General features: G+C 34.7%; 11 protein-coding genes, 1 long non-coding RNA gene and 1 other non-coding gene across 20 annotated transcripts; 6 read left to right on the top strand and 7 right to left on the bottom strand.

Moving 5' to 3' along the window:
• Window positions 1-37,154: 37,154 nt before the first annotated feature.
• TRNAG-GCC (transfer RNA glycine (anticodon GCC)) lies at window positions 37,155-37,225 on the top strand. Its single transcript has one exon. It is a non-coding gene; the product is annotated as a tRNA-Gly (tRNA).
• A 23,225-nt stretch (window positions 37,226-60,450) lies between these two features.
• LOC149490173 (uncharacterized) lies at window positions 60,451-66,017 on the bottom strand. The gene is made up of 3 exons (XR_016317602.1): window positions 65,718-66,017; window positions 63,340-63,454; window positions 60,451-60,625 (listed from the first exon to the last, which is right to left on the bottom strand). It is a non-coding gene; the product is annotated as an uncharacterized LOC149490173 (long non-coding RNA).
• Window positions 66,018-70,859: 4,842 nt separating this feature from the next.
• LOC149490172 (uncharacterized) lies at window positions 70,860-72,337 on the top strand. Its single transcript, XM_089701112.1, has one exon. It carries the CDS (start codon window positions 71,318-71,320, stop codon window positions 72,251-72,253), a length of 936 nt encoding a protein of 311 aa, XP_089557238.1. The 5' UTR covers window positions 70,860-71,317; the 3' UTR covers window positions 72,254-72,337.
• Window positions 72,338-86,744: 14,407 nt separating this feature from the next.
• Window positions 86,745-93,775, bottom strand: LOC149490171 (uncharacterized). Its single transcript, XM_089701101.1, has 5 exons — window positions 93,526-93,775; window positions 91,083-91,286; window positions 89,703-89,916; window positions 88,863-89,108; window positions 86,745-88,405 (listed from the first exon to the last, which is right to left on the bottom strand). Exons 1-5 carry the CDS (start codon window positions 93,613-93,615, stop codon window positions 88,278-88,280), a joined length of 882 nt encoding a protein of 293 aa, XP_089557227.1. The 5' UTR covers window positions 93,616-93,775; the 3' UTR covers window positions 86,745-88,277.
• A 317-nt stretch (window positions 93,776-94,092) lies between these two features.
• On the top strand, window positions 94,093-103,050 carry Kap-alpha3 (karyopherin alpha3). The gene is made up of 6 exons (XM_089701549.1): window positions 94,093-94,361; window positions 94,463-95,161; window positions 95,370-95,612; window positions 97,703-97,975; window positions 99,581-99,757; window positions 101,452-103,050. The coding sequence occupies exons 1-6, from the start codon at window positions 94,299-94,301 to the stop codon at window positions 101,542-101,544; spliced, it is 1,548 nt and encodes a 515-aa protein (XP_089557675.1). The 5' UTR covers window positions 94,093-94,298; the 3' UTR covers window positions 101,545-103,050.
• On the bottom strand, window positions 102,999-104,887 carry LOC149490169 (uncharacterized). The gene is made up of 4 exons (XM_089701798.1): window positions 104,741-104,887; window positions 103,771-103,967; window positions 103,307-103,442; window positions 102,999-103,136 (listed from the first exon to the last, which is right to left on the bottom strand). The coding sequence occupies exons 1-4, from the start codon at window positions 104,810-104,812 to the stop codon at window positions 103,074-103,076; spliced, it is 468 nt and encodes a 155-aa protein (XP_089557924.1). The 5' UTR covers window positions 104,813-104,887; the 3' UTR covers window positions 102,999-103,073.
• Window positions 104,888-105,510: 623 nt separating this feature from the next.
• Window positions 105,511-117,922, bottom strand: dock (SH2/SH3 adaptor protein dock). Of its 2 annotated transcripts, none has more exons than XM_089701650.1 (7): window positions 117,407-117,922; window positions 114,925-115,118; window positions 113,649-113,915; window positions 113,247-113,334; window positions 112,389-112,591; window positions 111,308-111,503; window positions 105,511-110,873 (listed from the first exon to the last, which is right to left on the bottom strand). In XM_089701650.1, exons 1-7 carry the CDS (start codon window positions 117,509-117,511, stop codon window positions 110,661-110,663), a joined length of 1,266 nt encoding a protein of 421 aa, XP_089557776.1. In that variant the 5' UTR covers window positions 117,512-117,922; the 3' UTR covers window positions 105,511-110,660. The 2 variants fall into 2 exon arrangements, with proteins under 2 accessions (XP_089557776.1, XP_089557784.1); XM_089701658.1 differs by having other exon boundaries at window positions 112,389-112,579; window positions 117,407-117,920.
• Window positions 117,923-118,190: 268 nt separating this feature from the next.
• Window positions 118,191-130,548, top strand: Spt5 (Transcription elongation factor subunit Spt5). Its single transcript, XM_089701303.1, has 7 exons — window positions 118,191-118,547; window positions 118,621-118,699; window positions 119,721-119,852; window positions 120,273-122,314; window positions 128,419-128,695; window positions 129,237-129,593; window positions 129,948-130,548. Exons 1-7 carry the CDS (start codon window positions 118,312-118,314, stop codon window positions 130,083-130,085), a joined length of 3,261 nt encoding a protein of 1,086 aa, XP_089557429.1. The 5' UTR covers window positions 118,191-118,311; the 3' UTR covers window positions 130,086-130,548.
• Window positions 130,549-131,664: 1,116 nt separating this feature from the next.
• Window positions 131,665-195,191, bottom strand: Acsl (Acyl-CoA synthetase long-chain). Of its 3 annotated transcripts, none has more exons than XM_089701350.1 (14): window positions 195,033-195,191; window positions 168,771-168,809; window positions 143,492-143,627; window positions 142,743-142,958; window positions 142,040-142,217; window positions 141,143-141,394; window positions 140,602-140,820; window positions 139,984-140,099; window positions 138,609-138,752; window positions 138,123-138,301; window positions 137,411-137,510; window positions 135,892-136,045; window positions 135,251-135,526; window positions 131,665-133,950 (listed from the first exon to the last, which is right to left on the bottom strand). In XM_089701350.1, exons 2-14 carry the CDS (start codon window positions 168,791-168,793, stop codon window positions 133,796-133,798), a joined length of 2,148 nt encoding a protein of 715 aa, XP_089557476.1. In that variant the 5' UTR covers window positions 168,794-168,809; window positions 195,033-195,191; the 3' UTR covers window positions 131,665-133,795. The 3 variants fall into 3 exon arrangements, with proteins under 3 accessions (XP_089557476.1, XP_089557485.1, XP_089557492.1); XM_089701359.1 differs by lacking the exon at window positions 195,033-195,191 and adding an exon at window positions 184,216-184,349; XM_089701366.1 differs by lacking the exons at window positions 168,771-168,809; window positions 195,033-195,191 and adding an exon at window positions 166,396-166,450.
• Window positions 195,192-201,970: 6,779 nt separating this feature from the next.
• On the top strand, window positions 201,971-215,464 carry LOC149490164 (uncharacterized). 4 transcript variants are annotated; one of them, XM_089701060.1, is made up of 16 exons: window positions 201,971-202,111; window positions 202,551-202,691; window positions 202,888-203,020; window positions 203,256-203,382; window positions 203,704-203,829; window positions 204,287-204,418; window positions 205,748-205,882; window positions 206,143-206,198; window positions 206,818-206,961; window positions 207,208-207,347; window positions 207,574-207,748; window positions 208,054-208,291; window positions 208,645-208,747; window positions 209,697-209,836; window positions 214,792-214,969; window positions 215,324-215,464. In XM_089701060.1, exons 1-16 carry the CDS (start codon window positions 201,974-201,976, stop codon window positions 215,450-215,452), a joined length of 2,235 nt encoding a protein of 744 aa, XP_089557186.1. In that variant the 5' UTR covers window positions 201,971-201,973; the 3' UTR covers window positions 215,453-215,464. The 4 variants fall into 4 exon arrangements, with proteins under 4 accessions (XP_089557186.1, XP_089557205.1, XP_089557195.1 ...); XM_089701079.1 differs by lacking the exon at window positions 202,551-202,691; XM_089701069.1 differs by lacking the exon at window positions 204,287-204,418.
• LOC149490165 (uncharacterized) lies at window positions 210,335-214,562 on the bottom strand. The gene is made up of 2 exons (XM_089701050.1): window positions 214,399-214,562; window positions 210,335-212,248 (listed from the first exon to the last, which is right to left on the bottom strand). Exons 1-2 carry the CDS (start codon window positions 214,474-214,476, stop codon window positions 210,632-210,634), a joined length of 1,695 nt encoding a protein of 564 aa, XP_089557176.1. The 5' UTR covers window positions 214,477-214,562; the 3' UTR covers window positions 210,335-210,631.
• A 1,009-nt stretch (window positions 215,465-216,473) lies between the features above and the next one.
• Window positions 216,474-223,137, bottom strand: LOC149490163 (uncharacterized). 2 transcript variants are annotated; one of them, XM_089701031.1, is made up of 7 exons: window positions 222,916-223,137; window positions 222,617-222,711; window positions 222,301-222,545; window positions 220,683-221,749; window positions 219,801-219,987; window positions 218,574-218,798; window positions 216,474-217,991 (listed from the first exon to the last, which is right to left on the bottom strand). In XM_089701031.1, the coding sequence occupies exons 1-7, from the start codon at window positions 222,999-223,001 to the stop codon at window positions 217,830-217,832; spliced, it is 2,067 nt and encodes a 688-aa protein (XP_089557157.1). In that variant the 5' UTR covers window positions 223,002-223,137; the 3' UTR covers window positions 216,474-217,829. The 2 variants fall into 2 exon arrangements, with proteins under 2 accessions (XP_089557157.1, XP_089557166.1); XM_089701040.1 differs by lacking the exon at window positions 222,916-223,137 and adding an exon at window positions 222,778-222,878.
• Window positions 223,138-224,024: 887 nt separating this feature from the next.
• On the top strand, window positions 224,025-226,036 carry LOC149490162 (uncharacterized). The gene is made up of 5 exons (XM_089710534.1): window positions 224,025-224,167; window positions 224,300-224,422; window positions 224,499-224,740; window positions 225,063-225,209; window positions 225,693-226,036. The coding sequence occupies exons 2-5, from the start codon at window positions 224,333-224,335 to the stop codon at window positions 225,829-225,831; spliced, it is 618 nt and encodes a 205-aa protein (XP_089566660.1). The 5' UTR covers window positions 224,025-224,167; window positions 224,300-224,332; the 3' UTR covers window positions 225,832-226,036.
• The last annotated feature ends 32,079 nt before the right edge of the window (window positions 226,037-258,115 follow it).

The raw sequence follows: 258,115 nt of genomic DNA, 5'->3' as shown, positions 1-258,115 counted from the left end.
CAGTCACCCACAGACTGCTGTATACATTATTTTAATTAATCAATCCATACTAATATTATAAATGCGAAAGTAACTCTGTCTGTCTGTCTGAAACCAATTTGCATGAAATTTGGTAAAGAGATATTTTGATACCCGAGAAAGTACATAGGCTACTTTTTACCCCGGGAAATAGGATAGGTTTCATCCCACGGGAACGGGAACTATGCGGGTTTTTCTTTGACTGCGCGGGCGAAACTGCGGGTGGAAAGCTAGTATAAAATATGCTTAACTGACACACATACTTACAATACACACCCATTCTAACTAATATATAATACCATCGGTAACATTATAGTTCTTTACACTAAATAACAGTAAACACAAACACGAAACATAACCTCATAATGAACGCAATCAAAGCACCTTGTCTGCCCCCAGTTTGTCCCACAACACCCAAATCGTATCAAATTGTATCAATTGACCGCTCCTTGCAAGTTTCTTAGGCAATTAAACTTGCGCTGGGACAGGCGAGACTATGGAGTGGGGCAAGGAGGCAAGGGGGCAAGAGGCAGGGGCAAAGTTAGGCTTTATCCCGAAACTATCGACTTCAGAAAAGCTTTACGAGTAATTTGCCAAAAGTCGGATGCTTCGAGTGGGATTGAGGAAAACACGGTAATTATTGGAGGCGTTTAGTTGATTAGCTTGTTGTGTTATTGTTTTTAGGTAAGTCATCAAGCGATACTTAACTACGTTTTAGAAAACTAATTCATGATTTTTTTACATTTGTTGGTCAGTTAATAAAAATATTAATAAACTGTATTTACATTTTTATTGGGTACGTAAGTATAGCTGAAGTCATCCACAAGTTTCTATTTGATATTTAATCTTATAGAATTCAATGCTTTCATAAACGATAATTTTTTAAAGAGTTGAAAAAATTCACGTTTCAATTTGTTGTTATTTTTATATCACTCAGGTAACAATCTTTAATACATCTAGATCCAATTCAATGATCCAATTACGATGCATTAGTAGTTCTTTGATCGTACTCTCAGGATTTCCAAATGATATTTTAATTATCTAGTCAAATTGGAAGCCTTAAATGAGAAGACGTCGCCATAATGGATTCATGGCACTCATTGACGATGCATTTGGATCAAATTAAGATGCGAGAACTTTCCCAACGTCTTTGAGTAAAAAAGCTGGCGAAAATTTTAAAGTTTCCCATCTCAAGTATCAGCTTGTTAAGTGTATGAATATTCGGTTTGTACCTTTTTATTTTTGGGGACAAAATGGGCGTCAAATTATGGAGTTAGGAAGAAAATTGTATGAGATATTTAAACGTGAATTAAAGGAGTCAAAGTTATGATTAGCCTTAAAGCCATGGGCAACCACTAGAATTAAGTTTTAATTACTCATGTTTACACGAAAGCTTGTTGAGCGATAATACACACAACATCTACGAACCAATAGCAGTAAATATTTGATTTCACTGTCCACTTATAATAGCCTTTCAGTGCCTATAAAAAACCTACGTCAAACCGTCTCTGAGTCAGTACTGTAGCTAGAACAGTATAAAAGTAGCTCAAGCAAAGTCACAAGCAGATCCATAACAAACTTATAAAACTCTTATTATAAAAACAATAATATCATCACTCACCTAAAGACACTGCGATTAAACGTGGATTAAACCCTTTAAAACAGATCCCAAATTAACAGTCAATCCAAATGTCAATAATATTAAAACATTTAAATAAGCTATATTACGTGACGATCCCAACTGAATGAATGCGGAATGACGAATTTTTGTAATTCAAGCGTCTCGTTACAATTTAAAAAGTCGATTTCCTAATGCCTCAGGGAAATTAGCGAATGGCCATTGACAAAAGAGGCCGGAGAAAAGATTGCATTTAACAAAACCTTTTATATTTTGTATCTTGGAATACGTATTGTAAATTCACTCATGTATACTGTATAGTGCACGACTTTTATAATTGAAATTGTGAAGCTTTCGTATCGTGAAAATAAAACGTTAGTAAAAAAGAGCATGCTTTTTGTTAAAAAGTGTTTATCTGTATGAAATAAATTGACGCATGTGTTATTTTTTAACTTTGTATTCAATTTTTCCTGAACTTGTGCGTTTGATACGGAAAATAATAATGAGGATTGATTCTTATTTGCAGTAGTAAAATAAATTTTATTATTTAATTACAATCATTGCAAAAATAAAGATTACTAGACTTCACTTTAAAAAAAATCACGTTCAAAAATAAACATTTATGCATTTTTTACGTTCATTTCTTAGCAGGTAAACATTATATTATATCCATTACAATTTACATTTTAATATAATTCAACACATATAAAAAGTATACCCTACAAAGAAAACAATCGTTCCCTAAACTTCGCACCAATAACATTAAATACAGGACTTAAAATTATCCAATTACAAACTTAGCACACGATGTAACTTACACCGCAATATTTTATTAACTTAGTCATCTTGGCTCAGCTTAGTCTGGGCTAGAGTTAGGGCTCCTAACTCGTGCGTTGAAGGCTTTTGTGTCCCCAACTTGTTAATGGGGTAATGAACAACTTACTGTCAAATTTATATCACTTACGACACAGTAGGTCAAGAAAGCATTTTACTGCGAGTTATCTGTTTTAAAAAGAAAGGCGCCACAGAACAGCCCCATTCGGTTAAAGAAAGATATTATTACGGCTCTTTGTCTAAGCTTATCACCAAAGTTTATTATGGGAGATGAGTTTGTATTACTCTAATAACTTATTAAAAACAGCGAAAAAAGCATTAAACCTTGATAGGTTGACCAGTAAACTATGATTAGTTTCGTAAAAAGAGTTGATAATATCATTTCCCTCCAAATTAAATTAAACGAAGAACAAAACTCGGATTTTAATTATTTGTGGAAAATTACAATTTTTTCCGGAACACCGTAAAACTTTCCTATCAAAACAAACCAAAGAACCAATAGAGCTCTTTCACAAACATAAGCTTCTTGTGGACGTCGACCAAATATCAAATTATATATCTAAAAATAATTTCTCGCCAGTCATTTTTCAAGTTGAAAATGTATAAAATATTATCTTCCTCGATTATTAGGAGTCACAATTTCAATATGGAAATATCGAAAGCAAAAACTAAGATGGCGCTGCGAACTTTTTTAATTTCGTTCAAATTCGACGGCTCGGAGTTTGGTTCGTCGTTAAAATTAACAATGCTATACGGTGATTGATTTATTGCTGATTTCCCGTCTCAAATTCTAACCAATTATCACGGTTTTTAAATGAACAATCAATTATTATATTTTACTCAATTGATCGAGCATCCTTTTTTTAAACCTTTTATTTTCATTCATTTAAACTTTACCCAATAATTGTCGAAAGCATGAAATGATTATGATTGTTTTGATTTTTTTATAATAGTGCATTATGTGTATGGTACTTAATGATACATAGATCCTTAATTATATATAATTACTAGCGGCCCGCCCCGGCTTCGCCCGTGGTACATATGAAAAATAGATGTTGGCCGATTCTCAGACTTACCCGATATGCACAGAAAATTTCATGAGAATCGGTCCACCCGTTTCGGAGGAGTATGCAGACTAACATTGTGACACGAGAATTTTATATATAAGATTGAAACACCAGTAGGTATAATTTAAGTTTTTCGTTTTATTCAAAATACTATTGAAAACTATTCGATAAAGTGTTTCTAAATTCAATAGCTACGAAAATGAAACGAACAGATTTTTCTGAATTCCTGAATAATTTAAGAATACAGCAAATCTGTGATTATACGTTTGTCCTATATATACAGAAAACAACATTAAAAAAACAATTTAAATGATCGAGCAATATTAAGGAGGGTTCATAATTTATTTGAAGAGATAGTCAATTTATCGAATTCGTCTGCAGAGTTGTAATTATTGGGTATAACTCACTGTGTATCGATATCAATTATACTAATGGTCAAGTTAGTATCATGTATACGCATTTTAATTAATAAACCTATCAAATATCTTCAGTCTATTTCAATTAATGCAACGTTTTGAGTAAAAACTACACACTTACTTTAAATACAGGTTGTCTGTTTAAAACATATCGTTTCGAAAATAATAGTAGAACGTTCTGTACGCTCTCTTAGTTTTTGCTCACGTGCAATATTCAGGTTAGTTCTAGAAGAAGTGAGTTCGGTACTTCTAAAGAACAATATTAACAACTGTTCATTGTATGTGTATAATTTGTATTTATAAATCTACTAGCGGTCTGCCCCGGCTTCGCCCGTGGTACATATGAAAAATAGATGTTGGCCGATTCTCAGACTTACCCGATATGCACAGAAAATTTCATGAGAATCGGTCCACCCGTTTCGGAGGAGTATGCAGACTAACATTGTGACACGAGGATTTTATATATAAGATTTATCCAATGAAGAAAAGAAGTAAAAATTTTAGACATAATATCATAATACCATACCTACAACATAAACCAACAATTATTTACTACTATCTACTAAAGGACATTTATTTCCGAAACTAGCTGTGTCCTGCGGTTCTACCCGCACTTCTTCCCTTCCATTGGTCTTACCGTGATGATATACCTATAGTTTATAGCATTCCCCGATAAATGGGCTATTATTTTCAACACCGAAAGAATTTTTCAAATCCAGTAGTACCTGAGATTAGCGCGTTCAAACAAACAAAAAAACTCTCGAGCTTTATAATATTAGTATAGATTAATTTATCCACAAATTTATCCCTTCGCATAGTGAGTAAGCTACAAGGACTCATTTAATTGATCAGGCCCAACACTCAACCAGATTTTTATGACACTCAAATCAGGTTAAGATGCTATCCATGAAATAAAATGGCCATTGTGTTTGATATCGAAATTCTAATTCACTTACATTATTCCTTGAACTGAAACCGTTTTCCAGGGGTAATTTTTAGGGATCCGTACCCTTAGGGTAAAAACGGGACCATATTACTGATCCTTCGCTATCTATCTGTCTATGCCCAGGCTGTATCTCAGAAACCGTAACAGATAGCCAATTGAAATTTTCAGAGATGATGTATTTCTGTTGTCTTTATAACAACATATTATTATAATAAAAAATCGAGGACTGGTAGTTTTATAACAACCTTAAATATATATATAGAAATTGTCTTATTTGTTTGTAATATGCATTACATGACTTGTTTGAAAGCCTTAGATACATAAATGAGCGGAAACTTGAAAAATACTAGGCTAGGTTATTTGTAATGAGCGAATCCGCCGGCGGACATCTAATACAATCTTTTCCTAATACGTTAATAATATTATAAATGCGAAAGTATCTCTGTCTGTCTGTATGCCTATCGGAAAAGAGAATCCCGGAACGATGTGGGTTTTTCTTTGACTACGCGGGCGAAGCCGCGGAGATAAACTAGTTATTTATACCTAATCAATTTTAACCTTACTATAATAAACACGTTTATAGTATAAACAATTTCAAATAAAAACATCCAGAAACAATAAACGCGAGTAACAAAACCCCCATTAAGGGTAACAAGTGGGGTATCAGTCGATCATTATTTATCAATCGCAAATCGCCTACAATTAACGAGACCCGAGACCGTTTTAGGGATCCAGACTTGGGTATATTTAAACCTTTATATGTTACTAGCTTTGTAGAAATCTTAACAAATTATTGCATACTAAAAACTTACACTTGAAACACTAGCTATTTTAAAAAAACTGAATCAAAATCCGTTGTGTAGTAAAGATCTAAGCATACATACGCGGGAAGCGACTGCTTGATACTATGTAGGTAGTGAAGAATAAATAGATTAAATAAAATCCCTATTGTACAAAATATTATCTTATAATAAAGTATAAATAGGTTATAGTTAAAACTATTTGCTAAACTTCACTAGAAATTATAATTTTATTCTCATTTCTCAAACATGCATTCAATATAAAAAAAATATTAAGAAAGGTCTTATAAGTTACTTTTCATATACCATCTATATATAACAAGGAAAGTCTTCCGCTATGAGTGCTTAAAGATGACTTTTTTAACATCAAAATAAATCACAATTCCCAAAGAAAAATGGGCTGCTGATCCATCTACAAGACATTTTATGCCACGAAATTACTTCTAATACGAAACCTCATTCAAACATTGATTCCTTTATTTGAAGCGTCAAATACAAAGCAAAAACACCTGCCTCCAATAATCCAGATCTATTTTTGTAAGGAAATCGTGTTGGGGCGAACTCTTCCTTATTTGATTATATTTTGCCCCCGTATTTCCCAATTCAATACTATCGCAGCGGGGAGCGGATTAATTTGCACTGAATTATACATTTCTTTGTTAAACTGATGCTTTTGGACCAATATTGGATTGCTTTGTACATAAAATTGTGTTGTATTTTAGTATATTTTAGGTATATGTGAGATCAGTTACTCGACTACTAAATCATCACTTCTAAAGACAAAAACAGTTGAAGTAAATTCGAGACTTCGTGCTTTACAATCTTATGCATCTAAAGCACGAAATGATTGTCTCATTCCATCATCAAATTCCTTTATGTAGTATAATATTCAAAAGTGCTTCTAAAGGAAGTCTAGATGAATGAATAAATATTTAGGTTAAGTTTGAGTTTGTGTTTATAAAATCACAGCAGTATCCAGCCACTACGAGACACAATTTAGAAAAAATTAAAAAACATCCATTGCTTCATATTTTAGTTATTATTTAGTATAATATCCATCCCAAAAACTGCACATATGAATAATCACTAAAAATATCCCATAAACAATACCATTTGAAACGGATAAAGCACGGTATGTCACAGTGGCTCCGACAGGCGCCGCCGCAGAGTTAAATATGTTCGGACGTGCGGTCGGATGCCCGACCTAGTGCAGTCATAATATTTGATTTTAACTGTTCTAGAAATTGTATAAAATGTATTTGCAAAAAAGAGCGCTGCACACACGTGTCAGAAGTGAAACTTCTTTTACAAGATTCAAAGATACATCGCCAAGATACAAGATAAAAATCGTCGCCCTACTCCATGACGAGACGGTATTGCCATGACGCGACCTTGAAAATTTACTCTCAACGTGCCTAAAGAAGTTTCACTTCAATAACATTTTTTATATAATTATGCATTTAAAAATTAAAACTATGTGTACCTATAACTCTATCTAGTAAATTTACTATTTAGAATTCCTAACAGCGGTTATGAAAAGTTTTTTTACATCTGTTTGAAATATATAGTTTATATAAGAGAATTTATCTGCGTAAGTGAAAGAATAAGTGCATGATTAAAAGTTACGCATTTAAAATAAAAATTCTTCTGCTTGTTCTTTCAATATTAATTAAAAATTTCATCATAATCGGTACTTTGGTACAACCATCAGAACAAAAGGCAAAAAGATTTAATAATAGTATGAATATAAACGCAAAAAAAAAAATACAGGGAAATACGACAACATGACAAAAATAACATAAACGAGGAAGTTTATTTATCAATAACAAGATAGTTAATTCTCTGATAATGATCCTTATATTAAGAACATCGTAAGGTCTTTTACACATGAGACGAATTATATCTTATGACGTATATAATATTATATTCTGGACAAACCACAGACATAGATAGACTACGCAAGCACCGCGATCTGTATGAAAACCAAGCGTGTCATATTTTTTGTACTGACCTTGACGCATTATGACGTCACGAGCGCTTTTTAGTGATGGTAATTGCACGCCTCATAAGCGAAGCGTTGAGGTGGGTACTACTGTCACTTCGCGCAAAACATCTGATTTTTCAAACTTAAAATGTCTTTATGTATCATACATTGCACTTGTAAGATAATACATACACACACATATTAAGAAAATACACTATTTTTAACGTTCATGATATTTTTGATGTCATTTTTGTTATTTAAACTAGTTAAAAAACAGTTTAAAAAAGTTCTGTCTTGGACGTCCGTGTGTCTGTATGTGCGGATCCTTTTTCTTGTTAACACGATAGCGACCGAAATACTTTACTAATCGAGTCTTTTTTTTTCTCTTACGCTTGAGTATGCTCAGGAATAGAACCCTTTCATTTTTCAGGGTCTGATTCGATGTGGTTTAATTGTTATTAAATAAACAAAAATAATAATTAATAAATATTTATTAAAAAAAAATTATGAGGCGTGCACTTTTGGATTTTCCAAATTATTTCATTTTACGCTAAATCGATTAGGACGCCACTCGCGCGGCGATTCTAGTATCGTCCTATCCCATCGAAGTAAATCGAAAGAAATCAGATCAAACTAGATCTATGTCTAAGAGGTAATTAAATAAATGAATCGTAATCGATTACTAAATCGATTCAAGACAGAAAAATGATAATTACCATAGACAGAGGAATGATAAAATAAATTTATAAACCTTTTAATATTCTAACAAGTAAACTAATGTGTTTTAGCTTTTTCTTACATATGCCCATTGAGTTACCGTGTACTACGTACTAGAGAGGCCATCGAAAGAAAGTAATGAAACTGTCAATCAATCAATCTTTATGTCCCGTTGCATCAATCCATTTTTCTTTTATGTTCGGGCTACTTGGAAAACTGAAAAAACAAACATAGTCTAAGCAATAAGGAGTTTTCTTAAAAAACTCCCAAGATGACACTTTAGCTAATGGCGTCCATGTCATAATATTTATTTTTAGTACCTTTGTATTAAAATACTTAAAAGTTATAGGTCAAGTCGTATTAAATGACAAAAAAAAATCTATGCCTTTTTTTCTGAAAAATTGCTCCTTCAAATTATCATTTTTCTGTTCGATTATAAAATCGATTAGAATCGAGAACTGTTGCATCAAATGAACATCACTAACCACAAAATTGGACAGAAAAATGAGAACAGAAAAATGAGAAGACGCTATTCATTGCTTGTTATCATACGACTCGATCTTTACCGTGCCAAGTAAAAGCCGCAATGTATTCCGAATCATTTCGTATGATTTGGTATCCGTGTTTGTCACGATCGTTTTCCACAGATATTCTTTATTTGATTTTAAAATAAATAGTGCATATTCTGATTAGAAAATTACTTACCGGTGGAAGGAAACATCTCTGCTAACTCGGCCACTCACAGCTGTGGAGTTTCTACAGTTTATAACGGCGCAATTCGGCATTTTACTTTATTCAGCTTCACGTCTTTCCTTGGCGAACTGCAAGCGCGGACTGAGTGTAGGCCAGCGTCAAGTAAGTTTCATAAACTTAGTTTGGACACGGGAAGTATATACATTCGCTTAGTCTATCTTGATACATGTCTGTGGGACAAACCAAATCAATTTTAACTACCTCTTAGACAAATGAGGTTATAAATTCTTAGCAAATATTGTTGTTGAAGTGAAACTTCTTTTCGGGGTTGGAAGAAAATTTAGTGTAACATTTTTTCGTTACGCGTGACATTTTTCCGTTACGCGGCATCTTTTTCTTATCCCTACCACGCGTGATTCGACGTATTTCAAGTTGCATATAGTAAATTATTTCTTGAAAAATAAGGTCATAAAGAAGTTTCACTTTTTACGTGTGTACACTAGTACACGCACACATTTTTGAACAAGCACACTTTGACGTTTGTATGCGTGTTTAAACATTTGTTAACATCTTTGTGAATAATTTATTGAATTAAATTAACTTTAATTCACGTACAAATTAATTCGATTCAGCATTTAAATGATAAAGAAAAAAGTTAATTGATACAGAAATATAGCAAATGCTACTATATTATTTCTGTTATGAATCTACACTTATAATAATTTTACTAGCTTACCGCCCGCGGCTTCGCTCGCTTTGTCGAAAACCTTATAAATTATATATCTACTTAAACCCTCCTCTTGAATCACTCTATTTGTTAAAAACACCGCATCAAAATCCGTTGCCGTTTAAAGATTTCAGCATACAAAAGGACATAGGGACAGAAAAAGCGAATTTGTTTTATATACTATGTAGCGATACTTAAAAAAGTCTTTTATTACATCGGGTGTTGTTGTTGCTAATATTTAAAAAGATAATAATATTATAGTTTATTCGAATTCATTATTACTCGTGTGCACAACACCTTATTCGTACTCAGATTCTTTATTGAGGAATTTGTTAACAGAACATGGTATTAAAGGCAATCGATATATGAAAAGATATCAATTGCTGTGTATTTATTCCTTCTAATATATTATTAACTTCTGTAGGTACTCAATTTTGCAATAAATCTTCTAATAATATCAGTATCTATTAGTCTTTTTTCAGTCTATTATACCGGAATTTATTAGTATTATTTTAAAAACTGTTTTTGATTATAAACTGAAGCCTTTTTGAAAGTTAGAGTTGATTTACTATCCCTACTATCCCTACTAATATTATAAATGCGAAAGTAACTCTGTCTGTCTGTCTGTTACGCTTTCCCATTTAATCCTCTCAACCGATTTTGACGAAATTTGGCACAGACAATCTTTAGACCCTGAGAAAGACCTTTTTACCTTTTTATCAAAACTCCACGCGGGCGAAGCCGCGGGTGGCAGCTAGTTTCCTATATTACTTGTTAATAGATATGTAGATACATAACCTATCAATTATTACCAATCTTCTTCCTAAACATATAACAGATTATCAAAATCCATTAAGGCTGCAGTCTAGCAAAATTGCGTTTTCAACAAGTTATTTGACAATTTTTTCCCGGCTAATGAAATGATAAACTGAATTTTTTTTTCTTGTTTATCAATTAGTGTTATATACGCAATGCGCGTGAATTTTTTCACATTTATAAAGTTACTTTATGTTACCTTAATCAGGCCTTCAAGATAAGTCTCTTTCCCCCAAAGACATTTCGAGCTAAGTTTGTGCACTCACTACGTTGCAACCGATTACAATTTACACAATCTGATCAGCGCATTATTATCCTTATATAGTCGTTATTAAAAACTGCTGAATACAATTGCCGAAAAACTTATGATTTTCTTAATTAGAACGTTATAAATTCATTAAATTTCCCATTTTTTGCCTTACAAAATCGATTGATAAATACTGCTAAAAGTTATTTTTTCCATTAATTTATTCGAGTTGGTTGAAGACCAATGAGTATTAAACCTTTAAAAAAAATTTTTTTTTAATTTTGATAATTCTTTAAATATTAAAAAAATATTTAAAATAATAAGGAAAAATCCTAGCGAATTTCTTTAGTCGCGCTCCTTGGGCCGGAGCGTTCTGACGTGTGCTCTACGCTCGATTTTCCTTCATACCGAAGTGAAAGTTGCTCTACTTCATTAAATTTAATATTTTTGTTAATTGATTATTTTTATCTTAGTTTTGTGCAAATATTCGTATTTTTAAACATTTGATTTCGATATGGAAAATAAACGAAAAAAATACGCGTGTAACTACTAGAAAAAAAATTATCTTCGAACATAAAGTTAATGAAACCAAATAGATTGCAAAGGTGATTGGCAACAATTTCTTTATTTTACGGGGTGTCAGTAAAGGGATGTATATATATTTCTTTAAAACTAAAGTAAGCTCATAAATTTTCTTATAATATAATTTTTTTGAAGTTCCAAAAATGTTTATTTTTCGTTTGAGAAATACGAAATATAATATAAACTTGTATTGAGAACTTGAACTTCCCAAGTTCATCCGGGGAAATCCCCATACGGGGAAAATGATTTGTTTACTCCAAAATTGATCCGAGGTGTTTTAATTTTTTCTTCTAGTCATTTTCAACGTAGCGGCATGTTGTTTGATTATTAATTTTGTAACTTAAATACAGGATGTTGGTTTTATATTCTGATCTTACAGACGCGCTGACAAATTTAGTCCACCATTTCTAGTTTAGTCTAACTACAAAACTACCAAAAAACTCTAAGTACCAATATTAAAACGAATGGATTATCTTCACATCATCAAAATTCAGTGGGGTTGAGAACTAAACAAACAGAAGTAACAGAGACGCGAAGAATAAAAAAAGAGGACGAAAACGATAATTCGTTGATGCTTTCCCTTTTCGACGTATTGTTAGGGTACATCACCAATCTGCAAAAAACAAAACTGATGATTCCCAATTGCTGATTAAAAATGAAAAACAAATAATCGACAACAGTGGTGAAAATTTGCTGATCACAATGAAACATCCTTCAGTGGTAGCAGATTTACTCATTTAAAATGTATCGGTGAACAGCGTAAAGGAGAGGAGGACAGGAAAACATTATGAATGTGGATGGTGGATTGTATACAGGGTGTAAATGTAATCGATAAGTATGTGCAGGCGATTATGACGTTATTATTGCAGGTATCAAAAAACTTAAAACTGATATCGAAATTACTTTACCTAATGAGCAAAATGACAATAATAACTTTTTAAAAGTATAACGAGAAATATCTAAAAAATTTACTTTATACACTCCCATATCAAAAAGGGAAAATGGGACTAGTAGAAGTTAAATGTCTAATTCCGGCAAAAGACATGAATGCGGAAGATGCGGTTAAAAAAAATTTAATATTTGAAATACAATGCAAAAAATAACACTTGTCATAGATAAGAATCATGACTATTTTTTCCAAATTCAGGGACAACTAAACGTTGCAGAAGCAGAAGTCTGCTTATTTGCTGTTTGGACTGGAGTGAATCATTCGTTAAAAATAGAATATATAAAATAGAATATATAAAAAAGTATGTAACGTAAAAGTATGCAAAATAAAATGATGGACCATTATTGGATTTTACATAAATTGCCTACTGTCAGAATTGATTGATTCGAGACTTCAGCATTCGATGCCCATCAAGGACCCATCCTATATCATTCAAGCGATTGAAAAAAAAGAGATAAATCCAGTGCAACCGATAAAGCATCAGAATGCTAGCAAAAGATTTATTAGGTTTATCCACAGACATAGATATATGTCCGTGGGTTTATCAATATAAATCTATATATGTATTATACATAATACATAATATAATAAATCTGTAGAAGACGCGAAGACTGACATCCGCGCGGACGGAGTCGCGGGCGGAAGCTAGTCAGAAATAAATATCTTTTGTTTTCATTTGCGTATTTTTCTATTTTATAATTTTTTAACACAAACATTACATTTTTTTTATTAAATACAAAATTTGTTTATCCGTTTTATTAGTTAAACTGAACAACTTTCACTAAGAAACTTAGGTCGAAAAAAATGTATAGAGTTATGCATTTTGTATGGAAAGCTTATTTTTTTTATATTTCGTCCAAATTTCTTTGTAAAAGTTGATCAGTTATATAAACATGAAGTTGAAGATATCAATAGAAAGTATTCGCAAATTTTGTGTACTGATAAAAAAAAATCACCCGGTGTAATTTTCACGAAAATTGTTTCAAATTGTCATTTTTGGTACTTATTACGAATATTAAATTATACGAATGATTTAATTTTTAAAAATTAAGTGGAGCAACTTTCCCTTAGTATATTTGTATTATTTACATATAGGATGACAGGATGCATTTGTTTGCACTACTAGACCAAGCCCTTAATTTCACAATTGAATATTCAAAAAGAAATAGTTGTCGCATAGCCAATGGGCAAAGAGAATCCAATTAATAAAAATTTCAGCAGAGATTCGGGAACAACCGCGGATTAATTACATTTCCAGTATTGCTGGTTCAAAAGAAAATATGACAAAAGGTGGATCGTTAAACTTAATGGCCGATTTTCGAACGCCCCTTTCTATTCCATTTGATTAAAAAAGCGCTTTTTCCGCGTCAATTGATTTTCCTTTGCAAATTTTGCCGGCCATATTTGCGTTGCTGTAACCCTTGTTCCTTTGTCATAAGGTTCAAAATTATTAGATCGATTTGTTCGTTCATAAATTCGTTATCGGGCGACTTGATTTGGAAGGGCATTACGATGAAAGACAAGGTTCCGCGTCTATAAGAATTTTTAAAATTATTCTTCATCTAGTTACTGTTTCATCTCGTTAGCTGATTGCCAGATTTGATGTAATTTCACGCTCATCCGTTATGGTCAATGGCAGTTCTTGAACTTTAAGTGTCCTTTTTCGGTTACAATGTTCGCTCCGACCTATCTAAAATCCGACCTATCTGCAAAAATCTAAGAGCAAATACAAAATTGGGTACGATTATCTCAAGCAGGAGAACGATTTTATTATTATATTCATTGAAAGAAATGTTATTATTAAATCAACTCCACAAGACTTCTTGAATTCAATCAACAGACAACACAGTCAGAATCAGATGTGAAAAACAACACAACTTGCCTAATACGTTTCCACTTCAACAAATAGATAGCGTGGAAAATTCGTAACATTAAATGAGCCGTGAGGATTCGGAACATTATGCCTCCCTTAAAACGCAGAACTGGTATATCATAGAATGGAAATATATCAGAGGAAACTAATAAAATAGTAATACCAATATATTATATTTTAATATTTATAAATATACCTAAATAAATAAATAAAAAACCTATGAATATAACAACTCTAAAAATTTTGCAGGATTGCGAGTGTAAGTGGGGTTTTAGTCGGTAAAAATCCGACATAACCTACGGCTCCTTCCCCGGGGGCCGTGGGTATCTTTGGAAGATTTCCCCACTATAAAAAAAAGGATTGCGAGTGTAAATCACGCAAAATTAAAACTAGAATTACATCAATCTAAAACACGAACATGCACGTAACTAAAAAAACGAACAGCAGTTAATACAAGGAATAGCCTCACAAATGATTATAATAAAACCGTAGAAACATAGTTCTATATAATACACATGGAAATGTATTGGGAATGGAAAGTAATCGTGAACTCATCTCCGACAGATGCATCACGATTGGACTCCTATTTCTTATTTCCTCCATCTTATGTATCCTATAAAATATTCCGACTTTATCTGAACATGATATTATTTCAGAGAAAAACGCGATATTATTTGTTTTAAGAATATTTATATTTGTACCAATAAATGTTTTGCTAAATAGTGTACTTCTGATGGCTAATATAATTAGTGATTATTGAAAAATATTGCACGTTCAATAAACTAAATTCCGTTGAAAAAAATATCACATGGAAGCCTCGATTTAACAACCCCCTATTTTCTGATCATATTATCGCTTTTTCTTCAACGTAGCTACAAATTTAATCGGAAATATGAAATCATAGTTTTACGTAAAATCTACAGAGTTTTATGTGTGAATTCTCTGAGAGAGTTCCATGATCAACAAAAATATAACACATGGATTAAAAATAAATAAAATTTCACGTAATACCAGCAACAATAACCGTAACGCGATAAATCCGAGTTGGAACAATTTTATCCTCCCCAAAAACAAATTTCAATAAAAATTATTCATTTCAACGTAAAAGATAAGTGTAAATACAAACTTGGTACAATTTTATTACGGAAAATTTAAGGTTTCGTAATAAAATCGGGAAAGCTAATACTACCCTTCCGTTTCAGCGCACAGCGCTTTAATGGATGGAATAAAAGCGGCTGGAAACATCGCTTATTTCCAAGGTATTACAATATTACTGGATTACGGGCGAACGATTGCTGGATAACATGATGAATATTGCTTTAAGATTTGTTTTACGGCCAAGAGATAGCTCGAAACGCATATCTCTGGTTGATACGCAAACTCATTGTAGATAACATTCAAGAGATAGATGTAAAATTTGAATTATGACTAATAATATCTATGCTTTGAAAGAGTTCTAAGCCTTCTGCCCAAACACTTAATTATTCCAAATAATATTTATTGAGGCAAGTACATAAAAATATAAGACATTACTTAATTATTTATCTGTTGTAATTCTTTCTCCACTTCAACCGGTTTATAGAATTATCTGCCCGAAGATTGTCCTTGAGAGATGTATTAATCCTGTAAATGAGTATTCGAATAAAAATGATTTATTTGTTTGCTTCTATCAACTTTTTTCGCTATTAAGAATAATGTTGGAAGTTGGAACTAGTATTTAAAAAAAAATGGCTGATTTAATACAGACTTAAAAATATATCACAGTGAGTTTTCTAAGAAAATGATAACATTAACAACGAATCAAAATCATAGAAATTCGTAAGAAGCAACGCCCAGACTGCAAAACATTCACTATCAGAACTGCTTTCTATGCCAATTTACCAATTTCAAATCAAAAGGCCACCAAAATAACCAATATGTCACTATAAAATAAAACTGAAAATATCGCATAACCATCACCGAACGAAAACATAAAGTGAACATGATATACTAATTTATTCAGTCGCAAAAGTAATTTTGTTTCGCGCGTGCCAAAGTGTCAATGGTCGGCCGGGGACTCGTACTGGTGACATTTGGTATCTAATATGTCGATGTTGTGGGACGTCGGGGAATTCGGACGTTTCTGGAACTTACTGGATAAAACGCTGGAGACTACAGATGATCGTTAAAGAGCGTTTTATGGGACGATACTTGTATGAGCTTTGCTATGAGCGTCGAATCGAATTGAGACTTAACCGAAGCAGAACGGAACAAATTACTTAAATGTGAAGCTTTTCCTATCCGTTCGTTGTTTAAAATAATAATGAATTCATGCAACAATTATAGCAGTTAAAAGAAGATAGAAATTGTTATTTGCGTACATATTTTCATTTACAAAAAAAACACAGTCATATGCATATGTGCAATTTTTTATTTTATTCTGTTTGTCAAGAATTGTTACGAAATTAAACTCACCAAAAACATAATATCCTTTTTAGATTCCACGTCGCTTAATAACATGATCAAAAGTTTAACAAAACGAAAAATATACACTTTCACTATAGCTTCTATATTGACACTTAGCTGCAACAACAACAAATGCTTTAACATAACCGATATCCAATAATGGCAGTTTTCACGTGTGCCAGGTAGCGCAGTTTTAATCTGCCGAATTTATGATTAGAACATGACAAACATGTTTCGTGAGAAAATTGTATCGAAGTATCGACAAATTAAACCCTCACTCAAATTAGATACTCAACTTTGAGATGTTCAACTATGAAAACACTCTTGAAATTTACATATCACTATTTTGAAATGTTGTTCCCCGATTGAGTCTTATTATTCGGGTACAATGCGTAATAAAAAATACTGTTTTCAGAACATACTCAAAATATTGTTTCATAATTATTGAGCTGGGTGCCAATCACAGTTGTGTTATTTATGTGGAATAAACAATATTTATTTGAATTGAAATAAAATACTACCTTTGACTAAATTACTCAAATTTAGCAGTCAAACATGAAAATTAACAGATTTATTACACTCACCTCTGACCTCACCTTTGACCTGCAATTTGCAATTAAGAAAGGTAAATACTGAGCGTGAAAAAGTACATTACACAATCCCTTTTCTGACAGGGCTAAATATCTCTCTAATTTTGAAACATCTTTGCAAAGAGTATCCTTCAAAACATTTAGAATTCAACAGCTATCCGGTTTGATAGCTCCTCCCGGTTATACCCGGGCCGCTAAGTAATTTATCCGGGCTTCAAGTTAACCGCTCAACATGCAGCCGGATTTAAAATAAGGACCCCATTAATATGCGTCTCGGAGATGGCAAATAGCAACAGTTCGCGCAAGGAATAGATAACTACAGAGGTGACAAACGTTGACAAATTGTGCTCCTGTGCCCTCCGCTTTCTGGAAATCCGCTTCATTCTGTACTATTTACTTTCTCTTTTGCATACTTTAAAGTTTGTAATGTTATTAAAGTGTACACACTACGATTGTAGACCTCTACACGCACGCATACTTGTGCATGACTACACTTTGTTGACGCTGTAGTTTTAATAAATTCAGTCGACTTCTAAACATCATAATAGGTCTTTTGCAATAAATAATATAAGATTTTAGTGGAAATCCGACTCTATATAATGTGTGTTACTCTTTCACGCGAAATACGCTTTCGAAATGCTTCTTACCGACTTCAAAAAAAGGAGGAGGTTATGAATTCGTCCGATATATTTTTTTTGCTTACCAATTCTCGGGGGTTAAACATTCCTTCAATACCACATCTACACAAACTCTTTGACAAATCCCATAGAAAACACGCCGCGTCGAATATACCTAATTGTTTTATCGTGACGCGTCGCTTGCTAGTCGCTATCGTGGTCCGCCAGGCCGCCAGCCGAATTATTCTAGGCAATTCGCAGATCTTAGTGCTGTGTTGGTTGTTTTTGGTTGCTGAAGTTTATTTCGTAACCCAGTGTATATAATATGTATAGTGTATTCAGAAAACATGATGATGTCGATTCTTGTTAAGTCTGGTTAAGTTGCTTCTATTAATAATGTCACTAATGTTAAAATACTTCATATTATTACTACTCTGTCCTTATGCTCTATGTATGCTTAAATCTTAAAAGGAAAGGATTTTGTTGTGTTTTTGACGTGACAACGTCTTATAATTCGATAAAGCCTGCTGCACGCACGAAAAAACATGACTCATGCGGCGTTACCTCGCTCTGAAGCGTTCCATGTAAGGCTTGAAGTGCAAGCGAGAGCTCCGCGCTCGGCAAAGAAGCACAATCGGACGTTGTCACGTTCAACTATCGTCAGTAAAGAGACTTTACAGACAACCAATTTTTTTTTGTTTTATTAGATAAAGCGATTCAAGAGGAATGTTTTAGTATATAATTTATTATTGTTTTAAGACAATGCGGGCGGAATGCTAGTAATGTATAAGCCTTATCGTCTTTTCTCGCTAGACTAAACTAGACTACATTTTTTGGTAGTGTAGAGTCGTTGTTAAATGAAATCCAAACAAAAAATGTCATCCATGTATATTATTCACTTTAAAGTTTCAATGTTTCGTATACATTAGGTACTCAACATAAATCAGCCGATTAGACTACCTTAGGAACTCAACATAGTACAAACAATTCAGCTGATTCAACCAAGTACATTAATTTATTAACAAACCACATTAGACTACAACAAAATTAACCAAAACTCCCTCTACACTTAACATAAAACCATGTGATATGAATAACAGTTAATCTCTATAAAAGTTTTCAGCACGAATGAAATTTTCATGTATATTTACGTTTAAATTACATTTCAGTACAAACCTAACTAACACCAAAACTCGACTTAGATTCCACGAAATGGTTTGATCTGCTCGTTAATTTATATGCGATGGTGTTTGAGTCTAGCTGGGCTAACTTTGCACGGTCCATGTTGCGGAAATAATGAAAATACTGTCCTTTTATATAATGCCTAGTTGTATTAATTTTAAATGAATGAACATAATAGGTACATATTAAATACATATTATTTTTTATTCCCAAAAAATAGTTTTTTTGTGAGAATAATTATTTATTTGGTGTGTAACAAGTCGATACGATAAAGTATGTTTCTATATTACGGTCTTTTAATTCCTTTTTTGAAATAGGTAACTATTATATCGAGTTAATTAAATGAAGAATTCAACGTCACCGTGGACGCCACTGTAGGCGCTATCGTAGACGTTCAGCGTCTACGGTGGCGTCTACGCAGGACTCTACTGTATCGCTACCTTATTCAATTTCAATTATTCAAAAACTAAAACCGGTCATTAAGTTAAAGGCCGTTTTCCCCACACCACAACAACAGACGCTTAAAGCTCTGTATCAATAGTCTAGGATTATCGGTAAGAGCATGTCCGGGAATACCCGGTTATTTACATCCTTGTTACCGCCCGAGTGCTATCTAATGTATTGTATTACATTTGGATTAACCGGGCAAATTATCTTTGATTGCCTTAACAAGTAGATCTGCAAATTTTTTGTACGTTATAAGTTTAATGTTGTATCTAATCAAGCAAGGACTTTTGCAACAATTATGCTCTTTACAAGTTTCTTAACAATTAACATGTTAGTATTTTTTATGTAATAATATGTGAAAACTAAGTTTAAACGCCAGTTAATTGTTGGTCTATCCGTGACTATGCCCGCTACTGAATAGACGTCGTCATAAAGAACATAATAAATAAAACATTTGAAAAAGCAAATATCTACGTATTATGATATCAATTCGTCTCCCAACAATTCACTTAATTCCACACCAATATCGTACAAAAATATCCCAAGATTACAAGACTCATTAGGCGTGCGTAAGATACGGGATTCCGTAATACTTCCACTTTATAGATAAGGCTCATACGCGATGCGACTAACTTCAGCTCATTAGCAACACGAATTCAAACTTTCTACCGATCGATGACGTCACGTGGTGTGAATTAGTTTAGTTAAACAAACGATATCTATATATCTTTCGCAGGCAAATTCTAATATTTGGCCGTTTACAAACGGTCGGCATTTTGTAATATACCGAAAATTCGTAATTAGAAAATATTTTTGTTTTGGATAAGGGGGTGGGTTAGGTTAGGTTCGTGTTTTTTAAAACTACACAGAAATAGGAGCCCCACAAAGTGGGGCTCCGTCGGCTCGCGACCGTCTTTGTAGAATTTTGGAAAAATACGAATTTCGGCATATTACAAATGCCGACCGTTTGTAAACGGCCAAATATTACAATTTGCCTGCGACATATCGATAACTGTAAATGAAAAGGATCTATACAGCAATTTTTTCTTGGTATATAGTAACGCATTTTTTTATTTTTTTTATTTTGAATCAATTGTTTTTGACTTAAAAGATTAAACATCAGGCGTACCACAAGTGATAACCATCCGTCGCATTTGAAGAAGCATGTACCCTTAGCATGTACCAATGTAACAAGGTTTTATGTTAAGAATATCTGAGATTTCTCCAAGTTTCATCACTCCCTCCCCCGTAACGTGTGCAAACGCAATAGTAATACCTATAATGTAAAGTCAATTTATAAACTTTAATTCAGGTTATGAAGGGAAAGACTTGTCATATGCAATGTCTCCACATGGTATCTGCATGTAACGTATCATATTTTTATTAAAAACTACTCTTTGGCTCAACATGATTGACATAAAAATATTGCAAACTTTTAAAATTTTAAGATCGTTGCTTTGAAATTTAATTTGATGCCACGTCATATAGGTATGAGATATTTTTTATGTAAAGTATTATTATAACATTAAAATACCACCACCTTAACGTCATAAAGTTGATACCCCCCCATTACCGTCACAAACACATCCGACCACAATTTCCAACAAAAAGCCAAAAAATTACCTTGTTTAAAACAGCAATCAATTTGAACGCACCCAGCGACCCCGAAATAACAAGTCCAATATTTAGCGGGAAACATTACGCTGTCCCATAAAAGATATAATAATAGGTTGTACCATTTAAAAGTTTACAAATCCCCCGCTCATGATTTCCTTAACGGGGCAGATGTCAGCCTTAAACCGTAACGGATATAAATTATTGTGCCGGGACCATGATCCTGGATCATGATTTTATTTCCCTCACAAAATGAAGCGACGCGGCGTTCTTTTAGATAAGCGCTTGTTAAACCGTAGTTCTGCACGGTGTGAAACCTGTCTCGTTAAATTTTGCACCAGAATTTAACTAAGTTTTATCGCCGCTTAATGAGTGCAGAATACTGTTCCGATATATTATTGTTAATTATATCTACTATATAAAAATAAGTTGGGTTTTCCTTCCTGACGATATAACTCCAGAACGCACGAACTGATTTCCACGGTTTTGCATTCGTTGGAAAGGTCTCGGGCTCCGTAAGGTTTATAGCAAAGAAAAGGTGTCTTTGGTGGCGAAACGGAGTTCGCCCGGTTTGCTAGTCTATTCATAGATAGATTTATATGACCATCATCAAACTATAAAATATCTAAATTGATTTAAGGTCAAATACCGTAACTTCGACTCTTTTTCCCAACTATTCATAATATCTGACGTTTTTATTTCTCTTTGTCAGACTTTAAAAATAGGAGAGTGTCCCTTTTTATTTGATAAATTGCTTAAGCCCACACGTACTATTTATGATTGATATTCTTAAGACTAAATAATATTTTTCATACTATGGTCATTGTTGTACTTATCTATACCAAGTTTATTTTTGACTCCACTGAGTCAGCCAGCAGCCAGCACACTTGCTGTAATAATTTTCTACACTTATAAATAAATGGCAAACTTGAGGCATCATCTTTTTTATTCCCTTTAGCTATTGATAAATCCTGAAACAGAACACATGTACTTTAAAATTTATTTAGTAGCAATCCTTTAGGAAAACTAAATTTGAACTTACGTTTCGTTCGAATTGCATATTACATACACATTACACAGTCCTACGCACACAACAACAATTGATTAAAAACGCATTATTCCAACAAGCCAACAGGATCGAATATCCAACGCAAATCAAGATACATCGAAGGCGTGGTACACATCCATCATGTCTTGGGCGGCGGGCGCAGCACATAATCACCGATGTATAGCAAAATGCCTCGGCTCTTAAGAAAATTCCCAGTCTTTAAATTCAAGTCTCGGCTCGAGCTGATCCAAAAAGGGCGGGGCGAGTGGCCATCGGCAAGATAAATTGGGACAAATTAATGTTTTGAATCATTAATGATTTTTTATCTAGCTTCAACGAGCTTGGGAATATTTTACAGACATAACTTACTCTGAAAAAAATAACTAAGAATAAATAAATTATGCCAAATACAAATAAGTTTTTTTGAAGTGAAACTTCTTTAGGCACGTTGAGAGTAAAATGTCAAGGTCGAGTCATGGCAATATCTTCACGGAGTAAGGCGACGATTTTAGTATTTTCGAATCTTAACAAAGAAGTTTCACTTCTGACACGTGTGTTCGGCACACACGCTCTTTTTTTCATACATTTAAAACCATTTACGTCGACGCTGTATCATTAAATCGGTGAAGGTTTATGGATATAGATAACCCACCGTTAGAACACTCTCAAATACGAGAAAACGTTAAAAGCTTTCACAATAGCGGTAATATTAATGGAAAATACCCATCAATATAAAAACATACTCCCATAAAAATATAAAACAACGTGTTTTATGTGTAAACAAACCCGGCGTGAGATAAAAGCGAAAAAGTGTTCTTTGTGAGAGCCGCTGAACAAACGATCATAATACATGGCGCTAAAACGATAATATCAGCAAAAAGTCCAGCCCAGTTTCATCGTTATAACCCTATAACAGAGCTAGGAAAGTGTAAAAGTTAGGCTGGTGGTGCACTGGGTGTAGTAGGTTTATTACCAGATTAAAGCACATTTGTTTATTTGCGGTATGACATTCAAAAAGTACAAGAATGCTTAAATATGTAAATAATATATATATTATTGCAAGATTTGCGAGTTCATGGAATTTACTTAAACTAATATATATACATACTAAACTCTCAAACGAAAAAGTAATATTAGAGGTGAAAATTGAATTGTCATGATAGTATTGATGGGTAGAGCTTTAAAAAAAGTATATAAAAGATCTTTTGACAAGGTAAATACATTACCAACTAAAAGCAATGTCGAAACGAATAAATTTAATCACCTTTCAATAGAGAAACTAAACATTTGTCATCAAGAATATATTGAAATAATATAAATCCCACCAAAAACATTTTCATGTAAAATGTTGCCAAGACGAGTCCATATGACTCGCACTGTCAAAAAGTTATCAGATCTCATGTAGAGTAGAGCCAAGCTTCTAACACTACACGCCCTAACTCTACAAGGCCTAACTTCACAAACTCTACACCTTAGTCAAAATATGTGGCTTGGCCATTTCGCTACATTCACATCGGCGTAAGGTGAAAAATTAATTCACTGTTCATTACTTTTGTGTTATACAATAGTTCTTGTAGTAACGAACGGCCAAGCCACATATTTTGACTAAGGTGTAGAGTTTGTGAAGTTAGGCCTTGTAGAGTTAGGGCGTGTAGTGTTAGAAGCTTGGCTCTACTCTACATGAGATCTGATAACTTTTTGACAGTGCGAGTCATATGGACTCGTCTTGGCAACATTTTACATGAAAATGTTTTTGGTGGGATTTCATTTCTTTTTGTAAGTTGTTTGTAACAATTTTTTTTTTATTTTTAGCTACTGTGTGGACGTAAGAGGCAGGAGACGTTCGCAACACTTCTATTCATTCATATTTATATGATCTGATCTGAAGTATATGTCTCAATAGGTATATGTCGATTAAATTTTTTTTTTTAACAAGGAGTACCTATACATATATATATATATATATATATATATATATATATATATATATATATATATCTAGGGGAACCAAGTTTTAGATTATTAGATTAGACCTCTAGCGTCATCAAAATTTAATTTAAAATTACAGGTCTCATACAAACTCCCATCCCCTAGTTTAAGGGGTTGGGGGATGAGAGTTACAAGTTTTATAATTTTTCTGTTGTTTGTGTGCTAATACTAGCTTACATACAAAATTTCAGCTTTCTAGGACATTAGGAAATACCTAAGAATTTTGATGATCATCAGTGAGTCAGTGACGAAATTAGCGTTTTTTAGATATAAATAAAATCTGAAGTATAAAAGCTAATGTAATTAAAACTTAATATGTTCAATAAGTCCGCTATTGACAATATATCCCGAAAATTTTGTTGATCTAGCATAATCCAAACCCAAGTTATGAGGGTTCAAAAAAACGTCGAAGCGCTTCGAGAAAAGGTAGGTAGTGCCCGTGCGCGTAGTCGCTTGGCTCGTCTTGGCGGGGGCACTACCGTGCCCCCAGATATTCTACATTTACAAGAGTCGATTACTGAAACAGATTTGAAATAACCTCACACCGCACACCACCTCATACTAATTTATGCTCTTCTCTCTTCACCATATTGAGCTATTTTTCACCATTTGCTACCTCATAAAATCGCCTAACGTGTCCATAACATAAAATGAACCGACTGTACCCCAAACCTATCAAACGCGATGGTGTGTGTCCTAATTACTAGCCATTTATAACGGCCGCGGACCGTCCGAGCATTTTTTTTATTTCCCCATCCTACGTACGTAAAATATTCCAAGACGAAATTCTCCGTGTTCAACTTTCCCGTTGCGGCTAGAATTTTAATAATTGTCATAAATTACTCGGAACGACGGCTTGTTATAGTGTGCGGTTTTTTTCCTTTTTACCGCCATTTCTTCGAGTGAGTTTTAATTACAAAATTAAACGCAAATCTTGTCCGTACCGTCGTTAAATATTTTAGGTGTTCATCTAATGAGTTTTATTCGAGTGTACGTCGTAAAATTCACGCGCGGATCATGTTTTTTCGGCGCTTAACTACTTTTACTAGTGCGGTTTTACGATCAAAGTTTTTATCTTCACAGCCAATTTTTACTTCGAGTAGTTGAACTCCGTATGGCTCTATTAACTTTCAGTTCATATAAATAAATATCTTTAATTCTCTTCAATATAACGTTCCAACATTTTTTCTATATCTCACTGATCAATTCCCACCGCGCATACCATACCACATATTCAAAATTAAAACCAACACATTGACAATTTTCCAAAGTTCCACCACATGACCGCTCACGTTCCTAAAGGATGGCGCGAAATGAATATATTAAAATGTAAAATCGAAGGTAACAAATAACAGTTCGCAGGTCGCACTCGAAATAACGACGGCACGAACAAAAGTGCATCGCCAACCTTCGCCGCGGGTATAACAATCCATTCGACGTCATGCTGTGCTGGGCTATGAAACTAACTACTAGGCTATAGAAATTTACTGGAAAACTAGAGTGACCTAACTGGAATATAGCTTTACTGTAACTTTGTATGAAGATTTAAAAGATAGTTGAATCTATCTGTGTAGGCGTGTCAGAATACTGGTTACCTACCTAACTGTAATGTAGTATAAAAATTCAAAAGATAGTTTGAAGGATTTTTTCTCTTGCTCGCTTGTTGTCTCGTGGTCGCTTCAAACTCCAATTTTCGAATAAAAAACTATTTTTACACTTCAAAAGTCTGAAATATAATTAATCTTCTTGAAATCATCATTTATTAAGCCTAATATAAAATTTCTGACTGTTAAAAATAAACGAAATTAAGTGCACCTCGATCACGCCTGATGGTCCGGGAGCCAGCAGCAGATTTTATGACCAAGTTCCTCTCAAGCGGTAATTAGTAAAATGCATCAAAGTATAGTATTATGAAGCCTCGTGAACGTCAGCTGGAGCTCGGATGGGGGGAAGAGCGGTTGTAGCCTCCCGTATCAGCTGACGGTTTTTCCACCAAGATACAGCCAGCTGACATATATATTTATCCACAGTTACATATAAGCTATCATCAGGTAAATTTTTGTTTGAGAGGAAATAACGGAAAATAAATTTTTCTTTAAATTTAACTTTCATGTTCGAGACACCAGCTGACATATAATACACCATGTTGTAACCAGCTGACTATTTTTTTTCGTTGAGATATTGGGTTAGCTACAATTTGACAAATTTTTAGCTGAGAGGAAATGAATGAATGAATGTATTTTTTTTCCTATGTGCGTGGGAGGCTACAACCGCTCACCCCCCCAACCGAGCGCCAGCTGACGTTCACGAGGCTTTATAATACTATACTCTCATGCGTCTGACGAATTATCTCTTGAGAGGAAATAGTTAACCAAATTTGCACCTGGCTCCCTAACCATGTTTAGCGTAAATACTTCTAAAAAAATATCGAGAAGTTACTAAGAAATTGTAATGTTAAAATAAAAAAATTTAGATTTAGAAAGCACTTCTAAATCTTTATTTTAATAGCCCAACAAGTCACTCGCTTGCCGCGTCGAATAAAATAAACTTAACCACAAAATGTAAAACTGAGTGCCGGAGCGAATACTTTAAAATATCTTAACGTCAATGCTGTAATACAAATGAAAGTCACTTGTTTAGAAGGTTAAATTAAAACTTCGCGTGCTTTTAATTAAAGTTAAGGTGAGAATTAAGATTTAAGGAAAGAAGGTAGACGTGAAAATTATAAAGAGCAAAGTATTTCCGTCCCTTTGTCCTTGCTGTACGGCCGCGGCAATTTAAGTCGACTTCCTCTCGAGCTGATTCCTCCTGTACGTATAGAATTTTAGTGACTGGCTTAGCAAGAAAAAGCTACATTAATTTTGCTATAAGGCAAAAAAAAATATAGAAAACGTAGAAATTAATAAAAAGTAACAAACAAATTGGAATACACTTTTGAAATTATAATAATAATACACTCATAGTTAAAAACGCTGTTAAAATCTGTAGCGGGAGTCACTTAGCATTACGATACGTCTTTCAGTACCCTGAAACATCAACTGATAAGTAAAATATGTTTATTTACTAAATAATATCGAAAAGTTGGTAAAAGGTTTGAAATTTCTTTCAAAAACAATATCACTGTATGTGTATTTTAAGGATCATATAGAGTAGCTACGCAAACAAATTGTTCCCCGTATTCAAAAAATCAATGAAACCACAACCAAGCAAACTCACCCACAATAAATATTTAACTAAAATTAATATACTAACTTCGCGTCCGTATTAGGAAACAGAAACTAATAAACTCACGACTACTGCATAAATGTATGAATTTAAATTCATTCCGAAATATTCGTCCATAATTGTCGCGAAGTTCATAATATTTTAATGGTATAAAGTTAAGCTTTGAACGATGCAAAATAAACGGCAGTCGGCCAGTCGGTATGAATATTGCAAGTGTTTCTTGCCAAACGGAGGGAAGGCCTAAAATTCAACGCCACAACAGGAATGAAAATTTAATCCGGAATGATCGTAGGCAGGGCCGGTATTGAGTATTAGGGCCTCTAACAACTACATATTAAAAATGTTATATAAATATAAATAAAATTAATTAATTTGCTGTGTAATTAAAATATTATTACATTATAGATTTTAATTTAAATATTTACTTGGACTGGCTAGTGACAGCACTATACATGAAAGGCACACATAATTTAAAACGGATCAAAAGAACTAATACAGCATTTAAACATGTAAATAATTAAAACAGTGTAAAGTTCTGTGCTAACTGCACAGAATATAAAATACTTTATCAAATACGAATATTAAATTCAGATATTTGTGTCGAAAATCTATTAAGTTATATTGTATTTCTTAACCGTTACTACTACTGTTACATGTCTATAATAATGATTAAAATACATCAAATTTGTATACGATCACGGATCAGAAGTAAATTGCATTATTAAAAGGGGCAGAGTTTGAATTTTAGCCTCGGGCGCCCCAACCCCTGAACCAAATTGCAATAATAAACTTTTAACATGTTTCCATCTTACATGGGTTTTTATCGAGGGAGAAAGCTACATATAGTACGTGTTCATTTATATCCTTATTTTATTTACTGCTAGAAATAAACGATACTTTTTATATTGCAATTTATTAAATATCTAAGTAAAAGTTTCGGTTATATTATTTTTATCTGTTAAACTGTCTGTATATTCAGCTGAATATAAAGACAAAAATTCTGCATCATACCACACCCAACGGGATAAGAGTCTTCACACATTTATTTTTATGTAAACCATACACGCTACGGTCTACCACCGTACAGCCTACAGTTTTACCGTACCAGTACAGATGAACTTATCAGATGTACCGTAGTGTGTGTGGCAGCCATTGAGTTATTATAAGGGAGATTTAAAGTATGTAGGATTGTTATTATGAGTGAAATTATAACGTCAACTGAATTTTCCATCGGGCCTCCGTTTAAATATATGCAGGCGCTCCGCTCACAATCCCTCCCTGGCTACCGCGAACAGTAGAGTCGCAAGCGTCAAATTTATTCATACGATGTGGTAATAAGTAAAAACTAACAAAGAAAGGGGAGAAATATGAGCCGAGTGCGCTGTTAAAACAATAAATGTCTGGGCGTATTAAACTGTGGTGGCCGTTATGCGCTGATACATTCCGATGCACCCGCTCCATAGCTTTTAATTGTTACACAAGTGAATAGGGGAATGAAGGGTGTTTTAATGTATGTGATATATGTATGACTTTTCTCTAGGAATATTTTATTGTGACACAGATTGCGGCGCGTGTAAACTGAATAGAAATGCCGTTTCATGAAGTTGATAGTAGATTTTAGAAAGGCCGTTTATGATATATAGGCCGTTTATATATGAAGTTATGTTGGTAGGATATCAATTATCATGTTGGAACAAGATGTAACTAGAAGCTATTCCAGTTTTATTTGGGACTTTTATTTTATATATTTACAGTAATTACTTATCACCATAAAATCCATTTAGAGACACATTCAACAAACCAAAAATCATTAAAAAACATTGAATGGTTTTTGTGTTAAAATAATTATAACTAACACGGCTTTTTTTTTTCAGGTATATACAAATATGGAAATGCAATGAAACGCATCAGTATTACAAAAACGTTCAAAAAAGGTAATCAGTTGGGAAAGACAAATCTGTAATCGCAAAGGCTCAGCAAATATAGGAACAGGGTATATTTGAATTTTACTATAATAAGAGCCGATTTTTCAATGCTTGGATAAAATTTATCCGTCCAATAAAGTATTACACGATAATATTAAAATGTCACGTAAACTGTCAAATACGGGCAATTAGAATACGTTTATAAAATGGTAGTTTTATACATTATTCGACGAATAAGTTTTAACCAAGGATTGAAAAATCAGCCCTAAAATGTATAATCACGACAAAACAAAACGTAACGGTCATTAATAACATCATGTTAAACTATGTCAATCATACAAAGTGCTTAAATATTTATTCGCCATCGAAATAGTTAGGCCTTCATCTCAACGGTACTCATGAATTCTGGGAACCATTTAAAAGTTAACAAGAGGGCTTTGAAAATTAGATCTTTGATATTCACTATTGTAACAAAATCGGACGTAAAGGCTTTGCTTACAGACGGTCAAAGTTCACTTTGAGTGTACTTGTAATTTAACGATAGAAAGGCCTCGTTTTATTCATGTTAGTGAATAATTTTATTTGGAACAATCAAATGTACGTCATAAACATTGTAATTATTTTGTTTTCTATTTTGTATTTTATATTGTTACGAAATATAAGTCTGGTTAATTTTAGGAGTAGTTAAAATATTCAAATTAGGCGACTGAACCTACATTAACAAAACCTAACCTTTCGGTTATTTCACCAGTAACTATATGAAAATTGTTACAGCTATTTTCTCATCTTTTATTTTCACGAGTTTGTTATTAGTGTGTTCTTATGTAAATATTATTTTTTACAGATTCACCATCATACCGCGGTCAAGGCATCAGCAGAATCTACACACCTAGAATAAACCACTTCAAATTACGACTTTATAAGCCTATTACTAACCCATATACTTCAGCCCATTCTATTATTTACATTCCTAAATATAATTTAATAAGTTCAATCGTCCCCTGAATTGCAATCTCCACACACTAAAAAATAAAAATAAAAACTATAAAAATTAATTTTACTTTTACACGATTCTAAAACTTCTGAACTAGCAAAACATTTCCTAAATATCATCACTAGATGTTTATTTCCCCTTGTCCATTACGAACCGTTGTCGTGTGTCATAAAAGTTACTGCCAAGTCTAGACGCATTCAGGGTTTAATATCTCATATGACTCAATCATCGACTCATGAGATTTCTTCGGCCATTGTTCCATCGTTTAGTTAGTCCAGGTTGCAGTTTATTGAGACTAGATATTTTATAATCTGTTACTTATAATAATATTCTCCTGTACCGTTCACAGAGATCTGTTATAATAATATTCTCCTGCATCGTTCACCGAGAATTCACAAAATACCTCCCGTTATTTTGTGAATTCTATTTTTGAATTGACGCGTCTATTTTTCAGCAACTCATCATTCCTCTGTGCGTTCTATTTGCGAATTTTTGTGTATTAATTTTTTGTTACGACGTAGATTATATTAGATGTGTATGATATTAATTATACTGAATTTCAAAGTTTAAAAAGATTTGTTTAAGTATACGATGAATTTTTAATTTGTCTATCTATTGAATGCCTTACCAAAATACCTACTTATTTCTATAATTAAGATTGACAAATATTTTACAAACAAACGTATTTAATTTCCTTTTCAATTAAAAGTACGTATTAGGCTCGCTTTTAGTTTCATTTTAATTTCCTCCAATAAACTGCTACATTAATTAAACTAAAAATCCCTCTATATTTTCATGACATAAAATACCAAACGTGGTCTACATCATCCAATAAATGTCGTCAATGGACAGGCGCCATTTTGAAAGTTCAGCGTCCCCACCAAATGTAGTGGAAAGATTAAGGCCCGTTTGGATGTATGTTGGTGATGTTTTTAAAATAAACCTTATGATCCCTTGGTGAAAATAATATTGTAACTAGAGCGTAGATTCTATAGGTAAGGTTAATGTTACAAAAATTGCAATAATTTACAAGAAGAATCATAAAATCTCATAACTAAACCTATTTTTTACGTAAATACTTACGATTTTATGCTGATGTGAATGATGCTGAATGCTATTTTTTTTCAGATTAAATACTACAAAAACACTGCAATTAGGTTCTAATAGTAGAAATAGATTATGACATATTATCATGCTCTACAAGCAAACATTGCTGGCTTCACCATCCATTCACCATTAATAAACTTGTACTTTTAAATTATTGCTACATAAGACCTCCATATTATTGCAGATTATAAAGGAAGCACGAAACACGCTCCTTCCTAACCTCTTTTACATCGTAAAATATGACATTTCCCCATGTACAACATCCCCAACATTGTAATAAGCATATAAATAAACGTAAAAATTGTTCATATCCACGGTATTTAAGGGTTATTGCAATAAATATGCAAACTTTACGGCGTTCCTGGACATTTTCGTATCAAAGGATAAGAGTTTGGGCGCAAATTTTGCGAACAGGTGTGCATAATATGTATTTTAGGCTCAATTACCTATTGGTTTTATGCCGTAATAAGTTTGAATTGTGTACTAACAATATTTTTACTGCCTATTCAAATTTAGTGTGTATTTGTTGGAATTAATTAATTTTGTGATAGACTCGCAAATGCAAATAAATAGAGAATCAAAAAACATTGAAATTGATAATGTTTTATCCCTTTGTATAAAATTTCAATATACAAAGAGATAAACATAATAATATGTAAATTTTACACATAATATAAGCGCGGGAAAACATTCAGTTGTTTTCCTGTTTTTTTATAAACTTAATTTATCAGTTTAGTTACCTTCCACTTTTGTGGATTCCTCTGTTCGACTCTGACTAAAAACTTATTAAAAAGGGTGATCTAGTAGGATACAAAATCATTGAAAAGTCACGACAAGAAAAACGTATTACAAAAATGCTGGTTTAGGAATGAAATAAAAAATGTATGCAACAATTCATTTATTTCACCTGGTCTCATCATTGCGAGTGATCCAGGACGAAGCGGAAATGATTATCAGCAGGATGTTGAGTGCAGCGTGCTTCCGCGTCTGATCTCTCCTTTGGCGCTGCGCCCCTGGTACCTCAGCCTGCTATATGCTTGAAAGGGATCGTAGTTTTTCTTTTTTTTAACCTAATATTTATTTTTTATGTACCTTTTATAAAATATTTAACTGCTCTCTAAAATAACTAGAATTATTAAATTTTTTGTACCTAGGTACCTGTGTAACAAAATAATTCATAATAAGTACATATAATTTTCATTTCGAGCCCACTTGGCAAAGTTATTTTAGTTATAAATAAATGGAAAGCAGTGAGTTGAAATTCTTAAACTTAACTGTGATACGAGAAAAAAGTTAATTTGAATAATTTATTTTAATTCTCCCTAGAATAAAAACAATATCCACGGAATTGCGAATAGTTTTCTCTGAAACAAAACATATTATCTGCGATTACCTATAGGTATACTAAATTGAACAATTATACTTTAAATAGTCCAATCCATACTATTTTTAATATTATAAATGCGAAAGTAACTCTGTCTATCTGTCTGTTACTCAATCACGCCTAAACTACTGAACCAATTTGCATGAAATTTGGTATGGAGATATTTTGATACCCGAGAAAGGACATAGGCTATCTATTATTGCGAAATATGTACCACGGGCGAACCCGGGGCGGACCGCTAGTTAACTATATTCCTTTACCAAAGATTTCTTTCAGCACAGAACAGACGCAAACGTGTCATTTCGGTCACATACACTAAAATTTTTAACTCGTCGTTCCGTTTGAAACTGGCCCATTCATACCGAATCGTACCAAAACTATCTATAAAACTTGAGGTCAAAGCGAAGTCGGTCATAAACTTCCAAAATTGAACGAACAACTGTTTTAGTAGAAATCGTCAAAGCAAAGGATTTTGGTATTATTGTGGTTTAATATAAAATAGGTGAGCGCAATGTGGTCTCTTTTTACTCTTCTACGAGAACACAATTAAAATAAATTGAAATAGATTCAGAATTATCCTAATACTCGAAAACTGCTGAATTTAATTTATAAATTAGTGGCAAGACTTCAATGTTTTTTGTGTATAAGTACGTTTGTCCATTGTGTTAATTTTAAAGTGCCAGTATTTATAATTTTACGACATTAAAAAGAACTATAACTACTAAACATGATACCAGATTTTAATTTTTTATTTAAATAATTCGATAAATTAACCGTTAAAATAAACTTTACTTTGATAATATAACCTGAACTTCTTTCCATTCTTCAAATTGGATAAGACCTTAACAACACAAGCATTAAATTCCCAAAGCTTTGCTCAAAAGTGCAACTAACGAAAGTCGAAAATACATTCGCTCTATCTATTGTCGCTTTCCGAAACAATCCAATTTAGTTCGCAAATAGCTGGCGTATTTCGTCGTATTCAAAGGATAGGAATTGGTCATAATGTAATTAAACACTCCTCTTTCATTCTTGCTCCTGTGAACGGAAATTTAGACAATAAAATTTAACCTTTTTGCGACAATTGCTCGAGCGTATCGAACAAAGATGTCGATAGTTTTGTTCGCTTACATACGTTTAAATCAGAACACATTTTGTGTTTCTGTTTAAATCTGTTTTAATTAATTTATACGTCGTCTTTCATCGCTGTAGTAGGTAGTAGTAGTAGTGTTCGTCAGTGATTTCTGAACTGGGTTTATCCAATAATTGTGCATTTTAAACATACTTATTGTCAGACTTTTACTTTCAGTGCATCATGTTCGAAACGGTTAAACGGTTTTTGATGGGAAATTCTCTAGAAGATAAAAAAGTTATATAAAATAGCTTAATTGTTTACCAATCTCAAACCGAACAAAGCAAATTTCATACAATAATATTGAATCTGAATGCATAGTTGAATATTTGACCAAGCAACCAAATGTATAGGAATACAGTTAATAGGAAATAGCTAAAGTTGGGTGTTTTGTGAGAAATTTAATTAAAAACTTAACGCTAACGGCCTGTTTGTATGAAGACGATTTATTATAACACTTTGTACTTTTGTGCAGTTTCTTGTTACAGGTAATTGGTGTATACGCTCTAATTAATTATGAAAATGTTTGAAATATTAAAGTACTTTTTACGAGTAGATAGTAATGACTTTCTGTATGACATACATACATACATACTTCGACGGTACTTATCAAAAGAGAGGAGATTCTTTGCTCGTCTGTATGGATTTTTAAGTAGTAGCACAGACTAATAATAATATACTACGTATACAAGTAGTAGTATCTTCAGCCTTGAATCTTACAAGGTACCATTGATTCCTATAACACGTTCAAGATAATATACAAAAAAAGAATTTTTTATCTATACAATCTTTATCGAAAGGCGATTTACAAATAAAATAAGCATGGCTTGAAAATGAAGCCATCATAAAAAAGATTAAACAACTCAAAATTAAATTTTCATAAAGATATTCTGTTATCACAGTAAAGAGGGTAGGTTTAAAGCACGGTTTAAAGTACCATCACACCTACACACAAGTAAAGAAACTGTTAAAAGGAATTAAATTGCAAAGTACCACTACAAACTTGCTTTATTTTCATCATAGCAAAAACAAGCATAAACAACCATCTCGGTATTACAAGGCTTTAATCAAACGAATTAATAAATTCATTAAAAATTTAAACACACCACAAAACTGCTTAGACATGCAATATCTGAAAAGGAACAAAAATAATCAATTAACTTCAAAAGAGCTCTTAATGCATTCAGGGGGATTAAATTAAAATATTTTATGCAAGACCCGTGCACTGGATCTGAGAAATAATTAATCCGTCTTTCCATAATTCATTCTATTTACATAACGATATAGCGTGATAATGATAAATTCATGGATTCGATCCACAGATACGAATTGGTGCTTGGACTATGAATATTGTAAACCATTTATGACTATAAATGGTGCTATGTTTTGTAAACAATTTCAAAGGGCAAGAATTTGTATCAATCCTACTTATATTATTTTTACCGGCTCCGAAAAAGGATCCTCCTGATCCGTTCCAATTTGTTAAAAAAAACGATTTACTTGTTTTTCAAATACATTTTTAATTGGGTTTTTAAAGATGGATCCAAAATGTATTTTTCTCTTTTTTTCATAAAATTGATCCGTATTGCTAAACGCTAATGTCCATATCATAAAAAAACGAAATGAACATTTTTTCATCAGAATTTTTTGATATAATTTTCCATATCTCGAATCCCAATACAACAGACTCATGTGGCTGCTATCAAACTGTTGCTATATTTGCCGAGCATTGCAACACAGCGTCATTAATAATTCCGAGCTCGTCTGAGGCAGACCTGCGATATCTTAATCTCAGCGGATCCTGCTGCTCTTATATATTCAGACTGGAATGTCTCAGCGCAGTGGAAAATCTACTGCAGGACTTAGACATATAGTTTATTTAAATAAACGTGTTTTTTCAAAACTTAAAATTAACCTCATATTTTTATGATTTATGATTTAAAACAACCATTACCACGCTTCAACAAAAGCCTCCAATCGCTTCCAATCAAATAAACAGTGAACTCGATAAAAAGCTAATCTTTACGAGCGATGTCGCTCCGCTAAAAACTATAACATCTTTCGACTCAATAAACTGCGAAACGGTTTTCATTTACATTCGGCTGCCGTCCGACGTTGTATGAGCTATAAATTGGCCCTGCGACTCCATTCTCTCACCCCCTACTATGATCGAAATCGCCTGAATCATCAATTTCTCTCACCACTGACTTTTTCAAAGCGAACCATATCGAACGCTAGTCTCAAATCCACGCATTGGACTACGATCGACGGATCGCAAACGTCAGAATAACGTGGTACGGGTCGATAAATCGGACCCTTTCAGTTTATCGCTGATCGGAAAGAAACAATATGAAGAGAAAGAATCCAACTTATGGCGAAGAACGCCCCAGTATAGATTTGTAGGGAAAATTTAGGAGTGACCTACGATAAAGATGTACTTCGCTTTCAATGTGTATTACTGCAGTATTTTGAATACGTAATAGATTTTTATTTTGAGACCCGACCCTATTTAACCTCGTTTCTTATCATTTTGCAGCTATAATGATAATGCATAAAAGCAAAAAAATTGGTTGTCTGTAAAGTCGGTTTACTGACGATAGTTGAACGTGACAACGTCCGATTGTGCTTCTTTGTCGCTCGTTCCGCGCTCTCGCTTGCACTTCAAGCCTTACATGGAACGCCTCAGAGCGAGGTAACGCCGCATGAGTCATGTTTTTTCGTGCGTGCAACCGGCTCTATCGAAATAAAAGACGTTGTCACGTCAAAAACATTAGACCTTCCCTTGGACCTTCCTTATTGCAATGTAGAACAGTTCACGATATTGTTGAAAAAAAAAGGAATTATGAATGCATCCCAATTTGGTATTATCTTTGAAAATCTTTAACCAAATTAAATATAATTTTGCAGTACATATTTAGTCACCAGCGATGGAAAACAATTATTATTTACATGATCATTTTGTAAATTACGCTTGTTAAAAAGGTCTCATTGTTTGTAAACTTTAGGAATTTGCTTTTATAATTATGACGTCAGTATCACCACAGTATCACTAATGGCGTATTGAATTGGTATTGAAGAATTAAATTATTATTAGCTATTTCGTTTGCATAATATTGTTGTAAAAGCATTAATAATGAACTAATCCCCAATTTTGGTAGTTTGTCACAAGCATCGGTGGTTCAGTGGTAGAATGCTCGCCTGCCACGCGGGCGGCCCGGGTTCGATTCCCGGCCGATGCAAATACATTTTTTGCTTTTAATTTTTTTTTCTTTACTTTGCCAATATCAAATATTTTATTTACATACCAATTTAATGTTTATTTTTATAAATAGAAACTAGCTGGTGCGTTGTGCGCGGGCTGCAAGCAGCCCGCGAGCCCCTTTTGCCCCTGGGTTGAAGCAATAGGGCAGTCATTTGAAAATGCATCAAAATCCCCCGTCAATTTGTTATTATTTGCCAACAGCGATTCCACAGTCAATCGGAAGTGCTTATAAATTCCCAATTCAAATATTTTCTATTTTGAAATGCTGTCGACCTTCGAGGGTGCGTTGTGCGCGGGCTGCAAGCAGCCCGCGAGCCCCTTTTGTCCCTGGGTTGAAGCAATAGGGCAGTCATTAGAAAATGTGTTAGAATTCCAAGTCCATTTATAATTTTCTGCTAACTGCGATTCCACAGTCAATCGGAAGTGCTTATAAATTCCCAATTCATAAATTTTCTATTCTGGAATGCTGTCGACCTTCGAGGGTGCGTTGTGCGCGGGCTGCAATCAGCCCGCGAGCCCCTTTTGCCCCTGGGTTGAAGCAATAGGGCAGTCATTTGAAAATGCATAAAAATTCCCCGTCAATTTGTTAATATCTGCTAACAGCGATTCCACAGTCAATCGGAAGTGCTTATAAATTTCCCATTCAAATATTTTCTACTCCGGGGGGCTGTCTACCTTCGAGGGTGCGTGGTGCGCGAGCTGCAAGCAGCTCGCGGCTCATCCCAGGGCAGAAATCTTCAGTCATTTGAAAATGCATTTGAATTTCCTGTCCATTTGTTACATCTGCTAACAGCGATTCTACAGTCAGTCGAAACTGTTTATAAATTACTTATTCAAATATTGGTTAAATTCTTGAAACGTGATCCCCGAATTTCATCATTTTGAGGTGTCTAATCGATAGCGGGCAGTGACTTTTCATAATAAACTGTTAAAGAGTTTACTTAACACGCTCGTCGCTTCGCTCCTCGCTACCTATCTTAATATTTACGCCGGCCGCTGACGTGACTTGCTCGCTTCGCTCGCTTGGCTAGTGCGGTAATTCAAAAGTAACCTAACTGGCTCGTCGCTTCGCTCCTCGCTACTTCTTTGAATATTTACGCCGGCCGCTGACGTGACTTGCTCGCTTCGCTCGCTTGGCTAGTGCGGTAGTTCAAAAGTAACCTAACTCGCTCGTCGCTTCGCTCCTCGCTACTTCTTTGAATATTTACGCAGGCCGCTGACGTGACTTGCTCGCTTCGCTCGCTTGTCTAGTGTGGTAGTTCAAAAGTTAACCTAACTCGCTCGTCGCTTCGCTCCTCGCTACTTCTTTGAATATTTACGCCGGCCGCTGACGTGACTTGCTCGCTTCGCTCGCTTGGCTAGTGCAGTAGTTCGAAAGTTAACCTAACTCGCTCGTCGCTTCGCTCCTCGCTACTTCTTTGAATATTTACGCCGGCCGCTGCCGTGATTCGCTCGCTTCGCTCGCTTGGCTCGTGCGGTAGTTCAAAAGTTAATAAATATTTTCTGCTCCGGGAGGCTGTCAACCTTCGAGGTTGCGCGGTGCGCGGGCAGCAAGCAGCCCGCGGTGCCATCTTTTTCCGTTGCTATATTCCTATTACCTTTCCTACTATGGAAATTTCCATACAAAATTTTCGAAAAAAAAATTTCGCTTTTTAACAAAAATTTTTATATATCTGGAAGCGGACCAGGTTTTGAAGCATTTTTTACTTCAGCGACCCTGACCTACCTGCCACCAGTTCAGAGAACCATTGAATTTCGTGATGTATGGAAAATGGAAACCGGGGGTCGGAGAGAAATTTTGAGTATGCAGTTTTGTAAATCTGGCCGATTAGAGCATAGAAGTCAATTTTCAGACCGATCGTAAAGTAACCGGCGCCACCATCTTGCTTTGAAAAATTGGCCATTTTTGAAAAAAAAAATTGCGTCCAATTTGAAATTTCTCCATTGCCCTGGTAGCGCCCCATCTTCCTGATCATTTTTTAGTTCTACACCCCCCACCTATCTGGCGCCGTTTCGGAGAGCCGTCGAATTTCGCGTTGTATGAAACTCGGAAACCAGCGATGGAAACTCGATGATGAGTATTCCAACGTAATGTGAGGCTCGATTAAAGCCCCTGTGCCAAGTTTCAGCGCGATCGGACCAGCGATGGCCGTTTTAGCATTTGTATGGCGGCGGCCATTTTTTCCGCCATTTTGAATTTTTTTCACTATCTGTGGTAATTGCTCGAGGTCTACTACAAGTTTAGTTTGAGCACCCCAGATGTAGCTGCTACCGTTTGCGCGGGCCGTTGACCGTCTCCGCGGGCTGTGAGAAAGTTCAAAATTTAGGATTTTTCTGGATATCCTGGGAGCTGGGCGAGTATGAATGCATCATTGGTGTGTTTCTCCGTTGCGCCACCTCGTCTAAATTTACGTTTTTATGTTTGCGCCAAAAATGGAAAAATTCCAAAATCGAGCGACCTACTATGCGTCCCTGGTAGCGTCCCAGGGTGGTGATCATTTTTAGTTCGGGGACCCCCCACCCTAATCGCACCGTTTCCGCAGGCCGTTGGATTTTACGTTGTATGGAAGTTGGAAACTGGGGCCCGGAGCCACTCGAACGGGGCACCGATCGATTCGCCGGCTCGAACAGAGCACGTGTGCCAAATTTGAGACGTAAGGATTCATAAACGGCGATTTTGGCAAAGTACGGCGGCCATCTTGTTTTCGCGAAAATCGCCATTTTTCCACCACCCCTGGTAATCGCCACCAGTTCCGAGCATTTTTTGTTCAGAGACCCCCCCTCCAGGTGGCACCGTTTTCGCGCACCTCCAGGGGTCCACTCGGTATTCGAAGATGATCGAGATCGCTATATTTTTCCGGTGGTCACTGGGAGCACCTCTACACGATCACGTCAAAATCCCCCCAACTTTCCGCGTAGTTTCCGAGAAACCCGATGTCAGTCAGTCAGTGAGTGGTAGTGTAGCTTTATATATATATGATATCATAAAATTTTTAACACATTTATCTAGCCAACGTTTCTTCTGCACATAAAAATTTTCCTGATAGAATATACTCCATACTAAAAAGATTTACAACATTTATATCAACACTAGCGGTCCGCCCCGGCTTCGCCCGTGGTACATATGAAAAATAGATGTTGGCCGATTCTCAGACTTACCCGATATGCACAGAAAATTTCATGAGAATCGGTCCACCCGTTTCGGAGGAGTATGCAGACTAATATTGTGACACGAGAATTTTATATATAAGAAATATAGCATCTTAAAAACACTATCTTCTTAAACGCATAATATAACATACAACAACACAAAAACGACAGCCGACTTATTCAAAAACATTCACCTTATACTTAAATTTTAAAACATTTAAACTAACTACCTCATAAGTTGATAACATTTCAATATTCCTATCGCACTAAAGCATTGGTCAGTGTCGCACTGTTCCAAGAACCACATTATTCTAAAATCAATTGCACGTTTTAAATCCACCAGGTGCATATTTTCTTATGCCGATCGTCCACTTACCTACTGAGATATAATTTAAATATATAGAAACTTTAACAACATGAAAATCTGTATAATACTGACACAATATGTCTATTTTTATTCATAAAGGATACGATTGCTGCTTAAAAGATACTTTTTACTTTTAACTAGTCAAAATAAATATCTTTAAAAATGTAACTACGTATCGTAAAAATTAAGTATGCTGTATGAGCTTAATATATTATTATACAAATTAATTAGAAATATTTATATTTATAATCCCATCCGCAATACGTACTTCACATTATCGATCAAACATTATTTCTCTTTAAAATAATATTGCTTTCTTTGCTAACAAAGAAAAAATGAAATATAGACATAACAACTTCCATAGAAAAGAGAAAATAAAATATTTATAACTTCAATATTGAGTTAATTTATAACCATAATTTTAAGACAACTCAATCAGCCAATAAGCGGCTAGTACATTGTTAACAGATCTTCAAATTGAGTTTGAAGATTTTAGATAATTGTTCTTCATAGAAATACTTAGACTTTAACGAAAGCTGGATTCTTAGAAAATTTAACACAGGTTTGCGTCCATTTTACCTCAAATATTGATAATAATATAATCATTGCAACTTGAGTTAGACTGACATGCTTATAATTGTCTGTTAAAATCTTTGGTTAAAATATATACATTTACGTGAAATCAGTGAAGCTCATTCCGTTTACAATGGTAATCCATCATATTGTAGGTTAACTCACCATCCAAAGTAATCCACATACATGCTTTTATTGATAGCAAAGCATCTTGTTTAATCAAACCACGTTATTCAATTAGTATACTATGGTATTGGGAAACCCTATCAATATTCCTTCCTATTTCATACATGCATATCCCTCTGACATAAAAAATATTATTGTCAAACCTCCAGGAAAGAGTCCATTACTAAAAAACTTTGACATCGTGCAAAAGCTTCGAAAAACAAAAAAACCGCAATGCTATCGGAACACAAACCTAACAAAGGAAGGGTTCGGTCAACGCTGAATATAATAAATTTAGTTTAAAACTATTCTCTCAGAAATTGAAAAGCCATTATTCTGGATAACATATGGGTAGGTGGTAACTAAGCGTCTATGGATTATGAATATAATGCTCCCTAAAGCAAGACCATTATGAACGGCTGGTAGGATTAGTCCGTGATAGATTTTATTCAATATTACTTCATTTCTGAGGCAGTCTCGAAATGGAAAAGATTTTAAATAATTTTATGAATAGATCTTGCCCGCGCTGCTGTTATACATACTTTTGTCATTGTATTTTATGTAAAGATTAGAGTAGAGCTTATATTCTAAAGAGCTATTAGAAATGTATGTCATTTCAGTTATTTACATTCAGGTAAAGTCACTTAATACTTTTTTTCACTTTAGCATATTTAATACCTACTTTTTCACTTGTATTTTCATAATTACATTATTTATCGTAATCATTGCTGAACTGTAATGTTGTTGTGGGTTACAATCAACGTAATGAATTAATGGTTTTAAGATTCTGTAGCTTTCAATTCCAATAACTTATCTATCTAATATTGAATACACTGAACACAAAATTATTAAACTAGTTAGCTATAAGAATTATTGAACATATTATCCGAGTATATAAGATATACTCGGATAATATGTTCACTACAGACTACAGATGTGCTACAGAGTACAGACCACAGATAACTAAATAGTTACCTATACGTAACTATATTATAGGTACTACAGTACAGTCCCGAAAAGCTTACAAGAATGACACTACAAAATCACAGCTCAGTAAACTTATAAACCAGTGGAATCAGCCGATATTAAACCATAAAGCAGTCTCTCGGGAACATGATCAGCGCTATCGCAGATTCGGAGGGGCGTGGATAATAAAATTTATCGCGAATTTTATTGGACCATAACGGGGCGCCGCGACGCCTTGTATTGCTTAATGAGAGATAAGCTACGGTTTATTCCTTAGTTTCCGCTAATATTTGCCTGTCTTTGGATGGAAATTCCGTTGCGTAATGTACCAATTCGTTTAGGGTAAAGGTTTAGGATGAGAGATAGATTTTGGCTAGGAAAGGGAGTAAATAGCACTATTGTAATGGCGATACCTATACGTAGCAGATATTAAGATTTCTCGTTCGACATACAATAATGTTTAATAATATAAATTTGATAAAATAAAATTAATTTTAAAGTAGAGGTAAATGTATCTCAATTTAAATTAAAAAAAATAGAAAAAATTGGAGGTGGGCTTCGCGGTGGGATACGAACCCGCGTCTTTCACGCCAATCCGGGTCGGACGCTTGACCAATTCAGCCATCCGTGATCCGTGAACTATACTATTCTGTACACATATTCTAAAATATTGTTTAGATTACAAAATTAAACATGTTTAATAACAACAAAGTACCAATATTATCTCATAAAACACGAATATAAATCGTAGTAAACACGAACAAAAACTTAAAAGCTATCAAGTGTTGACAAAACAAAGCAGGCCTTATGAACAGGCCCGATCTATAAGCAAGCAGCGTCACGAACAAGCTATTGTCAACAAATTCCAATTTAATACCGAAATTTTCATTCATTAGCCGAAGAGAATTTATTAAAACATTAACAACGTGACTGTACACACGATGAGTGGCTTCAAAGTTGCTCTCTACTTAATAACACTAAGTACGTATTATATAAATTTAAGTGGAGCTCTTTGCCGCCTTTTAAGGCCTCGTAAAGACATGAGCCCCACGTGCCTCGTAAAAGTGACGTTGTTTAAAGAATTCAATTTGGGAAACTCGTTTTGAATGCGACTGTACAGTAAACAATGTTGCTGTGAACTAAACTGCGGTGTTAGGGAATCCTGTAGCACTAATGCAATAGGAAGATGAAATTCTACGTGTGTTTCACTGATCGGTTTTATTAGAATGTGGCTCTACATCAGGTGGCCCACCTGCCTTTTTGCTTGCTCTGACATATAAAAAAGGCGTGTGGCACTCGGGGACTGCCGCGGTAAAGCTATTGCATAGCATGCCTTCAAGCCACACCTCCGTGTCCGTCGGAGTGGGGAGCGTGAGGTTTTTTCGTTACGGAATTTCTCGATTCGAAGATTAGAAGCTATGCAATAGCTTAAAAAAACATAGAAGAGCCACATTTTTTGGATTCATTTTCGTCATTTAATTAGACACCGTGTCCATTAGTTGAAATATTCTTTCCTGTGAAACAAAATAGAATTTCAAGAGAAAATGAAGGCCGTATAATTCTACCGCCATAATATTTGTCACCTTGTAAGTTTTAGATTTTTTCCTATAGGTATTTAGTCACGAATTTATTCAACCGTATCTCAACTTCTACAAAAGGTTGAGCCATGAATATAGCATTGAACTTTTGTTTACTTTTTATGTTATCTGTGTAAACAATAACAACTCAATTTTAATTCAAATTCGTTTATTAATCAACACCCAACGTAGCCTTAACGATATCGTCAATGTAAAAAATAATAAAACGTTAAATATTTTTAATCTGATAATCAACTGATCACAAGATAACACATTTATGGTATGAATATTCAAAACCGAATACAATATGAAGGCACGTGACAAACAGTGAATTTGTTAATTAAACCACAATCCCTTCAAGCGGGTTATGCGTAATCAGTATAATTTATTAATTACTACAATTTATACCAGCATTGTAACTCGGCTAAGCTGGCTCTATGTTAAATTGAGTGCAAACATAGTTTTGTGACGTCACTTTCTAGAATACTAACCATTTCAATTTTTTTTAATCTCGGGAACTACTGGTCAGGTTTGAAAAATTCTTTCAGTGTTAGATAGCCCACTTATCGAGGAAGGTTATCACGTTATAAGCTATGGTAACGGAGCATTCCGGGTACAACCGCGGGCACAGCTAATAAATCCTAAAATGCATTCGAAACATTTGTTTGGTAAACTTAAAACATGAAATTCTATTATTGTATGAAAAAAGGCAGAAGTTTTTAAGCTCTTAAAATTCATGGTAATATTAAAAGAATGCGAAAGTAACTCTGCCCGTATATTTATTAAGTTTCTGCCATAAAACTTAAAGTAGCTGTTAGGGATGTACAAAATGTAAGGATGACCACAAATAAGCCGTAAGCTAAAAGCTTTATATTTCTATACAATCTCGTCTAAAAATACTATAATTTAAAGCATTAACATTACTTTATTACGTTCTTTTACCTCTATGGCTATTAAAATTTTCATAGAACGTTCACCGCACACAAGGTCGTTACACATTATTCTGCACCCATTGTTTCATCCACGAATCCCATATTTTCCACGTCACACTGTTAGTTTTTCCTTATTACCGAGCGTGTGTGGGTGTAATAAATTCATTCACATAAAAATCCCCTACTTTTAGGTGAAAAGTTATTATTTTGAACAAAAACGCGGCAATTAAGGCGTCCGAGCGTTGCGCTAAGCAGTGTGCACTTTTTTGCGTTTTTTCGCGACTCTTAATTGCAATAAGAGCGTTGTTAATGTGTAATGTACCTCTTATATCGTAGTGTATTTTCAAATAGTCTAGCCAGTTTTCGTCGCTTAGTACTTACTGCTCTGCGTAGCACCTGAAGCATACGGATTTATGTCGAATCTTGTTAGCCTAGTATATCTTTTATTGTATTTTTTTTTTATTGTTGTGGTAACAGTATTTTTAATTGTTTTAGCATCTTTCACACTGTAAACATTTGTGTATCCATAGAATAGGCTTATACATAGAACGTTATTAATTGTACTTGAATAATTTGTTTGTTATATTGTTGTATAAGCTGTTTGGAAACTAATAAAATAAAAATAAAAATAAAAAATAAGTACTTTTAGTTTTAAATGACCCAGAGAAATATTTGTTTTCTTTGCGCGAAATTCGTGTCGTGTTGGTTGTACGGATGTAAATTTACATACATAGTAACCACTGCTTGGAAATTTAAATATGTTTAAGATGGAAATTGCATCTATTTGCTGTTGATAACAATCTTAATATCAATATTATAAAGAAGCTAATTTTCTATTCTTTTAACTAATTTGTGCCGTAACTAATTTGTTCTTTTCACGCAGGTAATCCTCTTAAACACGACGAGGTTTCTTAAATAAATAATTCTCGACCAATTTCAAAAAATTATTTGACCGTTGCTAGGCGCGTTTTCTGTTCCGTGAGGCTATGAATATAGGGGAAAACTCGAAGCGGGCTGCTAAAATCTTGATTTCTAATATACGGTACATATATAAAGTCAAAAACGTCACTACAAAGCCATACTCCACATGTATGTACATTTTTATTGATTGCTGCTTTGCTGACAGGGAGTCCTTTTTGCCACTATTGCTGTTTTTGTTTCTCAGCTTTAGATAGGTATTTATTCCATTACATAGTTGCAAATTAATTATCTATTTTGTATTTTCTACATATTTTATCCAGTCTTAGCAAATTCCTCGAAAGGTACACCGTTGACAAACTTTAATACGATTTAAGTAAAGAGTTTGCGCTGCAGTATCACGTAGGAGTGTTCAATCACTGTCGACTCTGTATTGTTTACACCAGTTTTTAACGGATAGCTTCAAACGAGACGAACTACCATCAATATTCTTATGAAACTATTTTTAAAATATTGGAAAGAAATTTGCGGAATTGTGAAATATTGTCCATGGAAAGTTTGCAAATTTTGGTGTTTAGATAATCTGTGAACGATTATGACTCGTTATAAATACTCATGTTTATTATTTCTATTTTATTTTTATTAACTTATCAATCAAAGTACGCTTATGCGATTTTTTTTTCGACGATTTATTCATCGGCCACTAAATAAACATTCTCCAAAATTAGAATAATCCAATCACAGCCATACATACATCCCTCAACAAAACATAAATCACAAGCATCCCCATCGTCAAACAAAATATCATACAAAAGAATTAAACTATCCAACACAATGGGCAAGGCGGGTGAGGTCGGCTGAAACTGCGCCAAATGTCGCGTGAAGATAAAAAGTACAAAGTATGAAACGTCTAAATCATAACCGTATCAACGCCGATCGTTCCTACGGGCTTAATCGACTGGATTTTATCTTCTCTCCAACTGCATGTTATGTAATTAATTACTGGATTTGCAGTGTCTGCTTTTCATTTAATAATTAAAACTAGCTTACGTTATTATAAAATAGTTCGATTTGAATCTGGTTAACCTTCGGTTAAGCTACTTTTTACAATGCAAAATATCAAACATTATTAAGTTACTTATATCTGGCTATCAATTTGCACGTTAAAACATTTTAATTCCGTGCTATCACCCCCAATTTTCCACTCTCTGCTTTGGGTGTAATCAAGCGAACTTTATTTTCGAACGATAAATTGGTGTAAGTAATAATTTGAAATTGTTTGTTGAAACAACCGACACCCAATATTTCTTCACATTTACTGAAATTCTTGCTCTTTATTGTAAAGTTTTAAATAGAATCCCAAAAGCTATATTTATACGTATATTCGCTCCATAACATCGCTTTGAATATTATTCCATGCTCCACACGGGTCCATGGACCCAATATATCAAAACAAACTCAACTTGATACGGTGCTAAATATCCACATAATTCTTACGACAAAAAGTTCCGTGGAATGCCAGTTGTCCAAGCGCAAAGCGGAGCTATTAACAATTTTCTGTATACATCCCATTTGTTTGCTACAATTGTCCAAATAATGATTCAAAGTTGGTACTTTTTCCGCGCAAATATAATCGGGTTATCAGATTCATGTTCTGCTAGTTTTAACACATTGAAAATCTGTATTTTCACTTAATGCAAATATCAGCAAGTAATTAGAAATACTTGATAATTTTCCAGTTCGATTTTTGATGAGATTTCAGTAGATTAATAATGTGTGACGTCAAATCATTTGTCCTCATTGGTCCTCAGTGATAAATATTAGGCGCAAATGAAAAATTGTAATGATTCGAAGATTCACTGATCTAGTAAGTATATACCTTGGTATCTTATATCTTCGGCATGCCGATTCCATGCCTTAATCTGAAAACACGAGTTGGCTCGATCATTCGCAACCACATTAAATTGCCACACTACACTTCTGTTTCCATTCCACACACCGTTTCAGCTTTCCTAGCAAAAACATTCACAGTGGATCGTTACCTCGAAACAAGGCGTATTCTCGCAGACGAAAAACTTAATGAGAATGCCGTAACAGATTTGTTTTGAAGAGCACCTGCAATTTCGTGAACAAATCGCCGCTCGTAAATAAGAGTTTTATTTTTTAAGCGAATCCGTTTTATCTGGCCATTTTTCAGGAAGACTCATTGCCCATGGTGTTCTACGAACAAAGCATCCAAAAGGGATCCAAGATTAATGCACAATTTTTTGAATTAATTACTTGGGATCGTGACTTTATGAGTTTATTGGGAAATAGCGGGAGGTTCAAAGATCTTTTTGTCTGAAAGGGTTTTAATAAGGTTCTATAATTTTAAATTAAAAATACTTATTGGTATCACTCTAAGATTTTGTATATGGATGGACGGTACTTTGTGCGACTAGGATAACGAATTCATTTTTCTTTGATATTTTTACGACGTATACGTTTTTTCTTATTCTCTCTCTCTTTTCCACGTTCATAGAGCGCTCTAGTTTTTTTAATAATATCTTTAAGAAAAACTTCTTCACTGTCTGACTGAATTACTCAATCCACTACAACACTATATATATAATATACACCTTTCGATAGCCTTTATATAAACTACACTTTGCATCTCAATTCCTAAATATCTCCCGTCATGTCGCAGATAGTTTAATCAGGTCAAAAGCAGCGTCTTACTTAAAAGCTCTCCTAATAAGATCCGACACAAAGTAGTGCAGACAATCTTATCTACTTACTACGAGTACCATGTTCTTGAAGTTTCCACTGAATTATCGAAATATCTTTTCTTTGGACTTCACCTTTTTAATTCGAGTGTCAGGTTGATTTAGAATCGTGTTCTGTACAATTCCAATTGGACATATTTAATTTAATTTATTATACTTCATTGTACAAACATGAATGGCCAAAGAAGAAAAAAATAACAATATCATGGTGTACTGATCGAAGATATTTCTTTATTCTGATCTACTTCATTACTCTGGCTAAATTGACTTGACATTCTAAATTACATTCAGTTCAAGAAAGCAATTGGATATAATTCGTTGAACTATTTAAACTTTTACAGACTCCCCTTAATATAAATTTATAAAGAATAGAAAAAATTCGATCACGAGGCGGGACTCGAACCCGCATCCTTCGCGCCATTCCGGGGCGGATGCCTCACCAACTCAGCCACTCGTGACCCGCCCGAGTGATCGAATTTATTCTATTCTTTCAGTTTTATGTGTCTGAAGGGACACACCGCGCGCCATCTATTGAGATGATTAACAACCATTTCAACCAATATGAAGCACTTTTCAGTGAATACAATATTGTAACGATGGAACACGACCTTTTTTGTTGAATTTATATTTTTGGTTTTATGGCATTCAAATGCTTTATAAATATAAATTTATAAAGAATAGAAAAAATTCGATCACGAGGCGGGACTCGAACCCGCATCCTTCGCGCCATTCCGGGGCGGATGCCTCACCAACTCAGCCACTCGTGACCCGCCCGAGTGATCGAATTTATTCTATTCTTTCAGTTTTATGTGTCTGAAGGGACACACCGCGCGCCATCTATTGAGATGATTAACAACCATTTCAACCAATATGAAGCACTTTTCAGTGAATACAATATTGTAACGATGGAACACGACCTTTTTTGTTGAATTTATATTTTTGGTTTTATGGCATTCAAATGCTTTATAAATATAAATTTATAAAGAATAGAAAAAATTCGATCACGAGGCGGGACTCGAACCCGCATCCTTCGCGCCATTCCGGGGCGGATGCCTCACCAACTCAGCCACTCGTGACCCGCCCGAGTGATCGAATTTATTCTATTCTTTCAGTTTTATGTGTCTGAAGGGACACACCGCGCGCCATCTATTGAGATGATTAACAACCATTTCAACCAATATGAAGCACTTTTCAGTGAATACAATATTGTAACGATGGAACACGACCTTTTTTGTTGAATTTATATTTTTGGTTTTATGGCATTCAAATGCTTTATAAATATAAATTTATAAAGAATAGAAAAAATTCGATCACGAGGCGGGACTCGAACCCGCATCCTTCGCGCCATTCCGGGGCGGATGCCTCACCAACTCAGCCACTCGTGACCCGCCCGAGTGATCGAATTTATTCTATTCTTTCAGTTTTATGTGTCTGAAGGGACACACCGCGCGCCATCTATTGAGATGATTAACAACCATTTCAACCAATATGAAGCACTTTTCAGTGAATACAATATTGTAACGATGGAACACGACCTTTTTTGTTGAATTTATATTTTTGGTTTTATGGCATTCAAATGCTTTATAAATATAAATTTATAAAGAATAGAAAAAATTCGATCACGAGGCGGGACTCGAACCCGCATCCTTCGCGCCATTCCGGGGCGGATGCCTCACCAACTCAGCCACTCGTGACCCGCCCGAGTGATCGAATTTATTCTATTCTTTCAGTTTTATGTGTCTGAAGGGACACACCGCGCGCCATCTATTGAGATGATTAACAACCATTTCAACCAATATGAAGCACTTTTCAGTGAATACAATATTGTAACGATGGAACACGACCTTTTTTGTTGAATTTATATTTTTGGTTTTATGGCATTCAAATGCTTTATAAATATAAATTTATAAAGAATAGAAAAAATTCGATCACGAGGCGGGACTCGAACCCGCATCCTTCGCGCCATTCCGGGGCGGATGCCTCACCAACTCAGCCACTCGTGACCCGCCCGAGTGATCGAATTTATTCTATTCTTTCAGTTTTATGTGTCTGAAGGGACACACCGCGCGCCATCTATTGAGATGATTAACAACCATTTCAACCAATATGAAGCACTTTTCAGTGAATACAATATTGTAACGATGGAACACGACCTTTTTTGTTGAATTTATATTTTTGGTTTTATGGCATTCAAATGCTTTATAAATATAAATTTATAAAGAATAGAAAAAATTCGATCACGAGGCGGGACTCGAACCCGCATCCTTCGCGCCATTCCGGGGCGGATGCCTCACCAACTCAGCCACTCGTGACCCGCCCGAGTGATCGAATTTATTCTATTCTTTCAGTTTTATGTGTCTGAAGGGACACACCGCGCGCCATCTATTGAGATGATTAACAACCATTTCAACCAATATGAAGCACTTTTCAGTGAATACAATATTGTAACGATGGAACACGACCTTTTTTGTTGAATTTATATTTTTGGTTTTATGGCATTCAAATGCTTTATAAATATAAATTTATAAAGAATAGAAAAAATTCGATCACGAGGCGGGACTCGAACCCGCATCCTTCGCGCCATTCCGGGGCGGATGCCTCACCAACTCAGCCACTCGTGACCCGCCCGAGTGATCGAATTTATTCTATTCTTTCAGTTTTATGTGTCTGAAGGGACACACCGCGCGCCATCTATTGAGATGATTAACAACCATTTCAACCAATATGAAGCACTTTTCAGTGAATACAATATTGTAACGATGGAACACGACCTTTTTTGTTGAATTTATATTTTTGGTTTTATGGCATTCAAATGCTTTATAAATATAAATTTATAAAGAATAGAAAAAATTCGATCACGAGGCGGGACTCGAACCCGCATCCTTCGCGCCATTCCGGGGCGGATGCCTCACCAACTCAGCCACTCGTGACCCGCCCGAGTGATCGAATTTATTCTATTCTTTCAGTTTTATGTGTCTGAAGGGACACACCGCGCGCCATCTATTGAGATGATTAACAACCATTTCAACCAATATGAAGCACTTTTCAGTGAATACAATATTGTAACGATGGAACACGACCTTTTTTGTTGAATTTATATTTTTGGTTTTATGGCATTCAAATGCTTTATAAATATAAATTTATAAAGAATAGAAAAAATTCGATCACGAGGCGGGACTCGAACCCGCATCCTTCGCGCCATTCCGGGGCGGATGCCTCACCAACTCAGCCACTCGTGACCCGCCCGAGTGATCGAATTTATTCTATTCTTTCAGTTTTATGTGTCTGAAGGGACACACCGCGCGCCATCTATTGAGATGATTAACAACCATTTCAACCAATATGAAGCACTTTTCAGTGAATACAATATTGTAACGATGGAACACGACCTTTTTTGTTGAATTTATATTTTTGGTTTTATGGCATTCAAATGCTTTATAAATATAAATTTATAAAGAATAGAAAAAATTCGATCACGAGGCGGGACTCGAACCCGCATCCTTCGCGCCATTCCGGGGCGGATGCCTCACCAACTCAGCCACTCGTGACCCGCCCGAGTGATCGAATTTATTCTATTCTTTCAGTTTTATGTGTCTGAAGGGACACACCGCGCGCCATCTATTGAGATGATTAACAACCATTTCAACCAATATGAAGCACTTTTCAGTGAATACAATATTGTAACGATGGAACACGACCTTTTTTGTTGAATTTATATTTTTGGTTTTATGGCATTCAAATGCTTTATAAATATAAATTTATAAAGAATAGAAAAAATTCGATCACGAGGCGGGACTCGAACCCGCATCCTTCGCGCCATTCCGGGGCGGATGCCTCACCAACTCAGCCACTCGTGACCCGCCCGAGTGATCGAATTTATTCTATTCTTTCAGTTTTATGTGTCTGAAGGGACACACCGCGCGCCATCTATTGAGATGATTAACAACCATTTCAACCAATATGAAGCACTTTTCAGTGAATACAATATTGTAACGATGGAACACGACCTTTTTTGTTGAATTTATATTTTTGGTTTTATGGCATTCAAATGCTTTATAAATATAAATTTATAAAGAATAGAAAAAATTCGATCACGAGGCGGGACTCGAACCCGCATCCTTCGCGCCATTCCGGGGCGGATGCCTCACCAACTCAGCCACTCGTGACCCGCCCGAGTGATCGAATTTATTCTATTCTTTCAGTTTTATGTGTCTGAAGGGACACACCGCGCGCCATCTATTGAGATGATTAACAACCATTTCAACCAATATGAAGCACTTTTCAGTGAATACAATATTGTAACGATGGAACACGACCTTTTTTGTTGAATTTATATTTTTGGTTTTATGGCATTCAAATCGTTACAATATTGTATTCACTGAAAAGTGCTTCATATTGGTTGAAATGGTTGTTAATCATCTCAATAGATGGCGCGCGGTGTGTCCCTTCAGACACATAAAACTGAAAGAATAGAATAAATTCGATCACTCGGGCGGGTCACGAGTGGCTGAGTTGGTGAGGCATCCGCCCCGGAATGGCGCGAAGGATGCGGGTTCGAGTCCCGCCTCGTGATCGAATTTTTTCTATTCTTTATAAATTTATATTTATAAAGCATTTGAATGCCATAAAACCAAAAATATAAATTCAACAAAAAAGGTCGTGTTCCATCGTTACAATATTGTATTCACTGAAAAGTGCTTCATATTGGTTGAAATGGTTGTTAATCATCTCAATAGATGGCGCGCGGTGTGTCCCTTCAGACACATAAAACTGAAAGAATAGAATAAATTCGATCACTCGGGCGGGTCACGAGTGGCTGAGTTGGTGAGGCATCCGCCCCGGAATGGCGCGAAGGATGCGGGTTCGAGTCCCGCCTCGTGATCGAATTTTTTCTATTCTTTATAAATTTATATTTATAAAGCATTTGAATGCCATAAAACCAAAAATATAAATTCAACAAAAAAGGTCGTGTTCCATCGTTACAATATTGTATTCACTGAAAAGTGCTTCATATTGGTTGAAATGGTTGTTAATCATCTCAATAGATGGCGCGCGGTGTGTCCCTTCAGACACATAAAACTGAAAGAATAGAATAAATTCGATCACTCGGGCGGGTCACGAGTGGCTGAGTTGGTGAGGCATCCGCCCCGGAATGGCGCGAAGGATGCGGGTTCGAGTCCCGCCTCGTGATCGAATTTTTTCTATTCTTTATAAATTTATATTTATAAAGCATTTGAATGCCATAAAACCAAAAATATAAATTCAACAAAAAAGGTCGTGTTCCATCGTTACAATATTGTATTCACTGAAAAGTGCTTCATATTGGTTGAAATGGTTGTTAATCATCTCAATAGATGGCGCGCGGTGTGTCCCTTCAGACACATAAAACTGAAAGAATAGAATAAATTCGATCACTCGGGCGGGTCACGAGTGGCTGAGTTGGTGAGGCATCCGCCCCGGAATGGCGCGAAGGATGCGGGTTCGAGTCCCGCCTCGTGATCGAATTTTTTCTATTCTTTATAAATTTATATTTATAAAGCATTTGAATGCCATAAAACCAAAAATATAAATTCAACAAAAAAGGTCGTGTTCCATCGTTACAATATTGTATTCACTGAAAAGTGCTTCATATTGGTTGAAATGGTTGTTAATCATCTCAATAGATGGCGCGCGGTGTGTCCCTTCAGACACATAAAACTGAAAGAATAGAATAAATTCGATCACTCGGGCGGGTCACGAGTGGCTGAGTTGGTGAGGCATCCGCCCCGGAATGGCGCGAAGGATGCGGGTTCGAGTCCCGCCTCGTGATCGAATTTTTTCTATTCTTTATAAATTTATATTTATAAAGCATTTGAATGCCATAAAACCAAAAATATAAATTCAACAAAAAAGGTCGTGTTCCATCGTTACAATATTGTATTCACTGAAAAGTGCTTCATATTGGTTGAAATGGTTGTTAATCATCTCAATAGATGGCGCGCGGTGTGTCCCTTCAGACACATAAAACTGAAAGAATAGAATAAATTCGATCACTCGGGCGGGTCACGAGTGGCTGAGTTGGTGAGGCATCCGCCCCGGAATGGCGCGAAGGATGCGGGTTCGAGTCCCGCCTCGTGATCGAATTTTTTCTATTCTTTATAAATTTATATTTATAAAGCATTTGAATGCCATAAAACCAAAAATATAAATTCAACAAAAAAGGTCGTGTTCCATCGTTACAATATTGTATTCACTGAAAAGTGCTTCATATTGGTTGAAATGGTTGTTAATCATCTCAATAGATGGCGCGCGGTGTGTCCCTTCAGACACATAAAACTGAAAGAATAGAATAAATTCGATCACTCGGGCGGGTCACGAGTGGCTGAGTTGGTGAGGCATCCGCCCCGGAATGGCGCGAAGGATGCGGGTTCGAGTCCCGCCTCGTGATCGAATTTTTTCTATTCTTTATAAATTTATATTTATAAAGCATTTGAATGCCATAAAACCAAAAATATAAATTCAACAAAAAAGGTCGTGTTCCATCGTTACAATATTGTATTCACTGAAAAGTGCTTCATATTGGTTGAAATGGTTGTTAATCATCTCAATAGATGGCGCGCGGTGTGTCCCTTCAGACACATAAAACTGAAAGAATAGAATAAATTCGATCACTCGGGCGGGTCACGAGTGGCTGAGTTGGTGAGGCATCCGCCCCGGAATGGCGCGAAGGATGCGGGTTCGAGTCCCGCCTCGTGATCGAATTTTTTCTATTCTTTATAAATTTATATTTATAAAGCATTTGAATGCCATAAAACCAAAAATATAAATTCAACAAAAAAGGTCGTGTTCCATCGTTACAATATTGTATTCACTGAAAAGTGCTTCATATTGGTTGAAATGGTTGTTAATCATCTCAATAGATGGCGCGCGGTGTGTCCCTTCAGACACATAAAACTGAAAGAATAGAATAAATTCGATCACTCGGGCGGGTCACGAGTGGCTGAGTTGGTGAGGCATCCGCCCCGGAATGGCGCGAAGGATGCGGGTTCGAGTCCCGCCTCGTGATCGAATTTTTTCTATTCTTTATAAATTTATATTTATAAAGCATTTGAATGCCATAAAACCAAAAATATAAATTCAACAAAAAAGGTCGTGTTCCATCGTTACAATATTGTATTCACTGAAAAGTGCTTCATATTGGTTGAAATGGTTGTTAATCATCTCAATAGATGGCGCGCGGTGTGTCCCTTCAGACACATAAAACTGAAAGAATAGAATAAATTCGATCACTCGGGCGGGTCACGAGTGGCTGAGTTGGTGAGGCATCCGCCCCGGAATGGCGCGAAGGATGCGGGTTCGAGTCCCGCCTCGTGATCGAATTTTTTCTATTCTTTATAAATTTATATTTATAAAGCATTTGAATGCCATAAAACCAAAAATATAAATTCAACAAAAAAGGTCGTGTTCCATCGTTACAATATTGTATTCACTGAAAAGTGCTTCATATTGGTTGAAATGGTTGTTAATCATCTCAATAGATGGCGCGCGGTGTGTCCCTTCAGACACATAAAACTGAAAGAATAGAATAAATTCGATCACTCGGGCGGGTCACGAGTGGCTGAGTTGGTGAGGCATCCGCCCCGGAATGGCGCGAAGGATGCGGGTTCGAGTCCCGCCTCGTGATCGAATTTTTTCTATTCTTTATAAATTTATATTTATAAAGCATTTGAATGCCATAAAACCAAAAATATAAATTCAACAAAAAAGGTCGTGTTCCATCGTTACAATATTGTATTCACTGAAAAGTGCTTCATATTGGTTGAAATGGTTGTTAATCATCTCAATAGATGGCGCGCGGTGTGTCCCTTCAGACACATAAAACTGAAAGAATAGAATAAATTCGATCACTCGGGCGGGTCACGAGTGGCTGAGTTGGTGAGGCATCCGCCCCGGAATGGCGCGAAGGATGCGGGTTCGAGTCCCGCCTCGTGATCGAATTTTTTCTATTCTTTATAAATTTATATTTATAAAGCATTTGAATGCCATAAAACCAAAAATATAGACTCCCCTTAAGTAAATCAATATTTCAACAAAATTCGAGAAAGCATTTTAGAAAGCGATGTTTGAACAACATTATGTTGCACGTCTAATATCTTTCACAGAGATGCACGTTGTTTCACTACTTTTAGTTATCGACTATGTTGTTTTATGTTCTTATTTTATGAGAATGTTTTCGTCAAGGATCAGCTTCTATGCTTTTAAAAACACTATTCGGTTGTTTATTTTGGAAGTGTTTATTTTGGGAGGCCTAATCGATTCTCGTATGCGAATATTTCGTAATATCCATAATGTATTCATACGTGCAAAGTGAAAGTTAATGCCATATACATAGATTGAAAGTGATAGTGGCATATTTTTTCAAGTCGGAAGAAAAATACACAACGGTCTGAAAAGTTGAATGGATGAATGTTTATTCTTTCGGTATCTACCTAGTTATATCAGCTACACAATTTTTTTAGGTAGATACATACCAGCGAGCAGAAACTAGTTAAACATATCTTCTTTTCATTTACAAAAATTCCATATTAACGGTGTACCTTAATTTCTCGTAAACATGAATATTATTAATGCGGTGACAAACTTCTATGATCTGATTACATAGTTCGCAAATCGAATCACGAAATCAGAGGTCCAACAAAAGTATAATTAAGTAAAAGTTGGGAACAATTGTTTGAACATGTGTGATTGTCTTGCAACTAATAACGAGTTACACAAATATTATATTGCCTTATGAGGGTTGCGTGGTAGTGTACTTTATTCCAGGTATGAATTGCTAAAATGTTGTGTTGGTTACACGGAATGCTTTGAATAAGGTTAATTTATTAACTTATAAATCAAATTGACAAAAGTTATATTATTTTTATCAAAAGGTTCGATTTTTCCACTAATATGAATTCTAAAAACAACAACCAATTGTGATTAATCGTAAGTACAAAAATTCCAGAGCCTAAACATGAACAATAAAACGTTACAAATTCTTTAGTTTATTCTTCCACACTGAAAAGGCTACAATTTACATGTGTAATCACTGCAAAACAATATATTTAATTTAGCGTATTATATTATGTGTATGTTATAATAACTTACGCAAATAACACACCAACAATATTGTGATTCTTACATCACGCTATGCCAATAGAAAAATTTGTAATTGCTAAGCGTATAATCGTAAAGCGTATAATACGTAGTACGTAATATTATTGGTACTGCCTATAGTTTCAATTTCTCGTCCTCATCAAGGATGATAGACGAAATAGACGCGTTATTTTCAGGTACTTATGTAGCTTGTATATCATCTACGTAGTTGGGTACTCCCAGAAATTTTCCTCTAAAATGTGATCCAAAATAATTAATTTGAACTCTCGTCACCAACTCAACCGCTAACCGCAAAACTGTATAAAACTCCCAAACACTGGTCCATGCTTCAAAGTCATGTCCTCTATAAGAAAAAGTGCAACTCTAAAACGTAGCGGGTTAGATTAAAGCATGCATAGTTAACGAGGAGAGATCTCGTGAACGCCTCAGTTATCCGTTTTCACATGAAATATTCACAGCAGCTCGTTCTTACGTTGCCAATTCTTGCGACTGCAAACGATTTGAAAGGTTTCGTCGATTGGCGCACGGTTGTTACTTGTTTTAGTGTACTTGTCCTCTTGTTGTGTTGTAACAAAAGGGGTACACGTAATACACATGTAATGTCAATTAAATAAAATGAACCAGGTCTTTTCGCGTCGAGGATCTCGATGAGTTTGATTTGGGTCACTTAACATTCATTCACAAATTTTCTAAGGTTAAAGAAGCTTTTCTATCACTATGTAATGCCTTTTATTACCCGAATACTTTCTCAAGATAAAGAAAACACTTATTTTTATGATAGCTGACTATTATTTAACGCAGAAAATTTCTAGACAACCTTTAGGAATCCCTTTCATTCCAGAAATTTATAGTTCATCAAACAATTTTAAGAAGTCCCTCGTAAATAACCCCGCATTCTTTCATCGCAATAGCAACATTCAATCTCGGACAGAACAAAACACAAAGGCGAAGCTGCCGTAAAAAGTTGAAAAATTCACAGTTTATCCATTCAGGTGCGTGCATTATTCATAAGCGGCGACAGCGCTTGCAGGCTGTATTAATATTCAGTGCATCTATAACCAAAACAATAAATGCGTTTTCTGTTGATGATATTTGTCTTCTATCTGTGCAATTCAGGGGTGAAACTGCCAGGCAGCTAGAAAGCAAACGGGTAAATGTGATTTTGGATATGTTTGATGTTTGTAAATGTATTCCAGTTGGAATGGAATATTTCGAGAGTATCTATGTGAAGAAATAGTGAGAATGGCTGTTCATTATTTAATTATTGTTTTTTTTGCGTTTTCATGTACAAATGTTTCATATAAAATCGCTATCCCAAAACATTTCTGTCTTCCCCAGTTCTACACAGAAAGAGCTGAAGTGAGGCATATTCCTTGAACAGAAAATATTTATTTTTATTATATACGTATACATTGTATACGGTGTATTGTATCGACTATCTATAATCGCCTCGAAGAATCCTTCGAGGTTGATCATATTAATTCTTAGAATTTAAAGGGTTATTATTTGCAGTTACCTAACTTATGTCGGGTTAAATAAATATACTTATTATTTGACCTACTTCCCTTCAAACATTTTCTATATAGGTATACGTTAGGTACAGAAATTGCATTTAAATGTAAAAATAAGTTAAAGATAGCATCTGCCGTAGTAGCGAGCGTTAGGAATAATAGAATGAAGATAAGTAAAAACTCGAGGACACGTTACATTCAACATTAATAAAGTCGGAGGCTTAAACAAAAGTCACTAATGAGATTTGCGCACTATTTTTTGCGGCATGAGGGTACTTTCTACCCATAATATTTCCATGACAGGATGCCGCATTGGAATTTTAACCTTATCCCGTTGTGATACTGTAGTTTTTTCAATGGATGAACTAGGTTTAAAGTTAGTACAAAGATATAAATAATTCATTGGTGGTGGATTAACAGGGGACACGGTTTGTTCATCTTTTAGTTAGTGCTTAGCGAATCATTAGCATAACTAGATTTATTAGTGTGTCAGTTTGAGTGTAAATTGGTGAGTCCACGCATTAATTGATGTAGACTTGATTAAAATTGAAATGTGTTTGTTTTTGAGTACACAGTGGAACACATGGATGATTTTATTCAATTGGTGGAATAATAATTAATATCTTCCTGTAATGAGTAGATTTTTGTTAATGGGATGTAATTAGAAGTGGTCCTTAAAGGAATATAAGTAAAAGGTATATAGCTCATGAAAGAAATTCAATTCGAGTTTAATCCATCAGTCCTCGGAATCACAGACACAATAGAAAATCTATTGTGTCGCGCCCCGATCGGGCCTTACGGTGGTCAATGGGTTAATCAAACAAAAGCAAAATATAACATATTTAAACTTGTTTTTGAAGTAAACTTCTTTTAGCATGTTGAGAGTAAATATTTAAAGGTCACGTCAGGGCAATACCGTCACGTCATGGAGTAAGGCGACGATTTTGATACCCTTGAATCTTGCCAAAGAAGTTTCACTTCTGACACGTGTGCTCGGCACACACTCTCTCTTCTATCTTGGGATTTTTTTAATATGAATTAAATACTTTCTAATACAATGTATTTTTAAATGCGAAGTGTAACAGAATATTATTTCGAACAACATTTGCATATTCACACGAACCGATCATAAACTTACCATTTCTCTTGGATATTTTAAGATTTCCACACGGCCAGTTATTTCCGATTCGTTTGTTTTATAAATCCGAATCTCTATTTACGATATCTGTTTGACAATACCAGAGGCAGTTTATCGTGAGCGACGATAAAACTGTTGGCGTCAGGAGTTCGCTTCTTTACGATGGTTCTGGCTATATTGCTATATCTGGCTATATCTGGCTATATGACGACGCGGTTGGCGCAGTGGTAAAGTAACTGCCTACTGAGCCGACGGTCCCGGGTTCGATCCCCGGTCAGGGCAAATATTTGTGTGATGAACTCAATTATTTGTTCTTGGGTCTGGGTGTTATTATCTATATATGTATTTATCAAATATTATATTTATCGTCGCCTAGTACCCACAACACAAGCCTTAATTGAGCTTACTGTGGGACTAGGTCGATTTGTGTAATAATGTCCTATAATATTTATTTATTTATTTATTTATTTATATTCCTGTAATCAGAGTATTGTGGTGAGGAAATATTGATAACAGTGAGCTATAGGGACATGATAGTTTAACACCTTGTTGTATATGTGATGATTTGTTTTGGCTTATAAGGAAGTATGGATACTTGCAAACTTAAAAACTATGTGTGGTAGAAAGCTGACGCCAGATCAATATTGAGACATAGTAAAAGGCTATGAAATAGGGACTAGTTTGATTGACTGACAACTATGAACTAACCCAGGATAATCTAAACAATTTTTAGGATAAAATAATCTATTTTGCAATATAAATAAGTAAAAAGCTGACGCAGAGTTACAGATTTAAATAGTAGTAGTAAAACAAAAATGTTATCAATTATCATTGTTAATATCCTTGATAATATTGCTAATTAGCCGCTGTATATATTTCATCTTAGTAACATCTAATTAGGGCATATTCATATAGCTATATCTTATTATAATAATATCGTAGCATATAATTAACAAAATATTCATGTAATGGGAATAACTACACTGCATGCATTTTGAAGGGAACAACTCCAATAATAATTAATTGAATTTAAATGTTACCTTTAAGTGGATAATGTGTATTATCCACTTAAGAGATCGTTATTAGTTGTGATTTGTAAGCATAGGTATTCCCACAGATTATTAAAATTCAGAAGCATTACTTACATGTGTTTAGATTTATAGTCGTTTGGTGTTCAAAATTAAACACGTTTAAATTTTTCTTATCAATGATCATGATTAAAATGGTATATTATTGACCCCAAAAGTCCGAGAACACATCGGTTAACCTACACATGACATTTTCACGGAATCTCTTGTAGAGATACCTCAAAACCATAGGGTCAAGTTAGGCTATTCCAGTGTGAATTAATTAACTATTAAAATAATACAAAGTTGCGTGGGCTGAGGTAAGACACATAGCGGTTGTGTTAGATTTACGAAGGTACAAAACCTTTGAATTATAATGTGTTCAGTGGCCTCTACTAATTTATACCTACTCTGTTTAAGACTGTTAGTGTCATATTATGGTGACTATGATGACAATTAAGGATCTTGTTTAAATAGAATTATTTAAAGACAAATCTTTCACACAGTAGTATGAATATTCTACCCAATTACGCATTTGAAATATAAAAGAAGTCCATAACATTCGGTGGAGCCGTTTAAGAGGACTGCCATCACAAATACAACCACGTTTTTTACATGTTACTTTAAGTATATTAAATTACCCTCAAAATAAGTGTATAACAAAAAAAATAGTGTAAATTAAAAAATTACTAACGATACTGTTCTAATAAACAATATAAAAAAATTAAGACAACCAAAATGTAAATCTTTTCAGAATTAATCTAGAACTGTTATAAATTGCATTTAATTCTTGAACCGTGAAGGATACACAGACTTTGCTTACAGTTTCAGAAAGTTATTTCTATTGTTCATTTTCAGTCATAATGATAATTCAAAAACATAAAAATCGGTCTCGAATTTACTATATTATAAAATCTAAGATTATAAATACAAAAATATGTTTGTTTTTCTGCTACGTTGAAACAGAGCGATTTTATAATTTGATTTTTTTGTCTGGAGGCTAGAAGTGACATATACTTTTTACCGGGGTGAAACATGCCATTCCCATGGGAATTTCCTTTGACTACGCGTACGAAGCCGCGGGCGGAAAGCTAGCTATTTGATATATAAAATTCATTCATTTTTCCTTAAACAAGAAGCTCAGAATGTTTTACTAGCGAGTCATATACACTCACACACACATTCTCACATATATTCACACACACATGTACAAAGCGGTGAAATAGGATCTGTACAGTTCAATAACATACAGTGATTTTGCAATTTTCATTACTTACCGAGTAATACGAAGTTATTATAGAAAACACTCGGTCCCCCGGGGAATATAGAAAGGTACAGCCGTACAGTGCAAACCATAAATATAGTCAAAGAATAATGCTGTATCGAAGTCGTATTTTTACACAATAATTGAGTACAGGTATAGTAATACATTTGTTATTTCGATTTTGTATACAAGTAGATTCACAATTCTAGACCAAATTTACGCTGTTATATTATTTATATCACGCCAGCACTTATTGACTTATACACATTATACTGGATAAATTTTCTCACCGTATACATAAAAATGTTCATTATGGAAGAAGAATTCGTGCGTTATACCTTTTATTTTTTTCTATGTAGGCATTAGAAGCAATCGCTCTTATATGGTAAAGCCTCTATTCTCAAGATTTGATATTAACTTCAGATATATTTACTTTCTGTTTTTAATACCTACAGCATTAAGTATTCTTTCATTAAAAATGCCATTAGATAAAGCTATTCAAACAATACTTAACAAATTCCATTTTTATTTTAACATCGCCCACAATAGCACGATTTACTTACCACCAGGTGTATCTTAGGTCACAAACTATCCAAGTTACTACTCCATCGGGCAATGTGTGTTTACTTAGGCCGGTCCGGGAGATTCACTTAGCAAATATCATTTGCCGCATTTGCTCTGTAATAGCATGAAAATAGAATTTAATAAGCCAGTTAATTGTTTGCGTATTTGATATTTCAATTCCGGATTCCTTGATATTTTTAAGGATATTATATTACTATGAGTACGGGAGTTGTTGTAGGCAGGATAAAAGCAGGATAAGGATGTTTTAATAAAACCGTTTTTTTTGTAACATGAGTATAGGATATAATTATATTAAAGGTATTTTCACATCAAAATACTTGACATTTCAAATGTAATGCGAGTTATCATTCGTAAAACTTATTTATTTGATTTTATTAATATTAGTTCTTGTATTGGTTCCCAATGCTATTTGACCATAAGCTATGTTCTTCCGGATTTGTTTTTAATTTTATTAGGTTAGTCATCTTATTCTGCCTTGCTTCCTCTCTTTGCATCTTCACCAACATTAACAACACCAGCACAGTACAACATAAATAGATAAATTTTGATTCCATGAAAAAGCTCGATTTAAACTCTTTATTCCTGTATATACGCCACAAAAGGCTACTACTACCGTTATAACAATACCCTATAGCCATAACTCCAACGAGGGAAACTAGAAAACATAAGAATTATTTATATGACGCACGCCGACACATGCGTCATAACAAAGGTGACGGCATTCCACCAGATAAAAAGCCCTTATATAAGGGAATTTATTTTATAACGTGTGGCGAGGCGCCAGCTTTGTATACGCTATTGTCATTTATGACTTGTTTTTCAGTATAACGCATGTGGAAATAAAATATGTTTTATAATCTACTTCTGGGAGCAGTGGTGGCTCAGTGGTGAGACCTCGGACTTCGAATCGATAAGTCCGGGGTTCGAGACCAGGCGAGCGCGCAGGAAATCAATTGATTTTTCAATTTATTTGCGCATGTTGTAACATCACCACTGCTCGAACGGTGAAGGTAAACATCGTGAGGAAACCGACATGTCGAAGAATCAAAAGTTCGACGACATGTGTCATCCGCCAACCCGCACTTGGCCAGCGTGGTGGATTATGGCCTGTACCCTCATAGGAGGCCCGTGTCCCAGCAGTGGGAACGTATATGGGCTGATAATGATGATGAATCTACTTCTACCAAGAAGTTCATCAGGTCTTGATAGGAAAGACCTGATGAACACGGCGAATTTTACTATGTAAGTATCTCTTCACAGTATGAACCTTTGATGACTACGGTCTTCTGCTGATAAAGGAACATTAATAGCCAATTAACGGCAAATTTAAAATCGTCATAAAAGCCGTTGTTTTATGTCATTACAAATTTTGATGACAATACACTTGAACGTATAATACTACTAGGTTTCCGCCCGCGGCTTCGCCCGCGCAGTCAAAGAAAAACCCGCATAGTTCCCGTTCCCGTGGGATTTCCGGGATTGCGTCATTTTCCCGGGATAAAAAGTAGCCTATGTCCTTTCTCGGGTATCAAAATATCTCCATACCAAATTTCATGAAAATTGGTTTAGTAGTTTAGGCGTGATTGAGTAACAGACAGACAGACAGAGTTACTTTCGCATTTATAATATTAGTATGGATTCACATATAGAAATATGCCCAAAGAAGCACCTGCCTTCCTTAACTAGGATCTAATTAAAATTAACAACTGACATCATTAATCAATTATATATGTAATCCTTCTGATCCGAACACAGATCTTATCGCGAGTCACTTCCAATTTCAATCAAGCAGCTCACCATACCATCTTACATACATCCCTTAATTGGTGCGGATTTCGGTCTTCACCGATACATGTGTCGGAGTGTATGCACAGCATCCCAAACAATGACAGGAGCCGACTTAAGCCGTATCATTAGTAAGGGAGATTAAGGAATCCACCCATGGTGCAGCTATAACTTCTAAACACTTCTCCATTGACCTAATTCCAATTGGAAACTGTTCCTTTTAAAGTGACGTCAATCGGACTTAATCTCTTACTCGTACATTGCTAATTGAATACAAGACCAGGAAAAATGGTTAACGGAGCAGTTGAACTACGTCTATAATTAGAGATCACAATGTATTTTACAAGAAACTACAAGGTAAAGATCCTGCAGCACCGCCAGAGTTCCAAGTCTGTCAGTTCATTGGTTACTAATTAACGTCCAGCAGCCCACATCAGCATACATAAATATTACTGAGCCTTAGAAATTTAAAGTTTCATAATATGATCCAACCCATAAAGCGCAATTAGTTTACCAGCAATCACTTCAATCATTATTCGAACGCTTAAAACATCAGGACAAATCCACTTACCATAGAATAATAGTTAACATATCCGTATTCTTTGCAATACCAACAAAGATAGCATAGCTAGAGATGGCAACAGACCTCGAGAAGCTAATAATACGTTATATATCGAAGAGCAGCTGAGTAAATATTAGCGTTTTGTGGTCGCAATAACCAACTCGGCTATGAGCTGTAATTTATCGACGCGTTTGCCATGCGGGTGCAATCTCTATTTTGATGACCATTGGCGCAGTGGATGGAAACTGTTATTATCTTTTTAGAATAAAAACTGGATTATATAATGTCCTGTATTGAAAATGGAATAATCTATATCTATGATGGTGAAAGAAAGAAGAAAGAAAGAACTTTATTGTCATTTAACGATATGCCACACAATATAACAAAAAAAAACACATAAAAAAGCTAAAAAAAGAAAGAACTTAAAAACTAATTGCACAGAATTATAATTTCACAATTATAATAAGTAATACCTATTCAAGGAAAAACGATCGGATACATATCGATAAAATTTTGTATTTATTTATTCTTGAACCAATTTACAAACACGCTCCACGAAATCAAAGCAACCACAATTGTATAATCAAAATGGACTATTTCAATATTGATGCCTCTATTGAATTAAGGAAAGGTAAGTAAGCAATTAAAGTGATGGATATAACGCTCATTGTTGACTCACCTTTCAACTGCGGGTAGTAAAATAGGGTATTGATTGGTTCCATCGTGCTTAACTCGATAGACATAATTTAAGCATACTGTAAACATTGGAAAAGTTTAGGTTGAAAGAAAAGATCGGGAAATCAGTGTTGCTGTTTTTGGAAGTTTGTTCAATTACATAAAAAACTCGGAATTATACAAATCATACAATGATACAAGATATTGTCATGTTCAAAATTTGGTTCGTTGCTCTGAGAACATGTTTTTCCAAAAAAAATTATGTATTTTTTAAGAGAAAAATTGAGAACTTAATAATACCTGTTATTTATTAAATTAGATTTATTTTCGAAGCGTTAATGAAATAGGATTAAGAAGTTCATACATTACACTACTTGTGTTTGATATTATATCATGAGGTAGGTGAGAATTCCTCATAATGGAGCGACGGACTCATAATTCAAAATAAAGCAGGGCAGGCACAATCTCGTTTGCGATTTAGTCGCAAACAACAATACATCCTTAACCAGTACTGTCAAACCCAATAAATGATTATTAAGTAATATGTTAGATATTCCTTTTTATTCGAAACGTATCATTTGCGAAATGGTAACTTTTTTTTAAGTATGAATGCCGTTTTTTTGCGCAGTAACGTGAACGCGTAGTAAATCTCCTTTAATTTATTTTTCAGCTTTATCCGATAAATCTCATATCAAAACACTAAGTATTTGAACCAGACAATTATTAACAAAATGACACGACACTCAAATATATCAAAGACATTGTCCCTTCCGAATCGATGATAAAAAAGGCTGTAACTTTTGATTGTCAACATATAACAGCCCTGGACGGTAATGAGCGTATTATGTAAAGGGTTCAGTCTATTCAGAGAAATAAATTAGATTCCCAAGTACAATGGAGTCGCTACACGACGGAAGTACATCTATTACAGGCACAAATGACAGTAAGGTGAATGTCACAATGGGGGAAGGAATTCGCGACTGCTGCGACTCTATTTATCTACTTTTATTGTGACGTAGCCTCGATTTGGTACGCGGCTGTTTTCTGGATATTGTATGTTGTAAGTATACGAGAAAGAACGTGTGGTTAAAATAAAAATAAATATATAGTCAAAGAAATTTTTTCATTGTTACTTAATCAGCTCGATTATAGAAACCATTAAATAGGAATTCATGAACAATCAAGATCGATTTTCTAGTACCATAATTTTACATAGCTAAAAATAAACATTATCATAAATAATATATACATGTCCATTCCTACGCGAATAAAAATAATAAAAGCTAAGACAAAACGAAAGAAGAGAAAAGTCGCAACAACATTCTACACGCACCTTTACCCTCTCCTAATGTCAACTATTAGGTCGAAAACCTAAACAACCTCGCACACGAAGGGAACAAAAGTGAAAATCTCACTAGTTTAAATGAATGGAGATTATTGATCACAGTTAATCCACTTAACATGTTAATGGGCCGTTTAGCTGTAACGGCAAGTGAACAGCGATACAGTTTTTTACTTTTTGCGCAGTGTAGAGAGGGCTTTAGTTCTGTTTTTTATGAGCGAGAAGCATCAGGTCACACATATGAAAACGAGCTTTGTAAAGTGCTCGAATGAGATTGTTAGAGGATACCATTTTTTAGCACTAAATGAGAAAGAAAATTGTGTTACGATTATGTAGTTAAACAAAATTATCGACGATATCTTCAAAGAAAAGCTGCTTTTAATCACAACATCGATAAAATATACATAATGTCAAAGAAAACATCTTCCCAATTCCCGAGGGAAAATTTTGACAATAATTATCCACTTCCTGGAAGTCGCGACGAAATTTGTTTTCGTACAACGAATAAAAAGCCTATAATTATATACGGTAGTTAATCAAAATAGTTGAAAAATTCGTGAGCGCACAAATATGAGCAATATTGTCACTTCCATGCGCAATACGTACTTAAAATAAATATCACGGCCAATAAAATGTGCGAGTTTTATGCAGATATGAGCGTTACAAGAAGTTATGGTTCGCATGCAAACGATAGCCTGAATCACACGAATGGTATTGCCATGTCACGGACACGAGGATCGCCTGGCTGAGAGCCATGCCCAAAAATATGCAGTCCGAAAAAAAATTGCATAGACTTAGGCTGGATAGCGACGAACGTTTCTAAAAATTAGTTTGTTTGGCGAGGTATTTGGTAATGATTAGATTTCATATAAAAAATTAGTTGTCACTAGCTGCGCTCCGCGGTTTCACCTGCGTGGCTCCGGTGCTGTTGGTCGTAGCGTGATGATATATAGCCTTCCTTGATGAATGGGCTATCTAACACCGAAATAATTTTTCAAATTGGACCAGTAGTTCCTGAGATTAGCGCGTTCAAACAAACAAACAAACTCAGCTTTATAATATTATTATATTAAGTATAGATTAAGGACTTTCCCTTTCAAATTACTTACACATTATCGTTTAATGGATATTTAATAATAAATATACAATGTATATTTTTGTTCATACAGTCTTTTTTAAACAAAAACCTTATTTTCTTATTATCGGTTTCATTCGTGGCATCGTATCATTTGTGACGGTTTAAGTTTAACATCCCCAGAGCGATTCAACGCCACTACCGTTCGTTAAAAGTATGGAGAAAAAACGTTCGTCAACAACCAGCCTAAACCCCCTCAGCCTATATCTGGTAACTTTTGACAAGTCCTTCCAATCTCAGTTCCGATGAGTGCTCGATGAAGCTATCCCAGTTCAACTTTTTGTACGAATATTCTTTTATCGACGGTAGACGAAGATAGATGAATGGAAAATTTTATTCTATATCGGGATATTCGATTGATCTAAATATAGGTTTCGTAAAATATTTTTGTTAGTTTTTGATTCATTACATTTGTTAGTACCTATCGTTGACGTACCTACTATAAGTACGTCAACGTTAGAACGATTCTATAGCGTATTAAAAATAATAAGAATAACATTTTATCCAAACAAATAATATCCAGATACAAATAACATTTCATACCGGGATGGATAAGTTAGAATGTACTTGTAAGCCTTATGACCCTTTTTATTATAACATCACAAGACATCGACATATTAGGTACCATATCCACAACACTTACAACTTCAACTCAAGAAATGAACTCAAACATGTTTTTATTCAATTAGACTTCTTCCAGAAGCACTTTTGAATCGTCATATTTTTAACATTTACCACCGATTCGAAAAGTATGGAGAAAAACCGGCAAGAAACTTCATATAAATAGCTACACTTCCTAAATTTCCACTTGTATATAAATATTAAGTAGAAAATAAATAGCAATGTTCTTAGCCCGGTTTAAGTGTAACATGTCTCGGCAGTTTCGTTGTTTTACCGTTGAGGGCAATTTATTTGAGACCGGCTTGCACCTGGGCCACGTGCATGCTTGGTCATACGTGGCTATAAAATGTACCTAACTTTATTTTGTGTATATGTTGTAAGGGAGGGACTTGAGAATGCGCTATTTATGTGACTTGGTTGATGGTCTAGGCGGCCAAACATTTGCAGAGTCGTTCATTTGCAGACATTTCGCCTCTACAAATTGCCGAATGTAAAGCTATGGGAAATGACTATCAGGAAAGAATTGACGAGGGAATAAAGCAAAGAGAAGCAAGGGTAAGGAAAAGCACACGGGCCTCCAGCTGATTCATCGAATGAAACACAGTGGCACTCGCATGCTAAGATCTATCTATCTATATAAATTTATAAAGAATAGAAAAAATTCGATCACGAGGCGGGACTCGAACCCGCATCCTTCGCGCCATTCCGGGGCGGATGCCTCACCAACTCAGCCACTCGTGACCCGCCCGAGTGATCGAATTTATTCTATTCTTTTTTAGTTTTATGTGTCTGAAGGGACACACCGCGCGCCATCTATTGAGATGATTAACAACCATTTCAACCAATATGAAGCACTTTTCAGTGAATACAATATTGTAACGATGGAACACGACCTTTTTTTTTGTTGAATTTATATTTTTGGTTTTATGGCATTCAAAATGCTTTATAAATATAAATTTATAAAGAATAGAAAAAATAAAAATTTATATTTATAAAGCATTTTGAATGCCATAAAACCAAAAATATAAATTCAACAAAAAAAAAGGTCGTGTTCCATCGTTACAATATTGTATTCACTGAAAAGTGCTTCATATTGGTTGAAATGGTTGTTAATCATCTCAATAGATGGCGCGCGGTGTGTCCCTTCAGACACATAAAACTAAAAAAGAATAGAATAAATTCGATCACTCGGGCGGGTCACGAGTGGCTGAGTTGGTGAGGCATCCGCCCCGGAATGGCGCGAAGGATGCGGGTTCGAGTCCCGCCTCGTGATCGAATTTTTTCTATTCTTTATAAATTTATATTTATAAAGCATTTTGAATGCCATAAAACCAAAAATATAAATTCAACATCTATCTATCTGTCAATCAGAGTTGACAGTTGACAGTTGCAGTGATAGTTTGTTCTCATACATTTTTAATTATTAAAAATATTTTAATTAAGTTTTAAAAGTTAAAAGTGAATAAAAGTGAACTTATATGACCTAATTGTTCAAATAAAAAGTTATCTTGGTTGTTTTTAGTGCTTAAACATAACTGTGAGTACTCTAAGTAAACAGCTGACGAACAGCTGATCTTACGTGTCCATCCGAACAGCTGATCCTTTTAAAATAACAGTCACTTTTAATCCCTGGTGTTCTTCCTTTCGTCCTAATGCTGGTGATATATTATTAATTCATGAACACTGTATGTTGAGCCAAACGAAATAGAATATAAGTAATAGAAAATATAAGAATCATAATTAAAATTAAACTAAGCACTGCGAAGCTTCCTTTCTCGCCATCTGTCGGATTAAGGTTGAATTATTCTTAATCAAATATCAATATTCAATACCATTATGGCTAATAAATGCAATGCATGCGGCAAATTTTTTGCGTCGGCAGATGGCGCTAAATGCAATAAATGCTGCGCGCTGTATCATAAGCCATGTTGTAGCCCAGATGCCCGTTCGAATGCAAAGTGGATCTGCAAAGCGTGCAAAGCTAAAGCCAATAAAGCAGCGGAGACGGTATCTGCTCCTGAACGAGAAGCCGATGTTTTTCTGGATGTCGAGCCCCCCCAACAACAGGGGTCACCTTCTCTTGTAAGGGAATTAAAACTATTGCGGTCGGAGCTGTCTACCTTTAGACTTGAGATGTCTAGACTAACAACATTGGTAGCTAGTTTCGGTACGCGTCTCGACGGCCTGGAGGAACGGGTATCGCAATTAGAAAGTAAACCGTGCTGCGAAAATCTCGAGTCTATAGACTTATTAAAAAGGCAATTAAATGAATCACAACAGGAAAACCTACTTAACGATGTCGAGATTACTGGCGTAAATGAAAGTAGCGGAGAGAACCTCTTACACGTTGTTATAACCTTAGCACAAAAGATAGGTTTATCTATCGAGGAGCGCGACATAGTAAACGTGCGTAGACGCGGTACGCGGCGGCAAGCGGAAACCGACGGCGGAACGGCGCGCGCACGGCCCATAGTCGTACGTCTGACTCGCCGGCACCTGCGCGACGAACTGTTGCATGCGGCGCGCGTGCGCCGCGGCGCGGATACCGCTGGCACGGGAGTCGGTGGCGAGCCGCGACGATTTTATATAAACGAGCATTTAACATATGCAAATCGAAATCTTTTCTATATAGCACGAGAAAGGCTCGGGGGTGAAAAAAATTGGCGTTTTATCTGGACGCGTGGCGGAAATATTTATGCCAGAAAAGATAGTAAATCAGAAAAAACTACTATAAAATCACAAGATGATATCGATAGGGTTTTTTGTTTATAATATTGTTTGTATTATGTAATCTCGCAGATTGTGTTAATTTTAAGTCTAGTTATATTTTTATCAATACTCAATTTAATAACCAGTCTTACTCAGCGTTTTTATTATTTTACATTATGTTCATTCTTTCCTCTTCTCTCAAAAAAATAATGCATTTATTTTTTATGCACATAATTAGCTATGTCTGTGTTATATTAATGGCAGTGCAATATATTGTAGGTAGATATTTCTTAGTTTTTATATTTTTAAATCTAGATGCTTACAGTTATAAAACAAATATTGTTAGTTACTCTCAATGCTATTTAAATACATTTCCTGTGTACTCAATGAATGAAATTTTATTTTATTATGTACGTTGTATCTCGGTTGGTACTTCATACTTTATAGGAACTATTATTAATAATATTCTTTTTTATTGGTCACGGAACATATTATATTATTTCGTATACAATTATTTCATTGCATATTATGTAAACTGTGAGGATAATAATATAAAGTTAGTTCGGTTATTTATAATATTATATAGATTAAATGCACTAGCCATAAATATCGTTTGTGGAAATTTTATATTGTTTTTGTTAAAAGTAATATATTTTAGACTTCATGACAGTGGCGGGCTTTTACACTTCTTTAAATATTGTATTGAAACCTTTTCTCGTTATTTTTTCATACATATATATACTATATCTTTACAAATTACTGTGATCGTTTTTATCTATATACCATTTATTATATTGAAATATTTTATTTATTTCATTATATTATTTTGCTTGAGAATTGTATTATATTATATCATATTATTAACAATGCCTATTAGAAAAAATCTCATAATTGGTTTCTTGAATGCTTGCTCACTGGGAACTGGACATGAGGAGCTATTTATTGCTATTAAGCGACACAACGTTGATGTTTTGGGGTTGAACGAGACCTGGCTAAGACAAGGAGAAGAGGGCCGTGCTCCCAGATTCTCCGAATATCGTCTAATACATACCCCACGTCCACAGCAGATACGCAGTCGCGGTGGAGGCGTTGGTTTCTACATCAGAAAAAGTCTAAATTTTCGAACTTTACAGCATCCTTGTTGGTCTGATGTGGAGCAAATGTGGGTCGCAATCAAGGTGAGGGGTAAAAGTATTGTCATTGGTACTGGATATCGCCCCCCATGGTTTTCTGTCGACACCTTCTTTAACGCTCTTTACGATTCCGTAGTTAGTTTCTCATGGGCTGACCATTTAATTATTGTAGGAGACTTCAACGTAAATTATAGTGACAGTAAATCTTTAGGCTATCGGAACCTAAATGAATTTTTAGAACTCACTAAATTATCCCAATTTGTCAACGAACCAACGCACTTTACCACGCATAATGAATCATTACTTGATCTGGTGTGTGCAGATATTTCTGCAGAACAAGTCACTGTCGATCACATCAGTAATCTCAGTGACCATTCATTTATAGTATGTGAATTTAGTTTGGTCGTAGAAAAACACATACCAAAAAAGAGTATATATAGGCCTTTAAAGAATATTGACTTATCTATTTTTAAAGATATTATGACTGGGATTAACTGGGACCTTATTATAGACCAAAAAGATGTAAATAAATCTGTTTCTAACCTTGATGACTTAGTTATTTCTATTTTTGACGTGTTTGCTCCGTTTAAAACAATAAACCTAAAAAATCATAACTATCCATGGGTTACATACAATATTAAGCAGTTAATGAAACGAAGAGATGAAGCTCATTACAAGTATAAAGTTTCGAAAATTAGCTCCCACCAGGAGTATTATAAAGATTTGAAAAGGGTTGTAATTGATGCTATGGAGCGCGAAAAAACTTGTTATTTTAATACTTTTGTTAACACTAATATGAGTAATCCTAAGATCCTTTGGAAAACTATAAAAAATAATGTTAATGTTAATAATGGGAATGATGCTGCGTTACCTGATCATCTTAGAAAACCTGATGAAATTAATAGACATTTTCTCGATGTACCTGGCGACATCACTGCACCCGATTCCGCGGTGGATTTCTTTATGCAGAACAAGAAGGGAGACTTGCAATTTTCTCTGAGAACTGTCTCACAAAAAGAGGTTTTAGAACATTTCAGAAGTTTGAAATCCAACGCGGTTGGCTGTGATGGCATGTCGCTAGAGATGCTGAAATTATTGTTGCCATACATCATTGATATAATGACTTTGATTTTCAACGCTTCCATCACATCGAATACCTTTCCTTATCTTTGGCGTAAGGCACTAGTAACACCGCTGCCAAAAAACAATAACCCAGTACATTTCAAGGATTTACGACCGGTTAGTATTTTGCCGTGCCTGTCCAAGGTCTTAGAGAAAATAGTCTGTGACCAGCTTAGAAAGTACTTAGAGTCCAACGATATTTTACCTAACCTTCAATCTGGGTTTAGGAAGTATAGAAGTACCACTAGTGCTTTGATCGATGTCGTCGATAACGTACTGGAGGCACAAGATAAAGGAGAAGGTACCATACTAGTCTTATTAGATTACTCACGTGCCTTTGATTCTATTAATATAAAGTTGCTACTCTCAAAACTTACATATTATGGGTTTGATGCGAACACGGTAATGTGGTTTGAAAGTTACCTTACAAATCGCTCACAGGTCGTTAAAATAGGTGGAGATGATGCATGTACTTCTCAGAGTGTCCGGGTTACTAGAGGCGTTCCGCAAGGCTCCATACTCGGTCCACTGCTATTCATTTTGTACACAGCGGATGTCACAAATGTCATAAAACATTGTAAATATCATATATATGCTGATGACATACAATTATACATTTCTTTTAAAGTGAGTGAGATGGACGTTGCCTTGACAAAGTTTCAAGAAGATCTAAATAATATTGTTTCATGGTCAAAAACTAACTGCCTCGTTTTAAACCCAAGTAAAAGTAAATACATGATTTTAGGAACCAGGTGCCAAGTTAATGCCATCGCAAGCCAAAAACCATGTTTGTCAATAAGCGGAGAACAAATAGAAAGGGTTATGGAAGCACGCAATTTAGGTGTAGTCTTTGACGAATCCTTACGTTTTCATAATCACATAATTAATATTTCAAAAAATTGTTTCTATCGTCTTAAATTATTGTACAGAATAAGAAATTATCTTAATGTAAACGTTCGAAAACTATTATGTGAATCGCTGATCCTCTCAAAATTTAATTATGCTAGCACTGTCATAGGTCCCCGGTTATTAGCATCAACTAAAAAAATAATACAGAGGGTACAAAATGCTTGCACTCGCTTTTGCCACAATATTCCACCACGAGCCCATGTCACCCCGTATTTGAACAGCAGTAACACTTTAAAGATGGAGTATCGACGGCAAATACATCTAGCTACACTTTTATTTAACGTAGTTAAGTACAAAGTACCAGCCTATTTGTACAAAAAGCTAAAGTGGTTGTCGGAGTCAAACACGAGTCACTCAACACGGTACAGGAATGTACTGATGGAAGTGCCCCTCCACAGAACTGCAGCATTTAGGGGTAGCTTTAAATTTAGTGCCTCTAAGTGCTGGAATGACTTGCCACCACCGATCCGCAATAGCAACAATGTATTGGGCTTCAAAAACAAATTGAAGTCCCATTTGCTCTGCTTACAAAAAGGTTCTGAGGTCGGGGCTCCAAACACGTGACTCGGTACGGCTCTGGTGATAATTCTATTTGTAGTTGTTTTTTATATTAATAATATAATTATGATGTATCGCGTATTAGTATTGTATCTTCTTGTAGAATGTATTATTGTCTGTTATGTAAGTAATAATTCTTTATAATATATATATATGTTTCCTATCTACTATATTATATTCTTATATATTATATACATAATTACTTTTATTTTTATTTTTTCATAATATGTACACTGCCACTGTCAAGTTGTCAATGTGGTGTCCACTGAAAATCAGTGGAGAATCTAAGCGTCTTATATGTCCTTAGATTCTCAAACCACTGAGTGGATATTATCCATTTTGTGCCGTTGTAACTAGTTATAAGTTAATTTTATTTATTTTTTATGTAAATTAATGTGCATCGGTACAAATAAATGTATTTTCTTTCTTTCTTTCTTTCTAATCATATCATGCCGATTTCTGGAACCTTCCCCGGTGCGAACTGGCCCAGTTCATGCTTAAGCGTGCTTGACTCCCTCATTCAAATTCACTACTATGTGAAAGTGAAATTGGAAGTATTTGTCTTCTGGAAATGCGAACTTTGAATTGGAATGCACGGCTATATTATATCAAAAGAATTATGAAATTGTGAGGAAGTAAAGAGAGATCTTAAGAGTCTACGCATCAAGCGTAGTATCGCACCGTAGAACAGCTGAGCCCTACGTAGAACCGTAGAGCCCTAGCCCTTCGTAAAATGTTGATTTTAGTTATCGAATTTATTCCATACTTCCCTACAAATTTATAACAACGAAAATACTTAGCACAAAAATAATAATAATATATATAAAAGAGCACTATCAACATTCATTTCATATCCTTTTATAACCTAACTGCGACACCTTTTCAAGAATTTACACTCGTAGAAACTAAAGAAAATCTCTATCTAACTCTAAATTTTCTTAATCATTTATTCATTATGTCAATAGAAGATGTGAGTTCACACGCGGCCGAGTGCTCTGCACACACCGGAACACGAGTGTATTGTAAATCTTACACTGTTCTACCTTTTGATACACTACTGTTTGCTAATGCCATTTAAATAGTCTAAAATGGCTTCACATACTCGTTCCTTTTTAACCGACGTTTCTAAATGAGGTTCAGAAATCGTAGTATATTTTAGTTTCGTTTTATTTTGAAGTGAAACTTCTTGAGGCGCGTTGAGTGTAAAATTTCAAGGTTGCATCATGGCAATACCGTCACGTCATGGATTTTGGTATCTTTGAATCTTGCTAAAGAAGTTTCACTTTTGACACTTGTACTCTCCACGCACGCTCTTTTATTTATAAAGCATATTAATACTTTCTCCTGAGCTTATTACCACAGATTACTAAACAGCTACTACGTAAATATAAAGTCAAAAATACGATGCATAATAAATGTTTAAATATAGATCATAAAAGTTTCCAGTTTCGACTGTGGAGTAAACTAAATTAGTAATCAAACTTTTATCACATACCTACTACTGAAATGACGTCACGCAAATCGTTTTAGTTTATGGTACAAACGTGGATCTATGTTATAGATCTAATTTAATTGGAAATAGAAATTCTTCTAAATATTATGCGCAAGTAGGATTTATTAGAAAAAATTAAAAAAAGAACAAAACATGTGTATCATACAAAAATTACCTAATTACTTTGGCTATAATCTTTCAACTACACGTTTTGTAATTAAATAAACATTAAAAAAAAATATATTATACCAGAACAAGAAGGGAATTTTCAAACACTAACAAACACACGCATAAACTTTATATTTTCCAAACTCCACTAATCTGCAACGTACTAACACACACAATCGAACATGCCCACATACGAACTCTATAAGTACAAACATTTCCCAGTATCAATGCCGAAAGATTCTCAGGGCTCACCCTACGGCACACCCACATACAATCTCCAAATCCCTAACTATATTAAACTTGAAGATGAAGATTTGAAACTTCTGTGAGCTTCTGTTAAGTATTCCGCCTTAGGACTTAAATACGACATTAACATACCGCGTCTTCATGCGCCGTTTCAGATTATCCTTCATAATTTTTAATGCCACTGCTTGGTGATTGGCCTATTATCGTTACGAGAGTTTCATGCATTAGATTAATTTTGGCTTTAAGAATTGCCTCATTGGAATTTCAATTAAATATAGAACTTATTTCATTTGATGGAAAGTTTGGAAGTCGATTCGCCCTATTTTCAGATTACCATAGCTGGGTCACCAGTCATATAATATATAAAATCAATCATAATATAAAAATCTGTCAGCCTGCCTGTTAATGCGTATATTTGATTTTTTTCTCAATAGATTTTCCAAATAGGATAACCTATGTGATCACTTCAAATACAATATGAATATGTCTGTGGTATTTAAAAAGAAAAAAAGGTTTATTGACACAAAATTGTAGCGACGCGACGTCAGTTCATTATCAGAAATTGTTTATTATGTTTAGAATGGTTTATCAGTAAAATCAAATCTTTAAATTACTTGTATCGGTCATTATTATTAAAAATATGTAATCGTAATTGAAAAAAGTTAAGCAAATGTACAGTTCTAACAAAACGAAATATTATATTATTCTATGTCGTCGTTACTAGGTTACGTTGTTGAATTTTGTTGAACTGTCAAATGCTGCGTTAAATCACAGAATACATAATAGTAGCTAAACGCTACAGAACGGACACTCTCCGCCTCCCGCCAAAATTAAACTTACCTCACCCCCGCGCGATCAGACATAAAATGGGCCATATTTTTCTGCAAGGACGATACGCAACGAAGTTTGACAACATTAATCAAATTGACTCAAAGTAATTTTATTATTTTGGATTTGTGATTATCGTTTTTCGTAGAAAATAGTTAGATATTGTGCTGTTTACGGATGTATTTCATCAGAAAAACGCGAATTTTTTTTTACGCTAGTCACAAATGTGCCAACCATAAAGCGTTAACACACACATTTGCAGAGTCTACAGTGTGACTGTCAAAACGATCATTTTGTATGGAGTGTCCGGGGTGTGGTTAAATATTAAAATGGCTCTACTATAATTAACGCGATGATCAACGTCAAAGCTTAATCAAGTTTAATGCAAAAAATAATTAACGCGAACGAAAACTTAAGGCTGAGTTTCAATATTGAGATCTTGGAAAAACTTATGCAGTCAACTTGACAACTCAAAGCAATCAAACTTGTGATAAATGTTTGCGATGAGTTCAAATCTTTGACTTTGATTTTAGTTGCTCCTAGTTTAAATTTTAATGCTAAGTATACGTACATTCATATTTAAGAAACATTATTTTTCTTATCCATTTATGATTTAAATGTGAATGAAACACATCCTTGATCATCGATATAGCTTAATTTATTTTTCTTTTAGTTTTTTAGCGTTTTTCTAAATTAAGAAAATTTATCATACTATGCAATGTTAATTACCAAGAAGATAAAGTGAAATTTTCAAATGTACTTTGACTTTAAAAATCACAGATAACAGAAACTAAAGCTCTATGGTAAAAATAGTTAAAACTTACATGACTCAAATAAGTTGTTTATTATATTTTTCAATGTAAACACATCAATTCATTCTTTTTATTCATTTTGACGCTTCAATAGCATTTCTCAACTGTTGTTGAATAGATAAATGTTTGAGTTTATAACCACAAAAGCCGCACGATTGCCGCTCAGTACGAACACACTCAATGTATCGCAAATTCCTTGCAGACTCACTAATGTAAATTAAAACTTGACACTCGTATCGGGTAGTCGAATATTCCTTCCATAATATTCTATTGCTTAGAAACTTCAGCCAACCGAGATAGTTACCTAATGGGTATTGTAAAGTGAACTATAATTATTGTGCCCGAGTTCTCTCGAGTGCTATTGTACGGGAGTTTCTAGCGGATGTTCATAATTCCATTTTATTCGAGGATATGGGAATAATTTTGTTATTAATTGATTTAAAAGTTGCCGTCTTGGTGTTGAACGACGTGTCTGTCGGGTTAAATCTTTACTTAATTTAGAAGAGTTTGTCTGTAAGTTTGAACGCGCTAATCTCAGGAACTACTGGTCCGAATTCAAAAATTCTTTCGGTGTTAGATATTTGCGCACACGGGTGAAGCCGCGAAGCGCAGCTAGTATGTTGTATCATGTTATCATGCTAGTAATATTATAATACTATAGTAATTGGAGAATGTACTGACTTACGAATCTTTTTAAAAATACTGAGAATATTGTCATTCACATCTTTAATTATCAAAACAGCTTCTTGATCAGTATCACTAAGACTAAGTTATCATGAGGAAAAAAAGCAACAACGTAGTATGTTTAAAAATTATCAACATGACACTTATTACACCATCTATGCCCGTGGTTAGGAAACCCATAAAATATTCCCAAGTAAATTTGTAATCAAAACATTATCCACACTCTCGCCTTATGAAAGTCAAAAAGAGTCGCGTAAACTTATTAAGAAACGCGGGCAAGCACAGAATTTTCCAAGCAAGGGCCCCCAAGTTAGATTAAAATAGTTGCTAAGTAACCTCCCTATTTACTTACTACTTGTATGACACGCGAATCGTTGTACCCGTTTTGCCCCGCGAGTTTTCCTTTTAGGGTCAAAAGATCTTCAACTCCAGTTGTGCTTAGCATTGTACTACTGAACTATGACGTAACTTTAAACAGGTTTAATAAACATCTCTCATCATCTACTTTTACATTTTACAACTGCTACTCGTATTTGCCAGTCTTTTCTAAGAGCCTAGTTAAACTAACAGGTATAGGAGCCTAACTTTAGAATTTATAGCGACTTTTTTAAACCTCAATTTAGGCAAGTTTATTTTCATCCATACCACTTTCTATTCCATACGAAACTTCCAACATGCTCCAAGTTTTAACACGACAGCTAAACTACAAACCGTTCCCCGGCTATTGACGCCGTCTATAAACTTTGTAATTCATAGAAAAATGCAAGTAAATTATTCAAAAACTCGACGGACGAAACAGAATACCTGTGACGTGTAAAACCCACTCAATTGAAATGAATTTTTATCACGAGCGGCGAGACGCTGTCGTTTTCAAACGTCGTTTATTTAATTCGTTTTGCTTTTCAATTTAATTATATTACGCTGGCTTTAGGATAGTTCAAGTTCTTGCGATTTATAAGGACATTACTGGAAATCCGTTTTGTAAAACGTTTTAATTTGTTTATGAAGTACCAATTATTTTTCTTTTGGTAAAAGATGAAAAATAGAATAAGGTACGTATGTAAGTTTTCCTGCACACCGTCCTACGTCGGAATCGTCAACCGGTGATGCGATTCATTTTATCCGTTTTTCCGTAATAAATTAATATACTTATGCACTTTGCTTTGTTTTTCATACATACAAAGCTTAACATTAGACTATAAATCATATTTTATAGGTAGTCATAACGGAGAGAACGACCAAATCATCATGTGAAACCTTCCCTTGTGCCATGTCTTACTAATGACTACTACAACATGTATTTCTATAGCCAGCTATTCAAATACTATCAAAAAACTTGAATGGAATCCGATTAGCAGTAAAACGGGACATTATCGCGAGATAAAGCTAACGTCTGATGCACCTCCGACTAATGACCATGAAATGGTGTATCTCTCCAATCTCCGATACAAACGCTTGTAAACGACGCAAAATATCGCCGTGAAAGATAAAAGATAACACGAAATCCCAATAACATTTGCATATCTTAAACGAAACTCGCGCCTTACCTATCGATGTTCAACTCAATACCAATATTTATATAATAAACATGCTCGTGTAAACAATCGAAGAGGAATAATAAGCATGGATTAATAATAATGGATCACCATAATTGAGTGTGGTTAATGCGGATTTTCATGTTATTACGCGCATGCTGATATTAAAATTTATCGATATGTTTGCATTGAGATATACATATGGAGACGACACCGCCTACATCACTTATGTTCCGCTCACCATAAGCCATATGGCTTAACTGCACGCTCATTTTTTATTTGTTTTAAAATGAAACGCATCAAATATGCCTTCGTGTGTGTTACGATATTGCACAAATAATACAAATAATACGGAAAAGTGACTAACATAACTTTTCATCGGTAAGTACCTAACTAGATAATAATTTTTAAAACTTAGTTAGAGCAAAAAAATGGCGCACAGATTTTGTTCGTGGTGTCTCCTCCATATGTAGTAATATTATCTCAATGTATGTTTGCTACATGATGGAAATTTGGTAAATCGAGCGTTATTAATTTCAATCTAACGTTATTATATCGCTAAGATTATTGTAGTGTTTGTTGGCAATATTTTGGCGGTGTGATTATATATATTATCTGTTTAGAACTATTTCTTTGCAGTATATTATGGGGTGATAACTTTTATGGATGTTTGGTAATTGGGTACCTATCTTCACAATTATTTATTTGGTACGCTTTTCTTCACTACTATAATTATTGTTATTCATTATTTAAGTTATTTAACTTTTCGTGAATTCGAATGTTTTCCCTTGAACACAATTTTTACAGAACGTAGGTATTTGAATTGGAGTGAAAAAAACTTTCTCGCATTGCGTAGCTTGTAGGCCTACGACTCAATTATTATCCAAGAATTGTATCACGCACGGAATGGCAGAACTGATCGGAGATGTGCCGCAGTGTAACGAATTCAAATTGCCGGTATAAATAACCAGCCAATTACGCGGAAAGCGAATACGAGCAGCGGTTGAGAATGCGAAACAGGGTAAAAACCTATGTAATAAACTGGAATAAATTCTATATGGAGCGTCGCCATTGTGCGCCCACAAAACTTCCAGAATATACTGCGCTCTTTCTTCCACGGTTCCATATTTGAATTTTGCAGAAAGCGCGCGTACATTGACGTGCATGCATGTAGCCAGTATTGTTGCCGCATGAATGAATGTTCTTTGATATTTTCACGTGAATATTCGAATATTTTGTACGATGAAATTTGCCAAGATAAAATTTATGTTAAGTAATTTTATATAAATTGCAGTTGGTTCTTATGATTTTCAGATACAGGAAATCGACGGGCTGAGAAGCGGCTTTGCGCCAAAATAAGTCTATTATGAGCAAAAATTATTATAGACACAAATCTCTACACGATGTTGGAACGAATTTATATTTGTTTTATATTTGTCATTTTCCTAGATGCTTTATTGTAAGATTTATCAATCTGTGTTTTTTAGGTTTATTCTTTATTTATTTATTTAAGAATTCGACTCAAAAAGATTTATATTAACGCTTTTTTTAGAGGTGAGTTTGTTTAGAGATGCATCGCATCCTCTCTTCTTACTTCTTACCCATCGTTAAGCTCGTCGTACACTTTATTATTTAAACATAAAACTATTCATAAACTAACGTTTAGTTTTTTTTACACGCTTTATATTAGCTTCACCTGTATGTTTGTTTGTTTGTAACCGACTTCTTTGGGCGCGATTTTGACCCACTTTGAACAGCCAGATTTCGTTCAAACTTTGTAGATTTATTGAGGACCGATGACAATACACTAATTTGATAAAATTTTCTATTTTTTAGTTCGGTTTTCTATAAAAAGCGTGTTTTTTAGTTTTTTTTAACTATTATATTTATTTATAAACACAAAATGCTTTGACAAAAACCTCGCAAATGTTTTAACAAAATTAAACATTATTTTTATGAGTTATCAAAAATGTCAAATTACACGTATCAATTTTTTTTTTCAAAACAAACAAATATAATAATAAAGTGGGATATGTTTAAATATAGTTATAGGATTTTTGATGCATTTTTGCTAGAATAATACTATCTCCGCAGTTTCAATAGTACTCGAGACCTTCTTACCTCTTCGTCGTTAATTCTTTTATTATCACTCTTCATAATTTAATTGAGCGATTATTTACTTTTTTACTGCCAGAAACAAAATTTTCGCTAGCGGTCGCCATCTTCACACATAAAAAAGCGCTTGCAAGTTGCAGCGCCTCTATCAGTAATTATTGTAACTACTTTAAGATATCATCAAAATATAATCTTTACCATTTCATGAAAACACCGCGCGTTTAGTTGCCCATATCGAGAAACGATTTCTTATCATTGATCTGCTCTGCACATCATGATGTGGCCAATAGACATTAAAACATTTTATGGTTTGCGACCGTTTCATGAAATAATTGAACATTTCATGAAGTGAGCAAATCTACGATACCTATGGCCACGACATAATGCAATACGATATGAACTCTAACAAGATATAATGCTGCAATGTTTACTTTCTTTGTGAACTTGTTATTATTGTGTGACAGGTAATTATTTTTCGAAACTGCCCACGCTACTAATAGAGCAGGCTCCAAGGAGATGTTCGTTTGCAAAAATAGCGGACCTAAATCTGACTTCTGATATATATTGTATAGATCCCAGACATCCTATATACAGATGTTGCCAACCAGTTTTGTGGCCCCCCGCACCCCGGTAATTAAATATAGCATACAAAGAAAAAAATAAATATTTCCAAAACATGCCGTGTGGGGTATCAAATGAAAGAGCTTATTGAGTAGATCACGAATATATAGCATACTATAACATTTCTTACACTTTCTCTAAGATTTTTTAGAAAATTTAAACCACTATAGATTGAAAACTCATGAATATATTTTTTAAATTATTATTTTAAATAATTAACAATAGTCCATTGTTTACACACGGCATGTTTTGGAAATTTTTATTTTTTTCTTTGTATGCCATTTTTAATTACCGGGGTGCGGGGAGGGGGGCCACAAAACTGGTTGGCTACATCTGTCTATAGGATGTCTGGGATCTATACAATATATATCAGAAGTCAGATTTAGGTCCGCTATTTTTGCAAACGAACATCTCCTTGAAGCCTGCTCTATAATGCAATAACAATAATTGCCAGTGCGTTTTGTTTTTGCTAATAAAATAATAAAAATCATAATCATATCTGTATCTCTGAAGTTTATAGTAAAACAAAGTTAGAAACTGTAGTTATTTATAACTAGTAGTCCGCCCCGGCTTTGCCCGTGGTACATATTTACGTTTTCTCTACGTAAGAACCATCCTCGTACTTCAAGGAATATAATAAAAAAAGAATTAACGAAATCGGTTCAGCCGTTCTCAAGTTATGCGCTTACCAACACATTTTGGGATTCATTTTTATATTATACTAGCGGTCCGCCCCGGCTTCGCCCGTGGTACATAATATTTACGTTTTCTCTACATAAAAACCATCCTCGTACTTCAAGGAATATAATAAAAAAAGAATGATCGAAATCGGTTCAGCCGTTCTCGAGTTATGCGCTTACCAACACATTTTGCGATTCATTTTTATATATAAGAAGACTAGCGGTCCGCCCCGGCTTCGCCCGTGGTACATAATATTTACGTTTTCTCTACATAAAAACCATCCTCGTACTTCAAGGAATATAATAAAAAAAGAATGATCGAAATCGGTTCAGCCGTTCTCGAGTTATGCGCTTACCAACACATTTTGCGATTCATTTTTATATATAAGAAGATATTATAAACACAATAATAATAAAATTGTAGTCAGCACACATACAGTGGTGGTGGTATAATTTATTAGAAACACCTATCACAATGATTTAGTCATCATTTAACATTTGTTTATCAATTTATTAGAGATTAAGCAGTATTTCATATGCAATAGAATACCCGTTTATCTAATTTTATAAGAAATTGCTTAATTTTAATCAAACGTTAGCTTAAATTAATAAAATTATACCCGGCGCGGCGAATGATGATCCCTATGACACTGACAATTATTCTCAAGAGACAAACCACCATTAAATTAGAAATGTATTGGAAGCGTCTAAAAATGGCATTTATTTATTTTTACGTAGCTTTATGCCATAACAATGATATTCTGTTGGAATTATAACAATTCTTAACATTTACGAGAAATTATATCAATCTGACGTCCTACAAAATTTACTTACATCGTTGGCATTTATCGACTAGTGCGGAAAGTATCGATAAACAAATTTCGATAATGGAAACGAGATCACATTTTTTCCATGCTTAAGCTTCAGTTCATTCACTATTGAATGGAACAGAAGTTCGCAGCATAATTATTAATTAATTACCGTTCGCGTTAATTTACTTACCTATGATAATATAAGTTTTTTAGACAAATTAAATGGCTTCCATTTTCACGATAAAATAATAAACACTGTGTTAAACGGGTTAAAAATTACGTGAAAATGATAAGGCGCATTTTTATGTTTTGGAAAACTTTCGTTTTACTTTAACCTACTTAATCTATGCAAAAAACTTAAATTAATACAACAACAACAACAACATAAAAGACGTTAAAAATTTTAGTTAAAAATTCATTTTATAATATTTATAAAAACATGTTTACCGACGTGGATGAATGCAAACCACGCCTTTGCCTATAAAATAGTAAAGTATCGACACGACCCATCATACGAGAAATCACTAAGACGAACTGTCATAGGGATCATCATTCGCCGCGCCGGGTATAAACAACTGATTTCCTAGTGTTGGCAGTCTGGACAACAAATTAGAAACAGAACGATTCGAGTGTTCCAAAGTCAAAACCTGTTGAAATGCCGCCAATATTTTTTCTTCTACAAATATTTGCACCCTTTTTTAAACGTTCTATCAACAGTTTCTGAAAATTAATTAACTTTGGAGTAAAAATGGTTAAAATCTAATCAAAGAACTGCTAAACAAGCTACCTAACTACTTATTTTATAAAACTAATTGGAAAGGTATGAAATAAAACACGAATTGGTACATCGAATCTTTATTCTCTAAATCCTTATTTCCTAACTACATCTAAAAGAAATATCAATAATATGGCTTTTAAAGACAGATAATAAATAAATGCAATATCCTTTTTGTAATCACAGATTAAAAAGCGTACCTAAATATTTTTATCTATGTGCATTTTCGATATGGCGTAAACTTAATCTATAAAAAAACAAATAGACAAATTAAATGTGTCATTGCTCAACCAAACCCACTACCTTCCTATTTTAACTCTCTAGTTAAAAATATTGTTTACAAATAACAGAATATCGACATTTCAAAATAACCGACTAAATTATTTACATTGTGTATTATTTCAATACCATTTTTGAAAAAAAAAGTTACACCATTCTATTTTTATGCAATTTTTATGTCATAAAATTATTGTGCGTTCATGAGGCCTAACTATAACGAAAAATGAGTATTATTATATATTCTTTGGTATACAAACGCTATAGTCTCATATAATTGTGCTTGCTATTCAACACATTTACTGTTCTAGTTATTTTAAAAAGACTTTGTCCTGAAAATATAATTTTGTGTGCCCTCAGGCATATCTTTTCCCTGCCTCTCCCATACATGCAATTGACAGAAAACTTTAAAGAAACATTACAAGGGAGTGTTTTCGCAGCAAATCATAAAAAACGAAGAAACAATGAAGTCCATTTATATTACGGTATATTAACTAACATTGATTCTGTTGATTAAATATTGGGATATATTTGATACTCATTATGAAGCTACTTTGAAAATTACCCCATTTTTATAGCTTATACCTTTGGGCATGTGAATTTCCCATTTTCCTCTGAATGATGTTATAGGTAAAGATACCTTTTTCTTTAGCACTTCCCTTGGTAATTTTTCTGGATTTCCCTTTAAACCCCAATGAAAAGGATTCAAATCCTGGACTTAGATCGCATAATAGTTTGATGCTCATTGGTATTGAAGAATACTTCTTTTTGAGCTGAAGTCACTTCTGTAGCGTACATAATAAGTATCAAAATAGATATATGACCTCGTCTAGAAGGAGCATATTATGTAAATTCATTGATAGATGTTCATCAAGTCGCCCAGGAATTTGCAACTATTCGAGCAAAATGACCATATACATAAATGCCTTATATACCACCAAATGGATTTTCCCTATAGGCCGTATCCAATAACATAAAGCTCCTCCTGACAAGATCTAGGATTCAATGGGTCCACGTTAACACTGAAATAGTGATAACTAATCTAACATTTAAAATTTGACTATGCTAAAACATGTGGACATGGGACTTCCCTCCGCACCTTTCCTTCAAGACATTCGATACAATTAAATCCAAGATATACCAATTTTGGCAACCTGACATCTTAATTCTTACTCAACAAAAAGGAAGCTCCACAAGAAATCTGTCTGAAATTCTGAAACTCCCCGAAAAATATCGCCGAAACTTCTGGAAAAACCTAGAACATTCTGGCAACGAAAAGCCGACCAACTCTCCAAAACCCAAGATCCACAAATTAGACGATTTAGATCTTCTTGATAGATTGCTCGTACTGCAGTATCTCAGCGATGTTGTCTATTTTGATCTCCTGGACGTGCTTGCCTGAGAACTGGATGTAGTCGTGCGGCTGCTGGTCGGTGGAACGCTTCTCGACTGGAATTATAGAAAAATTATCATTAGACAAAGATATTTTTTCAAGATTTTTCATTTAATATAGAAAGCAAAAATGTAAAACAAATTGTCTTAGTAAAACCCAGAATTTATTTTGTAGATATATTGATCATTGTAATTAGTATTAAAAAGTCGAATTTTCTGACCCTTTCCAAGAGGTAGAGGTGCGGCAAGATAAAAATTTCGTAAAACCACGTAAAAATTAAGTTTTCTTGCCAGTTTTATCAGTTTAATCGAAACTGTAATCGTAACAAGAAGTTTTCTTTTCCAAATTTTGAACTGTCACCATAAAGACAAAATTTTACTTAACCAATTTTACTGCTGCAGCTCCTAATATTCCATAATACAATCCCAATAACGCCCAAACCGCGAGCGGAAAGCTTCCATAAGACAAACTCTATTTCTTAACAACCACAAAATTTAAAACAGCAATACTCACTAGCATAACCATCTTCATTATCAGACCTGTACACGCGGTAAGTAGGTCTAGAGAAGCAAGCTTCAGCCAACGACTCCGTGGTATTAGATATATCGACCACAGCAGGTAAAGCGGCGCGGAGACGAGTACGAACTTTGGAGATGTCGAACTGTTCCCCGCCGGTCAGACCCGTGATTAGAAGTCCGGGGGGGATCACGAAGTCCGGCTCCATGTCAAAGATGAAGCAGCGGTTATCATCGACGATACCTGGAATGAGTTAAACAGAGAATTATTAAGTTACACTTGAGGTGAAGATAGGTTATATAACGGCGTTATATGTTATGATTCGCTTATAGAAGATATAATCATTCCATGATTAGAGAAACTGGCAAAATCAATCACAACATTTTGTATAATTATTAAGAAAAAATAAGCATGACGTAAGTATATAATATGAAGAAGATAAGTTCCAACCTACTCCAAATTACAAAATTACGACATAAATACAAAAGAAATGAAATATCTTTTCATGTTCATACGTTACATATGTGTTCTTACTTCTTATTTCTGCAATTCTAGTTGATATGCCCATACTTACCAGGTTTACTTACCTTTTCTGTACTTATTTTACATTATGCGAGCTATTTTTATTTCTAACTAGCGGTCCGCCCCGGCTTCGCCCGTGGTACATATTTACATTTTCTCTACATAAGAACCATCCTCGTACTTCAAGGAATATAATAAAAAAAGAATTATCGAAATCGGTTCAGCCGTTCTCAAGTTATGCGCTTACCAATACATTTTGGGATTCATTTTTATATTATAGACGACATACAATGCAGCTGTTCAAATGCTTCTTACCAGTAATGTTATCAGCGAAGTCATGCACGAACTGGTATCGACGTCCATGGTCCATTACAGAGATCTTCTCCACCGAGGTCCCGATATCCAGTTCCTCATCAAGCATGTCCATGAACTCATCACTGTCTGGCTCATCCATGGTGCTGACCACCTGCAGCACCGGCTTGGAAGACCAGACGATGGGCAGAGCGCGGAACTTGCCCTCGGACATCCTCTGGAAACCAGATCGTGGAAGATCAGCTTTGAGGAAAGGTAAACATAGAAGGCCTTTGCATGGTTTGATGACATGACGCTACGAGATTAGGTCAATGTAACAATGTTTTTACCATTTTTTTTATTGCTATGTAACTAATTTGAAGTTTATTTGAGTGAGCATTTTGTTTGAGTTAGGGATGCACATGCATATAAGTATATTTTCGAAGTGATGGTATTTTATTATTTCCTCAATGTAACAATGTTTTATTGTTTACTATTAAAATAGTCTTAGTACTTTATTTAAACTAAGTTAATTGCTGTTATCCGATATTAACTACGTCATTGCAGTCGGTACAATTCTTGACCGATTCGACCATGAAACGTCCCATGCAGTTATCTCAATTGACTCTCATTATCCCATTACTTATTCATAGCAGTCTAGTACCGGTACGAAGGGAATTTAACATTGCAGTTGCAATTATTTCATCGATATATTGAACAACATCTATAAGATGTCTATAAGATATATGGTCAGGCATCCGCCCCGGAATGGCGCGAAGGATGCGGGTTCGAGTCCCGCCTCGTGATCGAATTTTTTCTATTCTTTATAAATTTATAACATCTATAAGAGTTTTCTAGAATAATTAAGGATCGCCTCCGATTCATTGAGATTCACCTCCGATTCCTCTATAAGCTACTTCGAAGAGGTTTGATTGTTAGTGAAGCCAATTAAAAAAAAGTGTTTGCGTGACAGGGTACATGTTAACTCTGATCACGTATTTGTTCCTAAATAATGTCGACCAATAAATTATGAAAGGAAAGGGCTCTTAAGAAACTACTGTAAAACCTGTTTCTTGTCAAACATGTGTAAATCACGAAAATAATACAAATAATATAAGAAAATTCAAAGCTGGATATAAAAGACTTAAAACAATGAAATAAGCTTCGTGAACAAAGCCATTGTTAAGTTGTGTATTAATAACACAATATGATGACTTTAAATGTTATCCAAAAGTTGGATGGAAAAAGTTGAGTTTACCTTCACGCTTTACTTGTGAATAACTAATTAAATAACTTTTTATTGCAAAACATGACAATGAAAATACCTCCAGTTATACGTAGGTACCTATGCGTTCTCTTGACCAAAACTTCGAATTTTCATCCATTTTCTCCTAAAATACAAACCTCAGTGAAATCCCTTGGCACAGGGATATGGCAGAACGCCTGATAGTTGTTGTACCCAGACTTGTACTGCCTCAGCATCACGATGATAGAAGTGACCCCCAGGGTCAGGAGGATGATCACCGACAGCACCAGATACATCACCCCTTTCACCGACTGCGTCAGGCTCGGCATCTGGTAGTCTTCGCCCGGGAGGTCCACGCGGGACTGTTGATAAATAGCCAATGGTAGAAACTAGCTTCAAGAATTTATATTTGGAAATATTAACCCATAGTGGGCGTTTTATATTTTTAAAACAGCCTCTAAATTAGAGTGTTTATCGAACGTTTATTTATTGGAAGTAGCAAACGTCTTCAGCTCTCATTGGTACCGGTGTAATCCAATTAATTTTATTCTGGTCTATTCATAATTTTACTAATAGGCATAGTAATTTTAGAAATAAGGTTTTAATATTTTGAGTTTTCATTTCTTTTGTTTAAAACTGTATCTACTACTACCTACCTATCATTTCCGATAGCCAAACGTAAAAGTAAAAAAAATTTTCTATCTTTTTTTCTAATCCTAAACATCTAATACTCTACTTGGAGATGCCTTCGCCTTCGCCTTATGCCTTGGAACGCCATCTTAATAAAAACAAAAAACGAATCTCTGTAATAAACTATAAAGTTGTATTAGTCAGTTCAATAAAGAAACGAATCTTCAATGGCGGCCAAAGCTGACTTTGACAGATGGTAGGATCATCAAAAAAGAAAATAAAAATAACGTAAATTGATAATTATTTTATTAATTATTTCAAATTGTTTGTTGACAAACTTTTTTGTTATTGTATTTGTGTATTTATATGAATTATCATATTTACGTATACAGAATGTAATAAAATCCCCATAATACTTGTAATAAGCCCATAAAACTGAACAACTTTTCCCAAAGAACATATTTTGTCAAATTCCAATAAAACATTATTTACTTTCGCAAATGCATAATTGTCATTGTAAATTTATGAAAAAAGCTATTATAGGGAAAATCAAATACATTTTAGTGATTTTATTTTTCCATTTTTTTTTGCATACCGTACGGCCGTGTGTGAGCGAGAGGGAATGATAAGCGCCGCCATTGAAGATTCGTTTCTTTAAAGAACTAACTAATAATTTAAAATAGTCCGTTGCCAGATAAAATCTACATCCAGTGCTGCTCTCGACGCGGACGTGAGAAAGGTGATAAATCAATAACTATGATCGGTGTGCGCCAGGATCCAATCAAATGGCCGGGTTATGACGTAGGTAGGAGAACTAGGTCACAGAGGTTATGCATCGGAAAAATAAATAAACAAATTACACATGCGCTTTGGGAACAGCTCACATGGGCAAAACTTTTTTTGCTAGCTGTAATAATCGATGAAATTATGGCAGTAGCCAAAAAAAAATAAGGCAAATATAATCCCCTTGACAAAAACACCACAGAATTAAATGCAAATATTTACAAACCACTCATGGCTTCTCAGTTAGTACCTACTTCCTATATTTTCATCTACAGGTGGAATGCGTAGCAGTAGAGATAACAAAATAACAAAATTCATCGATCTGAACCCAAAATTGACTGTTTTTATTTTTCATCTGTTTCTTACAAATGCAATAATCGGAAAGAATATAAATAATATATCTAGGTAGGTATTTGAATACATACCTACAAAGATACATATTTGTATAATGTACCCTAATGCTGAGGCGAAGCGAACGCGAAAGCGGAGGCGTCTTGAAAGTTACAAAGTCACAATTCATAATTAAATAATTCGCAAAGATCATGTTTGAATATAATACAATATTATAATAATTGTAATTATAATCTATACATTAGTAACTAAATCTATTTATAATATTATTGTTATTAATTGTAATATTATATTACTAGTAAACATTTCCTTTGTAGGTATACTACTCATTTGGTTTTCTGCATATTTTCTTTTGAGGTAATTTTATGAAATACCGTCAAAAAATAACGCACCGGAATATTTTGAAAGGAAGCTTAGACCTTTGATCAAATTATAAAAAACGCGCGATTATCAAATATCTAGTTACCAAGTTACCAACAATCCAAATAATGGTTTGATTCAATTGATTATTTTTTTGTTTTATCATACTGTTTAAATTTTTCTTATTACATTCACAAGATACATACACACATACATCACATAACCAAGTTAATAAGTACCTAAATTCCCAATCCCAAAATAGAATGAGGGAAAAGGTATACGTATAATAATGGAATTTTTCCTATATGCGTCTTGACCTGCGCAAAATTTTTTAATTTAGTTTTTGTTCTATTTTTTATTTTTTTTTTAATTTCGCATAATGTTTCGCTTTTTTGTCAAAATTGCGATATATTTGCGTCTATTAAAATATTTTTTCAAATATTATATTTTGAAATAAAAAATATATTTTATACGCACCTCGCTTCGGCTGCTTCCCCGGACATACGGAGAATTATTGACAATTATTGGCTTTTCACACATATCTAATGGTTTTGCAAAGACCGTCATGATTAAAACCTTTTTATTAGCTTTAATTCAACACCAAATTCTAAACTGCAACAAGAGCCTCGAGAGCTAACGTATGGAAAGCCGAACGCTACTGTTATTGATCGTTCTCTTGATTGGTTGCACAAACGCAGTAAGCGTTTACCCTGGACGGACCCAGTAACCAATCCAGTAACAAGTTCCCAGTAAATATTCAATTCCAGTACTGTGACCTAGATCCGGATGTTTGTGTTGCTAGGTAGAAAACTGTTGGCACTTACAGCATTGTAACCTTATTGTAACCTATTAACCAATGTAGATTTTATTGTTTTTACAATTAAACAATTATTTTTAAAAAACATTGTAAAACTATTTTATTTTCAACGAAATTTCCAATTTTAAAATTATTATTAAAATGGACTTTGAAAAATGTAAACGCACCTTAATGTCATAGACTACAGAATAGAAAAAAAAAATTGTTTATGATCTAAAAACAGAAAAAAGCAAGAATTCAAGGAGGAGGGAGGAAGGAAACGGACGGTTTTAATTTGTAGAATATTCTGTGAAGAGGTTAATGATTCAGCAAACGCAAAAGTGCCGTTAAAACATGTCTGATTAGTTTTCTATAACAATATTTTAAGTTAATTCTTTGTTTCATTGTGTACGAATTGTGAATCTTCCAACAACCAGACGACGACCACAATAAAATGGCGACGGACCCAGCGAAAAACCGCATGCATGTTTTCAAGAACACAGGCAAAGATGTCGATGTAAGTATTGAAGTGACGAATTAGTGTAATATTTAGTTGCCACGATTCACAATCTATCAGACATAGGTAACCAATTATGATGCTTTGTTTTTGCATTGTAGGAAATGCGCAGACGACGAAATGAAGTGACAGTTGAGCTTAGAAAGAATAAAAGGGAAGAAACACTTCAAAAACGTCGTAATGTGCCCATTAGTGACTCGACAGACGAAGATGAAATCGAAAGAACGTTGGCATCGACAGATTTACAAGAGCTGGTTATGAATGCGGCGAACGTCGAGAACCCCGATGTGCAGCTAAGCGCAGTTCAGCAATGTAGGAAATTATTGTCCTCCGACAAGAACCCGCCAATAGATGATTTGATAGACACAGGAATTCTTCCGATTCTCGTCATGTGCCTTTCTAGGGCAGATAATCCTACGCTCCAATTCGAGGCTGCTTGGGCGCTTACGAATATTGCGTCAGGGACATCTGCCCAGACGAACAAAGTAGTCCACGCTGGTGCAGTGCCATTGTTCTTGCAGCTACTCATGTCGCCCCACGAGAATGTGTGCGAGCAGGCTGTGTGGGCACTCGGTAACATCATTGGTGACGGACCTGTTCTGCGCGACTTCGTCGTGGAGTTGGGCGTTGTCAAACCTCTCCTTAGTTTTATTAAACCCGAAATCCCAATATCTTTCCTGCGCAATGTCACATGGGTGATTGTGAACTTGTGCAGGAGTAAGGATCCCCCACCCCCGGTCAAGACTATCCAAGAAATACTGCCTGCTCTTAATGTTCTCATCACACATACAGATATCAGTGTAAGTTCAATGACTTGTTATCAGTTTGTCATCTTATTAATTCTTTTGTGCAAGTAAATTTGCTTTATTACTTTTACAAATCATGAATGAATTGATATTTTTAGTACTTTATGTATTACTTAAAAACAAATACCTAGCTCAGTATTATTTACATTAATACTATACACATCCCAACTTGAATTCATCAATCTAAAACATTCCCTTGCAGATTTTAGTAGACACAGTATGGGCTATCAGTTATCTAACAGACGGAGGGAATGAACAGATTCAAATGGTCATAGACTCGGGTATAGTGCCTAAACTGATCCCACTTCTCTCACACAAGGAAGTCAAGTGCCAAACCGCAGCCCTCAGAGCCGTTGGTAATATTGTCACAGGAACAGACGATCAGACGCAAGTGGTGCTCAATTGTGATGCTCTGTCTCACTTCCCTGCACTATTGTCACACCAGGTTAGAAAAAATACCTTAAATAACCTTTAGTTAATCTAGGTGGCATGATTTTCTATGTTTGTACCATTTCTTATTAATTAGGGAAATGAAATATTGTTTATAATTTATTGTCTGACCTACTGAACATACACAAAAACACATAACAATGATTCAAGTTGTTTCAGAAGAGTTTAATTACAAACAATATCATGTCTCATGAATTTGACAACACACAAAGTTCATATTACAATGAATAAATAAATATAGTTAAAAAAACTATACGACAAACTTTAATAAGATAAATGAAATTATCAATCAATGATATGTGTACAAAGTTTGAATTAAATTTGTCCATGTAAAATGGTTCAAAATCAAGTGTAAGGTTGTTGGTAACATATAAACTTATAAACTATTTTTTAGAGGTTTGATGCTAAAAAAAATGTTAAATATGATTCACATTACACACTTGTATGAGATATCTGCTTTCATATGTTACATTTGCATTTTTTGTTCAGTCTATATTTAGCTCGGAACTGGTTTAGATACAAAAGATTGTACTAGATTGAACTAGTATTGTGTATGTGATCATCTATGTTGTAAACATGAAAAAAATATTTAGATTTGGCAATACCACATATTATTAACCCATTGACCACCGAGCGGCCTGATCGGGCCGAGACACAATAGATTTTCTATTGTGTCTGTGATCCGAGGACTGACGGATTAAAAATGAAAAGTTCCTTACACATAACAATATTTTCAGGAACTGAGCCTGAATAAAGTACCTACTATCTAAAATGTAAATTCTTCAATGTATATTGGTATTGTTATATAGTTCTGTACAATCCATACTAATATTATAAATGCGAAAGTAACTCTGTCTGTCTGTCTGTTACTCAATCACGCCTAAACTACTGAACCAATTTGCATGAAATTTGGTATGGAGATATTTTGATACCCGAGAAAGGACATAGGCTACCTTTTATTGCGAAATATGTACCACGGGCGAAGCCAGGGCGGACCACTAGTAATAAATAAACATGAATGCTAACTCATCATGCTCAAAATAGCATAATTTTATGGTATTTAGTATAAAACCCAGTTAGAGCAGTACAGAATAGATTGCTCAAGTAAGCTTATTATTTGGATACTTTTTAAAAGATATTGTGTGGTATTCGTTTTTAATTCAAAAATTAAACATGTTTTTCTACTATTCCTTTTTTATTGCACAAGCTTTATTTTGGAAACTGATGGTCTAGTGTTATTCAAGTTTAATATGCAAACAATTTAAATACTAATTGTTTTTTCAATAAAAAGTTATGCTTAAAATATTTTTGTGCATTCCTAAATATTAATGAGCTTCATGCTTTGAGTAGAGTCTAAGATTAAATAAAAATTGTAAATATTAATGATTACATTCATAAAAAGTCAATAAATATGACGAAATGAAGCTTAACTATTTAAGAGAAATAGATGGAAACATTATTTTGATGATATGACTAGGAAATTTTAATTCATGTCAAAATTGCTAGATTTTAATGTTTATACTATTTCTAAGAAACAGTATTTGAATTTGAAACTGCACATAACCTTCTATAAATATATCTCATAGAATCATAGAACAGACATATGTTTTTATTTCATAGTATTGAATGTATGCCACAGTATTTTAAGACTACAAAGGTTCACTTAGTTTGCAACTCCTGCAAGAAATAGACTATGTGAGCATATTATATTAGACTTTAGATTGCATCTATTATTTGTGTTACAAATACGATTGTAATCATAATACATAATATACTAAAATATGTACTATAATAACTAGTAATACAAAACCAGCAACAGTGTCATTTATTATATTCAGAACTGTGTATAGGAGTTTTTAAGCTATTGCATAGCTTCTATCGCGGGCCTTGAGCGCGGGGACCGAATCGAAAAATTCCGTAACGAAAAAACCTCACGCTCCCCACTCCGACGGGCGCGGAGGTGTGGCTTGTAGGCATAGCTTTACCGCGGCAGTCCCCGAGTGCCACACGTCTTTTTTTATTATATACATAGGCTTCAATTTTTAGTAACAGACTATTTCAAGAAAATCCACCCCATCATTACAGAAAGAAAAGATCTGCAAAGAGGCCGTGTGGTTCCTATCAAACATCACAGCGGGCAACAAGCAGCAAGTCCAAGCCGTTATCGACGCTGGTCTCTTGCCCAAGATCGTTGACAATCTGAGCAAGGGCGAGTTCCAAACGCAGAAGGAGGCTGCGTGGGCTGTGTCCAATCTGTGCATTAGCGGCACTAAGGAACAAGTGGCCGCGCTTATACAGTGCGGTGTGATTCCTCCGCTGTGTAATCTGCTCTCTTGTAAGGACACGCAAGTGATCAATGTGAGTACTATTTATTAAGCTATTGCATAGCTTCTATCGCGGGCCTTGAGCGCGGGGACCGAATCCAGAAATTCCGTTACGAAAAAACCTCACGCTCCCCACTCTGACGGGCGCGGAGGTGTGGCTTGAAGGCATAGCATGCAATAGCTTTACCGCGGCAGTCCCCGAGTGCCACACGTCTTTTTTTAGTTAGTTCATTGTCTTGTTTGTGTTTGGTTTAGATAATATTTCAGTTGAACATCAAATAATGGGTGAAAATGCATTGAAATATATTGAATAGGCTTTCAGGCACATTATCAAAATGTGGTGAAACTTGAGTGTAATATTTAGTAAAGTGAATATCTAATTAGATAATTATTATCGTGAATGATATATTTTATGATTAACATTTGACCCATATTATATTGTTAATTAATTAAGTACTTCATATTAGTAACTATGTAGTAATAATTAATTTGTCATTTAATTATTAATATTAAATATGGTTAGGGAGCCAGGTGCAAATTTGGTTCATTATTTCCTCTCAAGAGATAATTTGTCAGACGCATGAGAGTATAGTATTATAAAGCCTCGTGAACGTCAGCTGGCGCTCGGTTGGGGGGGTGAGCAGTTGTAGCCTCCCACGCACATAGGAAAAAAAATACATTCATTCATTCATTTCCTCTCAGCTAAAAATTTGTCAAATTGTAGCTAACCCAATATCTCAACGAAAAAAAATAGTCAGCTGGTTACAACATGGTGTATTATACGTCAGCTGGTGTCTCGAACATGAAAGTTAAATTTAAAGAAAAATTTATTTTCCGTTATTTCCTCTCAAACAAAAATTTACCTGATGATAGCTTATAATTATGTAACTGTGGATAAATATATATGTCAGCTGGCTGTATCTTGGTGGAAAAACCGTCAGCTGATACGGGAGGCTACAACCGCTCTTCCCCCCAACCGAGCTCCAGCTGACGTTCACGAGGCTTTATAATACTATACTTTGATGCATTTTACTAATTACCGCTTGAGAGGAACTTGGTCATAAAATCTGCTGCTGGCTCCCGGACCAATAGTTTTAGCAAGGTAATTAGTCAAACTATTTTGACTTATGTGTACGGTACACTAGACAGATGTTATTTAGAATTATGTACAGTATAATATCCAATAAGTTCAATGAAACTAAACAGTGAGATTCTTGTTGTCTAAATATAAAAACTTGTTTTATAAGTCCCAGCAAAAATGTGACGATCGAAACTTACTTTAATGTTATTTGACAAATCTACAAGAAGTTTCACTTCTGACACGTTTGCTCGGAACACTCTAGTTTTATAGCATCACAAAGAATATAAAAAATCGAATCCTGTCTCAAGATTTTTTTTTTTTTTTAAGTGAAACCTTTAGCGGCGTTGCACTTTTTTTGTAATGGGTATAAAATCTTAAACTCGCGTCAGGACACGTGACCTGATCGAAAAAGCGTAAGACGGATACCATTCCAAAATATGTATCAAACATGCTCAACATTAATAATCAAGTTTTCACTTCTGCCGGCACTCCCCCAGTGCAACCCGTCTTTTTTTTTTATTCTTTAAAATTATCTTATTATTTAATCTGTATCACTAGGTGGTACTCGACGGTCTCAGCAACATGCTCAAGATGGCCGGAGACAATGCTGACCAAGTGGCCAACATGATCGAGGAGTGCGGAGGCATTGATAGGATCGAGGAACTGCAGGGACACGAAAAGGTCGAGATCTACAAGATGGCTTATGATATCATTGAGCAGTACTTCGCCGATGAGGTATGTGGTATACTCTATGCATGTCTACTTTTTTATTAACCAACTTCAAAAAAAAGGAAGAGGTTCTCTTCATATATTTTTTATTTTTATTTGTAAACTCACATTTGCAGAATAGTTTATGACAAAAAAAATTGACGAAGGTTATATTATTATACTAAAAAGCTTCAAAAGTTCTTTTAAATAATGTTAAATATGTCATGCATATGTGCTAATACTTTATAGTACGGGAGCCAGGAACAGATTTTATGACCAAGTTCCTCTCAAGCGGTAATTAGTAAAATGCATCAAAGTATAGTATTATGAAGCCTCGTGAACGTCAGCTGGAGCTCGGTTGGGGGGAAGAGCGGTTGTAGCCTCCCGTATCAGCTGACGGTTTTTCCACCAAGATACAGCCAGCTGACATATATATTTATCCACAGTTACATATAAGCTATCATCAGGTAAATTTTTGTTTGAGAGGAAATAACGGAAAATAAATTTTTCCTTAAATTTAACTTTCATGTTCGAGACACCAGCTGACGTATAATACACCATGTTGTAACCAGCTGACTATTTTTTTTCGTTCAGATATTGGGTTAGCTACAATTTGACAAATTTTTAGCTGAGAGGAAATGAATGAATGAATGTATTTTTTTTCCTATGTGCGTGGGAGGCTACAACCGCTCACCCCCCCAACCGAGCGCCAGCTGACGTTCACGAGGCTTTATAATACTATACTCTGATGCTTCTGACGAATTATCTCTTGAGAGGAAATAATGAACCCAATTTGCACCTGGCTCCCTAACCATTAAATTTATTTGTTTTTTATTTAAGTCATTATCACAATGCAATAATATTGCAGGAATTCACCTCTAATAGCTTATTATACTAAAAAGCTTCAAAAGTTCTTTTAAATAATGTTAAATATGTCATGCATATGTGCTAATACTTTAAATTTATTTGTTTTTTATTTAAGTCATTATCACAATGCAATAATATTGCAGGAATTCACCTCTAATAGCAATAACAAATACGTATATAAATAATTGTTACCACTGCCTGCTACTACATAGAATGTGTGTTAAATTTATGAAATGTAATATAATTGTAATTGGACGACGCGGTTGGCGCAGTAGTGGTAAAGTAACTGCCTACTGAGCCGACGGTCCCGGGTTCGATCCCCGGTCAGGGCAAATATTTGTGTGATGAACTCAATTATTTGTTCTTGGGTCTGGGTGTTATGTATATAATTTATTATGTATTTATTAAATATTATATTTATCGTCGCCTAGTACCCACAACACAAGCCTTAATTGAGCTTACTGTGGGACTAGGTCGATTTGTGTTATAATGTCCTATAATATTTATATTTATTTATATTTAACTAGAGGTCCGCCCCGGCTTCGCCCGTGGTACATATTTCGCAATAAAAGGTAGCCTATGTCCTTTCTCGGGTATCAAAATATCTCCATACCAAATTTCATGCAAATTGGTTCAGTAGTTTAGGTGTGATTGAATAACAGACAGACTGACAGAGTTACTTTCGCATTTATAATATTAGTATGGATAAGAGGCAGAATATCTACAAAGTGTATGACTCACTAGCCGGCGCGCTTGTCGCACAGATTTTGTTCGTGGTGCCCTCTCTAGTAATAATACCTCAATGGTTAAATTTATGAATTTATGAAATGTAATATAATTGCAATTGTTTCCAGGAGGAAGACGCGACACTTGTCCCGACGACGGCAGAGCAGGGCTTCCAGTTCGAGCCGGCGCCCAGCGGCCCGCACGACGGCTTCCGCTTCTAGAGATACACACATACATACATACACACCTCCACACATCGACACTTGTCCTAAATCGACACACTAAGACACCCCATACTGTCTGAAGTCATTGTTTCGGTAGATTGTTTAGACGGAACTTCGGAACACTATGGGACGTCTTGTATAGCAACTAGGATCATATAACTCCACGCGAACGGGTTCAAACAGTACGACTGTATCATAATAATATGTAAACTGTATATTTTTCCTATGAATTCGCCGAGAATCGGTCGCAGCAAATCATGAAATCTCCCCGGATCCCGATCGCGTCGAATTATTCGCATAGCAATAATGAGTGTCTGTTGTGAAATAATTTATTTTATTAATAAAATAATGATGATGCGATTAGACAAATGTTTATTTCGAAATATGTAATTGTATAGAACTCGAATTGAGGTTACATTTTATCGTCGATCCTAGCCGGCGGGGCTCGGGCCGCGAACCGCAGAGTCGCTATAATTCGTTAGTTATTAATTATTATCGATAAATCATTGAGATAATATTACTACGTATGGAGGAGACACCACGAACAAAATCTGTGCGCCATTTTTTTGCTCTAAGTTTTAAAATTATTATCTAGTTAGGTATTTACCGATGAAAGTTATTCCTTTGCACTTTTCCGTATTATTTGTGCAATATCGTAACACACACGAAGGCATATTTGATGCGTTTCACTTTAAAACAAATAAAAAATGAGCGTGCAGTTACGCCATATGGCGTATGTTGAGCGGAACATAAGTGATGTAGGCGGTGTCGTCTCCATATGTATTACTCAATGTCGATAAATGATAATTGTTGGTAGTTTCGTGCCGGAGCCTCGCCCGTCGAGTGTGGAGTGAGGTCCGGCCGCTGGACCCACGACCGTGCGTTATACCGCTGGCGGCTCGTCGGTTCACGGCCGTCGAGCAAAAAGGCCTTAGCACCGTGTTCGTTGTAAAATTCGCGTTTTTAAATACATAAATAATTCATGTTGTTTGACAATCGGTGCTACGGTTTCGTTGTGATACAAAATATTGTGATGTTTGAAGATTTTTCATTGTTTTTTCGTATTCGTAGGCTCGGCTGCGGGAGTGTGTTCCGGCGACCGGTCCTATATATGTTGAGAATGTTTGTCGATAGCGTCTCGCTGTCGATCTTTATTAGCACAGATCGGTTAGATTCTACTACGTGATGTAGTAAGTTTTATGTGCTACGAAAACTGCTCCTTGTTGTAAATTGCTTCATTGTTGGATTTATTTTAAAATCTCTTGTTAATGATCCGCCGGAACGCATTCCCGCAGCGTCGACTCCAAAATGAGGACGGACAGCATAGCTTTAAAGTAAGTCCGGACGACTAGTGTATCCGCTTACACATTGCTTTTGATAATTATAACATAGTATTTATGTTTCGATTTTAACTCGAAGTATCGCTGATACGGGACACGACGTGACATTATGTTCGGATACGGAACCCATTTGTAACTATATAACAATAAATTCTGTCCAATTTATATGTGTTTTATTTCATACAATTATTGACTGAAGTGGATTGAAGGTAGAGATGATTCACCGATCGAGTATCTGTTGCCTTGGTTCTGTAAACAAACAAAATATTCAACGGTTATATTTATAGCTGATTTATGCTAATTAACTTTTTCGAGTCACAACATTACATGTAAATATTTGTTTTGTTAGTATGAATATTATTAGTAAACACTATATCATTTATCAAATTAAATTATCAAAGTATTGAGTGAATACGTACTATTTTCTTGTATTCGCAAGCGAAGCATTTCACTGCGTTGACGTGATATGAGTCGTGTGACGAATTCACATAGCGAGTGGCGAGACGACTGTTCAGAGACTCCACGTCGTAAAATTGGCCCACTTTGTGCTGGAAACTGATATTTTATCAAATTAGTACTAGTATACTACTAAAATAAGATTAGTTCCATATAAAAATTACCATATGCACATACGTAGGTGGTATCTGTATAAACGAACCATTATACTTATATTTTGCTCTTACTACAAGACTGAAATAGTCGATAATAACGAACTAAGCATGTACTAGAACATTACAAGGTTTACGAAAATGATAACGGAATTATATTGGGTACCTTCATTTCTAAATAATTTTCCAAACAATATCAAAAAGATTGAAACTGGTATTTCACCAGCATATATTATTTTAAATAAGGAAGTCAACAAAAACCAAACTATGCATACTTAGGCAGCGGTTTCGTCCAATGATTATCCAGCCTGTTGACTTTCATAATAGCATTCAGCCGCTGCAATAAACTAAAGTTATCGTTTTGTATCTTGACTTTTCTGTCCAATTCCTTCTGCACTTTTTTTAGCTTCAGCGCTACATGCGGGCGGGCGGGAGGAGCACGATCATCGATGGCGGGGAGAGCTGATTTTACCTGAATATTTTCATAAAATCGACTGTAGGTACTCATAAAAATAAGCAGAAACTTGAGAATCTTGCATATTATTATTATTATTTTGTAAATACATCTTAATATAGGTATATAAATCTCGTGTCACAATGTTTGTCCTCAATGGACTCCTAAACCACTTAACCGATTATAATAAAATTCGCACACCATGTGCAGTCCGATCCAACTTGAGAGATAGGATAGTTTTTGTGAAAAAAAACGTAAACATGTAGGTACCACGGGCAAAGCCGGGGCGAACCGCTACCTAGTAGTTATATAGTTACCAACCTAATAGCGTATGTAGTAGTAATTAGTAGAGTATAATAATATTTAATATGTAGTTTGTATGATTTAATAAATAGCCACCATAATAATATTGTTGGAGTCACCAATGTAGGGGCTTGTTATGTGCGGGTGTAATAAAAGATGAAATAACTACGCAAAGGTTATATTTCTTTAACTACATATATTTATTCGGTATGTAATTAATATTCGACCTATGCGACCAGTTAAGGGCTTGTCGGGACGCGGTTTTAGTATCTACCTAACAACCTAGTTAAATCATATTATGTAAAAATAATAATAATAAAATTATTTTGTGGTTTTAACTACTAATTTTTAAGCGATATAGTTACAAATTTTATATCATTGATCATTTTATGGAAACCAAAAAAATCTCAGACCATATTGTATAGATAGAGCTTTAATGTGCAGTTTAATAAAATAAAGCAATTACATAATTGAAAATGAAGATTCACCTTGGACCGATGATCTTTATATCTCCTTTCTTCCCAGGGTTGTTGCAGAAGTTTTTCTCGTCGCGATAACATTATAATTATTCTCACTATTTAACCCAAACTCAACTACAAGTTAACTTTGCGAATGTCTCGAGATTCAAGTTATATCAATACACTTGTTGCTAGGCCCCAGTTACGTTTAATATAGGTAATGTTATCCATATGATGCCATTAAAGTGGAATTTTTTCTCACAAAATTTGTTAAATACGAAAGTTAATTATACTTTATCTACAAAAATATTATTCCCATAGGAATTTACGCGGTCGGTAAATTTGTTGACTATGTCTACGAGAAAACGACGCGTATCATGTTTGCTAGTGAGGACCAAAAACGATCGCTATAATGATACACCCCGTTCGCTATTTACCATCGTATAGTGATCGGCTGAATTATCTAGGGTGGACGCATTTTGTTACGGTGTCATTTTACGAAAAATATTAGACCATTTTTGTAGATTGTTTTTCGAGGAACAACTTTAATATACAAGTCTGGCTAAGGTTTTACAGCGCTCCGAAGTGAGTACTATTTTTTCAGTACTCGTACGCAACCCCAAATGTATTCAATGGACTATCTCGAGGCTGTTTATCTCCGATCATCAAAAGAGATAATGAGTGATAATGATCAAGTGTGGTGTAGACACTTATCTGTATGCACGTAATATAAAAAGATGATGGTATGGTAGATTGTTCCATAAAGTTGTGAATGAAATTGGGACATAAAAGAAAACACATTTTGCAAATTAATAAATAAATTATATTGTTAAATATTATAATACACTGCACTTACATTGGTATCATATCATGCTCGTTACATCAGATAACACGAAAACGTACAAACACATTGTTACAAATAAAAATATACTTTGAGCAATATAAAAATAAAAACCGAATCACTCTATTATCTAAATCTATCTCCGCTAAATCATATATTAAATACAATTATTATGATTAGTGTCGACTATTAAATGAGAAAGGCTCGTTTTTATTTTAATCGTAAAAGCTTAGGAATGTAAGTCCGCGTTTAATTATTTGGCAATGTTTATTATTATAAAGCTTAGATAAAAATTCAAATCAAAGTGATAAGCCGATTATTAATTCCTGAACACAGACACTCCAACATTATTAATTTTACACTAATTTAAGTTATTCCCCTCTCAACTCAACGCAACCTGACTGTATCCGTATTTGTGCTATACGATTTCCAATTTTTGGAAAGACTTACCAACCCAAATATTCTATACGAAGCATACAAACGGAATATCATTACACGTTTCAGAGTTGTAGCCGAGATCAAAGTGAAATAAACATTTTTTAGACATTACCAGAACATTACTTTCGAAAATAAGCAAACCTACAATTTAATCAGCAGTATCCTAAATTAGCGTACAAAACTGTGTCAATTTGAAGGTATTTATCATCACCACTGATCCTTCCCTCGGCTACAACGTCCAAACTCGCCACTGAAGCACTCAAGCCCGAACCTATGTCATCTATTTTGTTCCTATCATATCCCTACGTTAACTGTCGAGTTCCCCATTACATGTCTACTTACAATACAGTATAAAACGTATTAAATACATCAAAAAGATTTAGTAACTTACAATCGTCGATCGAGATATACGATGCCCGCCAAAATATTGACGCGCATACAAAATGTATCACACATGTCCGTGTTACACCCTAAACGAAACCTTAATTCATTTTTGTCACAATTTAAATGCAAGTCGAATAAAGCCCGGTATAAATGCGGAAATCATTCCAGTTAAAACTTACGTTACGTCTACATACGGTCGAATATAAAATTCTACACTTGGTGCTGTTATTGTATGGAAATGAATATTTGTACAAAAATAAGTTGACTCATTTGGCAAGGCTCGAATAGACAAGCAACGCATATTTATCACAATTTTACTCCAGACGTCGATGAGGTAATTTTTAAATGAACTATAAAAAAATTAGAACATAGTAAAAAGTAAATATAAATAACATGTGACAAAACGCTTTAAAAAAAATTGGTTGCTTGTCTATGCAAAACGATACATTATCTGTGGAGTGTCAGTCGCGTACACTGTTTCTATTGGACGATATTTTCTCAGCGAGGAGTGTCGCAAACTATTTCAATAAAAATATCGGGCGCGCTTTACTATGGAAACGTAAAATACACAAATAATAATCGGTTAATGAAGCGCACATTTCAAAACAACTCCTCATTATGGAAGATCGTGATATTTTTTATAATTTAATGCGTTTATCAGAATGTTACATAATAAATGGAAAGTCGAAATTCTGGCACATAAAAACTTAAATTAATAAAAATACTGAACTAAATCGATGATTCATATATAATATAAAATAATTGTATATTATTACAAATAATAATTAACGAGATAACACACAAGCTGCCTTAGATGTTTTCACAACTTATATCGTAATTATAATAGAAAACACAATATATTATGTAATTCATAATCAATAAATCAATTTACCTATTACAAAAAGTTATTGCTATCATAAAAAATGGCTATTTACATAGATCGAAACGCAATTTCATTTTTGTTAATCTCGATATTTTTATTCTTATACAGACGTGTATTGAATGAATTATAATAAAAGTATAAACCTTATATAAACGGCCCAGTTGGTAACTAATTGAAGATACATCGCCATAGAAAAGAAACAATTTACGTTGAATGATAGATTATATAATTTTTCATTAGTTACTTTATATATAGAAATTTTAAATTTTTGCATTTACGTCCGAATAAAAAAGAACAGTATTTCGGCAGATTATCTTAATATAGTTACCAAAGCTGGTTGTCTAGTAGTATTATTATTATAGTGTAGGCAAAGCGTGTGATGCTGGCGTATTGACTAGCGACAGTCACGTCAATGGATACCGTTTGAGATTCCGACCCGACGCGAGTTTCAACAATATTAAACTATTATTTATTACGTCATTTATTTCACGAAATATTCGGGTTTCAGAGTGTTATTATTTAAATATTCCGTATAAAAACATGTTTAATATCGTTAAAACTCGCATTATTCCATTCTCCTTGCCGGGATAGCTAATTCGTTGTAACAACCACACGTAAATACAACGTCAGACTTGTTAGTCTTAAATTTAAGTGTAAATTGTGCAAAATCATACTTTTATATTTGACAATATTTCACTAGTATAAAAAGTATGCAATTTTCTCGATTGCTTAATATATTGTCAAATATAAAACGCGACACACGACTGTATCCCCTTTCGCTTACTCTTCCTCTGATAGTGACTTACATTAACTTAGTGGCCGAACATCACAATATATGCATATACTTGTACATATGTATATATATATATAACATGTACATTATGACAAGCTTTTTATAAGGGCTGGTTATGCACGAACGACAAAACATTCTGATTAATAAAATTCAAAGTTATTTATTATCGAAGCTATGAAATTCTGTCATCAAATACCAAATTGTGCCGCAATAAAACAACGAGCTTTTAATTATTATGAGCCGCATCATCTACGGGCTATTTTTATGCCCATAAAAATCAACATTAAGTTTGTAGACTCAAATAATTTCGAAATGCGAACATATTTATTATGCAAACCAAAAAACCAACAAAAGAAGATATTTAATCGTTCGTGCATAACCAGCCCTAAGACACCGCAACGAGTTAAATTTGACGATAGACATTAACCGTCTTATTACAAAAACTTATAGAGACCAGATTTAAACTAAAGTCAACACTTTAAACTAAAGGTTTAACTTTAGTACATAGGTTTAAACTTGTTTTTATCTATTGTCCTTGACTATGGTTTAACGCTAAGGCTGCGTTTCCACCAGAGATATGCGAGATCGCGTAGCGAGAGCTGTTTGTAAAGAACCAATAGTATCGCTTCAAACGCTCAATGAAACAATATTATTGGTTCTTTACAAATACATCCTTCGCTACGCATCCTCGTACATCTCTAGTGTAAACACAGCCTAAAACATGTATTGAAATAATATTTTACTTAGACCACGGTTTTAATAGAGACCCGGTTTGTATTTACCGTATCTATATTTTGTAATAAGACGGTACAACTCCCGCGGTGCGTGTCCCAATTACATAAAACGTAATTACACAAACTAAACTAAAATTACACTACATTTATTACTGAGGACCTATCATATACTATGATATAGAAATTGCTTACCTAATATATAATATAATAATTATATAGAGAATGCTGAAGCCAATTTTTGGTGTGTTATTTGTTATATTAGTGGACGTTGTTGCAACGTCGTCTAGTTGAAGTAATACCTAGGTGTAAGTGATGTGTCCGTTTAACGAAGTATATTTTTATTATTTATTAAGTTTAATCCAAATATGTTTATCGATGTTATTCTTTTGAAATAATTTTTTTCTTATTGTTACAAAATGATACGTGAGTAAATGTATCGCTTGAATTTATTTGTTGATTTGTTTACAACAAATACTTAACTTTGGTTAAGTAATTGAAAATTTAACAATAAGTATTTTACTTTAATACTTTGATAAATATCAATACAAAAGTCGAGGAATAAAACAATAAAATATGTCATTACAATAATGAATGGTGTACAATATGAGATAAATTTCGTTTAGAATTTATCTAGATATAATATCATCGTTTCTATAGACACATCACACGACCCTACAATATAATATTATAAATATAAAATTATGTATATGCCAAATGATTTTTTAACTGCAATTTTGTAGGAATGACAAATTGACAGTAGTTTACGATTATAAAAGGCGAGCTCTATTAAATAATAAATCTCATAGATTATACTGAAAAAAAAAATTAAAAATGATCCATTCAGGCTCCGTATCTTGCTATCTCTCTCTGACACACGATTAAAAAGAGACAAAAAATGTTATACGGCTATAATATTTATATTAAAGGCCATTATGAGTGAGTACTTTATTTGAAGTGAATTTATAACCCATTAAATACAATAATAAGTAATATCTAGTATAATTTTAACTTTAATTCCGAGGATTTTTGTAGGGTAGGTATATAATAAGAATAGGTACAAACAGTGTCATGAAAATTTTTGAGTTTTCCTAGCATTCTGTGGTAACCTGTTATCGCCAAAATTTTTTAAGAACTAAATATATATTTTTTTAATTATCTACTATTTTTTTTTTTATTCTCATCAGTGTCCTTTTGATTCGCACAAAAGACTCAAAGATGAAAACGAAATGTGCGGGACTTCGAGAATATATTTACTTGTCCCGTATTTATATTGTTATCGGTATTATTTTTAATCAATGTTTAGTGATAGATAAAACATTGATTACGTTAATCGCGGATTAAAATTATTACTGTATAAGTGAGTGTTATATTTTACTAGTGTTTGTATAAAAGAGAAAATGTCCCCGCAGAGCGTTCTAAACTTTACCTTGAGTTTTCTCGCCTTGGGCACGCATTACACGTTAAAGCAGTCTAATATTCGACATAGAAACGTTTATTTCATCTAGAGACACGTAAAAACGGTGCAACATAAACGACGTCACATAGACCGCATCGAGAACGAGTGACGTCACGTTGCAGTTCCAAATTTAAAACTAGAGGGTAGACTATACTCGAAGTCTATCGCAATCGCAGACAACGCTCGTCAGTGCGCCTCCGAACGTCGAGGCGAGCGGACGTGTTCCAACGCGTTCGAATTTCAAAGCCGCGTGACGTCACCTGCCCATCCGTTCACCGCGGCAGGCGAGCGCGTGACGTCACACGGCCGCTCCGCCCGCGCGCATTCCGACGTACACTGCTAGTTGTGTGTACACTAACGTATATAATGTATACGTTATACTGGCAATGTACACCGAAACGTCCATCTCAGTGATGGGATCTCAGCAGTTCTGCGATGCGCGCGGCAGAGGGCGCACTAAGTACAGTTTCTCGCCCTGCTTATTGGTGTATATTGGCGCACGTTGGTAGTGCGCTACCAGTTGCTCGAGCGTGGGGAACTTGCGCTGCCCGATGCAGTACAGGCTGCCTTCCACGTGCACGCGGAAGTGCTTGTTGCGACCGGGTGCTTTTAGGGACACGGAGTAGTCGCCCACCTGCGGATATGTACAGAATTAATGAGCATTTCGCTATTGGAATAACACAAACTACTTTAGTATAATAAAGCTTTTTATTGACAAACTTCCTTGGTTGTATAAAATACATTATAAAATTTGGGTGGCTAAAATGGTCATTTTCGGTGAATCATTATTTGATCATATTATTATGAATTGATAGAGACTATTTAAGAAGAATTCATGATATGAATAGTCATAATTTTATTAGTTATAATTTTAATTTATTAGTTATTAGTTATAATTTTACAGTTGAAAACAAAATTTATCTATTTGACGTTTTGTAAAAGATATAAAATGACGCAGAAACGCAAAAAAACTGACTGGCACGCTCAATATACTACTTTATTTGTCCGTCAATTCAAATCGAACTAAAACTGTATCTCCCCACATAGAGTCGTCATTCCCCCACTCACGTTGGTCTCCGAGTCGCGTATGAGGAAGTCTCCATCATGTCCGTGCTGGTTGAGCAGCGCGTCGCAGTGCGTGCGCGTGATGGCCCCGTAGTACCAGGCGCGAGCGGCGGGCCCCCCGGCGGGCCCCGCGGCAGGCCCGCACGCGCCGCCCGGCCCGCCGCCCGCCGCCGCGCGACCGCCGCTCTCGTTCGCTTCGCTGGAAACATAGCAAGTATATTATCACTACATAGTATAAAACAAAGTCGCTTTCTCTGTACCTATGTCCCTTTGTATGCTTAAATCTTTATAGTCCAGGATCCTTCGCCTATTTTTGCAAGTGATTACTATCAAGCTAATTTTCCGTGAGTAGCTTTATTTTGATGAGACGCCCAATAATTTTATGTACGAAACTCTCGATTGTGGTAGAATCTATTTGAGAACTAATAATACTAAGCATAATATTTGAGAACTATCAAATCAAAATATTTTATCCTATTATCTACCACCATCGAGAGTTTTGTACATGAAATTATTGGGCGTCTCATCAAAATAAAGCTACTCACGGAAAATTAGCTTGATAGTAATCAAGTGCAAAAATGGGCGATGGATCCTGGACTATAAAGATTGAACCTGAACTATTAAAACTACGCAACGGATTTTGATGCGGTTTTTTTTATGGATAGAGTGATTCAAAAGGAAGGTTTTAGACAAAGCGGGCGAAGCCGCGGGCGGTAAGCTAGTTATTCATATAGCTCACGTACAATATATTAGTTGGTGATAAAGTGGAATGAAAAATGGATGGGTTAAATTTCCTAACTGGACACATTTTCATTGAAATTTGTGAAATTCCAAACATTGCTAATTGTAATGAGAATGTTATGGAGCACATTGTGGGCAGAGAAATTTCACTTTACATCACTTTTCTATTGTGTTGCATATCTTGGTCCTTCGAGCCGCATACACGTACGAATCCGGCTCGAAGGACCATAAAATTATGTAACACAATTTTTGTGGTGAAATTTAACTGTATTAGTTAAATTGGTGTATATAAAGTGAATGAATGCATATAGGTACATGTCTATTCTGTTTAAAAATATTTAACCTGTACGGCTGAGCGAGGTAGTCGGCGAGCTCCTGCAGATAGTTCCTGGGCACGAGCCCCACGTGGCCGCGGTTGTCCCTCGCGCGGTACCACTCCGGGTCGGACGGCGGCCGCTCTATGATCTCAAGCCGATCGCCCTTCTCGAACGATAACTCTTGCTCGTTGTTCGACGTGAACGAGTATAGCGCCACCTGTGTGGGGAACTAATATGTACAGTGTGGAAATAGTCAACTGACTGAATTGATATTTTTGGTTTTATGGCATTCAACAAAAAAGGTCGTGTTCCATCGTTACAATATTGTATTCACTGAAAAGTGTTTCATATTGGTTGAGATGGTTGTTAATCATCTCAATAGATGGCGGCGTGTCCCTTAGACACATAAAACTGAAAGAATAGAATAAATTGGATTGCTCTGGCGGGTCACGAGTGGTTGAATTGGTCAGGCATCCGCCCCGGAATGGCGCGATAGGATGCGGGTTCGAGTCCCGCCTCGTGATTGAATTTTTTCTATTCTTTATAAATTTATAGTCAACTGACTATTATTATAACTTCAACTTCAATGTTGGAAACAGAAGCAGAACGTGTCGCTTGTCTGGTGCAACACGATAAACAATCAATGAGCAAGGAAACAAAATAAAATTTTGTAAATAAACTAATTTTAGTAATGCTATTTATGTAACAATAATAAAACTAATATACAGTGTTAAATATACAATGAAGGATAAGAAGATATATTATTTTTATTCTCTCATAGGACATGCAATCAGTTAAAATATAAGGAGATGATGATACAAATTATAGAAAAATAGAAACAATATCTATATTATGCAGTAAGGATAAATTAGATTGGCACTTACAACAATGTCTAGAACATTTTCAGCCATAGCATACGTATGAACCGTGTCTTCGCCATCGCCTTCTTCACTCGTGTAATTTGATGGAAACCTGAAATTTAATTTTTAGTTTTATAGAATGATTTTTAAATGTATCCTTCTGTTAAAATAAAAAACATTAAATTGTGATGATTTTTAAGAGCAATTATGGAGTTTCTTGTTTCTTCTCTGTAGAAACTGCTTTCCGAACCTGTAGTTATTTTTCTTTAATTATTATTTTTCTGTATTTTGACAATTCAGAAGAGCTTCAGAAGAACAAAGTCTACATGGTCTACTTGTATAAATAAATGTCTGAGTTGGAATTGTATTTTATTGTGTGTTCTGTCTTGTATCAAATAAATGTTTCTTTCTAATTGTATAACTCACCACCCAGTATGTCCCTGATACTGTCCCCTCCACCATCCATCATTACTCTTCTCCAAGATCAATATCCTCGTCCCCTTTGTGAGTGACAGCTCGTCCGGTTGCTGTGCCTGATAATTGTACTTCACGACCGCCGTGCCTAGGGCTTCGGTGGGTTCGACACGGCGACCACCTGGGGACTCCGCCCCGCCGCCGCAGCCGCCACGCACGGGCGAGCCGCTGGACGGCAGGGTTTTGGAGCCCGAGCCCTTTTTCACTTTCTTTTTAATACTGAAATAGAGTATGGGTATATCAAGAAAGTTTAAAGTTTTTAACTTCGCCCAGGTTGACCTGGTATAAAATAGAGCCCATATTACTTTGTATGTACATGAAGATTTAGTTTTAATCTAATGATCTAATTGATCACTTTAAAAAACATCTTAATATTAATTGTAAATTGTAAATGTCAGGAAAAGAAGCAACTTTTCATAATAATAGTTTAAATACATGAAGGCAATAGGCATAAAATGCATAAAATGATAACACGTGATTTCATATGCGGGTACGATTTCCGTTAGCATGTGTGAGATTATTGCGAGCTTGTTATTGTAGTTTATTTTTTTAGAACAAATCCAAATAATCTCTCATCTCTAATCTGTCATCTCTAATGGATTCGTAATACATAAATCGTTTTCATTTGATAACAGAAAATAGAACACAGTATTTTATTCATATTATTGAAAAGATTCAATATAAATCTGTGCTAAAAATGCTTTGAGTTTGTTAATTTAAAGTTTATATAAAACAGGACGTCCGGTATTCGAAATAACTACTCTACCTACTCATTCTGAACATTCTCAAATGCGATATAACAAAAACAACAAAGATATATGCACGATTGGAATACCTGGCAAATACGAACAAAAATACCACACTCTAAGACTCATTAACGTAGATTTATAAAAGAACAGGAATTTTCAAAATCGCTATGTAGCTGTTGAATTGATCTTTTACAATGGGCAGCATTAGGCGAGTAGAGGCAAAGGGTTGCCAGGCAATCACGATAGTGTAGACTATGTCTGAAAAGGGCCTAAATATCATTTATCGGCTATGACCTCTACTGTGGATACTCCTCTGTGGATGTTTATTCGTAATCGCCGTAATAGCGGCAAACATCGACGGTCATTTGTCATCATCACTTTTGATTGTTTAAAAGTCCCATAACAGACAAAAGTCACTAACAACCAAATCCGACCCCCAATTTAGCATACATTCCTACACAAAACGTTCAAAACCTCACCTATCAAACAGAGACGGTTTCTCCTTCTTAACATAATTGCTCGGCACGTAACCACTCTGACTGCGTGCATTTTGCACCCGCCACCAGTGCTTCGAGTCATCAAGCAAGAGGTACCGCTCGTTCTTCCGCAAGTCCAACTCTTGCGCACCCTGCGCCGCGTAGTCGTACTTCGCGACCACGTAGCAGACGTCGTCCTGTAAAACAATGTAAAGTTCTGTTATATTTAATACAGCATACTACTACAGTGAATTTATAGATGCGTTTCTTATTTATATCGCGTGTATCTATACGTCTATACTAATATTATAAAGCTGAAGAGTTTGTTTGTTTGAATGCGCTAATCTCAGGAACTACTGGTCCGATTTGAAAAATTCTACATCATTTCGATCATTTCGGTGTTAGATAGCCCTGTATCGAGGAAGGCTATAGGCTATTTATCATCACGCTAAGACCAACAGGACCGGAGAAATGTAGGTGAAACCGCAGGGCACAACTAGTATTTAATACAGCATACTACTAAAGTAAATTTATAGTTGTGTTTCTTGCTTATAGTTATTGCGTGTTTTATAATTATATTTTTCATTCATATATTCTTCAACAATAATTCAATAAAACTAAAAGATAAGTTTTAGAAAGAAATAAAAATATTTTTAATGGACGGATGTCTATTTGTTTGTCCCGCTCACAGGAAAACCACTGAATGGATTTTGATAATACTCGGGAGTGATGTAGCTTATGTAGTAGTACACATAAGCTATAGTAGTACTTGCTTTTGTCCATAAGTTTAACGGCTGTTGAAACCACACGGCATTAACGGGATATTAATTTGATAATAATTATGATAGCAGCATATAATTTTGTCTGACTTTGAATAAACCCAAAATGACTCTTTCAATTGTATAAATTATTTTACCATTAGAAAGCTCTTATCTTTACCAAGTAGTGGACTATTTTCTATCTTGATTCAACCCAGTTGTAGCTGGAGCAAGCAGCTGATTTAATAATAATTAATAGTATGACATATAAATATATGTACATGACATGACATATAAATATCCACCATCCAAAATAGAGATACCTTGCTATTTGTTTAACCTAGCACATAATTGAATGTTTACTGATGATATTATCAAACAAAACACATTCAAATCTGCAACATTGAAGATTGTACATTAAGATTACCATTGAACTCATACCTACATTAGTTAAATATGTTAAAACAAGTATATTGTGCAAACAGGGGAAGTATAGAAGGCTACAAAAAGCTAGAGAGTCAAGGGAAATAAACAATTAACTTAATAAACAACACATCATTATGCAATTTGTCATTGAACCACACAGTATATAAAGCATCAAGACGTATTGTATAATAAACTGTGTAATACTTATTAATATTATTTATTGCTTGTATGTGAAAGTAACTGTTTATGTGTTTCAATTTCACAGATAAACAGCTGGATAGATATTATAGATGAACTAATAAAGCTATTTTTCAGTAAGATTTCAGGTATACATTGGATTTCTCACAAAACTTAAGAAACATTTGTGTTTTTATATAATACTAGCTGCTCCGCGTGGTTTCACCCCCATGGCTCCACTCCTGTTGGTCGTAGCGTGATGATATATAGCCTATAACCTTCCTCGATAAATGGGCTATCTAACACCGAAAGAATTTTTCAAATCGGACCAGTAGTTCCCGAGATTATGTATTATGTATGTTTTCACACACAAACTACTGGACTGGTTATATTCATTCATTCTTAGACCAGCAGAAACCTACATTTTTTCTTAGTTACATAGGCTATATTATTTAATTTTGTTATCCTGAATTGAATTTAAATATCCTTAAAGTTATCAATCACATAAATATGAGCCATGTCTTTAAAAAAAAGAAAATATCCAATATAAAGGTAAAGGTCAATATTTATAAATCTAATATCTTTATTTCCCTTTTTCCTCAAATGACATTTAAATTTTGTGGCAATAATGTTTAGTATTTGTAACTGAATGATGTAATAGGCAAAATATCAAACATACATAATGGTTTCATTTCAAATTAAATATTTAGTTATTATATTTTTTACAACTTTAACAAAATAAGTATTTTGGATAGGTACATAGAGTATGTAGAATCTACATAGAATCTACATATCCTACATTGTAGAACATTTTATTATTAAATATCTTGGTTAGCTATGAAATAAGATCATAAGTTAAAGGTTGCAAGGAAGTTTTAAGGCTCTCAGTTTATCTTACTTTTTTTTCCTTTTTTATTGTAGTTAAAAGGCATTGAAGTTCATTTATATAGGCTGTAATAATTATAGTCCTGCTTGATATTTTCTAACACTTATACTAGATGTCTGTTCGTAATACTGGTAATTGGTATTACAGACGTAAAAAGGTAAGGTAAGGTAGGTGTAAATTCATAGGGAAACAATGTAAATTCGTCAGACTCGTTATTTGGTAATGGCATTAAGATTACCTGAGCACTCTTTCCATGCCTCGAGTTGGCCATGGCGTGAGGCGCCGGCAGCGGCTTGTTCGCCCACACCGAGTCTGCGGCGCGCACCGACCGCGTCTCCAACATGACACCCTGAAACCCTGGATTGGCGACAGCCGCCTTACTGATACATAGCGATTAACACCACTGCACTGCACCACACAATATGACACTATTTTTTCCCCACACTGCAAACGTTGTTTCCACTTCTGGAGTTTTGCAATAACACAAAAACTCTCGATTGTTTATTATAGGACGTGCGAAAACCGAATCGAAAGCTATTTAGCGATCAACGATAGACGTGCATCGCAAATTTTTTACTGTTCCGTGCAAATAGGAATTTCATTTACAAGTATAAAGTATCAAGCTCCCAATATTGCATTTATTAAATATTTTGTCTTTTATTCTCACATTATTAACACATTTGTAAAATTTATTAAAAAATTTCACATCAATCGGTGGGGCAGCAACGAATCAATAGACAAAAGAAAGGATTTATTTTTATTGGTTCTTCTGATCATAGAGCAACTCATGAATACTCAAATAAAATATCAAATATTTAGTAAATGTGAAGTTAAATGTATTATATAATTGGTAAAATATATCAGAAGACAAAAACACTCTATTGTTACATTAGAAAGAATATTATACTCAACACCAGGAAGGAAATAAATTCTGATTTTATTATTTTAAAATATATTATTTATCTGTTCAAAGTTTTTATCAACTGTACCTAGTTGAAAGTTCTGTTATCTATGACATTTGGAAATTTTGTTTGACATTTACGTATTGCTACGTATGGTTACAAATTGTGTAAAGATATTTTATTTTAAGTTCTAATAAAAAACATAAATGGTTTTATAACGATAAAAATTAATTAAGTGAAAATGTCGGATTCGGAAGCCAGTAATTATTCAGGGAGTGGATCAGAGGCCGGTAGTGTAGTATCGAATAGGTCAAGAAGAAGTGCTGCATCAAACCGATCGGCGAGGTCCCGATCTGTGTCGCGTTCGCGGTCACGCTCGCGATCCCGTTCCCAGTCAGGTAGCAGGAGTCCCTCTAGAAGTAGAAGTCCTTCCAGATCACGGTCTAGATCAAGATCTAGATCTCGATCGCGTTCTAGGTAATTCATTTGACAAATAAGTGCTAATTGTGTATGTGGAACATCACCAATCAATTTTTTTCATCCGTCACAGGAGTCGATCAGCAGAGTCTGGTGGTGGACGCAATAGAGATGACGAAGCCAAGGAGGCATCTGGTGATGAAGAAGTCGAGGTAGATTAATAATTATATTCATATTTATTCACTTATTTTGATGATTAATAACAAATATCCTGCAAGATGCCTTGATTGTTGTTGTATAAGTATTACATCACATAATACTTGTTCTATTGATTTAAGAAGCCTTATAAGGCATAATGAATTTGTGTAAAACCAGATATTTGTTGTAAAAGGTATAAAACTACTCAAACTACTCAAAATTAGTTTATTATCAACAAATGCTTGTTTTTATCACAATATAATCATAAACATAAAGTGTAAATAAAAAGGAATCATATGTATGCTTTAATTATTTGTATACTAGATTTCCACCAGCGGCTTTGCCTGCTTAGTCAAAGAAAAACCCGCATAGTTCCCGTTCCTGTTGGATTTCCGGGTTAAAACCTATCCCATGTCCTTCCTCATGTCTCAACTATCTAAACAAAATTTGTAAAAAATATTCAGTTTTGACTTTCCTACGATTTATTATATATTTTTTGTTAATCTGTACAAGATTCACAAAAAATTTGATAACTGCACATGAAAATATAGCCACTCTCAAATAAAATGATATAAATGGACAACTTTTTTAGTTGGTTCAGTGGACATAGGAAATACACACTGTTCTCAATAGCATTATTTCTTATTTTGGTATTTTTTACTATTCAATTGCAACTTAGCATGATGGATAGCAGAGGATACAGCAAAAGATGTGGGATCCAAATCCTGTCTCATAATTATTTTTATATGTATCTTATTCGTAAGGATGTATCTTTCATAGTGTAGAAATAAAAAAAAAAACAGTTAAGTTGTTATTAATTTTATTCAAAGAGAAAATCAAATCAATGTTAATAAAAAAAAATGTTGTGTGGTTTTATGAAACCACGGTAAAAGTGAAACTGTTCGAACGGTTCCGAACACTGCTTTGTGTAGCGCATGTCGCGTGACGGTCGGCGACGGTGACATGCGCTACGCAGACCAAAAAGTTTGAGACGATGTAATAAAAGTTTCACTTTAATTACTTTGATATTCCAAGGATGAACAAGAACCAGAAGGAGACGACTTAGTGGATTCAGAAGAATATGACGAGGATGAAGAAGAGGAAAGGAGACGGAAGAAACGCAAGAAGGACAGCAGATATGGAGGTTTCATTATTGATGAGGCTGAGGTAAACTGATAGTTCTGTCTATTTATTGATAACTTTGTTTGCAAAATAGACTTTATGTTGCTCTATAACTGACTTTCCTTTAGCGAAAGTGTTATTAAAATTGAGTCAGTCATTTATTAGTTTTAATAAAAAAAATGTTATAATTTTATTCAGCTTTTTCTAGTATGCATTTTGAAAAATATTAGTATTAAATTAATTTAATTATAATTTATAACTAACTTTATTTGGATGGCAGCTTATATGTGGCTATATAACTTTGTCTGTCTTTTTGTGAAAGTATAATTAAATCAACTGAGTTATGATAAGTTCTAATAAACAGAAAGACAAATAATTTTTAAAAGTTCTTTTTAGTGTGTATTTTGAAAAATATTAGATTCATGTCACAGTATTCTGTTATATATTTGTCTATTTTATAATCAGGTTGATGATGAAGTTGACGAAGATGACGAATGGGAGGAGGGAGCACAAGAAATGGGTATTGTTGGTAATGAGGTGGATGAAATTGGTCCCACTGCTAGAGAAATTGAAGGTCGTCGCCGAGGAACCAACCTCTGGGACTCACAGAAAGAGGAAGAAATTGAAGAATACCTTAGAAACAAATATGCTGATGAATCAGCCGCGCTTAGACATTTCGGTGAAGGTGGCGAAGAAATGTCCGATGAAATTACGCAACAAACACTGTTGCCAGGCATCAAAGACCCCAATTTATGGATGGTCAAATGTCGTATCGGCGAAGAAAAGGCTACAGTACTCTTGCTCATGAGAAAATATATTACCTATCAATACTCTGAAGAACCATTCCAAATTAAATCTGTTGTTGCGCCCGAGGGTGTAAAGGGTTATATTTATATAGAGGCCTACAAACAAACACATGTGAAAGCGATTATAGAAAGCGTAGGTAACTTAAGAATGGGTGTTTGGAAACAAGAGATGGTTCCCATCAAAGAAATGACAGATGTATTGAGAGTGGTGAAAGAACAGTCAGGTCTGAAGCCGAAACAGTGGGTGCGGCTAAAGAGAGGTCTTTACAAGGATGACATAGCCCAAGTAGATTATGTAGATTTAGCTCAAAATCAAGTTCATTTAAAGCTTTTGCCTAGAATTGATTACACAAGGCTCAGAGGTGCGTTACGAACTGTGCAAAGTGAAAATGAAGCTGCAAAACGGAAAAAGAAACGCCGACCCGCCGCAAAACCGTTCGATCCAGAAGCTATCAGAGCTATCGGCGGAGAAGTTACCTCTGATGGTGACTTCTTAATTTTCGAAGGGAATAGATATTCAAGAAAGGGCTTCTTATATAAGAACTTTTCATCAACAGCCATTCTTGCAGAGGGTGTTAAACCAACTTTGACAGAATTAGAAAGGTTTGAGGAGCAACCTGAAGGAATCGATATTGAACTCGCCGCACCGGCTAAAGACGATCCCACAAGCTTGCACTCTTTCTCAATGGGTGATAATGTTGAAGTGTGCTCTGGAGATCTCGCTAACTTACAAGCGAAAATTATAGCTATAGACGGCTCCATGATAACAGTTATGCCAAAACACGACGCGTTGAAAGATCCTCTAGTATTCAAACCGAATGAATTAAGGAAATATTTCAAACTGGGAGATCACGTAAAGGTATTAGCGGGCAGATATGAAGGCGACACGGGTTTGATTGTACGAGTGGAGGCACAAAGAGTTGTTCTTGTATCAGACTTGACTATGCATGAACTCGAAGTTTTGCCGCGAGATTTGCAATTGTGCTCAGATATGGCAACCGGTGTAGATTCCCTGGGTCAGTTCCAATGGGGCGATATGGTTCAGCTGGACCCGCAAACTGTGGGCGTCATCGTTCGTTTAGAAAAAGAAAACTTCCACGTGCTCGGAATGCAAGGAAAAGTCATAGAATGCAAACCGCAAGCTTTACAAAAGCGTCGCGAAAATCGATTCACTATGGCGCTTGACTCCGAACACAATTCGATACAAAGGAAAGACATCGTGAAAGTGATAGACGGGCCGCACGCGGGAAGAGACGGTGAAATCAAGCACTTGTACAAGAACTTCGCGTTCTTACAATCTAGAATGTATTTAGACAATGGTGGTATATTCGTGTGCAAAACTCGGCATTTACAACTAGCGGGCGGAGCGAAGAACAACGCGACAGCGAACGGCTTGGCTTTAGGTTTCATGTCGCCCCGTATTCAATCACCCATGCATCCCTCGGGAAGGGGAGGGGGGAACATGCGCGGGAGGGGGAGGGGAGGGAGAGGGGGGATGGTGTCGAGGGATCGGGAGTTAGTGGGAGTGACGATAAAGATAACGGGCGGGCCGTTCAAGGGAAACGTGGGGATAGTGCGCGTAGCAACAGGGGCCACGGCAAGGGTGGAACTGCACTCGTCGTGTCAGACGATATCGGTGGAGAGGAGCCATATTGCAGTGGCGGGCGGGCCCACCGGGGCAGCACGGGGAGGGGCCTCCAGGTTAGTGGATGCAATATTATTGATATTTAGTTTGTTTGAATTCGAATAAATTATAATTCATCGACGACGACATCGTCGAATTATGTAGTTGTATACAGAGCAGAGGCGGCTCGTGACAAAATTTTATGGGTGTTCACTTGAAATACACCTCTCGAGGGTAGGTGCTCAAAAGTGACTAACGTTTTTTTTTGAGCTCTAAGTTTGTAAAAGTTTTAAAAATAATTTAAAGCACTTTTTCGTTTTAAATCTATGTGTCTGTAAACCACTACACCTACCAGCATTTCATCCTTCATTGATTTCCTTGTATTTGCAAAAATTACCAACACTAAGATGGAGAACTTGAAAGACAACATTGCACAGATGACTGAGAACTTTAACACTAGGATGGCAGAGTTCCAAAAGCAATTACAGTCTAGCAACACCCCTGCATCCTCAAATATCACTACAGAGTTTTCTCTCTTCCAAAGCTTTATTTTGTCATCGCTGAAAATCCTGCAGAGTGAAGTTGAGATGTTATTCAAGCTTCATGATATACATGAAATGCGTTCTCGTCGCAAGATTCTTCTTCTGCATGGTGTCAAGGAAGACAACAAAGAAGATACTAAGGCTGTAGTGTTAGCAACTTTATCAAGCAAGCTCCAGTCGTTGAATCTTGATGAGGATTCCTTCAGTCGCTGTCACAGGATGGGCCATGTGAGTACCAGTGCTGCCAAACCCCGCCCTTTGTTAGTTAAGTTCAGGGATGTAGGGACAAAGAATTCTGTCTGGTTCTCAAAAACTAAGTTTAAAAACAGCGGTGTCACTCTGTCGGAATTTCTGACTAAATCGCGACACGAAACCTTCATGGCCGCTCGGAAGAAATTTGGTCTCCCCAAATGTTGGACGAAGGATGGCAACGTCTTCGTCGTTGGTTCTGATGGCGAGAAGTACCAAGCAACCTGTTTAAGTGACTTAGACTCTATTCCATGCGCGCGAGTGGATAATGTGCAATTGACTTCCAGTGTTCCTCTGTTGACCGACTCAAATAATTGTTCTAAAGCCATTTCAAGACCTAAAAGAATGGGTAATAAGATTAAGTAAACCTAAAGTATATTAAAGCACGCTCCAGTATTGTATGTTATGTCCTTTTCAATCTATTTTCACCTTTATTGTTGTGTCTTATGTACTCTTTTTCCTTATAACTTCCTTCTGTATGTCCAATTATTAATTTTTACCCTCTTCTGTGTCTATCGTAAGTAATTTTTTTTTTAATTTTTGTGTCGGTTTTCAAATATTGTTTCGTAAATTGTAATGATATGACATTATGTCAAATATTGTCATTTGTCAGTATCAGATGTCAACTGTCATTTAAGTGTTCCGTTTCATGTAGTTTTGCGATAACCTATATTATTTTGTATTTGCTGGGGGTGTAGAAAAAATAAGCGTTTTCTAAGACATAACTTATATTTTAATATTCATATATATATTAGTATACATATTATTATAGTATATATCTATCTGTCTATTGGTATTCATATAGTACGTATTTAGTATATTCATTATAAACTCAAAGCTATCGTGGTGTCAGTAAGTTGGTGTTTAAACTTTATAATTGATTTAAAATGGTTAACGACAATTCATCTAGTGACCTTAATTATATGTCTCTCTCTTCTGAAGATGATAATGATAGTGATGATAGTTTTCGCAGTTCTTCTTTTGTCCCTTTGAATAATTTCCTATCCTCTAGTCTCCCTCCCAACCTGAAAAGCTTCAATGTAATCCATATAAATGCCCAAAGTTTGCCTGCACACTATCCCGATTTTCTCACTTCTTTCGAGTCTATTAATGTCCATGCTATCCTAATTTCCGAGTCTTGGTTCAAACCCTGCCTTCCTTCTTCCAATTACTCACTTCCTGGCTTCCACTTGATAAGGAATGACCGCCTGGGGAGGGGTGGGGGAGGCGTCGCGATCTATCTACGGTCCCACCTACCGTTCAGTATTATTAGTATGTCGCCGCAACCCCCTCCCCCGGACGCGGCTGAACATCTTATTATTGAAGTTTCCTTAGCTCATAAAAAACTCCTCTTGGGTGTGTTTTATAGTCCTTCCCTTTCCATTAATTATTTCCACTCCTTCGAAACCATCCTTGAAAAACTTGTCCCTATCTATGAACATTCCATCCTTATGGGGGATTTTAACACTTGCCTCCTTAAAAACGACTCCCGAGCCAAGACTCTTCTTTCTATTACTGAATCCAATAACCTTCATCTTCTTTCCCTTAAACCTACTCACTCTCTTCCAAATTGCTCTCCTTCTCTCCTCGATTTAATGTTTGTTTCCTCTCCCAATCTGGTCTTGAAACATGGTCAGTGTGATGCTAGTGCATTCTCTCATCACGACCTAATTTTCCTGTCATACAGTGTGCGGCCTCCTAAACCTAAACCCAAACTTGTGATGCGACGCAGTTTTGCTGGGATAGACACTGAGAGTCTTCACCGTGATGCTAGTAAGATTGACTGGTCTGTCATCCTTTCTGCCGATAATACTGACTCCAAAGTCGATTTATTTACTTCGCTTCTGACACAACTATACGACCAACACGCACCCCTCAAACCAGTCAAACTTAAGCATCTACCAGCTCCCTGGCTCACGGATGACCTCAAGTCACTGTTAATTTTAAAATCGAAAGCAAAAGCCAAATATAAAGCGAATAATAGTGACTTGAACAGGGAAAAGTATGTCAGGATTCGGAATCGTTGCAATACGTGTTGTAGAGACGCACAACGACGCCATATTCACTCATCTGTCGAGAACGGCGACTCCAGTAAAATCTGGAAATTCTTAAAATCCATAGGAATTGGTAATAAAAGTAGTAACTCTCTTCCTGATAACTTAAATATAGAACTTTTAAATCAACATTTCACCGATTCTCCACCCACTTTAGATAATAATACAAAATTAAACACACTTTATAATCTTTCTTCTTTATCAATTCCTAATTTTCCACCGTTTCATCTGAGCCAATTCGCTGATGGAGATGTTAAGAAGAGCGTATTGTCAGTGTCGTCTAATGCAGTCGGTAGTGATGGCATCAGTCGTAACATGATCATCCCTATCCTTGACCTTATTATCCCGATCTTAACTCATATTTTAAACTGCTCCATTTCCTCGGGTTCTTTTCCCTCCGCCTGGAAAAGTGCTCAGGTTATTCCTTTACCAAAAAAGCCCAAACCCTCTTCCCACAGTGACTTCCGGCCAATTTCTATTTTACCTTTCCTCTCCAAAGTCCTTGAAAAATTAGTCCATCAACAACTCAGTAGTTTCCTTAATAGACATAATTTATTGAACCCTTTCCAATCCGGTTTCCGTCCTGGTCATGGGACGACTACTGCGCTCACCAAAATCACTGACGATATTAGACTCGGCATGGACAACAAGCAGCTCACAGTGCTCACGTTACTCGATTTCAGCAACGCCTTTAGCTCTGTAGACTTCGACTTACTGCTGGGTTTGCTACGCTCGCTTAACCTATCTCCATCTGCGTGTAATTGGTTCCATAGTTATTTACATGGACGCCGGCAGCGAATTTCGCTTGATGACATTTCCTCGTCTTGGCGCAATATCAATGCCGGCGTGCCACAAGGATGCGTCTTGTCACCTCTCCTTTTTGCAATTTTTATTAATACCTTAACTCAATCTTTAACTTCTCTCTACCACATGTATGCTGACGATGTCCAAATCTACACCCAAGCGACTCTGGAAGACTTGCCCAATGCAATCAGTAAGGTCAACAATGATTTGTCTACCATTGTAAACTGGAGCAGGAATTTTGGACTATTATTAAATCCAGCTAAAACACAGACAATCATCATTGGGAGTGCGTCATACGTGTCAAGGATTGATTGGGCAGCTCTTCCGGATGTTTTGTTGGACGGCATACAGATCGGTTACAGTACCCACGTTAAAAACTTGGGTATTTTAATGGATCAAACCCTGTCGTGGGATGTTCACCTGAAGGAGGTCAGCAGGAGGATGTTTGCTTCCGCTGGCTCACTTCGGCGCCTGCGCAACTTTCTGCCTATCCCTACAAGAATAATGCTAGCTCATTCCCTTCTTCTTTCCCATCTTGATTATGCAGATACCTCCTACCTTGACCTTTCCGAAGCCCAGTTGAGTCGACTTGAACGCCTTCAGAATTTTTGCATTCGCTTCATCTTTGGCTTGCGTAAGTTTGACCACGTGTCAGACTATCGCAAAAAACTCAACTGGCTTCCCATCCGCTTCCGTCGTAACTCCCACATCCTTCATCTTCTCTTCTCCGTCCTGTTTGATCCTAAAGCTCCTCACTATCTCAAAGATAAATTTGATTACTTTACCTCTCCTTTCCCTCGCCCTTCCAAAACTTTACTTTTGCGTGTCCCTGTCACGAACACCAAATTTTATGGTCATTCCTTTGCTGTTCGTGCTGCCAAACTCTGGAACGAACTTCCACTAGAAGTACGTCAAGCGCAATCCTTAAGGAGTTTTAAACACCTTCTTAAGTCACACTATCTTTCTCTTGCTTAGCTTCTTCCTCTATTTCCTTACTGTTACCTTATTTTCTTCTTTGTTATATACCTACTACTATATTATATTTGTTCTTTATGATATATGTACTTATTAAATATTTATAATTATGTTTTCTCTTGCTATTTACTAGGTACTATATAGTTGTTTTATATGATATTATACATATATTTATAATATATATTGAATATTTATAATTATATTTTTCTTTTTTCCTAAAGCCTTATTTTTTGCTCACCCACCTCCTTTTAACGTCTCTCCTTACTTATTACATACGGTGGCCTGGAAGAGATCGCTACTTAGCGATAAGGCCACCGTTTGTACACATTATTTCCTATTATATAGCTGTACTTTGTGTGTCTCTATTTCTTTTGTGTGTGCAATAAATAATTAAATAAATAAAATAAATAAAACACTGAAAATACATGGTGTAAAGCAGTGCATTTATCAAAAAAATTACTTATAAAGGAAATACCTACATACGTCTTTCTTTTTGGTGTGCAAAAATATCTATAACTTAAAGCGACAAGACATTCGTAAATATCTGTTGTTGCTTTCATCACAACCACACAACCACGGTTTTTTTTACATATTGTTCAGATTTAAACACACGCGTATATGTTTTCGTTTTTGTCGTACATTTTTGCGTAAGATCAAGTTCAGGCCGTGGCGGTCCCTTAGCTTTACATTCAAGCCGAATTTGTAACGTTTTATCACACTTTTTAATGAACGCCACATTATAATTATTGTTCATTTTAACACTCACAAGTAATACTGATAAGTACAGGCTATTTCAACACGTATTTTATAATTTTAATTAGAAAATTGCATGAATCGCGCGCGTGCATTGAAGTTGACTCGAGAGTCGAGTGTTTGTTTATAATAAAGACGTAGCAACTGGCAACGTCGCAATCGCTGTCCTGCCGGGCGGTAAAAACGAACCGGCAACGTTTGCGGGTGCGGCGCACCGAATTTTGCTACTTTTCCATAGAAAATCTTTTGTTTCACGCGCAGGGCCCTGGCAAAACCCTCTCTTTCACTCCTATTGGATTTCGTATTAGGAAATGTACTAAATCTTTTTTCATTGGAGCGCAATCGTGAGCGCACCGCTTCGCGCGTTACATAATACAGTAGGTATTATACAGGTGTATGGGATGATGGAATGATGGATATATTCATTGGTATTAACAGTAGTTTTAAAGATTACGATTGATTTTAAATAGTAATAATTAATGTTAATAATTAAATTAAGGAGTATGATTTTATTATAATTATTTATGGGAGTTCACTGCACCAGCGCTCCTTAGGGCGAGCCGCCTCTGATACAGAGATTATACTTTGATAGACTTTGATATTAAAAAGGTTAATTAAAATGTACTTAAGTACATATGATTTTATTTCAAAAATATATTTTTGTCATGAATACAATATTTTTTATTGATATACCAATTACCAACATAAAAAATTAGAAACAAAATACATCCAAATAATGCATATGTCGCAGTCAATTTTTGCACACACGCTCGACATTTTGTATTAACCTAACAATTCATCCAGCTACAGCCGCACACCAATGCGCGCGGGCGGGTCGCACACACCCACCTACCGCGACACGGGTATCAAGACGCCCATGCACGGGTCAGCGACCCCGATCTACGAGGCCGGGAGTCGCACACCCCACTACGGGTCCAGCACACCCGCGCACGACGGGGGAAGGACTCCCGCGCACGGTGCGTGGGACCCGGCCGCCGCTAACACGCCCGCGAGACCAGACTTTGATTATGGTCTGGATGATGATCAGCCGCCCGCGTATGAGGGCACGTCGTATGCACAGGTTTGTGTCATTTTTTTGTTTTTTTTAGCCAACCGCTTGGCACGGCTTATTGTGGAGATAAATGTAATTAAAAATAGCCTATGTTACTTGGTAATACATATGTAGCTTTCATAGTAACTTATTTTTTGAGTTTAATCGTAACAAACAAACAAATATTTTCTTTTTTAATGTAATTTCCGTAGATTTAATTACAAATTGAATAGGTACTGATTATGATAGTAGATTTATTTACCAGCTGTAAATGATGATGATGAATGATGATTATGTTTCTAAGAATGATACAGGTTTTAAGTTGAATGGTGCCGTTTAATAGAGGCTAGTTTATTAATTGAGTTAGTTGGCTGCAAGTATTTAATGTTATGTGTTGCTGTTGTTACTTGTTAATACATATAGTGAAAATGCCAATAATTATTGAACTTGACGTATGTAACCAGCTTTTGCAAATTGTAACAACATTGTAAATTTCTGCTCTGAAAAGCATTACATAAGATTCATGTTAAGTGTTATTTGTATTATCAACACATACTCATTCAATTTGCAGGGTCCGTTCACACCCCAAACACCGGGCACGATGTACGGCTCGGACCACACGTACAGTCCGTACCGACCATCACCCAGCCCGAGCGGGTACACAGGGGGTTACCTCGGCACCCCAAGCCCGGGGGGTTATTCCCCCCGCTCTCCCTACGCGGGGGGTTCTCCAACCCCAGATTGGCACGCGCCGGACCTGGAAGTGCGCGTGCGGGATAAAGGGGATGGGCTTGGGGGTCAAACGGGGGCGTTGCGGGGGGTCAGCGGGGGCGTGTGTACCGTGTACCTGCCGGGGGAGGACCGGTCTGTCAGTCTGCAGGCGGATTTATTGGAGCCCGTCGTGCCGCAGCGCGGGGATAGGGTTAAGGTGAGGACAATTTATGTTCATAATCATAATAGTTTACAATTAAAACCCGTTTTTAATAGATAGAACTGTATAGTAAATATAAAGGCAAGGTTTTAGTTACAACAAATTGTATCTATAGAAAATGAGTTTTTACGTTCACGTATTATATTGTATGTCTCGATCAACTAGACAATAAACAATCAAGTTCAAAAATTATCCGAAGCAAAACTCTGCCTTCATGTGTATTAGGCATAGTTTTCTAATGAACGATACAATAAACTGCACACTATAATGTGTTTTCATTAAATCAGATTTATTCATTTTTTATACAATCTTAATTATTTACAAAAACTAATTAAATTTAATTAATTTCAGGTGATATCCGGCGACGACCGAGAAGCGGTCGGTGAGCTGATCTCCATAGAGGATAAGGAAGGAGTCGTCAAGTTTGTGGGCACAGATGATATCAAGATCATGCAATTACGCCGCCTTTGCAAGATGGCGAACGTCTAAATTGACACTGACATTATAAATGGCGGCAAAATTGACGGCTGGTTTAGATTAACCTAAAAACTGATAAATGAAAAGATGTAAATTCCGGTTTATGAGTGTAAAATAATTCGTTTTGCTACGCATATTTAGCACATAGCTTCTTTAGTAGAGAGAACAGAAATTAAATATAGCTTAGCGAAACGAAGATTTTACAAGACATTAATATATTATGATATCAAAATAGTATCGCTTCGCTCTATAAAGACAAGAATAAGCATATATGAAATGTACGTTCATAAAAACGTAATAAAACCAAAATAATTTAACATATAGCATGTTAAATAATATTTTCTTAAAGTCATACACATTATTGTTTGATGTAATATCAATATGATTTTTTAAGTGTAACTGACACTTATGAACACCTCTAAGTTAGTTATTGTTGAGTTCATTAGGTTGTTTAATAAATAAATCCTGAAATGGTCATTTTTTTTTATTTCTTACCATACGTTCCTACTTCCTAAAACTTCATGAATGCAAGTTCATGAAGGAGCTAATAAGGCCTTGAACCATGTACTAAATGGAGCCTAAATTTTTTATTTAATCTATTTGAATGCATACCTAGACACAAAGAGAAAAGAATTAACTTTTACTTCGGATGAAACGCACAGACATTTTGCGCTTATGATTTCACAAATGGAAATAGATTTCATGTACTAGTAGCAAAAAATTTTCTATCAAAATGTTACAAACTGCAACGCAGAGCATCTATGTGTACAAACGTGAGGTTTAAAGATATTTTATAAACATCTCTTCTATGCTATTGATTTGCGTTAGCGTTAATAGTATAAAATACATTTAGATGCATGTTGGATACATATAGGTGATTAGATTTCAATTAAGAGTTAATGAAGCGTGAATTTACGCGATAGCTTTTTGTTAGCACATTAATGATCTAAGTTATCACAAAATAAGGACACAGCTTTAAAAAAAAAAAGAATACAATTTAACACGTTTATAGTTTGGGCAACGTGATGAGTTGAGACGCCACCACTTGTATAATTAATTATCATTGGAAGGCTAGTGCTCAAAATGTCCCTATTGTGAAATTACATTGATCTGCGAGAAACTTTCAAAAAAACAATTCGATCAACTTATTCGCGTTAACTAAATTTTAACTAGAGATAATTTTCTATCAAATTATTTATATTATTTTTTGATTTTTGGTTATTTTGCGATGCTTCATTGCATATCAACAAGGAAATAACTATTGGTGGTACAAAATATGGTGTTCACATACGGTAGTAAGTGATCACCACACTTACTATGGTATGTGACTACCATATTTTGACCTATTTTGTAAAGGAAAATTTTAATTAAATAGTTTCTGAATCAGAAAGCTTTTGTTATAAAATAACTTTGCCAGCTTGCACGCTACGAATGTGCATGATTTTCTTCTTATTTTATATTCTGCTGTCTTGGTCTGTAAGAATCAGCCCTAAACTTATTGACGGGGAATCGAACCCAAGATTTTTGTGTTAACACTTATTTTATATTACTGTGGGGAAAATAGTCGAAAGTTGTAAAGAAAACAAAAATATGATTTTATTAACATTATTTATTGAATAAATAATACAAAAAACGTTTTCAGTTGAAACATTAAGGATACCAAACGAAAAAAGAACTGAGCAAGTGACTCCTACTGACATGGATTAACATTCAATTTTACTTGATTCAAAACGATTAACATCAAAAAATATGCCGCTACCTATGACAGTAACATCCACACTTATAAAATAAATACATTGATGGAATTTTATATTCATATACAGCTATATATACTTAAGTTAGCAGACTGCTTTAGCAGTTATATTACAGAACATCGATTATAGAGGGCTTAAAATGCCTGAAAATGCGTAGTACATATTTGAAATGCTTAACGGAATCGGCTTATGTTAACACATTATTGCTTTTGCTCCATTTAAAGCCTACTTAAACGAGTATAGAGTAGCGAGAGATGCACTCGGATTTAATAAATACTAAAAACAATTGAACAAACAACTAAAACTATATGAAAATGTATGATAAATGAATAGTTAAAAAACATCTAGGATCGACTATTACTAAATCCCAGTGCACCATAATATTAAAATTGAGGTTATTAACATGTGCCACCAATATATACACATTTACAATAATTTAAACAAAAACGTCATATCGAAATAAAAATGCGACATCTAAGACCTTTGCGCGCGTATTACAAAATTGCCTGAAGAATCTCACATTCACACGCATAGGCCCGCTACTAGTACATTCGCCTAACACAACTAAAACATTTGGTTACTCGATTATGCTCCAAACGCATAAATAAATAGTGAACTACGGCTGTTACAACAGTGGCATGCTTCCCCGTCCCCCTAAGTACTAAAACGATTACTTATTTTTAAAGTTTTTATTTTATTTGTCCGCGTCGAAACGATTCGACACAACGACCTATAGGATACACTAGGCCAATTTCTAAATCGTCACACGACAGATGCATCTAAACTAAATTATTTATCCAATATGGTTGAGAAAAATATTTGAGTAGTTCGTATATTTTATTTTAACTATTCCGCCGCCATCTTGGATTATCTATCGCATGACATCAAAAACAATTGCACTTCGTTTCTCACTTACTTTTCATATAAACATCAGATCTAAATGTATACTGCTCTATCAAAGAGAAAAGCTACATTACAAAGTACAGCGAGAATTTCGTAACTACAATTTATTATGTAAGTAAATTAAAGTATATACAAGTTGAAAATTTTACACAGACTATATAATAATATGATGAATCTAAAACTATGCATTTACGACGACTGGATAAAAAATGTTATGGACTAAACTATTTTAATAAAATGTAATATTTTGACACATACACACAAAATGTTAAGTGTTTTGTTTGATTATACAAAAGGAAGTTACATCGCCGTATATTACAGGAAAACTTACATTACATGGATAACAACACTAGTCCATAACACTTTGGCATACATAAAATTTAACACCTTAACATAATGTGATGCACGATATACAAATAAAATTTAATCTCAAGCAATATTACATGATATTTATACAACCATTTACAAACGAATTTAAAAGCCGAGAACCTCATAGAGGCAGAGTGTGGACCGACTTCTTAGTGGCTTGTATCATCGAAGTCGATGCTTTTAGCTCCGGTACTTTATTATCACGGTAGTTGTTTTAAATCGTGATATTTTATGCTCGAGGTATGTAGTGTCTATATTATAATATGTAAAAAAAATAATCTGTAAAATATATAATGTTCTAAATAATTTCAAGGTAATCTATTTTGATCTAACTTAATTCAGTCTATAACTAATGTCTTAATGTGCTTTAACAAACTAATTATAAGAGTACAAATGACATTTTACAATTATGTATTAATGTTCTTTAACCGATTCCTGCGCAGTTAAAATTACACATAATTTATATCATCAATAACCAAATGACAACCAAAAGTAACTACAAAAACTGTAACACAATATTTTTATAAAGTACCAATAACATTTAGTCCTATTCTTTTAATTTCTGCGCAGGAATTCCACAACAAAGATGAACAATACATAATTTTTGACACCAAACACAATCACATATAGACACTAACACTACACTTTGACACTTGACACCAAACGAACACTTTAGTACCGAAGCGTGCGATCGTCTCACGACGCATACATTCTCTTGATATCTTCCTTGTATCTCTCTTGGATGTCTTTCCTCTTGATCTTGAAGGCAGCGGTCACAAGGCCCATGTCTGGGGACCAAACTTCTGTGCATAGTTTCACTGCGGCGGGCACTTCAAACTTCTCTAGACCACCTGGAATATTTGTTATTATTAGAGATTTTTTACGACAGTTGGATAATAACAGTATTTATTTATACTTTATTGTACATATATACCAGACAGAGGATAACAAAATAGGTACAATAATTAAAAAAAGAAGAAACAATCACGAAGGCACATATGTACGAAAAGGCGGCCTTATTGCTTTAAAGCAATCTCTTCCAATAGTTAACGATAATAATTAATGGTTTCCATAACACAAGCGAAAGCTTAGTATGGGATCAGATTGTGCCGTGTGTGAAAACTGTCCTGAAATATTTATTTATTTATTAATAAATCAATACCAATATCGATATAACGATAACAGTTTTGTAAAGCGAGTGGCTTTTAATAAATGATTGTAATAATAACAAAAATATATTTGTGCTGCAAATAGATCAATTTGATCACAAAATTAAAATTTTGGGCCAAATTGTATGGCCACTTGGAAATTGGTGGAGGTCTGTTCTTTAAGATATTATGTGCTATTTGTATAATATTTAATACGTAGAAAAAGTATAGATGCAGATCATAGGAACATTATGGAAAGGAGAATGACCACGGGTGGGTTCGGTAAAATTTTAGTTGTGCCACATATTCGTTATATTGTTAATTCCTATTTGTATTTATAATGATCATATGTATCAATATTAAGTCTTAATTAAACCGGATAAATTGAAATAATAGTAAAAGTTTTTCTTTTGAAACATGTATGACTACGTATGGAATCGGTAAAATACTAGTTATGTCACGTGTTCGTGATATTGTTAATTCCTATTTGTATTTATAATGATCATATTTATCACTATTAAGTTGTAATTATACCGAATAAATAGAAATAAAAGTAAAAGTTTTGTTTTGACACATACCTATATCTATCTCTCTTGCAAACGTCATATGTCATAGTTTCTATTTGAAATGTCAAATGAATGTGTTCGACGCATTGTTCGATGTTATTTTGAAATAATGTTTAAATTACGATTTACTTTTCACATTTGTCTTGTAAATTAAAATATTACCTATGTAATAAATGTAAAACTTAACGTTCATCGTTAGTTTAAACTCGATTAAGTAGTTTTTTGAAATGTTGAATAAAACTATTGTTTTATTTTTATTATCGCGAACTGCGGCTTATTTACATAAAAACTTTAATCATATCTAAAAGTACTAACATCAAGCTTTAAATTGAGCTATATTTCATCTTGACACAATAAGTTTGATTGCGATACCAAGTGCCATAGTCACTTGGGCAATCTCCTTTGAAAATTTTAACAAAAAACATGAAAAAACTCACATTTCCTCGCATGATCAGCAAGTTCCTTAACAACCGCTTTTTCCACCTCGCTATTCTGGCAGAGCTGATCAAATTCCATCTCTGGCAGGCCAATTCTGGCCGCTAATTCCGCTAAATGCCTCGGGTTTGGAACCAAAAGGGCCACCGTGTATGTCTTAGAGCTATCCCCGTATACACAAATGTTCTCTACTATGGGGCAAGTCTTGAGTTCCGCTTCAACTTTGCCGAGGGATACATATTCACCGGCTTGTAACTTGACTAGATCCTTCTTGCGGTCTGTAGAGAGGAATATTATTGTTTACATTTATAGGTAAGTAGATATATTTTTTACACCAAAAAAGGTAATATAATAAGGGCCGATTTTTCAATGCTTGGATAAAACTTATTCGTCGAATAATGTATAAAACTACCATTTTATAAAACGTATTCGAATTGCCCGTATTTGACAGTTTACGTGACATTTTAATATTATCGTGACTTTATTAGACGGATAAGTTTTATCCAAGCATTGAAAAATCGGCCCTAAATTAAACAAACAAACAAACAAACAAAAACGCTTAAATTCTTCAAAACCCTTATTTTTTGACCTGACAAATAGCTTCCACAACACCCTTTAATTAAAATTGAACCAATTTCCTTACCGATAATCTTAATACACCCATCGTGATGCAGTTCTGCAATATCGCCAGATCGGAACCATCGCCGACCGCCCACGTCTATGAACTCCTCTCGACTCTTCTCCGGGTTCTTGTAGTAACCTTCCGCTACACTGTCACCGCCTATTACCACCTCGCCCTGGGGAGAAATAATAATAGTTAAAAAAAAACTAAAAAACACGCTTTTTATAGAAAACCGAACTAAAAAATAGAAAATTTTATCAAATTAGTGTATTGTCATCGGTCCTCAATAAATCTACAAAGTTTGAACGAAATCTGGCCGGTTAAAGTGGGTCAAAATCGCGCCCAAAGAAGTCGGTTACAAACAAACATATAGGTGAAGCTAATATAAAGCGTGTAAAAAGACGGGTTGCACTCCGGGAGTGCCGGCAGAAGTGAAAACTTGATTATTAACGTTGAACATATTTGATATTTTGGAATGGTATCCGTCTTACGCTTTTTCGATCAGGTCACGTGTCCTGACGCGAGTTTAAGATTTTATACCCATTACAGAAAAAGTGCTCAACGCCGCTAAAGAAGTTTTCACTTCAAAAATTAATTATAATATAGCGTAAGAATGATTTAAAAGTATTAATTACTAGCGGTCCGCCCCGGCTTCGCCCGTGGTACATATTTCGCAATAAAAGGTAGCCTATGTTCTTTCTGAGGGTCTAAAGATTATCTGTGCCAAATTTCATCAAAATCGGTTCAGTAGTTTATGAGCCTATTCATTACAATCAAACAAACAAAGTTTTCCTCTTTATAATATTAGCACAGTATTACAATATTTCCTACAGTATGGTCACACCCCGGACACTCCATACAAAATTACCGTTTTGACAGTCACACTGTACAGACTGCAAATGTGTGTGTTAACGCTTTATGGTTTGCACATTTGTGACTAGCGTAAAAAAAAATTCGCGTTTTTCTGATGAAATACATCCGTAAACAGCACAATATCTAACCATTTTCTACGAAAAACGATAATCACAAATCCAAAATAATAAAATTACTTTAAGTAATTTTAGCGGGAGGCGGAGAGTGTCCGTTCTGTAACGTTTAGCTACTATTATGTATTCTGTGATATAGCGTAAGAATGATTTAAAAGTATTAATTATGAATTGCAATTAGTGGAAACTTTTGGCGCCATGTTTACTGTTTAGAGGACGCCATATAAAATTGAACAACACGACCGTGACAAACCGACTAAATATAGAATTTCTTTTCACATTTACCTATGTAAGTACACTTAATTCAACAAAATTTTCTGGAATTAAACAAAATTCTTCACTTAATAGAAGCTGACGTTTATTATTGTAATATGTTTAACCCATTATTGAGCCCAATTGACCCAAGCTGCCCGATCGGTCCCAGACACAATACATTTTCTATTGTATCTGTGGTTCCGGGGCCTGAGTTATTAAGATTTTTTTGTACTCTTTATCAGTATTTCTGTATTCCTAAATATAGCTATTTTAAATGTATGTACATATATATTTATTACCTGTGGGTACGGTTTGTTGCCAACGCGATAGTTGCCCTCCTCCCAGTTGACCAGCTTGATGTCTGTGCCCGTCGTGGGAGCGCCCACTCTGCCTGTAGATCTGTTACATAACAATTTATTAATTAATACCTTTTTTATATAACAAGCGGGTGGCCATTACTCCGCGCAGATATTTATTTTAACAGTTAATTTTTGAAGTGAAAACTTCTTTAGCGGCGTTGAGCACTTTTTCTGTAATGGGTATAAAATCTTAAACTCGCGTCAGGTCGCGACACGTGACCTGATCGAAAAACGGATACCATTCCAAAATATCAAACATGCTCAACGTTAATAATCAAGTTTTCACTTCTGCCGGCACTCCCAGAGTTTTTTTAATACTTTTTTTTAATACAACCGGAGACAAAATGAACGAACTAAAATGCATGAACACAAAACATAGTCTAATTTTAGTTATTTTTATAACATGCATAATACAAAGACAGCGCATACAACCGCGTGAATATTTTTACACTACTACAAGCATATGTGCGTGTCAATTACTCCCTTTGTCAGCCGTTACCAGCCAAAACTGGTTTATGATAGCTCGGCCTGCACAACGCGTCTTAGATTTCTCTATGTTCGTTTTCTTTACTCTGTGCTCCCTTCGCCTTGCTTATTGCGCCAATATTACAAGTTTACCCACTGCACAAGCCCCGTGGGTGCCCACACTCACCGGTCGAGCAGGTCCATGATGGTCGCGCAGGAGGTGGTCTCGGTGAGCCCGTAGCCGGCGATGACGTCACAGCACAGGCACAGCCGCACCTGTGTGTGCGTGTCGGGCGCGAGGGGGGCCCCGCCCGCTATCATGAGACGTACTCGACCGCCGAGTAGTGATCGCACTTTCTTGAATACCTGCACAGATAAAAAATGGTTATGGTAACGGGTGATAATAAATAAAAAGAAAATGAATAAAAAGAAAATTGTTGTTTGTAAAGTAGGTTTACGATCGAGATGTTTAAGTGATAACGTCTTATTGGTGGCAGCGCTCGAGATGAGACGGGAGATCGGTCCGTCTCTCTCTCGTTATACCTGCGATCGCGCTCGTGAGGTTTTGGTGTAACACAAGTTTCTGAACATGTCACCCGACTAAAACGATTTTAAAAACGTTATCACGTTAAAAATAAGAAGAAACGAAATGAAAATTAAAAATAATACGTACAACAGCATTAAGTATCGGCGTATCGTATCCCCGCTTCATCCATCCCTGCTTGTACGAGTAGGCCCACTTGAAGAACGCGCCCGCGAACTCGCCGCTGCGAGACACTTTGTCCGTTATGCCCTTGCTGATACGGTCCATTATTAACTGCAGATAAAGGGTACATTAGCTTCCTTCTTAAGCGCGTCACACACGGTGAAGATACTATAGTATTTAATCTTAAGATACTGTAATATTTTATATTACAGTATCTTAAGGTATCCGGTATCAGCGTTCTGACCATCATTTTTCTTTTTGTCATTGCGTACTAAGACCCCTGAAGAACCGCCATCCTGTTACAAATGACCCACAAAATTTCGGGTTCAAAGAAAAATGATGGTTCGTATCGTTAAAACTGCCTAATACACGGTCAGGCAGTTTTTTTTTGGTCCATTTTCGAGTGATTTTGAATCTAGTTATTTATTACTAGAGGTCCACCCCCGCTTCGCCCGTGGTACATATTTCGCAATAAAAGGTAGCCTATGTCCTTTCTCGGGTATCCATAGCAAATTTCATGCAAATTGGTTCAGTAGTTTAGACGTGATTGAAGACAGACAGAGTTACTTTCGCATCACTACATAGTATAAAACAAAGTCGCTTTCCCTGTCCCTATGTCCCTTTGTACGCTTAAATCTTTGAAACTACGCAACGGATTTTGATGCGGTTTTTTTTAATAGATAGAGTGATTCAAGAGGAAGGTTTATATGTATAATAAGATCCATTAAGTAGTGGAGAAGTACTGTTATTTTTGAGGTTTCTAATGTGATGTCGTAAAAAATTACATTTATTCCGCTTACATTGCAAACGCAGGCTGAACCCTACGAGTTTTATCAAATAATGTACTAAGTATTATACACATTGAAAAGGTCTATAGAAAAGTCCGCGATGGTATATGTCTATCTCTTATGGATAACCCACAATAACTTTTTTTTGTCATTTACTTTTTACGACAAATAATGGCTAATTTTCGAAGCGATTTTAACCAATACAGCATTAATCCTTAACCAATTAAATACCATGGATACATTGTTCATTTAATATAGATCTATATGGCCCTTTACACCGTATGATTTAAGTGAATAGTTTCGAAGATATTACAGATTTAAAAATTGCAGGACGTAGCGTTTGCGGCCGCCCTATGTATTTTATACCCGTGCGATGTCGGAGCGGGCCGCTATATTTTTATACCTATACAACGTTCACAATTTTTCTGTAGTGTATTTAGTATCAGCATTGCACCCGTGCGAAGCCGGGGCGGGTCGCTAGTTTATAATATTAAGTATGGATTATTATTATTATATGTTAATGAAAGTATTTGGACAAGTAAATATATACTCACAGGTACAGTGGTGATACATGTTGGTTTCAAGATGGTGGCATCTCCCATTGTTCCTTTCATGATCTTGCTCGATGAGTCCAACATCGTGAGCGGAGTGGAATAACCGATTGGCACACCTAAAAATTAAAATTGAAATATTAATATAAATTTTCGCATATAAATGTAAGAAAAAGATTGGCGTCTCATTCCATAACTCCAAAATTTATGATCTAAAATAAAATTTTGTCCGTTTTTGAGAACCGAAAATTAAAGTTTTCGTTTTGATTTTCATTGTAGATTCATTATTTGTAAACTAGCGGTCCACCCCCGCTTCGCCCGTGGTACATATTTCGCAATAAAAGGTAGCCTATGTCCTTTCTCGGATATCAAAATATCTCCATACCAAATTTCATGCAAATTGGTTCAGTAGTTTAGGCGTGATTGAGTAACAGACAGACAGACAGAGTTACTTTCGCATTTATAATATTAGTATGGATTAACCTGCCCTACTCTGATCCTGTTAATTAAATATTGTTGTTATGTCATCATGCGTTATTCGCATATTTGTACGATATTCATTCTCTGCTTTAAAGATAATATTAAAATACACATTTTTACTAAATATATTCAAGAACCAACCTCCAATAATACACAAGCTTTCCGCTAGCAGTTCAAACACATGGGCCAGTGGTAGGAATCCCATCAGCATATCATCATCATAAATCGGCACTCCGTCCGCGAACGACTTGAGCGTGGCGACCATGTTGCGGTGGGACAACACTACGCCCTTCGGCACGCCGGTCGAACCGGACGTGTACATCACTATCGCTGTATCGGTTGGTAGGGGTGGGAGGGATTCTGGAAAAAATGATTTGTTTTTAAGTGTGACATTTCGATGCTAAGCATTTGTAGTGTAAGTGCAGTGTGTAAGTGTAGCTAGTAAAAATATTAAGCCTTGCAAAAAGTCAATTGGCAATTGCAAAATTTATTTGTTTAATTGAAGTTTGAAACAAATTTATCACTTCCAACTTCCTCTTAATCATACTTATACATAATTATAAGATATCTAAACAATATTAAAATATTTTTTTTTTATGACAGCATCATCAACACGAGTTATATGAGCCAAAAAAGTATTGTTTCGTATAGACTACCACCAGTAGAAAACCATCAAACTCACCAACTTTCGACTGCTTTCCCTTCTCAATTACTTCCTTATACGCGACGATCTTAATACCCTGCTTGAAGCCATCTCTGTCCGTGGTCTTGAGCTGATCTTCCATGAAGATGATAGTTTCCACTTTGGGTGTTTTGGCCAGGATTTTCTTGAACTTTGGCAGGAGATCGTGTGTGGTTATGACCGTGGATACTTCTGTTTCATTTATGCCGTGCGCTATGGCTTCGTCGCCGAGGGTTGCGTAGATTGTGACCACTGGAAATATTATGGATATGGACTTATTAGTATATGGTTTGGTGTGATAAATATTCTTTCAGGACAATAAAAATTCGATATTGAATAGATTAGAGAATAAGAGAATTGATTGCGTTCTACATTATTGTTTAGTTCTTGTCTAGGTAAATTTGTAAAATAGTTTGCTTGCTATTGTGTCTGAATAAAAAAAGGAATCTCAAGTTTGGCACATCGTTGAATGTCTAATAAGTAAACAAAATACTACATTCAAGTTTCAACTGGCGTGTCACCGGTCAGTAAACAATGATTTGCGCCACTCATAACATCTACAAAAATTGAGTGTTGAGAGGGAGTAGGAACTTCGAAGAGCAGCAATTTATTGTACAGTTAGATTGAAACTTAATGGGTGATCAATAGTTAGCTGCGAGAGCACGTGCACACAGGAATAGTTAACTTGTGAAACTGAAATTGTTTTCTGTGCATTGGAACGTACGATGTTCCGGGTCGCTATTCAGTTTGAATCATACTATGCTAAAGTGTAAGTATCAGTTATAAATTATAAGTGTAAATTATATACAGACGTATTTGTGAGTAAAGGTATTTTCTTTCTTTCTATTTGTTATTTTAGAGTGTGGCATTTGTTTTAGACTAATCCAGTCTCCTTACCCGGTATACTCCGCTTGAAGCAGCCGTGCGCGGCGACCATCCACTCGGCGCGCGTCTCGGCGAACATGGCGACGTTGCGGCGCGGCGCACAGCCCAGCTCGTGCAGCCCGCCCGCGAACCAGCCCGCCTCCTGCTCCACGTCGCGGAACGACCGCCACACGTACTCGCCCATTTTGTACTAAGGGGGTTATTAAAATCAAAAACACGTGTGGCACTCGGGGACCGCCGCGGTAAAGCTATTGCATAGCATGCCTTCAAGCCACACCTCCGAGCCCGTCGGGGTGGGGAACGTGAGGTTTTTTCGTTACGGAATTTCTCGATTCGGTCCCCGCGCTCAAGGCCCGCGATAGAAGCTATATGCAATAGCTTAATAAAATACAACAATTTTGATCAAAAGCTGGAAGAAAAGGTATCTATATTCTGATAGAAAATGTTGCTTTTACTAATGTAGATATCGAACACATCATAAAAGAACACAATACTGTTATGTTGTAGCGCCAAATTTTATAGTAAAAGTTACCTGATTATAAACCACTATATCCCACACAAATCTAAAGGTATTTAAAATGCCCCAAGCTAAACGATCGACAAAGTATTTCTATGTTAAGCAGAAATACGTCACCACAATACAAACCTAAAGCACCATACAATTTTAAACCCCGCTTGTGTACGAACGAACTATGATACTTGTTCACTCCATTACCTTTTTGAACACCCGTCCGTTGGCCTGCGGCTCGTCCTCCTCGCTGAGCACGGTCCTCGTGCCGAGGCAGGGCCGCTCCTGCCAGCGCGCCGCGGCCGCGCGCAGCATGGCCTCCATCGTGGTCACGTTGTCGCGCACGAGCCGCTGGTGCAGCGCGCACGGGGTGGACACGGATCGCACTGTGATGCTGTCCGGCGAGGACTCTATTATGCGCGCCTGGAATAAATGTTTTGAAATGTTCACTTTGCTAATTTACAACTTTAAGCGGACGATTGTATTTGCAAATACAAGTTAAGAAAGATAAGAAGCATTTAAAAAGTTAAACATTAGTTAGTTAGGTATATTTAGCTGCGTACAACAGCAATAAAAACATTCATAAAACAAAAAATTAAAAAGTAATTAAAAGAACTCAGCACAAATATCTTGTATTAAAATAACAAAGAAAGTAGTATAGAAAAATAAATTACGCTTTTTTCATAATAAAGTCGATTTGTTATTATATCTTTTTATTCATACTACCTTTAAATAAAGTTAATTTTCCATTATTAATACGAATTCAATAATACTAAATTAATCACTTTTTAAATCATTACATTGTTTATTTCAACATAAATATCACTTTTATTCCAAAACAAAAAAAAATACTATTATTACATCTCATTGCCTCTCATAAGCCTTCATTTACATAAACCTTCCACCCTGTTATCCTGAAGTGAACCTTACGCCTATAGCCATTAATGTCAGTTTACCTTAATTCGTCTGGACATGGAGCGTTTCCTCCACGGCCTCTGCAGGATGAGGTGGACTGGGAACGACAGTATATCGTACACGAGGACCACGGCGCGGATCGTTTGTAGCGCAGCCGACACCCACCATGACTCTGGCCTGTGGACAAGGAAATCAATTTGTTAGAGAAAAAAATGTTTATTTAACACTTGTTTTCAGACGTTATAGTTTGTATATTGATAAAAGGTCAGGCAGACTTAAAAAATAATCTACCGAAGAAAAGACAGAATCGGTACGATATCTTTATTAATTTGGCATGATAATTATTAACAAAGAAGAAAACAAAACAAACCAAAACAACAAAGTACATACAACAAAAGTGCAAAAGTCAAAGTTTAAAACTTTATAAACAAAAAAGTCGCCAGTCAACCAAAACATTCTAGAAGGACCTTGACCGACGATCTTGAGACCAGTCAACTTAGTATTCATGGCCACAAGGAAGACCTCATGTATGCTAAAATTTGGCTTAAGGTTGATGTTCCGACCGTCCCTCCATACATTTTTGATTACCTCTAAACACTTAACACAGACACTATTTCTTTAAAACTAATCATTTTATCACTTCTCTATAATGAAATGTGTGCGCGTTCGACCTTTTTAATCAATAATTTACAATATTTACTTAGAAAAACAACAGTAAAATACCGGAAAAATTTGACACTTCTACAGTAGTGTGCGTGACTTTTGCCAAGCGAAACACGACATAAAGCACGACATCTAGCGCATAGACTATATACTTATTACAGATCTAGCGCGTCAATGTCTAAACGAAAGGCGATGTTTAGACATTGACGCGCTAGATGTCGTGCATTCGCGTTCGTTATCTTATGCATAATGAGCATAATAATTCTAATAAATCAAAGTTCTGTGTAAAAATTGAGTAATTTCATTTCCAATCGTTCAAAGAAAATAACAATAAAATAAAATAAAACTAATGACCTTAGAAACTATGTTTTTTTTTATTTATTACTCATTATTGTTCGTCCGTCGTAGGTCTGTAAACTGTATTGTACACTGAAGGTAAATGGTACTGTAGGTACTTTAGTTCGGCGTCGTCGCTCGTCGGCTTGATATAAAATTACATTCTTGATTTCATTGACACGCGCTATGATTTGCGCGCGGAATTTCTTGTGTTGTGAATTTATTTTTGTATGCTATGCATTTTAATTGATTCAAATTGCAATGTTTCTCTAGTATGCATTTGAGACTATATTGTAAATTGTAATAATTGATCGTGGGTATAGTAATTAATTATTCTAATAACGCAATTAGTAATATATGTATTTTCGGTGGGATTCAAAACAAAAAATTGGCCCGTGATTTTTATGAAATTTCACCACATTGCAAATCACATCAATCATAGTTCATACACATGTATGACGAAAGTGATTAGTATTGTGGCTAACATTGACTCATCAGTTCATCACTGAAACCAGTGATAAATCAGTACCTATATCATATTGTGTTTGAATATTTTTAAACAATGATATAAGTATACAATTATTATAAATCGGTAAACTATCAAAGTAATCACAAACTTGCAAACATTGGTAAAATGTCCAGTAGTTTATGAGCCTATTCATTACAATCAAACAAACAAACAAAGTTTTCCTCTTTATAATATTAGTGTAGACAAACACTATGAATACGATCACGAATGCAAATTCGGGGATTTTCTAATTATTGCTAAATAATAATTGAATTCGTTTTGAAATACTCTATAATTTTTAGTGTATAAATAGACATTTATAATGTGGTGCTAATTTTTTTTGTACTGCTAACGCTATTGTAGGTACCTATTTTCGTTGTTTTATTTCAAGTGAACACGGCCATACAATTTTGTCACGAGCCGCCTATGATTGTAGGTACTTTTGTTAGGCTCCTTCGTCGTCCGCGTCGGCTCGAAAGTTCTTGATTTCATTGTCACGCGCTATGATTTGCGCGCGGATTTTCTTGTGTTGTGAATTTATTTTTGTATTATTATTTTTTTTTATTTATTTTTTTATTTTATTGATTCAAATAAAATATTTCACTAGTATGCATTTGAGACTATATTGTATTATGTATAATTTATCGTAGATATAGTTATTCTTATAACGCAGTTATATTTTCGGTGGGACAATTTGACCCGTGATTTTTCTGAAATATCACCACGTTGCAAATCACATCAATCATACACACGTATGACGAAAGTATAGTGGCTATAATTGACTCATCAGTTCATCACTGAAACCAGTGATAAATCAGTACATATATCATATTTTATTGTGTTTGAATATTTTTTAAACAACGATATATACAATATTATTATAAATCGGTAAACTACCAAAGTACTTCCGAATTTTCAGACAGACAAACAAGTAGTTTGAACACGCAGTTTTCTTATACTAGTAGCAAAAATCAAAACCATAATATTATGTTTACCTACTATATTTTACTAAAAGTCGAGTGCGTCGAAATCGTAAATAATAATATGTTTTTCACCTTCCTGGTTATTTTCCCATAGTAAATAGTGTTTTAGGTTTGTTGTTGTAGGTAGGAATAATAATAATTATTCTTACATGTTGGTTATGAAATGTATATTGAAATAATTTACTTTTACAAATCATTAGTGATATAAGTTTTGAGTGAAAATGCTTGGATCAGCATAATATTATATGGTACTTCAAATACATGTTTTGATAAAAAAAACAATAGTGTAATAAAATAAAACTGCGTTTTATTGTAATCAATGTTGACAATTTTAAATTCCAAAATTATTGATCAATAAAATAGTTTACACCAACAAATATAACTTTTATTTTATTGTAAACAATTTATTACTCATGTTGTTTGGCAACTCGAAGCGTGGTCGTCCGTCGTAGGTACTTTTGTTCGGCGTCGCGTCGTCGTCCGCGTCGGCTTGATATAAAACATTCTTGATTTCATTGACACGCGCTATGATTTGCGCGCGGAATTTCTTGTGTTGTGAATTTATTTTTGTATGCTATGCATTTTAATTGAATCAAATTGCAATATTTCTCTAGTATGCATTTGAGACTATATTGTAATAATTGATCGTGGGTAGGTATAGTAATTAATTATTCTAATAACGCAATTATATTTTCGGTGGGATTCAAAACAAAAAATTGGCCCGTGATTTTTATGAAATTTCACCACATTGCAAATTATATATTATACAATTACAATTACAATTATTATAAATCGGTAAACTATCAAAGTAATTACAAACTTGCAAAATATGCTTTTCCGAATTTTCAGACAGACACACAATTTTATTAGTTTGTTTTAGCAAAGTAGGTACCTATACCTATACGCTTACGTCGCGCGTCGCGTCGTCGAAAACGGTGCGCCCAGAAACAAACATACCTAATTCAGTTACAATCCTTTTTTTGTTCCGTAATTTATTGTATTTATTCTAATACGATTTTTTTTATTCGTCGGCCAGTTCTACTAGGTATAAAAAGATAAAATTGAAATATAATTATTGTAGCGACAGCCATATTATGTTACTATGTTTTCGTAAATATGTTTTTCACCTTCCTGGTTATTTTCACATAATCTTATCTTCTTATATATAAAAATGAATCGCAAAATGTGTTGGTAAGCGCATAACTCGAGAACGGCTGAACCGATTTCGATCATTCTTTTTTTATTATATTCCTTGAAGTACGAGGATGGTTTTTATGTAGAGAAAACGTAAATATTATGTACCACGGGCGAAGCCGGGGCGGACCGCTAGTATATATATATAAATGAATCGCAAAATGTGTTGGTAAGCGCATAACTCGAGAACGGCTGAACCGATTTCGATAATTCTTTTTTTATTATATTCCTTGAAGTACGAGGATGGTGCTTATGTAGAGAAAACGTAAACATGTACCACGGGCGAAGCCGGGGCGGACCGCTAGTCTTATATATAAAAATGAATCGCAAAATGTGTTGGTAAGCGCATAACTCGAGAACGGCTGAACCGATTTCGATAATTCTTTTTTTATTATATCCCTTGAAGTACGAGGATGGTTCTTATTAGGGCATGCACCCGGGTTTACCCGGTTCCGAAAAACCCGGGTAAACCCGGGTTTTTTGATGATCTTGAGAACCGGGTCTGAATAATATGAAACCCGGTTCTCCCGGTTCCGACCAAAATATTAAAATATAAAGTATTATTTATATTTTGCTGCATTATTTTAACAAATTTATTCTATCTGGCAACGTCAGACTCACGTGCATCGCGAATTTTCGTGCCACGCCTCAAGCGTGGCTCTGATTGGTTGTCTAACCTTAGATTCTGTAGGTTTCTTGCGGTTGTATTACCAAAAAAAAAATAGGCTTCGAAAATGACAAGAATTAGGCTACAGAAATATTTTTATTAGATTTGTCGTGAATTTGAAAAGATGTTGATTTTACTGTTTCACATAATGATCCAGCCATGTTTTTGTTTTTGGTATCAAGCTGAAATTTATATCGAATACTCAAGTCTACGGTTCCTTGATGCTGTGAAAAAGTCAAACTCACAAGCCAACGCATCAAAAGATACAGCATTTACATGCTGAAAATTTTCGCAAATTTCGACATTCGCATGGATCTCAAAACTGAAATTTGGTAAAAGTAACGTCTTATAACACAGTTAAAGGAAAAATTGCTACAAACATAAATTTTTAAGTTACAACATTATAAAAAATAGGTAGGTATGTTCGGAGCCCTCGGAGCGCGAGTCCGACTCGCACTTGGCCGGTTTTTTGCCTTACAGTTTGTAGTTAATGAATAAGGTTTAAGTTTATATGTGATATTATGACAACAATGTACTTTTATAAGACTGATAAATAAAGAGAAGTGTTGAAATTTTGTTTCTTTATTAATTTAATAAAATAAGACACAAGCCACGTAAAATTAAAGGCCCATCAGGTACTTTTACAGTTACTTTTGCTTTATTTCGTATTTTTTTCCGAGGTATTATAAAAGAACCGGGTAACCCGGTTCTACCCGGTTCTGAGCTCGATTTGGAACCGGGTTTCAGAAACTTGGAACCGGACTCGGTTCTGCATGCCCTAGTTCTTATAGCTAGAGAGCTAGTTAGTTTAGTTTTAGTGCAGTGGCAGTGTAAATGTTGTTGTTGAGGTTATGTAAATTTAACACTTTAGTTAACTACCAAGATATAAAGAAATGAGGATAGGACACAATAACTATTGGTTGAGGTATTTATAAACTCATAATATACTTTTAAAAAAATCACGTTTTAATAAATTTCTAGAATTAAATTAGAACAGCTGATTCAAAATAGCCTAAAAAATCTTAATAATAATAATTACGCTTCACAGCAAGAAGAAATGTACCATATGTACCCGCACAAAGTCGATATTGTGTTGCCTACCGTTCGACTCAATGGCTAGTAATCCAGTCTGTAGGTATTTATGCTCTACAAAAGGTGGCGTAGAAAATGTTTTGAAACGATATTGTTTAGGTATGAAAGGTTAATCAAAATCCAAGTTTTCGACCTTGACGGACCCAGGCGCTAGCCGCCATCTTGAATTAAAGGTGCTAAAATTAGGTATATTTTAAATAACTTCTCAGTTGTTTACTAAATCACAAAAGTGTCTATGAGGGGTTCAAAGAAGACAAAATTACCTACATTTTTTTCATGCATGATTATTCTGTAAGTCTGAAAGGTAAAAAGTTACAAGCGACGGAAATAATAATATTTACAGAAATCATATAATTTTAATTTTGTTTAAAAATAGTACAGCTATCATTTTTTAATTCTCTTTGATGGCCCGGGCTGGTTAATGGTGGCTTCTTCATTATCGTCGCTGAAATTTTCTGTTTCATTGTCTGTATTTTTAGTTTCCAACCATGAAATTTCGTCATCATGACCAGAAGAAATCGAAGACGCTGGAGCACGCTTTCTAGTAAATTTTTACGGAGGGGACATGGATAAGGAATCCTTAGAAGATATCCGATCTGAACGATTCGTAAAGTTATCAATAAAAAGTAAATTTAATCGACGAAATTTCATGGTTGGAAACTAAAAATACAGACAATGAAACAGAAAATTTCAGCGACGATAATGAAGAAGCCACCATTAACCAGCCCGGGCCATCAAAAAGAACAAAAAAAGATTTCTGCACAATTTTTAAACAAAATTAAAATTATATGATTTCTGTAAATATTATTATTTCCGTCGCTTGTAACTTTTTACCTTTAAGACTTACAGAATAATCATGTATCAAAAAAATGTAGGTAATTTTGTCTTCTTTGAACCCCTCATAGACACTTTTGTGATTTAGTAAACAATTGAGAAGTTATTTAAAATATACCTAATTTTAGCACCTTTAATTCAAGATGGAGGCTAGCGCCTGGGTCCGTCAAGGTCGAAAACTTGGATTTTTATTAACCTTTCATACCTAAACAATATTGTTTCAAAACATTTTCTACGCCACCTTTTGTAGAGCAGAGGCTTTTACATTTCCCCACAGACTGGACTATAGGGTTGTAACTACCTTTAATAATTATTACCAAACTAATAAACCGAGTGATGCGAAATAACCATAATTCTTTTAGAGTTTGATAAAATGATCAGGCAGGTATTTTCTTTAATCCTCTGAATTCTCGGTTACTAAATTGTATCGTTGAAATTATTCTTAATCGCGTAAATTTAATAAATAATCATATGGAAAACACTTTTCATTTGTTTTTTTACTTTCACGCCCAACTACTATACAATAATTACGTTGTTTCGGTATTTTGACGAGAAAACGCAGGAAACATCCGTTGTATCATTTTAGATAGATTGTATATTTTGTATCTGTAGAATTGAAATCAAAGCTATGTATATGTTGTCTCCATTCTTTTCTTATCGGATTGTTGATCCCAATGCGAATGCGTCACTTAAATTTTATAAAAGACAATTAAGAACATCAAAAATAAAGTGATACGTAAATATTTCACAGTGCAATATATTATGTAATTAATAATAATTATATATTTATGAAAAAATAATTACATCAGATTTAATAATAGCAATTGTTTTGAATGTACATAATATGAATAAATGATTACATCATAATAGTAATAATCACAATTGTTTTATTTCCCATTTGTTGCAACCCTAGCATATTTTCATGTAGCAGCAGAAGTACCTACACTGGCGGCGCGGCGGCATCGTGCGACATCAAAGGCATTGCCTTACTAGGTAAGTTTATAATGACTCATTTCTTTTATTATATAATTTACGTTTTACTTTTACAGAATCCGATTCAATGGATTATGAAGACGAGTCACACAACGCCATACGATAGTGATGATGAATGAACATTTCAATAAATGCATGCGTGTTTTTTTATGTTGTTTTGTAATTGTTAATTGTTTCTTAAATAAAGAAATAAACTAAATATTTAAATGATGATTTGTTATTTGCAACACAACTTTATATTTGAGATTCTTTACAAATGTATATTTAGTTTTGTATCATCAAATTTATAAATTTTATTCCATAGTTTTCAAAATTAAATGTAAATGACCATAAAAACATTAATAAAGTAAATCATTGATGTAAGGTCAGGGAACGTAATACATATATACATCTGACCATGTAGAAGCTAATAGTCTTGTTGACTGCTGAAGTCTGTAGTTGTCTGCTGAAGTCTGTACGCAATGAAAATGTCTGCCGTTTCGAAAATAAGTTTTTAAGACCCTAATAAATAAAATATATGAATGGCAGATCTGGTCAAATACTTTCAAAATTGTATTTTTTTCAGCACTTTCATAAGTGTCTGCCAGAATGTTATCCGCGTGATAATGGTCTGCCATTGTTATTTTCCGATAGAAATAATAATCTATTTTCAAATATCAAAATGGCAGACGTGGTCAAATGGTTTCAAAGTTCGCCAAAAATTTCCACCTGTCTTACCTAAGCGCGCGCCCCGTCCACCACTCTGGGCTTAGTGACTCCTCATCTCATGTATAGTAGGTATAGGGGAATCAACACACAAAAATCCAGGTCTGGTCAAATACATACAGGTAGCTTTGCGCTAGCTCTCTAGCTATTACTTCTTATGGAGAGAAAACGTAAACATGTACCACGGGCGAAGCCGGGGCGGACCGCTAGTAAATAATAAAATAATAAATAGTGTATTAGATTTGTTATTGTATCTTGTATACCTACGAATAATTATTCTTACGTCTTGTTGGGAAATGTTCAAATACCTACCTATTGAAATAATTTACTGTTACAAATCATTAGTGTTATTAGTTTTGAGTGAATAGGCATGGATCAGAAATTCAGAATATAATATGCTACTAACTACTCAAATACATACATGTTTACACAACAAACACCACTGACCTCTATAACTATAAGTTATAGAGGTCAGTGACCGTCAGTGACAAACACTATGGATACCTACGCTCGCGAATGCAAATTCGGTGATTTACTAATTATTGATACCTAGTCATTGAATTCGTTTTGAAATAGCCTGTACTTTGTAATTTTTAGTGTTATAGACATTTATAAAATGTGGTGCTCATTTTTTTGTAATAAATCATCCCGAACGCTATTGTATTTTCGTTGTTTTATTTCAAGTGAACACCTATACAATTTTGTCACGAGCCGCCTCTGGCCTCTGGGTGAAATAAACAAGTCAAATGATTTTTGTTCTAATTGTATTTTGGTAGTAGTTTGTTTAGAATTTACATTACCATTGTTTAATTTTTATTTTGTATTTGCAGTAAAATAAAAAGATGAAAAACTTCATTAGGTATATTGTACGACACCTCACTCTGAATCGCGCTAGCGAAATTTTTTCGTTACAGAGCACATATACAACTTTCGGACAATCTTCATTGAGGCCGGCCGGCAAATCGAGTATGTCGAGAAACTTCACTTATTCGATGGAGGTATTCTACCTTCCTTCCTCCACAGTTGTGGGACCCCGACGTGCATTGAACACGCAGCTTTCTGATACTAGTAGCTAAAATCAAAACCACAGATATGTCTGTGATCAAAACCATAATAATATTTTTACCTATTATTTTACTAAAAGTCGAGTGCATCGAAATCGTAAATATGTTTTTCACCTTCCTGGTTTTTTTTCCATAGTAAATAGTGTTTTTGATTTGTTGTTGTATGAATAATTATTCTTACTTGTTGGTTATGAAATGTATATTGAAATAATTTACTTTTACAAATCATTAGTGATATTAGTTTTGAGTGAAAATGCTTGGATCAGCATAATATCATATTTGCTACTTCAAATACATGTTTTGATAAAAAAAAAACAATAGTGTAATGTAGGTAATAAAATAAAACTGCGTTTTATTGTAGGTAATCAATTTTGACATTATTTATTTCCCAAAATTACAATAAAATAGTTTACGCCAACAAATATAACTTTTATTTTTATAACAATCCTACTTCCTACTAATGCGAAAGTTCATACATGTTTCAAAAGAAAAACTTTTACTTTTACTATTATTTCAATTTATCCGGTTTAATTAAGACTTAATATTGATACATATGATCATTATAAATACAAATAGGAATTAACAATATAACGAATACGTGGCACAACTAAAATTTTACCGATACCACCCGTGGTCATTCTCCTTTGTGGGTCATTTGTAACAGGATGGCGGTTCTACAGCGAAAAAAGAAAAATGATGGTCAGAACGCTGATACCGGATACCTTAAGATACTGTAATATAAAATATTACTAGATTAGATAAAATATTATAGGTAGTATCTTCACCGTGTGTGACGCGCTTTACATTCACGCCATCTAGAGTTAAATCTTTATCATTTTTGTATACGTCTGTGTGTGTAAACGACCCTGTATGCAATGACAGATGTTAAAACGCATAATTTTACCGAATTGGGTGGATTTTAAGGCAATGATATAACATATTTCAATAAAATATAATATTCAGTAACCGCCATGACTATTCCTAGGTTTGATGACTATTCCAATTACGCAAAAACTCAAATAAACTAGAAATGTAGAATTCAGCGCCATCTAGCGGGATATTGGCTGGGAACAGATCGTTGCAATCACCTTAAACGTCAAGGAAGATATATCGGAAGTTACAAATAAGAAGCATCCCACTATCCTACTGATATTATAAACGTTTTTAACTTTGTGTGGATATTTTTACTCTTAAACGCGAAAACCACTGAACGGTTTTTGATGATACGTCTTGGCATAAAAGTAGCTTTTGTACCAGAATCAAACATAAGCTATAAAAATACTTCCTTAGTTTCGAGTGGCAAATAATAAACTAACACAATATATACAGTAGGTACAGATATTATGTTAATACATATCACATAATTGGACACTGGCTTCGTAAATGTGTAATGAATATGCGACAATTTGTCAATATAAAATTATTCAATGATTTCCGATCGATTGGTTCACATTTACATGTTTATTTTCGTGTTTCCGATAAAATATTTACATTTATGTAACGATTCGTCACTAATGAAAGCGTACAATATATCAATATCGACAAATAAGAAAGGAAATTTGTACGGCAGAATACACTTTACTAGCCGTGCCCCGCGGTTTCACCCTCAAAAAGTGATGCTATTATAACCTGTCGGCTGTCTTCCTCCATAAATGGACTATTTAACAGTGAAATAATTTTTCAATCCGGACTCGTTGCTGGGATTAGCGCGTACAAGCAAACTAACAAACAAACTTTCCAGCTTTATAATACATATATATATTATATATATTATTATAAAGGCGAAAGTTTGTAAGGATGTATGGATGTATGGATGTTTGTTACTCTTTCACGTAAAAACTACTGAACCGATTACAATGAAATTTAGCACACATATAGAGGGTAACTTGGATTAACACATAGGATAGTTTTTATCCCGGAAATCCCACGGGAACGGGAACTATGCGGGTTTTTCCTTTGCAAACGCGGGCGAAGCCGCGGGCGGAAATCTAGTATCACATAATTGGACACTGGCTTCGTAAATGTGTAATGAATATTTAAGCGGCAATTTGTCAATATAAAATTATTCAATGATTTCCGATCGATTGGTTTACATTTACATGTTTATTTTCGTGTTTCCGATCAAATATTTACATTTATGTAACGATTCGTCACTAATGAAAGCGTACAATAATTTCAATTTTGACAAATAAGAAAGGAAGTTTGTACGGCAGAATACACTTTATTAGCCGTGCCCCGCGGTTTCACCCTCAAAAAGTGATGCTATTATAGCCTGTCTTCCTCCATAGAACTATATTTAACAATGAAATAATGTTTCAATCCGGACCCGTTGTTCCTGAGATAAGCGCGTTGAAGCAAACAAACTAACAAACAAAACTCTTCAGCTTTATAATATTAGTCATGTAAATTATTCTGAAGTGTACGTATGAAGAAATATATTACATGGAAATTGAAGGTTATAAATATCAACCTGCCAAGTCAACAGAGAACTGCGCAAGGCCATAACGGGCTAAATGCCAAAAACGAGAAATTACTTGATGACTTCGGTGATTGCACCGAAAATCTGGATGTTTCATCGAATGAAAAAATGGCGGAAACATAAAAGGCGTACGTTGCAGATGTCAATTATCCCAGTCAGAGGTGGGTCTATATCAGTATTTTACTAGTACCTAACATTATTATAACGTCAAACTTGTTAAGGTTTTAACGACTTTTTGCTCGAATTCAGTTGGCGAATTACCTTATAAGCTTATGTAATCAGTTTGATCACTTAATCTATATGGTTTCACATGCACGACTTTTATTTTTGTTTCTAAATCACATTAACGTTGTTAATATACTTCTTGGTATTTATGGAGTTTATGATCGAGATAACAAAGATCATTACAACCAGATCAATTTTCAAAACACATATAAATCGTGTGTGTATTGTCTTATTAAAATAACAGATTTGTAATATTATAATAAAATAAAAATATTTGTATCTGGCTCTTTATTTTTGTATACAGAATTCTGCGAAACAGTTCAGTATTTTGATGAGGCCTACAAATGGAACTTACAGCGTGCAAAACCAAAATTTTCTGGAACAAACCACCTTATATTATGGTATCATTGTTTTAAAATTCGTGCAGCTGAACTCGAATTAAAATTTTGTCAATATTTCATTGAGATTTTACATAATATGTATTATGTACAAATATAACAATAATGATGCCAAAGAACTGATCTGTGGTTCACGCGAAAACTTTCCATAGATTTTCATCTTCCACATATACCAGACATAGTCGGGGCTAACGCAAGTCTCTAAAGAATCTATTTTCATAGGCACGTGTATATTTACAAGCGCGTCCTGCTAATGGTGTCATTGTTATGGAACACGTTTGTGTTTTGGATAATAGTCTTTTCAGACATGTTTTCATTTGACCAGATTATTTTGGAACAAACAATATCTTTTATACTGAAACATAATATTGTCAAGAATGCTGCTTAGCACAATTTCGTATTGTGTTTATTCCCAGTAATCGGTTTATTTGTCCCTGTTTACAGCTTTCACTGGAATAAACACGATCAATTAGAAGCAAAAATACTTTAAAGGAAAACAAAATAATTTCGTATTAAATTTAAGAAGTTGCTCTAGGTCTAGACGCCGCACTATTTTGTACGCGGTGCTTTTATAATTGTTACTTATTATTTATTGAGATAAGATCGAATCTTCCTTTATATATGTTTTCATTGCAAACTTGAATTATGATCGTGGCTAATACCTTATATAAAAAATATATTTAAGTACTTAGAAAATATTTTTTTCGACGACAATTTATTACTTAAGGAGGTAATAAATCAACAAAATATATGACTACTCCTAATTTACAATGAGTACGTTGCTCTTCCGCGCAAAACATCCAAAGCTGGTTGATGTTTTTCTATATAATTCGCTAAAATAAAATTTATTTATGTGAAGAGAAACATCAAATTTTGTAAACAATAGGTTTTTTTAATATACATTCTAAAACTTAAAAGCCTATAAATTAATGGCTGTATTATATAACACTCCTGACCTACATAATACATGTCATTTTTTCATCTTTACTATCACATTTCTCCACACAGGTGAATATTAAAGAAACCTCTAATCTTCACGTAACAAAACGTTGACGTCATCACAAGCAGGCGAGAGGAAGCTATGGGCCACTCTATCCGGGTCGCCGGGCAGCATTATACATATCCTGCAATCACGCTTGGCCACCTACTCATAATCCTTCCTACTAATCCTATTTATAAGATAACTACTTACTATTAACTTTCGCGTTTATACTACATAATAGTTGTAAACGCGAGTATAAGAATGTATGGATATGCGTATGTGAAGTACTTTTTCACGCAACGACCAGTAAACGGATTTTGATGATACTTTGCAGTGATGTAGCTTACTCATGAGTCATGACCTATAGAAATGTTAGCTCGCGAGTTAAACCGCGCGGCACAGCTCGTATTACAAGTTCGAAAGTTTTTTCAAATGTGCGGATATAGGTATATTCCTTGACCTTCACGCAAAAATCAGCTGATCTGACCAGTATAAAATTTGGTAGTATACATATAGATATAGTCTTGATTAGTAGTTAATACATATATTTTCACGCAAGTACGGTACCACGCGAGTGACGCCGCAGGATCAGCTTATCCACGGATACTGTTATCAGCATAGCACACTTGGCCTGGTTTCACAAGCGATCGCCTGCGACGTTGTTTTAACTGCTCTAGCTGTAGGTGCTCCATTTTAAACACGTGACTTAGCATTCATTAAGGTTTAAATTTGTTTATCGCCATCTGCTTCATTTTGCGTTGTAATGGAGGCATGAATAATTTCAGTTGAAATGCATTTTTCTTCTTAACAAAGATATAAAAGCCATTATTTATAGTTTAATCTAGAGGTTTGTGAACAACTATTTCATCTTGGATCTCAATTCTGTTTTCTTATAAAGGTATTTAATTAACTATTTAGTATCATAATCATCATCATCAGCCCATATACGTTCCCACTGCTGGGACACGGGCCTCTGATGAGGATACAGGCCATAATCCACGCTGCAGCTGGCCAAGTGCGGGTTTGCGGATGTCACATGTCGTCGAACTTTTGATTCTTCGACATGTCGGTTTCCTCACGATGTTTTCCTTCACCGTTTGAGCAGTGGTGATGTTATGAACATGCGCATATAAATTGTAAAACCAATTTATTTCCTGCACGCCCGCCTGGTCTCGAACTATAGTAAATCTTAATTACACTATAAAGTTAGTATTCCGGCTGGGGCCACAGTCACGTGGACTAAATGTTTGAAATTTCCCAAAGTTCTCGTCTCTCCTCTATTAATTTACACCCTTCGTATTTTATTAGTATTTTTATACGTAGCTAACTCGTTCATTTCAGTAATTTTAAATGTTTACATCAAATTCACAATATCTATATTCTATGTGAACTGAGTAGTTTAAAAAACAAAATACTTGAAGGTTATCTTCACGGTTACATAATAAGAATATCACCATTTTAAATTACTTCCAAAGTTCAATAAAAAATTCGTCTTCTTTTATCGTGGGTGCAAATTCCATTATTTCTCTTATCAAGCATTTCCACAAATACCTAGGGATAGACTACAAGCCCGCATAGGACAAAAATATGGGTCAAATGAACCACCAGGGGACATATCTAGAACGATAGCAGAGCAAAAAATAATAAGATTCATCACTATGCCGTCACTTGTAAGCTGTCCAACTGAGTGCAGATGAGAATTGAAAAGTACAGGTAGACTCGGTAAATTTTGGTCATATATTTTTGTACGGCATTCTTAACCATCGATAGATCCATTAAAAATAATAAGAAACCGCTCAGTGCCGTACAAAAATGGTGGTCCACCAAGTCGGAATTTTTATTTAATTTCCGAGAGTTACCGGGGGTAAATTTGGTCATTTGACCATGTACGGCATCTGTGTCATACTATTGCTATACTGCTTTTAATCCATTATTCCGCAACGCCGTACAAAAATCATGGGGACAAGGGGAAAAAATCGAGAGTTATAATCCCCTCTCTTTTCCCACTCCAGGGGGTCATTTGACACAACACGAAATAAATTTATTTTTAAAGTATTTTATGCATAGATAATATTTTTTCATGTGCCGTACATTTTCGTTGGTTCAAAGGGGAAAAATCTGAAAAAGAAAAAAATCCATATAACGAAATGTTTGCTTTATATTTTTATAATAAAATATAAATATACATTAATATTCAGAAGCTCGAGGTGGTTAATTATCACCTTGGAAAGTCGGAGTCAGGTGGAATGGACTCCGTTAAATTTATGAACTAATAAAAAAGCTATGAACGAAAAGATGTGAATTATATGCAATCAGTCCATGAATACAGGTAAAGTCACAAGCAAATACTAGTAATATATACATATTCAAAATTTACAAGTAAAGCGCTTTCAAATGATACCAAACACTGCATATTTATCTTAACTTTATTTTTTTACTCTGTTTGTTTTGTCCGCTAGAGGGCGCCACATTAGATTTTGTGAAACTCCATATAGCCTTTAGCTAGCTGGTCGCTGGTTATCCAGTGAACAATTCAGACGCTTCTAATGATATGTCATTTGTCGAATTCTGATAAGTAGTTTAGAAGTTACGAGGGAATAGATGAAATATGTAACATGACCTGTAAACAACCATAACCCTCCTTTTGCTTTGCCGTAGTTGGGTAAAAATATGTTAATGCCGTACTGTATCAAATGGCCATAAAGCACCCTTAAAATTGTAGCTTTCGTCGCTTTCATCAGCCTAAAAGATGTGGTCTGCACAAAAATGTACGGCATCGTTTTTTCCTAATTTATCTATGTTAATACTATTTAAAACAACGGATAAAGTGTAGAAAACTATTAATTTTCATTAATCTACGATGTTTAAACTTTAACAAAATTTCTGGTTTTGCATTTCTCTATAACTTTTTTTAGAACGGTTTCTTTTGAACGGCAATACTATACAACAATTGAATTTTACAATATCATGTTAAAAAAAAAGTTCCCGTACAGGGTCAAATGACCTTACAGCTCTTTATATCAAGAATTCGATGAAATTAAGATGATTATTGGTATACATTTAAAAGAACAATTATTTTTTGACGGCATTGCTTTTAATAGTACTTTTGAGTGCTAGACAATGTTTTGGAACCGAAGCCGTACTTAGTCAAATGACCCCCTGGAGTGGGAAAAGAGAGGGGATTGCAACTCTCGATTTTTTCCCCTTGTCCCCATGATTTTTGTACGGCGTTGCGGAATAATGGATTAAAAGCAGTATAGCAATAGTATGACACAGATGCCGTACATGGTCAAATGACCAAATTTACCCCCGGTAACTCTCGGAAATTAAATAAAAATTCTGACTTGGTGGACCAACATTTTTGTACGGCACTGAGCGGTTTCTTATTATTTTTAATGGATCTATCGATGGTTAAGAATGCCGTACAAAAATATATGACCAAAATTTACCGAGTCTACCTGTACTTTTCAATTCTCATCTGCACTCAGTTGGACAGCTTACAAGTGACGGCATAGTGATGAATCTTATTATTTTTTGCTCTGCTATCGTTCTAGATATATCCCCTGGTGGTTCATTTGACCCATATTTTTGTCCTATGCGGGCTTGTAGTCTAGGAATAAATTATATTTGAGTCATCGTAACTCGCATTAATTATGTCAAAATTATATTGATCTAGAAATAAACATTTGATAAGATAATGTAATTAAAATAAGGATTACAATAACATCGATTATCGATAAATAGAAAATACCCTAGAAAATACCCTTTTTTGATATTTATCAGAATATATTTATTTGCTTTATCATCGGATAAGGCAATATGTTACATCTTCTGATTTGATGTTACTATCGTGTAACAGTGCATTTACATCAAACGAGCGAATGCTCTGAATTCTAACACCACAATGTCAAATTATTTTAGTTTAAACAGAGCGTACTAGTAGCGTAGAGCATTCTTTCGTTGTTCTTAGTGCCTTCGAAAAGATTCTATGCAACGTTCTAATACTGAACAACACTGAATACGAGTTTTCGTTTACACTAAAAGATCACCAAATAATGCTCTTGCTCTAGTAGTTATTCGGTAGATTTGTCTCATGCTTCCACGTCGATTAAGGTAGATCGATCCATACTTGATACAAAATGCAATATTAATACATTTTAAAGAAACTTATGCAACCTGCCTTCTATATTAAAGTTAAATTTTAATATAAAACTTCAGAGTAAAAATGAACGAACCGGTGCTATAAAATCTTACATACCGTATTTTTGACGATTCACAATGTTTAAAGTGCGCAATTGGCACTCAAACTTAAACTTATGTCCTACTTAAAGTCCACTCAACGAACGGTACATTATATGTTAAACTTTGGTTATGCCCAAATAAATCATAATTCGTACCTACGGATTATTGCCATTTAGTTTTTTTTCTTTTAGTTTTCGCCTTATTTATCATTTTATGTGGAAATAACTGTATATTCTTTCTATCTTTCTTTCTATGTAGAGAATTTTATAATATGAACTGTTTATTGAGGTGAAAAACCTCTCGTAAATATGGCTACGATATTATTAGCTGTGGATTTAGAAAATTTCTTGCGGCATCGAATGTGTAGTGAAACGGAAAAGTTTTATAAAGAAAATTCTATATCTTTTGATACTGTATATTGTTCTTTTTCGTTCGTTGAGCCAGATGTATGTCATAAAATGATCTCTTCGGAATTCCTATCAATAATATTTTTTTGATGAATAAAATACTACAATATGTATAGCTATATGTACTGAAATATGAAGATATTTCAATATAGCTATACATATTGTTTCAAGAATATGAGATGAAACAACAAGTAGTAATTTAATAGATATTCTGTATTTCGATACGTTTGAGTACTAATTGTAGGTTTAATTCAACTTTCAGTCTTTATATTATCTTGTCATGTAATTGGCATATAAACCACATCCGCAAAAAAATGCGCAAAAATACACGCATTAACTAATCCTATATCCATCCCATATTAAAATGCAGCAATTGATAAGAGGTGTTATCAGCCAAAGCTTAATAAGGTGTTCATGAATGAGTCTCACGCAATACGCATGCGCACTATAGGGTTGTCAATAACCATTTATTTTAATTACATTTTAATTTATCTACTTGCTATATTACCATTTCACTGCATAAGCAATTAATTCAATTTCTACTTCATCAGAGGTGCCAACTACATTTATATTCCGATAAAAGTTAACCACGCGGCGACCCTATACACTCGACTTCATTAAAAATTTCTCAGTGTTGCACTTCTTTATCAGACATTAACGCCTCCAAGTTGGCAGCCCTGTCCCCCCCCCCCCTACGGCGGGTCACGGCCGCCAGCAGATGCATCCGACACTGACCTACCGATCCTATTTACGGCACGCTCCGGTATCGATCCGTGTGCATCCAGCGCTGCCTCATTGAGACTTCCGGTGCACGCGAGTTGAGTTGAGGCTTCTCAATACGGTTGCACAACCATTGGGATTTTACGTGTGTAGTAAGTTACGTAGGCTAATGGTTCTTTCAACTCAGGGTGGCCCTTTGACCTGTGACACGTACGTGTTGTAGTATTTTAAAACTTTGATCAATTAAAAATTGATGAAGTTGACTCTTGACTTGATTCATAATTTTATTTTATTTTTATTTATCAAATCTTCTATCAACACAGCTTCATTGTTCCCTATTCCCTTTTTTTGAAAAATACTCTTCAACGGACCAATTATACGCTTTCTCACGAACCAATGTCTCGCATATAATCAATCGCATATAAGCAATATCTCGCAATCCCTCATAGTAGAAATAGTAGTGTCATGTGAAATAACAATTACTCTAATTGCGGACCTTGAGGGGGACTCACCTGCGAGCGGACTTTGATCTCGCATCGACTGCAAAAACCAGACTACCTACTAGATACTGTCAGTTTTTGTTATTTATGTCGTGGGCGCTCAAGCCAGCTCATGTAGAGGCTTTGTTTATCGATCCACGGAGACACCCAAATAGAATACAAAAAGTATTTAGTCCATTGAATAAAAAGTTCTAGAGTGCGTGAGTTAGTAACGTAAGATGTTTCTTCGGAAACATGTCAAGAGTCCCTAGGTAATAAACATACTAAAACCCCGGGCCACTAGGAGGAGCCCCGGAGTGGGGGGAGGGGGAAAATGGGTCCATTTTTTCATTTTTCGCTTAAATCTCAAAAACGGTACATGTTAGAGAAAAACTTTCAAGGAAAAGTTGAAAGGCCATAAAATTATCTACAAGTTGTACCTGAATCATTTTTTCCTATATCCTACCGTTTCTGAGTTATACGTAGTAAAACATGATTTTGGCTCAAACAATTTCCACATCAATCGATCAAAAAATATTTCTTTCTTCCAAAAAACTCAAAAGTGCAACTTGTGACCGGTACTGATAGATTGCTCTTAATTAGGTCTATAATTGGTAAAATAAACACATTCCTCCATGGAAGCCTTTAGGAGGAATCGATTGTCAAAATATTATATTATGGTAGTTTGAGTTACTGAACTTGATCTTTTTATTTTTTTCTTCCAAAAAACTCATAAGTGCAACTTGTGACCGGTACAGATAGATTTCTCATAATTGGGTCTATCATTGATAAAAATACCAGATTCCAACACGGAGGCGTTTACGGGGAATTGAATTTTATTAGGGTAGTTACGATACTTGAACTTTTTATTTTTTTTCTCCAAAAAAACTCAAACGTGCAACTTGTGACCGATACTGATAGATTGCTCTTAATTAGGTCTATAATTAGTAAAATAAACACATTCCTCCATGGAAGCCTTTAGGAGGAATCGATTTTCAAAATATTATAGGAGGTATTGAATTTTATTAGGGTAGTTACGATACATGAACTTTTTAACTAACTACCCTAATAAAATTCAATTCCCCGTAAACGCCTCCATGGTGGAATCTGGTATTTTTATCAATGATAGACCTAATTATGAGCAATCTATCTGTACCGGTCACAAGTTGCACTTTTGAGCTTTTTGGAAGAAAAAAAATAAAAAGTTCATGTATCGTAACTACCCTGATAAAATTCAATTCCCCGTAAACGCCTCCGTGGTGGAATCTGGTATTTTTAGCAATGATAGACCTAATTATGAGCAATCTATCTGTACCGGTCACAAGTTGCACTTTTGAGTTTTTTGGAAGAAAAAAATAAAAAGATCAAGTTCAGTAACTCAAACTGCCCTAATATAATATTTTGACAATCGATTCCTCCTAAAGGCTTCCATGGAGGAATGTGTTTATTTTACCAATTATAGAACTAATTAAGAGCAATCTATCAGTACTGGTCACAAGTTGCACATTTGAGTTTTTTGGAAGAAAGAAACATTTTTTGATCGATTGATGTTGAAATTGTTTGAGCCAAAATCATGTTTTACTGCGTATAACTCAGAAACGGTAGGATATAGGAAAAAATGATTCAGGTACAACTTGTAGATAATTTTATGGCCTTTCAATTTTTCCTTGAAAGTTTTTCTCTAACATGTACCGTTTTTGAGATTTAAGCGAAAAATGAAAAAATGGACCCATTTCCCCCCTCCCCCCACTCCGGGGCTCCTCCTAGTGGCCCGGGGTTTTAGTATGTTTATTACCTAGGGACTCTTGACATGTTTCCGAAGAAACATCTTACGTTACTAACTCACGCACTCTAGACCCCCCTTGGAGGGACTCATTCAATGGACTAATTGATTAATTTGCTTCTTTGTGCCGCGCTATTTCCTCTTTTTGTACACTTGGTACGATCAAAATTAGGCAAATCTATTTTTAAACGATTCGAGCTATGAGTATTTTACATACCTTCAGAATTATGAAATATGAGGTGATTTTTCTCTTCTCGTGATTACTAGCGATTAGTAACTGTATCAATGATAATTATTATTTATAATTATGTGTCATGTTTGATTGCTCCGTTTACGGTCTCGTTTGTAGCATTTAGTTGCAACTTGCAAGCCAGTATTGGAATTGATATAAGATCAAGATTGTATTTTACCGTATTTGTATAGTGCCCAATAATAACTGACATAGAAATGTTAATGACAACGACTTCATCAATTTCCTCGGAGATTTCATCATTACCAGGACCACTTATAGCAGTATTATTTCCAGTGTGGTGTGTTAGACGACCTATATGTATAGTCATTTTTCCACCACCACCAGTACCAGTATCTTAAAAAAACGTGCACCTATTTGTTGATACCTACATACGGTTTAAAATAACGATTTAACCGTAAACTTCATCATTTACAAAAAAAGTATAAACGCACACATTGCATAAGCCATAAAGGTCCCGTCAAACAGGTACGACTGTTACGCTGTTTATATCGAGTGCGCCCGCGCAATGATGCGTCACGCGGCACACGCGGTCAAGCGCGACCGTACCGCGCCGGTAACTTTCGCCGCGACTCACTTGTAATGCTGTTAACTGTTCCTGACTACATTGAGAACAGTTGATTCTGTGGATACAGATTCTCTGAATTTTGTTGAAATGCTTTCGCTTTGCATCATAAATACCATATAACTTCGGCTGAGATTATTCGCATTTTTGATGGAAGAATAACGCCATTTCTTTCTGCTACAGTATTACCGTTTGTATTTCAACAGTTTCTCCCTGGAATCCATTTGTCTTTTACTATTCAAATTGATCTATATAAGTGTAGATAGGTCATATCTCCGTCATAATCCGTTATCATAAGAAAAATTAATTTAGTTTTGTTACATTATCTATTATCGAGTAAACAAGTGCTGCTTATCAATGTTAATGTCTATTTAGTATTAATAGATTCAAAAACTTTATTTATAGATCTATCTAGTGCACTAAGTCTAACGGTAAACACTATTTCCTTCGAGTACTTATTATACACTCACACTATAGTTAGACCAGGCCCAGTAGACAAAGTAACAATTACAAAACGATAACGAAGTTAGAAATCGCAAAAATGTATGGGATTGACATACGCCGCGTTAGATCACGTGGTCTATCTAATGTCAATCCCATACATTTTTGCGATTTCTAACTTCGTTATCGTTTTGTAATTGTTACTTTGTCTTAAGGCCCTGGTTAGACATTTTCGTAATGTCAATACATTGTTATATTGCACTTTCACTGCGAAGATGACGATTCGAAATAGTTCTTGTTATAAATAATACGGTGTATCTTTCTTGGTATAAATAACTCCAATCTTTGTTACCAGTGTATCAGTTTTACTCGAAATAAGAATACGTATGATGTGGAATTTTATTCTATTTATATATAGTTCACAATATTATAAAGAGGTTAAATTCTTTAGGAGTGCATTGAATATAAAATTGACCCTTACATTTACGTAATTTGTGAGCGACCTCGCTCGCTGTGAAGTGTACAAATCATCAGTTTAAATAATTAAATGGATAAAGTGAAATGTAAGGAAAATATACCTTCATTTTAACATCATTTCATTGTTTGAAATTCCAAATATAAGCTAGGGGAAGTTATAAATAGCCCAATAACTTTATCGTGATTAATAAAGTTATTACGATTTTGAATCCGGGATCTGTCAAATAAATACACAACCATTTTCACAAATAAGGGACCATTTTCTATACGAATCAAACTTCAAACCTTATTTTGTTTTATAGATTCATTGTTTACTAGTATTCCTAGGCTTCTATGTAGAATTTATAGAAACTACTGTCTCAACAGTAAATCAATTCAATGAAATTTCTACATACTTTGACGATTCTATAGTGCTTCTAAAAAGTCTTAGATTCAAATAAACAAAATCCAACACTTACTTCTTAAGATCATAGACACCCATACCGAATACCGAGCACTAAACACACAAGCACACACTCAAGGGAACACAGCGAATAGCAGATACAACTAATCACTAATAATATATACCTTAGACATTGATAAGGTATCGGATAGCGTATCGTCTACTTAGATAAGCGTGACCGTATGCCCTTTATGGTAGATTAACGACAAATTAATAATAAAAAAAAAGTTGCGTAAGAAACTTGTACCCACAGCTTGTACCTATAAAAATTGTCATTGTAAGGCCGCCTGTCCATCTGCAAGAAAACTTCCGCGAGAAATGTCCGACAGTCTGTCTGACAGCAACTTGCAAGTCTACTTGCATGTGGAAACGCGGAATTAGACTTGCAAGCTACTGTCAGACGGCCTAACAACCTTGGAAATTTGGTTTTCATTTACCAATTACGTCAAACGTTTAAGCTTTTAGTATATTGTTATTATTTTGGCAAAAATGTATCTTTTCAGTGTACCATCAGAGAGGATCACAATGAGTTATCATTCTCTCATATCTCAGTCTCAAATATAAGTAATCAATTTTACCTTTTACGCCACATTCATTGGCGCTGTCGATTATTCACTTTACACTACTTATACTATACTAACACGTAATCAAATCACGCTAAGACATTTACAAACTACTTAAACTTTGCCCTTTGATCGTGATTTTTATCGTTTGATATGTTTATCAACATTGATATGTTATAAAACAATCATATTTCTACAGATAAAAGGCTGGCGATTCGCGATTATTTCACCGTTGTATATATGTACGTAATCTCTGAGTGCTATCCCTACTAATATTATAAATGAGACAGTAACTCTGTCTGTCTGTTTGTCACTGCCTTAATCACTGAACCGATATCGATAAAATTTGATACAAAATTTAGTTTGAAACCTGAGAAAAGACAAAGGATAGTTTTTATCCCGAAACTTTGCGGATGAAAAGTTAATATTTTATTATTCATGCATATGAACGATATGCATATGTCACGGCTAAAGGTAGGTGAGAACATAAACTTAAGATTAGCCGGCTAAACTTAGGTTTATTTTCGACGAGGTGTTAATGTTAGTTTGTTCTATCTTTAGCCGGCTAAACTTAAGTGTAACCGCAGGCCCGTGGCTAAAAATGTCGGGGTGGGTAGATTTGGTTAGCGCCGGGCCGGTGGAGGGCTTGAGGGGCCCGCACAGTGCCAGAAAACACTCGCCCTGTTCCTTACATGTATTATAGTAACCAAATCTACCCACCCCGACTCAGGGCAGAAAGCTGGTGGCTAGGTTAGGTTAGGTTAGAACTCTTAAGACCCGCACGAGCCGAGCGAGCGCAGCGAGCGTGCTGCGGCAGCAGCCGGCGAAGTGCCAGAAAACACTCGCCCTGTTCCTTACATGTATTATAGTAACCAAATCTACCCACCCCGACATTTTTAGCCACGGGCCTGCGGTTACACTTAAGTTTAGCCGGCTAAAGATAGAACAAACTAACATTAACACCTCGTCGAAAATAAACCTAAGTTTAGCCGGCTAATCTTAAGTTTATGTTCTCACCTACCTTTAGCCGTAACACATATATCTTATAGAGACAAATCTTTGTATTTAGTTTGAGCAATGTCTAAGATATTTTACAATTCCATTTGTCTGGGTCACATCTACAATTCTGCGGGCGGAAGCAAGCATTGCTTCATAAATTTCGCTCTAATTGCCAATACTCCCTTGAATACTTAGTATATCAGTATGCTGATGGTAATAAATGTTTCATTTTATGCAGGCAAAAGATACGAAGTTTAAAGATGTGTTTGAACTTTGAATTGTATAATCAACTAGCTGTGCCGCGCGGTTACACCCGCATTGATCAGCTCCTGTAGGTCTTAGCGTGATGATATATAGCCTTCTATAATAGCCTTCCTCGCTCCTCGCTCCTATAAATGGGCTATCTAACACCGAAATCATTTTTCAAATCGAACCAGTAGTTCCTGAGATTAGCGCGTTCAAACAAACAAACTCTTCAGCTTTAAAATATTAGTATAGATAAGGGAACGCTGGATATCAGACCGGCTTTTAATGACAAACATATAACTAGGTCAGAGATTTAATGACGGACATGGACATGACTCAATTAAATTATTTATTTATAGCATTCGATATTTCTTGAGTTTCGTATTCAACGTGACCAGTGGCTTATCGCTTAGGTGTACGAAGTTTTACCTTTTAGTTTTAACTTCTTTTAGTCGCGTTACAGTATATATTCTATGGTTTTACTGTTTTGGTTTAGTTTAAAATTTAAATCTTCTCTAAGTGAGTGATGTTTCTAAGCTATAGCCGGTAAAATAGAATGTTATTAACGGTAATTATTACTTACGTTTCGTTCTCGTCTATAAACATTTCCGTTGTCTTTTATCTGAAACAAGAAAATTATATGTTATTATACAGCGTCATTCTAAAATGTATCATAATTATACAGGTAGCAGTGTCACATGTATAAAAAGTGTTAAATCATTGTATACATAAACAAGTTATTAAGGCGAGTTAATTTTAAGTAGCAGATTTGTCGAAGTAGACCTATATTCATCGCGATATTTAAAACGACCACGTCACGTTAAATTCCCGTATCAACGGTACTAATTCATGTTCAACTGATGCAATAAAAAAACAAAAATACAAAACTTGTATCAAATTCCGCGAACACATCATCCGACCATCGAACCACTAAACCGTAAAGTTAAAAGCCAATAAAATAAATAAACACACATGAATCACGTGTATTTCGAACCACTAAACCGTAAAGTTAAAAGCCAATAAAATAAATAAACACACATGAATCACGTGTATTTACAAACCAAACTGTTATCAGTCGTTGATACCGATCTTTTGTACGGTTGCACGATTATTTGCGAGGACAACGCACTCCAATGCTGAAAATACTAACGTAGTATCTAAACACATATACGTATATTTTTAGTAATCTGTGATACAAGCAAAGTTCAGATAAACGAGATGTTGTTATCAATTACCGTATGTAGAATGAGTTATGCCGTGAAAAGGAAAATAAAGATTTAAAATTAAATATCGTGTACAAAAATTTACGATGTAAAAAAGAATATAAATGAAGTGTTTAATTATAGTTTAAATTTGATGAAATTAATGAAATGTTAATTAATATTTAAATAATTCAATTTATCTGTAAGGCAGTCAATTATTTCAATTACATATAATTTAATGTCAGATTCATCGTCATAAGATTTTCAAGTTAACATAGTTAAATAGAGAGGAATAATAAAGCTAAATAGTAAATAATATATTAAGGAGAAAGAGAAATATATTATAAAAAACAATTAATAATTCACCTACAATTTCCGTTCACAACCATGATGACATAAGAATATTTGAGCTACAACTCTTCATATGTGCACATTTTCCGATTCTTCCAAACGAATGCCAGACATTAAACCTTAACAATCACACCATTACCAGCTTACTCACCAACCACGAACATCAAGTAATTCTACGGAATATTAAACACGCGATTGAACCCACGGTCGTTGACTTGGCGAGCCCACTGGCTAATTATAAATATGCTTCACTTAGTCGTGAGATAGTATAGTTTGTAGTACATAATATAGTTCTATATACCTAGTATAGTTCTACAGAGTTTAAGAATCGTGGTTAAGTATAGATCCGAGTCATAGATTACTAAACGTACGAGTTACTAACGTTGTGGTAGAAATTTCCTTAGAGACACGAGGACTGGTCAGTATTCGGTTGAGTCAGGATAGCACAGAACTCCTGACTTATGGAGACTTGTATGTTAAAATTTGATAGGAAATATCTATAAATATATAAATATATATCTCTCTCACATACTATATCTACTAGTAATGGAGCTATTAGGCCTTGACCTTTAGACGAATAGGTGTCTGAAATTTGTTCAGCCTGCCTATGACCTGTCAGATTGAGATTTATTAGACTCCACCGGTAACCTAGGTATTACATCAAAGGGTGAACCACTTTGTCAAGGAAGCGGTTCAACATAGTATTTGGATATAGTGCAAATTTCAGGAAAGCTTTCCTGACCCTCTCTTGACCCTTTTTGAGAGCTCTCACTACACTACTCAATCAGAGAAGCATCTCTTACATAATAGTCTAATATAATATACACTTTAGTTAATCCTGAAAAAACCTACCTACTTTGATTGAAATACCTACAAACGATGTGTTTTCAACACAAACTTTATTTTGTATCATATTCTTTCTTATTTTTCTAATTAGACTATATCAATACATGCGAGTGCATATGCCTACTTGTTTTCTAAACCGTATTTGTACGTTGTGTCTACTTACTACTCATTGTATAACACGTCGTACCATAAAATCAAGTTAGACAGTGCGCGCACGAGCAACTTTGTCTCCGCAACTATTTTGTCTCTCCCACCTATGGGCTAGTATGAAAGTGCGCGCACGTAGCGACGCAACTCCCCATACAAATTGATGGGAGAGACAAAATAGTTGCGGAGACAAAGTTGCTCGTGCGCGCTAGCTCTTAGAGTCGAACGTAGCGTCATATTAATCATAATCTATGTATAGTTAAGGCGTTCTATTCTCAATGTAACCTAGATATTATTAGTTCCCACTCGACAGCCCGCTGACCTTCCACAATTATCAACCAAAACGGCAAAGGACAGATTCCTCTATAATCGAAATATATAGAAAAAAAACTAGGTTAGTATGAACTATGACGTAAAAATCAAGTTGCTTAGGGAAAACCACAACATCAGAGCAATAAAACATGTGCGTTATATAGTATTTTATGACGGAAAACTGTAGAGGATCCTACAGTAATATTATTGACGGCATATGTTCGAGAAATCATGTAGCCAAATACTAATTAGCAAAAACAATGCAAATAGAAATATGGAACATTTATATTTATTTAAATAGCAAAATAAATATGAATGTTATTAAAATCTCGTACAAGAAAATTATGACACACAACAATTACATAACCAGAAATGATCAGTTGTCTTGTCATGTGGAAAATTAATGAGGAAATAATATTTACTACAGTCATTTATTTAATAACTCGTAATTCTTATTTGCAAGCAAAAACCGTGACCTTCGGAGACACTATAAATTAGTTACGTTTCAATGTCATCCAATACTGGTATCAAATCCCAATTCATCTTACAGAATTTATATCTAAATTCAATAAAATCGTCATAATTAACGTTAAAAAGAAATAATCAACGAATTATTCTTAGTATTTAATTGTATTACTAATTCTTTCGATTCTGCAAAAAGTTGCGACTTACAAATTACACCGTTTAGCACGACGAATCACTGATTTGGATTTCTCAGAAAAAATACCGATGCTTGAATCATTTTCATAATAATATGTGTGAATGTTTTTAATCAGTATTTATATTGTTTTTTATTTTTATTTCCGTCGCTTCGTTAAATTTAAACATAGTTGATTGACTATGTAAATATCTGTGAGTAATACCCTACCTACGCCACCTATTTTCATGTGTTCAGACACTTCCGAAACCGAACATCTCAATATGATAAATCTACTTATCCATAACACACTTAACCTTGGCCCCATATCAATACTACAAATGCATTTTCCCACAGTTATTTATTATTCAACAGTACGACAAACAGTTTATAAACACGACTGGAACGAAGCCAACACAAAAGTTAACAATAGCAAGAAAATAGAAAAACCGCGCGGCCAAGATCACAAAAATTTCATTTACTCTTTGAACGTTGGAAGCTGTAGCATTTAACTCGTGAATATTATTATGAAAGCCAAACAATGCAATCGTAAATCAATACTATAATATTATAAATGCGAAAGTAACTCTGTCTGTCTGTTACTCAATCACGCCTAAACTACTGAACCAATTTGCATGAAATTTGGTAAGGAGATATTTTGATACCCGAGAAAGGACATGGGCTACCTTTTATTGCGATATATGTACCACGGGCGAAGCCGGGGCGGACCACTAGTATGAAAATAAATAAGACAATGCTTACTTATATATTTTATGTTGACCAAAGTACTGCATTGGGTATCTCCTTAAAAAAATATCTAAATAAATAGAACTAATATGTTCAATAAAAAATAGGTTTGTATTTCCAGTGGAAACCATATCTATATAAAGATATAACTATAATTATAAAAAATATAAATCGCAACACATAAAAAAAATTGTCTGTGCGTATTCCATGCAGCTAGAATGCTATTCAACTTTAAATTTCAAGTATGTTAAGTGTTAAATATTTGTACAAAGATGGGATTGTCATCGTCCTTTTGAACAAAAATCCCTAAATAAACAAGGATTAAAAAAAAAAGTTTCAAGAGCAAGTAAACTTTCATCAACACAAACTTAAATCAGCAACAAACTTGCTAACATTATTATATAATATGCTCAAGTTTTTAAAATTTATATGTTCAAATACTATTTAATTTTTGAGTTCAGCACCCCAACGTTTATTACAAAATATAGAGTCAAATATAGGTCAAGGTTCGTAAAAAGTATTTCCATGTCGTACGCTTCGTAAATTCGAGTTAAATACGAGTAATGTTTGTTCATTCCTGTTTCAATAACTTGTTTTCTCTTTAATTCTTAAACTTTTGAAATAACTAGCTTTCCGCCCGCGTTTTCAACGAAAAACCCGCATAGTTCCCGTTCCCGTGGGAAATCCGGGATAAAACCTATCCTATGTGTTAATCCAAGTTACCCTCTATATGTGTGCTTAATTTCATTGTAATCGGTTCAGTAGTTTTTACGTGAAAGAGTAACAAACATCCATACATCCATACTTACAAACTTTCGCCTTTATAATAGTAGTAGGATAACTCGCAGCAATTTGTAATTCGTATATTTTTGCACTAAGTTGTTACACTTAAGTTTAACCTAATTATCTGGTTTCTACATATGAATTAACTATAGTTATTTACAATGAAAATACGTACCTTCATACGTTGTTCTTAATTCTCGCTATATTATAATTAATAAATTTATTTTAGTATTTATTTCAAAGAAAAATCATCATCAAATCATCGCTTTTTATAATTACGAATCATAATTAATTTTTCGTATTTACTATTACGATCCTAATTCATCACATTATATGGAAATGTATATAAAAAAATATCATAAAAACAATAAACATAACACACCAATACGAAACAACTTAAACAACGTCGTTAATTCCTCAACCATCCCGGACGAATGTACCATTAATTATGATTAGCAGCATCTCGTTTAACAATAATTAATGGAATAATAAATTCCATTGAGCAGTTTACGAATACGATGCGGCACAATGCTGTGCAAAGTCCAAGAAGACAATTGCCGCTGCGCGGGCGCAGGCACGGGTGACTCGTAGTAACTAGGGTGGATAAGCTTTGCGTGGTTGTGGGAATGAGTATTTTAATTCATTTTATGTTAGGTGTTGGTAAAATTATAAGAAAAAACTTCTTATATAAAAAAACCCGATGTTGGCAGATGTTTGTTTCATCTTGTCATGGAAATATATTACGTGTCAATGAAGCTGAGCATCTGATTTTTATAACATTTCTCTTAAATAAAGATGAGATCAAAAATAGCCAAAATTAAGAACTATCGTCCGATTTCTGAGTTCACAAAAAACTTTATTAAGTAACAAGTAAGAATATATTTTGAAGTAATGGATAAACAGGCTACAAACATAACCTTGCTAGTGAGATATGGCGAGCCGCGAGGCCCAACGTTAAGTACAATTATAATAAAAAGACGGAAATGATTTTTTATTGCAAATTTTTTGATTCATTCATTCAAAAACTACTTAAAAATTTATCTTTTGCAATTTATATTATTGCTGGCAATAAGCCTACATTGTTTTATGTTTTCATTGCGGTTATACCAACGGGTTATAGACTCGGAGATAAGACGACTGGCTCTACTACTAAATAAAAGGCATAAAAAAGTGTATAGGTACTTAAAGATATTCAAATTCTCGCTAAACCATTGCTAGCCTACTCACGATACGATACATCACAATCGCAATGAAAACACGGACTTTGCACCAGCAATTTGTTTGATTTCCTTTGTTACAGATGTTGTTGCGAATTCTTTGTCCAACAGTTACTGGAACATGCACTTTGGACAAGGTTGCAAATGATTGCTTTGAGGTGAGAGCAATATGGAGGGTCTATTATCGCGATTTTTTCAGTTAAAAGTTTATTCTCTTTACATAGATCTGTATTGTTATTGCTGATTGAGATTTTCAAATTGGAGCAGTGAATATTCTGCTTTAGTAGTTTTTATTTTCAACTCAATTTCCTCTATTTATCGATTACAATTTTATATTACAATAAAAATAATTGTTCATAAACAATGCTTTTGTGACATGAACTCGTCTGACTTTAACTACCTACCCTGGGTAATTACTAATTAATAATTATTAACTAGGTATGATACAAATTGTACCAAAAAAAATACAGAAGTCGTTTTTCATCGTTGAAACCAAAGGTTTTATAATTATTAATTATTATTTGCTACTAAGGTAAGGTTAAATACTTAATAAAAATTCATACTTTTATTATGTAAACATGAAAAATTAAGTACCTATAATATGATTGTTTTCTAGTTCTTATGATGCAGTCTCGTGATTTGGTATAATTAATTTTTAATACGTATAAAAAAGGATAGATATAATACATATTTATGAATAGTTTCACACATAGTTATTATATATACTGGATATTATTGTTCTAATCCTCTCTGACATACGACGGGAGGTGTAAAACTGCTGGAGGGACTACAGAGAATTGTTAATTGAATACAAAATAACGCTCACATTATACGCAAATATGCCATGCTTGTGTCATATAGATACCAAAAATATTTACGTGACGAAATTCAACGATTTTTTCAAATACGAACCTCATTATACTAACGTATATCCAACGCACAATTGGCACAACTCCAGAGACATGTTCAGTGTTCACATGTGAACCGAAGATAATTTACGCGTTCAATTGCCGAACGCTACAGACTCAAACATTTATTTATTCACTTAGACTTCTTTTACAAACACTTTTAATCTACGAACACAGACTAGCTGTGCCCCGCGGTTTTACTCGCATTGCTCGCTCCTATTTGTACATCCTATGCCGATAAATGGACTGTCTATAACAGTGAAATTTTCATAATATTCGTATAGATTTACCATTTACCACCGATCTCGATGGTTTAGGTTCAGTTACCATGACGTCATAAAGCAATACTAATTCCAGAGTAGAAAAGGGATGGCGCTAGACGACCTATGTACCTACCTCTGTCATTCTTCCACGCTGGAATTATTACTGCGTTAACATCATTATATATCTTGATGTTGGTAAATTGCGCGAAATAACAACTCCGAGCACTTCATTAAGTGGGTTACACGCGAATGAGTTATTTTAATTTATTGCTATCGTTACTGTCGATAAGTGAGGATGTTTTATAAAAAGATCGCGCCGTTAACGAAGCCTTAAATAGACACTTTCAATGATTTTATTCAGAAAATAAAATATTGGAATCGGTGTTATGGAAACGATTGACGGCCTCGACTCGCGATTTCGAATTAAAAAGAACGGTTATAAAGAGTGATAGAGAGTACTTCACACTATCTGGGATTAAATTATTTTCATATTGCTTTAACGTTGGTTTTAACAAAATAAAACTGCGTATAGATATGTCTGCGCTATACTAATAAGTATCTATATTCTATATATCTATACTAATATTATAAAGCTGAAGAGTTTGTTTGTTTGAACGCGCTAATCTTGGGAACTATTGGTCCGATTTGAAAAATTCTTTCGGTGTTAGATAGCTCATTTATCGAGGAAGGCTATAGGGTATATATCATCACGCTACGAACAACGGGAGTGGAGCCGCGGGGGTGAAACCGCGTGGAGCAGCTATTTATATATAAAACTCAAAGGTGACTGTTATAGTGATCTATCAACGCACAGCCCAAACCAGTAGATGTTAGGACGTAGGCATCCGCTAAGAAAGGATTTCCCGAAATTCTTGCGGGAACGGGGAAAAACGGGGATGCACGTACAAAGTCTGAAGTCGGAAGCTAGTTACCTATAAAGCTGAAGAGTTTGTTTGAACGCGCTAATCTCAGGAACTACTGGTCCTATTTGAAAAATTCTTCCAGTGTTAGATAGCCTATTTATCGAGGAAGGAAGGAGGAAGGCTATATAACATCACGCTAAGACCAACAGGAGTAGAGCCACGCGGGTGAAACCGCAGGGCGCAGCTAGTTAGGTAATAAAGTTAATATTTGGTTACGTAAATATTTATAGGAAGCGATACATAAGTCACGTGTATAATTACTCAAGTCTATTAGACAAACAAGTATATTATAGGGTCGGGTCTGAGAGCATTTGATAACCTCGGTATAGGGCGTCTGTATGTCACAGCTATCTACAGTTTAGCTCTTACACTATCCATTCATTTCTAGCTGTTAATCTTATATATCTTCTTCTTCTTCTTATATATAAAAATGAATCGCAAAATATGTTGGTAAGCGCATAACTCGAGAACGGCTGAACCGATTTAGATAATTCTTTTTTTATTATATTCCTTGAAGTACGAGGATGGTTTTTATGTAGAGAAAACGTAAATATGTACCACGGGCGAAGCCGGGGCGGACCGCTAGTTAATTATAAATAGATCTATTATTGATAATGTGTTAATTGGGTATGATAGTTAAAGTGGTTTTCTCTAAGTGGCAAAGAGAACTTATGAAATGTAGTATTTATTGTTTTTGTATTCAAATAACATCAGGTTTAACATTTATCCAAACAATTTTCTAGTGTCCAATAAATCATTGTTTATAAGTTTTTTATTTTCCGTAGTAAGTACTCAGGTCATTTTGCAATTAAATATGTCAAGAATATATTATAACTTTATAAGTATTGATGATCGTAAAATGCATTTCTTACTTTGCCATACTTTTTTCTCGATGCAACTACAGTAATGTTAGCCATTTACAATGCTGCAAATGTGAACTACAATGTAGTAAACATCAACATACATGCTTTCCTATATGGTTCAGTAATTGAACTAATTATTTTTTTTTCCGTCTGTCTTATTTTTTCTTAGTCATTTCATGCTAAGTTTATTTGGTTTACATATTATGTTCGAGACCCTTTTTTTCAAATAAAGCTAAAAAGTTTGGAAAATCCAAAAGTGCACGCCTCATAATTTTTTTTTAATAATTATTTATTAATTATTATTTTTGTTTATTTAATAACAATTAAACCACATCGAATCAGACCCTGAAAAATGAAAGGGTTCTATGCCTGAGCATACTCAAGCGTAAGAGAAAAAAAAAACCGGCCAAGTGCGAGTCGGGCTCGCGCACAAAGGGTTCCGTAGCAGCAAATATAATAAATTACAGTTAAATCAACCTATCTCAAAAACTATAAGAGATACTTTGATCAAACCAAAAATCGTTGAAAGAGTTAATTAGCATGCATCACCTCTATTTTTTTTAGAATTTTATACCCCGTAGTTATAAAAATAGAGGGGGGGGGACATACTTTTTACGACTTTGAGAGCTGATATCTCAAAAACCGTTCACTTTAAGAAAAATGTTTTTTAGAAAACTTTATATCATTTTAAAAGACCTTTCCATTGATACCCCACACGGGTATGTACATCGAAAAAAAAAATTTCATCCCTCAGTTACATGTATGGGGGGCCCCACCCCCAATTCTTTTTTTTACTATTTAGTGTCATATTTTTGTAGCGGTTCATACAACACATATTCCCATCAAATTTCATCACTGTAGTACTTATAGTTTCCGAGTAAATCGGCTGTGACAGACGGACAGACGGACAGACGGACAGACGGACATGACGAAACTATAAGGGTTCCGTTTTTGCCATTTTGGCTACGGAACCCTAAAAAAGACTCGATTAGTAAAGTATTTCGGTAGCTATCGTGTTAACAAGAAAATCCTCCGCACATACAGACACACGGACGTCCAAGACAGAACTTTTTTAAACTGTTTTTTAACTAGTTTAAATAACAAAAATGACATCAAAAATATCATGAATGTTAAAAATAGTGTTTTTCTTAATATGTGTGTGTATGTATTATCTTACAAGTGCAATGTATGATACATAAAGACATTTAAAGTTTGAAAAATCAGATGTTTTGCGCGAAGTGACAGTAGTACCCACCTCAACGCTTCGCTTATGAGGCGTGCAATATTAACCAGCATTTTTAATCAAAGTTACTTAGTTATTAGGATCAAAGTTTCAATTAACATTTATTCCACAGCATTTTCACTGTAAGGCTGATTTTACACGATCAAAGCACATGGACATAGTGACACAAAATCAGATCAGATTTACACACGGATCCAAGATTAAAAACAAGCCGATAAGGGTAATTATTGAGAAATATGATTAATTAATCCTTCATACGCTGATACGTTATCTGTCACTTGGAAACCGAATAGAGCGTGGAAATATTCCGAATTTCGATGTAAATAAATTGCCGTATCTGTTTGTGTCATACCGAATGCCGCATTATTATCAGTAGGAAATTTTAAAATATGCGTGAATAATTGGGTGACAGTGCAAGTGAACTTAATAAAAATGAGATTTATATGGGACTGTTACCTTGATATCGATTATCGACTTTTATTTATGAATAGGTATCGGATACAACTACATCAAAAACGAAATTGAAACAGGATAGCATGAAAATTATAACATTAAAAAGGAACCTAATAGGTGAATGACTGAAGAAGCATTCGATCCTAATATGGACAAACAAGACAAGATAATTGTATACAAACACCTGAACAAAGAACAGAAGTTGATGATAAAAATAGTATTGCACCTTGCGTAGAAAAATGACATCGACAGACAGGTGTAGATAATGATAAACACTTTTTTATTAAACTCGAACAACACGTGTATGTAGGTCACGCAAGCGAAAAAGCAGTATGTATCAAATTAAGTTTCAATAATAAAGAATACGGTACGGTATGGAAGCTTGGACGCTGATACTTACACCCGTATTCACAAACAGTACTTCCCTAAGTAAAGCATCAACACTGTGCAAAGGGTAACACTTCTCAGTGCGTTCCAATCATCGAGCCTTTCTATTCATATGTTATAGGCAAACTCCGAAGCTCCGGCGCTCCTAGGTTGGACTGGTCAATCCTCAGGTCAGACTGAATGACTTAGTCAAAGCCCAAACAAATGTAAATTTTCGGCCTTTGACTAAACAATTTTCGTCAAACCTGGGAGAGACTAATTTGGTCAGGCAAACGTCAAAACACAATTTTATTAAATCGGGGTTTGACGAGTCAAACTCCGATATAGGTATGAAGTGTCTTATCTTCGTATATTTGGAAGCATTTTATCATTTAAGCAGCTTTCAAGTCTTAAGAACCGCTTAACTCTGCCAGTTCTGACACCTGATTGGTCAGCTTACGTGATTTTCACTTTTATATTTGAGATGCTTTGAGAGAATGCCGTGTGGCATTAGGCCCGCCTTTTGTACGATGTGCAATAAAGTATAAAATAATTAAATAAATGCTTTGGAATATACGGAGGTTAGTTTGTATAAGATTAAGTATAAAAAAATAACATTTTTAAAATTTTGATGTTTATTGTTTTAGAAAGAAAGAAAGAAAGAAACATTTATTTAATTTTTTTAATAATTTCTTAAGTAATTAAAATTAAAAATTAATCATTTTTCTGACATGGTGAGGCATTAACTTTAATGTTAATTGTTTTAATAATTTCTTAGGTAATTAAAGTGACAAATTAATCATTTTTCTGACATGGTGAGGCATTAATGTTAATTGTTTTAATAATTTCTTAGGTAATTAAAATGAAAAATTAATCTTTATTCTGGCATGGTGAGGCATTATGACATTTAAAGAATTGCACAATACATTAGACCTTTTACATTTGCATAATTTTGAAGAGCATTTTTTATTGCAGTGGCATTTTATAAAGCCTTGGCCACCAAATTTTGAATCCTTTGCACTGATTTCTCTAATGGCTGGTTCACACTTTGATTAGTGTGAGTGCAGGTGATTAGTGCGAGTGCAGGTGTGTAGTGCGAGTAGTGTCCAATTGACTGCGAGTGCAGGTGATTAGTGCGAGTGCAGGTGTGTAGTGCGAGTAGTGTCCAATTGACTGCGAGTGCAGGTGATTAGTGCGAGTGCAGGCACGCTGCGAGTGAGGGGGAAGGGAGGGCGCGCGGGACGTGGCTACTCGCAGTCCACTCGCAAAAAAATAGAACACGCTTCTATTCACTTTACTACACAGCCTACTAAACACTCGCACTAAACAGTCGCTGTCCACACGTAGTACTATTCATCACCTGCACTCGCACTAATCAAAGTGTGAACCAGCCATAAGAGACAGCCGAACGTCAGGCACATCTTCGATCTTAAGAAATTTTTCAACGTTTGACCGAGAATTGCAGTCGCTTCTAGGATTGACTAGGCCAAAACCGAAACAGAATAATTTACTTTCGACGTTTGACTGAAAAGTTAGGAGCTCCTGGGTTTGACTAAAAATACTTCAGGCAAAGGGCGAAATTGAAATGTATTTCGGGGATTGCCTGATGGCTTTGGCCAAACCTAGGATAAACCAGTCCTTCCGCGAAGAGACTGTGTATCGGACTTTGACTATAACACATAGACAAAACTTAAGTAATGCTTGGCAAAGCAAACGCACTGCGTAAAATGGCGGCATGTGATTGGTCCATTTCTATTGCTAAGTTCATGGTAGAGTTTGACAGGAGTAAATGACAATGAAATTTATAAACTGCTTTATTATCATGCAGATGTGCAAGCAGATGTGAGATGAGCCGAGAGACCTTTTTAACAATTCTTGAAACTGACGGCTCGCTCACTTCTATAAGATCTCCTGTAATCATCTGTAAATGAAGATTATAAATTATTACCTACATATTATACTTAATTCTGAAAAATTCTTGAAACTGTACCTACTGTTAGGTTCTTTGATACAATAATGTATTACTTATTTGTAAATTATAAATAGGTAAGTGTTTTCTTAAAACTTACCTGAATACTTCCGGAGGAATAAAACCTTATAGCTATCAGCAGTTGATACATTGGCGGTACTGGTAAGCCTCTTTCAGTCAATTTTATTAATTCATTAATAATTAATAACTAGTGGCAAAAGAACATGATAAACATCTTTCGAAAATCTATAACGTTTTCTAAACTCTTCCGAACTATAGTAATCAAAAGGATCTTAAAAGTCCCGTACCACTTTTCTTGTTATTATTGTCCTTTGTTCCAATATCCTATCGTTAATATAATAATCGAATTCTTCTTCACTGCTATAATCCATTTTGAGGTCGAAAGTAACAACAAAATAAGACGACAAAATAATATAACTTCACTCGTTTTGTACACGTGGCCTGTTTTTGGTCTACTATGCGTTGTTTAAAGTAGCTATCGAAGTTGCTTAGCTGTGCGTTCAGTTTAACGAGCGCATAGTGCGCTTCACCACTTAAGTATTGTTTGTGAAATGATTTTGCTACCCCTATGCGTCCATGCCTACTATGAGACCTCACAGTAACGTTTGTGAATACGGGTGTAGAGACTATGTCCAAAAAACTGGAAGCGTTTGAGATGTGGGTGTATAGAAGGATGCTTAAAATATCTTGGACAGAACGGGTACGAAATACCACCATACCCTAATGATCGCCAACCTCCCAAAGGAGAAGGCATTTTAAGAAGAAGAAGAATAAAGAATAATCAGCAAATAATAATAATTAATATTCGAGTTCTTAGTTAATGTGTTCAATAAATAGCGCGTGAGCGTTCAAAGTAAAAGATCTTGTATTCAAACCCTGGCTGAAGGATAAAGGGACAAATAGACAAATATGTAGATCCTGTTGTTTTACCTTACTTAATTAATTATACTTAAAAAAAATATTCTAGTCCTATAAAATGAAACCAGAATCAAATTCGATCTATGGGAGGATAAGAACACACACAACTAAAAGGTTTTTAAAATATTCCTGCAAGAAATAATTTTACGTTACTCTTCGTTGCAAAACTAACGTAGATTTAATTAAGTGAGCCTTTTTACGACACTCGAGAGTCGAGAGTCGAGACATGCAACTGTGCAAGTACAAACACATATACCTACTAGTATTTAGACTTGCCTCCTAGACCTCTAGGAGGAAATCAGGAGACGCGGAAAATGTTTGACGTCATTTTATTGAACGGGAAAAATATATCAAAACCTTTTTATTTGAAGATATTTGCCTTGTAATGCCCAAAGTTAAAGAAACCGATACATTTGGAAAAACATTCAAGGGTTGTGCTAACAAATTGAGTAAATAAGAACCCTTCGAATTCACATTACCTAGAAATAGAACCGCATAATATTTTCATTGTGGGAAATGGAGCTTTTTGTATTTTATTATTTTCAATAGGAACAGAAGTTCAATTTGGAGGTAAAGACCTTAGCTGTATGCTAAGGCTGTAAATTCAAATTCAAAATTCAAAATTAATTTTCAAATTAATTTATTTGCCAAAAAACATGGTAAGTATACATAGATGTTAACAATTGAGTTCCAGCATGTTTAGCCGTTATTAACAGCATGCAAATTATGTCACTTAATTATAAATAAAAATTTCATTTATTATTATGTATGATATGATAATGAATATAATTTTATAGTATCTACTATTTACTATAGCAATGTTTGTATTTCAGTGTGTCGAAATTCAATAATGAATAAATCATTTATTTTCGTAGAAAAGCTTTACTTGGGTAGGTATTCCTAAAGTTAATCAACTAAAACCAACTATAACAATATACAATGACCTTATTAATAAAGGACGTTACAAAGACACGATTTATTCTATTATTAAAAAATTAAAAACAAAAATATAAATTAATATAGAGTGTATTATAAATTAGTTGGTACGCACGGTATTTTTATAAAAATATAATAATTTTAAAAATTCTCCTTCTACATTCAACTTTACGAATTAAGCCTTCATAAATATAAGAAAGTGAAACTGTATTTTAATTTTTACTGAAACACTTAATTAGTGATCGAAGCCAACTCACAATATAAAGTCAAGATATTTTTGAGTAAAGGTCTTTAACTTACTAAAAATATCCTGAGGTCAAGTTAATAATTCACACCTTTTCTTAAATGTATTTTTAATTTTTATTTCCCTTGGTATCATGAACATTTTATGAAAGTTAACGCATGGGCAAAAAAACAATTAATTTGGTCAAATAAATAAAGCCAGATTATAAAACTAATCTCAAACATGTTTGTGTTGACTAATGAATTTCACAATATTTATCAGAAGCACATGGTTATGCCAAAATAACAATAGGAGGTGTTGACCTCTGACGTAAGCGGTTGATCTCATAGCATATGCGAATCGCGTAGTATCCCATAACGGGATAAACATATTTGTTTTGCCACTTTTTACGGTATACCTGCGGCTTTAAATGCTTTTGCACTTAAGCATTCAATTTGCCAAAAAAATGAAAGCAAAATAGTAAATTTTACGAAAATTATTTTATCAACCCATGCGAATAAAATTCGCTCAAATTTAAATTCAACAGCAAACCATTAAAAATATATTATCGCAAATAAAAAATAAACATCAATATAACTAATAGCGGAAGAACAAAACTATCCGGTTAAACTTTGTACCTCACGTGGCCACACGAGGTAACAGAACGCAAATATAATATGACATGGCAAAAAAAACATACCTTAGTTTATGTAAAAAAAAAACCACAAACGTCACTTAAAAAATTATCACAGCCACTCGACAAACTTAGAATTAAAAAAAATTGGAACGTCAGTCGTGCATCTGTCACAACCACCGTTCGGATACTGAGTTGGAATTAAAATTTCAAATCCCGCGAGCCGGCAGAGCCAGAGCACGCAAACGGTGCCGAACGCGCCATTCTCAACCTTAGCGTGACCGTGATCAGGAAAGTCTGACGCGTCACTAAAATGAAATCTTACGTGGACTTTAAACAATGACACAAATACTGAAAACCAGTGTTGTAATCAGCAGTTTGCAGTGCAGTACGTTGTCTTTATGCGCCGTTGGATCACTCTCTATAGAATGGTCATACAGTCCTTCATACTACCTCTCTTCTGTGATCTGTCATACATGCATACATAATATGCATATGTTTAAATTACTTCTTAAGGACCTATGGTTAAAGATCACCTCCTAGTGAGATATTTGTCTAAATCTGTTTTACACGATCAGCAAGGAGTGATTCACATTAACACATAGACGATAACTTTATTATTTCCGTACCACCATTAGCCTTCGAGGGTCATGCTAAACTTACTGATAACAGTGGAAAATGGAAACAAAGAAAACGCTGAATAAAGGATGTTAGTAACGCTCCAACAAAGGCTGCTATCACATAACGTTTAGTCAGAAGGTGTTGTTTGTTTTACACATGTTTTGTTTTAAAATAAACCAATAAGGAATAAAATCCATTGAAGGAATCAGATGTATGAAGTATGGCTCATCGACAGATGAATTATGCTTCAACGACTACCAAAATTGTATCGCCTAGATATCTTTATTCAATTTTATACGTGAAAAAATTAACTGAACGCTATGAAAACATATTATACCCGTATGACTAATCTTCGAGTATTTTTATTATAAAGAACACAAGAACCTATCAACCTAGTGAGAGCCAATCTTGAACGAAAAAAGAAAGGATTGAGATTGTTAACCTCAATAGAATGTCTCGGGTATAAAGTATATTTCAGTACAGATGGAAGACAAAATAAGATAAAATCTTTTTCCTGTACAAACCTATTTATATTAATCAGATAACCACTGGACTACTTACACGTTTTGAGAAAGATTGAGATAAAAAGCGTATTTACCCATAAGCACTTGAGAAACATAGTTATCCGAACACTTCAATTTTATTTACATGCTGTATAGGTACATATTATATCTTAATTAACTTCTGGCGCACCACCAAATATCAACATAGCAATGACATAATCTCAATTAGCGATATTTTTAGCAAGGTCAACAACCTTATCAATTCAATGTCAGAAATGTAAGAGTGGCAAACACGTAAACAACAATGATCATTTAACTATATTATGTCCTATCATATCGTAAGGTGCTCAGAATAAATAGAATAAATCCGCGGCAAGACTAATTTTATATGATAACTGGGAATGTAAAGTAATATCTTATCTAACAAAGAGCATTTATTAACTTTCCTCCGTTTTTCTGTTTGTTTACCTACGCGTCGCCTGGACAGAATTGTCAATTTTCACTCACGCAAAAAAAAAAATATTTTCCAAAAAATCTCATATAACATAAACTATACATAACATATAACATAACAGCACGACGATAACGCGACAAAGTAAATGATATCTCTACCTAATTCATCCCAGTTTCGTCCTGAGGGACTCCTACACGAGAAACAATGGAGCGTCGTGTGACCTAAGTATGGAATGGAGTAGGGCGACCACATATACGGTAATATTATAGTTTAGTTTCTCATATTATACGTCGAACTTTCTATTGGTTTGGAAAAATATAAGTTCTCGATGTAATTTAAATGTTATTGTGTTTAATTTTTGTATAGTTTATATATAATTTATACAGAAACAATGTAAGTTTAGCTTGAAGCAATCATTCTTATAATTTGTAGTAATTGTAAATGGATAGAACTTCAACTTAAAAACTAACTTAGGTTAGTGATTTTACCCCACTTAGTCGAACTTGGCTATTCAAATGAAATTTAATTTCCATTTGAAAGTTAATAACTCGAAAAAAAAATTTTCGATGAAAAAAAATAACATTGTTTCATAAATATTCTTACAAAACAATTGTGTGTAATAATTGAATGATAACACTATTTCTAGAAAGCTACAATAAAAGGTCATAGCGATGATAATTTCACGTAATACTGCCGAATGTAAACACTGATAAGTTTTTGCTTGTACAGATAAATGTTGCTACTTGCTACTGCACTTGTAAAATATGGCAAATAACGATATACCTACCTACTAAAAAGCAAAATCAATTACTAATGTTACTGACGAATAATAAAGTTCAATTGAAATCATCGCGGTTGAACCAAATTGAATTCATAGTTTTGAGTTCATGGATTTTAAGGAATATAAAGAAACAAATAACATATTTTTTTTATTAGTGCACACAGATTCTAATTATTCGGTATTACGTTTGAACTCGAAATTTTCTTATTTTTCAATGTTATACATGCGAAAGTAACTCTGTCTGTCTGTCTGTTACTCAATCACGCCTTAACTACTGAACCAATTTGCATGAAATTTGGTAAAGAGATATTTTGATACCCGAGAAAGGATAGGTTTTATCCCGGAAGTCCCACGGGAACGGGAACTATGCGGGTTGTTCTTTGACTGCGCGGGCGATGCCGCGGGTGGGAAGCAAATTAAAGAAAGGAAGAAATTTAAGCATCATCTTCCCTATTACCAATAAAAAAAAAAAAAAAAAAAAAAAATCATCAACACAAAAAAGAACACATTAGTATATATATATTTTATTTTTGAAGATTCCTCCACAAGCTAGTCACCCGAATCTATCCGCAGCGGACGGAAGGCGGCGCGCGCGCACCGACCGGCTAATGTGCACGGGGGCGAAGTCCGACCGAGAATAGAACCCCACGTACCGTCTGCTACGCTTTGACGTAACCAGTAACCACGCGACCTTTGTGCGCCTTCCGCTGTTCGGGTATTGCCGATTTTTTGTGTATCTTTAAGATGAATATGATCACAAAACTAATACATAAAAATAAAAATCAATTGTATGATACGATTTAGTTAAAATTACTCGACCGATTTTAATTTTGTAACCATCATAAAGCTACATATTTGCCTATTTACACATATTTTATCCCGTTCAAGGTGTGCGAAGGCACTGTCGTAAATTTTTTACTATTTCTGCCATGGTTATTGCGATCATAATATGAATTTGCATAACAGTTCAATTCAGGGCGTAAACTGTCTCGAAATAAGAGTTCATAATACGGCCCCAGGCACGAAGTAACTATTCTCTAATCTGTGCCCAGGCATCGATTCCAATATATTAGCCAAAGTTCCTGTCTTCTAAACTTCCGAAATCAAATAACTTTACAATATTGATCATACGAATAAGTATGTATTATTTATTTGCTTGTGCAATATTATTATAACACAGAAACAAGCAGGCTTGCTAAATCCTGATCTAATATGGTGAATTAATTATTAAATGAGTTGTATTGAAACCAGTTGGACGTAACAAAAAAATTAACAACACATAAAATTTGTACTTTGCACTTTTGTTTCCAAACCAGTTTTTTTTACACTGTATTTATGTGTTTTTAATTTAGCACCGGTTCTATGTGAAAATGCCGGAACTATTTTATTTTGCTGTTTGTGTAGGCGACACATGTTATTTTTTAATGTTTAAAACCAAATATGTATAACATAAGTCATAAACTGGTTCGGTGGAATGAATCCACGTAGTGGAAAATCATGAATTGGTATCGATATTTATTCAGCCTTATTTCAGAGGTGGTTATATCAATTGAATGGTAAAATAACAATCTATTATTTAACTTTTAATCCGTGTATATATTTAGGTACCTACTGTATAGCTAGGTTTGCACATGTTCTGCATACAAAAATAAAAACTTTATCGAATTAAATTAATATCCAGTTTTAGGACCAATGCCACTTTATTGACCAACCATCATTATGTATACAGGGTGTCCCACTTTCGGTATACTAAGCGCAAAGGGACTTGTAGTTTTGCATACGCTGAGTACGTAAAAAATAATTATAAAATTCCAGACGCATTTTTTTTTAAAATAGAGGAATTCTTAAAATTCCATGTGTACACCCTCAACAAGCAAACCGCCCAACTTTGCCACCCGCATGTGAGCTATCGTTTAAGATTATGTTTTCATAGACAAAATACTCACATTAGCGAAGCGGTATATGCCGGCTGCGCGAAGCTAGAGACGAATACATGGATTTTAAGGAAAAATTTAGCAAAAAATTTTTCGCGTAATTTTGTTATTTAAGTATTTTTTATGTGATCAGTGTATGCAAAACTACAAGTCCCTTCGCGCTTAGTATACCGAAAGCGGGACACCCTGTATAATATCTGAGAAACAAACGAGGATTTCTTCTCTACCATAAATCTGCCTTTATATGCTAAAGATTATGAACTAGGTAACACATCTTAAACGTGCAGACGAACATTTTATAACCTCTATATAATTTTAGGAATTAAATATTATTTAAACTCAAATTTAACAGCCTGAAAAAGCCTTAGCTTTCAATTATATTTCCAGTCGACACAGTTCAATATTTCATATCTACGTCTCTTTTCTCATCACTGTTAATTCTGTTGCCAATAGCAACCGAGGTAAGGTACTTGAGTGCTTGTTATCGAGAGGTCGATACGGTCATACAGATAATAATTAATTACGCTGACTAATCAATTTATTTTTATCTTGATAATCTGCATTTTACCGAAAGTGTTGTATCTATGGTAACACTTTAAAATTTTCTAGATCTGCAAGAAATGCAAGTATCGCAAATAGATCGCATTTTCTTCTCCTCTAAATCCATAAAAAGCTAACTCCTAAGATTCCTAAGACCTGAACCAGCTTTATTGAAAGAAAAATTGCTTGGAAGCAAACTAATACGCAGTAGCGCCGAATTTTTATTGGGCGTTATAATATATATATAACGCATATCGATAAAAGATTGCACAGACAGCAAACAAACACAGTGACTCAGTAAAAAACTGGGTATTTTTCATCCAAATCTCGAAACGAGAGCAGTAATCTAGTACGTGAACTTCAGACCCACTATCCGAAGGCCAGAGATAGGTTATCGAGTGGAAGGGCTAGCACCGATAAGGGACTGTTCTTTGGCCAGCGATAGCGCGTATCCGTAAGCGCTGATAACTCCACTTGACCTGCAGGTCAGAATGCAGTTCCGCTAAGATGCACTCTATAATAATATTGCCTGATTTCCACGTACATTCTTGCACTGAGTTCTCTTTAGCAAAATTAATTGTGGTTTTAGTCACCACAAACTTTCATTTGAACGAAATATATCGATTAGATCTTTTTGGTTTAAAAACTCATCAAGTATCACCAAGGAGTTAACTTAAAGATTGTAAAAAACATGGCCGACGATTATTGGTTGATCACAATCCAACGTAATCAAGTACAATATGCTTACGTAAAGGAATAATATACTGAGAGAGGAAAGATGAGCACGTCTCAATGGAGGTAATAATCATAATACCTTAAGACAGACCCTTAGCTTAGATAAGAAGAAATCGACCGAGACTGATGTCTTTTATGTAGGCCGATATAGGATTACACTAATGTATACAATAGGTACCATAATGCGTTTTTTATGTGAGCCTTGGAAACACTTATTTTTGTAAAATTGCTCACTAGCTTGACGCATAGCATGTGATGTAAAAAGCTTAATAAAATACAACAGTGAGTTTTATATAATAGGAATAATATAAAGAAAGACACATTATATTAGCTTGCGCAGGAATGACAAGAAAAAAGTATATTTTATCAATATATTTTTTTTATATAGGAAATTAAATAGCAACCTAGCGAAACATAAATCGAAAATTGATTCAACATTCGACTGGCTCAAACCAATTTGTCAACCCCGTTTCAAAGCCAAGACCACCTTGCATGTATTACCTCAACACAAGTACACTATCCCACGAAATAAAACTAATTAAAGTTAGACCACAATAATAGACAAACAAGAGCAACGCCTAGTCTAGTCTGGAGGTCAATTATGTATTAATTAAAAGTAAAATCTTACCTACAGGAAAGAACAAGTTTATAAAGTGGGCGCTCCACATAATTTATTCTTGACATTCACGAGTATTCTTTTTCGTTTTAACTGCAAAATGTCGCAGCATTTGTGGGCGGTTTTTTGTTGAACATCTTTATGGCAAGGAAGATAACTTTCGTGTGGAACATTATGGTTATTTTACATTCGTAATTATACTTAGCTATTTGTTTTCATTTACTTTGCGCTATAACAGTTACACATCTCAAAATATTTTTGATAACGCAACGTATTCATTATAAATACAGTTGATCGTTCTATGAAAAATTTGAAATTTTGTTGAAGAGGTTCAAAATTATCAGCTCCTCCCCATTCCACCTTTACATTGTTACATTTACATATTAAAAATTAAAATACCATAAAGTTTTGAATGATAATGACACATTTTCCAAACAATGAAAGTTAAAAACGCGTGTAATAGCTTGGAAAATGGAATCTAGATACCTACGTTATTAGATCAAAGTGTAAATAACCACAATTAAGGCCATAATTTAATATTTCAATCACGTACCGATCATATTTATATAACCCTAAAATGTAAGGGATGTTGTATCGAGTACGAGTTAGCAACAACCCCAATTATTTCACTATAAATTATTCATAATTAAGCCCGAATCAAGTGTGTAATATTTGAGGTAATATACCGAATTCATTATCAAATATTTTATTATATACTTCATATTTAATAACAACATGGAAAAGTAGCTTTGGTCGGTTACATTTGATCAAGTTTAATTATTTTACCTGGCAACATATTATTTACGTACCATATTTAACTGAACAGTTGACTTTTAATTAATTCCTATCTATTATTTTTTAATAATCATCTGTCTAGTAAATAATCTATAAATACAAACAAATTGCGATATAAATATGTATTACGATATGATTAATTGAAGTGATACAAAGTTCATTATTGCAGAATTAAATTATAATACACAAACGATATCTTTGATACTTTGAACTTCGCAATGCGGATGAAGCAAAGACTAAGGTCTTTCCGAATTTATTGAGATTAAGCTAGAAACCATGAATATTATATTACCTATCTAACTAATGCAACAATTATGCTAATTTGAGTTGATTTTTCACGTCTTTATTAATTCATGTAGCTTTTAATAATACACGTATACATAGCATGTTCAATAAATACTAAACAGCTATGAGAATCTATTTTGAAAAATTATTTTGCTGTGTTTACTCAATAAATGCAACTACTTATATCCAACAAAAAATCGGTCAATAGTTTTTAACCCTAACGAACAATATCCTGCAACATCTTGAAAACGTATGGACCTCAAAAATATACGATTAAGTAATTATTTATGAGATAATAATTAATAATATATCTTTGAGATACACATCATAATTATTTTTTATCCTTTCCGCTTATCTAACAAAGCTTCTCCGCAGTGTGACAATATTACAGATAATAAGTGGTAGCGTGATGTCTCATGTCTGCCGATGTGGACTTTGCCCACACATTTGTCGTGTAGATGATATCTCATTAGTTATTACGCACTTTTAATAGTCCATTTACACTTAACAGATTATAAGGCGGCAAAGTAGCATTTTTTATTGATTATAAAAATGAAACAAAACAAAAATTTCAGTATGGTTGAGTGTAAAAAAAAAGTATTAGGTACATCGTATATTAATCCACGGAATAATTAATTAAAATTCTAGAATGCTAGGTATTTTCAATATAGGTAAGAAGTGGGACATCTCGCTCGGATGAAAGCGTAATAGAAGATCAGCGTTAAAATGTTCGTAACACAGAGTACGTTATTACATTCCTACTTAACTTAGGTACGTACTTATCTAATACTTTGTTCATTTTGTCAAGGACTGCCTATAGGTATTTTATTCTTCGTGAATAGTTTGTTCTGATAAGAAATAGGTATCTTGAAAAACTTACCGCAATTTGTTCCCCAAAATCTACACTAAAATATAGGTAAGGTCTAAAAACAGACGAATAAAAATTCATAAGAGATTCAGCAAACAATGACAAACGATCATTTAATAAATCTCACGCCATAATAGCACATTAGGTCACCCGACGTTTCTGAACCCTGCCCTCAAATTAGATGATGCAAGGTCACGGCCGCCAGATCGTGCTACATCGCGCGATCAAAACATTTACAAACATTTAACGGCTACTGGCTATCGAGAAAAAAAAGAAAACGAAAAAAGCAGCACGCGGCGGACCTTCCCGCGTTTTTGGAACACTGTTTAAAAAAAGAATATGATATGGCTTCTGCCATCTGTTGTAGCACTTTAGTTAAGTATTGAGTACACTACACTGTTGACAATAATTAATAGATACTGTATTGGTAGTGCCTACTATTATTGTAGGTAACATAAATAATTAGATAAGCTTCCATAGATAGAAGTTAGAGGTTTTCAATAAAAAGCAGATCTGATGTTTTCTACACACAATTTTATGGAAAGTACCTACTGATTGATTATACTACAAAAAGAGGAACAGAGAAAATATTTGATGAGCAACAAATGTGACTTTTGTTAATATAACAAAGTATAAATTCAAGCTTTCATGTGAAAGGATAACTCGCTTTCATATTCAACATAATATGCAGGTAAGTACTTTCACCCATAACTTTTTTATAAAACTAAAATATTATAGTAAAAATTAAAATGGTCAATTAAATAAAAAAAAACTTCTTTCTTCCAATTTACCTAAAAGATTTTACTTGCTTTGCCCGTCTTTTGCAATACAATAACCAAACAAACGTTCATTTCATATATTGTATTTGCACCTTGTATGTAAACTGTAATTGTTACATTGACTTTAGATACATCAGTAAACAGTAAATTTTTCCTTTAATATCTAAATGAAATCTGTAAATTTTGAATGTCTAGTAAAAATAACCAATAGAGAGACTTGTCACCTTTGAGTTTTTCTTTGTGTTTGATTCCGGATCAACATAGGCCGAGCCAGAACAATATAAATTGTATATCTTATCTTAATCTTAATATCTTAATACTATTATAAAGGCGAAAGTTTGTAAGGATGTATGGATGTATAGATGTATGGATGTTTGTTACTCTTTCACGTAAAAACTACTGAACCGATTACGATGAAATTTAGCACACAAATAGAGGGTAACTTGGATTAACACATAGGATAGGTTTTATCCCGGAAATCCCACGGGAACGGGAACTATGCGGGTTTTTCTTTGAAAACGCGGGCGAAGCCGCGGGCGGAAATCTAGTACTATTATAAAGGCGAAAGTTTGTAAGGATGTATGGATGTATGGATGTATAGATGTATGGATGTTTGTTACTCTTTCACGTAAAAACTACTGAACCGATTACAATGAAATTTAGCACACATATAGAGGGTAACTTGGATTAACACATAGGATAGTTTTTATCCTGGAAATCCCACGGGAACGGGAACTATGCAGGTTTTCCTTTGCAAACGCGGGCGAAGCCGCGGGCGGAAATCTAGTTATGATATACAATTTATATTGTTCTGGCTAACTGGCGGTAATTCAGTAAAAAACATTTTTAGATTACTTCCTTGTATAGGTAATTTGAAATAAACAAATAATTAAAAAAATCAATCAAGCTTCATAGGTGTAAGATTATTAAGTACAATAGAACTTTTTGAAGCTTATCTTCACAAGAATCTTATTTTTATTAATTTATTATTATTGATGGTTCATAATCTAATAAGACAATTTAAACGGCCTCTGAATATCTATACTATACATGTGTATTTTTTTTTCATTATGAAAAGATCTTTGTTTGTTGATTTATAAAAATTAATCACTCTCTCAGATCACTCTTTAGTGATAAGGCCGCCCTCTGTGCTAGTTTAGCTATAAGTTTTAGTTTTAAGTAATTTGTATAACTAGCATAGTAAAGCGTAATAAATAAAAAATAACTTGTATAACTAAAAACTAGGTAACTAGGTACTCCATATGGATTTTAAAAACCTATTTTCAATTATTATTCACTATTTTTTTGCAGGTCACCCTGGCCAAAGCCAGGGCAAGCATTTAGTATTATATTTAAACTATGTGGTAAGAGATTCCAAAAATAAAGTTGATACAATAGTAGTTTTTTCTTACATTCAATTATTCCCTTTTGTTCCTGTTAAATATTTTCACACATTTTTAATTACCTTAAAAGTTTAGATACAGATAGTGAATATAATATTAAGTACTTAGTTAAATTAATGAATAGAAATTATTGTTCAAATAATTATTTCCTCCACTGCTCAGTTTCACTATTTGGGTTAAAATTAGTGCTGTATTGTACTGTATACTTTCCAATAAACATAGTTATTTTAAAAAGCATTCGCATATTATCAAAAACATACAATTTCCTATTTTGAAACAATCGGGTAAAATTGTCATGAATAATAAAAAATGAGGGTGGAATAAGTGCGACGTGCGGAACTAGATTTCAAGAAAATTTGTAGTTATTACGTTAAGTACCGGCTTTCATATAACAAAAATATATTCTGAAATTTATTACACTTTCATTGTCTAAATAGTTTTGTTAGAAAATAGGATTAAAACATATAAATACGAAAATAAAAAACGTTTAACGTATAGGTTATAAAATGCGATACATAAACCGAATAAGAATATAAAATTATGCACTATATGAATAAATAATTACTTACAGTCGGTCTCGTTGTGTTTTCGTTCACTGAAAAAATTACACTTGTAAATTATCACTGAATTTTCAAATAAACTAGAGGTAAACACTGGCACAATCTGTCTTTATTTCAACGTCGACTGGTGAGCGCAAACCCGACCAACCCGAAGTAACTAGTGTGGTGTGTTGCTGCGTCAACAATGCAGAACTGTCAAATAATCGATTCTTGTTATTCGATTATTTCCAGTTACTAAACTTATAAAATTGTACTATCGTTTAAAAGTTGGAAATAATCACTTAATATGCTTTTTTGTTAACTTACTACTGTAAAACAGACATTTTGTATTTTTAAAGGTGTAAAAATTAAAAACCATTTCGAGCCTACGAAACTCGATTATGCCAAAATCGATTTTCAAACTTTGACATAAAGAATTTGAATTATGTCGCAATTCGCTGTGGGATGGGGACCTCAACCAATAGGAACGAAGAAAGACCCCTGGAAAAGTGGCGTGATCTCGACGTCACTTCAGTCTTCACGTGTATGTATATAATACCACAATGTATACTCAGCTATAAGCTTTGTATTGTACCTATGTTGTAATTATACACTTGTTTATTTATTTTATTTTATCATATTTCAATAAATGCTTGTCTTTTATGTTGTGATTATTACTATATAACTGGGTAAATATTACCTAAACAAATCAATAAACCTCAAAGCTCTACAAAAGTTTCGGATAGCTTTTACAGCTCCATCTGTTGGTTGTTTTTTACATTTCATATCACTTAATTGTTTAATGTAAGTACCTACTACGTTTATAGATGTTTGTTAATGTCTTATTTTATTATATACGACTGCGCTAGAAAGAAAGTTTTATTATAGAATTAAAACCTAACTAGGTACTAATTATTAAACAACTTTTGAGTCTATAAAATACAATTTTTTCGAGGGTAGGTAGATTCTTATCGGCAGCTGTGTTTCTGTCTGCTGTTCTTTTATTTAAATGAAATGTTGAATCACAAAACAGTAAGAACAAACTTTACTGTTAGTCCATTGAATAAAAAGTTCTAGAGTGCGTGAGTTAGTAACGTAAGATGTTTCTTCGGAAACATGTCAAGAGTCCCTAGGTAATAAACATACTAAAACCCCGGGACACTAATAGGAGCCCCGGAGTGGGGGGAGGGGGGGAATGGGTCCATTTTTTCATTTTTCGCTTAAATCTCAAAAACGGTAGATGTTAGAGAAAAACTTTCAAGGAAACGTTGAAAGGCCATAAAATTATCTACAAGTTGTACCTAAATCATTTTTTCCTATATCCTACCGTTTCTGAGTTATATGCAGTAAAAAATGATTTTGGCTCAAACTATTTCCCCATATTACCCATCAATCGATCGAAAAATATTTCTTTCTTCCAAAAAACTCATATGTGCAACTTGTGACCGGTACTGATAGATTGCTCTTAATTAGGTCTATAATTGGTAAAATAAACACATTCCTCCATGGAAGCCTTTAGGAGGAATCGATTGTCAAAATATTATATTAGGGTAGTTTGAGTTACTGAACTTGATCTTTTTATTTTTTTCTTCCAAAAAACTCAAAAGTGCCACTTGTGACCGGTACTGATAGATTGCTCTTAATTAGGCAAGGGCGGATCCAGCCTTAGTGCCAGGGGGGGGTCACATAGACGTGGGCAATTTTCAAAAGCTATATTTTGGTAATTTAATTGATACGTAGATTTAAAAAAAATTGGTCAAGTGCGAGTCGGATTCGCGAACCAAGAGTTCCGTACAAACATTTTTAAGTATATGTTTTAATATTAAATTTATGCTTTTTGCAATGTTTCCTTTATCTGTGCTATAAGACGTAAGTTTCTATTAAATAAAGATTAAATATCAAGATTCTGTGTTCACGGGAAGTACCCTGTAGGTTTTGATTCCTGGCAAAACTTGCGAATGTTGATAAGTATGAAATGTATGTTTTAGCAATTTTTCCTCCATCTGTGCTGACACAAGTAGCACAATACCTATAGATTTTGATTCCCTTCCGATAATGTCGAAATTTGCGATAATTTACAGCATAAACGGCTGTATCTTTTGATTGCGTTGGCTTATAAGTTTGATTTTTTTCACAGCTTTAAGGAACCGTAGATTTGAGTATTCGGTATGAATTTCAGATTGATACCTCCACGCGTTCCTGAGAAAAAGGGTCTTGACAGGCAGACAAACTTGAAAAATATATTTTTTTTTGCAATTATTCCTGTATCTGTACTATAAGATGTTGCTTTGTACCGAATTTCAAGATTCTGAGTTTACGGAAAGTACCCTGTAGGTTTTTAGTTTTGATTCCCTTGCGAATGTCGAAATTTGCGAAATTTTTCGGCATTTACGGCTGTATCTTCTGATTCGTTGACATAGAAGTTTGATTTTATTATAGCGTAAAGGTATTATAGACTTGAGTTTTTGGTATGAATATCAAGTTAATACATGTCAGTTAATACAGCGTTCATGAGTAACAGGGTTGTACCATGGTTGTACCTAAGTTAAAAAATTTTAAAAAATTTTTTTTATATTACTTATAATCTAAGGAAAAATTCATGCTTTTCGCAATTAGTAAACAAAGTCGTTGTCTCTGTGCCTATGTCCCTATGTATGATTAAATCTTTAAAAGTACGCAACGAATTTCGATGCAGTTTTTATAAAGATAGAGTGATTCAAGGGGAATAGTATATCCATACTAACATTATAAATGCGAAAGTAACTCTGTCTGTCTGTCTGTTACTCAATCACGCCTAAACTGCTGAACCAATTTGCATGAAATTTGGTATGGAGATATTTTGATACCCGAGAAAGGACATAGGCTACCTTTTATTGCGAAATATGTAGTATGTACCACGGGCGAAGCCGGGGCGGACCTCTAGTAATTTATAAAGTTTTAGAGAAAGCGGGCGAAGCCGCGGGTGGAAAGCTAGTCTGCGTTATAAGACGTTTGATTGTACTAAATTTCATGACTCTGTGTACTCGGGAACTACCCTGTAGGTTTTGATTTCTTAGGGAGTGTCGAATTTTGCGAAAAATTTCAGCATTTACAGCCGCATCTTTTGATTGCGTTGGCTAAAACGTTTGAATTTTTCACAGCATCAAGGGACCGTAGACCGTAGGATTTCGACATTAGCAAGGGAATCAATACCTGCAGGGAGCACCCTGTCCCGTAAACACAGTCTTGAAATTGAGTAAAAAGTATCGTGTTCCGTACACACAGTACCGTAAACACAATCTTGAAATTGAGTAAAAAGTATCGTGTGAATTGAGTAAAAAGTATAGCACAGATGTAGTAATAACTGCGAAAACCCTAATTATTTAATTAAATTAAATAAAAATATATTTTTTAAATCATTTTAAACTAACAATCCCTTTACTCATGAACGTCTACGCGTATTTCCAAACTATACATAGCCAGAACGCAACCATAGGAAACTGCTCGTGTATACTTTGTAATGCTGTTTTTAAGTTTGTTATTACAATATATACACGAATTTTGCGTACTGATCGTGTATACTTTGTAACGCGGATGCTTGCGTCTTCGTTCCAAACTATACACGATCAGTACGCAAAATATAACTAAATATACCTACTACTACACCACTTTCGCTTGCTATAATATCTATCTACTTTTATTATTCTTGATTGATTCAGTAAAATATGGAATAAAAATATTATTAGGTAAGCTTAGAAAAATAAATAGGTAACAGATATAAATAAGGGTTACCTATGGGTTAGGTTAGGTTCGTGTTTTTTTTTAACTACACAAAAATAGGAGACCCGCGAAGCGGGGCTACGTCGCCTCGCAACCGTCTTCTTCTGGACTTATTAGATTCTTACATTTTAGCACTATTGTCAATTGTAAGTCGTGCAGTATAGTCGGGAACGAAGACACAAGCATCCTCGATACAAAAAATATACGATTAGTACGCAACATTACATACACAATACACATGCATTTTAATAATAGATTTCAAAACAGCAATACAATAATATAAACGCGGGCAATGGAAAGACGCCGCGCTTACCTACTCCGAAACATACACGATTAGTCCGCATGCGTACTGGCGCTGTATATTTTGGAGCGCTATTCTTACTTACTTCACTACAAAGTATACGCGAGTATTTGCGTCCTGCTGTTGTATAGATTGGAAGAACTTTGTAAAAAAGTTATTTCCAAACTATACGTGATTAGTTTCACACCGTTGCGTACTGGCCTTGTATAGTTTGGAAAGACGCAACGTCTACATGTATTTAATTGATATTCACATCAGAACTCAGGTCTGTAATAACTTAAATCTGTTATTTAATTCAAATTCTATGTCAACGCAATCTGAAGAAAAAGCAATTAGAGCCGCATATTCTGTAATTCGCAACTACACTTGCAAAGGAATCATCAATCAAAACCTACAAGGTACTTCCCGTGAACACAGTCTTGAAATTTGGTTAAAAGCAACGACTTAAGCACTTACAAGCACAGATAAAGAAAAAAATCCTTTAAACAAAATTGTAAGATTCAACATAATGAAAAAATATGTTTGCTCGGAGTCCTCGGTGCGCGAGCGCATTTAGCCGATTTTTTGTTGTAATTTGACTGTATTTTCTATTGTTCATTTAAAAAAATTTTTGCTATTTTATGTCTTATCCACGAACTGGGATATTTCGATATTTGAGGTTTTGTGTGAAAAGTGTAACAGCAAAAGTTGTAGAAAAAAAATTAATTACATATACTTACATCTTTACCATTACACTTTCTTCCGCAGTAATAGATTTTTTCAAAAAATCGAAAAACCTGTTTTTTATCCTTAAATTACGACCACAGGTCGACCCTAATAAACTTTTTCTATAATTTTTGTTATATTCTCTGCCGTTACCGTTTGTAATTGATTTCATTGTTCTATATTATTTTTATGCCTCAAAATTCAATAAAAACCTCATGTTGAACAGTATTAATTTGTTAATTTAAAAAAGTTAATATTAAATTAGTGGTCCACTTAGGTCGTGGACCTAGCCCAGGGGGGGGTCATGACCCCGTGACCCCCCCCCCTGGATCCGCGCTTGTAATTAGGTCTATGATTGGTAAAATAAACACATTCCTCCATGGAAGCCTTTAGGAGGAATCGATTGTCAAAATATTATATTAGGGTAGTTTGAGTTACTGAACTTGATCTTTTTATTTTTTTCTTCCAAAAAACTCAAAAGTGCAACTTGTGACCGGTACAGATAGATTGCTCATAATTAGGTCTATCATTGATAAAAATACTAGATTCCACCACGGAGGCGTTTACGGGGAAATGAATTTTATTAGGGTAGTTACGATACTTGAACTTTCAATTTTTTTTCTTCCAAAAAACTCAAAAGTGCAACTTGTGACTAGTACCGATAGATTGCTCATATGCTGGAATCTGGTTTTTTTATCAATGATAGACCTAATTATGAGCAATCTATCGGTACTAGTCACAAGTTGCACTTTTGAGTTTTTTGGAATAAAAAAAATAAAAAGTTCAAGTATCGTAACTACCCTGATAAAATTCAATTCCCCGTAAACGCCTCCGTGGTGGAATCTGATATTTTTATCAATGATAGACCTAATTATGAGCAATCTATCTGTACCGGTCACAAGTTGCACTTTTGAGTTTTTTGGAAGAAAAAAATTAAAAGATCAAGTTCGGTAACTCAAACTACCCTAATATAATATTTTGACAATCGATTCCTCCTAAAGGCTTCCATGGAGGAATGTGTTTATTTTACCAATTATAGACCTAATTAAGAGCAATCTATCAGTACCGGTCACAAGTTGCACATTTGAGTTTTTTGGAAGAAAGAAATATTTTTCGATCGATTGATGTGTAGTATGGGGAAATAGTTTGAGCCAAAATCATTTTTTACTGCGTATAACTCAGAAACGGTAGGATATAGGAAAAAATGATTTAGGTACAACTTGTAGATAATTTTATGGCCTTTCAACTTTTCCTTGAAAGTTTTTCTCTAACATGTACCGTTTTTGAGATTTAAGCGAAAAATGAAAAAATGGACCCATTCCCCCCCTCCCCCCACTCCGGGGCTCCTCCTAGTGTCCCGGGGTTTTAGTATGTTTATTACCTAGGGACTCTTGACATGTTTCCGAAGAAACATCTTACGTTACTAACTCACGCACTCTAGACCCCCCTTGGAGGGACTCATTCAATGGACTATGTTCTGTGGCTGTGGTTCTGTGTGTTGAATACGTCTTAGAGTATATTATGTAACAGCAAGCAATCCGTACTAATATTATAAATGCGAAAGTAACTCTGTCTGTCTGTTACTCAGTCACGCCTAAACTACAGAACTACTGAACCAATTTGCATGAAATTTGGTATGGAGTTATTTTGATACTGCCTGATACTTAATGGTATACCTAAATTACCATAAACAACGTAATTTGTCAGCTTTTTCTGAGAGAAGTAATTTACAAGTCGTTACTATTTTACCTATAAGGTAACTTTCGTCTTATACCTATGACATCAATATTTAAGAAATCAGATGACATGACAATTTCATAATAAATACATCTTTTAGCGAAGATTAATAGATCAAGGGATTTAAAAAATTCTAGTAGATCTGTAGGCAAAATTTCTCCAGACACAACAATTATGTTCAAAAACTACAAAGACATACGTGATGTTGTTTCCTTATTGGTATATTGTCCGTATGAAAGAGCATACCTTTTGAGTAAGGAATCGAATGGAGAGTACTGGATACCGTCTTGTAAAACTGATAAAAGCTGCTGGAAAACCACGGCGCACAAGTTACATTTTGAGGTGAGGTAACAAAAAGCTGCAGTTACTAGGGTCACGGGGTAGTCAAAATAATAAGCTTTTGAATTGATGATTTTGATCAAAATGTTTCAAAGTTTGCTCTTTATGAAATGCGTTTCAGTTATTTGGCATGGATTCATCAGCCCAGTGTCATCCGCTGCGGGTCTACAAGATCTGGCTCCCTAACCACACTCTCACTTGTGTGTACCATGCTGTATATAAAGTCGCTATTAAATCTGATGTAAAGAAGAGGGTTAAGCATAGAGCGGTAATTGTTCCCGAACCAACGTTATTTTGAAGGGAAAATTTCGTATCTTTGTGAACTGCAAAATCGTTAGTTTTTTAGTTAATATCACTAAAGTATCACTTCTTGATGTAGAAACAATACATAATAGGTATTGTTTTCGTGTCATTAAAATGTTTGTACAAATAGGTAACTAGTAAAGGTTAAAAAAAACAACAAAGAAGTTTTACTTTATAGTTTCAATAAAATTTTACCTTTTGAATTGAGTGGAAAATGGAAAACCCATTAATGAATCAACCACTTATTTAAAAAGACTTAACTTTAACTTTAGCTAGTTATAATTATTTAGTAGTTTGAGGGTAGTCGTTTATAGTCGTTGCGCCGACATGTATATAGGTACAAAAAATTAATTACATACTAGCTAATAAAACCGTCACACATCTAACTGAAGAAATAATACCAGGGTATAAGGAACCGCCTACAATGGTTCACAATGGTAGAACTAGAGCGGTTACGAGCGCACACCAACCTTCGAAGTCCGGAGTTGGCGATCTTCGCGCAAATGGCCGTTGGAGATGTGCTACCTAAGGACTTGGATGTTCTTGTTTGTATTTTATTTAATATTAATTTACAAATATATTTTATAAGTATAAAATCGATCTTAGTGGTGGAGGTTGGAGGAGGCCAGTGGCAAATATTATTACAAAAAGAAAGTAGGTACTTAACAAACAAGAAAAAAATTAAGAACTAGTCTTAATTTAAAGAATTTTTTCCACTTAGGTAACTAGTATTTTCTTTAGGAATTCGAGCCGGGTATCCTAGTGGAGATTTGCGAGGACAATATACTGCTTGGTGTCGAAGTAGCCGCTGGAGCGGTCGCGCTCGCGTCTCCGCATTGCCAGTTGTTACAAGCCGCTAATTATATGAAAGAAGGTTACATATTCAATAAATAGAGTAGAATCTAATAAAAACATTTCATTGCTCTAGCAAACAAAACATCCTTTTTAATTTTTAGATAACATCAACATTTTTGACTTTAAAATAAATTATATACGGTGTAAGTGTAACCTTCTTCCTTTTTTATGAATGCTTATGTAGAAAATCTTTGAAGTTTTTTCGTACAACCAGCAGAGAATAAAGAAGTGGTAAAATTTTAAATAATTTACAGATCAAATCCGCTTGTACACGGAATTCATTTTGCTAGTGTATCCAGCATTGTACATGAGCCCGTATATATTTACACAGTTCATGCAAGACTTGGGCTGGCAGAAGTCACAATGTTCCAATTTATTCAGGTAACTTTCATATCTAAAGTATGTACTCCCTAAATTGTGTATAGCTTTTATGCCTTATTCGTTGGTTTTCACTTGGGTATGTTGTCGTTAGATTGTAAAAACCGTTAGTTTGTAATCTTACGATGTTTACAATTTAACGATGATAGGTAGAACCTTTGATTTTCTGTAAATAATCGAAATCAGTGGGTGAAAAAAAATAATCAAAATCAGTGGGTGAAAAACATTTACAGTTACTTATAATATGCAAAATTAAAATCATTGTCCTACTATCTACATTTAACAAGATCATGTTTAAGATGTTTAATTATTATCAATTGTTAGGGCTGCAGACATATCAGGGAGAGGTGGACTATCCTTCCTCGACTTGATGCTGTGGTCAGCTGCTTTAGAACCCTTCACTCAACATAATGGATCACCAGCTGAATTGAGATGCAGATATATATTCAGGTTTGTATTATAAATAAAAGATAAGGTAATATTGCCAACCATCTTTATTGTGTTTCCAAGTTGGATGTTTGCTTGTTGTGATCTTTAAAAATCAATTCAAATAAATAAAAAAGCACTTGAAAATTTGAAGTAGGTAGGCTATAAGTATAACAGTTATCTCCTCATAAATACTAGAAAAACAAATATCTTATACGATGAGATCATCTTCAGAACAACGTATATTCTATGAATGTTTTATGTTCAATTCATTATGCTAGCACATTATTTTTGTTATTGTCACAAATTATATAATACTTTACTATTCTGTAGTCTCGTCGTCTATTGCTTATTAGTAAATAAGCAATAGACGACGAGACAATTAAATTTATGAAATAATATGTACCTAAGTAGTTAGGTACATAAATATTTTCGTTGATATTTTTTTAAGGCATTTTCCCCAAATTCTCGACTCTCGTAGATATTTCGATAGCAATCGGGATCAGAAACTAGAATATCAAGAATTTAAAGAGTTGATGAGTGCTGCTCGTGCGGCCAGAGAACTGCCGGTCGATTCGCTTAGTGTTGCCAGGGATACTGATGTTTGTCTTCGGTTAGAACAATTTTTAATTTATTTACTCTTATATATTATTTTTGCAGATGTCACCGTTACATTGAGAAATTCGTTAGATTGTAAACTAACTCGCGAAATAGAAATATGTCAAAAAATTAATGCGTTAAATTGTAAGATGTATGCTACGGATAAAATTTTCAACAGATTACAATCTCGCGGTATAGAATATAATCTAACGATGTTTACAATTTTACGGTTACATATATATGTCACGGCTAAAGGTAGGTGAGAACATAAACTTAAGATTAGCCGGCTAAACTTAGGTTTATTTTCGACGAGGTGTTAATGTTAGTTTGTTCTATCTTTAGCCGGCTAAACTTAAGTGTAACCGCAGGCCCGTGGCTAAAAATGTCGGGGTGGGTAGATTTGGTTAGCGCCGGGCCGGTGGAGGGCTTGAGGGGCCCGCACAGTGCCAGAAAACACTCGCCCTGTTCCTTACATGTATTATAGTAACCAAATCTACCCACCCCGACTCAGGGCAGAAAGCTGGTGGCTAGGTTAGGTTAGGTTAGAACTCTTAAGACCCGCACGAGCCGAGCGAGCGCAGCGAGCGTGCTGCGGCAGCAGCCGGCGAAGTGCCAGAAAACACTCGCCCTGTTCCTTACATGTATTATAGTAACCAAATCTACCCACCCCGACATTTTTAGCCACGGGCCTGCGGTTACACTTAAGTTTAGCCGGCTAAAGATAGAACAAACTAACATTAACACCTCGTCGAAAATAAACCTAAGTTTAGCCGGCTAATCTTAAGTTTATGTTCTCACCTACCTTTAGCCGTAACATATACAAAATAACAATGTTGTACGAAAGCATATATTTTGTAAAGTATATGGGCATAATTGTTAATTACAGCCTGATAAAGATGTTTCGAGCACATCTTAATTTTTTTCGTGTGAAATAGAAACAAAAATTGACTGGCCGGTTGGCTTGGTTGGCAGTGACCCTGCCTTCCAAGCCACTGGTCGTGGGTTAGATTCCCACACGGGGCAAATATTTGTGTGATGAACCTATGTTCACACCTATGTGTTTTCTCTGTTTCTGGGTGTTAATTATCTATATTAGTATTTATTTAAAATTATATATTATTTATCAGCCATCTGGTTTCCATAACACAAGCGAAAGCTTAGTATGGGATTAGATCGTGCGTGTGTGAAAATTGTCCCGAAATATTTATTTATTTAGGTATTTTTAAAAAATACATCCATCCATCCGTCCTCACAAACTTTCACATTCATATACTATTAGCACTGCTGATAATTTAATACTATACTAGTAGTAGGTAATTAAACAGTAAACTATCATCTCTAGACAACTAGGCTTACAACCGAACTCTCAGCTGCCAATAGCGGAATTTCTTCGTGCTGTAAGTGAGTTGCGAATACGCGGCACGAGCGCTTTGCTGCGATCCCCGAAGAGTACAGCTGGGTATTTGATTGATTTACAGTAAGTATGTTTGAAGACTTGAACATTTACTTACATTGAACATAGACTTAGAACAATACCTATAGGTCATAATTTCTGTAAAATATGAATTGTTTTTCTACACACAGAGAAAAATAGTCTAGTTCCCAATTTAGTAGAGCTGTAGATACCTACTATAGATATAGGCTTAATAACTTCAATATACAAGTAGCAGTCAAACACTAAAAAAGCCATTATGACGGTAAAATATTATTTTGGTACCTACTTATAATTATTTTCAGTGAGCGAGACCGTGAGATGGCTGTAGCAACTGCTTCTAAAATTATAAATGACCACGGTAATAAAATATAGTTAAGTTTTTCATGATTTTTGTGCACTCGTGGTGCAATCAGTTAGGAAATTATTAATATTTTAATATAATTATATCTAAAATAAGTTATACTGCAATCAGTTTCATCATAATTTACCATTTACCTGAAAATGATGACTTCTACTCAGGATACATGATTTTTCAATTAAGTACATTTTTGGTCCAATAATTGAAGAATACATATTAATTGGAGCTAATTCTACTCACGTTTATGTAATGTCGTAAAGTTGTAAACCGTTAGATTATAATCTCGCAACCTGTCCTTTTTGATGCTATAGGATAGCAATATCAATAGCAATGTCCTTCACATATTTTGGTAAAGTAAATGCTCGGTATTATCATGTATTATACAAGATAACTGCAAAATATTCTCATTTTATAGTCTAACGAATTGCGAATGCGTTAAATTGTAAGCAAATATTACGAATCGCAATTAAAGATACCAAATGTAACAGTGTTTACAATTTCACGATGTAATATCCAAAACACTCAAACATTTTCCAGTTTATGAAAATTATTGACTTGAACATGTTTTCTATTTTATTTATTCAACAATTTAACTTAACTTCTTGCAACTACCATACAGTTTGTGTACCAGAAGCATCATCTCATGCGGTAGAACTGAGTTCCATTACATCTGTGCGCCGCAAAGACTACGCGCTCGCTAACTGCGTGGTCAAATTGCAAAAGAAGATGCCCCCTGAAATGCAGCAATTGACTAGTTTTGACGGTATTTCTCAAATATTTATTTAGGTTTTTTTACTAGTAGTTCTATTTCTTCATTTTGGTTATTAAACATTCAGAGATAGACACATGAAACATTAAATATTGGTACAGAATCATCATAATATACATATAATCAAAAAATATTTACCTACATAATTCGGTCGAAAGATCAACTAAAAATAAGGTACAGGCTATAATTCACAATATTAAATACACAATATAAACTATTTTATTTTAATTTTCCTTGCAGAAGAGACCATTACCAGTTCCACAGCTCACCTACTTTCTTCTTCTGTCAATTCTATGGACTTCCTTGGAGCTAATTCTACCCCTGTGGAAGCGTTCGCATCGATTCACTATTTCTCTATGCATGTTGATAAACCTTCACATGTAAGGGATAGGTTTTGTAGTATTGTCATTTTGTAGTGAGAACATTGCATAATGCATTGAATAGTTATAAACTCTCTTATTTTACATATTTTTTTTATTTTGGGTACATGTTGAAGTGTCAAATTACACACAACTATTTGTGTATATCCCTGTACCCTGTGCTAAAGAAAACTATGTATTTATTAAAAAAATAAGCACCTAGATAGTTTTCTCAAATCACTTTCAGCGTCGCGTATCCGGTGGAGGTTCTACCACAGCTACCAAATCCGCTTTCAGCTGGTTATCACCAGATGAGGAAGTGGCTCTTGGTAGTCTTCTACTAAAGATGGCGGAAGCTGTACGAGCTATATGTTCATATGAGCCTAGGCTGTTGAGGCTCAGTTCGCCTGTTTATGCGATTGGTTAGTTTTTAAATGGTTCAGTAGCTTTTTCGGGATATTTTGTTCGTGTGGTTAGTGTGTGCAAGATTTTACATTTCAGTGTTTAAGTTGATCACATTACAGTTTTTTTGCATCAAAATATTTTCACAGCTTACATAGATCTTCAGATTTTAATAATATCTACCTACTAGTAGAATTAGTACAGGATAGTACATAGTTCGTTCCAAATAGTAAAAAAAGCTTTGGATGCATTAGTGGCTCTGTGGATACAAAAACTATAAATTCAAAACATTTTAACCTTACTAAATCTATGGGCCATTTTACAGGTGACTTACACGGCAACCTCCCAGCACTTCTAGCAATGGAATCTTCCCTTTGGCCCACGGGAACAGCACTCGTCCCAGCTCGGCTACTATTCCTAGGGGACTATGTAGATCGTGGGGCATTCGGGACGGAATTATTGGCGTATTTGTTTGCTGCAAAGCTACAAAGGCCCACGGGGGTGTATTTGATAAGGGGCAATCATGAAGCCAGGGATATACAGAAGATGTTCAGTTTTCATACGTGAGATGTGATACCTACGTATTAAATTAAGAAATAAAAAAGTGTTCCTTTAAAATTTATAAATTATAATCAATACGACAATGTGATCAGGTTAAAAATTTCAGTTAGTGATTTCTGACTACAAATTACATTCATTATTTATATATGTAGTAGAAACTAGTGAAAGTAGATAATAAATAGGGAATTCTTTAAATGTGGTAATATATGAAGAGCATAAAACTATTAAAGCGACTTTAAACTTTTTCTCCCTTGTTCCCTGAATCCAAATAATTCTCGTATCTACTCTTATGTCGAGTATTTATTATGCCTATAAAATAGTAATGCAATATGTCTCTTATAGTAACCTTTTATAGGGAGTGTTTAACGAAGTACGGGGAGGTAGAAGGTACCAAGATATGGAGCGCCATCAATCAAGTGTTTGACGTGCTGCCGCTGGCCGCTGTCGTCGATGATAAGGTTCTTTTGAAATTATATGCAATATGTATTGTGATAAATTTCATATATAGTGCATTGGGGGAATTTCGGATGAGGGGTAATTTCAGAAAATTGTGAATACCATTATAGAGCATCGCTTTATCATAAGTATCGTGAAGGAAGGGCATGAAGATATATAGGTTTGATATTATTAGCATACATATTTGCTTAATCTATCGATAGTTACGTATTAATTTAACATATACGTATTTACCCCGTTGCCGGAATTACTCCAATGCACCTTACTGATTATTTGTGTATGGAAATAGAAGAGTGGATTTTAAATGAATTAATATCACCCGCACCCATTGTCAATTTTCCATCATGTTACTATACCTAGATATCATGCGTACGTTTATGCCAAAAGCTCCTTTAGAGAAAGGAGCTTTTGAGCTTTTTTTTACAAAAATAAGAGTATTTTTGTCGTCGATATCTTTTTCTTATTTTTTTATAAATGTAAATACATAATGTGTATGACCATTGTATGAGTATATTATCCTTTTCACCTTTGAGCCAATATTTCTGACTTACTGTTTACAATGTAATATCTATAATGTTATAAATGTTTTATTTTATTAAATTGGAGATTTTCAATTCGAATTATCTATTTAATGTATGTCGCCTGTAGTAGATTGTAAACCCGCAACCCGATAGAGTACCTATAATCTAACTCGCGAGATTGCAATCTGTCGAATATCGCATTGTTTCGTTTGCGGGGTTCTTATTATTGATAAGTCAAACAATCATATCGAATGCCCTTTTCAAAATCAATCAACCAAAAACAATTGTTAACAATGTTACGGATCACAATATTTCGACATATTACAATCTCGCGGTATATATTCCGTAAATCTTATCAATGTTTACAATTCAACGATATTTAATTTTTTTGTACCAAGAAAATATACTTTTACAAATACATACTAAAAAGGTGTTTTGCTGTCACGGTGGTATCCCACCACCGTGGGTATGTCCGCTGATATCGGCGATAGACAAGGTGCCGGTGCCGCTGCCCAAGCCGGCCGAGCAGAGCTCCATAGCGTGGGAGCTGCTGTGGAACGATCCCATCAGGTGTGTGATGGTTTTGTTTATTTGTTTTTTGTTTTATTTTTATTTATGCATGAATGCGGCAAACCCACATGCCACAATACGGTCGATATTTGCTATTATTTAATTCCTAGCATGAGCGCATACATTGCGCGAATGTCTGTGCGCAAGTGCAGTTATGTAACTAATAAACTATTTAATATTAAACGCAAATAGCAAATAATGCGTTGAATTGTAAATGGCTGGATACAGTTCAAAATTTAAAAATTTGAATAACTATACTTAAACAAACGAAAAATAATACCTACGTTAAATTGTAAACAATTTGGTGCAGCTTACAACTTATCGACAGTTTACAATCTCACGATGTAGGGTAATTGCGCTGGTTTTCGTCCAATTATAGGAGTTGCCAACTTTGTGAGGGAAAATAAATATTTTGGAGCACCCTTTCTTAAACATATAATATATTTTTTTAGTGCTTATATAGTCTTCTTTGCGATAATATTAAGTGAAAATAAATCATTTTGACGGATCTTTTAATTTAAATTATTTTTTGCAAAAGTACATAATTACAGGACTAAGAAATGACATACAACAAGTAGAATTGAACGCGTAGAAACGGCTGATCTAGGCTGATCAGTCAGGTTTTTTTTATCCCAGATAACTTTTCACATACATCCAACGTCCCAGGCGCTGGCACCTCATCTGTAACATTCAAAAGCAGTACTAAAATGTCATCAAGGCTTACCACTGAACCAACTTCTAGGTAACTTCCTGTTATATTTAATAACGATATGGAGTTACAGTCTTCAGTTACGTTCAATAGTGGTTGGATGGTTCAACCTTATCAGTACCCAGTTCTATATATCGCGTGGAGTCGGGCGTCGGCTGTATGAGCTGTGAGTCCTCAGATTCTTTCAGTAAATCTGTTACAGTAAAACTGGCTGAGTTTGATAACACCTGTGAACTATCACGAGAACCGTTTACGGTACTGTTGTAGTCGGATTCAGTGTCTAATGATAATTCACAAACATTAGTCTCCACAGGCAGTGTTTTTTTAAACAGGTTAAGTTCTTTCATTAGTTCTCTATAGTTTACTTTCTTGTTAAGCAGCGCAGTTTTTAATTGCTTAAGTACTTTTTTGGTAGTAGCTACGTCTGCTCTACTTATGCCTGTTCCAGGATTAGATTGTCTTGTCTTTATATTTTGCATTGTATCGATGACACATTTCGTGTAATCAAGCGCATTAGGGTCAAAGGGGTAGAGCCCACATCTTTTAAACCCGTTTTGGATATAGGTTGCAAGATTCGTTTCTTGTAAGGTTTCTGCAAACAATTTGCAGAAGTTTGTTTTAGTCACTGTTTTATTAATATTTTCTGGCTTCATTAAAAAATTTCTGACTGTATTCTTCCAGCTTGCTTTGAGTGGCGCAAATACACTTACGTCAGCAGGCTGGAAGATATGCGTCGTGTTGGGCGGTAGGGCATATAATATTATATTTAACTGTTCGCATATTGTGCATAACATCAAAGACATATATGATTTGTGTCCGTCAACCAGCAAGAGGACCGGTTTTATGATATTATTTCGTTCAAGCCAGTTATTGAAATCGTTAGTGATGTATTCAAAAAATACGTCTCCCCGCATCCTTCCTGACTCGGACTTGCCCAAACACCAATCAGGTGGCATGCTCTTCACCACTGCCTGTGGTGGTTTTACATACGGAAATACCACGCATGGTGGACATACATCTCCATTAGCATTGAAGGTTACAAGTACGGTTAGGTTGTCTTTTTCGTTCCCCTGTTTAACTTGATATAAGCTACGGTAACCCCTGGGCCCGAGTACTTTGCCAGTCTTCGGACACAGCGCAAAGCTACTTTCGTCGCCGTTAAATATGCTCGAAGGACGGTTAAGAATGTCTTTTTGATTTATCTCTTCCAAATACGTCTCGAGACCACAGAACCAATTTCGAATGGACTCCTCGCTTACTTGAGCTCTTGCCTTATTAATACTTTCGGCGGATCGGCACGAAATTTGTGGGTTTCTTTTCAAAAAGTTAAGATACCATTTTTGGCCAGGTCTACAGTCTTTAAATTTATTAGGAATCGACGAATCCCATACAATTTTTTGGACAGAATCTAAAAGTTCCTGTTTTTTAACAGGAAACCCGCATTTTGATATGTTAATCAGCCAATTAACTATTTTCTCTTCACCATCAGTCCCTAATACGGGATCTGGCCCACGTTTCTTTAAAATATCAGTTGTTTTGCCGTGTATTCTATCGAGGATCGTAGATTTAGGAATCCCATAATCTCTACAGACTTGTCTTACTGATGCCTTATTTTCCCGAATTGCCGTTAAAGCCTTTATTAAGGATTCTTCAGTGTACGCAGCGGTTTTTTTTCTAGATTTGTTAGACTCCTTCGATGCCATCTAAAAACAATAAGATTTTTCTTAGGATAAGTTGAGTAAGTAGAATAAAAAAATACTGCATTGGCAAAACAGACCTAGAATAAAAGATCCCGCTAACTGAATGATATTCAAGAAAAATACAGTGTATTATGTCTGACCTACCCCCATTTATGCTACGAATAATTGGCTCTACTTCATATAAGGAGAATGATACATGACTGAATGAATGACAATATTAGGTAGAGATTGTCTAATCTAAAAATGAACGCCCCTCCACTGTGTTTACGCTCACATTTAAAGTACGTGTATAGACGCAATACACACAAATTGGTCTGCCTCATTGGTCGTTCAGTCCTCCAGTCCCGTCCATGCCCGAACGACAGGACCAGTTGGCCAACTAGTGCATAAATGACGCGATGCACGACAGAACGGACGTGTCATTCCGTACATAGCGCGCTCTCCCCGCCATACAATGCTAGGCACCTGAACTGATCGCCCGATTAGTTGACAAATCAGTGCGCGAGTGTCAAAGTTTGCAGTAGAATCGACGCGCGCACACATATAAAGTGGTTCAATAATTATTTGCCCTCACACATTGAAACAATTAAGTTTAGTGGAGGGGCGTTCATTTTTAGATTAGACAATCTCTACCTACAACACTCTGGCCCTCACCAATTATTTATAAGAAAGATACTGAATAGAAAACTTTTCAATACGTCTATGGAAGAAAAGTAATGCAAAAGAATAGCTATTTTTAATTTTCGTCCACCCCAATACTCATTCATGAACGAAAACTAAAGCAACATTTACTTAAAGCTAAATTTAGTTTTCGTAAATCTCTTTAAATATTTTTTTCATTTTAGCAGCACTGACAAAGCAGTGGACGGAAACCAAAAAATCTAAACTTATAGCAATAAAGATCATTTCAGGAGAAACTATTCAGTATTTTATAGTTCCGTTAAAATAAAATGACCTTATTCACGTAGCTGTTTGAGTTTCCGTCCACTTGGACGAAAACCAAATATTTTGAGAATTTGGTAATAATCCGTGTTTTCCAATTACAGCACTAGAGCGCATTATGCGACATAATGCTTAACGTTGAATGTTCCAACTACAGCAACGCTTCTCACAATCGAGCACTCTTAAAAATGCAATCGATTTATCGTTAGTAATTATTAATTGTTGGAAAAAAATTTAAAGCTCGTTTCATTGTAGTTTTTTCGAAATAATCAAAGTTAATTCAAATTGTGTTAAAAAATAAATATAAGTATGGATGAAGGTACAAACATTGAAAAAAATGTTAATGAAATAATCAAAATCCAAATTACTTAAATTACCGTAAATAGTTTTCAACCAATTATTATGTATATCACTTTATTTACACATTAATGAGGTTATTGCTAACTCTATGATTTTTTTTTCAACACTGAACTTAGCGCAACCTGCTGGTGCGTTTCACGTTCCAATTAAGCATCAGCATAATTCGGCATTGTGCGCCACTGAGTCGCAATAAGCTCTGTAATTGGAAAACTCAAAACAGCCCTAGTATCCGTCCACTTAATTTTTCGAAGAGTAGGGGTTATAATAAAAAAAGTATGATAAATAGTAAATAATTATAATAATTGCGTTTACTATGTTTATAAATAAACATACGTACATGGACGTATAAAAAAAGACGGACGCCGTATTACGAACAAACAACGTGAAGCCACCATAGTAAGCTAGCGATCGTGTAAAGACAATGAACACGCACACACTCTCACCATAGTAAGCTAGTCGGCCGCCATTACGTCGTGAACTACCGACTGATTAACTGCGTCACTGTTTCACAAAAAATATTTAAAATGCCGTCTTGCGTGGTTAAATGGTGTCGCAACAGTACAATTTTAAATAACAAAACACAAGGGATTACATTCCACAGGGTAGCAAGTTATTGCTTTTATGTTTTAATGACAAAATTATTACGGCAAAATTTATAGAAAAAAATACAGCCGCCATTGTCATCAGGACAGCTGTTGCCATGGCAACATGGCACACACACATGGATGTTTCGCCGCCATTACTAGGCTTCACTCAATGTTTAGGCGATATACCGTCCGTCTTTTTTTATACGTCCATGCATACGTACCAAAAACATTACGTAAACTAGCTAATACAGTGATTTAACTTACCATGAACTTTTCTCGCCGGCATTTTTTTTTCTCTCGAGCGATGACATTTGCACACCCTATATATGTTACTTTATGCATATTTTGCAACGCACGGATGCGAAGCGGTCACTGACACAGAGCAAGACGTGGTCACTGACATTAATTTTTCGAACTCGCTTCTTGTCAAATCAAATTTTCATGTTGGTAGTACTGTAACTATAATTTACAGTACCCAACAAGTTCAAACTTGCGCGGGAACTGGGAAGGTATTAGGTGGTATTAGGTAGGTTTGTATTCAAGTTTTACGCACGTGATTGTAGCAGGTCAGTCAAATGGACGAAAAGTCAAGCTGGACGGCAAACCAGCGCAATAACCCTACTATATTGTAAAATGTAAACTAACAGTAACATACAGGAACTCAAAAATAACAGCGTCTCAAGCGCTTGAGCTAGCGGCGAACGAGGGCTTCGCCGTTAACAGTAGGCGCGGTACAGCGCACGTGTTCTCGAGCGGAGCGCTGCAGCGCTTCTTGTTAGCGAACCAGCTGTCGCACGTGCTGCGCGCGCACGAGCTACATCAGAATGGGTTTATGGTGCGCGCTTTTTTTTTGTTTTTAGAACTAGGTATAATTTTTTTTTATACATATGTTGTTTATTATCAAATACTAAAATCTCGTGAGAACAAATATTCGATAGGTAGTTTAAATAATCTCGCGAGTTAGTTTATAATGTTTTATTGAACTTTTATGTTATTATTTAAACTTTTAATCTATCTAGAATCTAGATAGAGGGAAAGAACATAGGCTAGAGCAGCTTTATTTCTCAAGTCTCAACGAAAAGTTTCACTCGATCTTTATCTTTTTTGTGGGAAATCATGCAAGCTTTAATAAGCATTCAAGTTAATTAAAAAACCTTTTAAGATTCCAAATAAAATACATTTATTTCAGTGTCAATTCAACGGGCGGCTTGTATCAGTGTTTTCATCTTCACATTACTGCGGCGGGAACAACGACTCCGGTGTAGTGCTGCTGGAGGACAGCAAGTTACGGCTTATCAAAGTTACCAGTGAATCATGAATAAATTATTGTTTTGGAAATGCATTTTTATTTCATTAAAATTGAAGAAATATTGACCGTCAGTTTTGTTAATAATATAATTTAATTGCTTAACATAAATACGTACGTCACTAGGCCTAGTGATATATATTTTTTTTATTACATATCTACCTCTAATTAAATCTATTATCTAACATCAATATTCTGAATGTGATATGTTTATATTAAACTTCAAACAAAAACCCGTTCCCGTGGGATTTCCGGGATAAAACCTATGCTATGTGTTAATTCAAGTTCCCCTCTATATGTGTGTAATTTCATTGTTATCGGTTCAGTAGAATTTGCGTGAAAGAGTATCAAACATACACATACATCCATCCTCACAAACTTTCGCATTTATAATATTAGTCGGAAGTCGGATAGGTAGGTAGGTACATTAAACTAGTAATAAAACTCCAAAATTATTTTTAAATATTTTATTGTATTAGAAAACTCTTAATTACATATCTGGGATGCTGGGATTGCGATGAATTATGATTATCTGTAGGAGATAATACCATGACAGAAATAATTCATGGTTTATTATAGTGTCTTAGCAAAGGTAAATTAAATACAAAAAAAATATTAACATTTTATAAAATTGCGTCACAAAGAAAAAAAATCAATACTTAAAATGTTATATTTTTCACACTTTATTTTAAGCATTTGCGCAGCAACCTTCAATCATCTTTCTATTGGCGCGAAACAAGCTAAATCATCGATTTTTAATATATTTATTTTTAATCTGTCATGGTATGAAACAAATAATTGGAGTCGCAACGGAATAACTTACGTATAAATTAAATACGAATGTCCAATTACAATACTACGCATTTTTTTAATTTCACAAAAATACTTATCACGCCTTTATAATATGCATTGTTTATTATTCTATCGATTTTCTAATAAAGGTGATAATTTTTTTGTGAAATTCCTAAACGGCAGTTTGCTTATCTGAATATGTATAATATAAAATTTGACGAATTTATTTACGTTACAATGAAAATTTTTTTAATTATGATCTAGTTTGAATGTCACACAACATTGATATGACTCATCTAATATTATATTAATGGATTAAACTTTCCAAATCCTGTATCGTCATGGAATATCGGTCTTCACGCGTAAACAAATAACTTTATACAAATACTACATTGAACTGAAAATGCCTATATTCTGATAAGCAAACCGACATATTACTTACAACCTGAGTTTCTACAGGTTGAAAAGTTTGTTCCGAAGATATTTACATTATTAAATTATCTTAAGCTAACAGTGTCTAGCTGGAACCGATATTCAATGATTCTATTTTACAAATAAGGGACCGGCCGTATTTGACAATTCATTTGACGCAGTTTAAACTTTAAACTCTCACATCAAAATCTACATTTATATGTTGAGATAAAATAAAAAGCATTTAAACACGAACAATTCGGCAAAATGCAGTGAAATAAAAGGGCTTAAACCTTCACAGAAGACTGTAGTCCTAGCAAATTATTGTGCAAAACCTAACTAAGCGTGTTCTTTATACATAATATATTATTATCTGAAGAACATGTATTCAAAGTTAAGCGGTTATAAGCCAAGTCACGATAATTCTGTCAATAAATTGATTTTAGACCCAATTCTTAAAGAACAACAAGTCAACATTTATATGCAAGTGAAATAAATTTGAAATTTACTGCATAGACGCACAAAGCATACTAAACTCGGCAAAACATCGGTAAATCACTTTAAGTTACGATTAAATTTATATTCAAATTCAAAAATATTTTTCTGTACCTAAAAATAATATTCATAGCATTCTTCCACAGTAAAATCATGTTTACAAAGTTGCTTGTGAAGTTTTAACATTGCAGCCAAGTGTCTTTTTACTTAGGGCATGTGTACAAGCTGTATTTATAAAATCTGAGATTATCTGATCAATGTGTTTGTAATTTTATCCTTATTCCTGTTAATGTGTCCATGGGTTTATTGCTCATATCAGCAGCTTGGCTTGCAGTATTTCTAGTGCGTCTTTTAGGACAGTGCGTCTTTGAGCACAAGCTTTAAGGCCGATTTACACTACACCATATCATGACCGAGCAGAAACATTATTGTATACTTTTTGTATGAAGTAATTCATGCCTGAACGTCGCTTAGACGGGGCATGGTGTTGAAATTTGTATGGATATTGTTTCATTTGATTCCTGGCTCCGGCACTGCATCAGGTGTAGTGTGAATCATGCTTTATTATTAATTCACAAGATTCTAACATTCATGGCCGATACCATCGTATCACTTCGTATGTATTATTGTATTCTCAACTAGATTCTTCACAATATGTCTATTTCTTCCATCCTTAGCCGTCTTGTATCATTTACAGCAGCAGTTTCCCCTGTATAATCTCCAGAGCGGCCTTTTTCCTGAGATATGGCATGTTGGCCTGTGTGAAGGTATATGGCGCGTCTCGACAGGTGAATTCCGCGAACGTGCACGAGAACATGCCGCAGTCGCTGCCGTTCATTTGTTGCGGAATATCCTGCAAAATGTTAATCGTTACTATCTTACTAATATTATTATTTTTTTTTTTCTCTCGTTTCATCTGCAATCAGCGGTTTTCGCTATAAGCGGATGTGTTGTCAGGCAAAGTTTGGCTTATTATTACTAATATTATAAATACGAAAGTTTGCATATTTGTTTGTTTGTAACTCCTTCACGCAAAAGCTACTGAACCGATTTTCATGATCTTTGGAACACAAATAACTTGGATTAACACATAGGATAGTTTTAATTGAAGCTGCGGGCGAATAGCTAGTATATTATAATGACTGTTACAGAAAACATATTAAATATTACAAAATAAATTTCTCCAATGTATTTTTCTGATTTGAAATTTGTTCTGCTGTATTAATAAAATCTTAGTCTACTTTATTTAAGGAGTAATGTATATAGTAATTTCAACATTTCGTTTTAAATAGTCAAATCAGCAACAGATAACCTTTATAAAAGAATATAATTTATTTTTATACTATTACTAAAATTATTAAAATATATCTATTATTAAAATTTCTATGAAGATTATTGCACAGAGAATAGCAAAAAACAATATAAAAACTCAAACCTTCAAGTTTTCAGTCTTCCACCCGCTATCGTCAAACGGCTGTCCCTTTTTATCCTGATGCTCGTCCTTCAAGTATTTCAGTAGAGCATCCAATGCAGTCTGGTTTTTGCCACCCATACTGTCGAGATACGAGATCTTTTTCTTGCGGAAGTCTATGAGACTCATACACCAGTGGACGCCTAAGTGAATTGGTACCACCATGATATCGTGGGCGAATATGTCCACCTGGAATAAGTAATTAATATTGAATGACTAGCTGCTCCCCACGGTTTTACCCCCGTAGCACCGCTCCTGTTGGTCGTAGCGTGATGATATAAAGCCTATAACCTTCCTCGATAAATGAGCTTTCTAACACCGAAAGAATTTTTTAAATCGGACCAGTAGTTCCCGAAATTAGCGAGTTCAAACAAACAAACAAACTCTTCAGCTTTATAATATTAGTATAGATTTACTTTATTCCTGTGAATGTTGTCTTTGAAAGTATATTAAGCATGATGTATGATTATAAAACACACCAATAAAATTTGAATAGTTTATGTATACAAAATAAGAATGTTATTGTAGATGTAAGTTTAAGAAAGACTTTGTGTAAACATTTTTTATTGTTAGAGAATTATTTCTATAACTTACAGTCAATTTTGTTTAGTCTTATCTGTTTAAAAGTTTTATTTCACCTTGCTTCATTATGAGTATATTTAAAATAATTTGGAAAATCCAAAAGTGCACGCCTCATAATTTTTTTTTTATAAATATTTATTAATTATTATTTTTGGTTATTTAATAACAATTAAACCACATCGAATCAGACCCTGAAAAATGAAAGGGTTCTATTCCTGAGCATACTGAAGCGTAAGAGAAAAAAAAGACTCGCTTAGTAAAGTATTTCGGTCGCTATCGTGTTAACAAGAAAAAGGATCCGCACATACAGACACACGGACGTCCAAGACAGAACTTTTTTAAACTGTTTTTTAACTAGTTTAAATAACAAAAATGACATCAAAAATATCATGAACGTTAAAAATAGTGTTTTTTCTTAATATGTGTGTGTATGTATTATCTTACAAGTACAATGTATGATACATAAAGACATTTTAAGTTTGAAAAATCAGATGTTTTGCGCGAAGTGACAGTAGTACCCACCTCAACGCTTCGCTTATGAGGCGTGCAAAATGTAGTTTTTTTTAAATAATTAATTTATAAATACATATTAATAATACAATCACAAACCTTCCTTGTCCACCTCCTCAACCCTGGTTGACCAGACTGCATCAGCTTCGGATAGAAGAACGTATTTGTAGCGTACACCTTTGGCAAGTCTTTACGTTCCTCGCTCCTTTGCATCAAAAGGTTCATGTAGAAGTTGATCACTTCGTCGTTCAGCCAGTTGAGGTCGTGGAGCGTTTGGAGATCTCGTCTGTAATGTTTAATTTGATATCTTATATCTAATATATATTATAAAGGCGAAAGTTTGTAAGGATGTATGGATGTTTGTTACTCTTTCACGTAAATACTGAACCGATTACAATGAAATTTAGCACACATATAGAGGGTAACTTGGATTAACACATAGGATAGTTTTTATCCCGGAAATCCCACGGGAACGGGAACTATGCGGGTTTTCCTTTGCAAACGCGGGCGAAGCCGCAGGCGGAAATCTAGTTAGGATCTAAATCTATCTTGTGAACTTGAACTACGATAAAAAAAAAATGTGTGAGTGTACTAGTGTACACAAGTAAGAAGTGAAACTTCTTTATGACCTTATCAGAAATACGTCGAATCACGCGTAGTAGGGATAACAAAAAGATGGCGCGTAACGGAAAAATGTCACGCGTAACGAAAAAATGTTACACTAAATTTTTTTCCAACCCCGATAAAGAAGTTTCACTTCAATATTTATACTGAAACAGAACACACAACTAAATTTATAAGTGAATTTTAGGCATTAGTATCCACCCTGAATATTATTGCACTTTTATTTCAGCTCATTACATCTAATAAACAAGAATATAAACAATGATTTGTTTATATTCTACTACTATGGGAACTATTACCATTGAAAAGATACACATATTACTCGACTAGTTTATGGAGGGGTTCAAAAAAGCTTACCTCGTTATTCTTAAATTAAACTTCTCAATAAATACTTGTCCAGCTGGCCCCGGTCCCAAGGCTTTATTAACGAGTTTCTCTTGTTCAGCCGTTAGAGGAGGTAACTCCACAGTCGGCTGTTCTTCCTCTATCAAACTCTCGGCTAACACTAAATCATACTTCAACTTAGTCCTTAACCGCGCTAAACTCTGTTCGTGATTCACTTTAGATATAATATCAGATTCTCGTCGCACATCCTTTAACTTATCTTGATTGTCTTTCTTCATTTTCCTATATTTTGCGTCTATATTTTTTAACCAATCACTAGACGTCACCGATTTATCTTTGAACGATTCACGCAACGTGTTGACTGGCTCTATTCTAATTGATGAGACTGTGGATGTTTCTGATTGAACTATATCTACTTCCGAATCTGAAGAATTTATAGACGCTACAGTTATGGGATCGTATTCTCTAGTCACTTCATTGTCTTTACTATTCCTTAAGTCTTTTTCTACCCTTAAGATTTCATTGAGAGAACTCTTCTGTGTTTTTCTAGTAAGTCTAAACGATGCGGAATTGTCTGCTAAATTAACAATATCAACAAGTTTCTTTGAAGGTATTGGTTTATCTGATGCATGATTTTTAATTAGCTCCATATAATCATTCTTTGCTTGTATATTAAATAGTTTAGATATAGTAGCATCTGTGTTGCCATTGAGGTTGTAATAATTCTTAAAACGTGGATTAGTAGTTGATCTCTCTTTAACCCAGTTTGGTAGAGAAACATTTGGTGCTCTTTTGTATGATTTCGTAATTCCCGTATTGTGCCTAAGTACACTATATGACCTTGGGGACAGGCTTGATTTCCTGTCATTGACTTTCTCGTATAGTTTATATTTGGCCCCATCATTGCCCACAAAATCGGTGACATCATTGTTTTTGGATATGAAGAATTTATAAGGTTTCCGTGGTGGAGGAGTGGATATTTTCTTCACATATACTACATCATCATCATTGTTCTCATCATCCAAGTTCACATATAATTTTGTTGGTTTTGATTCTGGTTTTGCTTCTACTAAGGTTACCTAAAATATAATATGATATTATTGATAAAATTAATTGTTATTTAATTGCATATCAAGATATTTGATGAACACAGCTGCTGCGGTAGGAAAAATAGGTTTCAATGTACATTATGCATTAATTGTCACAAGTTACTAATATAATATTACATTCATCAATTTCCTTGTATGTACAGTTACCCTTATTTCAGCAGTAATGCTTAAATTTATTGCCATGTAATAAGATCAACTTGAATTTACATTTACGTAGCAAATGGTCATATTGTGAAATTTAAATAATAATAATCTACCAAGGTAACCTAGTAACCTAGTAGTAACCTACTGCAGCTGCAGTGTTAATCAAATGTGCAGGCAAAAATGCATAGTTTTGGAACAACTAAATAAACAGTTGGAAAATAAGGGATGTTTTGGTGAATCGATGTAAAAATTTATATTCTTGTAAATAATTATATTATTATCCTCATGAAAAGTATAATGCATATAACCTAATATGAAGACTAAACTGAAAGACCTATTGAAAAGAATAATTTTCATAATTATTAATATCTATATACCTCATTGTCATCATCATCATCATCGTCTAGAACAACAGCCCTGACCATGGGTGCAGGAGTGTGCACTCTAGTTTTCCTCACGGGTGTGAGAGACCCATTTTGCCTTCCAACTAATTTTATTGGCACTGTTCTCACACGATTTTCTTTATTAATACTTTCATATGGTGTAGATGTGCTAGGATGTCCATCTTCCACTTCTATAGGGACGTATCTTATATTCTTTAACCTTTTTTCTTCCAATAAATCTGTAAATAAGAGTCCATTACAATTATGCCGATTTTAAGTGTAAGGCACATATAGAATTTAGAGATAATACCTTTTGACGACATCACTTCAGGGAAAATAGTTTTCTTCATTTGTTTCAGTCTCTTTGGGCTTTCATCATCAGACGGATAGTCATCATAATCCGACCTACAAACAATATTGTTTAGCCATACTATTACAACGTAAATTTGAAGTCTTATATACATTACGCACTTCCAAAACTTAGCTGCTACTGATAATGGTATTTTTAACATTTTGACGACGTTTGTTATAGAAATTTGTTAATTCTGCAACGACTTTGCCGCCATAACTAAAATATAATGTTGTAAACAAGAACTGTCAAAGCCATACCTTTGTCGTTTTACGTTTATTCTTATTTCTGAATCTCTATCACCCCAGCCCAGCAAGCTACGGACGTACGTCAAGAGGGTATTCATTTTTATTATATTAACTCGCCCATCACACTGCAAATATGTTATCAGATCTTAGAAAACAGTAAAACACAGACACAAGCCGTACACAATGACAGCAACATGAAAATTGAAATGTCCTCGAGACGAGACACTTCGAAGTTCGAATTCGTCAGTCGACATCTTTGCAAAAATACAGACTATTCAAAGTGAAAGCAGAATAAAAATAGCATCATAGTCATAAAGCGGCCTTTACATTTGGCTAAATTCAGTGCACTAAATGAAAAAGTCTCTAAATTTAGACAAGTCTAAAGACATTCAGACTGTAAGACACACTAATTAGACAATCAGAGTCGTCACTGCCGATCTAAATCAGTTAGCATGCTGAATTTAGCCACGTGTAAAGCGATTTAGTCAAAGAATGCCTTCAGACTTCAGAGTTCAGTTGTCCGCCGACTGCCACTCGCGGTGGAGTGCCGTCGAAATCACAGGTCGAAATGTCGAAGGAAAAAAAAGTACTTAATATTAAAATTATTGGATTTGTATAAGGAAATGCCCTATTTATGGGATAAAACCCATAAAGATCCAATAGATCCAGACCCAATCTCAGAAAATTTCTTACATCTTCCGGCTCTAATACATTTAATATTATATAATTCGTTGTTGATAGTTTTTCTCTTAAGAGCAAATATTTTTTCACCCAACACTTCCTGCGTCTTTTTTTATTAATTAAAATCGAGCTTGACGCAACCATAGCCAAGGCGAGCCCTATTCTTTGATATTTTGATGGTCCCATCACCCATGAGAGCTCTATGTACGTACGACAAGTTCGGGATTCGCGGTTATACATACTGAGTTTAGCCAGCTTAATTAGGTCAAGTGTAAAGAGCAAGCTCTTTTTACGCCACGCTCACTGTCTTCATTTAGTGCACTGAATTTAGCCAAATGTAAAGGCCGCTTAAATAATATAAAAAAAAATCTACCGTCTGTCATAGATACCTACAATATTATTAATTATTTGCTCTGTGGTCATAGACAATAGAAATCAAAATGGCTATGGGCAATGGCGGTAAAATCAATTTGGATAAACTAATAATGGAATGATTATATATAAAATTCCATTAAATCTATTCTGTTATTTATATTTGACATATTTCTATCAACTATTCTTTAAAAATATACATTTTTATCAGGTAAAAATCTCATATATTATTTATTTTGTTGGTTTATCTAAGGGTTAAAAGTTCTAACCTATAAGCATTTTATAGATTTCTTATCAACGAGTATAATTTATATTAATTTCTAATCAGATAATATTATTGCAGGTTTCCACATTAATTGTAGATTTATAAATAAAAATGCTACAACCAGTCATGCACGTTTTAAAACAGAAAAGTATAATCTTAGCCAGTGGTTCTCCAAGGCGAAAAGAACTTATTGAGAACATTGTAAGTAAATTTATATTTGATAACCATGAGAAAAATATCGAAAAAACTTAGTCAACCGTACTTTATACTTTTTCAGGGGCTAAAAGTCGGCCTTTGCCCATCGTTGTTTGAAGAAAATTTGGATCCCAAAAGTTTTAAAAACATGTCTGATTTCGTAGAAGAAACTGCATTGCAAAAAGTTTTGGAAGTAGAAAACAGGCTTAAAGATAAGGGTACATCAGCAGATGTATTTATTGGTGCGGATACCATGGTAACTCTGGACGGAACCATGTTCGGAAAGCCAACATCTGAACAGGAGGCCTTTGAAATGTTATCGAGGTAATTGTTAAAGTTTAAACAGATATGGATTATTCAGTGCTTAAATAGTGAGTTCCTTTTGTTAGTCACAGTCTGTGGGTAGATTTTATTATTAACGCTATAAATAAGAGTCACAGAAGTGATATTAGAGAATAACTACTGAATGGATTCAATAAAACATTGTATTCAGATATATTTTAAAGTTAAGAAAACTGTTTGAATTTAGCTTTTACTGTTAAATTATCATAATAAGTAAATTAAGTACTTAATGTATTTGTGACATAAAAACTAAGGTTTTGTGTCCAACAAGATGAATAATAAATATTTATTTAAATGATTCCAGGCTCTCTGGTAGAGGTCACACTGTATATACCGGTGTAGTGGTAAAGGCTTCAGACAGAGTTGTGAAATTCACTGAAAAAGCTGATGTTTTCTTCGGCAAATTAGATGAAGACCAGATAAGAGGATATATTGCTACAGGAGAGCCTATGTATGAACTAATATTAAAAAATCTGTTATTATTTAAGATTAAGTATGTATATTCAAGGCATTGTAATGGCCTCTTTGGTGGTTAACTTGAAAATAGAATTAGAAACTTTTTTTGGTTTGCCACCATGTAAAAAAGTCCATAATATCATGTTTATAAATCTAAAACAAAGAAACAGAAAAAAGTAATAGTGGCAAAAAGGAAATCGTCGGTAAATGGGCTATGTCACTGCAATAATTTTTCAAATCGGACCAGTATTCCTGAGATTAGCGCATTCAAACAAACAAACTCTTCAGCTTTATAATATTAGTACTAGTTGTCCGCCCCGACTTCGCCCGTGGTACCTACATGTTTAAACTATCCTATCTCTCAAGTTGGATCGAACTGCACATGGTGTGTGAATTTTATTAGGAGTCCATTGAGGACAAACATTGTGACACGAGATTTATATATATTAAGATTGATAAAATAATTTTTTTCTTACAGGGATAAAGCCGGCGGCTATGGTATTCAAGGGGTGGGGGGTACATTTGTGGAGAGGGTAGAAGGAGATTATTTCACTGTAGTGGGCTTGCCGCTATACAGGATGTGTAAAGTGCTGTACGATATGTTTAAAGACAAGTGATGAATTTTGAAAAATTGATTTTGTAGTTTTTATAAATGTTATGGATGTTGAGGTCAAACCTCAATTAATGTCTGTTTTGATTAAACATTGTTGTTTTATTAAGCTATTGCATAGCTTCTATCGCGGGCCTTGAGCGCGGGGACCGAATCCAGAAATTCCGTAACGAAAAAAACCTCACGCTCCCCACTCCGACGGGCTCGGAGGTGTGGCTTGAAGGCATGCTATGCTTTACCGCGGCAGTCCCTGAGTGCCACACGTCTTTTTTTTTAAATACACACAATCTTATCAGCCCCCCTATGCAAGTGGCTTTCTGTTAGCGTAGCGTTCAATAGAATAGACTACGAATGTATGAGATTGACGTAAGCTGTAGATAAACGTATCAACAGCTTACGTCAATCTCATACATTCGTAGTCTATTCTATTGAACGCTACGCTAACAGAAAGCCACTTGCATAGGGGGGCAGGAGAGAAATGTATGTATTGTTAACCAAATATTATGTGAATAATTAGAATACGGGTACAATTTAGAAAGAATAGCTTGTAAATAAAACTTGGGTCATTTGAAATCGTTTTATTTTTTCAATTACCTATTTTAAGTGTTCTATTACAGAATAATGCCAAACCTACTATTCGGATTTCGGACAACGCTTAGGGTTACTTTATTATTATGTCTATAAGAAATATTTTTGTAACGCAGAATTTTTACATGCATGCCAATAAATTGCTCTTCAATTTAATTTATTTGTTTCCTTTTACTTTATTTTTCTCCCTAATAAAAGAAACACAAACGTGATTAAAATACAATTTTATTATTTCTTATTTACATTAAAAGTAAACACTATTTTGGTGCAATTATTCTGCCTTTAATCGCAGTGCATAATTGCAATGACTCAGACCATTGTTCAGATGACTAGATTTAGCATCAAGACCTGTGTTAATAAGGTCACGATGCTAACCATGATTTATTGGGATTGTTCTAGAAAATACTAACTTTATTTTAAAATTCTGCGTAATCTGCACAATTTGATAAATAACAACTTTATGATGAAAATGTTTGAATTTGCATAGAAATAATAAATCGCAACCATTTCGTCATTTTATACGATTCATAAAAATAAATACACATAAGTACTAGTCATATTTACTCTTAGATCATTAAGTAATGATCTAAGTACCTATTTACTAGTCACTTTAGCGGCAGGTACATAGTGGGACCAAATTTTCAATGAAAAAAAAAATTAATTAGGTACATAGCATGGGTACATAGTTTGAAATATTTGAAAATTGAAATTTGCAACCTATTTTTTATGCAAAAAGGCATCCAGATTTTTTTTGATCTCATTAAAATGAAGAGTACGATCGTGTTTCTTTCTATTTGATTCAAATAAATAATAGTTCAATTAATACCTATTAGCATAACAATATTTAACCCATTGACCACCGAGCGGCCCGATCGGGCATTTTCTATTGTGTCTGTGATCCGAGGACTGCCGGATTAATAATGAAAAAACCGAAAAAACAGTGCCATAAAGAACTAGGGCAAATTTTTTTAAACGTCGAATACCGTTTAATGAAATGGATATAGTGTACTAACATTTCCAGTTACATAACTGATTGCTTCCCCGTCATTTTCTTCATCATACGGTTAGATATTGTTTTCTACTTTCCGCGTATTGTCATGGCTTTGTTCTGGTTTCGACAAGATGTACGGGTGTCGTGTGGGGCTGGGAGCACGGAAGATTGCACGCAGTAGTGATGTGACTATGTGAACTGATATCGACTATCGATATTCGATAGTTTGTAGTTGTATAATAATATAATAGTAGCGGCGTTAACGTGATAATATTACGAAGAGTGTTATTTAAACGCTTGAGGCTTCTTTTCATTAAAATATTTTATTCAAATACGTGCTTCCTACTATTAAAACAACGATATTGATAAATATGATATAAAAAGTGTAGCAAACATTCAATTTAACAATAAATAATAATAAATACTCAAGTGAAATAAGTGTGTTAATCTTCTTCTATAGAGCCTATATATATCTCTATTTTTATCCCTACTATAATATTATAAATGCAAAAGTAACTCTGTCTGTCTGTCTGTTACGCTTTCCCGCTTAAACGTCTCAACCGATTTTGATGAAATTTGGCACAGACAATCTTTAGACTCTGAGAAAGAACATAGGCTACCTTTTATTAAAACACCACGCGGGCGAAGCCGCGGGAGGAAGCTAGTATCAGATAAAAATAAAAAATAATACGATCGATACATAAAACAGCAGCGAGCCCATCACTAACGTCATTATTTTTTTTCGAATAGAATGTGAGAGTGGGCTGATGCCACTTGTGAAATTAAAAAAAAGTATTGTTGTCTGTGGGAACTAGTCAACTAGATTTACCACCTGTGCTGCATCAATTTCGCGTAAAGCAATATGATTCTATGTTCATACACAAGGAATTTTGTACTCTATTCTTAAGTAATAAGGCTGTAATATTGTGTGCTATTATTATATTCACAATTTCAAATAGTCTTGTTGTTTATTTCAAACTAGAGGTCCAGCCCGGCTTCGCCCGTGGTACATATTATTTCGCAATAAAAGGTAGCCTATGTCCTTTCTCGGGTATCAAAATATCTCCATACCAAATTTCATGCAAATTGGTTCAGTAGTTTAGGTGTGATTGAGTAACAGACAGACAGACAGAGTTACTTTCGCATTTATAATATTAAGTATGGATTAGAACAATACATTTTCTTTTTAATTTAGAACACGAATCAACCTTGCCATATTCTATTGATGTACTTAATATTGAAAAATTAGAGACGCATTTTACTTATTCCTCTTTGAAATCTAGGTATAAATTATAGAATTACGATCATTATTAATAATTAAGAAATCTTAAAACTAATAATTATTAATTGTGTTTTATCACTGGTTGGTTTGTCACAAAATAATCTGCACACATAAAATACCTAAGTAGTTCTCAATTTAGTAAAAACTTCAAGAAGCTAGCCTTATCCAAATCCAATCTACTTCTTAAAAAAAGCTAACCTATCCCACAGAATAGTTAATAGTACTGCAGCCTATGTATAGCTTCAATTTTCAAAATGTTCAAGACAATAAGGAAGGCACTTCCTCGTGGCAAAAAAACAAAATCCGTATTGAGACGTGGGTGTGGGAACTGCGAACAGATGCGAACCCGGATCCACTGCATCTGGCTGCGATCCGAACATTCATTTAAATTGTAATATCCTTTCATATTTCACTATTATCTAAGGTTAATTAAATTCAGTTCATTGTAAAATGTAAGGGTTAAAAATCTGAGTTAAATTTAATAATTGATAGAATAAAAAAAAAATTGTCTATGTAAATAGTATATGTAAAGAAATGAACGAATTTTATAATAATATGGGAATATTAGAATGCGTTTAATCGTAGGTATACCTACCTATATTGTACTGTTTTTACTTATATAAAAACTACTGAATCGATTTCAAAAATTATTTTATCAGAAAGCTATTTTTTTCCGAATCTAATAGGCTATATTATTAATTTATTGAGTCCTGGTCGGGACGAGCGGGCTAACTCTTGCAAATGTTCTCTTGCAAATAACAAATTGACTAAAGCGCGCATGGTTGCGCTTCAGTCTTCAAAGACGCTAAGTACAGTTACTGGCAAAATAAAGGTCCCATTATAAGAGTGACACCTGACAATAGATTGAGGTAGGTATTTGATAAAGAAGCAAGGGTTTTCGTTAAATATTATAATACAAATATAAACCTCTTTAGCTTGTACCTATCTGAATATTGAAACTATTGCAGAATATTGACTTATAAAATTTAGGGTGAAAGCAAACTTGCAAAAATCCGTTGGTTTTATCCTCAGGTAAAACCACGGAGCAAAGCCACTAAATAGATACTACATAATATATATGGTAAATTAAATAAAATATCGGCCAAATGTCTCGCACTGTAACGAACACAGCTAATGAGCGCTAAGTTTACGTTAAACTGCATGCACGTGGTGATCTTGACATTGCAGGAACCGGATGTGAAGGGTTACAGTTTCACGGAACCAGTGCTTTTCTTAGTTTAGTTATATTGAAGCTAGTAGATAGGATAGTAGCTGGCTGGCTGGCCAGTAGTAGGGTTAGTATATAGAAATTTACCTTGTATGAATTTCTCATTGCTTATTTCATAAAATGCCTGTAAATTTTATAATTAAGTCATACATTCATACGGACATTCGTCAATGAAGTTGTAGTGTTATGTGTATTGTGTAACATTCAACAATGATTGTACCTAAAAGAAGAACTTAGCCATTGTTGAACATTCGTTGAAGAGTAAACTCGTAAACTGTTACAATACTACGTTCATAACATACTGTTTCCCATACAACTTCATTTACTCGCAAAGCAATAGATTTATTTCCCGTTTTGCAAGATTTGCAATGTTGCTCTTTTCCCTTTGTCCATGCGAACACTTAAATAATTACACAATTCGATCCTGAGAATTGAGATTGAGATGATTTGGTTAGTCTGAATTGTATAGTAATTACAAGGGGTTCTTATTTATCCAATTTGTTCTATGTATTAAAGTAAATATGTATTAAAAAAAAGACGGGTTGCACTCCGGGAGTGCCGGCAGAAGTGAAAACTTGATTATTAACGTTGAGCATGTTTGATATTACGTCTTACGCTTTTTCGATCAGGTCACGTGTCCTGACGCGAGCTTAAGATTTTATACCCATTACAGAAAAAGTGCTCAACGCCGCTAAAGAAGTTTTCACTTCAATAACAATATTGCAAATAGTCCACTATCTTAGAAACAGCTGCTTCAAAGTAAGTTCAAACGGAGCATCAGCAAACAACCCGATGATCTAATTTGGTCCTTGCTACTTTGTAGTCAAGTAACTTCTGTAAAAACATTTTCCTTTGTATCCAAGACGTGCTATTCAACACGAAATGTATTCAATTTGTTACTACATATAAATAATTATTACAAAATGGATAGACATATTAATATAATGATTTTAAATATTGTCGAGTTCTAGAAAAGAAAGAAAGAAAAACGACTACTGTATTATTTAAGAAGGTGTCGACGGCTTGGGATTTTTACTATGACCTATGTCGATACTCGATACTAAAAAGATACCAAAACTGAATTTTATGCTACGAGGCCATTAGTAAAATTCAAAACAGAAATATCAATCAAAATCGATATAAGAAATTATGGTTAATCAATCACAAATTACACAAAATATGTAGGAGGGTATTACGATAATATGAAGGGATATTAAGTACTATGGGCATATATTTCTAAATAGTTACTACATAACTAAAGCCCTTGGTTATAATAGAACCTTATAAGGAACGCTGGCCAAACAACGCCTACCATGCTTACGAGTGTAGGCTGTTCTTTAAATTAATTAGAGTCAAAATTTATGGCATTATATGTTTTTTATATAGTAATATTATGTAACAGCTGTTAGAGACTGTAAATATTGAAATCTTTGGTTTTATGTTTTAACCTTTCATGGTAATAAATATGGTATTCATATAGAAGAAGGTTTTAGTTTGCGCCTTGTTTTTATTACTTGATAGCGCAGTTGTGCAGTGCGCTAGCAAATTATTTAGAACGATACCGACATAGTAGGAAATAGATTCGTGTAGTACCTAATGAAAATGTGATTTAAGCAGATTTAAGTATCAAGTCCCACCCAATTCTTTTGGATAAAATTCATCGACCAAAAACAATTCAGTGTGATTAGGTAGGTTCCTGAGGTAAAAATAAAATAAAACAGATTAGTTTGTTTGCCTGTATATTGAAAGATTATATGATAAATAAAGTAACATAGAGATATGAATAAAAAATTTCTTGTTCCTGTTATACATACGATTGTATATGTACCTTTTTTTTATTTTTTTTTACTTATTTTTTTTTATAGTGGGGAAATCTTCCAAAGATACCCACGGCCCCCGGGGAAGGAGCCGTGGGTTATGTCGGATTCTTACCGACTAAAACCCCACTGTGTTCCGTCGAGCCGCTTTAATGATGGGGCCGCGGGTATTTGTTAGAATTCTTCCGCGACATTGTATATGTACCTACAAAGTTATCATCTTTCATTATATTAATGAGAATGAAATCCTTATACTTTATAACTATAATATTAACAAGTTTTTACGCTACAACCTTTCATAAATTACATTGAACCAAGCCTGTCGTGTCGCAATGTTTGTCACCTTTCAATCACTCGTGGGCGCCGCCCACAGCACCCCACAAAGCCTTTGTATAGAAATAAACCCAAATACGAGAGCTATTAACACTGAATTATTGTTTTTATTTTGTTGATTTTTACGTATTTAGGATAACTTCTGTATAATTTAAAATTAAATTAATAGATTAAATTACCATTTAAATAGGTTTGAGTTACTCGACTATCATGCAGAATGTTGCTGTTAAAAATCTATACTAATATTTGTATACGTAGTATATTATTATTAGTCTGTGCTAATATTATAAAGCTGAAGAGTTTGTTTGTTTGAACGCACTAATCTCGGGAACTACTGGTCCGATTTGAAAAATTCTTTCGGTGTTAGATAGCTCATTTATCGAGGAAGGCTATAATCATCACGCTACGACCAACAGGAGTGGAGCCACGGGGGTGAAACCGCGCGGAGCAGCTATAAGTATCAATAAAATAGTTAGTAGTTACCTATTAATAACTGAAATTATTCTAATTTGTAACTAAATTTTAATAATAATTAAGAATACAGATCTAGACATTCTCTACATTATAGTAACTATTTATTGCCTGTATTTATTTTTTGGGGTTATAAGAAATGGTCCTTATTCCTATTTATTATTACCTACTATTTGTATACGTAGTATGTATATTATTATTAGTCTGTGCTACTATCTACTTTTCGGCAGTGCATTTTCATAGCACATCTTCGCACCGCTACATAGACATAGCTTAGTATTACTACATTTAAGTTGCTCTGGTGCTTAGTTTCAGTGGAAACGGTCACGTAGTTCACAGTATTGCTATTATACATTTTCGCAGCAAAGCTGCTGCGACACTGGACATCTGTAGTGTAAAAGCACCCGACTTGAAATCGATTATTTATTAAAAAATCACGTAATAGCTGTAATAAATTTTATAATTACATTACCAGTAATAAAACTGATTGAGTTAATAAATTAAGCGAAGGGATGTGAAGGTCTCAGGTCGGGGGCGGATAAGGGCAGACCAAATATGGTAGGTATATCGAATTATTGCGCCATTTTATTTTTAAATCGAGTTTATACGAGAAATGGTCATGGCTTACATGGTGAATGTTCTCACTTGACAAGATATTAATGTGAAATAAAAAATAATACAATGATTAGGATTGTCCTGCAGCAAAGACAAATTTATTGAAGATAATAAATGTGGATAAAAATTTAATATTTATGTAGCCAAAACCATAGATAAACTATATTTTTTATTAATTACAAAATTGTGTTCTACCGTGGTTCTACCTGTCTAGTGTCTGTAGGTACATGTATGGCTTAGAAACGACATGATTAAGTTCTAATTTATAAACTTCGTTGCACTTTTTTACCACTTGGACAAATAATTAGTAAAACCCAAGTTAATCTTTAGTATAACCTGAAAAATATACTCGTAGTATAACTGTTCAAAATTGGTAGGATGAGCATATACATAATTTAAATCTTCAACAAATACCATTGTTTGTCATTTTCCTGATTTCACGAACAATTTACCTAAGATCAATTTTAATAAAAACTGAATGATTCGTACAAATACAAGGTTAAGATGTTTTTATTAATGTTTAACAAGTTGACGTATTTCTGCAAAAACATAATAAGTGAAACAAAATTACATCTTCTTGTACAAAGTATAATAAAATGACAAGTTCCGCAGCAAAAAATAACCAAATTGTTTGCTTATTATTCGAAAAATGGAAACTAAGTATGAATTATGATGTAACTATTTTTGTTATTTACCTAGCTCCTATTATTATAAAATTGAATAATGCGTATGTGAAAAAATACAGTATGTATGCATTCTGTTACTAATTAATAGTCCGTACATAGACCATACTTTTAGAAATGAAATAACATGGAAATAACTCTACAAATTGTTGCGTATTTGATATGTTGACCAGCTCATATCTGTTCCTAATGCAGGGAAACGGCCCTCTTTTGAAAGTTAAGGCTATAATCTCAACATGTCACATAACTCGTCTAACTTTTTGTTTCTTTATCGAAGTTTTCCTACATCGATAAATAGAGAAATATTAATTTTTGCACACCCAAACCCTTCATCTCTGAATTAAAGCCTCGACTACTCCTTACAGGTAATTAAACATCCAATTGTACTCTAATAACGAACACCCACCAGGCTCTAAAGACTGAAGTAAACAAATCGGACACTGGTGTCCAGTGACATAATTAAGATTGTTATATTCCAAGTACACAGGTGTTAAAGGGAATCTGATGCCGCTCCCACACTCTGTTTTATTGACACTTGGAATCAGTTGGACCTTGGTTGTAGCACTTGTAGCTGGAACAATAATAGATTTAATAGGTTAGAATTTATAGAGATGATGGTGTTTGTATGGTAAATTATTACAGAATATAGATAGTTAATGTAATACTAATTTAATAATTTATATGTTTATAGTTTATACTAAAACGCCTAATACTTCCATATTATACCAAAACTAGATTTCCGCCCGCGGCTTCGCCCGCGCTTTCAAAGGTAAACCCGCATAGTTCCCGTTCCCGTGGGATTTCCAGGATAAAACCTATCCTATGTGTTAATCCAAGTTACCCTCTATATGTGTGCTAAATTTCATTGTAATCGGTTCAGTAGTTGTTACTTTTTACTTTTTACGTGAAAGAGTAACAAACATCCAAACATCCATACTTACAAACTTTCGCCTTTATGGCCGCGGCTTCGCCCGCTTTGTCTCAAACCTAATAAATTATACACTAAAACCTTCCTATTGAATCACTCTATGTATTAAAAAAAACCGCATCAAAATCCGTTCCGTAGTTTTACAGAAAAAGCGACTTTATTTTAAACTATGTAGTGAAGTAGGATAATAACTCGCTTATCTGTTTGGTTTTTTTTTCGTATGCTATGAAATTAATGAAATTTGAAATAACAATACCTACTTGAAGGGGCTAAATTAAAGGACATTTCATTCACAAATAAGCAGGATTGTCCGCAAACTATCACATCTTAAGAGTACAATTATTAAGACGACATCCTACTTCACTACATAGTATAAAACAAAGTCGCTTTCCCTGTCCCTATGTCCCTATGTCCCTTTGTACGCTTAAATCTTTGAAACTACGCAACGGATTTTGATGCGGTTTTTTTTAATAGATAGAGTGATTCAAGAGGAAGGTTTATATGTATAATAAGATCCATTAAGTAGTGGAGAAGTACTGTTATTTTTGAGGTTTCTAATGTGATGTCGTAAAAAATTACATTTATTCCGCTTACATTGCAAACGCAGGCTGAACCCTACGAGTTTTTTCAAAATAATGTACTAAGTATTATACACATTGAAAAGGTCTACAGAAAAGTCCGCGATGGTATATGTCTATCTCTTATGGATAACCCACAATAACTTTTTTTTGTCATTTACTTTTTACGACAAATAATGGCTAATTTTCGAAGCGATTTTAACCAATACAGCATTAATCTTAACCAATTAAATACCATGGATACATTGTTCATTTAATATAGATCTATATTGCCCTTTACACCGTATGATTTAAGTGAATATTTTCGAAGATATTACAGATTTAAAAATTGCAGGACGTAGCGTTTGCGGCTGCCCGGCTATGTATTTTATACCCGTGCGATGCCGGAGGCCGGAGCGGGCCGCTATATTTTTATACCTATACAACGTTCACAATTTTTCTGTTTTGTATTTAGTACTAGCTGCTCCGCGCGGTTTCACCCCCGTGGCTCCACTCCTGTTGCCCGTAGCGTGATGAAATATAGCCTATAACCTTCCTCGATAAATGGGCTATCTAACACCGAAAGAATTTTTCAAATCGGACCAGTAGTTCCCGAGATTAGTGCGTTCAAACAAACAAACAAACAAACAAACAAACAAACTCTTCAGCTTTATAATATTAGTATAGATCAGCATTGCACCCGTGCGAAGCCGGGGCGGGTCGCTAGTAATATTATAAATGCGAAAGTTTGTGAGGATGTGTGTGTGTTTGACTCTTTCACGCAAATACTACTGAACCGATTACAATGAAATTTGGCACACATATAGAGGGTAACTTGGATTAACACATAGGATCGGTTTTATCCCGGAAATCACAAGGGAACGGGAACTATGCGGGTTTTTTCTTTGAAATCGCGGGCGGAGCCGCGGGCGGAAAGCTAGTTTTTTATAAATCGTATCTTGTTCTATACAAAACGAACTGAAATAATAAGTGAACTGTGAAGGTAATGAAAATTACCTTCGTTTCATTTTTAAGGTTTGCTAGAGATGGTTCGTGATAACTCACTATGAGGTCGTTGGAAGGCCGGAGCGTGGGATATTTGAAGTTAAACTATTATTTTTTATGTAAACAGTACATAATTAATACGTTTCTACGTTTATAATTAGCTTATTATAAAAAAGGAAAACGTAATTTATTATATTGTCTAGCGCCATATTTATATGATATTTACTTGTTATTTGTTGACCATGACCTGTTTTGTGTTGTCAGAGTTTCAGAAGCATTATTGTTTTATTTTCTCAAATTTTCCACAGAAGGTGGACTGTGGAGCTATAGACTATCCATACTAATATATTATTATAAATGCGAAAGTAACTCTGTCTGTCTGTCTGTTACTCAATCACGCCTTAACTACTGAACCAATTTGCATGAAATTTGGTATAGAGATATTTTGATACCCGAGAAAGGACATAGTATAGGTTTTATACCGGAAATCCTACGGGAACGGGTTTTTCTTTGAAAACGGGGGCGAAGCCGCGGGTGGAAAGCTAGTAGTATATAAAGAGAACAGCTAGCATAGTAATTCTCTTTATACTATGTCTATAGTCCACCATGGAGCTGTCAGAATCTTGTCAGAATTATCAGGTGGTGTCCTCGTTCACAATAAATTATTGTAATTAATTAGTCAATCACCGTGGTTCTGCGTAGGTTGACTCTAATAATAATCAAAGCGAAGACAATTAAAAAATTAACAATGACAAAAATAGTTCTAGGTTTTCTTGAGTTAAAAATGGTGAAAGATACTCTGTTGTTATAGATTTCTGCATCTGTCTTTACCCGACTTGCACGCAAAATCATATTCCAATGAACCAAGACGAAAACTTTCTTTTATTCAAGTCTCAATTCTCAAAAGTTGGTTAAATCGTTCCGTAAAATACTTGTTAACTGGCACGGAATAATGTCTCTTTATTTTCCACATAATGGATATAAAATAGCTTGTGAATTGGGGTATAAGTATGGACTATGGTAAACCATTGTGTGGGTTGTCATTTCTGTACGAAAGTGGCATATAGTTTCTGTGCTTTTTAATCAACATAGAAAAGGTTATGGCTTAAGATAGAAATATAGAATGTAGAAATGGTTATGGGATCGTGGGTATACTAGCAGAGAAGAGCAGAGATGAAGAAATCTGTTAATATACCTATTAACAGATTTCTTCGCTGATTGTGGACTGATTTACAAAATTATTATTCAATTCGTTTGTGTTTACTGTATAGTGTATACTTTATCTCTTCTATTTATCAGTCAGATTTTATTGATGGAATACGGAATCGCGAGACCAAATGTTAGGTAAACGAAATCAACAAAGAGAAAAAGCAGACATAGACATGCATACACTAAGTCCTAAGAGATAGACTAAGTGAATAGATAAGTAGTTATATTAATATGTTATGTAAAAAATCTATATTCAACGTAATCGAAGTTTGTTATTTGATAGTGGTTATTGAGAGATGACTGATGACCACATTTGAATTCGTCTTCATTATTATTTGGAAACTTACAGATCACATAACTTATCTATCTCCGTAAGTTAACTATGACTTTCCTTTATGAAATCCCGAATATAATATTATTATTGTGATTTATTTACTCTAACAAAAAATTATTGGATTTTAAAAAAAGCTAAATTTTGTGTCAGATTGAGCAATAAGGACATCCTCGTAAATTTTAGGAATAGCAGTTTTTCTGAATGTTGCATACAGCTATTAGCCAATCCATTTAGCATCGATATAAGCATGTGAATTAAGCGTCCTTGAACACATTATCGGATTATGCGTTGGTAATAATGAAACCTAATCTCAATGATTTTCTAACACCGTTTGTAATAACTCAACTAGAACGGATGTTACATCTCTTCCAACTTAATATAATCCAATTTCGATTTTATTTACCAGAACTAAGACTTAAATTGTTATAAATTAGATAATGTCAAGTTTTTGTTGCCGTAAAAACTGGATCAAAATTAATGGTAACGGTATTTCGTAACTGGATAGTTCTTGCTATAATCGTGGAATACCGCAATGTTTAATTCTTATTACGATTGTATTTGCCGAGTTTGACGCCTTAATTTCGTTTTTATTTGTAGGATTGGATGCCATTATGCATTTTTTCTTCGCCTTTGTATAGTCTGTGTCACCTTGGCGCGAAAAATTGCGCTTTTTGCTGCACAGATAACGTAGAGTTAATTGTCCTGTTACTGAAAAAAAAAAATATAGCTCTTTCTAGATAAATGAAAGGTTTTTAATGTCACTTTTAGTTTAGATTTGTGTCATTTCCGTGATTAGTTGAAGCTCGAAGGTCAAAAAGACATCGATTTCTTCTAGAAGCACTTTTTAATCGTATCGGAATACATTTCTAATATTTTATTATGGCTTACAAAACTATTCCAACCTTATTACAGTAACAATTTTTTTACTAGGTGATGTTTTTCTTTTATACATTTCTGTGACGCAAATATTTTTGCGAAGTCTTATAGATTATTGTGTCCATTTTTGTAATAACCTACTTTTATGTAATTTAAAAACTTTTGTGTTTGTTATCTTTTATAGTTTTTTACATAGAAGTTGACTTAGTATTTTTTACCTCCATGAGTTTTTACACGAAACGTTCTGTAAAGAACATTCTCAGCTTTACCTGTTATAAAAGAAATGTTATTTCATTAATCTTAGCGAAATATTAGTGAGAAATAGAGCTTGTTACAATTTTTATACTACCTATAAATACAACACGTACTTACACTACAGTTTATTTAGGTCTATAACTGTTTGGTACTATTCGAAAAGACCTAAATAGCAACCTATTTGCTAATAAATAATAATAACCTATTACAATTACAAACATAAAATAGATCGTGTGACGTGTCCTCAACAGACAACACCCTATGCCTAATATATTGTGTTTACTTTTAAGTTAAGATAGTCTAAGTTTTTTGTTGGCAATAAAACTTTTTTTCTTTCTTTCTTTCTTTCTTCTTTCTATTTTATATTTTACAAGCCGTTAGAGGCTGGGATGGCTGCAATATGTATGAATGACATTAGAAATGTATTATAACGAAATATTACAAACATCCGTAGATATCGAAATTCCAGTAAAATTAATCGTGAGATCGTTTTGTCGGCTTATAATTAGATATTATTTATATTTAAGGGTCGGATATGAGCATCAATTAATTCGTGTTCAATGTTATTAGCCTATCCTTTATGTCAATACTGAGCGCCGCTGATGCATATATTAGTAGACTGGTTTGGTGGGAAAATTATACGACTTTTTAATATTTTGCAGTCATATTTCATTAATGATCTAGGTGTAAATCTTTACACATGTTAGAGAAATTTTAATTGAAATAATAAAGAGTGCATATTACATACTAGCTGTTGCCCGCAGCTTCGCCTGCGTGGAAAAGATAAATTTACATAATACAAATTTTCATCCCCTATTTTACCCCTTTAGGGGATGAATTTTCTAAAATCCTTTCTTAGGGGACGCCTACGTTATGACATCTACCTGCATGCCAAATTTCAGCCCGATACGTCCAGTGGTTTGGGCTGTGCGTTGATAGATCACTATATCAGTCACCTTTGAGTTTTATATATATATAGATTATATTCAAATTCGTATGAGCAGTTAGTTATTATTCGTAGAACACAGTCGAACACAGAACAAAAGTCTGATATTAGAACAAAACCAAAATTGACTGATAAACATTTGTCATGTTTTAAATTTACATATTAAATTCCCCTTTTAGAGCTATTTCATATACAACTAAAAATCTATCTTATTACAACATTTATAGCAGGATGTACGACACAGGATTAGCCAATATGGCTACCGTTACTCATAACTAAATAAATATGTACAAGTTAGTTACGTAACAGTCGACAGATATACGCAAAATGGAAGACCGGTTTCATCTCGGATTTTGTCACAACGTAGCGTAATATGGACTCTTTCATTCATAGATTTCAATCCCGTTATTCTACTACTATTTTATCAAAACCAGAATGAGCTTCTGCCATGTTATTTATAAGAATAAATTATTTATTTGTTGTTCAGTCCAGTGGTACCTATAAAAGTAAAAATTTCCCCATAATATTTTGTTTACATGAGATAAAGAGAGACGAGAGTAAGACATATTTCAGAAATTTTCAGATTTTCTTCCTGAAATTGTAGGCTAAATAAAAAGCTCAATCAACTTGATAACAATCGTAGTTCTAATCTATTACATAGTATACCTTTATCATATATTTACAAACGATTAATAAATGAAAACATTATAAATCTAAACTTTATTTACTCGCTACGGTGTAACAGCATCTCTCCATCGACCTCACAAGGCCGCGCATCCGCCATGCGCCGCCCGAATACGGCTACAATTACAACGTCGCTGCACTTTTTATGTTTTTTATAAGTAAATTCCATAGGCCTAGCGGTATACATTGAGCTGGAAGAATTCTAAATGTTTGTAAGTGGCCTTGTGATTCGTTCCTTTTTGAGAATAACGAGGTTTAAATAGTTTTGTGTAAATATTTTCCCAGGTGGGTTAAGTGGGTCACAACTCACATGTAACGAGTTTCTCGCAATGATGAGGCCTTAAGAAGACATTTTTATGAACTGTATCAACCACAGTATCAATACTATTCAAATCAAATAATAATGTTGTTGACAAGTATAGTACAATCAATGGTAATTGGTAGTCGCCCATAAATTTAATAAAGCCAGAAGGATGATCCTCTATGATCGTAATTAGTTATTATCGTAATTCGTACTCAATCTTGTGATATAATGTAACATGAAATTGCTACAACTTCGCAATACTTAGATATATATATATATATATATATATATATATATATATATATATATTTATCCTCAATAATTTTGTTTTACTACTCTGTAAAAAGTCTTCAATAATTAAGCTTACTCAAACATTATAGACTTTTAGTTCCAATGCGTGACAAATTCTTGGTACAGGAAATAGAAATAAATTTAGACTCTTTGAGTGATGTTTCCTTTCCACGGTCAAGGACTTAGAGCGGTGAAATAGCGGTATCCGAGAATTACTGCTTGTTTTTAATTTAAATGTTATCTATACTTATAATAAATCTGTAGAGAGGCCAATTCTGTACATGAAATATATTTAAAAAAAACTATGAACGGGTGATAAGGGATCGCTACTGATGCCAAAAATGCAATCAGTAAAATTTTTGTCTGTCTGTCTGTCTGTCTGTATATTCGTTATAGAAACAAAAACTACACGACGGATTTAAACGAAATTTGGCACAATTATTCTTCATACTCCTGGGCAGGTTATAGTAAAAGAATCATGTAAATCGGTGTAGAAACACCAAAGTTATACATGAAATACGCTATAAGTCATCGCGCGTGAATTACATGCCATAAGGATTATTTTTGTGTATCAGTTGCCGCGTTCGACGCGCTTCGCGGCGGGAGTTATAAAAAGGCGGCGGGTCCGCACCCGTTTCGCGTTGTCACGGCATCACGTGTGAACGGCTGAACCGATTTCGATAATTCTTTTCTATTATATTCCTTGAAAAACGAGGATGGTTCTTAAATTATGTAGAGAAAACGTAACTATGTACCACGGGCGAAGCCGGGGCGGACCGCTAGTGTTATATAAAGGGCTATGTTATTACTGTGGCTTTGCTCGTAAGTTATGTAAACGCTCGATTGTGCACTGCAACTGTACTACCAAATTCTAACCCTGTACTTTTCTGTAAAAATAAATAGGGTTATATTTATTTTTGTAGATTGTAGAATGTAGAGCTACAAAATGTAGAGTAGTAACTTTGTAATATTTTTTATTTGAACATATTTTCAATAATTTATCCGAAAACTTCTGACTAGCAAAATTACTATTTTAACTTCGTATGGTATTTGGCGCATTCCATCCATGTATATAACGCTCTAAATGTTTATAATACATCGTCTTTTCTTCAGGTCACGTGTTTGATAATAAAAATTAAAAAATAACCTACTGCATTGTTCATTAAAATGCTAATCATTCTTCCTTGTAGAATCGCAAAGAAGTCCCTAAGGGAAGGTCCTAGTGTGATAGACGCATTACAAATGTATTTGTGACCTTGGTATATAACCTTCTGCTTCAGACCTAGACTTACTACGTGGTATACACTTCCGATTGCAATGCACATTCACTTTAAACTTTAACAATTTATTTATCTCACTAATAAACTATTATAAATCAGATTTTTTTCCTCGCTTACTTTTATGTAGAACAAAACAAATAGCTTTTATCTTTTTGCAAAGAAATACGCACAGGGTGGTTACCATATAACTACGAAGCTACACACAAGGGGCTTACCATGCTGTCTTGAAGCAGTATTAATTCTAGTGTAGAAATATAAACAACACGTCGTCGGTCGTCTTGTCTTCATTTTCTCACTGCATTAAAACATCTTGGTAACTAATCCCTCCGATCATTTCGACACATTACGAAAAATGTCAAACGTTCTTTCAAAACCTCGTTAAAAAAATAAAAACAAACAATAAAAAATGGCCATTCCACAGCACAATGGTAGATAAATCCAAGTTAAATCGTGATCTGTTCCCATGATGAATGCATTTCCCAGTGGAGACGGACAATGTGGCAATGAGTGGACAAGGTCGCGGGTTGCGGGGATATTGTGCCCATTGTTTAGGATTAACTCGACTGTGACAGAACTATACCTAGAGAATATAGCACTGAAAGGCTGTAAGCGCTGAAAGTGTGGATTAGTTTTCTTTTATTACATCCACTAAGTAATAACTAGACTAAAGAAAGACCTTTATTTTAACTGGGAAAATCTTGCATAGATGCCCACGGCCCTCGGGGAAGGAGTCGTGGGTTACGTCGGATTCTTACCAACTAAAACCCCACTGTGTTCCGTCGTGATGGGGCCGCGGGTATTGTTTCGAATTCTTCCGCGACAGACTAAAGAAAGACCTAGGTAAGAGCGCTGTAGCCGCTGAAAGTGTGGCGTAACTTTAAGGAAAAGTTGTATAGACTTACTGAAGACGTCTGCATGTCTTTGTATGCAATTAAGATTAAATCGACTGTGAAGGTGAGAACTCTACCTAGGTATTATGATTAATTTTATTTTGACATAATAATATGTACTTGATGGAGTACGTAAATTTTTATGTAGATATTATGTAATGCCAAAAATCGTTAAAATGTAGTACTGCAAGATCCAATAGTTCACGAAACAGTCCGTCGCGTCGCTGACCAATTAAAAAAGCGTTGTAGCAAAAAGATGAGCTTACTGCAATACTTACACACAAATTTAATCTCAAATTGGATTTTTGTTTGAGTAATTTAAACTGAATAACGTAATCTGAAACATCATACACGTTCATGCGATTTTGTAAGCGACAAAATTGCGTAGGGCATTTGCAATGAGCTTATACCTACCTACATAACTGTTAGAAAACTAGTAATAAGTAAATTGAGGTCCAAAGGATGTTACAGGATATGTAGGTGAAGGGTTAAACATATATGCATACTTGCTCTATGAATAAGGTGAAATAATCCAGAATACACAAATAAATGAAATCAATATATATAATAACCTTTTGTAACATCGTTAAAAATATCGATTTTCTCCAGTAAAACTGTTATAGTATAATTTTTTATTTGGAAACGGTTGGACGGATATGCCATAGTTGTACTTGTATTGTATTTTCAAAAGAGTTTTAAAATATCGAAGAACAGCTAATTTCAATCGAAATCGGTGAATCGGTGCTGTTATTTAGACTCGAAAACGTAACAAACAGACCAATAAAACAAATAATAAATAATGTTATTCTTATGAGCGACAATATACCCAATTATCCAGTGTTAATGAAGACTAATTTGCACTTCGCGTAATATACCATTGTTTTTACATAATTACCACAGACCACTTATTATGTTATCTTTATCGTATGATTATAATTGTGTTTTATGTGGGTTTTTGTATTGTTTAAAAAATGCAATATTTTGGTCTACTGCAGAGTTATTTTTTCTTGAGAACGGATTTGCTTTCAAATGAAAAATAAAGGTTGAACCATAGATTACTAAATCGTTACTTGAACCCTGTGCTTGAACCTAAAATAATTATGTTATTCCATTATTATTGTTATGCATTTTACATATAAAATATAGTTTACTAATTTGGGTGTATAATAACTACCTATTAACTATTTATTACGACTGAAAAGCAAGTTTAATAATAATAGTTTAAAAAAACTAAAAAACACGCTTTTTATAGAAAACCGAACTAAAAAATAGAAAATTTTATCAAATTAGTGTATTGTCATCGGTCCTCAATAAATCTACAAAGTTTGAACGAAATCTGGCCGTTTAAAGTGGGTCAAAATCGCGCCCAAAGAAGTCGGTTACAAACATATAAACATACAGGTGAAGCTTATATAAAGCGTGTAAAAAGAAATTATTCTCTACCAATCAACTTATTATCAATTGTTCTAGAAACCAGGCTTTGTTTCGTCAATCTTGTCTGAATGTTAAGTAGAACTGGTTTAAATACTACTAAAGAGCAATTGTAGCCAAATTGCGTGGGCGTGGCCGTAGGCGGCAGACAGCGCGGCGCGGTACCTTTGCTGAATTATATTATAATCGAATTCTTGTTTCATCTACTTGTTATTCTTGTGTTAAAAACCAAGCTCCGCAACCGACTTGAAAAAAAGAGGAGGTTCTCATTTCGATTTTTTAGCATTTGTTTCCTCTGAACTTTCAGCTAGATGATGATTTTGATGATTCTTTTTATTTGACAATTGACAGCTAGTGCCTTCCAGTTGCCCATGTTGTAGTTGTGAAAATTTGAAGGTGGTTATTTATTGTTACAAATTAACAATTGTGTAACATTGGGTAGGTCTGAGAATAAATTGGTAAACTATTTTCATACTCCTAAAGGATAAGCTAATATAAATATATCTCATTAGCTTTTATTCAATTCTTACACTCATAATTTTTTCATTTTAATTACGTTCATAAGCTTAGAACCCCTTAGCGATATAAATCGTTCTTTTCCCTATAAGATATAATCGCAAATGTTTGCTAAAGCAAATTCCCACAATGCTAAAGGGTTAGTATGTTTGTCCGTGGGAGCGCCGGCCGGCTCGACCGCACGACATGCTTCAAGGGACCCGGTTCCCGACTGGTTTATTCCACTTGTAACTGGGGACTGGAATGTAAGTATATTAATTAATAAAGTTCAGGCATGAATAATATATGTATTTTAATTGTTAAAACTTATTGGATAGGTACTGATAATTTAATAACAATTCAATACACTCATTAAAACGCTGTGTACTAGATATTTAAATGAAATAAGACTATCATTTCGGTAGGATCTAAATGTACTTTTTTGTATTTTGATTCCATAATTACAGATTATAACTACACAGAGCTATAAACACGAATAGACGCAGACATTCATAATTCCCCCAAGAATGTTCGTTGAAGGTATGGAATCCCTTATTTACACTTTTTATCAATTATTTATTAAATTTAGCAACCAGGCATCACTCTCCAGCCCCAAGCAGAGTGTACCAAAGCGACTTACACCTGTGGGAGTACTACTGCCATGCGAATGAAACTGTGACGATTAACTCGGAAGTATCGAGTGAATGTATCGAATGTATCGAATGTATCGACGGAATCGATACAGTAGTTTGTTTCCCAGAGGAAGGCTTAGAGGTCGACCCTTAAAGGTGTGGAAGCAATTTAATTGGATTGTGGTTGGAGCGGTCGTATCTGAAAAATGTTAATGTTTAAAACTGTAAATAATGTTTGTATTAAAATTTAAAATATAATACGAGATAATTTTGAAAGTAAACAAACAATTTAATTTTAATTTAGGACCGATTTTTCAATGCTTGGTTAAAACTTATCCGTCCAATAAAGTATTACACGACAATATTAAAATGTCACGAAAACAGTCAAATACGGGCAATTAGAATACGTTTTTAAAATGGTAGTGTTATACATTATTCGACGAATAAGTTTTAACCAAGGATTGAAAAATCAGCCCATAATGAAATAGGCATAGGCTACACATTTAAAAGGTAATAAATAAGCTAAGTTTCTTAAAATGATTCTAACAATATACTTAGGTAGCCGTTTAGCTAGAAGAAACAAAAACAAAAACTTTAATCTAGTCGTTAATTTACCCTTCAGTTTATGTTAAATGTTTATGCTAAAAATAGAAGTTAGTACCTACCTTCTCTTAATTCTCTCCTCTCCGATTCTATCTTAATAAATATAAATTTATCGTATTCCTATAGCTATTGAACGTGACTCTGTCCGGGGTTCGCGGATGAAGTATGCGCGTATTATTTCGAAAAGTGGGTGACTATGATTTTTGGATTTCAATATTAAAATTTTAATTTAATTTTGAATTTTATTAAAAGTAAAAATGTCTTCGGACAATCATAAATATTCATGCATGAAATAAAAGACATCTCTAATATTTTTTCAGGTAGTCCAGTCAGGTATCTCTGCAACATTTACAACTGAAGAGATATTACAAATTCTAACGTGACCGTAAAAAAACGAAGCATTAACATTATTTACATTTTCGATGAAATAAATAAAAAAATATTTTTCTTCATCTTTTTCTCCTTTATAACAATCACATACATTTTATTTCGATACTTACATACCTTACATTATAATAATGAATTCCTAAGAATGCCAAATGATAGATCACCCAGTCCAGGTGGCAAGGCAATGCGCGGGCGCACCGCGATCTATTTCCAGCGCAATTAAACGCTCACTCTACTGACTCAGATTTCCTTTACTGTGTCTCGCATTTCGCTATTAAAATGGTCTTTAAATATTGCTTAATTTTACCAGTTTGAATTTAAAGTAATATGAACTTTTTTCTTGGTTGCAAGTTTGAGTGCAGTTTGGTGGAGTAAGTTATCTTAATCTAGTACTATTATAAAGGCGAAAGTTTGTATGGATGTTTGTTACTCTTTCACGTAAAAACTACTGAACCGATTACAATGAAATTTAGCACACATATAGAAGGTAACTTGGATTAACACATAGGATAGGTTTTATCCCGGAAATCCCACGGGAACGGGAACTATGCGGGTTTTCCTTTGAAAACGCGGGCGAAGCCGCGGGCGGAAATCTAGTATTGAATAAGTACTTGATAATATGGGAATCGTTAAGTTTAAAATGCCAAGTCTAACAATAATAGGTAAGCACTGTTATACATAGTTACTTTATTTAAGCGGCTCGGTTAGATACCAACAAAGGCTCCTCTACGCCTTAGAATATATGGGTTTTAAATGAATTTTTAGGAGGTTCCTTAAAATTCCTACAAATTCTATATTGCAAGGAACCTCCTAAAACTTCATTTAAAACCAGGGAACAGGACTTTCGCAAGATAAAGTAAAGCGCAAACATCAATAAACACAAAGCATAAAGTAAAAGACTATTTAGACTCAATTATTTATTAGACTTCGTATATGTATTATTGTAAATATATACACACATTTAGATACACCACTAGTTAACTCTTTGTTTATAATTCCTAAAAATACAACATTTCTATTGATAGAGGTTGATTTAAATAGACAATAATCACAAGAGATTCAATTTAATTTAAGATAAATGTAAACATTTACTCTTCCTACACAGTTTACAAATATAATTAATTATAGTGTTTTTGTTTACTAAACAATTCGCTTTAAGGGTCAAACCTACACATAATATTTTAATCAAAGATGGCGCCAGATCTACGCACCTACGCACATAACAGTTACATAGTACGTTTTTGTAAGTAATAGATAATATGTATTCTGTGGTAATAGCACAGATAAAATAACACTTTATTAGGTAAGTATAACTAGACTAGAGCGATGAACGATTATGACATGTTTATCCAACTGTGCCCAAAAAGAACAGATTGATCGGCCACAGAAGGCGTCAGATAACTTTTATCCTCTTGCGGTGTGAATACGGTCAAACTTTGGATTTCCTGAACTATAACAATATTTAGGTCTCTAAGAAAATAGTCTATTTATGTAAGGAAATCTCTCTACACTTCTACAGTATAGTGTCTGCTTTCCACATTTATTTTTTATTATCTTCTTATTTTAATTGGGTTTGAATCTCTTAATTCCCAAAATAATACACCATGAATATGCTATGAACATTGAACATATAGCATGTTCAATGTTCTCGATTAATACGACGTCTCTTCTGTAAAAAACTTAGTATATATTAATATTTATAACCCGGACCTTCACAAATCACAACTGCAACAGTAATAAGAAAGGCACACAATCACATCCGAGACCAAAGTCCTGTAACCCACGCACAAGGAAGTTTGAGCAAAACAATGGAATAACGAAATAGCTAAGTGGAAATGCGTTTTGGAGCAAAACTTCCTCTGCTTATGCGTTTCATTTCCTCCATATTTGCAGGTGTGAATGGCTGAGCTATTTTCTAAATGTTACCGGAATCACTGACCTAAGTTGTTAGGTTGGGTTACCAAGGAATACGTAATATTTCATCACGATACGACGATATCACAGTAAATAATATTGTAATACTGTGACGATATTATGTCGTAATATAGGTATACTAGATGTCAATAGACTCGTGATTCGATTGCATTTTATAAATTTTTTCATGTTTAGTCAGTTCAGACTGAAAAAAATCTCTATAAAAATTTAATCAGCCGATTTCTTCAAATAAATAAGCGATTACTTACCTAATTGAAATTTGAAACTGGGGGCCGAGTCACCTCCGTCCGTAGGAGTATACCCTTAACTCTGAAACCCTACACGTGGCCCCTGGGTGGTGCTAAACAGGTGACATGGTGGGAGACAGTCGTCGTGGCTATAATGACCACCCATCAGCTGAAGACGAGTCGCCAAGCGTCCGTGTTCCGACTCGATGAAGCTGATGTAGCCTTAGTGAAGACGGGTCGAGTCAGTTGCGCTTTGACAATCGGGACGATCTGACACACACTGAAGTTGCTGCATCTGGTGCCTAGTCATGGAGGTTAGCGGGATCCGAGGCACGGTGCACCGCTGGCCGACCGCTGGTCAGTAGGGGGCCCAAGTAGAGTGCTAGCCACACCCGAAAGGCTGCCCCGCCAACCAGCGAAAAATCCCAAGTTGCGCCATAGTGCCGGTTGGCGACCGGACGAGAGGGCCCTATGGACAACTTGGGGGGGCTCGGGCGTCCCCGCAGTCTCCAGACTAGTCCCCAATAGTGCGGCAACTAAGTTTGTGTCTCTGGTCCTGGTGTTAAGCGCCTCGACTCACTGCCGTCTTCATACCTACTTCACTCTCTTCTAATTCAACTATGAACAAGGCAAGATACAGGTATAAAGTTGCACAGCGGCAGCACTCCCTCTCGCTGAAAGTGGACCTAACTAACATCAGAGGTCTCCACTCTAATCTCGCTGCAGTCCACTTCCACCTTGAGACTCATAAACCGTGTATCTTGTTCCTCACGGAGACGCAGATAAGATGTCCGTCTGACTTGGCGTACCTGTCCTATCCCGGCTACACCCTGGAGCATAATTTTAAGGCTCGGTCAGGTGTGTGCGCGTACGTCCGAGATGACATCTGTTGTCGGCGTCTCCGGTATCTTGAAGACCCCCATTTTTCAGTGTTATGGATGCTGGTGGACACAGGCCCAGAGAAACTTCTCTATGCCTGTGTCTACCGGGCGCACAGCGGAGACCAGGAGACGATCAGGCTCACAGAGTACCTTAGTGAGGTGGCGGACGCTGCTCAACACAAATACCCTTCCGCTCAGCTTGTGTTACTGGGGGATTTTAATGCCCACCACCAGGAGTGGCTATACCCATACCAGTGCACTGACCTAGCTGGGAGAGAGATGCGTAAACTCTCCATTGCATTAAATCTCACCCAGCTGGTCCAAGGAGCGACGCGGGTTCCTGATGTTGAGAGCCACACAGCCAATTGCTTGGACCTTCTGCTGACAACAGATCCAGACCGTTACTCGGTGGCGATTTCTTCGCCGCTTGGCAGCTCCGATCACTGTCTGGTGAAATCTGTATCTGTCTACTCGCCGCCCGATCCCAGTCCTAGGGGCTCTCGGCGCGTGTGGCGATACAAGTCAGCAGATTGGGATGAGATGCGTTCCTTCTTTGCGTCTTATCCCTGGCGGCCTGTCTGCTTTTCTTCTGATGACCCTTCGACCTGCGCGGATGCTGTGACAGATGTGCTGCGACAGGGAATGGAGTACTTTATCCCATTCTCGGACGTGGCCATGTCCGGCAAAGCTCAGCCCTGGTTCAGAGCCGATTGCAGACGCGCTGAAGCGCTAAAGCATGAAGCATATCTGGCATGGGTTGATGCTCGACACCGCAAGGCCAAGGACGTGTCAGACAAGAAGAAAGCCTTCAACCGGGCCGCCAAGTCCTGCAAAAAGGCTCTACGGAAAGCTCGATTTGACCACGTTAGCCGTATAGGGAACAAACTGGCTTCTTACCCCTCTGGTAGCAAAGCGTTTTGGTCCCTAGCTAAGACGGTTGAATCGAATTTCTGCCGCCCCTCACTTCCTCCACTGCTGAAACCGGATGGGTCGCTGGCTCACACCGCCGTAGAGAAAGCGAACCTTTTTGCTTCTCTTTTCGCGGAAAATTCCCGTCTTGATCCCACAAATGCGAAACCTCCCAGTCTACCTGGATGCGAGGTGAATATGCCGGAAATTCGCATCCGTCAGACTGAGGTGCTTAAAACGCTGCGGAATCTTGACGTGAATAAAGCCAGTGGCCCTGATGGAATTCCAGCCATAGTTCTTAAAACCTGTGCACCTGAGCTTGCTCCTGTTTTGACACGCCTCTTTCGCCTGTCGATGACGACTGGAATAGTACCGAAATCTTGGAAACTTGCCAACGTGCAGCCCGTGCCCAAAAAAGGCAGTCGTGCCGACCCCTCCAACTATAGGCCAATTTCAGTCACGTCCATACTCTGTAAGACTATGGAACGTGTACTGAACAGTAGGCTCCTGGCACACCTAGAAGCGAACGACCTTCTCAGTGACCGACAATACGGGTTCCGCCGAAACCGGTCCACTGGGGATCTTCTAGCGTACGCCACCTACGTCTGGAGCGAGGCCATAGAGAATCATGGTGAAGCACTTGCTGTCTCCCTTGATATCTCGAAGGCCTTCGATAGGGTCTGGCATGATAGCCTAATTGGCAAGCTTCCATCCTACGGTCTGCCTACTGGTCTCTGCGCCTGGATCTCAGATTTTCTGAGGGACCGGTCGCTCCGGGTAGTCGTTGACGGCTGCTCGTCCGACCAAATGGCTATAAATGCCGGAGTCCCTCAGGGATCAGTTCTCTCCGCAACACTCTTCCTGCTACACATCAACGATCTGCTGAAACCCGGTATCTATGGGTACGCAGACGATAGCACTGTTGTGGAGAGATATGTATCCAGCGCGCGAGCCAGTACGGCACAAATCCAGTCTCTACGGGAGGCGATGGTTGATCGCATGAACTTGTCCTTACAGGCGGTCTCCGACTGGGGCGATGCCAATCTGGTCAAGTTCAATGCGTCTAAGACCCAGGCGTGTCTATTCTCCGCTAAACGGAGTCCATTCCACCTGACTCCGAATTTCCAAGGTGTGTCCGTACCGATAACTAACCACCTCGAGCTTCTTGGTATCACCTTAACGCCTACTCTGAACTTTGGTTCCTTCATTGAATCAAAAGCCCAAGTAGCCTCAAAAAAGCTTGGAATTCTGGCGAAGGTGAGACAGTATTTCAGCCCGGGACAGTTGCTCAACCTTTATCAAGCACAAGTCCGATCGTGCATGGAATACTGCTCTCACCTCTGGGACGGTTCCGCCAAGTACCAGCTGGAGGCGCTTGAGGCGATAGAGAGGCGTGCCAAGAGGCTCATAAACGACGATGAGCTAGTAGGCAAAAAACTCCAGAGCCTCGCTCATCGTCGCAGAGTGGCCAGCTTATCGGTTTTTTACCGGATACACTTTGGTGAGTGCGCTGCGGAACTACACGAACTTGTTCCGCCATCCCCGTTCTTCCACCGATCGTCGAGGCGCACAGATTCTAGGCATCGCCATATGGTGGACGTTCCATGTACCCGGACTAAGCGGTTCGATTCCACATTCTTCATTCGAACCGCTAGGGTCTGGAACGCGCTTCCTGAATCTGTGTTCCCCGACGAGTACAATATGGGGGTCTTCAAGAGAAGAGTGAACCGGTACCTACTAGGGAAGCGCGTACCATCTTAGACCGCATCTTAGCTTTCCATCAGGCGAGATTGCGGTCAAGCGCTTCCCTATCTTAAGTAAAAAAAAAAAAAAAAAAAAAAACATCTTACCTAATTCATGTCAAGCAAGTGTGGTAATTCTATACGGTTTGTTCAAAAATAGTTAATACCTTTTGTACAAAATATATATGTACTTCCTCTGGCATTAATCAAGTATCACCTTATTCGCAATGTTAATATTATTGAGGTAAGTGACCTAAATGAAGGATTTCGTTTAAACCCACGGTTTGTTTGAACTGTGTGATATTAGACAGAAACTCAAATTCCAGTGGCGAATGTTAAATGGAATACCTTAATTTTATTGGTTCAAGTTCTACTTCACAATTCGTAGTGTATTTTTATTTGGACCCGACTAACGTGATTCTTCTTAGAAAAGTAAGCATCATAAGTAAGTGAAAAAATATACCACAACAGTTAAAGAACTGGTATTTAAAAGGAGAACAATGAAAAAAAAAATACTAGGATATTTTACATTTTCGTGACATATTTCCTATCGATTAAGAAAATTCTTTTACCACCAGAAAGTTATATCTTTATCAAGTAAAATCGATAATATTTTACAAATTTATTATCCCGGGTCAACCCAGGCAAAACCGGGACAAGAGGCTAGTCATCTACCGTTATCTCACATAAGTGGCATCATAATGTTTACAAGGAAACAAAACAATGGCCCATCAGCCGCTCCTCGTCATGCCGTGTGGTCACTGTAATCATCGCTCCATACGATATTATGTCATGTTCAAAACGTATTTTTAAAATATGAAACAAAAACGAATTGATTTCTGTTTATAGTTTGTGTAAAAATAACGTGAACTTTTGTTTAAGAAATAAGAAGGGATTAGTCCAAAATGTTTCGAAAATTAATTCAAATCTTCGTAAACGTTTTTGAATTTGAATTTAAAAGATTTTTCTTTTAAACTTAAGGTTTAGTTAAAATACAATTAAATTACTAAAATAACTTCATTATAATTGATTCCTATAGTAATAAGTCACATAAATTGTAAAAACAAAACAAATATTTCAAATAATTAAAATTAATACGAGCTATTTGCACGCTTCGGAAAACAATGGTAGTTAGAACAAAAAATCTGTTATTTGTTAGAGGTCATTCTGAATAAATCATTCCTATAGAGATTTATTTATGTACATCATTTAAAATTCATATTTACATTGTTTTGAAAATGTTATAGGTATATATGCACCTATAGGTACATATTATATAGACTATAAATATATTTGATTTTTCTTTGTTCTGCCAGTGACTGTAACTTTTTATTTCTCAAAATGAAATTACTATAAGTTTGCCCAGATTAAAATTACGTACGCATTAATTATTATATGCATAACTTCAGGCGATTAATATATAATTTATAACATTTCAGAACACGTAAGAACGTAGAATTAAGAAAGTCATAACTTGCATTCATAACTACCGACGAATAAAAATCGTTGTCAACTAGGTACTCCAAATATATCACTATATTGTAAAACAAAGTCGCTTTCTTCTTTTAAAGATTTAAGCATACATAGGGACAGCCCACAGATCACAGAAACTAACAGCCCTTTTTGATATATATATTATACTAGCGGACAGCGGTCCGCCCCGGCTTCGCCCGTGGTACATGTTTATGTTTTCTTTCCATAACAACCATCCTCGTACTTCAAGGAATATAATAAAAAAAGAATTATCGAAATCGGTTCAGCCGTTCTCGACTTATGCGCTTACCAACACATTTTGCGATTCATTTTTATATATAAGAAGATAGGGTGTGGGAATGCGGTTTTTAATAGATAGGGTGATTCAAGAGGAAGGTTTTAGTATATAACTTATGGTAAGCTAGTAAATTATAAATTACTAGTGGTCCGCCCCAGCTTCGCCCGTGGTACATATTTCGCAATAAAAGGTAGCTCTACATAAATAAGTAGCCAATACAAATTCACTAAATATCCTCACTATTTCCAACTAATTACACCACGTTACATCCGCATTTTTAAGGACACTTAGGGCCCCGATCACGCGTCCTGGCATCCTCTCGGAGCCAGGATGCGGCGCTGTTTATGGTCAAATAGTCGGATTGTTCTACAGGAACTTGAGATCCATTGCATAATGTGTGGAATGAATTGATATGGCTATGGGAACTTGGAGGAACGCGTATTGGTAATGTTTTGCTCCTTGTTTATAAATATTGATGACAATTGACTTTACCGCGTTTACTAGCCAGATACGATCCGCGAGGTGTATGAAAACTTGAATTATGTATTTGGAACCTTTCAGAGTGAAAGTTTTATCTAAAAGTTTTGAATACTTACTACAAAGGAATTTAAATCAACGATAAAGCGTTTGAAAAAATGCACTAAAACCACACACATAGGCATTTAAAAGCATTCATTGCTAAAATATCTATCAGATTATCTCTCATAATATATAACATTATTGAGTTTATTACAATAACCCAGTTCTTTCTAGCTCACCAGACGTATGACAGCCGTAAAATGTGCCGATTAAATCTGTTTGAACAACTGCGTCTGAATGTTATAGCATTCTTTTAATATTTGCTCTAAATAAGGGTAGCAATTGTGGACTTCCAAGAAGAACTCATGCGGGTGTTAATGAGTGACTATAAAATGGTGTCTGGTAGAGGGAGTCATAAATTACTATTAGTTTAGTGTCTGCGAGAAATTTAATTATGCAAGTAAACGATACATAAAGATTGCGTTTCAATAAATATTTTAGATCCATATTCCGAAAATTTAAACTTGGCAATCTCCCAAACAACTAGAACACTGTTTTGATCTAAAATTTCAAATCTGAAATAATAATATTTTATGGAATCTACTAAGTAAATACTTACTTTAAATGTGCTATATACTTACCCGATTATAAACAGTTTTCGTAAAAAAAGGAAAAATTATACATCCATCTTTGATCGTCTACATTGTTAAAATCTTTTTTAATAATAAAGTTTAGTGTATTATGTTCACGAATCATACATAAAATGCATCTTGTATGCTTAAAATAAAACGATATTATTTTGATGGTTTTCATTACAATAGCAGGAAGGTCGATTGATAAAGTCAAGGAGGTATTTTATCTTAGTACTAAACGCACTTAATTATATTTGTTCTGTTTTTTGCCTTATGAGTACCGAGAATAACTTATTGATGTATCAGTGTTGTTTTAGTGGAAATAATGCAAAGAGTTCTTTATTTCTAAATCCTAATCGGCTTACCTGTGGAGTTAAGTACCTAATGAACCTGAGAAGGTTATGTAGGCACTGGGAATAGGTAAATACTAAATACTATTCACTATTTTTGTCATGCTCGGAGTTTTTTTATATAGTTGTGATCATTAGATCCAACGATAAGGATGGTGCTCATCTATATAAATACTAATTTCTATTATACGAATGATATTATAATGCTGAGTTTGTTTGTTTAAAAGCGCTAATCTCAGGAACTACTTCTACGATTTGAAAAATTCTCTCGATGTTAGATAAAACATTTTATAATAAGCGTTTAACAAGCTGGTTATTAATTCTAAAACTGCACTGTTTACTTCAATATCACAGCATCATAACTTCACAATTTCGATGATCACATGTTTACATAGAAAATTCACCCAATTGTTTTTCCAATAAAACGAATTTCTAAAACAAAGAATTTCCACATCACTAATGAATCATATCGCTTCTATTGTTTGTTAAACGCTTATTTATCGCTGACTAAAACTACTGTGCTAAAACCGTGCATAATCACGACTCGACAAAAAAATTTTCGTTCTTTGTCCTAAAGTTTATACTATTATTTTCCAGTTAGTTATGCACAAAAACGAAAAGAAAATACCTTTTTTCGGTATAAAGTTTGCTTTTGTGATAGTAATTATAATAATAATACAAATTTTTCAATTTTTTCATAAATTTTAATTTTTTAAAAAGACCGCGTGGTGAGAGTGGGATATTAACGTTTACACTGTGCCGCTAGATGGCACCCGAGTGATAAACAACCATTTTGTATTATTTACAAGCCCAGAATAACTTAAAATGTCGTCACGAAAGTGCAAATACGATGCTAATGCATTTTGTTTTATATGTGGTCAATTTATTAAAGTTCGAGACGTGAAATATGAACTAAAGACATCTCACGTTCTCTGTGAAGCCTATGAAGCATATTTTGACTGTCCTGTACGGAATCAAGATAAGCCATGGGCTCCACATGTTGCTTGTAGATATTGTAAATGGTGTTTGGAAGGTAAGGCAAATTCCAATTACAAATATTAAGGCCATGGGCTGCAGGGTGTCATTAAAAGTACATATGCTGCATGCTCATTTGGATAAATTTAAAAACAATATGGGAGCCTATTCCGAAGAGCAAGGAGAACGTTTCCATCAGGACATCATGAATTTTGAACAACGCTATAAAGGCCAATACAATGAAAACATGATGGACGACTATATTTGGGGTTTATTGAGAGAAAGTAGCTATGAACATAAAAGAAAAAGCAAAAGTGTGCACTTTTAAGTTATTTTCCACTTTTCTGTAAGCTAATTTGATAGTAAAACTTAATAAAAAAAAATAATAAACATTTTTATTTCAATAGTTTTATTTTCAATCAAAAATTAAAATCCGAGATTTTTTAAAATTTCCTTCAATCAGTCTTCTAAGCACAAAAGCAAAGTTTTTCATGCCATATATTTTTTTTCCGTCTAATTACGACCTAAACTACGAAATTTAATGCTTTGCAATCAAAGTCAAATTTCATGGTGACCCGTTGTAATCAAATGGAACGAAGGATTGGTGTGTTATAATACCAATAACTAAAGAATGTAAAATGTGTCACCGTCCACAAAGCAAATACAAAATTGATAAAAAGTATATTTACGAAAATATTATTGGTTTGTGTACCTACCTCGATCAGATTTTGGCACGATATTTTCGACAGCTTCAAACATTGTTTCAACCTTTTCCCTCCCTTTTTCATCAAACTCAAACATTTATTTATTCAATTAGACTTCTTCCGAACCGTCACAACATATTTTTAAAATTTACCACCGATTCGGAAAGCAGTATCTATGGAGAAGAAGCGGCAAGAAACTCCATCTATATTTTTTATTACTATCTATCTGACCATAATGTGCTGAAGTAAAGTAAGGCTGAAGGCATAACTAGAGTAACAAACAAATGAAATTGAACCTACTACAAACTACCAATTTCGGTTTTCGGCTATTTAGACCGGGAGATACTGACATAAAATTTCGAGTCATTTGTAACAGGATGGCGGTTCTACAGGGGTCTTAGTACGCAATGACAAAAAGAAAAATGATGGTGTGAACGCTGGTACCGGTGGGTTAGTCGCGTGGGCGTTAGTCGAACTCGTCGGAAAAATAGGGAAAGTCAAACGATTTGTAACACAAAAATTTTAGAATTT

The sequence above is a fragment of the Colias philodice genome, chromosome 2 (genome assembly GCF_061535455.1).
Source record: "Colias philodice isolate Cphi_HAF_F1 chromosome 2, ilColPhil1 Martin Lab GWU primary, whole genome shotgun sequence".
NCBI classification, from domain to species: Eukaryota; Metazoa; Arthropoda; class Insecta; order Lepidoptera; family Pieridae; genus Colias; species Colias philodice.
This window is presented reverse-complemented; position numbering and strand designations above follow the sequence as displayed.

Excerpts from the sequence above, each read along its gene's own strand:
- LOC149490163 (XM_089701031.1), bottom strand. The coding sequence starts at position 223,001 with ATGAATACCCTCTTGACGTACGTCCGTAGCTTGCTGGGCTGGGGTGAT. Across the intron at positions 221,750-222,300 it reads ATGATGATGATGACAATGAG|GTAACCTTAGTAGAAGCAAA; the intron begins GTATATAGATAT and ends ATTATATTTTAG. Across the intron at positions 218,799-219,800 it reads TGAGGAGGTGGACAAGGAAG|GTGGACATATTCGCCCACGA; the intron begins GTTTGTGATTGT and ends TACTTATTCCAG.
- LOC149490164 (XM_089701060.1), top strand. The coding sequence starts at position 201,974 with ATGGATTCATCAGCCCAGTGTCATCCGCTGCGGGTCTACAAGATCTGG. Across the intron at positions 206,199-206,817 it reads TAAAATTATAAATGACCACG|TTTGTGTACCAGAAGCATCA; the intron begins GTAATAAAATAT and ends ACTACCATACAG. Across the intron at positions 209,837-214,791 it reads CTGTGGAACGATCCCATCAG|GAACTCAAAAATAACAGCGT; the intron begins GTGTGTGATGGT and ends AGTAACATACAG.
- LOC149490169 (XM_089701798.1), bottom strand. The coding sequence starts at position 104,812 with ATGTTATCGCGACGAGAAAAACTTCTGCAACAACCCTGGGAAGAAAGG. Across the intron at positions 103,968-104,740 it reads ATAAAGATCATCGGTCCAAG|GTAAAATCAGCTCTCCCCGC; the intron begins GTGAATCTTCAT and ends GAAAATATTCAG. Across the intron at positions 103,137-103,306 it reads CTTGCGAATACAAGAAAATA|AACCAAGGCAACAGATACTC; the intron begins GTACGTATTCAC and ends GTTTGTTTACAG.
- LOC149490165 (XM_089701050.1), bottom strand. The coding sequence starts at position 214,476 with ATGCATAAAGTAACATATATAGGGTGTGCAAATGTCATCGCTCGAGAG. Across the intron at positions 212,249-214,398 it reads GCCGGCGAGAAAAGTTCATG|ATGGCATCGAAGGAGTCTAA; the intron begins GTAAGTTAAATC and ends TATTGTTTTTAG.
- LOC149490172 (XM_089701112.1), top strand. The coding sequence starts at position 71,318 with ATGGCTAATAAATGCAATGCATGCGGCAAATTTTTTGCGTCGGCAGAT.
- LOC149490171 (XM_089701101.1), bottom strand. The coding sequence starts at position 93,615 with ATGACGGTCTTTGCAAAACCATTAGATATGTGTGAAAAGCCAATAATT. Across the intron at positions 89,917-91,082 it reads TGCCAAGGGATTTCACTGAG|AGGATGTCCGAGGGCAAGTT; the intron begins GTTTGTATTTTA and ends TCTGGTTTCCAG. Across the intron at positions 89,109-89,702 it reads CTTCGCTGATAACATTACTG|GTATCGTCGATGATAACCGC; the intron begins GTAAGAAGCATT and ends AACTCATTCCAG.
- dock (XM_089701650.1), bottom strand. The coding sequence starts at position 117,511 with ATGTTGGAGACGCGGTCGGTGCGCGCCGCAGACTCGGTGTGGGCGAAC. Across the intron at positions 115,119-117,406 it reads GGCATGGAAAGAGTGCTCAG|GACGACGTCTGCTACGTGGT; the intron begins GTAATCTTAATG and ends ATTGTTTTACAG. Across the intron at positions 113,335-113,648 it reads TATCAGGGACATACTGGGTG|GTTTCCATCAAATTACACGA; the intron begins GTGAGTTATACA and ends ATTAAATTTCAG.
- Acsl (XM_089701350.1), bottom strand. The coding sequence starts at position 168,793 with ATGTTTATAGACGAGAACGAAAC. Across the intron at positions 140,821-141,142 it reads GGGAAAGCAGTCGAAAGTTG|AATCCCTCCCACCCCTACCA; the intron begins GTGAGTTTGATG and ends CATTTTTTCCAG. Across the intron at positions 135,527-135,891 it reads TGGGTGTATTAAGATTATCG|ACCGCAAGAAGGATCTAGTC; the intron begins GTAAGGAAATTG and ends TCCTCTCTACAG.
- LOC149490162 (XM_089710534.1), top strand. The coding sequence starts at position 224,333 with ATGCTACAACCAGTCATGCACGTTTTAAAACAGAAAAGTATAATCTTA. Across the intron at positions 224,741-225,062 it reads GCCTTTGAAATGTTATCGAG|GCTCTCTGGTAGAGGTCACA; the intron begins GTAATTGTTAAA and ends AAATGATTCCAG. Across the intron at positions 225,210-225,692 it reads ATTGCTACAGGAGAGCCTAT|GGATAAAGCCGGCGGCTATG; the intron begins GTATGAACTAAT and ends TTTTTCTTACAG.
- Kap-alpha3 (XM_089701549.1), top strand. The coding sequence starts at position 94,299 with ATGGCGACGGACCCAGCGAAAAACCGCATGCATGTTTTCAAGAACACA. Across the intron at positions 94,362-94,462 it reads ACACAGGCAAAGATGTCGAT|GAAATGCGCAGACGACGAAA; the intron begins GTAAGTATTGAA and ends TTTGCATTGTAG. Across the intron at positions 97,976-99,580 it reads AGGACACGCAAGTGATCAAT|GTGGTACTCGACGGTCTCAG; the intron begins GTGAGTACTATT and ends CTGTATCACTAG.
- Spt5 (XM_089701303.1), top strand. The coding sequence starts at position 118,312 with ATGTCGGATTCGGAAGCCAGTAATTATTCAGGGAGTGGATCAGAGGCC. Across the intron at positions 122,315-128,418 it reads GCACGGGGAGGGGCCTCCAG|CTACAGCCGCACACCAATGC; the intron begins GTTAGTGGATGC and ends CAATTCATCCAG. Across the intron at positions 129,594-129,947 it reads AGCGCGGGGATAGGGTTAAG|GTGATATCCGGCGACGACCG; the intron begins GTGAGGACAATT and ends AATTAATTTCAG.